Here is a 267,016-nt window from a genome sequence, read left to right on the forward strand (position 1 = left end):
TTGTGAAACAATATAATTGAAATCAAAAGTGTATTTCGTTTGAGGGGAGTGCCACAGAAGCCCTGACCCTTCCCAAAACAAATTTAAATCTACTCACTGTGAAAAAAGGTTTTAATATTTTCAAACTTAAACTTTTAAAGTTCTCATATTATTTGGCTTTGTTTCCTCTAGAAATAAATCCCTACCTGTACTCCTCTTTTTGGACACTAATAGTTCGACACTCGTAATAACCAGTCCTTATTTATGCTTTCCCCGGGAAAGAAGGTTTGTTTAGTTCTGGATGAGCTTTTTTTTTCTTTTTTGATCCTTCATCTATCTTATTTTGCTTATATAGCAGCGATGCCCCCCCCCCCTCAGATTAAGGGTGCACCCTCTCCTAAGTATTGCAAAGATCCCCCCAAGAGCAAGAGCCCCCCTCCCAAGCGAAAATACCCCTAAAATACCCCCGCTTCTCTTCTTCAATAAAATTCAATGTTGCAGTCTGCACCATGACCCCCCCCCCGTCCCCCGTCCTAGCTGGGCACCCCTGCATAAAGGCACATATTTTTTCCTCTTTAAATTCCTCTGATAAAGAATGAAAATAGTTGACATAGTAGTCATAAGTTAACAGCCCAAAAATAAGGAGTACCGTACAAGGAATGAATTTTAGTTGTTTTGTATTTGTTTCCTTTAAGTAGTTCTCCAATGATTTTGTTCTTTTCGATCCATTGCTTATGAATAAAAGATTATAGTTAGGTTGATTGTGTCATAGTTAGCTCTGAACTAAGAGCAATTTTGAAGTATGGTTTGTTTTTTCCCCCTCATAACCTTTCAAGAATCTTAGTGTTTCATTTAGACCGTGTATAGTTTGAGATGCACTACAGGTAGTAATCAAACTAAAATTTAAAATATGGGTTTTTTTCAAATAATAATTTTTATTTTATTTATTTATTTTTTGAAAAATGTCTTAAAGTTTAATCATATTCAAATTACCATTGTTAAACATTTAAATAGGCATTAATAAAAAGATTATTTGTCAAGGTTTGTGAACATCAAATTGAACTTTCATGGATTATCTCTATGTACTATTTCCAGAAGGAAATGTATTTTATGATGCTTAGTTTATTTTTGTAATTTTTAACAATCATAAATTTTACTTCGAATAACTAAATAACGATATTATTCCAATCTTCCTAGTATGCCCGAGAATTCAACTGTGTGTATATATAAATATATATATACTAAGTAATTGACTTCTTAGAAAAATGCAAATAAGACAAAAATATATTCTTTTTTTAAATTTAAAAAACATTACTTTAATTTTCATTTTGTGTGTATGGTTCAGTTTAAGAACAACCATGTCTTTCTGATCTTCATTTATAGTTGTGCTTTTCAATGTTTAATTTATTACCTTAAAGATCAAATTTTATCATTATAAACTTAATGCATATTGATTCTACTTAATGTTTCAACCCATTTTATGTAAAAGAATCTATAAATTGTTGACAGAAACTCTGTAAAACTGAACTTGTCTTTTGAAGCTTCTCCGTGACACAATTCGCTGATGGCATTCGTGCAAAGTTTCTCGCTGTGCGTTCATCTACGAGTGTAAATATTATGTATATTTTCAGTTTCACATCTGTGCATATCCTCTTCATCTTAAAAGATCCAATTATGTAGTGATATTTGATGCTTTTTTATTTACAATAAATTCATTTGTTATTACTTATGCTGTCTTACGTATTGTCTCTTGTATTTGTTTTTGCAAATTCGCTTCTTTGTGTAAGAAATAGGAATATACAGGTTGAGTTCGATCGAATCTGCCAAACGAAAGGGGGTGATAGAAGAGTCCAAGCGGAGTATGGAGCCACCCATTATTATGTCCAATCCTTAACCATAACCGAGTTATGGTAAATATAAAGAAAATGACTTTAAAAAAAACGAAATTCCGAGAAAACGACCGATTTCTGAGATTCCTGTACGACCTACAAGGAAAATAAATACATATTTGGAAAGAACAGATTAAATCCTACGAAATGACACCTTTCCCATCAAGATAGTAGCATTTTACAGCGAGCTACAAGCTTTGAAACGTTGGACACACTCAGAATTGAAATGGCGCCAAAGGTTTCAAGCGACATTTTCAAAAACAGCCGTATGAGCTACAAGCGGTCAAATCTACCAAAAAAACTGGCCCATTTTACTAACTTTCAGATGATACAACAACAAATCATTTGGGGCTTCAAGTTCAGCAGAAATTCAGGCTTTTGTTTGAAACTGAAAATCTGCATTCGTTGAAAAAGGAAAACCAGCAAAGAGTCGCACTTTTGTGTTATAAATTTTTTGTTTCACAAAAGCTTGCTGCTTTCTTTGTTTAACAAAATGATAGTTTTATATGAAAATAATAATTTTAGCATTTTATTAAGTGAAAAAAAAACACAAGAGACAACAATAAGTAGAAATTACTCTCCCGTGTTTTTCACAATGGAAAAAAAAATGTTAGAAAAGTTACCCTAACATCAATGAGCACATTTAATCAATCTTCAAAAGCTGCTAAAATCGGTCTCCCCCACACCTGATACACGCTCTTTGCGAATGGAAACAATCGTTGCTCTTAGAAAAATATCATTTCTTAGTTTCGCTACTGCTTCATCAAGCCGGTCGCTCAATTCCTGCAAACTGGCTACTTCTGTTTTGTAAATTTCTTGTTTTAAGAATCCCCAAACAAAGAAATCCACTGGCGTCAGGTCAGGGGAACTAGGTGGTCAAGAAATGGGGCCCGTACGACCAATCCATTGGGGATACTGTTCAGTTAGAAACTGCCGAACGGCATTTAAGGAATGTGCTCCATCGTTTTGAAAAGTGATTTCCTCTGTCTCTGGAACAGGAATAGTATCAAGTAAGTCAGGCAAATGATGTTCAATGAACTCTAAATATGTGTTTCCTGTTAGGTTACCTCGAAACACATAAGGACCAATCAAATGATCTATTACGCCAAGCCAAACATTTATGCTGAATCGAGTTTGGAACGATGAGTTTCGGGTTAAAAAAAGATTATGTTCAGCATATGGACGCCAGTTATTGAAATTTATGATGCCCCCTCTAGTGAACAACGACTCATCCGTCCACAACGTCTTACTTAGAGAATGGTGTTCTTCAGTGTCTCGGGCTAGTAGTCATCTGCAAAATCTTACCCGTGTTTTCAAAATGTGAGTTGCGCAATTGTTGTACTAGTGCAAAATGATAAGGGCGATATTGTATTGGTTCAATATTTTCATCACTTTAGGTTGTGAAAATCCACCTTCTCCAGCAATCGTGCGTAAACTCACACTTGGGTTTTCCACTACTCGGTCCAGTACATACTCTTCAACATCGGCAGAACGGTGATACTGCAAACACATGATTTATTAGTCACTCGAGGGGGCATAATAATTTTGCATAGCTGGCATCACTCTGCTGAACAAAATCCATTTTTAACCCCAAGTTCCAAACTCGATTTAGTTTAAATGTTTGGCTGGTCGTAATCAGCGATCATTTGATGGGTCTGCATATGTTTTAATGCAGGAAGCACATATTTAGAGTTCATGAAAATCATTTGCCTGGCTTACTGGATGTTATTCCTGATTCGGAAAGAGCGGAAATCATTTTTCAACACGGTGGTAACTATGCTCATTTTCAAATGCCGTTCGGAATTTTCTAACTGAATAGTCTCTCCAATGTATTGGTCTTACGGGTGCCATTCCTTAGCCACCATTATCGCCTGACCTGACACCAGTGGACTTCTTTTGGGGATTCTAATGAGAAGTATACAAAACAGAAGTACCCAGTTTGCAGGAATTGCGCAACCGGTTTGATAGAGCAATAGTAAAACTAAAAAATGAAATTTCACTAGGAGCAGCGGTTGTTTCAGTTCACAAAAAGGCGAAAGCATGCATCAGGTGTGGCGGCGACCAATTTCAGCATCTATTGTAAATTTTAAAGATTGATCAAACGTACTCATTGATGTTAGTAACTTTTTTATTAATGATTTGTCATTTGTTGAAAGCACGGGAAAAGTAAAGTAATGCTTTTTTATTTCTGCTTATTGTTATCTCTTATGTTTTTTCATTTAATAAAATGTAAAAATTATTATTTCGATACAAGAATATCATTTTCTTAAACAAGGAAATCAACATGCTTACGTGAAACTGAAAGGTTAAAACAGAAAAATGTGTGCGACTCTTCGCTGGTTTTCCTTTTTCAACGAATGCAGATTTTTACACTGTTTCAAACAAAAGCCTAAATTTCTTCTGAACTTAAAGCCCAATATGATTTATTGTTGTATCATCTGAAAGCTAGTAAAATGGGTCAGTTTTTGATAGATTTGACCGATTGTAGCTCAAACGGTTGTTTTTGAAAATGTCGATTGAAAACTTTGGCGCCATTTCAATTCTGAGTGTGTCCAACGTTTCATAGCTTGTAGCTCGCTGTAAAATGTGACTATTTTGATGGAAAAGGTGTTATTTGTAGGATTTAATCTGCTCGTTCCATATATGTACTTATTTTCCTTGTAGGTCCTACAGGAATCTCAGAAACCGGTCGTTTTCTCAGAATTTTTTTTAAACTCATTTTCCTTGTATCTACCATAACTCGGTTACGGTTAAGGATTGGACACGATAATGGGTGATTCTATATTCCGCTTGGGCTCTTCTATCACCCCCTTTCATATGGCAGATTCGATCGAACTCACCATGTATAGTTAAAAAATGGTTTCAAAAAGTTTTGAGAGGTGTTCGCAAATGCCTGAAATAATAAGATGTGTCTATAAACAGTTCGTTTTCATACCTTTTTTCACAATTCGAAATTTTGACTTTATATGCGAGAGGTCTTGGATCGCATCCCTCGCGGAAGTCATGACTCGACTGCATAATCCGAAATTTTGACTTTATATGCGAGAGGTCTTGGATCGCATCCCTCGCGGAAGTCATGACTCGACTGCATAATCCGAAATTTTGACTTTATACGCGAGAGGTCTTGGATCGCATCCCTCGCGGAAGTCATGACTCGACTGCATAATCCGAAATTTTGACTTTATACGCGAGAGGTCTTGGATCGCATCCCTCGCGGAAGTCATGACTCGACTGCATAATCCGAAATTTTGACTTTATACGCGAGAGGTCTTGGATCGCATCCCTCACGGAAGTCAAGACTCGACTGCATAATCCCAAAGACTGATGTAACGGGGGGTTGCTGTATTTACATATTTGACACTGACAAATGAAGAAAACAAAAATTGTTGAAGATATATTTTATTTTGCATAAAAGTACATAACACAAATGTAAAATCACCTTTAACAGTTTTCTTTTTCTTAAGAATTCAAGCAAGACAAAACAAAAAGTTGCTAGTTAGCGAAAACAATTGACAGAATTCGATTGATTTTAGTGAAAATAAAGGTCCCAGAGAAATGGCACGAAATTCCACCCGATATTATTTACATGATCCCGTCGCTGCCATTTCTTTTCAATTTCTGACTGGAGGTTTGGGTACAGAGTAATTCTATTACTTCGTGGCCCTATGGTCGTATTTCCATCACATACTTCAGAATTGCAATCTTCTTAGTTTGCAAGTTAGTGCTTGTTCTGAAGGTAAAGTTCTCACTGATTTTAATCTTTAACTCCATTCTTTAAAGTAAATTTTAATTAATTATATCAATACATATTTTGACAGCTTTCTCCATTTGATTTCATTTTTTTATTTATTTATCTCTTTTTTGCTTGATTTCTTCTGAATGTAATCTTCTTGTACCGAATTTTATGCCAATAGAAAACATAATCAGTTTTTCGAAATTAAATTTACACGAATGATAATCATATTTAGTGCTTCTATTAAGTTTGCATAAAACTGTTTTAAGAAACATTATATTTTCTGTAATATCTTTATATTTTATTTATATAATTCATTAGATATAACTAATAAAACAACACTGACCCTAGTTTTACCCTAGGAAGGTTCAAAGGTCACGGTAACCAAATTCGCATAATTGACTTTTTTTTTTTAAGATTTTGTTTTTAAACGAATCATGCTTTGTAGCTAATTTTTTAATTACATCAAATTATCAAGTTTCATGAACATTTGTGTTAAAAAAGACACTAGAAGCTCAAGTTTATAAAGGTCAAAAGTATGAAAATGGAGATACGACACATTAAAGTTTTGTCTAGAAGACAAAAAGTGTGGCGTCTTTTCTTATATTAGGACAATGGAAAAGGTTCTCTCTCCAATTTTTTTTGTGGGAATATTGTTTTTCAGATGATAGCACAAATTCCACCCGATATTATTTACATGATCCCGTCGCTGCCATTTCTTTTCAACTTCTGACTGAAGGTTTGGGTACAGAGTAATTCTATTACTTCGTGGCCCTGTGGTCGTATTTCCATCACATACTTCAGAATTGCAATCTTCTTCATTTGCAATGTTCTGAAGGTAAAGTTCTCGCTGATTTTAATGTTTAACTCCATTCTTTAAAGTAAATTTTAATTAATTATATCAATACATATTTTGACAGCTTTCTCCATTTGATTTCATTTCTTTATTTATTTATCTATTTTTTGCTTGATTTCTTCTGAATGTAATCTTCTTGTATCGACTTTTATGCCAATAGAAAACATAATCAGTTTTTCGAAATTAAATTTACACGAATTATAATCATATTCAGTGCTTCTATTAAGTTTGCATAAAACTGTTTTAAGAAACAGTATATTTTCTGTAATATCTTTATATTTTATTTATGTAATTTATTAGATATAACTAATAAAACAACACTGACCCTAGTTTTACCCTAGGAAGGTTCAAAGGTCACGGTAACCAAATTCGCATAATTGACTTTTTTTTTTTTTAAGATTTTGTTTTTAAACGAATCATGCTTTGTAGCTAATTTTTTAATTACATCAAATTATCAAGTTTCATGAACATTTGTGTTAAAAAAGACACTAGAAGCTCAAGTTTATAAAGGTCAAAAGTATGAAAATGGAGATACGACACATTAAAGTTTTGTCTAGAAGACAAAAAGTGTGGCGTTTTTTCTTATATTAGGACAAGGTTCGCTCTCCAATTTTTTGTGTTAATATTGTTTTTCAGATGATAGCTAATCATTTCCTGAAATCACTGCTTGCTATTTACATAAAAAAGGCAGTAAAATACACTTTTTACATCATATTCTATACATTATTTGCATCACATCATTGAAAAAAGAATTCTGCAATTCACACAAAAATAAATTATGGTTAATAAAGCATCAGAAATTACTATTCATGTTTTTTACTTTGTTCTTCTAGTTTAAAAAGCGGGGGGGGGGGATGCAGTAGCATAATCATCAGTCGCTCATTGATTTTATATACTTATGAATTATCAATGGAGTATATAAAAGAAAATATGTTCCTCAATCTAATATGTAAAAATGTGTCTGAAAGTTCTAGAAATTCTTACGGACACATATTTGATTCAACTTAGACCACGAATTCTTGAAAACCAAGTTATTTTTCTAGTTTTGCTCCTTTTCGAGTAATTTTTGAGTACAACCTATTGACCGATAAGAATGTGCATGAAAAATAGAGTAGAATATTATCTTTTTATCTATTTACATTTTTTTTATGCTACTGTGTTTCATTCGAATGGATATTTAGCACAAGCATATAGCCTACTTCCTCTTAATATTTCAGTAAAAAATTTCAAGTATCAAAAACATATTGCTTGGCTTCATAATTCGGACAGCCTAAATCGAACCAAGTTCTGTATAAAAATGAAAAAACAAGTAAGCTATCATGACATCACTTCGTAATAGTTTATTTCTAACGAATGGTACTGGAGTACAACCAACAACATTTGTTCAGAACTGACTTTTGATTTAAAAAGTGTAAATGGCAGTGAGGATAAAACGATAGCCTTCTTGCTTTTTCAGAACTTTTCGCACACATTTTGTAAACATAAATATAAAATATTTTACACTCACACATTCGTTCTCACCAATAACGAAAAAAAAAAAGAAGAAGATATCTATAAAAGTTAGTTTCATCCAACTTTTCACATGTTTAGAAGGTTTTATTTTTCTGAACATAAAGAGTTTGACAAGCAACATTGTTATTCTCCAAATACGCAATCAATTGCTCAAGTAATCTAGCTACTCAATAGATGGCGTCATATTTTGGCTATTGGATATTGTTAATTGACCCTCAAAACAAAAAAATTCACCATCGCCGAGTTTGAAAACACCGTGGTTGATTTTTAATGAATTTTTAAAAATCCACGCGCAAAAGTGCGAGCTTCTGAAACGTCACGAGCCTACGTCACAGGGCGCGAATGGGCAGCCTTCCGCCGAAGATCCCTTGTTTTCGCTAGGAACATTTTGAGCGCGCTGATATTTTTATTTTTTAGAAATTCAATAATCCTTTTGAAACACTATGGAGGTCGGATTCGTTAAAGCACAATCTAAATAATCTTCCTCAAGTAATATCAATGATGATATTGGAATATTTACGAGAGGATGAGAGGTTTAATGTTCCAGAAACGCGAGGAGTTAAATGCGAGGAGATAAGCCTTTTACGTTTCGTCTTCGAAGTCGAATGCACGTTCTTCGGTTTCTCTCATGACATGGGAACCGGTTCGCTAGCGTTTCTCTCCTATCGGAAGAGCGCATGACGTCACTTCCTATGCCATTTGACGTCACAAGGGCTTGAACTTTAAAAATTAATTTAAAAAAAACTACTTATCGTATCGCAAAAATTTTTTCACCTATGATGTTCATACATGTTACTCTATCATATAAAAATAGAATTGAAAAATCGAAAACTTCCCTATTGATTTCAGTGGCGCCAATAGTAACGCTGCCTTGAGTAACTAGATTAAATGAGCGGTAGATCACATATTGGGAGAATACCCAAGATTAAGTTTTCTTTCATCAAAGTGGCATAAACTCTTTCACCGCTCAAAAATGCTGCGCACTAGATTCGTAGATTCAGCTACCCAGCACTTTGTTTCATAGCACGAAGATATAAAAAATAAATCTGATTTTTTTTTCACAAGCTCAAAGTTCATTTTTTACAGGTCTCATATCTGGCATCCATTACTGCCATTTACTGGCGTAAAGTTCTTTGCGCTGGTAGTATCCATAGTGGGCAGGAGACGTCCGCAGGCGACCGTAGATTCGTGAATAATCATCTTCACTCGAACCTGTATGGCCATCAGATTCTGAAATGTAATAGATTGTAAAAATGATAACATGCTACTTGACGTTGACATATGAAAATATATGTGCCGTTTTAGTTTTCCGAAAAAATGCTCTGATAAAGTAATTAATAAAGATTTTCGTTGAAGAAACCGCGTTTATTACAAGATGACCACTACGTATGTGATGTACGATGTCTTTTCCCTGAATTTTCTCTGACTTTTACTTGAGTTTCCCGAACTAATCCACGTGGAGTATGGTGTAAAATAAGTAAATTATTAACATATATACTGTTTCAAATACTAAAAAACAATGTATTTTTGCAGGAATTAAAACCCTTTTTTTAAAAAAAATTTACCATGTTTCCCGGTGAGTATTGCATTTAAGCGAAGTTACGTAATATCTCAACAAAATAAATAAAAAAAAAAGCGCCACGATGTGAGGTCACTTTGACATCCCAGAAAGTTTCCTTTCTCGGCCCATTTTTACTTCCTTTTACAAAAAGGAAGTATTGTATTCGCGAAAAAAATTTCACCCAAAAATTGTCCTTAATTTCCATTTTGCTCACCCCCAAATGAATGTTGAGTTTTTTTTTTTTCAACCTGACCACACGTGGTAGTGCCTAGGAACGTACAGACACCCGAAATATCCATTTTGACGATCCCCGAGTTAATTACAACGAGTTTTCTCGTGACGTCTGTATGTACGTGCGTATGTGTGTATGTATGTCGCATAACTCAAGAACGGAATGTCCTAGAAAGTTGAAATTTGGTACATAGACTCCTAGTGGGGTCTAGTTGTGCACTTTCTTTTTTGGTTGCATTCGTATGCTTCCAAGGGGGTCTTTTGCCCCTTTTGGGAGGGAAATCATTGTTAATTTCGATGTAAACTCACGTGGTGTTATAATTTGGCTGACACTTGACGATATATCGTCAGCCTTTTGGTCACCAAGTTTTGTCGCCAACTTGGCTACAAATTTGACGATTTTTTAAATTTTTTTTTTAAAATCTGGTTTCAATTTGGCCACTGTTGGTGATATTTAGAGAGTAAACTATTGAATCATATTAAAACTTCCAATAATAAGAAAATGACATTCAATTGGAGCAAAAGGAAGTCATATGATGCACACATTAGCTCGTTTGTTAGCGATTCGGCAAATTTTGAGACAGCCTTGCTAAACTATTGGGTGAGTGCACAAGTTCGTGCGGAGGTGCAATAGACGGTGCTAGAAGCGGCGTGAAGTGTAATCATTAATACCAGCATCTATGTAAGACATTTCGTTGGAAAGGTGACATAGTGTGCAGCTTTCATTTCAAACAAAATAAGTTGTGTGGATACAAACTGCTTTGAGAAAGATGACTTTCAAAATGAGAGTCGATAAGATGCATTTACGGCATGTTATGCTTTTACGAGTTTCGGAAGGAAATAAACGTTGCAGAAGCCATAAAAAAACCTTCAAGAGGTTTATCAAGATCAAGCACCAGCTAAACGAACTGTGGAAAAATGGTTTGCGAAATTTCGCCGAGGAGAGTTTAACCTTGAAGACGAGCTTCGCTCAAGTCGATCTTCAGACAATGATGACGATGCTGTACATACTTTAGTTCAGAGTACTTCGCAAATTTCAACAGAGGAAATAGTTTTTATATCTTATTGAAACTGGAAAACCAGTATCTCATGCGGGCACTATACGGAGGAGATCGCTTTCCTACTTTTCTACTTGAATATCGCAAGGTTTTAATATTTAATTTGTCGCTATGGCTGAGTTTTTGTTCGATAAATTTATAATTTTTGAGCAATCACGATTGCTTATTGTTCTCATTTGACCGTTTTTGGTGTCCGTGCCTTTTTCAACTTGAAGCAGAAACCTCTGCAGCACTACCGCCCACCGTCCTCTGCTGGCGGCGCGGCTGCTCCGGTTTTGAGTTATCCGCTTCTCCTGGTCGGAGGCGTCCATGTCCTACACACACGCACGTTCACACACGTACACACACACGACTTCACACACATCCACTCACACACGCCTACGTGCATACACACAGGTCTACACACACACACAACTATGCACACGTAACCGCCAAGGAGGAGAGGCAGGCTTGGGGGGGACAGGAGCCGTTTCTAGAAACAATAACTCCAATGAGTAGGGTCCTGTCTCAGTTCGTGATTGCGAAAAACATAATTTGAATTCAAAATTTCAGAATTCAAATTAATTTTTTTTTCTTATACTATTTTCTTTCATACTAGTTTTGATAGAATTTTACATTCTTTGAGGAAAAGGGTGCCGGTGTCCCGGTGGGCCAGCACGGGCCTGAGGAAGTTGCTACAGAACTTAACATAGACCAATCAACCGCATTTCATTGTAAAAAAAAAAATGGGATTCGATTTGAAGCTCGATATATGGGTGCCTCATTTTCTAAACGAGATGAACAAAACCCAGCACATTTCTGCTGCCGTTTCCTAACTCGGGCACAGGCGACTCAAAAGCGAAACGTTTTTGCATCGATTATTGTATCGATTATTGTCAGGAGAAGGAGAATCGGGTCCTGTACAACAATGTTCAGATCAAATACACACGAAAACATACAGGTGACGCAATCGCTAAGGCCAGTTTGCACCCGATGAAAATGACGCTCTGTGTTTGGTGGGATTGCAAGGGCATAATTTATTTTGATCTTCTTCCCGCTGGCCAAACGATTGATTCGGACAAGTACTGTCAGCAATTAACGAATCATTACCGAAAACTCAAACATAAACGTCCGATTTTGTGAAATCGCAAGGACGTAGTCTTTCATCAGGAGAGCGCCAGACCACACGTTTCGAGACAGACGCTGCGCAAGCTGAACTGTCTGAAACGAAATGTTCTAACCATAGACTAATGATAAGAGTAGACCGAGCTTTCTCATTCTTGCTGATGAAGAAAATTGGTTCATAGATGTATCATGTGACTAGTGGAAGGGCTTGGCGAAGACTTTGGCAGCATGGTTGCTAGATGGCAGCATTATCTATAGTTTGGCACTCGACATGTATTTTAAGACAATGTGTTTTCATTAAAAAAACTTCCAGGTGCAGAGATTGAACTGTTTTTCTTTTAGTTATGCATTATTTTGACATTAGTAATAGTTTTTGATCAGTTTTCGGTAACTTTTATTTCATTTGGAGCTGTCAGCGTTGGCGTGAACGAAATGGCGTAAACGTTTTGCGTTAACGCAAAAATGTACTAATCGGTATCTTAAATTGAAACTGTAGGTAAAAATCTTACTGTTTGCTGATTCTTCTTGGTCGCTTGCATCTTTTATCGCTTAGAGAGTTATTGAAATTGACTAAAGAAAATGCACAATACTATCTAAACGAAAAACTCACTATATTAACAAAATATTTACAACTTAGAATAACAAATTTACAAATCGGACTCCATAAAAGATCATTCTTCCGTGTTCCATCAATTCTATTTATTTTATTTCCCGCTGGCGTTGATCGTCTGCTACGATTAACGCCCGCTGTTGCTAGGATATCCACCAGTCACATGGTTTGGTTTATGAGCAGCAAAAGGGTTGCCATAGCTCGGTCTACTCTTATTATTAGTCTATGGTTCTAACTCATCCACCGTATTCTTCTGATATCACACCATCTGATAATCACTTGTTCCGGTCATTAAAAAATAATTAAAATGTTAAAAAAAAACTACTCTTTGGATGCCTTACAAAACGTCGTGTCTTCGTTCTTCGAATCTAAAGAGCGCAAGTTTTACGATCGGAACGTCCATATCTGTTCCATATGCTGCCAGAACGTTGAAAACAGCTTATACACAACGTTGGAGATTATATCATTCAGTGAATAAAGAACTTAGTTTGCCTGATCACTGTGTGACTTTTACTCGCAAACTCCGCATGAACTTTTGCACTCACCCGATACAATTTCTAAAAAGAATTCTTTTTGTCTCATCTCATTAGATTTTGGTATGATTAGATTTATCTTTCGAAAAAATTGAGAATTTCATTCCGAAAATTGACAACTCCCGCCCTCCCAAAAATGTAAGTGAAGGGTGCCCCTGCTCAAGGACGGATATAAGGGAGGGACAATGGGGGCGATCGCCCCTCCCTTGAGGGACATTGAACCGGCAATTTTTCTAAATTGAAGTGCTGAAATGTAAGTGTAGGCCATCTTTGATGGCGGAAAGGAATGAGGTTCGAATCTACCTCCTAGAAACTTTTCGGAATCGAAATTTCGAAAAGACAATTTCAGACAAACTTTGGCATTGTTAGGAGGAAAAGTCTGAGAGGCCTACCCCCGGATAGTTTGAAAAATGTATGTTTTAAAGACGTGATTTTAGATAGATCAGGTAGTGTTTGGGCAAATAGTGACTTTCCTCTGAGGGGTTTAGTGACTTTCCTCTGGTAATTTTTAAAACTCAAATTCCGAAAAGCAGTTTTAGACAACTTCAGTTACATCAGGGGAAGGGATTTCGAAAAATTCCCCCGGAATTATTACGAAATTGAAGTTAAAAAATGATATTTTAGAATGCCGGTTTCAACGGAAAAGTTCGGGGACCGACTTGGCTAAATCTTAATATTTTAGCTGTTTTTGGTGAAATGCTATGGAATCCCCCCCCCCCCTCAAGCATGAAAAAAAGTCAGATACGTAGTAAGAGGTAAGTAAAAAAATTAATCTCCCCCTCATTGAAACACTTCTGGATCCGCCCTTGCTCCTGTTTGATGTTAAAATGTAATACGTTTGGCAGAAGTATTTTCATTTCTATGGAACTAATTTTAAATGCACAAAATAATCCAACCGTCGGGAAAGCAAAGAAAAACGAGCTGATGTGTGCATCACATGACTTCCTTTTACTCCAATTTTAATGTCATTTTCCCATTATTGGCAATTTTAATGTGATTCAATAGTTTACTCTCTAAATATCACCAACAGTGGCCAAATTGAAACCAAATTTTTAAAAAAAAATCGCCAAATTTGTCACCAAGTTGGCGACAACACTTGGCGAGCAAAAGACTTTCGATATATCGCCAAGTGTCCGCCAAATTATAACAACTTGAGTTTACATCGAAATTAACAATGACTCCCCCCCAAAAAAGGGGCAAAAGAACCCTTTAGGAACACCCGAATGCAACCAAAAGAGGAGGTGCACAACTAGACCCCCACTAGGAGTCTGCGTACCAAATTTCAACTTTCTAGGACATCCCGTTCTTGAGTTATGCGACATACATACGCACATACGCATATCTGAACATACACACATCCGCACATACGTACATACGGATGTCACGAGAAAAGTCGTTGTAATTCTTTTACTTGGCACCGCGGCTGTTTAATGAACTAACGGAAGATGTTAAGAATGAGAAGAACTTTAAAAAATATAAACAAGGGGTCAATGAATATATACAAAATAATGACATTCTATCAACAATTTACTTTTAGCTGATAAAATATACTGACTTGCCAACCGGGGGGGGATTTTGTATTGTAATTTTTATACCATTGAATGTTTCAATGCGAGTTATTGTGTTTTTTTTTTTTCTGGAGTCAAACAGTCCAATAATTGTTCTGTGTAAAATTTTTACTACTTGTGTAAAATTAATTTGTAAATATTTCTGTTAATACATATTTGTGTTTGTACTCCATACTAAACCAATTAAAAAACACTGCGGACAGTGCCTTTGGCGCTCTTTAGTGTTGAATTTACTACTAACTCGTGTTGAACTATAGTCAAGATTTTCTTAATGTTTTGTTATGAAGTTTGTAATTTATGTTTTATAATTTGTAAGTTTTTTAACTTTACTTTTTTAATTTTGCTTACTGTTATGTATGTGTATTTTGTTTGTTAATAAATTTTATCTTATCTTATAATTAACTCGGGGAATGTCAAAATGGATATTTCGAGTGTTTATACGTTCTTAGGCACTTATCCGCGTGTGGTCGGGTTGAAAAAAAAAACTCACCATTCATTCGGGGGTGAGCAAAAATGGAAATTAAGGCCGATTTTTGAGTGAAATTTTTTTCGCGAATACTATATACTTCCTTTTTTGTAAAAGGAAGTAAAACGAGCTGATGTGTGCATCACATGACTTCCTTTTACACCAATTTAATGCTATTTCCCTATTATTGCAATTTTAATGGGATTCTTTCTCTAACTCTTTAAATATCACTAGCAATGGCCACATTGAAAGCAGATTTAAAAAAAAAAAAAAATCGCCAAATTTTTCGCCAAGTTGGCGACAAAACTTGGCAACCAAAAGACTGGCGATATATCGCCAAGTGACCGCCAAATTATAACACCACTTGAGTTTGCATCAAAATTAACAATGATTTCCCCCCAAAAAGGTGCAAAATACCCCTTTAGAAACACCCGAATGCAACCAAAATAGGAGGTGCACAACTAGACCCCACTACGAGTCTATGTACCAAATTTCAACTTTCTAGGACATACCATTTTTGAGTTATGCGAGATACATACGCACATACGCACATACATACAGACGTCACGAGAAAAGTCGTTGTAATTACCTCGGTGATGGTCAAAATGGATATTTCGCGTGTCTATACATTCTTAGGCACTTTTCCGCATGTGGTCGAATCGAAAAAAAAAACTCAACATTCATTTGGGGGTGAGCAAAATGGAAATTAAGGGCGATTTTTGAGTGAAAATTTTTTCGCGAATACAATACTTCCTTTTTTGTAAAAGGAAGTAAAAAGTGCCTCCGAATCTACTTTCGTAACTTAGGTACACTGGATACTCACCGAGTCCAGAATCGTAGGAGGGGCGTATGAGGCTGAGGTAGCTTCCGCTGTGGGCCTTCCTGAGGGGCGCATGCAGCCCAGGCAACATTCCTTGGGGCGGTGGCTTGCGACCAAATTTAGGAACCCGGGCGCTCAGCCCGCAATAGTAAGGATCATCTGCAAAAGATGAATTTTTTTAAAATAGAAGTTAAAAGATTAGAAAACTACGAACAAGTATAGCATTTGCTTGATTGAACTGTTTATTTCAAAAAACAGTCTTTACGCCAAAGAAACACAAACAGGTTAGTATGATAATATGGCTTTTTTCCTAAAATTAGAAAACTTGACGTTTGACTTGTTTCTAAAATAAACGATTCAATTAATTTAACCTTTCTTTCTACAAAATTGAGAAATTTAACAATTTTAAGCAACTGAATGTGTGTTTAGAAACAGTAGCATGTTTTTTTTTACAGTTATTGCTTATTACGGAAAAAAGCACTTTAAAAAAATTGATGTAGCATAATATTTTTAACACCCACATTTTTAGTATATTTTGTGCTGATTTTAAATATGAATGAAATTTTCGGTAGCAGTTCATACAATTTATCTTAACAATCATTAGGGGAGAGGAGGGAGGAATGGGACAGTGGGAGGAGTAGGACAGCTAAAATTATGGCAAAATAAATCACTTTATTTTATTGTTAGTTTGACCACTAGAAGGCCTGTTTATAGCTTCTCTTTGTTTCATACTTGCATTTTATCCAGCAGGAAGTTTCAGTTAATAGTTGAAAAAAGTTAAATTTCTCACCTCCAAAGTAAGTTTCTAATCTATTTTTAGTTTTGTTTCTTTATTTATGTAATTTGTAAAACTAACGTAATATATTATCATTCTAATCTTAAGTATATATTGTATGCTTATCTGCAATTTAATTAAGCCTAAAACCAGCATGGTTTATGTGACAAGTTATTTTTTAGAAGCAACGTGTAGAGGGAGGAATGGGACATGCCCCATAAATATGCCCCTTCTGAAAAGGGGCTGTTCAAATATTACGTAAGAATGTTTTATCAATTTTTGACCTTTCCTCCCCCTTGTCAGCAGAAATATGCAAATCGCAACCCCCCCCCCCCCCACTTTTCTTAACAGTAAAAATTCAATTTAAAAAAATTGAGACTTAATTTAAAAAAAAAAATGCTTGTTTAATTTCCTTATTTAAGAAAAATTCTTAGATCACAATTTTAAAAGAACTTAGCCATTTGAAAAATTTTTCTAGTTTTTTTTTTTTTTTTACAATTTAAAATTTTTGAAACTGTCTTACGTAAGCATCACTCAAACATTCCCCCCTTCCGTTGTCAGCAAAAATAAACAAATTGCTACCCCCCCTAACTATGTTGTAAGGGTGGAGAGCATTTATGATACTGAAAGCTACAATGCAAAATTTATGAGAAAGGACATGCAATTTTAATTTTCCTCAACAGGATGACTGTAGCATTATAGATAAAACAGATATTATCATGAAATTACCGCCACCACAATTGGTTGGTGGGACCAGTAGAGCACAGTCTTGTTTTTCTTTTAATGTGGACCTTTCTAATTATGACATTCGCTAATTTTTCTGTAATTTTCAAATGTGTCCCACTCCTCCCATACTCATGTCCCACTCCTCCCACCCAGGAGGGAGGAATGCGACAAAATTCTTGAAATTTGTAATTAGTCAAGTTTGAAAATAATAAAATGTTTAAACATTGTGTATATTTTTAAAATGTAGTTATAATATGCAAGTTTATTGTGTGAACTTTTGCGTTAATGAATAAATAGAGGATTATGAATAAGAATCATTTATGTGAAAAGTGTCCAAATCCTCCCTCCTCTCCCCTACTGCTTTAAGAATTGGGATTTGCAGCTTTCACTAGTCGACAAATTATTCATTTGCAAAAATACCCTTTTTACCATACCATGGCAAATTCGGTTCTGGAACAATACCCTCTAACTTCACTTACAAACTTCGGGAAATTGAAGAGGCACTTATAAGCACCTTCTGATCAGGCAAAACGTCTCGTTATCTTCTGTGACTCGAACCTGCTCCAAGCAATATTAATCCGAGATTGCTCGCGCAGGGTATGACACACCCACCTCTTCGCTTTCAATCAAATTTCTCCTCACCTTTTTTTTGGAAGCCGACGATTCCTTGAAAGCTGACCCATAGGTCATAACCTTTAAGGGGTAGAAACGGTGGGGACATTCTAAAATTAGTTTCTTTGGGATTGACTTCTACGGGTGTATCATACCCTGCGCGAGTATTTCTGCTACAGTTCTGAACTAAAGTATATGCAATGCTTCCAAGAGACTTAAAATTAAAACTAGGATCTAGTGAAGACATTGCATCCCCTGCTAAAAAAGCAAAGTCAACGTACAAAAGTTGTACTGAAAACCCCAATATAAAAGACAAAAACCAAATTTGTGTGTGAAAAATGTAACAAAAACATTTGCATGGACCATATGGCATGCATTTGCAAAAAAATGTAGAAATTAAATGCAAGTCTTTTAAGAAAGTATTTTATAATTATACTCTTTTCTCTTATTTGCATTTTCAACTTTTTGAAAAAAAAAATTGAACTCGAAAATACTAAAAAAACTCCTCGGGTATGAGATACCCTGCGCGAGCACTCCCGTTCGTTTTGGTCGCGCGAGCAATCTCGGGTTAAATAGGGCCTCTTTAATCACCCAAGAAATTTACTCAAATCTTCATGATATTCAAGAATTAAACCAAACCTCTTCAATGGATACCTGCACATATTACTATTGCCGGCAATGAAAACGCCTATAAATTAGCCAACGAAGTCAGAAGTCTAAACTTTAACAATTATAGTTACTCTCGAAGATGTTAATGCAATATTCAAATCTAAATTAAGCGGAAAATTAATTCCATCGAAGCACCAGCTTCGTAATTTTAATGCAAATATAGAATCACCACAAAAAAACATTGTCAGGCTAAGAACCAAATTATTACAGAGGCATGCAGATCGACAGGGATGGCAGGAGAGTCTACAGAATCTGTGGTAACTGTCCAAATACGCAATGACACCAAACCACGTTTTTGATTACAAAGCCGACCCTTTACAGGTATGCTGTAATAAAATATTGATCTCTTACCGTATATGCTAGTGTTCCTGGAATGTCCATTACTTTGATTGTTTTTGTTATTTTTGGACTTGGGAAAGTCGAAACGTGAATCTTCTTTATCTTCATAATCAGGCTGAAAGTAAAGAAAGAGGTTTTATAACAAAACAAATTGTGAAGTAAAAATGAAGTTGCTAAATATGGAGAATTTAAGTTCAACCACTTGAATCCTTTCATGTAATTCGTTTCAGAAATTTCATAAATACAAATTTGAATATTTACATATAGCACCAAAGATTTATTTCGAAATATTTTTGATTTTGATATTCTCCGTACAAGTTCCTTTTAACAGAAGAAATATAAATTCAAATGCAGTAGCAAAATTTAAGTTAAAAATCTTATACAATTAAAAACTGAGCGTATGTATCTATGTATGTACCTATGTATCTATGTAGTTATCTCTGTATCTAATGTCTAAGTTTCTTCTCCCGAACGACAGTGAACTGATCATCGAACAGGTACCGATGGGTTTGTAATCTTCCCGACTTTATGTTTGGCTATTTAACATAATCCTCCGATAATAATTAGCGGAGATATCAATTAAAAACTACATTAATTATGACACTTAGATTTCGACATAAAAGCCCTATTTTTCGAAGGCTTTCCTCCATTCAAATTATTATTCAGTGCTTCATCTCAACTTTCCGCAAGAATGATTTTATTAAAATTTATAGCGTGAAGAAAATCATTGAGACGAGAGATCTGCTGCCATTTTTTTCTGATTTCAATATAAACAAGTAAAATTCTTGGTTTTGTTTTAAAGGCTTTTCCTGTAATCGGGGATTTAAAATGTTTACTTTTTGGTTATTTCTCCACAATCTGCCGCAAAATTTTAGTGATTTTCTTTCTTTTTTTTTTGGTTCAAGCCTAAGTGTTGAACTCGCGTCACTTGACATAACTTTTATTTTCGAGGTGGACCGTGCAAAGCCGGGCGACGCAGCTAGTTAATAATTAAACATGAATAGTTGATAAATCAAGTAAAACAAGGAAGATATAACGATTGTTGAATGGTTGTATGCATGCTTCATGGTTTTTCCTGCATCAACGTAGAATGCCTCTCAAATTTCTCATTGTAACTGATATATCCACACACTGAGAGTTACAATCGCTTTGTTAAACCATTTCCAAAGTATAAAAAGCTACATCTATATGGATCAATCAAAAGAAATTTTTGTCAACAAAATCATTCGCAATTTACATGGAATACTTTAGTATAATGTAATATCTGCTATTCTACTGCTTATTTGATGTTCTAACCTACTAGGTGTCTGAAGAACTTTGGAGAAGACTTGAAGACCATCAAATTCGTAGAATTGAAAGGGAAAATGCTGATATGACAACCTGCATATACTGAAAAAGTTTATTTGGAAGTTGTGAAACTAATGGCTCTCAAGTTTTTTATTTTATAATTTTTGAAGATATTGTATATTGCTATGTGGCAACACTTTTCGGTTTACAGGATGAGCTTTACTCGACGTTAAATCCCGGTTATCACAAATTTGCCATTTCAACTGCGCTTAAGCGCGGACTTAGCTGATTTCAAAAATCTTGTTAAAATTAATTACAAACATTTTAAATTTGGCAATAAATATAGATAGCAACAGATAAAAATTAGAAATCACAAAGTTTTCTCTGATTTAGTTTTTAGGCCTCGATAAAGAATGAATTTTGCGTCTTAATTATTAATGGATTCGGTGTCTGATTTGTCTGTCCTTTTTCAGGACCAAATTTTTAACCTCAGAAGAGCGTACTAGAGTTGCAGCACCACTTCTAATACAAAGCCGAACCCTCAACCTAAATAAAAATGTATAATACTAAGTTGTTTACGCCTAACGTAAAATATCCGCAAAAGACGGATTTCTGTGCTAATACTCCAATCATTTTTGAAGTACACAACGTGTTTTACATTTATGTTAAATAAATATTTCCAAACTAATAAATATTGAAGTGTCATTTTTCTCTTAAGATAATCAGTTATTCTCATATCCGTAGTTTCATATAATATATCACGAAATCGCTGTGAAAATATTCTAATCGCATTGGTGGGACTCTCGTTCAGCCTACATATAAACAAGCAACACGAAATCTTAAAACAGAAAGCTCAAAAAGCTAAGTCCGCGCGGAAGCGCAGTTGAAATGGCAAATTTGTGATAACCGGGATTTAACGTCTAGTATGAGCTTTTCGTAGTCCATTCCAACCAAAGAGTAAAGAAATATACATAGAGAGGCCCCGTCTATGGTAAAAAGGAGATGAAATTGAAGCCGGCCATTATGGTACACAGCGGTGCAATGATGAACGGAGTTATGATAATATGATCGCTTCGCGAGAATAGTTTTTACCAATCTCGCAAAGGGACCGTATAAAGTAGCTGGCGGATTGGTTTGCATTTTAATTCATGTTTTAATGCAATGTCGAAAACGTGCTTCATGAACTTGCAACGATATCTAAGTAAGATTAAATTATCAACTAATTGAGATTCAGTAATGGAGTGTTTTAAATCAAGATGTATCTCAAGAAGCTAAGGATCTTGGGATACAGCGGTACAACTTCCGGCTTCAATTTCTTAGTATTAGCGGGTCCTCTCTATGTAATTTCTTTACTTTATGATTCTAACGTCGCCGACAAAGAATATTTTCGATGCTGGAAAATAAGCAGTTTCTTACTGTAGGGACGGGTACTCTAGGAATGTCCCGGGGAGGCAATTTGGGCGGCTTGCTTGGGTCTCCGAGCATTCCATATATAGAAGACGAAGTTCTGTTGTTGGGGCCTCCTGGAAGGCTGTAGGGGTCCTCCTCGGCAATGGAGCGATCCTTTCGCATCGGCCCTCGTTCAAACAGACTTGCCAGATGGGGGGCACTGGTTCTTTTGGATAGTACCGCTGGAAAAGAAAATTTTGTTAGACGATTGCAGAACTGAGTTCCGAGGAATTGTCGGAAGAAATTCCAATTAGATATTGATGAAAAAGTCGATTAGCAGCTGTTCAACAGGAATAAGTTTTCAATAAGAGCTGAACATATAACCTACTAAGACCTGGAAATAGCTCTTCATCAAGAACGGAATTCGAAGACTGAAGAAAATTTCCGAATAGATATCGATGAAAAAGTTAATTCGCAGCTTTTCAATAAGAACAGAATTCAAAGAGTCTGAAGAAACTTTCTGATTAAACATTGATGAAAAAGTTGATTCGTAGTTCTTTAATAGGCGTGTTGATTCACAGCTCTTCAATGGGAATAACTCTTTAATAAGAACTAAGCATTCAAACTACTAAAAGTAAAAACTGATAATAGCTCTTAAATCAGAAGATTTTGATGAGTCTGAAAACTGTTTGGACTAGATAATATGAAAAACTTTAGTCGCAGCTGTTCAATAGGAATAGCTCTCCTACAAGAACTAAAAATAAATTACTAAGCAAATGAACTGATAATCGAGCTACAATATTAACTGAATTCGAAGTCTGAAGAAACTTTCCAAATAGGTATTGGAAGGAAAATTTTGTTCTTCTTCATTTTTGAGGTCGTAAAAAATAAATTTTAGGCATTTAATAAGAACAGAAATTCTGACCTTTTTCGTTGCACGTCACTTGGAACACTTTTAACCCAGTTTTTTTTTTTTTTTTTGTTTGTTTGTTTGTTTGTTTACTGTCACTATGCATGGTCAAAACTACATGAGACTACGTGTTTGTTTTACTTTTCACAGCAAATGTTTGTCGTTGAAATATAATATAGTAGGAAATCCTAATCCAGTATAAGATGAGACATAATCCTTATTGTCCTACTTATATGACACCAATAACAATTCATTGAACTCATACGTGCGAAAGGAACTACAGTCGAACCTCCATATATCGAACTTCCACATATCGAAATTTTCTATATATCGAAATCCCAGTAAATTTCTATGTCCATTACATAGAAAAATTGTTTCTATATCGAAAAACTCTCTATATATCGATTTTCTTTTTCGAGACACTAGTAGATTTTTTTTCCACTTTAGACTGTTTACCTCATGAAAAATAAAGGTTAGGGGAGAACATTATGTTCACTAAAGGTTGCTACGAAACTCATAAGGAATCTGGGGTTGAGGGGTGTATAGATAGGTCTTTGTTTCGTTCTGGAGTTCTTAAATTCCCTCAAGCTTATTTCAAATATCTTAGTTGCAAGCAGTAATACAGTAAAATCAGTTTCAAGTTATCCCTATTGCCTGTTGATCATCATTCCTAATAGTCTTTTTAGCTTCAGTGAAAATCATTCAAGTTAAGTAGATTGATTTTTTACTTTTCTCTCGATTACTTTCTCAAAACGAAAATCCCCTCATGTTACGAATCAAGTTGAATTGCCGAAGAATAAAGATGTATGAAGGCGCAAAAATGTAATTTCTGTTATTTTTTTTTTAATTAATAACTTTCATTTAATGCTCGTATAAATTAGAAATCGGTTTTCATACACTGAAATTAGCTTTAATTTTAATGTTTTAGGAGATTTTTAGGATAAAATAAGATCGTTTCTATATATCGAAATTTCTATATATCGAATTTTTTCCCGGCAATTTGCTACTTCAATGTATGGAGGTCCGACTGTACTTTAAAGTCCGAGTCCCATTTTACAGGAGCTGAACAATACGTTGTTTTTACGTCAGAAGAAGTTCAAAGCTTCAAAACATTTTTGGGATATAGGTCACAAATGTAAATTTTCCGAGGATAGAATAATTTACAGACCTTACACTGATGGAGAGCTGGATTTTTTGGAAGCTTTTTAGGTAAACAAAAATCTTAATAATATTTCAAACGAGTCCTTCACAGTTCCTCACATTATGTTCAATTCTACTAAATGAGTTTGAATTTGCATCTTTTAAATTCTTTACGGCCAATAGGTGCTCAGCAAATGCTGAAACCTGACTGGTTTCCTAGCCCTTTTTCAGTTTTTTTAAACCAGGAGAATGGATTTGAAGGGAAAAAGACCGACTCCGGGCCGACAACTTTATCCCAAAATCAGTCCCACTTTGACTCCGTAGCACCGGTAAAAGTACTAAGGGAAAATGAGAGACTCCGACTTTTTAAACCAAAAGTCAGTCGAACTCCACGAGTCCTACTCCAAAAGAAAACTCATAAGGTTTTTCATTCCTCCGCCAGGTACTGACGAAGAGGGGTGACAACCCTCGAAACTGGTTTGACTATTTTAACGCGTTTACATGCGCCTATTGATGTTTCATCAATTTCAGCAACAACTTCAAAACCTGGTTTTCGCGGAAGGTATGGATCACTTTATGATATAGGACAAGAATAACAATTCCTTGAACTCAGACAGAAGAAACGAACTATCTTAAAGTCAGATCTCCTCTTACCGTAGCCGAACCACTTACGCAGTATTTCACCGTTGGAGATATTCAGAGCTCCGAAAACAGGTATGAATAGATTTTCGAGATAGGACAAGAACAAATATTCATTGAACTCAGACAGAAGAAACGAACTATCTTAAAGTCAGGTCTCCTCTTACCGGAGCCGAACCATTTACGCAGTATTTCACCGTTGGAGATATTCAGAGCTCCGAAAACAGGTATGAATAGTTTTTCGAGATAGGACAAGAACAAATATTCATCGAACTCAGACAGAAGAAACGAACTATCTTAGAGTCAGGTCGCCTCTTACCGGAGCCGAACCATATAGTGTTTCACTGTTGAAAAGCTCCGAAAACAGGTATTGTCCGGTTTACACGAGAAGGCACTTGACTCCGCCTTCGTTACGTGGTATCCGATGATTCTATTTCGCTGTTTTCGGCAGAAGGCATATCGGATAATAGCATTTTGTCTTAAAAGCAGCAGTTTTTAAAGTGTAAGAATAACGATTATTAACGATAAATAGATTGAAATAAATTCCTTCTCCCCCCTGCAAGTTTTCGAAATTGAAGTTTCCAGGGGCTATTCCATTTAATTTTTTTGTAAGTGTCGTTTCAAAAACCCATTGCTTGTGATATAAAGAAAGGCGGTATGGGGACCCTCCCCCGAATATTTTCTGAAACTCAAGTCTTAACAGAAAAGTGCAGCAAGTGATGTAAAGGACACTAAGACTTGTTTTGCAGATTAAAATGCACGCCAAAGTTAAGTTGTCTCATTTGCAAGCACGGGGATTTGTTTACCGATCACCCCCGCATGAAATTGTACTCTGCGTTCGAGAAGGCGCACAGTGTGGCGAAAACGCCAAAAGGCGCTTATAAATGAGGTTTTTTCTTCCTATATTCAACCAATTGAGGATTAATAAATTTGCACAGGCCTACCTCTTAGGCAATCAGAACTGGAATTTTAGAGCCCTTCGTCCACTACAAAGCTGAAGGGAGCCTTAGAAAGTTGAAGAACCATGAGTGCGGGAATTTACAAAAATTGCTTTTAAGCAGTCTATATGTTTTTTTCTTATTAAAGGCGGGTATATTTAATTTCTCTCGTGTCCAACGATAGTAATAGGACAAAAAAAATGAGTAATCGAATTCTAAAACCGAAAATCGGTCTTGATCAGCACCGAAAACTTGGGAATTCAAAGTCATTTTTTTCTAAACACTCTACAAAAAAAATGTCCTCTTATGCCCTCTTAGAATTTAATATTAATTAGTCATAAATGGTCTGTAGAAAGACCCTGAAAAAGAATTAGCTGCGTAAACCTGAGAACTTTGGACCCTGACCCCAAATAAATAAAAAGAGCTCCATAATAACATACATGAAATACACCGCCAGCTCAGTCAATTCCAGCCGAGGACTGCAGTTTCGTGCTTATTAGCACTCATCAGCCCGGCATAGGAGTGACTGAGCTGGAGGTGGGAAACCTCTTAAGGAAGCCTACAGTGCCAAACAAACTGGTAGCTAATATAGAATTCACTGGTAGGTATTCTAGAATTAGCACTGACCAGACGAGATTAGCACTCGTCTGGTCAGTGCTAATTCTATGTTAGCTACCAGTTTGTTTGGCACTCTTGGCTTCCTTAAGAGGTTTCCCACCTCCAGCTCAGTCACTCCTATGCCGGGCTGATGAGTGCTAATAAGCACGAAACTGCAGTCCTCGGCTGGAATTGACTGAGCTGGCGGTGTATTTCATGTGTTTCTGCCTTAGCCCTGGCTATAGGGCGGTACCTTACTGAATATCCATAATAACATGCCTGTGTAAACAAACAAGCGAGAGAGGTTTAAAAACATTTTCATGCGCTTTTTGGCGTTTTCGCCCCACTGTGAGGCGGGGCGAAATGCCTTCTCGTGGACAACAGACAATATCATAGACTAATAATAAGAGTAGACCCAGCTTTCCCAGACTTGCTGATGAAAAAAATTGATTCATGGATACATCATGTGACTAGTGGAAGGCTTGGCGAAAACTTTGGCAGCATGGTTGCTAGATGGCATGATTATCTATAATTTGGCACTCGACATGTATTTTAAGACGTAATGTGTTTTAATTATTTTTTTTCCAGGTGCAGGGATTGAACTGTTTTTCTTTTAGTTTTGCATTATTTTGTCATTAGTAATTAGTTTTTGATCACAGTTTTCAGTAACTTTTATTTCATTCGGAACTGCTACGTCAGTGTTTGGGCGCTTGCGTCTTTAATTGCTTAGAGAGTTATTGAAATTGACTAAAGAAAATGCACAATACTATCTAAACGAAAAACTCACTATATTAACAAAATATTTACAACTTAGAATAACAAATTTACAAATCGGACACCATAAAAGATCATTCTTCCGTGTTCCATCAGTTCTATTTATTTTATTTCTCGCGTGCGTTGATCGTCTGCTACGATCAACGCCCGCTGTTGCTAGGATATCCACCAGTCACATGGTTTGGTTTATGAGCAGCAAAAGGGTTGCCATAGCTCGGTCTACTCTTATTATTAGTCTATGGACAATATGAATAGTTTTTCGAGAGAGAGAGAGACAGCAGAATACTCACCTGGCGGTAGCTTGGACTTGAGCATGTCGAGAGCGACGATGTTGATGACGATGAGCCAGCAGGGCAGGTCCAGGACCTCACGCGCGTCCCTGGCAAAGGCCACGGCGATCAGGCACCTGGTCTCCAGTTTCCGGCGGTCCGGATAGGCGCGGCGCAGCTCGCGCCCCACCTGCGCCTGGAAGCGCTTCATGTCGAACAACTGCGCACAAAACATTCCCATTAGTTAGAGAAGCGGAGAGAAAGCAGATATACAGTATAACCTCTCAATAAGAGACACTAAGGGGACCGCAAATTTTGTCCCTTAAGGGGAGTCAGTACCCCCTATACCGTCAATGTTAATTTGCACAGGTTCATGTACCTTTTTCTGAAAATCTATTAAAGATACAAGTATGAATTTTTTTCTGTACCTCAAGTAGACTCTGTTCTCTATACTGAAGTAAAATTTTACAGAAGGAAAGCTTAGTTTTATTGTAAAAAATTCTAATGCGTAAGTCACTGTATTTGTTTCAAAAAATACCATTTTGCCGCACAAAAGCAGCTCTGTGGCATTCCAAGGTATTTTTGACATTTATGTAGAGTCCGTAACGTGACGTTTTTTGCCGTAACTTTTTAATTTACTGTTTGATTAACATATTATTTTATTTTGATCTTTTCCTACCAACACAACAGCTCAAATTAAAATAATATGCAAATCAAACGGTAAATTAAAAAGTTATGGCAAAAAAGGTCACGTTACGGACTCTATATAAATGTCAAAAATACCTTGGAATGCCCCCTCTATGAAAATATAATTTTTGAATATGAGAAAAAGTTTACTTCAGTATATGCAGTTAGATGTATGGAATAGGTTGTAAAAATTGTTTCTGAGAAAAAGGAACATTTAGTTTAAAAAATACCATTTCGAGGTATTGCAATTTAAAGGGGAAAATCATACCTCATCAAAATAGGTTTTGCATTTTTTAAAGCTTATTTTAACTTACTTCTAATATGAGCGCGTTCAAGATGTTTGTATCATTAAAAAGGTATTGAAATGGAGTTTCAAAATATATAAAAATCAAAAAATCGAATTTTCGAAAGTATTTAGGGTACTGACTCCCCATAAAGGTGTCCCTTCTTCGGAGGTACATGAAATTATGCATGTAGTATATTGACTCTGTATAATTTCGTACTAAACATATACTATTAGCATTTAAGATAAAATGCTAAAAAAGATTTATACTAAATGGAATTCAAAATAAATGAAATTTCAAATGTTATTCTTTTGATAATTAAAATTTAATAAAAAATTTGGCAATGGTATAGTTTTGTAACATGCAATGAATTATTTTATTTCGAAGTAATTTCATGACCGAACATGAATGTGCATAAACTTGTTCCATTTCATGGAATTTAAAATTTAATATGATTTAAATTTCAATCAGTGTTCACATTTTAAGTTTTTCACACAAAGCTATGCATGGGTCGTTAATTATTCTTCGTCTGTGAGCCTACTTGAAAAAAATACTAAGAGGAGAAAACATGCCTGCAAATTTTAGCAAGAATTTCACAATACATCATATTTGTACACGTTAATGTCAAACTTTCATTAGTTGAATTTTAAATTCCTGAATTTTAGTAAAGTCAATACTTTATATAATGCATTTATACATTAATTGTTGTAATTTTTCTCTGTAACTGTCCCTTAAATAGAGTGTCCCTTATTCAGAGGCAAATACATGGAGGTCCCAATTTAAAGGGACTGGGACCAGAAAAAATGTCCCTTAAATAGAGGTGTCCCTTATTTGAAGGTGTCCCTTACATGAGGTATTACTGTATTTAACGATTAATAAGAAATCAAGACCGCATTGGGACTGACTGGATTGATAACGGTGTAAGTCAAACAATTTATAATATAGGGGAGAGTGTTGTAACTTGGGACACTTTTAAGATTTTAATTTTTAACGTCAATTATTTGAATCAAATTTTAAATTTAAAAAAAAAACATTAAAATACCCCAACATACTTCCATGCAATATATTTTTTTAAATTCCGACCGTTTGAAAATAAAATATTCAAAGTAAAAGTTCCTAGCTGTCCCATGGTACAACATCCTATTGTACCTTGGGACACATCCTGTTGTACTATGGGAAAGTCTTCATTAATCAGGAAACAGCCATATACTTGAACCAATTTTGCACCAGAAAAAAAAAAATAATAATTTGAATTTTGACATCTTGAATTCAAATTATGTTTTTCGCAATCACGAGCGCGTGTGTGTATGTAGGCGTGTGTGTTTATGTGTGTAGGGGGTATGTGTATGTGTGTAGGCATGTGTGTTTGTGTCTGCGTGCAGGTATGAGTGTGTGGGTAGTTGTGTGTATGAGTGTTTGCGTGTGGGGGGGGGGAATGTGTATGTGTGTTGGCGCAGTATAGCCCTCAAGGGCTCTTGCGCCATAAAATCTAAATCAATCAACCAACCAATCATTCGGTGGTGGAGGTTACAGAAACATGGCTGTTAAAAATAGTGTTAAAGGTTCCGGTGCAGCTTCAAACTTTCTTGAAAGGACGACACAGTTCTTGAGAAAAACACAGGAGCTTTATTTACACTATGTACAGGAAAGATCGTTAACAACTGCTAAATTAATCATCAGCAATTAAGCAAATATCAATCAACACCGTAAACTCAACGGTCACACACGTATTTACATCCAAATACGCAAAACAACACAGCGAAATGCCTCGCAATAAACAGAGCTAATACACTCTCAGTACAACTTCTCAATCGAGACTGACTTTTTATCATACGGCACGACTATTTATAGACATCGAAAAGAGCTCTCAAGTATTCAAGAAAATCGTACACGGTTCTACCTCTATCTCATTTCGTTCCATTCACAAATTTTATCATTCAAAAATGAGGGGACCGTATACTTCAGTCGAATGCACGGGGGCTGAATATTCATTACAAGAAACTATTTACAGGTTACGTTGCTACAATAATTTTAGATGAAAGATAATTTAATAAACGCCAAATTTATCTAGATTACGACAAATAAATCATAAAAATAATTACTATTTACAGAATTTGTAACAATAGGTTCTTAGAAATTAGCATTGTCGCAAGGTATAAACGTCTCAACGTACAACACTCTCCCCTATGTTGAGCACGGATTTGCAAAATAAGAAATAACAACGTCAAAAAGCACAAATTGCTTTGTTGGATGTCTTTTCATCCATAAGCTCATTTCTTTTTCGTTGAAAAAGGCGTTCCATGTAACGTCAAAACACGTGTCTACTTAAATCTACAATTTGTGCTTTTTGACGTTGATAGTTTTCATTTTACTTTTCAGCAGATAGATATTTACTTGAAACACACCGCCAGCTCAATTATTCCATCCAAGGACTGCAGTTTCGTGCTTTTTAGCACTCAACAGCCCGAAATAGGAATCACATCAGGATACGGATACGGATCGTGATTTTTCTTCGGTGGAGAGCGTGAGCTCTTTTGCCGGGTGTGAGGGTGTAGGGTCATTCATGGAACAGATCATTGATGGTATGAGGGGGGAGGAGGAAAATATATATAAAAAAAAGGAATTTTTTCAGGGCCACTTGAGTATATACAATATTTACAAGCACATGTGAAATAATTGACAAGTATGAAAAACGAAGGATAAATATGAGCGGATAAATAAGGACTATTTACAATATGTACAGCGAAACATCAGCTGGAGGCGAAAAACCTCTTAAGGGAGCGAAGAGAGCCAAACAAACTGGTAGCTAATGCAGAATTAGCAAACCAGATGAGCGACCGCAGCAATGGTGCGGTTTAACTCAAAGATTGATGGCAAAGCTAAGGTATTTAATTAGCAAACCAGATAAGCGACCGCAGCAATGGTGCGGTTCAACTCAAAGATTGATGGCAAAGCTAAGGTATTTAATTAGCAAACCAGATGAGCGACCGCAGCAATGGTGCGGTTCAACTCAAAGATTGATGGCAAAGCTAAGGTATTTAATTAGCAAACCAGATGAGCGACCGCAGCAATGGTGCGGTTCAACTCAAAGATTGATGGCAAAGCTAAGGTATTTAATTAGCAAACCAGATGAGCGACAGCAGCAATGGTGCGGTTCAACTCAAAGATTGATGGCAAAGCATGGTATTTTGTAGTAAGTTCTGCCTTAGCCCCTGGCTTTAGGGTTGTAACTTACTACAAAACATAGATATTTATCTAACTTATGGATTTGTGTTCTTCTTTAGCTCTAAATTTAAGTGTACCAGCAAGTAAAATATACACTAAATTATATTAGTCTGGTCTAGGAGAGCACAAAAATTGACCACTAAACTGCTGCTGACGTGAGAATAATAGTGGTGCAAATTAGTTTCCATGCCACAGATTAGACCACCAGCCTAATTTTTTTTGCCAGCTGAAAGTTCTTTTAATTCATGACTGTTCTACATGTATTCAGCTTTCAGTAAACTCATCGTAAATGTAGAATGACAGTGGCATAATTTATTTAAAATTATTTTAAATTTCATAAAATTTATGACTGTTCTACATGTATTCAGCTTTCAGTAAACTCATCGTAAATGTAGAATGACAGTGGCATGATTTATTTAAAATTATTTTAAATTTCATAAAATTCATGACTGTTCTACATGTATTCAGCTTTCAGTAAACTAACTCATCGTAAATGTGGAATGACAGTGGCATGATTTATTTAAAATTATTTTAAATTTCATAAAATTCATGACTGTTCTACATGTATTCAGCTTTCAGTAAACTAACTCATCGTAAATGTGGAATGACAGTGGCATGAGTTATTTAAAATTATTTTAAATTTCATAAAATTCATGATTGTTCTACATGTATTCAGCTTTAAGTAAACTCATCGTAAATGTAGAATGACAGTGGCATGATTTATTTAAAATTATTTTAAATTTAATAAAATTCATCACTGTTCTACGTGTATTCAGCTTTCAGTAAACTCATCGTAAATGTAGAATGACAGTGGCATGATTTATTTAAAATTATTTTAAATTTCATAAAATTCATGATTGTTCTACATGTATTCAGCTTTCAGTAAACTCATCGTAAATGTAGAATGACAGTGGCATGATTTATTTAAAATTATTTTAAATTTCATAAAATTCATGATTGTTCTACATGTATTCAGCTTTCAGTAAACTAACTCATCGTAAATGTGGAATGACAGTGGCATGATTTATTTAAAATTATTTTAAATTTCATAAAATTCATGACTGTTCTACATGTATTCAGCTTTCAGTAAACTAACTCATCGTAAATGTGGAATGACAGTGGCATGATTTATTTAAAATTATTTTAAATTTCATAAAATTCATCACTGTTCTACGTGTATTCAGCTTTCAGTAAACTAACTCATCGTAAATGTAGAATGACAGTGGCATGATTTATTTAAAATTATTTTAAATTTCATAAAATTCATGACTGTTCTACATGTATTCAGCTTTCAGTAAACTAACTCATCGTAAATGTGGAATGACAGTGGCATGATTTATTTAAAATTATTTTAAATTTCATAAAATTCATGACTGTTCTACATGTATTCAGCTTTCAGTAAACTAACTCATCGTAAATGTGGAATGACAGTGGCATGATTTATTTAAAATTATTTTAAATTTCATAAAATTTATGACTGTTCTACATGTATTCAGCTTTCAGTAAACTAACTCATCGTAAATGTGGAATGACAGTGGCATGATTTATTTAAAATTATTTTAAATTTCATAAAATTCATCACTGTTCTACGTGTATTCAGCTTTCAGTAAACTAACTCATCGTAAATGTAGAATGACAGTGGCATGATTTATTTAAAATTATTTTAAATTTCATAAAATTCATGACTGTTCTACATGTATTCAGCTTTCAGTAAACTAACTCATCGTAAATGTGGAATGACAGTGGCATGATTTATTTAAAATTATTTTAAATTTCATAAAATTCATGACTGTTCTACATGTATTCAGCTTTCAGTAAACTAACTCATCGTAAATGTGGAATGACAGTGGCATGATTTATTTAAAATTATTTTAAAATTTCATAAAATTCATGATTGTTCTACATGTATTCAGCTTTCAGTAAACTAACTCATCGTAAATGTGGAATGACAGTGGCATGATTTATTTAAAATTATTTTTAAATTTCATAAAATTCATCACTGTTCTACGGTGTATTCAGCTTTCAGTAAACTCATCGTAAATGTAGAATGACAGTGGCATGATTTATTTAAAATTATTTTAAATTTCATAAAATTCATGATTGTTCTACATGTATTCAGCTTTCAGTAAACTCATCGTAAATTGTAGAATGACAGTGGCATGATTTATTTTAAAATTATTTTAAATTTCATAAAATTCATGATTGTTCTACATGTATTCAGCTTTCAGTAAAACTAACTCATCGTAAATGTGGAATGACAGTGTGGCATGATTTATTTAAAATTATTTTAAATTTCATAAAATTCATGACTGTTCTACATGTATTCAGCTTTCGGTAAACTCATCGTAAATGTAGAATGACAGTGGCAATGATTGATTTAAAATGATTTTAAAAACTAGTTAGAGGTAACTTTTGATAAAAAGTTGATGCACAATAAAAATAGTACCAATGTTCAAAAACAAATCTTCTTTTAAAGTTAAAATTCACGCGATCTTGAATTTTTTTACTTTACCTCCAATGACTAAAAACTAAGTTAGGATGATTTACATTATTATTATTCTAAGCAAGCCGCATGATTTACAGTTCACTGCAGAGCGTGATTACTCAAAAGGCATACTTCCCCCCCCCTGCAAAAAATCTAGGGGCCCCGAGAGAGCCTCAAAATGTAAATATGTACTTAGTTTGTACAACTCAAAATAATATTATAAAGGGTGTCCCAAAATTAACGCAAGATTTGAATTTGCTGCCATTTTTGCAATAAATTGTGGGCAATCTTGAAAAAAAGAACAATTTGGCAGCTAAGGGTCTAGGGTTATTACAAATGGATTCGATTCTATAATTGCGTTTTCATTATCGAACAATTATTTGAAAAATAATGAAAGTTTGGGCGGGTCAAGCAGTTTTACTGTTATTGGCGTTCGATATCGCAATTAGGTAATGCGCGGGTGGTTGTGGGATTGTTGACATAGACGTTTGACTTCAAATAACCCCATAGGAAGAAGTCTAATGATGTAAAATCACACGATCTAGGGTACAATTCGTATCACCGAAACGAGAGAGTACACGAACAGGAAATTCCTTATGCAGTGATTGAATTGTTTCGTTGGCTGTATAATAGCATAACACTCCATTTTTACTAACCCTAAACTCCCAGCTGTCAAATTGTTCTTTTTCCGTGGCTGCCAATAATTTACAGCAAAAATTGTGGCAAATTCAAATCTTGCGTTAATTTTGGGACACCCTTTATTTCAGATTTTCGAAAAAAAAAAAAAAAAAAAAAGCACAAACGAAAAGTCGAAGCTACTGTGATATCAAAACGGGGGTACATAAATAAATAAATAAATAAATAAATATACAAATAATAAAAGAAAGATTGTCTTCTAAACGGAGACATGTGAGCGAGTTCTGTTCGAATTTCCAACTAACAGGCTTTAATCTAGCTTATTGCATTTCTTTTGTATGTTTTCTCCAAGGTGTCCACCGAGGGGGGGGGGGGGGAGGCTCACGACGCAGAATGCGCCATTGAAATTTTTAAGGGGGGTGTTTTTGGGGGTATTTTTTTTATTTTTAGGGGGTTCTTTACGATATTTAGGGGGGTCGTTCTTGCTGTTAGGATGTGGGTGGCCAACCCCCGGTTTTCTCTAAGAAGAGTATAACTCTTTAACTCTTTCCTAAATTAAACTTGAGATACACAGGGTGTCCTGAAAAAGACTGACTGTTTTTAAAAATTTATAACAGGAAAACGGTAAATGATAAAAAAAATAATTCTTGCAGAAAATTCATGTGGTGGGTCATAAATGTTTCCCCCCCCCCCCACCCTGTATTCCAAATTTTAGTTGAAAATTATACCATTAGATGGCGCTGCAGATAGTAAGCCCGTAATATATATATATATATATATATATATATATATATATATATATATTTATATATATAAAGAAAATTACATCATAATTTTTGAAAAATAATGAACAAAAAAACAAAACAATATTTTCAAACAATCGTCGGCTGTAATCCCATATCGCAATCGGAGGAAAAATAGGTGAATTTCAATTCTTTTTTGAGTTACCGGCTTACTATGCGCAGCGCCATCTATTGAAACATTTTTAAACTAAAATTTGGAATTCTGAGGGAAAAAATTTAGGGTCCACCACATGAATTTTTCCGCAAGATTTTTTTAATTTTTTTTTTATCATCAACCGTTCTCCTGTTACAAATTTTCGAAAACAGTCAGTCTTTTTCAGGACACCCTGTAGGTATAGGATTATCTTCATTCCACTGCGTGCAGGTATTTTGTCGTTTGTCATTTCCCCCCCCCCCCCCCCCAAATACAGCAAAAACCTCACATGAGGACGCTATTTTAAGGGCTTTGAGTTCAGCTCCAACCAGCAATCCGCGGTCGGATGTCTCACCTTGACTGGTTTCTCGAGCTCCAGCTGTCCGTGCTGCCTCTGTATGTCCGAGGAGAGGCAGCTCTCATCCGGGCCCCCCCTCGGCCACGTCCTTCACAAACACGGGACTCTTGCTGGCCCGCTTGATGATGATGTTTCCTGCGTCGTCCATCTTGATCTTCACGCCCTGCAGTGAAAAAAGTGAACAAGTCAACAAAAGAATAATAATAAAATAATTTGAACTTTGACATCTTGAATTCAAATTATGTTTCTCGCAATCACGAGTGTGTGTATGTAGGCGTGTGTGTTTGTGTGTGTGGGGGTATGTGTGTTGTGTGTATGTGTATGTGTGCAGGCATGTGTGTTTGTGTCTGTGTGCAGGCATACATGTGTGAGTAGTTGTGTGTACGAATGTGTGTGTATGTGGGGGGGGGGGGTATGTGTATGTGCATATGTGTTTGTGTCTGTGTGCAGGCATGAATGTGTGGGTAGTTGTTTGTATGTGTGTGTATGTGTTTGTGTGTGTGCATGTGTAGGTTTCTGTATGTAATTGTGTGTGTATGTGTTTGTGTATGTGTGTGTAGGTGTATGTGTGTGTATGTGCGTATATGTGTGTGCATGTGTAGGTTTCTGTACGTAATTGTGTGTGTATGTGTGTGTATGTGCGTATATGTGTGTGCATGTGTGCCTGTGTTTGTGTAGTTGTGTATGTGTGCATGTGTAGGTTTCTGTATGTAATTGTGTGTATGTGTTTTTGTGTGTAGGTGTATGTGTGTGTATGTGCGTATATGTGTGTGCATGTGTGTGTGTAGTTGTGTATGTATGCGCGTGTGTGTAAGACATGGATGCAACCTGGAGACGGCTTTCGCTATAGGAGCAGCATCGTGAGGAGCCTGTCGACGGTGATGGTGCGGAGGGTGGCGGTGGGAAAATAAAATGATAGCACGCCAAAAACAGTCAAGTGATAACAATAAGCAATCGTGATTGCTCAATAATTAAAAAAAAATTATGATCCGAAAATGCAAATTTACACAGACAAGCAGTATGGTCGTTATCAGCTATTATATTAATCCGATAGGCTATAAATCGTTTCACTATCGACCCCCCACTGCCATCTTGTTCTGAATGTCTACGCTCAATTTATATCATCGTAAAACTGACGCAATAATTGCACAAGTGAAAATTTCCTAAGAAAACAACAAACAACTATAGTATTCCAAATTATTTGAAAGTGCTCATCAGTAAAAAAAGGAGAACATTGAGGTTCATACCATAACCGTGTTATAAGTAGGGCCTGATTACTGAATAGGCCAACTAGGCCATGGCCTAGGGCCCACGATATTTATAGGAGCCCTCAAATGGCGGAAATTACTTTAGTCTATGGCTAAAATTGTTTCAGCCATAGACTAAAGTTCAGGGTAAAGTTATAAAGTTTGAATACAGGGGGCCCCAAAAAAGTATTTGGCCTAGGGCCCCTTGACATCTTAATCGGGCCCTGGTTATAAGTGTTAATAAGCAAGAAGTCATATGGTATTATTAAACCATAATATTCGTTGTAGAGGGCAGCACTACCCTAAGTTCTATAATGAACCGAAAGATGGCAGCACCAGATTAAAAATTTTGGAGGACACGAAGGAAAGGCAACACTTTTTTTACAATGTTTACACAGAGACGCTTGAAATAATGTCGCTTTACCCAGCAATATTGTATAAAAAAAAAACGACCAATTTTGTTTAGTGGAGTCGCATAAAATTCAATTTTTTTTACTAAAGCCGTTTATTTTATTTTATTTTTAGACAAACAAATCAATAAAAAAATTGAGTTGGAGTATGTCATTTTATCATGCTTTTAACAATTTTGAGCATGCTTAGTGCCATGTCTGTCCGCTCTTCGCTAATATTGCTTCTAATAAAAACAAATTTAGCAAAAGGGGAGAGGGTGGGGCATTAGGTTAAAATGTGGGAAACATGGGTAAAATGCGAAAGGATTGGCAGGTGTTCTGCTAATAAGTGTTTAAAATGTACGAAATCGGAATTTGTGAATAATATTATTTGTTCGTTTCAAATTTCATCTATGTTGATTGCAAGGCCGTAGTCAGGATATTTTTTCGGGGAGGGGACGTGTTCGAGGCAAAGGTGGTTCCAGGGCATGAAATCAAACGGGAGAATAGCATTTATAAAAATTAAGTTTATTATGTTGTTTGCAAAAATTAAACAACAATGTATTTAAAAAATTCGTATCAAATAATTATTTTAATTAATTACTTCAATTAATATATGATAACTAATTTATATTCCATCGGAATCATTTATTATTGAGTTCACAAAATAAGAGGACTGCGTACGCTTTTACGGTCTATAACACTTGATACAGTGTTTATTACATGTTTGCAATTACAAATGCATTCGTCGGGGGCTTTCAGAATAACTTTCAGGCAAATAAGTGAAAACAGTCACAGTTGAAAAGTAAATCTACACTCACCCACCCTCAAAAAAATAAATTAATGTTCTTAAAGGTTTACTTTATCAAAATCTACAAAATTAAGCATGTAATTAAAAGTATGATAGGATTAAAAATGATAGTTTTTGATCATGCAAAATCTGTTACGTCTTTTGTTGAAGTGTATAGCAAAGAATGTTTTTTAAAATGTTATCCGTTAACAAGAGTCTTTAGCAATCAGTAATGGATCAAGGTGTGAAAAAATGAAGGACTTTTTGAATTTTTTTAAAAAAAAAATTTGTATGGTGGTGTGGGGGGGGTGGGGGGCGAAAAGAAGAAGAGGGTCTGAATGAAAGAAGATTTGTGTAACAAGTCCAAGTGATAGTGAAGGAGGAATCGAAGGAAGAGTTTTGATTAGATTGTCTTCGTTTCTTTATTTTTTTTGGGTGAGAATTTAAAATTTCGGGGGAGGATTTTGTCCCGACGGTCCTCGCCCTGTCTACGCCACTGGTTGATTGTTTGCTTCGGTTCTTTCAGAGCATTTGCTTAACTTACATGTTCAATCTCAAATTCCAAAGTTCTGTGGAGTGTGGAGTCGGAGGGAAAATGACCGAATTTAACTCATGAAATGTTAGAGCTTTTAACTCCCGACTCCACAGCTCTGTTAAATTTTACTTTTTCTCAAAGTGACCTTGTTAGAGGATTGGAGACATCTGGAACATTCATGTAAGCGATCGATTCTCAACTAGTGGTCCGCGGAAATTTGCCCAGTCTTCAAAAATTTTTACTTACACAAGTTAAAAAAGTACGTACTGAATAATAATTAACAATAACAGTTTAGGCGTTAATATTTTTAATTACTTTGCAGACTTTTTAAGATTTTTCTGAAAAATGTATTAGCTCATGTAGAATTAACCCAAAAACTATTTATTTTTGTTTTTGCTTTTATTTATTGATTTTTTTTTTTGTAGTTAACTGATAATAAAAATCTTACAATCATTTTACGTTAGGGCTGTTTAACTATTCCATTTCTTTTTATTAAACACTAGTGGTACCCACACGGCTTTGCCCGTAGTAGAAAATTAAAAGGCCATTTGGTTCTCATGTTTATTTACAAATAATGGATGATGAATTTCTCTGCAATTGGCTATGTTCATTTGCTTGCCTATGTTACAATTCCACGTTATGATAATCCGGTAATTTACTTTTCCACTTTGTGATAATTTGCTAGGTAAAATGTTCTTAAAATTGGAATAGAAAAAGAACAAAATCGAATTTTCGAAAAATCTCTTCGAGGTGCACACCCCCATGCTACAAACTAACTTTGTGCCAAATTTCATGAAAATCGGCAGAACGGTCTAGGCGCTATGCGCGTCACAGAGATCCAGATATCCAGACTGACAGAGAGACTTTCAGCTTCATTATCAGTAAAGAAAAATAATAATTAAATAAACCTCACTGGTCCATGGATTTTTTTTTCAACACTTTTTGCTGGTCCGATGGTCGGAAAAGGTTGAGAAAAGTTGATGTAAGTTGTAACAAGATGTACAGAACTCTTTATCAACCCATTAACATCCCTTTAGTCTCATAAATGTGCTTATTTTTTTATTCAAGAAAATTACATAAGCTACATGTACAATATACGTATTTATTTTTGAATTTTGAAATTATTTTTAGCTTGAACTTTACACAATTTAGCCCGAAAATATCACGAGCACGAGAATAGGGGACGAAAGCACTGCCCGTGATTTTGACGGGAAGTAGCAGGAAGAGATTAAATCAACCGGAACTTTTCAGAATAATGACCATAAAAGCGGGATGACCATACGAGCGGGTAACTTCTGACACCGAGGTTTCACTCTAATTTAAATATTAATCAATACTTAAACTGCGGAGTCTGAGAGAAAAAGACTGACTTCGACTCCAACCTGTTTGCCCCAAAAATCTAACAGACTTCGATTGCACGACTCCGACTCTGGCTCTGCAGCCCTGGAAGAATTGCGGACGAGATGACCGATTCCGACACTTGGAATTTAAAGCCTTCGACTCCCCACTCCGATTTTTTTACCCCAAAATCGGTCCGCTATGAAAATGCGCTTGGAGAGCTATTAAAAGTAAATCGCTTTACGGTAATTATAGTTTTTTCGATTTAGGTCACTAACATCCTCATATATATATATATATATATATATATATATATATATATATATATATATATATATATATATATATATATATATATATATATATATATATATATATATATATATATATATATATATATTTGTATTTGATAGCAATATAAGGATTGAACAAGAAAGAAATTTTTTTTAAAAGAACGAAAAAATGAAAAAATCCCAAAATACCTTGGGGCCTCATCAGGGGGTACTCCCCAAGAGTAGGGAAAAACCATGAGATGTTTCGTGAGTGCTCTTTTTTTCATTTTTTTCGTTCTTTTAAAAATTTTTTCTTTCTTGTTCAATCCTTATATTGCTATCAAATTTGTTGTCTACCAGTATCATAGAGCCGCCTATGGCGCCTATTGAACTGAGTAGTGAAGTTCATTTTGGTTGACTTGTCCAGATTATAAATACAATATATGATAGTGTTTCTTTATATATATATATAGGTATGATAATTTAATAATATGTTTTCGAAATGTTTAACATGCAGGGAAAGGCTTTATTGGTATCCGATAACATAACTGTCTTACTGGTAAGACAGTTTCATTTTAGGGGGAATGAAGAAACAAAATAATGGTCAACAATGAAAGCTATCTACTGGAGTTTAGGGTTAATCCACTGGAGTTAGGGTTACAATTTCAACTCTCAAAATATCACCAAACAGGCAATGGCTTCGTTCAAATGTAGAAGCAATTTTACCCGTCATACCTTGACGGGCGGTTTTCTAGTTTAATATAAAACTTCCTAGAATGCATAATTTTTTGTATCCAAATCAGTGGAATTTCCGTAATAACTTTTAGAACAGTTTCATTTTCAAAGAACGCGGCCTCGACCTTAAAATAATGAAGTTCCGAATCAGAACACAGTATTCTAGGAATGCAATTTACGGCGTGGCAAAACGATCCTTTTTCTTAATATCATCCTTCGTCCATTTTTCAAATGCAAAGTCGGTGCCTCAATCCATCGTCTGTATCGGCAGCTCCATCTGGCAGGCAAATGAGAAGGCAGCTCCAGTTTCGCCTCGCTCTTTTTAATGACTTATGGCGTAGTTAGATTGAGGTTGGCAACCGTAACAACCCACGCAAGCCGATTAGCGAAAAGGAGAGAGGTGCGTTAACGCACTTTATTAGCATCCCCCTTGGTGAAGATTATCCCATTTTATTGTCATTCCTTACAAGATGAAAGCTTTCCCCCTTTTCTGTACTACACTGAAAAATAAAGTTCAATGTTTCAAAAAGTTCAATACAAAGTTCTACAAGGCTAATAAATGGACTTTCCCACTTAGACCATGATTCCAGGCTTAGAAGGCTAAAAATGTACAGTCTTGAGCAAAGAAGAGACCGAGGGGACATGATTCAGTTCTTTAAATTTATTAAAATGAAAGATGTTACGGGGCTGAAGTTTAGCACTGAAAACAGGACAAGGGGTCATTGTTTTAAGCTATTTAAATCTCAGGCTAACATGGATATTAGGAAAAATTATTATTATAGCAGGGTAGTGGAACCTTGGAACAGCTTACCGGAAGAGGTGGTAATGAGCAAGGGAGTAGATAGTTTTAAGAGGGCCATTGATCTTCACTGGGGATTGTAAATTGACTAGGACCAGTCTAGCTGGGCCCAGAGCCTGTTGCTGGTCGTCACTTTTGTATTTGTATTTTTATTTGTTTTACCAAGAAGTTGATTTAATCTAGCGAAATTTAGCTACAACCATCTTATTAGTAATAAGTTTCTTGAATAAGATGGTGCTTTTGATAACATCAATTTGTAAAAGTACTATTACTTAGACTTCACTTATTACCAATGCAGCAGCTAATTAGTTGCAGCAAAATGTGACTATATTTAACATATTTCGTGGTGAAACATTTAATTCGGTTTTTAAGAATTGAAGAAAAGTTGATTGTTGATCTGAAAGAAGGTGCCCGTTTGCTGGTTAAAGTCAGACGCTAAATTTTGTATTTGCTGCATCAAATAATAGTAAAAGTATGTACTATCCTATGTATTTTAATAAATAATAGTAAATAAATAAAAATGAACTCAAAATTAGTATTATGTTTTGGTGCAAATATCACAAATTTTAATGGTACAAAATACCACACAAAGAGAAGTGTATTCAAAGAATATATGTCCTTTTAATGAACGTAATGCTGTAAAGTTTGCTGAAGAAGTTCTTATCCCTTTGGAATTCTTATAATAGAATCCGTTTTATTTTCTTACATGAAATTGTTTCCAGAACTTATTGATTTTCTAGAAGGTTTATACCATCATGCATTTAGGCAATATCTAAGTTATGTCTACTCAGTAACTTTCCTCTTTTTTTTGGTCAATCAAGCATACGATTTCGCTATTTACAAGGGCACACAAAATAAGGGGGCAATAAATAAATGTTGTTCCTCTAAGTGCTCAGATCACCAAATAATTTTAAAAACATCGTCTCTGAGAATAAAGACGAAAGTTCTTAGAAATATTATTAGAATAAAGTCAACAACTGACAGCCTTTATTAGAAAAAGGACAACATACCCCAAAAATCCCTATTAAAATATAAGCAGCAGTTCCTAAACAAGCGCTGTTATGCTAGTGAATGGCTATTGGAATTCAGCAGAGATTTAGGAAGTCAGGACTTGGCGTCTTAGCTCTCGATAAATAGTATTACAGTCGACGCTCGATATAACGACCATCTCCGTCCTAGAGAAAAAGGTCTTTATAACGAGTGGTCGTTATAAGAGGTATAAATTTAAAAAATGTACACCGTCATCATGCACGCCCAAGTAAATGCCCAAATTTTTTTTGTCATAGGAATTTTTGGAAAAGTTGTGTGCAAAATATTATGACAGAATAGTAAACAAGTTTTAAAGTAGAAAATATAGGGAGGAAAATGTTACACACTTTCAAATCTGCTACTACTACTACTACCACAACAATTTCTGAAGATAAAACCCGAAACAGAGGTCTGCCTTTTTAGCAGACGTGATTTTTGAAAAACATTATTTTCTGTTTCAGATATAGGTGATAAATTGTGTTTCTCTTGCTTTCCAAAGAAACACTTAAAAGTCCCTCGAGAACCCCAAATCTTTAAGACCACTAGATTTAAACACCAAACTACCAATACATCTGTCAACTCCCTTTTCTTAGGAATCTGGAAATTTCTCGATTTTTCTTCCCATTATTTTTTCTGTGCTAGCTGTGGTGAACGGTAGTCACCCCCCCCCCCTTAAAGTTGGATTTGACATTGAAAACTTCAGGCAGATGTTCGTAAACAATAATCAATGTCATTTTATGCTACAAATTTGTTTTATTGGAAAGAACACAAGAAATAGCGTCCGCTGATTAGGTCGCTGTATTGGATTAGACAATACAGAACGGTCGTTATAACGAAAGCAAATTAACATAGAGTTTATAGGAACAAAGTTGGGACTTTTACCACTGGTCGTTATAATGGGACGGTCTTTATAATGTGTGGTCGTTATAATGAGCGTCGACTGTAGTATATTTCTCAGAATACCCAAAAAGAGTGGGAAGCAGTGGCCACCCTTGTGGATAGAAGAGTGGCGCCAAGATATTCACTCGTCGTTTCAGAGAAGGGCGTGGGCAGGAGAAAGGCAATGAGCTGCAGCATGGTCACTGATCCCTGTCAGTAAAAATGGACTTGGAAGGGAAATTTTATCGTTGTTGAATCTCAAATTACTTTGAACATGATAAAATCGCGAATGATATTTACATTTGTAAATATACAATAGGTAATGCGAAAACGACGAATTACATTGCCAATAAAATTCATCAGCTTGCCATTTGAAGTTCAATAAAAAAAAAAAAGAAAGAAAGAAATAGGAAGTTTCGTTAGGCTTTTTGCGCAAGCCAAACCAATTTAAAAGATATATCTTATAACATTTCGACTTAAATAACACATATACAGTCGGACCTCCGTATATCGAACTTCCACATATCGAAATTTTCTATATATCGAAATCCCAGCAAATTTCTATGTTCACTACATAGAAAAATTGTTTCTATATATCGAAAAAATCTCTATATATCGAAATTTTTTTCGAGACATTCGTAGGTTTTTTTCCACTTTAGACTGTTTGTCTTATGAAAAATGAAGGTTAGCGGAGAAAACTATAGTCACTAAAGGTTGTTACGAAACTCATAAGGAATATGGGGTTCAGGGGTGTGTAGATAGGGTCGTTGTTCCGTTCTGGAGTTTTTACATTCCCTCAAGTTTATTTCAAATCTTAGTTGCAACCAGTAACACTAAAATCAGTTTCAAGTTATCCCTTTTGTCTGTTGATTATCATTCCTAGTATTTTTAGCTTCAGTAAAAATCATTCAAGTTAAGTAGATTGATTTTTCACTTTTCTCTCGATTACATTGTTAAAACGAAAATCCCCTATTGTGGCGGTTCAAGTTGAATTTCCGAAGAATGAAGGTGTATGAAGGAGCAAAAATGTAATTTCTGTTAAATTTTTAATTATTAACTTTCATTTAATCCGATGCTCGTTTAAATTAGCAGTTGGGTTTCATGCACGAAAATTAGTTTTAATTTTAATGTTTTAGGATATTTTTATGATAAAATAAGATTGTTTCTATATATCGAAATTTCTATATATCGAATTTTTTTCCGGCAATTTGCTACTTCGATATATGGAGGTCCGACTGTACTTGCTTCTAGTATCTTCAAGCAGAAAATGTAGCGATTTTAGAGCCACATAGGATGTTTAAATACAGCAATTAATGATAATTGGTTAGATAATTTGGATTTAAATAGGAAGTAGGTGGTAGTGAATTTGGTGGATGGAGGAGTATTAGAAAATCTAGTGCTCTCTGTCATTAGCCATAAAAAGTTCCTCTTCTTTATACTAATCCTTCTGATTTAAATCAGATCCAGACCAATAAGTTCGTTCGATCCCTGTCCTCCAATATCAAAGTAGATATCTTCAGCAGACCCCCCCCCCCCCTCTCTCTAAGCCAACGCAACTAAGATGTTGCGCTGTGGCTTCGCCGTTATCACACGTTTTCGAAGCTTTAGTACCACATAAGACAACTTGTGTCTTCTGCACTCAAATGCTCAGAAGTTAACCAAACCAGATACGTCCGATATATGCTTTTACACTTGAAAACCAATCCAGTACCAGCAATGTCGGATTTACCCGCTTGGGACTCCTCGCAATGCGCTTTTTTTTTTAGCGCAAAAAACCTTCTTGTGCAACTTTAAATCTCTTTCAAGGACCTTATACCGAGGGGACCTCTCGAAATTGCAACATAGTTAATTCGCCACAGAGTACTAGGATGAAACTTTTGTTTGAAATTTTTTGTTTGATCAGAAACAAAGTACTATGGTACAATGCATGTCACATTTGTTGTCCCCAAGAAATGTTAATTACAGCTTTTCATTTTGAGTGAATCTCCAGCTTGGTCAAAGGCTTACGCCAACCTTAGGTGCGGAAACATTCTCTTCTGAACGATCGTCAACTATACCATAATTTTAAGATTTCCTTTAGCCCTTTTTACTTCCTTTTACAAAAAAGGAAGTATTGTATTCGCAAAAAAATTTTCACTCAAAAATCGGCCTAAAGTTCCATTTTTCTCACCCCCGAATGAATGTTGAGTTTATTTTTCAACCCGACTACACGTGGATATATGTCTAGGAACGTACAGACACCCGAAATATCCATTTTGACGACCCCCGAGTTAATTACAATGAATTTTCTCGTGACGTCCGTATGTACGTATGTATGTGCGTATGTGTGTATGTGTGTATGTATCTCGCATAAATCAAAAACGGTATGTCCTAGAAAGTTGAAATTTGATACGTTGACTCCTAGTGGGGCCTAGTTGTGCACCTTCCCTTTTGGTTGCATTCGGATGTTCCTAAGGCGGTCTTTTGCCCCTTTTTGGGGGGAAATCATTGTTAATTTCGATGTAAACTCAAGTGGTGTTATAATTTGCCGGGCACTTGGCGATATATCGCCAATCTTTTGGTCGCCAAGTTTTATCGCCAACTTCGCGGGTTTTTTTTTTAATTTTAAATTTGTTTTCAATTTGGCCACTGTTGGTAATATTTAGAGAGTAAACAATTGAATCACATTAAAATTGCCAATAATGGGGAAATGACATTAAATTGGAGTAAAAGGAAGTCATGTGATGCACACATCAGCTCGTTTAATTCAATTTGAGCCGGTGTATCGTCGATGGTAAATCTGTCATTGGGGGAAGGAGAACTCTACAAGAAAGTAGTTTTTGGAAACGGTCTTGATAGGTGGCACTATTTTGCGTGAGAGAATGAAAAGTTCACTTACGTGTCCTATGTGTCGTTTTGCTTCTTCTGTTTTGGGATCCCTCATTGGATTTTCGAAGCCATTCAAGCCGATCCTAAAGCAAAAGAAAATCAATTGAGCTTATAATACAAAAATGAAGTAAAAACTAAACATAAGTGCCTCATGGAAAACAGTTAAGACTACATGCGAAAAAAAAATATTTATTTTTAGTAGTGTAGTAAAAGATTGAAATTATTATTCAATCAAATGACAAAGAATGACCAATCTTTCTTATCTTATATCTTTAAACTAGCAATTCTTGTGGGTATATATATATTTCGTATTTCGAAAACGGCTCTAACGATTTGGATGAAATTTTGGATTTAATTGTAGTTTTGCATTCTAAGTTCATCTACATCAGTGTTTTTTCTGTAAAAACGCGATTTTTTTTTACAAAAAACAGTTTTTTAATATAAAGTCTAATTAAGTTAAGCCTTTAAGTAAACTGTGAATTGACGCATCAGGCAGACGATTTGCAACCATAACAATGAAAATTTGTCTCTTCTCGCTTTAAAAGTTTATACCTGCTTAGGGTTGCCAGGCTTGGCTGATATTGGCCACTTTGGCTAATTTCAAATACACTTGGCTGAAAACAAATTCAAAAGCATTACGTAAGTTGATGTAAGGCTTTTTTCTTTTTTAAGTGAAACTATTGATTAACCATCCTATTTTATTTTATTTATTTATTTTCTTTTTACACATCGAATAGTTTAACATGTTTTTTAAATCACGCATCTAAATTTTATTTCGAAGAAGCGTATGTCTTGAGATTGTTTATGTTTTGTTAAGTCAGTTGTTATCATTTGTTGGAATGCTTTGTGGATCATCTGTTTTGATGGATATCATGCTGTATGTAGCATTTTCTGGCGTAAAAACTAAAAGTACTTATTCAAAAAGAAAATCTCGATTGGGATAAAATCGTGAAACGCATCATAGTATGAAAGGTATTCGGTTAAAAATCGATTTCACCCAAGCAAAACTAAGGTCAAAATATTTCAATTACTGACAAGAAAATTGTATAGTGGAAACAAATGTAAAAGATAGTTTAAAGCAAAATGTTGATTTAATTGCATTCAGAATCTTCTTTGTTTGGTACGTTAGTGTTATAAGAAGGTCGAGTGCTTAATATTTCGTTAACGTGAAGCTTTTCAAGTATATTTGGAAAAGTATTGAACCTTAAAAAAACACGATTTGACAAAAAATAATTCTTTTAAAGCCGAGCGAGGCTCGGTCGTCCAGGTATTTTAGAGATAAAATAAGATAAAATTCTGTTTCCAGTTTTACTACTTCTACGTGGTTGGATCATCTTAAGTTTCCCTGACGTTCGTTTAATAACAGAGAATTTGTTGCTTATACGTGGGTCATTCAATAATTAGAGAGACAAATTGGTATGGGGGAAGACTGTTGATAGTACAAGTTTGATATATTTGGGATATTAAGTTGACATTACATGGAAAAGCCCTATTCATCTGGTTGATCAACATTGCTATGTTTATAATAATCTCAAAACTAAGTTAAACGATGCCGGTTCTTTTTGAAAATTCTACATTGAACAACGTTATGTGATTCGTTTTTTTATTATTGAAGGTGAAAAACCAGCTAACGCATACTCTAAAATGACCAAGTGTATGGTGAATGTTTTCTGAACCGTGTAAATTTTTGCAAGCGGGTAGAACAGTTCAAAAGTGGTCTAGTATCTGTCTGACGAACGTCGTTCCGGCCGATCTATTGAAGATTCAACTTCCTGACTTCCGATTCCGATTCACAACTGACTACAACTGTATTTATGTCGAGGACTGCATACTAAGTGCCTTGCCTCCATTATTTTATATACCGATAGAGGGCAGCACCATCACCGGATCGAACAGTTAATGAGAATTTAGAACTAGTCCAGGAGCTAATAGCTACCTGGTGCTAGCACCCCCAGAGGTATCGTTTCACTTGGAGGACATTGAGACCACGAGCATATTTAACGTCGCCCAGTCCCCTTTAATGATCTTCGACCATCGAGGTTCGAACTCAGGACCCTCCGGCCCCGAATCCGACACTCTACCGATCGGGCTACCACGGCTCCAACTTCCTGACTTCAAACTAAAATTGTAGCGTACGGTTAACAGCCAATAACTCAAATATGCTTTTGGAGAAGATGAAGCCATCCACGAGAGAGAAACGTCGTGGATCTCTGAGGAGAGTTCTGACAATCCAGCAAGACACCGCACGTCTTCACGTTGCTCAATTAACCTGTGAAATCATTGATAAAATTGGGCTAGTAGGTACTATCTCATCCTCCTTGTAGTTCCAATTTATCATCTTCTGATTTTCGTTTGTTCGTTCCTCTGAAGGAGGCCCTATGTAGGGAGAAGTTCCAGGACAACGAGGATGTCAAGAAACTTATGGGAAATAGACTCCGTCACTAAGACAAAGAGTTATTTGCCAACCGTATAAAAAAGAAAACAACCCGGAGGCACAGGTGCATATATGTTGATGGGGATTATATGGAAAAGTATTATTTAGTAGAAGGAGTGGCGGCTCCTGGGAGGGGTCAGAGGGGCCCCGGCCCCCTCACTATTTCCAGACAATAATTTATACAGTTAAAAAAATTTATTATCCTTTTTTTTGCGTACGTGCTTGATATTTAAAACAATGGATTGTACTGTATTTTTCTGCGTAGAATAATCCGCGGATTGTCTGTTAAAAAAGTAAAATTAATGAGGTGCGGTTTATGCGCTGCCGCGGATTATTTCTGTGTGTGTGTGTGTGTGTTTTTCCCTCAACACCAACGCATTGAACCTCAATATTTACAGCAGATTTCTCCGAGACCGAAGAATCCGTTACCCTGCCTGAATGTTGTTTATTTTACACAGCTTGAATGTTATTAATATCGTTCGTGATTTACTTATTAGATTAAGTATTTTGTAGCTTTTCCTGTGTTTAAAATGAATTTGATTTTATTTATTTAACACAAATAATTATCTTCAGAAAGTTTTTTTTTTCTTCAAAAACCCGGGGGGGGGGGGAAGGCTGCGAGTGCACCCATGATCTGGCCCCCTCACTTTTTTAAGGCACGAGCCGCCACTGGGTAAAAGTAAACGTTTTTTTCTCCAGTTCAGTTTGCTTCTTTAATTATTGAATAAACCTCGTAGCAACACTCAGTTCGAGGCAATAACCCTCTACGCCCTTCATATTTGTTCCATCACTTTGCAGATTTTCTCAGTGGCCCATAAAGAATCGGATAAACGCACCTAGAAATATGTAGTATGTGGACAGTCAAACAATATTGCAGCGCTGAATGATCAGCAGTTTGTCCATAAGGCCAATCATTTTTACCCACGTTATAACGCTCACGGCTCATGTCTCCACTCTGACCCTAGAAGTGCTTTCTCGGTGTTTTAATAGTATTTCTCCAATGTCCAATTAGTGTTCTTCTAATTATATTTATTTTTAATTCTTTGTTGAACAATTTGCATTTCTGTGATTTACTGTTGAGTGTAGATGCAGGGTTGAATACAAGGGGAGGCTCATGGGGGTCGTGATCCATCTTAAGCATTCGACAATAGTATGCGTCCACATTGTGTTCAACTACTGTATGAATAAAATGTAAACGATTTCGGTAGTCTTTTCAGTTCATTAATAATTTTTGTAAGTGAATATTTGAAATTACTGCTTTTTTCATTGTTTATGAAATTAATTTAATGTTCATATCCTATTATAGGGGTATTCATTATAAAGAGACTGGATAATGCTTGCATATGTATTGGACTACGTTCAGTACTTTGCCAATTAAGCTGTGCCTTAAGCTAAACCTTAAAGAGGTGCCGAATTTTGGATTGACGGCTAGCGCAATGTCTGATCGAACTCAGTAGGACCTAAATTCTTGCATTTCTTTCTTTTTTTCTTTTTTAGTTTAAAACGTTTAACGTTATAAACAACCATAAAATATTGCAATCAGTTATCGGTACAATTCTTATAAAAAAAGACTAATTTTAATATGTTGTGTATTCTTATGCAAACAGAGAAGTCAGAATGTGTTAAGCCTATGGAATTCCACCGGGAACATCAAAATGTGTCCAAAATATCGGGATGTTCACTTTAAGGAGTGTTCAGATAGAGAGAGTCCCCTGTATTCTGAGAAAAATTGGAGTCTGAGAATCACCGGCGGTGTAGGACTCTATATTGCTTAGTATTTTAAATTAAAAATTGAGTTCTGAGAAAAAGCATCGAGGATTAAAAAAAAAAAAAAAAATCCCAATTGGAAAAACTAAAAGCAAAATACCGTTGAAGGTATTTGATTTTTCTGTCAAAATTAGTCATAAATAAACCTTTTCGTTCAACAATGCTCCAACGACCTTTCACAACTCTCTAGGTTGATCAAAGAAAGAACTTAAGTGAAAGTAACTTCTATTAACACACCTATTATCAGGTCGCAACAAAAGACTCGCATTTTCTCCAAATAGGACTACAAAATTACATTCCCCTAATTTGGCAACAACCCTTTTCAGTCAGCTTCCGAGAACGAGAATGCCTCAAATGCTTCGCGTAGCTTTCCAAACAAAAGAGTGTCGTAATGCGATTAGACATTCCACCATTTATACCCATTTAGCGAAACACAAGACGGAAAAACTTGACCCGAATCGCTTTTTCCAGAGGAAGGTCCACCATTTTTGCGTAGATCGTTTTCCTTAGAACACAAAGGGTTGTGCCTCCTTAGCTCCCTTTCGAGAAAAGAAGCAGAAAAACGCCTAACGGTAAAAGTGGAACGCCGTCGTTATTGTCTGTCGCGTTGCCATTCGGCATTTCATAAAACCTGAGCTCGCATTAGTAACCTCATTCCACCTGGTGGCAGGCCTGCTAACGTCGTGTTTCTTTTCTGACCATTCGAGACAATTATGCAGATTGCATCAGCTTCGCCACAGAAGAATGATCCAGATTTGGTGCCGGTGTAGCCATTTGTAGATCATAAAAAAAGATTCTTATGAGAAAATGGCGGGAATACGAGATTCGCAATTAGGCAATTTTATACTTTGTTCTTTTTTTTTTTACCGCACGCTAATGCAAGCGACTTGTAAATGGAAGGGAAAATGAACGTGAGAGCTCGCGAGGGAATGACGTAAGTTTCTTTAATAGAATTAGAGCAGAGTCATGGAAGACAAAAAAGAAGCAAACTCCAACAAAACAAAAAACAACAACAAAAAACAAGTTATATACACACTGTGGCAATCAAACACAAAAAATTGTTTGGGTAATTAGTTTCAATAACTCTTCAAATCAGGTTCTCAACAAATGAGTTAGCGTATCGTACAGTTGATTTATAATTGTTCTTTTTCTTTATTAATTGTTCTTGTCAAACAATATATGCTATATTTCAACAACGCAACCAAACGATTCTTTGCTCATCGTGGCAAAAGTTCTACAGCTGAAGCATTTTGAAGCAAAGGCGCGTGAGTGAAAAAATTGAAGATTTGAAGAGGAGGTGCTGCTATACCATGCAGCATGATTTAGAAACGAATTTCAATGAAAACGTACCTAGTAGAGTTTGAACTTAATACTTTTTTCATTGAAAGATCAAGAAAATCCTCTTACCGCCTTTCACTTCTCATTTTCGCAATAACTTTCAATAACGCAACCGTCGCAAAGTTCATATTTTCCCCATTTTTATATTTTTTAAAATAACGATTCGTTGAAACGCCGCAGAGGGGCTGAAGGCTGAAGCACTCAGAATTTGATTTGTGATTTCCAGTACTGATATGGTAATTGGATTAAAAATACTTAGGGAAAAGTTACCCAATGTGTAAAACCCTTTAACTGGTATCTCAATCAAAGTTTCGGTTGAGTACGATCTTTTATGCTAGGAGAAGTGTTGAACAGTTCGTTCAAAATGAATTTGTAAATCTAGTATATGACCAGGGGCGCGCATAGAAATTTTGGATCCCGTCACTAATAAATTTTACGTGTCCCCTCTATATTATTTACCCCTACGTCCCTATATACATTGCATCCCTTATTTTAAAATCTCGGGCCAACTTCAAGCTTGGGCCCAGGCTAACAGGTGTCCCTTTTCCCTCCCCAGTGTACGCCCCTGTGTATGACCTCTGCAATTAAGGTGCGCAAATTTTCGTAAGAAAAATTTGAAAATTAAATTAATCTCTCTTTGTTTAACTCTGAAGTTAATTGGAGATTAAATAGTAAAAAGACAACAAAATTTCAAATCTTTCAATCGCTTTCCCCAAAGACATATGAGGCAGTGAGAAGCAAAGGGCTGTAAGGGCTGAAAAATTAAAATTTGGAGATAATTAGTACAAATACTAGGAGAACCTCTCCTCTGTTTTAGGGCAAGAGATGGTAATAGTAGCTCTGGTGAGTAGCTCCTATGCAGCATGGTTTAGAAAAAAGATTCAAGGAAAGCCTACCGAGGATTTGAGCTTTAAATGCGTTTTACTCGAAACTTTAAATCCACTTACATCCCGTTAGAGATCCTATGTACGGAGAGATTGGACAACGGCGCGCCGCTATCCGCCATGTTTAGTCCAAGTGTTGTCAGGTCGAAATGCTGCGCTGTGTGATTTTTTAGCTTTCCCACGGTATATAGGACATTAAATCTTTTAAGTAGAGACTTATTTTTTTTGTCTCCTTGTATTTTCATTTAACTAAGTGAGTTCAAAGTCTGGAAATCCGTCGCCAATCGTTTCGTATCGTCATAGCGCTTACAAAGAAAAAATTTTTTCTAAAAAATTTGTTTATAAAGATAGAAAACACAGATATATTTATGATCTGCACATTTCATTTCATTAATATCAAAACTAGCCTCTAATTTTTTCGATACAATGTACAGTGATATTTGAGACAGAAGTTGCATTACGGTCTACGGGCAGTGAGCATCTTTGGACATAAGATGGCCGCCGCTCTGTAGTTGTCCAATCTCTCCGTATTTAGGGTCTCTACATCCCTTTGCTTCTCACTGCCTCATATGTGTTTTTCTCCCTCTCTGAGAAACACAAGTATAGAAAATCAAAAACCTACTTTTGTAGCAGTAAAAATACCAGTTTTGCATCAGTTCGCTTTTGCAGTGGAGAAATTTTACTTTTGTATCAACCACGCGCTTTTTGTAGCAGAAGTTATATATTTGCATCAATTTTGGATTTTTTTGTAGCAACACAAAATGCATTTCGCGTCATTATTCAAAATGAAAAAAAAATTAATATTCTTTAAAGCCATAATATCTCTCCTAAAATAAGCACTGGCATTGTCGTTAAATGGCACGATTACGAGACTTGACGAGGAAATAAATGCTTTATAATGAAGTGAGAAGATAATTTGATTTATAATGCCTCAACTTAAAAACTAAAAAATATATCAGTACTAGCCGAACTATCGCAGGACATCTGCTCTCTAGTGTCTTCTCATCTAAGTTTTAAAAAATCTTGTAATATGGACAAATATTTTGCACAGAAGATTTTAATGAAATTTCTTGTTTGTCTAATGCTTTTTTTTTTGAGCAATCACGATTGCTTATTGCTTTCATTTGACTGTTTTGATGTCCTATGATTTTATTTTCCCACCAGCACCCTCTGCAGCATCACCGTCGACCGGCTCCTAACGATGCTGTTCCTCTAGCGAAAACCGTCTCCAGGTTGCGTCAATATCCTACACTTACACGCACGTACACACACACACAAACACATGCATGCACGTACACACATACACAAACACATACAGACACCTACACATACACACACACCTACACACAACTACCCACACACTCATGCCTGCACACAGACACAAACACATATGCCTACACACACATACACATTCCCCCCTAACACAAACACTCATACACACAACTACCCACACACTCATACCTGCACACAGACACCTACACATACACACACACCTACACACAACTACCCACACACTCATGCCTGCACACAGACACAAACACATATGCCTACACACACACACACATTCCCCCTTAACACAAACACTCATACACACAACTACCCACAGACTCATACCTGCACACAGACACAAACACACATGCCTACATACACATACACACACTCGTGATTGCGAAAAACATAATTTGAATTCCAGGTGACAAAATTCAAATTAATTTTTAATTTTTTTTTTATTTGGTTGATTTGCGTTATCCTTACTCTGCTCGAGTATGGCAGCAAAAAGAACAGCCTTTTAAAAAAGAATGATTTGCCTACTGCCATTTTATTAAATATAAACCCAAATAAAGTTCGAAAACTTCCCCATTTAAAGGAGGTTTACTCAACTTCAAGTCTTCATTTTCCGATGCCGTGTTACACGCTAGATGTAAATAAATCTATCTTGCTACGTTGAGACAATGTGTAGAAAAGAATGACAGATTACACGGAAAACTGAGATAGCGATCCCGCCAATGCGTGTGTGTGTTGTCTGTCACAGGCGAGTGTTTACAGTTCTCCGCTTCGTGAACAGCGACTCCTTGATGGAACAACTGATCTGCTGATGCTTAAAGAAAATGGCTACCGCACGAAATTTTCTTGCTTCCAAATTCATTTGTAAGGAGAGTATTTTTTGAGAAATAGGTTGTTTTCTGAAGGGTTGCAGAGTCGGAGTCGGACCAATTTTGAGGTAAAATGAGTCGGAGGCGGAAGTTTTAAAATTTCAGGAGTCGGAGTTGGAGTAGATCATTTCCCCTTCGAGTCTTAAGCTCCTACCATGACCGTGGAATCGGAGTCGGACCGATTTTTGCTTCAAGGCATCGGAGTCGGAATCTTTAAAGTTCCAGGAATCAGAGGCTCTAAAATTCTAAAAGTCGGAATCGGATCCGATCATTTTCCCTCCGAATCTTAATCTCCCGCCATGACCGCGGAATCGGAGTCGTGTAAAGGCATCGGAGTCGGAATCTTTAAAATCCCAGGAGTCAGAGTCAGAGGCTCTAAAATCCCAGGAGTCGGAGTGAGCTCTAAAATTCCAGGAGTCGGAGTCGGATCCGATCATTTTCCTTCCGAGTCTGGAACTCCTGCCATGGCTGCGGAGTCGGAGTTGGATCGATTTTGGGATAAAGGCATCGGAGTCAAAGACTTTAAAACACTAGGAATCGGGGTTGGTGTCGAACATTTTACATCCGCAGCTCTGGCATTCACAGCTTGTTTTGGCTATGAACATTTGAAAAAAATATTCTCCTAGGGCGTTTCATTCACACCTCGTTTAAAAATGTTTTAAAATTTTCACTAACATTGTATCAACTATTATGTTTAAACATTACGTGTGTTTCCTCGACAAACATGGGATCGGATTCGATAACATTCGACAAGCGTTATTAATGCTATGAGAAAGATTAATTTATCTTATGCGTTAACGAGTATTCAAAATTCTACTCATTTATTTATTTATTTATTTACTATAGATTTTTTTTATTTATATATCATTATTTTGCTTTGTACTCCTTGTTTATTCAGAGATTTATTTAGTGCTCCTTTGAAATTGGAGGAAACGCGTAGGTCTACTCATTTATAATCGTGAGGAATTTTTTTAACTGCTGCTTCGTAACACTGAAAAATGTTTGCAATGCGAAAGCAAAGTTAAACAGCTCTCTCTCTCTCTCATTCACAAAAAAAAAAAAAATAAATAAATAAATAAATAAATAAATAAATAAATAAAATAAAAAAAAATAAAAAGTAAAATTAAAAAAAATTAATTTGAATTCTTAAATTTTGAATTCAAATTATTTTTTTCGCAATCACGAGTTGCGACAGGACCCTACTCATTGGTTGCTACTCTACTCACTTGTTTCTAGACACGGCTCTTGTCCCTCCAAGTCTACCCTCCTGTTGAACGGAGACGTGTGTATTAGTTGTGTATGTGTAGACTTTTGTGTGTGTGTAGACCTGTGTGTATGCACGTTGGCGAGTGCGTATGTGTATGAGCGTGCGTGTGTCTAGGACATGGACGCCACCGACCAGGAGCGGCTACCGGAGGACGGAGCCGCGCCTGCGGGTGGCGGTGGTGGTTGAAAAAGGCACGGAACATCAAAGACGGTCAAATGAGAACAATAAGCAATCGTGATTGCTCAAAAAAAAATTAATTTGAATTTTGTCATCTTGAATTCAAATTATGTTTTTCGCAATCACGAGTGTGTGTGTATATGTAAGCGTGTGTGTTTGTGTGTGGAGGGTATGTGTGTGTGTGTGTAGGTATGTGTGTTTGTGTCTGTGTGCAGGCATGAGTGTGTGGGTAGTTGTGTGTATGTGTGTGTGGGGGTATGTGTATGTGTGTGTAGGCATATGTGTTTGTGTCTGTGTGCAGGCATGAGTGTGTGGGTAGTTGTGTGTATGTGAGTGTGTGTATGTGTTTGTGTGTGTATGTGTTTGTGTGTGTATGTGTTTCTGTATGTGTGTAGGTGTATATATGTATATGTGTGTAGGTGCGTGTATGTATGCGTGTAAGTGTAGGATATTGACGAAACCTGGAGACGGTTTTCGCTAGAGGTGCAGCATCGTGAGGACCGGGTCGACGGTGATGCTGTGGAGGGTGGCGGTGGGAAAAATGATGGGACATCAAAAACAGTCAAATGAAAGCAATAAGCAATCGTGATTGCTCAAAAAAAAAAAAAAAAACCCCTCATGGGTATGTAGGTGGTGCAGTGGTAGGATACTTGTCCTTGAGGTGAACGGAGCTGGTTAGATTTTTTTTTTTTAATGTGGCTATGGTTTTGAGCCGTAAAATGGATTGCATTTAATTTAGTTTTGCAAACAATAGAATTGCAGCCATTGGTAAAAAAAGCCAAGCGTCAATATTGAGAAAAAAGAATTTGTGAAAAATATTTAAAAAATGGTTCTAAGTTATTATGTTGTAAAGAAAATGATTTTAAGGGATTTTAAATAATTTTTTTTTTCTCAGGTCTTTCGCCTCACGAACTGCCTACAGCTCTCATAAAGAACTCTTTAAATAAAAACATATAAGAAATAAAATGCAGATGCCCTAGTAATTATTTTAACAAACGAACGAAAAAGTTTTGAACTACCGAAAAATAAATAAATAAATAAAAAGAAAAAAACTAAAAGAAAATTTGAATTTTTGGCATTTTAAATTCAAATTAAGTTTTTCGCAATCACGAGCGTGTGTGTGTATGAAGCGTGTGTGTCTTCGTGTAGGCTAGGCGTATGCGTGTGTGTGTGTGTATGAGCGGGCGCCTACACGAGCGTATGCGAGTGTGTAGGCATGCATGTGTGTGTATGTAAACGTGTGTGTGTGTAGGATATAGACGCAACTTGGAGACAGTTTTCGCTAGAGGAGCAGCATCGAGAGGGACCGATCGATGGTGGTGCTGCAGAGGAAGCGGGGGGGGGGGGGGGAATAAAATCATAGGAACGTCATTCAAAGGTCAAATGAGAACAATAAGCAATTCGTGTTTGCTCAAAAATGCGATATACGTTTACAATTTTTTATTATTTTTTAAATTCTATTTTTATATTTGAGGGCATTACATTTTTCTTTTGACGAAATTGAGACATATTTATTCTTTTACATTTACCACCACCTTTTTCATTTTAATCATTCCGTACTATTTTTGAACTTTTTATATATAAGTTTCCATTACGAGAAACTAGGCTAAAAATCGAGTTACTTCAGCCGTTTAAGCTCGAAGCAAGTAGTTTTAATCGGAATACAGCATTTGTCTAAAAAACATCACAGTTGAACATGGTTACAGTGACATTGTTTATTTAGACTCTGTTATGACGTCAAAAATAGATAAATAAATAAATGAATAAATAAATAAATAAATAAAAATAAATAAATATATAAATAAAAATTCCATCATTCTCATATAAAACAGAAATGACGATTATCTGTGATCCCATCACTTAACTATAGCGTCATAAATGTTCTGGGACCTTGATGACAACGTTACAACGGAGTTTCAATGAATAAACAAAATGTCATGGTAATTGTTGTCAATTTGCCTTTCATTTTGGTTTTGAAAGTATTACAGTAGATGCAAATGATTCAGGATATCAAGCCACTTTCACCAAAAATAGGGCGTGGATACGTGCATCACAAAGCAATTATCACGAAGAGATGATTCAATCTAAATAGGACCAATGAAGATGCTAATTTCCTTCGACAAGAATTAGGAGTGAAAGAAAAAAAGTCAAGGACTTGGGTGACAACGTTTCTGCGACAAACGTACAGTTAGACTGGTTCCATTTTTTTCTTCTTGAGGAATTTTATCTAGCAAGGCAAACTGGTGTTCAGTTTACGAAGCGCAACAACTTGCTGACATGAGTTTCGATAATTACGGTTATCCATCAGATTCATCCGCTACTTCATCGAATGGCGTAAGCAATATTTAGTGATCACGAACAAATGGCGATATTTATCTTTTGATTTGTGAGAGGCTGGAATAATTTGAAACATCTGGTAGACCTTCGTTACAATCTAATATGTTATTCAGACATAAATGTAGTTTTGCATTTCTTTCATCTGTTCCATTCCTCAAAAATATCCCCTCTACGTAGCATAACAAATACCAGGGTAAATCAAAAAAGCAACAAAGCAGACTAGAAGTCCAGTGCGAAGCATCAAAAAAGCAAAATGGTGCATCAATAGAGCCACATAAAAAGGGTAACAAGATGCATGGAAAAGCAGAAAGGGGCATCAAAAGAGTTAGGGTAACGGCACCAGTAACAGACATGCTCAAGACATTGCTCTCAGGATGATTCAATTTTCCGACCCTTTTAATGTATTCAGACTTTTAAAACTATTTTTCTCTCACACAACTACATCTCATCCAAAGTTTGGCTGCTTCTGGATCCTCTGAATTATTCAATTCTATTTTTATTTGCTCAATTTCGAAAAAAAGATTCGAACCTCAGTAACAGACACCGACAATTCTGATGGTACCCTGTAACAGATAGGATGAAGAAAGGCTGAGTAATGGACATAACTTCCCTTTTCTTTTCAAAAAAAGAGATTTCCCAAATAATTTAGTCAGGTTTGGTGGAGGTCGATGGCCAACGTAAAGTTATTTGAGGGGGCTGATCGGGGCGGATACGAAGGAAGGTTCGTAGGGTTCATGACCACTCAACCCTCTAAACAGTCGATAACATTATGCGTCTGTCCCACATTGATTTCAAACACTTAATGACTATTAAGTGTTTCACACTTAAACACTTAATATCTAAGACTCTAATAATTACAAATCTTATATATTAAACACTTAATATATAAGTATAAACACTAAAAATAAAGAACTTTTGAAAAAAAAATGTTCTTTATTTTTAGATCTAAAACCTTATTAAATTCAAATGAACATGAAACACCGGCAGACCACGTGGTATAACCTTCCACCACTGCCTTGTAAGTACTGACTGGCTCATGAAACTCACTCTAATAACACTAGATGGTTGCACCGCATTCATGGGTCGCAGCAACACCAGTTTTTCCCGCCTAAAATTCTTATTATTTAAATCCAAACTTACGACTGTCTGTTGCTGGACCCTTGTCTGTTACTACTGCCATTACCCTATAGTTCTTTTCTCATTGAAACACATTAACCCTTTAATGCACGATGACTTCTCTCTCTCTCTCGTTTGAGGTCTACAATTTCTTGTATTTTATTCAGTCAACTGTCACAGTGCAACAATTTGCTAGGAAAAAAAATAATAATGAAATGTTGGGCTCAAACGGAGCCACCGTACCGCAATGGGTTAATATTTGTTTTCGTTGCTTTTCGAATCTCCACCTGTAAACTAGCATGTCAAAAAATAATGGTAGTCCCTTTGTAAATATTTTCTGTTCAAATAGTCTGAAAGCAATTAAATGTGGTATTAAAGGCTGATTTGAGCAATCTGACTGAGCCCATTTTTGTTGCAAAAAATAGATTGTTTTAATCAGAACTTCGAAGTTAGCATTCATTTTAATATGAATATGGGTCATGCTGAAAAATGACCCTCCACCCTCCTATGAACGAACCTACGGTTTTGGGTACGAGAAATTTCTAAACTTGGGATAAAAGCACCAAATCGGCCAGGAATAAGGCACATAATAGGGGATAAATATTACTAATTAATTTCATGAGCAAAAAAATAATGTAGTGTTACAAGTATATATTTTTAAAAATGATTAATGAATTGAAAAGATAGATGAAAACGTTTAAACTTTAGTCATTAAGTGTTTGAAATCAATGTGGGACGGACGGATAATGTTATCGACTGTTTAGAGGGGGAGGAGTCATGAACCCCGGCAGACCTCGGGGTTCATGACTCCTTGGGGCGGATACGAACCTTCCTTCGTATCGGCCCCAATCAGCTCCCTGAAATAACTTTACGTTGGCCATCGACCTCCACCAAACTTGACTAAATTATTTAGGAAATCTCTTTTTTTTCCTTTCTAACGGAGACCTAACTAAAACTTTACGGCCAGCTTTAATTCAATTAAGCAAAGTGAAGTCCAACTTGAAAAATTGTAAGCTTTGTGGTCACCAGAAAGGTTTTAATCATCCGAAATTAATATAAGAAATAAGATTGATATAATAGAACAGTGATTCTCAACCCATGGTTTGCGGACCACTAGTCACAAATTGCCACAAGGCAATTTTCATATGGTCTGCCACCGCTCGTGAAATTTAATCATTTTCCTACAGTTGGAGAAGACCTAACCTGGCAGCGGTGTAATGCTATAATTTTGATCTGCGTAGCCTTCATAATGCTGCCAGGTTATGCTTGCCCCAACTATAGATGTAATTTAATTTATTAAAAAAACTTTTTAATTCATCTCATTTCACGTAATACAGGGTGTCCAACAAAGGACTCCCTGGTTTCAAAATTAAATATCTCGAAAACAAGGGACGATAGTGGGATAAAATAAACGGTATGTTTATTGTGAAACCCATAAAATCATATACAGGAACTTTTAAATTAGTTTTAAAAATTGCCAACAGGTGGCGCTTCACATTGTAATTGCAATAGAAGTCTCCATAAATAGTGCTGCGAAAAGGTTAGTTGTTTCAGCAGCAGTTTAGCCTCTCATATATGCTTACATATACTCAAGAAATTGTCGTCCACCTCTTCGCAGCACTATTTATGGAGACTTATATTGCAATAACAGCGTACAGCGCCACCTGTTGGCAATTTTTTAAACTAATTTCCAATTTCCTGTACATGATTTTCATGGGTTTCACAATAAACATACCGTTTATTTTATTCCAATATCGTCCTTTGTTTTCGAGATATTTAATTTTTAAACCAGGGAGTCCTTTGCTGGACACCCTGTATAATTGTTGCAAGAATTTATTTCTATCGTATTTGGTCCGATTAGGATTCAGAAGGGTACCAAGTGGTCCTCAGCAGTGAAAAGGTTGAGGACCACTATCACAGAAAACTCAAGGGACCAAGAGAAATCTTCAAACATGCGCGATATAGTATCAGAGACGTTTGAGTCATCCAAGTTGCAATGTGCAAGAAAGGAAATATTTTTAACAGGATTACAAAGATTGAATAGCTCTACAGTAGAAAATCGTCACCCAACTGTGTCATTCGTCAGGAGGCAGAGGTGCAGGAAAGAGGGTGGTCATCGGGTACGGCCATTACATCGATAAAAACATCGATGTTGTCGATATCAATCTCACATTTCCAGTTTAGAATGCTTTGCGAGAAAAAAACCATCCCCTTGAAGTTCAAAACTAAATTCCCATGAAAAAAATTTACGTAACTCTAAAAAATTTCTTGAGCAGTTCCAAGTCTTGAACCTTCTAGTAACATCCTACAATCAGAAATGCGTTTTTTGGATTCAAATTTCGAATATGTTCCGGCATTCCGAACGGCCATTCTTTCCTAAACATTGATACAAAAGAGAGTCCAAAATTGGGCCGTTAAGGTGAAAAAATTGCAATATTGAATAACTCTAGCTACTATTCTATACACTATTTAAAATATGGTTTCTGGTCATCTTAACTAATTTCATGTGTATGTCTGTGTGGAAAAAAAAAAACCGACTGTTTTTATTTTTATTTTCAAGTAGCAGAGTTGGCTTCTTTCATTTGGACTCTCATCCCCTCCCCCTTTGAGGGATTTTAGCTCTGGCGAGGGGCTGCAAAAGAAAGTGGTGCACTCACTTGTATCCGTCGAATCCATCCGCAGATCCGTTGACCGTGAGGACGGGTGTGCGGGCGTAGGCCTTGGCCACCCTCCTGTTCCGTTCCATGCAGATGATCTTGGCCCAGATCTCGTCGTCGATCTGATCCCACTTGTTTAGCACCTCGGCGATGTGGTCCTGTGGGAAGACGATCGAACGGGATGAGCACACAGCACAGATTTGTGAGCAGACAGAAACAGAGAAAAATATATTTTTTAAATGTTCAGAAGAGAGATGCGACGTCAATGGGTATGTTCGAACAGAGAAATCGATTAATCCTGGTTACTAGTCAGAAGCGTTCTATAATAGCTTTACCGCTCACAGTCGATTTTGTATAAATTAAGTCATCAACAAAAATGCAATACGAAAAAAGAAAAAATAATAATTTGAATGTTTGGCACGTTGAATTAAATTATGTTTTCCGCAACCACGAGCCTGTGTGTGTATGAATGCGCGTGTGTGTTTGTGTAGGCGCATGCGTGTGGGTGCATGTGTGTATGTATGCATGTGGGTGCGTGTGTGTGTGTATGTACGCATGTGGGTGCGTGTGTGTGTGTGTGTATGTATGCATGTGTGTGCGTGTTGTGTATGCAGTGCTGTGTGTGTACGCGCGCGTGTGTGTGTAGGCGTTCGTGTGTGTGTGTATGTAGGCATATGTGTTTGTGTGTGTGTGTAGGAGTGTGTTTGTGTCTGTGCACAGGCATGAGTGTGTGTATGTGTGTGTATGCGTGTGTGCGTAGGATATGGACGCAACCTGGAGACGGTTTTCGCAAGAAGAGCAGCATCGTGAGGTCGGTCGACGCGGCGGTGGTGCTGGCAGAGGGTGCTGGTGGGAAAATAAAATCATAGGAATTCAAAACAGTCAAGTGAGAACAATAATCAATCGTGATTGCTCAAAAAACCCATCGATGCTTTGAAAAGCAATGAATTTTCTAAAAATATTTTTCACACACGGCAATATCTGACAAAAGTTCACTCGAGGTCTTAACTGATTTTGTGCAGGCCGTAATATGAGATTTCTGAGCAGCTGTCTTTTTTTTTTTTTTTCAACTTTTAAAACACAGTTAAAAGATTAATCAACTTTTTTATTTACTAACCTATTATTTTCAAATTTAGCAATACATAAAATTTAAATCTGATGAAATAAATTACTACGTAGCATACACATATTTAAAACACGAAATAAATTAAGAATAACGAGAAAAAAATAATGATTTCCAATTCGCACCACTTACAGCGAGTTACATTAAGAACCTCAGTTCTATTCTATAGAACCAATGATTTAAATGTTGTGCTGCCATATGAAAAAAAAAAATAATAAATACAATAAAAATAAAATAAAATAAAATTAAATTAAATTAAGAAAATGGGGATTTTTAAAACGATTATAAATTTTATTTTTCTGATTCGAAGTTGTACTAAGCATCGCTCATATGGATGATTAAAGTCACAATACGAAGAAATAAAATTTTACAGGAAAAGCGTTTGAAGTTTAACTCTTCAGGAAATTTGCTGTAAGAAAGGTAAGTTTGCTGTGCTCTCCAGTGGTTAATATTCGAACAAAAAATCTGTCATTATTTTCCAAAGAAGATAACGTTATTTAAAGCCCTTTAAGCGAAAAAAAATATAATAATAATTTGAATTTTGACCTCTTGAATTCAAATTATGTTTTTTGCAATCACGAGTGTGTGTGTGTGTATGTAGGCGTGCGTGTTTATGTGTGTGGGGGTATGTGTGTTTGTGTGTAGGGGTATGTGTATTTGTGTGTAGGCATGTGTGTTTGTGTCTGTGTGCAGGTATGGGTGTGTGGGTAGTTGTGTGTAGGTGTGTGTATGTGTAGGTGTCTGCATGTATGCGTGTGTGTATGTGTTTGAGTGTGTGTATGTGTTTGTGTGTGTAGGTGTTTGTGTGTGTAGGTGTTTGTGTGTGTAGGTGTTTGTGTATGTAGGTGTTTGTGTGTGTAGGAGTATGTATGTGTTTGTGTGTGTACGTGCGTGTAAGTGTAGAATATTGACGAAACTTGGAGGCGGTTTTCGCTAGAGGAGCAGCATCGTGAGGAGCCGGTCGACGGTGATGCTGCAGAGGGTGCTGGCGGGGAAAATAAAATGATAGCACATCAAAGCAATCAAATGAAAGCAATAAGCAATCGTGATTGCTCAAAAAAAGAAGAAGAAAATTAAAATTTTCGTATTGTAGCACTTTTTTTTTAAAGCGAGCGATATATTAAAGTGATTTTTCTTTATAAATCTTGTGATGTCATGAAATAAAATTTTTAAACATTTCAGAACTTTGTTTTTCTGGTTAAAAGTTATTTTAATTTAATAATTTGTTTTACATCCCATATCTAACATGGCTCGAAGTTACTCTAAGAGCAGAATCACTTTGACTCATGCTAATAATTCATTTTAAATGTATCTTATAGCTATCATTTCTTAGTTTTGTATAACTATATAATACTCTTAAAATATGAGTGAGACAGTTAAAAATAGAGAAATTATGGATCAATGTCACCCTAAAAGAATCTCTCATTGCATTCATGTTTCTGTAGTTGTCATTGGAAATAGCAAAAACTGTAATATAATGTACATGAAAAGTAAAGCCAATCGCTATGGATCATCGACAAAATAAAAACATGCGGCAATCGATTTAACAAGCACGAACACGACGGCCGGCTTTTAATGAAGATGCTTCTCCAGTCGTCCGTCTCATCGAGGGTAAGTGCCGGACAATCGGGGTAAATCGAGGTTTCTAGAAAAAGAAGAGTTGACCGCTGATAGCGTGAGGAGCCTTCCGGCGCATCATTGCGTGATCGACACCTGTTGACCCACATTTGTGTCTCTTGACTCGCACTTATTCACGCGAAGGATACGTCAACAAGTGGTTCTTTGGGTCATAATTATAGCGACTGGAACTTTTCTTTTTTGAGAATGAAATTAAAAGCATGGTTGAACTTTACTACGGTTAATACGAAATCATAGATAAAACCAATAGTTAATTCGCTAGATAGGTTTGCTCTTTTATTACGTTAAAAATATTATCTTCTTTATTACTAACTAGTGGCACCCGCACGGCTTTGCCCGTAGTAGAAAAATTAAAAGGTCATTGGTTCGCCTGTATATTAACAAATAATAGAGGATGAATTTCTCGCCAATTGGTTATGCTAAATGGCTCGCCCATGGCTCATAACGGTTCCACGTTATGATGATTTCGTAATTTACTATTCCACGTTGTGATCATTTGCTCGGAAAAAGTTTCTTAAAATTAGAATATAAAAAGAACAAAATCGAATTTTCGAAAAATCGCTTCGAGGTGCACACCCCCATGCTACAAACTAACTTTGTGCCAAATTTCATGAAAATCAGCCGAACGGTTTAGGCGCTATGCGCGTCACAGACATCCTGCAGTCATCCTCCGGACAGAGAGACTTTCAGCTTTATTATTAGTAAAGATAATAAAGCTGAAAGTCTCTCTGTCCGGAGGATCTCTGAATGTCTATAGGATGTCTGGATGTCTGGATCTCTGTGACGTGCATAGCGCCTAGCCCGTTCGGCCGATTTTCATGAAATTTGGCACAAAGTTAGTTTAAAGCATGGGGGTGTGCACCTCGAAGCGATTTTTCGAAAATTCGATGTGGTTCCTTTTCTATTCCAATTTTAAGAACAAAACTATCATAAGATGGACGAGTAAATTACGAAATTATCATAACGTGGAACCGTAACATGGGCACAAGCCAATTGGCGAGATACGAAATTATCATAACGTGGAACCGTAACATGGGTACAAGCCAATTGGCGAGAAAATTCACCATACATTATTCGTAAATATACAGGTGAACCAAGAGACCTTTTAATTTTTCTTTTACGGGCAAAGCCGTGCGGGTACCACTAGTGCGTAATAAAGGGTTGAAAGTTAATGGTGGGATTTTATATAACTACCGATTTGGGAATATTGGACACACAGCTCTCTGGTGGAGCTTGAATGAAAAAGCGGGTTGTGAAGTTTCAATTGGCGACCGAAATGTCTCTGATTCCTTAACCAGGGTTGGTACGATCAGTGGCTTAGCCAAAAAAAAATTCTGGAAGGGGTTTTTAAAATCAAAAATTGTTGCTTTCTTTCTCATCCATTTGTTGGGGAAAAGCACAGTATATTCATCATTAGTTTTACTTTAATCTTATATGCATTTTCGTGCTTTTTTTTTTCGCGAGATCATTCAAAACCTCCTCATCAAATACATCAATGTCTTAATGAATGTCAAATGCTAGCTAATAACGCTTTTGATCTTTCGATGAGAATTTGGAAGTAGCTTCGGAAAATTTGGTGTGGTAGACTTCCAATCTAAGTTTCCCGAAAAAAAAAATGTGTGTGGTGTTGGAAGTGCTGAATGACCACGATACCTTGTTGCGCTTGTAGCGCCATTTTAGCTCTTTTATACTTGTAAGGGTGCTCATCCAGAAATAAAGAATTGGAAAGGAATTTGCGGCTGCTTCCCGATCATTATAAGCAGTAAGATGTTTTGTTGAAACTTATTCCACTCTTAAAAGTTTAAATGCTGTTTTCTTTTCTTGATTTGTACGACGGAATTGAATGTTTTGTCCCTCGGTTACCAGATCGAATGCCGTGTGAATTTCTTCTGTGAAGATATGTAAATGATACAGCGTTAGTCCCTTCTTTACCTGCTAATCTTGACGAACTGAAAAATTGAATCATTCCAGTAATTGATTCTGTGACAGCGGACAAGTTACAACGTGTATGGCAGGAGTTTTTGATACAGAGGTGATATCGTTCAGGCATCAGGTAGAAGGCACATCGAACATCTTTAGAATGTTTTAAGAATGCCAAAAAAAAATAAAAAAATCGTTTTTGTACTATTTTTAGTTTAGAAACATGCAAGTTTGGAACCCCACCATTCTCTTAGAATCAGCCCGTACGTGCGTTAAAATGGGAGTTTCGGTTCAAACTGAACTCTTCACATCATTTTGAGATCGTACAAGGCTCATTATATATCGAGAAGCAAATGTTGTGTCTTTTTTACAGATAACAAACAATTCCATACCCATACATGTGTTTACGCGTGGACATTCAATTGCTTAGAATTAAAACTGTCTATCTTCCTTTGTGGATTGCAATCTGTCTCTCAGTTCATGATTACAGTCTTTTTTTTGCTATTTTTTCCAAAATATTTAATTCTTAAGAAATGCGTCAAATTTTCCTAAATGTTAAATAATTAGATTACAATGTGTGAATAAGAAAGGATAAGTAGCACTAACAGTCATTATTTCTAAAATGTAGGTAAGCTTTTTCTTCGTTATTTCAAACTATCACTAATTCACAGTTATTACGAATAACGAATTCGATGACTGTGTATGTCCTCTGTTACGTCATTTGGGCATAATTTGTCCAGAAAAAGTTAGTTTTTATTCAATACTTCTGTTTTTTTAGACTTTATACCCCAGTCTTTACTATTACGGTTTAGGTTATGGGCACTTAGTGCTTCTGGTAAGATTTTTGTGACAATCTGTGTACATATTCAAATTAAGTGTACCATATATCTTCTGACTTACATTTAATTTTCATACAATAAATTTCCGAAAGGGTACACTACACATGCTCCAGATCCTATCCGATAGCCAAATTCAGTTCGAATTAGTGACATATCGCGAGCATCAATCAAGAAAGACATCAGTGCATAGAATCGAATGACAAGGAAGAGGACTTGGCGATCGCCTGCCGATACAGTTGCCAGATGAGCCGTTGAGATTATTGGACCGCAAATGGCGGCCCCTTTGGGAAGACTAAAAGAGCGTTGCAAATGATGTTTGGGTGCTATTTATTTCGGAAGTAGGAAACAGAAAATACTCTGCGAACACAAGAAGGGTCGAAAGGGTTACAGTTGCAGCTCCTCTTCGATATCTTCTTCAAATAAAGTCATCGCAGGTGATTACTCTACAGCTAGACTTTCCGTTCTTTTGTTCTTGGATATTCCCCATTTGAAAGATAATTCCAGAAAGTCACACTTAACTTCATGCCGTCCTCTTGGTATTGTTTTAAGCGGTATTTTTAAGTTAATTGGGGGTTCTCAACAGCTTTCTCCTGTTTCCATATTAGAATACAAGAATCATGAGAAGTTTCGTCATGGCGTTTTGATATTCTAAAACATCTCTTCTCGGAGAACGAAGCTTATCGGGAGCACCCATCACTTTTCGCCGATTACAGTGACAGTGTTGTCGAATTCGCTAGAAATCAACTCCAGAAAAGAAGTTTGAAATATGAAAAAAAAAAATATTTTGAATTTTGACATCTTGAATTCAAATTATGTTTTTCGCAATCACGAGTGTGTGTATGTAGGCGTGTGTGTGTGTGTGGGGGGTATGTGCGTTTGTGTGTAGGGGGCATGTGTATGTGTGTGTAGGCATGTGTGTTTGTGTCTGTGTGCTGGAATAAGTGTGTGGGTAGTTGTGTGTATGAATGTGTGTGTGGAGGTATGTGTATGTGTGTGAAGGCATATGTGTTTGTGTCTGTGTGCAGGCATGAATATGTGGGTAGTTGTGTGTATGTTGTGGTGTGTGTGTAGGTGTCTGTATGTATGCGTGTGTATGTGTGTGTGTGTGTGTGTAGGTGTGTGTGTGTGTGTGTATGTGTGCGCGTGTGTGTAGTTTTGTATGTATGCGCGTATGTGTAGGACATGGATGCAACCTGGAGACGGCTTTCGCTATAGGAGCAGCATCGTGAGGAGCCGGTCGACGGTGATGGTGCGGAGGGTGGCAGTGGGAAAATGAAATGATAGGACGCCAAAAACAGTCAAATGAAAGCAATAAACAATCGTGATTTCTCAAAAGAAAAGAAAAAGAAAAGGAAAAAATAAGAGCATGGCTGAATTATGAGCATTAATATTTTCCCGAGCAGCAAAGAATGGATGACAAACCGAAGTTAACTACATATCTCTCTAAAAAATATAACATCGTATGCTTCTACAAGGCATTTCAATATTCTGGAAGAACTATTTAATGAAAAATTGATTTGAATATCTCCCTCTCTTGGAAGTTAATTAATTAAAATAAAAACGATTTGGAAAAATAAAATAGACATAGGTTTCACAAAACACAAGTCTTCTTTTTTCTTTTTCATAGCTGTTAGAAAATTTTACGCATTATGAATAACGTATTTTGATGCAAACTTTTTTAATATGTCATATTTAAGTTGAAGTTAATATATCAAAATTAAATTAAGCTTCGAAATGAATTAATTTCCACATACAATCTTACGCAATAACAATTATGAAAGAAACATAAACAACTAAATGAATGAAATGGAAAAGAGTTATAAAGCATTAGTTAAAGAAACTGGCGTAAGAAAGGGCAAAAATGGATTTTTCCTCAGGCATAACATTTTTATTCTTCAACTGCTTAGCACTTCTAAAAAAAATTTTTTTTTTAACTTTATCACACCCTGTCTTCAAGCTGGACAAAAAGAACATTCAACAGTTCAAGTTTAGGTTCTTAAAATTTTAATTCAAAAGAAAAAAATATTTCAAGAAGAAAAAATGATAAAAGAAGAAGAAAAAAAAAAAACCCCCAGATATTTATATAAATTTCATTGGAACCAGACGTGTCATTTAAAGTTTTTCTGAGGCTGGGGGGGGGGGGGAGGGAGCGGATATATTCAATCCATATTATATCAAAAATCAGCAAAAACTACAACCATGCATGTGCAAATACTTTCATTTCTCAAAACCAGGGGTCGGGCAATGGTCCCCCTCCTGGTCCTCCTAAATGAGGAAACAGGAACGAATTTTTGTATTTGTATTGTATTTTTTGTACTATTGAATGTTTCAATGCGAGTTATTGTGTTTTTTTTTCTGGAGTCAAACAGTTCAATAATTGTTCTGTGTAAAATTTTTATTACTTGTGTAAAATTAATTTGTAAATATTACTGTTAATACATATTTGTGTTTGTACTCCATACTAAACCAATTAAAAAACACTGCGGACAGTGCCTTTGGCGCTCTTTAGTGTTGAATTTAATACTAACTCGTGTTGAACTATAGTCAAGATTTTCTTAATGTTTTGTTATGACGTTTGTAATTTATGTTTTATGATTTGTAAGTTTTTTTAACTTTACTTTATTTTATTTTGCTTACTGTTATGTATGTGTATTTTGTTTTGTTAATAAATCTTATCTTATCTTAATTACCACCCATATTGAAATGCGAAATATCTTCATGACGACGAATACAAGAAATGCTTGAATGAAGCTGGATATTCGTCGATAAGAGCATAAGGTCATGAAGGAGAATTTAAACCCTTCAAAATACTTAAAGAAAGTTAAGGAAAACAAAAACTAAAAAAACAATGCCTAGCAGGCAAAAACTATTTTGGAAATATACAAATAGAACATTAGACAAACGTCGCTGAAAATCTATTCTAAACGTCAATCTTGTCTGTAGAGCAACAAATACGAGTTCGTCACACGATTTATGTATTAAGAATGGAGTGGATTTGTTACACGATTTTAAACCTTACGATCTCCGGCACGACAACGGAGGACGACTTCTTTAATGACAGAACAAAAAGACGGACGTCTTGTGCTCGCAAATATCCCCAAAGCATGGACGATATAAATAATTCGAAGGAATCAATCAGGATGGAGCGACCCCTACCGAAACCAAAAGTGCAAAAACTCTCCGCTTCGCCAGGGATGCGACACCCATTGTTATCTGGGTGCTGTTGCGTCTACATCACGAAGCTTCAACGGGTTAATGGTGGCTTAAGTCATTACCGGGAGCGAAAATGGTTCATCGAACAATGATGCACGATGCAAAGTGGTTCAAAGTCCGCCCTTTCAAGCTCCCGATTCTCTAACAAGGGGCAATTATGCGGCTTCTGGGTCGGCTTCTGTCGGTGACCTTCATTAAAAATAGATTAAAAATGTTTGCATTGTCGGCAAATATTAACCTGGAAGACGGTGTCATAGCTCTTGGTGACATTTGGTTCGAATTCCACACATTCAGGAAGACTTCATCCCAAGCTATACCGTTAAAACCACCGTCATCTGTGTTGCTACAATGTCCCAACCGTTGTTTAACTTTCTGCACGAATAACTTGCCCTAACTTCTGTTTGTTCCAATCAACTCCAACATTGAAAAGGAGAACTTTCTGCTGGGAACTATTCTTTGACAGCTTTGAAGATACAGTTTGGCGCAGTATAGCCTGTTGTTTACTTATTTATTTTTTTAAACCCCACCCAATCACCATCTTTCTTATCCTGGTAAGGATCCAATAGAAAGTGGTGATTGGGGCGAAAAGAACATTTCACATTTCGACACAAAACAATGTAGGCTGATAGGCGTTTTGCGCCATTAAAACCAATATCGGCCACTGCAGCTTTTGCTTTCACATTCTTTCGGTATATACAACGCTGCTGTTTCAAGAACGTGATCTGATGTTCAACAAAAAACGAATGTTACAGCAAGATATTCAGTAAATTACTGCCAATTAGCCAGGGCTAAAGCAGAAATACATGAAATACACCACCAGCTCAGTCATTTCCAACCGAGGACTGCAATTTCGTGCTTATTAGCACTCATCAGCCCGGCATAGGAAAGTGACTGAGCTGGAGATGGGAAACCTCTTAAGGAAGCCAAGAGTGCCAAACAAACTGGTAGCCAATACAGAATTAGCAGACCAGACGAGTGACCGAAGCAATGGTTCGGTTCAACTCGAAGATTGAAGGCGGCATGGTATATTCAGTAAAATACTGCCAATTAGCCAGGGCTAAAGCAGAAATACACCACCAGCTCAGTCATTTCCAGTCGAGGACTGCAGTTTCGTGCTCATTAGCACTCATCAGTCCGGCATAGGAAAGTGACTGAGCTGGAGATGGAAAATCTCTTAAGGAAGCCAAGAGTGCCAAACAAACTGGTAGCCAATATAGAATTAGCAGACCAGACTTCAACATCCATTATTTGTAAATATGCATACGAATCAAATGACCTTTTAATTTTATACTACAGGCAAAGCCGTACGGGTACCGTTAGTATTAAATAAAACAGAAAATCAATTTTTGGCACTAAGCAATAAATAGATGAAACAAAATGGAATTCAGAACAATGTCAGATTTTCATACATAATACGATTGGAAAAACTACGAAAACATCACTATCGACTAGCTTACGATAGAATAATCTTGAATGTCATCGCTTCACTTCGCTTTGGGGGTTATGCTCAGCTTTCGATACGAAAAGAGGATTAGAACACCGAGATCAAGCTGCGGGAGGAAAAAAGAGAATTAAATTCTCCAAGCAGAGAAAGAGAGAGAGAGAACAATACCGAAACCCCCTTTGCCTTGAGAAACCGCTCAACGACCTCACAAGAAAAGATTTTGCTCTCCTTTCGCTCACTGTAACCGTGACCTCGTTTCGAGCGCAGTGACAATGGGGCGCACTGCTTCGGAGCCTTCCAAAAGATGCTTCTGTGCGTGGGTTAGTTCGCTTTTAATTTCTGGATAAATGAGACTTATCAGTTTCTAAGGAATCGAAGTGAAATGAATACGAAGCAGAAGGTTGCTGTAACCGTAACCATGAAAGATGAGCTCTCCATTGTTGTCAAAGAAATCATGGAAACCGAAAATAGAACCGATAAGAAATAGTTTTCACTTTTGAATTCAAAATGAACCAGTGCCTATATCGAGTGACGAGTGGAATAAATTAGTAATACAGTTGTTATTCTATTTTCGTATTCCAAGAAAGAGCCAATTATTGAAAGGTTACGCATTTATTTCACACACGACTTATTTTTGAGACTCAAAAAAAGTAATTATTAAGCAGATAATCAGAGAGAGACTTTCATTAATGCAATTTCAGTGAAATAATATTTGATAGGAATGTAAAATCTTGCACAATATTTAAATTTAGTAATCATTTTTTCCACTAATTGATCTCCCACCAAAAGTGTCTTTAAGAACTGGTCTCGATGAGAAATTAGGGATATTGAACCATTTTTCAGTTCGTTTTTGGGAAAAGAGAAAGTTGCTTTATCTTTGTTTTAAATTACGCTTTGCATTTGTTCATTTCAGTGTACTAAAACGAACATAACGCGTATAAAGAGAACAGATATTATTACACTTAACAGTAAACAGCTACGCATCTGTCATCCATGGATGTTCAAAAAATTGCTTCCGTAATTAAGCGCTTCTCGAGTTCTGGACATTGAAACTGAAACATTTCCCCCCTAAAGGAACGATGGGGAAGAGAAGAGGGGGAAACCTATAAAATAGGATTGATGCTCAAAAAAAAAAAAAAAAAAATATATTATATTAATTTGAATTTTTGCATCTTGAATTCAAATTATGTTTTTCGCAATCACGAGCGTGTGTATGCGCGTGTGTTTGTGTAGGCGCATGTGTGTGGGTGCGAGCGTGTGTGAGTGTATGTATGCATGTGTGTGAGTGAGTGTTGTGCACACGCGTGTGCGTGTAGGCGTTCGTGTGTGTGTGTATGTAGGCATGTGTGTTTGTGTATGTGTGCAGGCATGAGTGCGTGTATTTGTGTGTGTATGTGTAGGTGTGTGTGTGTGTGTAGGATATGGACGTAACCTGGACACTGTTTTCGCAAGAGGAGCAGCATCGTGAGGCGGCCGGTCGACGGTGATGCTGCAGAGGATGCTGGCAGGAAAATAAAATCAGCGTAACATCAAAAACAGTCAACTGAGAACAATAAGCAATCGTGATTGCTCAAAAAAAAAAAAAAAAAAAAAAAAAAAAAAACGCTCCTCCCTTCAAAGACACCTGTTGTCTATTGGTATTGATATTCATTCCCCCCATTAGCATACTTGGAGTTGATTCGGACTCAAATACATCGGAGACTTCTCATTGATGTTCGAAAGCGATAAAGTCAACTAAAAAAACAACTGTGGACAGTTCAAAAGAAACTGAAGCGATTATTTGGGGGCAAAGTTTAAATTGCGGATCATAAAATGTAGGACGAAACTTATTCTTAGCGATGATATTGAGTATTTCTCCATAGTTGCATTTCTAACAACGTCATCAGTGTGAACCATTAAGACCTCAACTTGACGTCAAAAACAAATAATTGGGGGTTCACTACAGATGATATTGAAAGTTGAGTTGTGGAGTTCTTATTATAATAGGATGATGAATTCAATGAAGTTTATTGAAATTTTGAAAAGCAGGATTGTTACTTAGAAATCTTTCTGGGGACTTTCCAACATGACTTAGAAATGTGCCACAGTGCGAATTCCCGTCAGTAGGTCCAAGGCGGAAAGTAAAATTGGCGTGCTAGAGGCCTGGGAATTCTCCAGAATTAAATTCGAAGTAAAACTTGTGACATATTCACGATGAACGTCTTAGCAAAATTTTGTAAACAAAACAGCGTATGATTAAGAGCCTTATAAAAGTGTGTTTCCATCGATAAATTCAAAGGCAAAAGATATATGCACAAGATTGGTTGAGTCAATGTCTATATGCAATCTAAAAGTCTAAATTCTAGAATTTGTGTGAAAGTTAGACATATTTCCTATTGATTTTATGATTATCAGTGAATATGAAGATCTGCACTGCAGCTGCACACAAGTAATCCGAAATAAATAAATAAATAAATAAATAACACAACCCCGGTTTCTCCCAATTAATTTCCACAGTAAAGTAGACTTACACAGTCATTAACTGTGTCTGCCGCTTTCATGTTATTTTTTACATCCATATGGGACATTGATGAGTTGTAACACAGCAGTGTATGTGTGTGCGTATTTCACACCATCCTATAGTGGAACATTAGTTTAGATCAGTGATACTCAACCTTTCTTAACCCGAAGGCCGTACCTCATATTTATTTAATTGTTCTCGCGGACCAGAACATGTAAAAAATTTTAAAATGGTAAAAAAAAAAAAAAATTCAGGTAACATGGAAAAGGCAAGGAAGTTACTGACGAAGAACTGATATTATCATTGCCTGATGCTTTTTTTTTATTAGTATATATGCGAAGTTTAAACCTGTTTTCAGAAACAAATTTCTTAATATTTCTTTTTTATTTCTAACGTTGAACAAGACAAGGGGGCCACACATATTAGCTTCGCGGACTGCATACAGGGCAGACGCTAAGGGGCGGGGGGGATACTACACCCAGTGACGTAGCTACAGTGTTTGCCGCCCGGGGCGGTTTCTCAATTTGCCGCCCTTTCGTTATAAAATAGCTAATACTATAAACTGTCAAGAGTGTTTAAATTAAAACTAGAAATTTAATTAAAGGAAAAAGAAACGTAATTATTTTCTACATACTTACAAAGGGAAAAAAAAGGGAGAGGGGGGGTACACTTGGAGAAAATTGCTAAATTTATGTAAAAAATCGCAAATTGAGGCAGTTTTGAGGAAAGTAAAGGGAAAGGGCGGGTTGGGTTTGCTTCCGATTTTTTTCAAAACTGAAATCTCTTTTAGTGCTTCTTTGTTGACGTTAGGGAATTGGTGGGCACCGCCAGAAAATGTTCCGCAATCAATGTTTTAAAATGCAGCTTTGGCTACTTTGTGGAGAGGATAAGAAAATCGGGAATAATCGGATACTCAATTCGAAAACTTTCAGCTCTGAAATGCGCAATTTTACTCTATCTTTGGCAACGCAATTGCATGTGTACTCTAAGACAGTTCTAAGCGTTAGGGCAGGGAGGGGCGCTGAGGTTCATCACTGAAATATTTTTTTTTAACTGAAATCAATTTTAACAGTATCTTTGGTGATTAACTGGATTAGGGAAGGTTCGGCTTCTTTCTTTGAAATTTGTTCAGCACCAAAGACTCAAAAACGAAATTCTAGGCTATCTTTTGTGACGTTAAAGAGTCTAATGGCATCAAAAATGTTGTGAAGCTAGGCAGCTCTCTAATGGAAACTTTCTGTAATTGACGCCCGACATTAGGCTTTGTTTGATATTGATAATGTTAGGCGCAAAAGGTGGCAGAGGGAGGCTTCCCTCCCAAAATCTTTCTTCGAGCTGAAGTTCATTTTAGGCTATTTTTGAGAAGGAAAAATTGGCGAGCTCTGCCACCCACGCACATTTCGATGAGCGAAATTTTGGGCTATCTTTGGGGACGTTAGGAAGAGTTCTGAGGAGTTCGGCTTTCCTTCCTCGGAAATTTTTCAAAATTGAAATTTCCAAAACGCAGTTTTAATCTTTGGAGACGTTAGATAAGGAGGGGATTAAGGTATTTTTCTTGGAAAAATTCCGAAACTGAAGTCTTAAAAATGTATTTTAAGCTATTTTTTATCACGTTAGGAGATAAAGCATAGTCAAGGTTCAAATGCTATTTCAAAAATTGATATTGAAGTATCAAAGTTTAAAAAACGTAATTTTAGGCTATACTATGTTGAGACCTTAGAAGAGAGGGAGGAGTTTTCTCCAGGAAAAGTTTCAGAATTAAAGTCCTAAATATGTACTTTTTGGCTGTGTTTGCTACGTTAAAAGGAAAAGACAGGGTTTGGCGTTCTACCCAGAAAATTTTAAACATTGAGATCCAAAACCGTATTTCTAAGCTGTCTTTGGTAATATCAGGAAAAGAGATGAAAGATTAGAGAGCTCTCCCTCCCAAAAACATTTTGAAGCTATCTTTTGAGCAGTTAGACTACAGAGTGGAAGCAAGAGAGGTTCCCAACCGGAATTATTTGAATCTGAATACGTTAAAAAACAATTTAAGACTATGCTTAGTCAAGTTGAGGGACCAAACCAAATGTTAGAAAATGAAATTCGCTCAATTTCCATAAGGAATAGACTAACATGTGATCCAAAGTTGTCAGATAAATTTTCTACTCTCAAAAGCGAGAAAACAGAAATCCTTCTTACTTCTTTTGAAATAGAGAACTCTTGTAATGAATAGAAATCTAAGTAAACCCTTCAACATATACAGGGTGTTCCGTTTTAACATGCAAGACCTTAGTCCTAGATGTATACTTCCAATTGCAAAAATGCTCAAAGTCGGATGCAGAGTTAAGATATTGAAAGTTTGAAGTTTAAAAAAAAAAAAAAAAAAAATAAGTCAAAAAATACAAAATTTAACTTTTTATACGAGCCGTTTGAGAATGAATTTTGGAAAATTATCGAGGGATGACCCCCGAGTCGCTTCCTCCCTTAACATCACCATAGATCGTCTAAAACTGCGTTTTTCAAATAACAATCTTGAAAAATTCCAGGGGGTGAACCCCTGGACACCCTCTCGCCTGAACATAATGAATTATAACTTACTATTCGGTTTTGGGAACTGAAATTTGGAAAAATTATCGGAAGAGTACTTTCTTGAACCTCCTTTCCCCTTCCTCCCTAACTTAAAATATTGTCTAAAACTGCGTTTTTATATCTTCAATTTTGAAAAAATTCCAGGAGGTCGCCCTCCGACACCCCCTATTTCTTATTGAATATTATCCTTTAATATGACTATCTCTGCTGAACCAGAAGCTGAATCTTTTGTCTCTCTCTCTCTCTGCATATTGGAACATGCGTTTGAAACGATTAAGGGGCCGCCAATTGCGTACATCCCCCCAGACTTTTGACCTAGCAACGGCCCTGGCTGCATAAGACCCACGGGCCGTAAGTTGGACACCACTGGTTTAGATGACAGTTTAATTTGGATATTGCATGGCAAATTTCATCACACTTTCATACTTTAACATGATTCGATCTGTTATTTGTTGAGCAAACAAGACAGCAGCTATTTATTGCTTAATCTGACGAATTATTTCTTAATTACAATGTTCCTATTCTTAAGCCAAAGGCCATTGTAATAGTTATTGTTTAGATCTGACGAAAATAAATCTTGCTTAAAGTTCATTTTAATGTCACTTATCCCGAAATCGATGAGAGGAGACATGCAACAGTTCATCACCACAAGAACAATGCCTTTGGTTGAACACAAGCACGCCACACTTCGGACAAATCCCCAACCACTGTCCACGATAATCGTTTGCAATTTATGGTATGTTCAGCAGACACAGTCACGCTCAAGAAAGAAGATCCTTTAGCAAATCGTCTGCTATTCGAAGCACCGATTCTACTGCCTTAAAAGACAATTCTATGTTCGACTCTATAGAGGTCAGATAGCGGTGGCGAAGATGGGTTTAAAGCGAACTAATTCGCTTTTAAAAGGAGGTGGACTGCGTCAAGCTGGGGGATGGGGGAATACAAATCGGCTTAAAATGGCTTCAGAGGAATAACTTAAAATTATTTTGAGTAGTGCGTGAAAGGAAAATATTTTCGGTATGTTATTATTTTAAGTGAAAGCAGGATTCAAGGAAGTAAGACCGCCAACTTTTCGGTTTAGCGAACACAATGAATAGCATTTTCGGAACGTTTTTTTTTTTTCTTTTCTTTTTTTTTAAGATTAAGTGAAATGATTTGTCATAATCAATCATATTTTTTTTTCTTTTCTGAAGAGGACATAAAAGAATTCGCTCAGCACGAAATTTCTATTGTAATATTTGAAGACAGTTTTAAAGCTGCTTTTGATTTTAAGGATCTATTGGCAAAGTTATCAAACGATTCGAGCAAAAAAAAAAAAAAAAAAACACTTCACAGCAAGAGTAGCTTTACTCCACAAAAACAGATTATGTATTCTAAGCATAAATTTTAATGTTTTGTTCTCTTAATTTTGCTGTAAGAATCGATTTGAAACTCCAAGTGTAAATCAGGTGTCAGGGGTGCCTATCAGGGGTATAGTGTGTACTGCAGCATTGAAAATTTTAGTAGTATTTTTTTCGTCTGGAGGGTTTGTTTTTGGGGGGATTTTCGTATCGCTTGGGGTGCGTTGCTCTTGGAGGATGGACTGACCTGATGCACACAAATCGCAGTGGAATCTTTGGAATCTTGTTGCAACTGTATCTTCTCATAATCACATGGAAAAAATTAAGCAAACATTTCCAATCTTGGGGGGATCTTTAAGTTGTTTCGGGGTGGGGTGGATTGCTCGTTGGAGTGCGTTATTCTAAAAAGGATGATGATTTATAGCTCGTTAAGTTGGTCATAGTTAAATTTAAAAAATATGAGAAACTCTTTAGCTTTTAACTTAAGAGAAAAATGCAATTAAACAAAAGTTTAATGTACCACGTGCAGAAGTAACTAAAGGAGAATACACGCCAATTTTTAATAAAATTTCAAAACAGGAAGGCGTTAGTATGCGTAAGATATCATGCAGCTCGCATGTATTCATCGTAATTTCTTGTAATTCATCTCAAGCATTCTGACCTAAACTCATTCCCATTAATTAAAATATGATAAAATAGAAATGTCTCCTAAAATTATCTTTTAAGTTTTGGCGTTAAGTACAATCTGATATAGCAGTGGTCCCAACGTTTTGTTCCCAGAGGGTTGCATCTTATATTAAGATGAATCATAAGTACCAATAACCACATAAAATCTTAAAATATCTTTTCATCTGTCCATATAGCATAGAAAAACACGGAAAAGGAAAAAAAAACGAATCAAGAACCGTTGTTATCATTACTAAATGTTAATTGTAATAATACGAAGTTTCTGTCTGTTTTTAGCCTACTTTCCCAGTAAAAGTCAGAAAAAGAAGAAAAAAGCATGAAAGAAGGCTTAATGCATCTTAAAAATATCGCGAAAAACAAAAAAAAGTCAAAAATAAATAAAATAATTAAATAAATATCGAAAAATTAAAAATTGGAAAGTAGGGTATTGAGATGGGGAAAAATGTCTGTCGGTCTGTCTGTCTGTCCCCCCCCCCCCCCCCCCCTAATACCTTTCGAATGAATAGTCCATTCAAAAAAACTTTTTTTTGTTCGAAAGATCTCGGCGAGGACACCTCATTCCCATATTTCACTTTTTGATTTGAACTATTTTTTGTTCCATTTTGAACAGTTCAACAAAACTTAACATTTGCGCCTACGGGGAAATTCAAGGCAATTCCGAACTGTGAGGCGAATTTGCTTCAAACATACTTTGTAGGAAAAAGCTTTTGATGAAAAACTTGTATATGAAATATCTTTTTGATTTGAACAATTTTCCGTTCAGTTTTGAACAGTTCAAACTCCTTAACATTAGTGCCTACGGGGAAACTGAAAGTCAATGTAGATTCCGTACTTGAAGGCGGATTTACTTCAAACAAATTTTGCTGGAAATAGCTCTTGACGAAAAACTCCAGACTTCGACTCCGAGAATTTAGGGGCACTTGACTCCGACTCCGACTCCTGTCGATGGCCAAGGGTTGGGTTCCACTGCGATATAACTTGTGACAACATTCTCTTCAAAAGCGTACGTACATGGAAATGATTATAAGGTTCCATTTCTTTAAAATGGCAAGCATTCCAACACGAAAATCATACATTTTTTCTCAGCATTAGATCCTAGAAACTACACTAGTACTCGCTTAAGTGCCCTGTGATGGCATCGTTATCGAATGACATTCTAAAACATTCCTTTTCTAATCTCTAGCATCACAACACCCATTAAAAGTGACCGACCCAGATAAACCACGGGATTCCAATTCATCAACACGTGTTATTTCACTGAATAAGGTCGTTAGAAATCACTTTCGTCCAATAAAAGGGGCATCGCTTGCTCCAGAAGCACTTCCGAATCAAGAACAATTGCACCAAACGACTGGGCAGTGGGCTATTCGAACTATGGAATAACAGGTTAAAGTTGTTACATTTCAATTTGATGGTCTTCACGTTCGGAGTGAACTCATCGAATGAGAGGAGGCTAAGAAATGCAGATACATTATGACGCAAAGATTCATTGAAGTTGGGTAAATGGCATGATTATGGCATGACTTCTTGGCATAGGTGTAACACTTTCCAGATGGTACACAGTTGCAGTTACGCGAGTTCCACCAACAAATTAAATGTTTGGTGACGTTTGTGGGAGTTTTAAAGAAACTCGTCGTTTGATTTATATGAAATGTAATTATCCATTTAATTTATGAAGCATTTTAACACAGAATCAAACCTGTTTGTAGTTCCACCAAAGAAAGAAATGTTTCATAATGATCACGGGAAGTTGCACAGAAACTCGGCGTTTGATTGCTACAACTTGCAACTATCAATTTAATTCATAAAGTACTTGAACTCCTTTGATTAGAAACGATTTTAAATAAGAACTATCTGATGGAAAAGGATTAAACCTATGGTAACCTATTAAAATTCAAAAATTAAAAATAACATCACAAATAATTTTACTGCTAAGAGCGATACAAAAAAAAAAAAAAACTTTTAGAATATTCCTAGTGTTTAGTTTCCAAAACTAACAAAACTAGTGATGCAATGATCTAATCACAGTACAACACCTTGTAGAAAGCTAAAAAATAGTCAGGCATTTTGCTAGCATTATCCAAAAATATACTGTCTGCTGCAGTGCTGTAGTTTGGTGAGGGGAGGGGGGTAAAAGCTGTATCCCGAAATATGTAATTGGTTTTTTATTGAAAAAATAAAGCAATGCAATGTAAATTGGTTTCAAACAAGCTTTTCTTTAAGTGAGTTCGTCAAACTATGTTTTTCCAACTACAGCACACATTTGCAGGATTATCAATTGCAGGATGGTCACTAACCGAATCAAATCGCCAACTTTTAAAGGCCTTGCCTATATTTTGCATTTTAAAGGTTCTTCCCTGCAGCATTTTTCCGCATGCTGCCACAACAGCTGCATATCGTCGCCTCAGAGCAACAGTAGGATATCTTAGTGTTGTTACTGGGATTACGGTTTGACCACGGATTGTATGAAATTTGGCAATCTGCCAAGTAAAGACGATTAAATCTGACTGAATCTAGCAGGGGAGAAGGGAAAATAAAGATGGGATTTTTATGCACGAGTTTTATAATGTCACTAGTGCCTTATTCATTTATTGCATTCTCAAAAATAAAATAAGGGGAAACAAAAATAGTTACCATGGAAACAACAAAAATAAAATATTTTCATTTCGTTCAGGAACGTAAAAAGGAAAATGGTAAGCTCAAAACTTTGCTGTGAATAAATAAATCAATTATTTTTTGCCGTGAGAATATGGATCGAATATACTTCAGATTTAAAAAAATGCTGCTGTGAGCAAATTTGAATTTTTACAAAACTAAGGCTAAATAATAGAGAGGCGAAAGTGCACATCTGAAACAAACCAACCAACACCCCTATAAACTAATAGATACGTCCATCTCCCCCTATAAAGCGGATATTAGCCTTTCTATGTAATCAACGGTCAGACAGTAGATGGCTTAGTGTAGCTCTGAGGCGACGACATATCATTCACATTGTGGTTGCATATGAATTATAATACTATTTGGTATAACTTTGATATACCCCCCCAAAAATTACGCGCCAAAACTGGCACTCCCTAAGAACTATTTAGGGTTGCTGTTTCTTATTTTGGTGTTGACAATTTAGGTTTTTTCAGCTTTTAGGTTTTTGCTGTTGCCAAATTTAGTATTTTCTTGTATTTTGTACCATTTTTTGTACAGGTATAATGCTTGGCGAGAAAAAAAAGTCGCCAAATTTACGATTTGGGGGGTATATCAAAGTAGTTCCTACTATTTTAATGATAGTTATAAGAGTTTTAATGTGAGGCGTTTGCAGATTGCAGAGGAAACCGGTTGTATATCGTATTTGACTCTGTTCCCGGAGCTCTGATGGAAGTTACACCAACCAAGGAACCGGCTAATAAAAGAAGCTCTGTAAAAAGTAAAAATAGACGCATGTCCATCCGCTAAACTTTCCCTCGGAATAATTCGCATTCTTCGAGGCAAGGAGTGAAAATTCGTTTTCCATTTCCACGTACGTAGTCCGGGGCTATCGACAGAGGAATCTTGTGTTCGTTCATGACCCACATAGGCGAGGCAAACAAACAAACGCGCATGAATATCATGAAGAAGAGGCGAAGCCCGACCACAAAAGAACAAAGGAATCAACACCCGCTGACTGCTAATGAGGAGGCACGCGGCATTGCGACACCTCAACTTCACTCTGGCCTCCTTAGCGGGAAGAAAGTGGTCCCCCGGATTCGGAACGTGTGAATGAAGCTGGTTAATTAATCATGCAAGGAGGAAGACAAATGAATTAAACCGATAATACCCGATCATTGTATCTCAGTTCGACAGATACAATTCATTATGCATGCCGATTAGCCTTTTGCATGCAGTGCGATTAGTCTAATCGGCAATGCTCTGATTGGTAGGGCTGGGCTGTAGACATATCTACGAGACGATGTATCACAAACATTCTTACATTGTGATACTTCGATACATCATTAGTCACAGACTGTTTCATATTAAACGGGACAAAATGAAAGCATTCCTTAGAACGTTGCAATTACTTTGCTTTGATAAATCTGATTTACGGCGAAACTGTAGCGTAGCTATCCAAGTTTCCGTAGATGTTCGATAGGACAATTATCTATGCGGTATTCTAGTTCCTGTCACACTCTTAATTGAGTATACTTTGTTAATGATTCCGAAGACTTTAGTTATCCGCTGCACCAGGGCGTTGTCTCCATTTTCCAAGGTCTTAACACTAGTAAGTCCTATGGAACTACTAACATCTTGACTTCTCATTGAGAAAAATCACAAGCGGTTGGAACTAAGAGTTCTGGGAGGCAAAGGTAGCAATGGCAAGTTGTTTGTCCCAGTACGAGCAATCTAGTGATGAGGGTGGATAATAGACCTGAAACTGTTTCAAACATCCTTCTGCGCTGTAGTTATGCGATGGTTCTTTATTAAATTTTATGTAAAAATATCTTTCAACGACGATTAGTTATGGCGTTTGAATGTATTCCAAAACAAAACACGGGAAGATTTCGATAATTGGGAATCTGGCGATCTTTCTTAATTGGCGTCAGTTTTGGGCTTCAGCGCCTGCGCGAGAGGTATTTTTCGTTGCAAATCTAAACAAAGAGAACGGAAACATCTATTCACATAGGGTTACTATAAATCAGCAGGGTTACCAAAATAAAATTATTTACGCCAAAAATATGACGACCGCGCCAGATACCCAATTATCGAAATATCCCCCAAAACACTACGCTTTATCTTCCGTAGACGATGCCATTTTGATTGGAAGATTTCTCGCTGTTGTCATATGACATTTATGTAAGATTGTAGCTTCAGAGTCAATTTGTTTCGGCTGAGTAAATCCAAATGCAGAATTTGTTCTAGATTATACTTTTTGTTAAATTCAATATGAAACACTCAATAAAATAATCCGACAAAAATAAAGGGTGCGTGTACCATGTAGTACTCGTGTCAGCACGTTAGAAATTATGCTTCTTGTATTACCAGAAAATCGCCCGTCAAGGTATGAAGGGTGGAAATTGCTTCTACATTTGAATGAAGCCATTGCCTGTTTGGTGATATTTCGATAGTTGAAATTTTAACCCTCATTCCAGGGAATTAACCTTAAACTCCAGTGGATGGCGTTTATTGTTGACCATTTTTACGTTTCTTCACTCCCCTAAAATGACAGTCTTACCATTAAAACATTTAAGTTGTCGGATCCAGTTCAGCCCTGTACATCTAAAACATTTACCTGCATGTCAAATATTGCCAAAAAAATTTATCAAATTATCATGCCGTGGCACGAGTTTCATTGTGAATGACTCGATCATTGGCTACTATATATATGAGGATTGATAATTTTTTCTACCTTTTCCTCTTAATTTTTGGACTGCTCCTACGCTTATACAATGAAAAAATGGTAGAATGGTAATAGAGAGAATGGCTTCGTAGCTAAACAAATTTAGCGTTTTCGTTTGCGTCTGAAATCCAGAAATTCAATAGCAGTAGCGGAACAGAACGTGCAAAAAGAACAAAAATCTCTACATAGTATAAAATGAAGTCTTCAAAAAGCGTCTGTGTGTTTGAACTCGCAAAACTCGAGAACTACCCGGCCGATTGCGCTGAAATTTTCACCGTTTGTTCTTTAAGTCCTGAAAAGGTTTGCAGACCAGTTCGAATAAAATTCAATGAATAGTTCTTTTTTTATTCCAATTTACGTCCAATTTTCACATAAATTCTGAAATATGGGGGTGAAAACTTACTTGCACATATTACATATCGTTAGAAAGGGTAGAATTTTCCGCGTTCTACGCCATTTGTTTCATTGCTCTACCTTTATTACGGCGGGAGTTATTTGCGTTTTTAGCTCAAATTTTTTTAGGCTTAGCTGAAATTTAGGCACTACTTTCTTCATTAAATAAATCAATAAAAAGTGAAGGAATTGTCCCACAGCTTTCTTTTTGACGCCATTTGAAAAAGTGACCTTTTTTACTCCAGATCTAACTCGACCTACGGTCGAAAAAATAAGCTTTTATCTCGAAAGGAAAAAAAGTTATAAGCTTTTTTAAATCAAGTTTAGGAAATCTCGGTTCCATTCAAATTGTGAACCATTTTCTTTTGCATTTTAATTTTTTAAACTTATTTTATTTTGTGTTTCCATGGTTACTTATTTTAAATTCATCTTTCTGAATTTAATTTCTTAAAAGCATTTTAATATCTGTCGTCATTGTTTGGAAGGGAAATCATTATGTTTTTTTCATTTGTTTTTTACGCCTGATTGTTGAATATATGTCACTTGACACAATTTTTATTTTCAAAATAGACCGGGCAAAGCCGGGCAACGCAGCTAGTACAATATAAAACTGACTTAGAGTGAGAAAAGGAACGTTTCAGCATCGCGTTACGCATCTTTACTGCTTGGTCTAATTTCAGTAAAGTTTCATCGTTAATAAAGCCCTTACCAGTGGGGTTGGGGCTTTTGTTGGTTATTTCTTCGAATGACATCAGCATTTTTAACAGTAACTTTGCATTTGTTATTCATCATTCCGTTAAAAATGTTCCATAAACCACTTGAAAGAATAGCAAATAGATTATGGTCTATGAAGAATTGCTTGTGGTGCTAACACAAGTTGATTGTAAGCATAATTGTTTTACCATTTTCTACCTATTCCCTCTTAAAAAACACTTCGCTTCAAAAACCTGATTAATATCATTTTTTTAGAGTGAAATTTACTTTTACTTGACACCCCCCCCCCCCCCCCCCCAAGATTTTTTTTTTAAATTTTGGAAATGTTTCATGATTTTTCAAGATGGAGGGGAAAAAAAAACACTTTTTCGCGGTAGCAAAGGTATATTTTTTTTATAATGATCACTTCACTTTAAATATCTCATACTATATTCCTTTTAAGCTTGAAAATTCCTTTCATTTGATACCACACAAGATTTTGTTTTACTTTTAAATTTTTTCATGACTTTTCAAGATGACGGCTAAAAATCCCCATTTTTTGCCATAGTACGAGTTAATTATTTTGGTATGTTCACTTCTCTTTTAAATTCTCATATTTTATTCCTTTTTAGCAGGAAATTTTCTATCACTTGATCCCACAAATGATTTTTTTTTAATTTTAAATTTCATTTATGATTTTTAAAAATGGCCGCCAAAAAACAAATTTGTCCCAACAGTGCTGATGTATATTTTTCATAGACTAATAATAAGAACAGACGGAGCTATGGCAACCCTTTTGCTGCTCATAAACCAAACCATGTGACTGCTGGATATCCTAGCAACAGCGTCTGCTACGATCGTCTGCTACGATCAACGCCCGCGAGAAATAAAATAAATAGAATTGATGGAACACGGAAGAATGATCTTTTATGGAGTCCGATTTGTAAATTTGTTATCCTAAGTTTTAAATATTTTGTTAATATAGTGAGTTTTTCGTTTAGATAGTATTGTGCATTTTCTTTAGTCAATTTCAATAACTCTCTAAGCAATTAAAGATGCAAGTGCCCAAAAAGAATCGACAAAAGGTAAGATTTTACATGTCGAGTGCCAAACTATAAATAATGTTGCCATCTAGCAACCATGCTGCCAAAGTTTTCGCCAAGCCTCCCACCAGTCACATGATGCATCCATGAACCAATTTTTTCATCAGCAAATCTGGGAAAGCTCGGTCTACTCTTATTATTAGTCTATGATATTTTTAGTATGTTCATTAGGAGCATGTTACCTACCATTTCCCACAAGAATAATTTCTGTTGCAATTTGTTTGCCCTCTAACGCTATTTCTACTCCACTAATACTAGCATTGATAAAAAAAAAGACATTCTCTTACTATAGCGCTGCTTCCTAGTCTGATACGTACCGATGCAGGGAAGAGAGTTTTACAGAGACAGTCGGAAATCACACCCAACGCTTTAATATGAGTTCAATGTCAAGCTCGCCAAATTTCGCCAATAATGATTTTTCGAAGAATATAATTATTTCTAAAATTAGAAATCAAAAGTGAAATTACTCGTATGGTTTAACAATGCGTTGGTTTGATCACTGCCTTCATACAAGGAGTAATTTTTGGTTATAAATAATAATAAAGCAGATTTACTGTCAATGAAATAAATGATGAAAAGGCAAGTCGAATAACAATGAGTTATGGATTAACAAGCTACAAAAAACAAAAAGTTCTTTTTTTATTGTTTCATGGAATTGGAAAATAATATGAGAAATACTGTTGAAAATATGTTTTTAAAGGCTAAAATTATTGAAAACGGGTAAATAAGGAAAAAAAATTAAATAAATAAACAAAATTAAAAACAAAAATTAAATTAAATTCAAAAAATGAAATCAATAAATATAAAAAAGATAAATTAATTTGAATTATGGCATTTTGAATTCAAATTATGTTTTTCGCAATCAGGAGTGTGTGTGTGTATGTAAGTGTGTGTATGTATGCGTGGGTGTTTGTGTCTGTGTGCAGGCATGAGTGAGTGTGTGTGTGTATTTGTGTCTGTGTGTAGGCATGAGTGTGTGTGTGTATTTGTTGTATTTGTGTTTGCGTGTAGGCATGAGTGTGTGTGTGTATAGGTGTGAGTGCAGGTGTGTATATGTATGCGTGTGTATGTTGGATATGGACGTAACCTGGAGACGGCTTTCGCTAGAAGAGCAGCATCGTGAGGCCGGTCGACGGTGGTGCTGCAGAGGGAGGCGGTGGGAAAATAAAATCATAGGAACATCAAAACAGTCAAATGAGAACAATAAGCAATCGTGATTGCTCAATAAACATAATACACTAGTAAGCCAAAAATAATCGTCGCGTACGGAATTATTTTTTATCAACAAGTATAACTATTCAGGCTAAAATGGAAAGAAAGACAAAAACGAAAACTGATAAACCATAAATAAGAGATACGAGGGAGAGAGCAAGTTTCTTTTTTTAAATACGTTCCATTTACGGATTTAAAAATCGCATTGACGCTGTTAAAGTTGTTGAAACTAGTTTCTAAAGTAAATAAATAGCCACGACGAATTTCTTTCCTTAAGCAGAAGTGATTATTCCTAACAAACGTCATAAATTAAGAGAACAATACATGGCAACACGAGAGAAGCAGACGATTTGGTTCCGCGTTGCAAGGAAGAAAAGAATTTTTTCAGCAAAACTTCGTTCTTCGCGCGTTACATTTGTATTTTCTTCTAAATTGTAGCTGCCCCACACTTCCTGTTTCCTCCTGATTTTCTGCACTTTTGTTCGCTTGAGGAAATGTCGCCCGGCAATTAAGCCGAACCCCAGAGAATTATCCAAAGTGGATCAAAACAACGGTGAAAATTGTGGCCACTTCGCTACCGAATCGCACGTTGGAAGGGGGCCATCCATAAAGTGCAGCGCGTGAATGATTTACAAAAAAAAAAACGACACATCTAAGGTCCGATTATTATTTTTTGTTAAAACTGTCTTTGAAAGGCAGCGCTCAGTTGTTTGAGAATTAATAAGGAATGTTCGCCATTAATGTACGTTTGAATTTTTTATTTGTTTGAGAATATATTTTTTCTTTAGTTTTTGTCGTTCCACACACACACATTTAAATGCTTCATTCCTTCCTCCCTTCATTACACTTCCTTTTCATTTTATCAACATATTATACGCATGTATTTTAACAGGGGTGCCTTACAGATTATTATATACATACATAAGTTTATTTTATCCATGAAAATGTTACTTTTTATTTCTTCTTTTTCTTCTTTGAAAATTGCAAAATTTTGCTAGTTACTGTTCAGTTCCTATTCTTAACGAGCTGATGTGTGCATCACATGACTTCCTTTTACTCCAGTTTAATGTCATTTTCTCATTATTGGCAGTTTTAATGGGATTCAATAGTTTACACTCTAAATATCACCAACAGTGGCCAAATTGAAACCAGATTAACATTTTTTTTTTAAATCGCCAAATTTGTCGTCAAGTTGGCGACAAAATTTGGCGACCAAAAGACTGGCGATATAGCGCCAAGTGTCCGCCAAATTATAACACTACTTGAGTTTACATCGAAATCAACAATGATTCCCCCCCCCCCCCCAAGAAAGAGGGGCAAAAGACCCCCTTTGGAGCATCTGAATGCAACCAAAAAGGGACGTGCACAACTAGACCCCACTAGGAGTCTAAGCACCAAATTTCAATTTTCTAGGATATTCCGTTCGAGTTATGCGACATACATACACACATACATACGTACATACAGACGTCACGAGAAAACTCGTTGTAATTAACTCGGGGATCGTCAAAATGGATATTTCGGGTGTAAGTACGTTCCTAGGCATACATCCACGTGTGGTCGGGTTGAAAAATAAACTCAACATTGATTCGGGGGTGAGCAAAATGGAAATTAAGGCCGATTTTTGAGTGAAATTTTTTTCGCGAATGCAATACTTCTTTTGTAAAAGGAAATAAAAAATTGATTAACTGTTCAGTTCCTCTTCATGAAGAATTATTTTAGTGTTCAATTTCTCTTCTTAAATAGTTAATTCATCTACCATTTCTGGGTCAACTATTGTTATGCTACTACTCAGTTCCCATTTGATTTGATGTGTGAAGAAATTTTTTACATTAGGCATTTATGATATCATTATACAACTGAAGATCACATTATAACATACAATGCTGAAAAATATTAAAAACTGCAATGAAAAGTTGTTTTCATCCGACTCAATACGAAAATACACAAGCGCAAGCCGGGGTACATTTCACAAATTTTACAATTCAGTGAAAATTGAAACTAAGTAGTTCGGAATTACTTTTCTTAAAGAGTCAGAAAATCACTTCATGCATTGCTTTAAAAAATCGTTTTCGTAAGAATTGTAATCATACTATTTTAAAGTTTTGGTCTTCACAGATTTATTTTTTTAATCAAGGTTTTTTTCAAATCATTTCTTGTATTTAATTAATTTTTTCCTTTCCTTCTTCCTTTTTTTTTGGTCGATATTTAATCTATCATCTCATAGTAAATGGATCCTATGGAAACTCTAAATTAAAAAGATTTGCAATTTTCAGTCTTTTATCAACAGAATAATAGGTCAATATTCCGTTTTATTTCAGCGAACTTCAATTAAGAGGAATTCCTATGCAACCTCAAAACTATGCCCGTTGATACACTCAATACACATGCTGTCATGAAAATCACAAATGTAAAATGTAGTTGAAAAATCAGATGCTACCATAATATAAACTGCGGGAACTATGTAAAGGGTGTCCCAAAATTAACGCAAGATTTGAATTTGCCGCCATTTTTGCAATAAATGGTTGGCAACCCTGAAAAAAGAACAATTTGACAGCTGAGAGTTTAGGGTAATCAAAAATGGAGCGTTATACGATACAATAACGCGCTTTCATTATTGAACAACTGTTTCAAAAATAATGAAAGTAGAGGCTGGTCAAGCAGTTACTGTTATTGGCGCTCGGTATCGCAACACGGTAATGCACGGGTGGTTGTGGGCTTGTCGACATAGACCTTTGAATTCAAATAACCCCATAAGAAGAAATTTAAAAATGTTAAATCACACGATCTAGGGTGCCAATTCTGATGACCGAAATGAGAGAGTACGCGACCAGGAAATGCCTTATGCAGTCATTGAAATGTTTCACTCTCTCTAGCTGTATGGTACAATAACACCCCATTTTTACTAACCCTAAACTCTCAGCTGTCAAATTGTTCTTTTTTCATGGCTGCCAACAATTTATGGAAAAAATGGTGGCAAATTCAAATCTTGCGTTAATTTTGGGACTTTCTTCTTCCAGTTACAGATAATCTTCATGATTAAAACTTGAAAACTTCAACAAGTTTATAGGCATTTTAAATGATTGCCACTGTTTCTTCTCTAGTACAGCCATAAATACCTGCTAGAGGACTTTTAAATCAAAAATATATACCTTCTGAAAGTTGTTTTTTTTTTTTTTTTTTGATCAAAACAGCCCTTTCATATGCATAAATGTATTAGAATTTGCATTTATGTTAAAACCAATGCCTCTGGGGGGGGGGTGTTTTCACCCCCCCCCCCTGATTTCTTCACATTTAAAATTTTATTGATGCTTTAAACAGTGGGGGGAAAAAAGAAAGGATAGAAGAAAACATAAAAGTCATCTTAATAAGACTGCAGGGTCGAAAGGAAACTGACCGAATCCGGCTCCAAACCCGACTCTAATTCCGCAGCCCTGACAAATTTGCGGACTCGGAGGAAAAAAAAGCGACTCTGACTCCGACGACTGTACTCCCAGATCCGTCCGGTTCTGACTCTAATTCCACAGCCCTGACAGAGTTGCGGACTTAGAAGAAAAAAACCCGACTCTGACTCGAACTCTTAAAACTTAAGAGCACTTGACTCCAGGCTCTGACGCACAAGTGTTTCGATTAGTATAAGCTATGTGGACAAAAGTCATGTCCAAAATTCTAAACTTTGGTATTGGAATAATGCAAACAATAAACCAAAACTTGATACTTAGTTATTTATTTATGTCTAACCGAGGCCTTCGAGATAAAAAGGCCATCCAACTAGCAAATGACGTCATCGTTTGTCGATCCACAATGATATTGGGAAGGGAGCACTTCGATTAATATTTTGGTTAAATAAAACTATTTGGTTTATTTATTATTGTCTTCTGTTATTCAAGTAGCATTACAAGTTCTACTTTTTCATTTGAAAACATAAAAAGGAACCGATAATCATACATTAAAAAATACACTGAGCTTAATTCATAGTCTTACAAAGTATTCAAATAACTAAACACGATTTTATTTTACAATCATGTTAAAACAAAGTGATAAATAAACAGTTTTATTTTTCATTAGAAATTGTTTTTTAACTAATCGCATTTTAAGTACTCGTATATTGTATTGAAACATTAAGTCTTAAGAAGTATTCAAATAAATAAATGAACTTTCATTTTACAATTACATCAAAACAAAAAATAATATTACTATTGTATTTGAATAAGAATTAAATGAAATTTTAAAAAATAAATAAACATTTTTACTTAAGTAAACGGGAAACAGGACTGCAATATGTTTCAAAGACATAACATCAAATTAAAGTACATAATACCAGATTATTAATGTTAACTTAGCTGAGCAAATTTATGCTTTTAAAAAGACGTGAATGCTTGGGTGCCATCCCCAAAGTAGACGGTGCCCTACCTCCTTCAATTATGAAACCTTCAAAAAAAAAAAAAACCAAAACATCTCCATCTCCCTTAAAATTTCAAGGGCACAGTTATTTATAACTATAGCCGTTGAAAAGCTATCATTACTATGAGACTATGATTCCGACCCCCCCCCCCCCCCCTTCGGTGGGCACTCTCGAAAAATTACACAGGAATTCAACTTGAAAAACGTTAATTAAAGAATGTGTAATACAACATCATGAATACTGTATGTTGTATATCAAAAAATGTATTCAATATCTAAACAGCCTTTTTTTTTTTTTTGGAATTCGGCTACTTTCCCATTTTTAGCTTTTTCTGCTGCTAATGATTCTTGTGTGTGTGGGGGGGGGGGCTTTAATTGTTCATCATTTTAGGCTTTTGAAAAATTATTTTAAAAAGCATTAATTGATGACAAAGTAATATTTTTCAAAAAACTTTTCATAGAATGACCATTTTAGCAACTTTCTTTAATACTTAAAACCTCATATATGTTAAATTTAGATCAACATTTTGCTAAGTATGCTCTTTTAGGAAATCAATGTGACAGTTTTGTGACAGGGGGAAGGGAGGGGATAACAAGAAGTGTGACATCACGCGTTGTTTATAACAATATGCTCATGTTGAACAGCGTTACATGTAACAAGGAGGAGGGGGGGGGGGATTTGTTCAAAAGTTTGTAACATACTTTATAGACAGCCCTTTAATTCAATTTATGTTACAGTTTCAGAGTTCCTGAAAGCTTATTAACAGAAAACCCAAGGAGTTCAAAAAATATGTAGTTCAAGACATTTTGCCCTTTTTAAGCATAAACAAACAAGCATAGAGCATTTGGCAAAAACACGTTGTGTATCCACTGCTCAAAATTAATCTTTCGCAAGCCCAGAAATTATGAATACCGTTAACTTAACCACAATGTGTGCATAAATATCATAAAACCTAAAGACAACAGTGAAAAAAAACCCATATATATATTTTTTAATTTACGCACAGAACCAGCTTGTTTGAATAACATTGCAGGGGCGTAGTTGGGGGGAAATGTTTAAGTATCGAACCCACGACCTCCGGCGTTCAAATCTAATCTTTTATCTCAGAACTACGGAAACCCATCAAGGAATGTTTTTTGATCAAAATAACACATGCTAGCGTATAAAACAATTTAATCGAAACCGAAAATATAAGATTAGTTCAGTTAAAAGCCTGTTTCAATAAACTTGTTTACATTTTTACTGAATATCAACACCAAGTTACGCTTCTGATAGCAACAAGTATATTCGCAGAAAATTTTGACATATGTATATTGTTAGTTTGGAAAATCCATTTCGAATAAATGCGTGTTCAAAGTTGAAAAAATAAAGAAATAAAAAGTTGCAAGTTAACCGTTTCAAATATTAAAGCAGTATGCTGAAATTACAAATTACAGACAAAGATATCGGAAAGGAAACTGACAATTGTTTGTGTAATGGAGGAAAACTTAAGAAATCTTAACTGCATGAAATGTAAATTTGTTTATCTGAGAAAAGAGTACTTACCTCCGAACTTTAAAATTAATTCCATGAGGCGTCCAGCTTTTTGCTTTACATGCAGGTTGTTCGGCAGCGGAACTCGCTGACTCACTTTTCACTCAGCAGATACTTAAGACTTATATTATACATATATTTTTTAATTGCCTCTACATTCCGGTACGTGGGAAGGAAGAGATAAATCCAACAGAATTGTATTCAAAAATGTGCATCCGAAGTTACATATTTCCTATTTCATCTATATCAACCAGAGCAAGCAACACTACTGGTAAACTGCACTGTTTTTAAGTTTCGCGCCAAGTTCAAAGATCGACTACTGGTGGCGTAACGAAGCGGGGGGGAGGGGAGTTGTCTGGCCTGATATCACGTGGGTCTCGGTCTAACTCCCTTCCGTCACGTGAGTAATAAGGTTCAAAGGTACGTATCCGTTTGTAATTGAATAAATCAGTTGAGTTACAGACATCATTTCATCACACAAATGAAAGTGTTCCTAACTTCTTATGATTTTATTGTTCAAGATATTGTCAAGATATTTTTTATACTATTAAGTGCTTTTTTTTCCTAATTTAATTAATCTATCTGATAGTTAAGCAATATTTAAATTTTTTTAAAGATGTACGACGGATTTTTTTTGCCTGTTTCAAAACTTTCAAGTGATGGCAATGACTTTTACCCATTTGTACCCGGGCTGAATTTTTTGTATGTAGTAGCTACAGCTTTCCCATTAATAATAAGACGTATTGTAGTCAGCACACTTGAGTACAACATATTTTTTTTTACCCAAAGCATTGGATGCTTCAATAATTCTTCAAAGAAATCCCTATTCGAAAGAAAGTATTCTAGAGAAAAAAAATGTAGTACTAGAGTGTGCTGACTATAATACGCCTTATTAATAACTAGTGATACCCGCTCGGCTTTGCCCGTAATAGAAAAATCAAAAAGGTCTTTTCGTTTGCCTGTATATTTACAAATAATGTATGGTGAATTTTCTCGCCAGTTGGCTTGTACCCATCTTACAGTTCCACGTTATGATAATTTCGTATCTCGCCAATTGGCTTGTGCCCATGTTACGGTTCCACGTTATGATAATTTCATAATTTACTCGTCCATCTTATGGTATTTTTTTTCTTAAAATTGGAATAGAAAAAGAACCACATCGAATTTTCGAAAAATCGCTTCGAGGTGCACACCCCCATGCTACATACTAACTTTGTGCCAAATTTCATGAAAATCGGCCGAACGGTTTAGGCGCTATGCATGTCACAGACATCCTCCGAACAGAGAGACTTTCAGCTTTATTATTAGTAAAGATGGGAAAAGTGCAGCTATTGTATACAGAAGAATTGGGCCGGGTACAAACGGGTAAAATTCTTACCATCAGTTGAAAGGTTTTAAACGAGCAAAAACTCAATTGTTTACCTTCAAAATATTTTTAATATTGTTTAATTATCAGATGGAGAAATTAAATTAGGGAAAAAAAGCACTTACCAGCATAAATAATATCCATCTTGAACAATTAAATCATGTGAATTTAGGAACACTTTAATTTTGTGTTATTAAATGATGAATTCTGAACTTGACATTTAGCCAGCTAGCTTGTATTAATCGAAACACTGTGTGACGTCCTGATCTTAATGACCTCTGCAACAAGTTTCGATACTTGGTAAACTTATGAATGGCCCCCTGATGTAATCGCGTTTACGAGCTGCTTTGTAATCTCTCAGATGCTTTTCCTGCAGAGCCAGTTTTGCCTTACTTTCACGCGATTTATCCTTTGGAAAAGAACGGGGTATTCAAGTTCTTTAGCGATTACGGGGTAATATCTCATTCAATAACATACGGAAGTACTCGTTAGCGGATCTTAATCAAGGTGCTGAGTGTTGTCATTATCGGAGATAGAGAAAAGAAATTTCAATCAGATTGCAGATATAGTTATTTTTATCTCTTAGATTGGATTTTTTCGTGTTTAATGTGCACAAATTCGTTGATTGTGCTTATGAGAACTATAAGCTTTAGCTGTGAAAATGGGGCGCCACAGACGATCGAAATACAAATGTTGAAAAGTGATTGGAAGAAATGAAAGAAGTTCAACAGCTGTACGCCCTCTTTTTGCACACATACACTCACAAAAAAAAAATAATAATAATAATAACAATAAATAAATAATAAAATAAAATAAAATAAATAAAAATGAATAATAAAAATAAAATTAAATAAAGTAAAAATAATAATAAGAAGAAGAATAAAAACAATAAATGAATAATAAAAATAAAATAAAATAAAGTAAAAAATAATAATAAGAAGAAGAATAAAAACAATAAATAAATAACAAAACATAAATAAAATTTTATAAAAATTAATACTAAAAAATTAATAAATTAAAATAAAATAAAGATACATAATAGTGAATAAATTTTAACAAATAAAATAAAAAACACAGATAATAAAACAATAAGCAAATCAAAAATGTTTGAAACAAGATATCTAATTTTATTAAAAAATAAACCTATTTGCTACAGAGTACAGGTTTTTCTAGAAACTTTCGCTTGTTGTCTTCTCCGTTACGTACGTTGCCAATCTCTATGAATTAAATTCTGGTTAAATATATGAAAAAATAATTTTCATCGCCAGTGTATTGTTCAAAATTTCTCCGAAATACTAACTACTTTTACTAAAATCTGACCAAGATTTTTTTGTAAACCAATCAAAAGGACCGCTGTGACGTCAGCAATTCTTCGAAATGTGAGAACTTGCTTCCGAACTCCACCAAAAACTGATGATGCAATATTTCTGTATTATTTTGATAAAATTAATATTCTTGGGTCTTGTTTGTGTTTTTAAATATCGTATCTAAGAACAGAGAGCGAGAAAAGCACTTAGGGAAAAAAATTTGGAGGATTTTCGTGTGATAAATTCCTTACGTTTTTCAGGATGACCGTCATACATCCCAAACTTTCGTATTCCATGTTGAAGATTTTTTTCCTGAGGAAAATACTTCTTTGCAACCTTGAAACAGCTGATTCATAAAGTCTTTAAAGATAATTTTGCTTTACTTGCGTCGATTATTCGATACATTGATCTTTTAGCAAAACTAATTTTCGATTTAATACTATACAATGCAGTTAGAGGAAAACTTGCCAAAGAAGCTTTTAATTCCGGAGTTTAAATCAAATTGAAATGTCTTATTTTACGCACTTCAGTTTAATTTTAACTCTTACGTAGGTAACATTAGGAAGATCAAAAAATAACTCAAGACAATCAAAACCAAGATTTAGCTAGGTTATTTTATCACATGAGAAAAATCATCTAATCCAAGATAAAAAATTTAATAGGACACAAATAAAAGGATTAGTAAATGAAGCATGAAGTTTTGAACATTAAAAAGAAGATGGTTTCTAAGTAAGGCAAAATTAAAATTTCACAGGACCGGAACTTGGATTATTTCTTAACTTCGCATGAGACGTAAAACGACGTTGTGCTTTTGTACTGTATACACTCAGCATCCCTTTCCTTTTCTTTCTTCAAATAAAATTTCTGTGTGGACGAAACAATACATTTCTCGTTTAAAAACAATGAAGAACCTTTACTACGAAACTGGTTGTGGCATAGGTGCAAACAATATTTCTGAATTTTGTAATGGAAGTTTAAGGTACAATATAGCGGAAATTTTAGAAAGATTAAATTCCACTAGATTAGGCAACGCGTCTTTTACTTTTTTTGTTTACTACTGCACTATTGGTATTGATTTTTCTTTTTACTACTGCACTGTTGCAGCTAATATTTTATTTACTTTTCGCTAACAGTTTTTATTTATTGATTCATTTATATTGTGGAACATTTCGTCGCGTGACTTCCCAGACTGCTGAGGGTAAACCCTGGAGAAAACTGTGCTAGACGTCCCACGGTATCCCAAATAGGGAAGTTGCAACCTATTAAATGTTCATATTTTGGCTATTGGATATTGTTAAATGACCCTCAAAACTAAAAAATTCACCATCGCCGAATTTTAAAACACCGTGGTTGATTTTTAATGAATTTTTAAAAATCCACGCGCAAAAGTGCGCGCTTCTGAAACGTCACGCGCCTACGTCACAGGGCGCGAATGGGCAGCCTTCCGCCGAAGATCCCTTGTTTTCGCTAGGAACATTTTGGGCGCGCTGATATTTTTATTTTTTAGAAATTCAATAATCCTTTTAAATACACTATGGAGGCCGGATTCGTTAAAGCACAATCTAAATAACCTTCCTGAAGTAACACCAATGAGATATTCGAATATTTTCGAGAGGATGAGAGGTTTAATGTTCCAGAAACGCGAGGAGTTAAATGCGAGGAGAAAGCCTTTTACGTTTCGTCTTCGAAGTCGAATGCGTGACCTTCGCTTCTCCCCCATCGGAAGAGGGGATGACGTCACTTCCTATGCCATTTGACGTCACAAGAGCTTGAACTTTAAAAATTAATTTAAAAAAAAACTACTTATCGTATCGCAAAAAGTTTTTCACCTATGATGTTCATACATGTTACTCTATCATATAAAAATAAAATTGAAAAATCGAAAACTTCCCTATTGCTCCGCACTAACTAATTTCAATTGTGTTGTCGAGGGATACTGGAGAGCCCGTGGTTTAATGACCTAATAATCAATTGACTCGGCATTTGAGAAATAAATATAAATTACCTTCTGGAATGAGTTGCAATTTTTTTGATCTTGGTGCACTGAGCATCCATCATTTTCCCATATCTCTTCATTAGCTATTTTGTTTTACCAACAATGAGTCATTTTCTCTCTATTAAGACCATGCAAAAACTTACATTTTTCCATGCACGAATTTCACTTAATAATAATTAATTCCATCGGATATTGCGTTTTGTGGCGATTTTACTCTTCGAGAACACCCTTTCCATCGATCGTTACAGAAACTAATTAACGAATAGAAACTTCCCAAAACCCTTCTTAGCTACTTGCCCATTTCATTTTTCATCAAATGCCATCAAATAAAAGTTCATTAGAATTCGGGGTCCTTATCCTCATTTGCATGACCCCGCCCACACGTCAGCTGTCCCCGCCCCCTCACTCACCCCTTCTGCAATTGGAGTGATGGGGTGCACCTGCACGTGGAGAAACAAGAGCAATCATCTCGCTCGGGATTTTTAATTGAATGTCTACAAGAGCGCCCAAAAGACGAATGATGTTGAAGATCCATGGTCAAGGGCGAACGTATTCAAATCTAGAGGTCAAAGTTTTTGTGGTTGCAATAGTTTGATATATATATCTGTCAAAATGTAGAGTATATGCTTTAAGAAAGCTGGGAATGTTCGGATGGTACTGGGCGGTCATTCCAAGCTCGTTAGCTTGCGAGATCGAGATTTTAACTCACGTGATCGGTTGTGATGTAGAGATGTCGCAAAGTAGTATTCTAGTCTACTAAAACTTAGCTTGTGGCTAGGTTCGAGTAGATTAGAATACTACTTCGCAACATTTCTACGTCCCAACCGATCACGTGAGCGAAAATCTCGATCTCGCAAGCTGACGAGCTTGGAATGACCACCCTGGTGGATAGAGGGGAGAGGAGAACGTGTTGGAAAGCAGGGCGTCGGAATCGGAGTCGGACTAATTTAGGGGGTGAAGGAGTAAAAGTCGGGAGTCGGCTATTTTCAAATTTCAAGCCTTGGAGTCGGTCGTCTTCCCCATGAGGAGTCTGCATTTGTCATGGCAGTGGAGTCAGAGTTGGAGTCGGACTAATTTAGGGGGTGAAGCAGTAAAAGTCGGGAGCCGGCGATTTTTAAATTTCAAGACTTGGAGACGGTCGTCTTCCCCATGAGGAGTCTGCATTTGTCATGGCAGTGGAGTCAAAGTCGGACTAATTTAGAGGGTGAAGGAGTAAAAGTCGGGAGTTGGCGATTTTTAAATTTCAAGCCTTGGAGTCGGTCGTCTTCCCCATGAGGAGTCTGCATTTTTCATGGCAGTGGAGTCAGAGTCGGAGTCGGACTAATTTAGGGGGTGAAGGAGTAAAAGTCGGGAGTCGGCGATTTTTAAATTTCAAGCCTTGGAGTCGGTCGTCTTCCCCATGAGGAGTCTGCATTTTTCATGGCAGTGGAGTCAAAGTCGGACTAATTTAGAGGGTGAAGGAGTAAAAGTCGGGAGTCGGCGATTTTTAAATTTGAAACCTTGGAGTCGGTCGTCTTCCCCATGAGGAGTCTGCATTTGTCATGGCAGTGGAGTCAGAGTAGGACTAATTTAGGGGGTGAAGGAGTAAAAGTCGGGAGTCGGCTATTTTCAAATTTTAAGCCTTGGAGTCTGTCGTCTTCCCCATGAAAAGTCTGCATTTGTCATGGTGTGGAGTCAGAGTTTGACTAATTTAGGGGTGAAGCAGTTAAAGTCGGGAGTCGGCGATTTTTAAATTTCAAGACTTGAAGTCGGTCGTCTTCCCCATGAGGAGTCTGCATTTGTCATGGCAGTGGAGTCAGAGTCGGACTAATTTTGGGAGTCAGAGTTGAAGTCTCCAAATTTAGGAGTCGGAGTCGACGGCCATAAAAATTCATGGAGTCGAAGTTGGAATCGACCATTTTCCTTTGAAGGCTTTCTTCATTGAAATAGTGCTTTACAGTTTTCAATAGTGATCAAAATGAAGAGAGAAATAGGGGGAGGGAAGTTAAGTTTGCATAAAAACATATAAATTACTCATCAAAGATTTTGTGATATTTGTGGCAAAAAGATGATGCAGCATTAGATGAAACAACAGCATAATACAAGAAATAAAATACCTCACCATTATTTAATGAAGTTCATCTAAGAAAGGAATCAAATTTCAATTCTTACCTGAAACAAAAAAGAAATATTTTAGCACAAAAGTACACAAAAGCTTAAGCCATTATTTTTTATAACTAAATTTAACACATTCGATAGTATAGGAGAACAGGGAGAAACGGGACAGCTGCATTTATGTATCGAAATAAATTATGAAGAATGATTTCTCGCTTATCCAGTGGACGTAATAGATTTGATTTTGACCACCTACATCTACTGGACAAGATGAATTTGAAACAGTCGAAAAAACGTTCTATGAGAGTGAAAGACTTAAAAAACAGCCTGTGTAATCGTTTATCGGTAGCAATATAGCAAACACATCTCACAAAAAAAAAAAAAAAAAAAATTGAATTTTGACATCTTGAATTCAAATTATGTTTTTCGCAATCACGAGTGTGTGTATGTAGGTGTGTGTGTTTGTGTGTGGGGGGTATGTGTGTTTGTGTGTAGGGGGTATGTGTATGTGTGTGTAGGCATGTGTGTTTGTGTCTGTCTGCTGGCATAAGTGTGTGGGTAGTTGTGTGTATGAATGTGTGTGTGGGGTGTGTGTATGTGTGTAGGCATATGTGTTTGTGTCTGTGTGCAGGCATGAATGTGTGGGTAGTTGTGTGTATGTTTGTGTGTGTGTGTGTATATGTGTAGGTGTCTGTATGTATACGTGTGTGTATGTGCGTGTAGGTGTATGCGTGTGTATGTGTGCGTGTAGTTGTGTATGTATGCGCGTGTGTGTATGTGTGCGTGTGTGTGTGTAGTTGTGTATGTATGCGCGTGTGTGTGTAGTTGTGTATGTATGCGCGTGTGTGTAGGACACGGATGCAACCTGGAGACGGCTTTCGCTATAGGAGCAGCATCGTGAGGAGCCGGTCGACGGTGATGGTGCAGAGGGTGGCGGTGGGAAAATAAAATGATAGCACGCCAAAAACAGTCAAATAAAAGCAATAAGCAATCGTGATTGCTCAAAAAAGGACGAAGAAGAAGGAAGAAAGAAGGATAAAAACAAAAAGATTTTGTTCAAACCCTAAAGTATCCTTCAGTCCTAAAAATCCTAGTCAAAATATTTATGATACGTTAATAGTGTATAAAAAAAAAGTTTGCAAATATTTCTCCTAAATTCTAAAACTTTAAAGGCTCACCAGTATTGCTGATATCGATTACTCACCACCATGCATCAATTATGCATACCCCCCTTTGTGCCCAATTTGTAGCAAGAAAGAGTATTAAACTCAGCGGTCCTGTAAATAACTAAGAAACCATAGGAGTATTCAGTAAGTTACCGCCCATTAGCCAGGGCTAATGCAGAAATACATGAAATACACCGCCAGCTCAGTCATTTCCAGCCGAGGACTGCAGTTTCGTGCTTATTAGCACTCATCAGCCCGGCATAGGAAAGTGACAGAGCTGGAGATGGAAAAACCTCTTAAGAAAGCCAAGAGTGCCAAACAAACTGGTAGCTAATATAGAATTATCTCAGACCAAACGAGTGACCGAAACAATGGTTCGGTTCGACTCGAACATTGAAGGCATGGCATGGTACATTCAGTAAGTTACCGGCCCATTAGCCAGGGCTAAGGCAGAAATACGTGAAATACACCGCCAGCTCAGTCATTTCCAGCCGAGGACTGCAGCTAATTCTATATTAGCTACCAGTTTGTTTGGCACTCTTGGCTTCCTTAAGAGATTTTCCATCTCCAGCTCAGTCACTTTCCTATGCCGGGCTGATGAGTGCTAATAAGCACGAAACTGCAGTCCTCGGCTGGAAATGACTGAGCTGGCGGTGTATTTCATGTAAACCATAGGAGTATTTTTTTTTTTTTTTGTAAAAACTGATATTTTTGACATGGATGCTGTTGTAGTTCTAAAGTACACATATCCTTCTGCTTCTTTCTTGTTTACACATTTATATTTACAATTTAAACCTGGATGTATTATTTGTATTTCTCTCTTCAATTCAATGATATATATTTGCTTAAATATCGTTTGTTTTAGTATGTTTTTCATTTTCAACGTATTTATTATTTTCTGTTAAAAATTTGAGAATCATCATTCTTTTAAATATTCTTAGTGTAAAATAAAAGCGAAAGATCTTGCGTGTCATCAGTTGCCACTACTCTTCCGTTTTTCTTTACAAATGATAAAGGAGATCTTTTATACATTTGTTTGCAATTTAACATGAGGTTGTATTTCCATCTACTTTTCGCTATAAATGTTCACTTTTCGTTAATCCAAATCTGACATATTTCTCCTTTTTTATTTAATTATCAATTAATCAATCAAAAAATCAAATTGATTACCACTAGAAATTGGAGTAATAGCATTCTTTTGAATATTTTTAGCTCCACGGAGGAATTCGCAACTCCAATAAACTATAGAGGGCGCTGCAGCCACTGTCTAATGGCGGATGAAAAAGGTAAAACAAACGCATGCCGTAACTTATAACTTGCTTTGACTCTTAGTGAATCACAGTAGCTTTTCATCGTATTTGTGGGAAGCTTTCTTTTCTATTCTTCTGAAATTACACTACACCACCAACTGTCTTAAGCCTGTAATTTACCCCAAAGAAAACACGTGGAATGGAATGTTTTACCTTTTTCTTTAGTATTATTAATCACCGCAAGGTAGCGTATTCGAGCTCTGGAGTTGCGAATATGAAAACAAAATATTTTGAGCGTCATCGGTAGCAGTGATACGTCCATTTTTTAAAATAGCTAAAAATGGAGCACTTTTATACATTTATTTGCAATTTTCCCTTTCTATATTTGTTTGTATTTCCTTCTACTGTTCCATATATATGTTTAGTTTTCGTTTATCCAAATATGTATTCACTTTCTGCATATTTATTCTTTTATTTTAAATTATTATCAATCAATCAATCCATTTGACTACCACTAAACATTTGAATAGCAGCGTCTTCTTTATCTTTACTAATAATAAAGCTGAAAGTCTGTCAGGATCTCTGTGACGCGCATAGCGCCTTGACCGTTCGGCCGATTTTCATGAAATTTGGCACAAAGTTAGTTTGTAGCATGGGGCTGTGCACCTCGAAGCGATTTTTCGGAAATTCGATGTGGTTCTTTTTCTATTTCAATTTTAAGAACAAAATTCTTATAAGACGGACGAGTAAATTACGAAATTATCATTACGTGAAACCGTAACCAAGCCAATTGGCGAGAAAATTCACCATACATTATATGTAAATGGGCGAACCAAAAGACCTTTTAATTTTCTTATTACGGGCAAAGCCGTGCGGGTACCACTAGTTTCAAATATTCTTGTAGCTTTATGGAAGAAAACGAAAACAAAATATCTTGCGTGTCATCGGTGCCCACTATTCTTCCGTTTTTCAAGACAGATAAAAAGGGAGGGCGGATGAATATTCATGAAACCGTCATTATTGACACGCATGTGAGCAAGAAAAACAGAAAAGAAAAAGTATTCTTCCGGGTGGACAGCTACAAAATTCGGTGTCGCGAGGAAAGAATCGGTGTCACTTTCGAACAAAGTGGCAATTGTTCCAACCACACTTTGCGGATAAAGGGCATCTCCTGTAGGTTTTGGCTGGCACGTGTAGGGTTTAACTAACACGAGACCGAGGAAGGTGTGGCAAGACATAAAATACAAATTCCAGAACATACGAAACTTTAAAGAAAAGAGAGAGAGAGATGGCGATTTTTCCCACAGATATGTTGTTATTTAAAATAATCGAGTTATTAAGCAGTAAGTTACCACCTTAAGCTAGGGCTGAGGAAGAAATACATGCAATACACCAACAGCTCGGTTATCACATCCAGAGACTGTAGTTTCGTCCTTGTTGAGAACTCGTCAGTCTGGAAGCTTCTTTACTAATAATAAAGCTGAAAGTCTCTCTGCCCGGAGGATGTCTGTAGGATGTCTGGATCTCTGTGACGCGCATAGCGCCTAGACCGTTCGGCCGATTTTCATGAAATTTGGCACAAAGTTAGTTTGTAGCATGGGGGTGTGCACCTCGAAGCGATTTTTCGAAAATTCCATTTTGTTCTTTTTCTATTCCAGTTTTTAGAACAAAATTATGATAAGGTGGACGAGTAAATTACGAAATTATCATAACGTAGAACCGTAACATGGGCACAAGCCAATTGGCGAGATACGAAATTATCATAACGTGGAACCGTAACATGGGTACAAGCCAATTGGCGAGAAAATTCACCACACATTATTTGTAAATATACAGGCGAACCAAAAGACCTTTTAATTTTTCTATTACGGGCAAAGCCGTGCGGGTACCACTAGTAACGAATAACCGAGTGCCAACGAACTGGTAGATAAAGTAAATTTATCTCAACAGCGAGAGTCCGCAGCATGATGCGGTTCAACTCGTAAATTGAAGGCAAAGCTTGGGTATTAAGCTGCAAGTTTAACTTAATTTTCTTTTCTTTTCACTCCAAGGTCTCCCGTAACAACCACCATTTGTGATTTAACCAGATGGATGGAACCCTGATGACAGTTCCGTTTTTTTTTTGAGCAATCACGATTGCTTATTGTTCTCATTTGACTGTTTTTGGCGTCCTTTGATTTTTCCCACCTCCACCCTCCGCACCATCACGGTCGACGGGTTCCTCATGATGCTTCTCCTATAGCGAAAGCCGTCTCCAGGTTGCATCCGTGTCCTACACACGCGCATACATACACAACTACACACAAACACATACACCTACACACACATACACACACGCATACATACAGACACCCACACATACACACACAAAAACATACACACAACTACCCACACATTCATGCCTGCACACAGACACAAACACATATGCCTACACACACATACACATACCCCCCCCCCCCCACACACATTCATACACACAACTACCCACATACTTATGCCAGCACACAGACACAAACACACATGCCTACACACACATACACATGCCCCTACACACAAACACACACTCGTGATTACGAAAAACATAATTTGAATTCAAGATGTCAAAATTCAAATTAATTTTTTTTTTCTTTATCCAGACCAGAAGCCAAGCAATCCCCATCCACCTCCCCAAGAGACTACGTTTCATTTGGAGGACTTTGTGACCATGAGCAAAATTTAACGTCCCCCAGTCGCCAATTATGAAGACAGTTGATCTCCGACCGGCTAGGATCGAACCCGGGAAATTCCGGTCACATGTCCAATGCCTTACCGATCAGGCAACAACAGCTTAAGCTCAACTTACTGCTGCTTACTGCATATGGCAATAACTTACTGCTTAAGACTATAGCCGGTCTTGCGGTAAATCTGTTACTATGATTATGATCAAATGGAAGAAATAAACAAAATCTGTAGACAACACAACTTTTGTATCATGGAAAAGTGATCAATACTGATGTTTTAGACATTCATCACAATGAGATTTCTAAGACTTGAAGATCAAAAGTGAAAAAGAAAAACTGCACTACTTAATTGAAAAAGAAATAAGAAGAGGAATGGGGTTGTTTCCTTCAGTCAAAAGTAGTACTTTTTGTCACTGAAATTGACAGAATAAGCAAAAAAAAAAAATAGCATGGACCCAGAAAATACTTTCATTTTTCCCAACAGTTATTTTTTAATCAATTTTTTAAAATGTCCGATTTTTGATCAAGGCGTGGTCTTGATGACGTCACAAATGATGCACTTTGCCGCATCTTTCTACCGCGATTCAACGTTATGATAATCAAAAAGCGAATTGAAATTGCGCTCTACGCTTGCTATCAACCCTATCGTTGCCAATACACGTGAGAAAAGATGCGAATTAAGTATTTTGCTTTGTGATTGGCAACACAGAATGGCATTTCATCTTTGTGATGTCATCGGACAGAAGCATTAACATTTAAAACGCGCCGATTTAAGTAATTTTTTAAAAATATTAAACTTAAACAAATTATTTAAAAAAATGGTCAGATCCTATGTTTTTAAGCATGCTCTTTCAGAAAAAATACTTTTAAAATTTTGGAAACGACCCCATTGTGAGGGAAAAAAAAACAACTTCTGATTCAAGAAAAAGTTTGCTATCCGTTCTTTGGAAAAAAGCTGCTGGGGCGTCAAACATGTAGACAGCCTGAATGAAATGTCGAACAGGTGGAAGGTGGACGTATGTTCTTTTTCTTCCAGGGATGGAACTCAACAAGGGACTTTTTATTTGCGAAACAAGCCGTTGCACAAATGTGACAACAGGCCGGGATTAATAAGAAAAAGCTGCTTTCTTTTTTAATTCTTTTGACGAGAAAGTCTCATTTCTCAGCAGTTCAACGACACTTTAAATCCATTCCCAGCCAGCGGGGTTCACAAGATTGGGAACACGGGCTCCGGGCTACGAGGGATCGAGGTTACAAAACACATATCTAGAGAGGAAGGAAGAGATAGGTTCGCACGTGTTAAATTTCGGATAAAAAATGAAATGCTCAAAGGAGCTGGAATGCTTAATTAAAATGAGTGAACGAGCTGGTGAATCGCAGGACAAAGGTTTGCCTAAATAAAGACACAAAGCAACCAGTTTTCAGTTCGAAAACAGGAACTACGTAGAACTGCATCGAAACTTGTAGTTTAAATTTTTCATGTAGAGATGTACTGAGTACAGCATTTAAGAAAGGTATACGTAAAAAAAAAATAATAATTTCAATTTTGACATCTTGAATTCAAATTATGTTTTTCGCAATCACGAGTGTGTGTAAGTAGGCGTGTGTGTTTTTGTGTGGGGGGTATGTGTGTTTGTGTGTAGGGGGTATGTGTATGTGTGTGTAGGCATGTGTGTTTGTGGCTGTGTGTTGGCATAAGTGTGTAGGTAGTTGTGTGTATGAATGTGTGTGTGGGGGGTATGTGTATGTGTGTGTAGACATATGTGTTTGTGTCTGTGTGCAGGCATGAATGTGTGAGTAGTTGTGTGTATGTGTGTGTATGTTTTTGTGTGTATGTGTAGGTGTCTGTATGTATGTGTGTGTATGTGTTTGTGTGTGTATGTGTTTGTGTAAGTGTGTGTGTAGTTGTGTATGTATGCGCGTGTGTAGGATATGGATGCAACCTGGAGACGGCTTTTGCTATAGGAGCAGCATCGTGAGGAGCCGGTCGACGGTGATGGTGCGGAGGGTGGCGGTAGGAAACTAAAATGATAGCACGCCAAAAAACAGTCAAGTGAGAACAATAAGCAATCGTGATTGCTCAAAAAATAAATAAATAAATAAAGAACATAGAGAGAGATAGAGAATGTAAAAACAAAAGAAAAAAGAGCTTGAAAGAAAAATTTTCAGCAAAACTGTAAAATAGGAGCACATTGGCGATATAATAGATTTATTGCTATTGGGAACTATTTCCTAGTGGACTCATTGAACAACTGTACGGCACCTCTAGTATTTCCTCTGTTTTTCCTCCCAAAGTTACATATAAAATACTTATTTGGCAATACCACACATATTGTTTTGTCATTTTGATGAAGTTATGAATAAATCAAGCCATTAAACAGAATTAAAACTTCAATTGAAATGCAAAATAATGGGCTCTATTGAAATGTAAAATAATCCGCCAAGTAAATAAAGCAGTTCATTAAGGGTTAAAAGTTCAATTAAAATATTAAAGAATCCTCCCAATAAATACATTATGTGATTAAAAAAGATTAAAAATTCCATTAAAATACAATAAAGCATGAGGAGCAAAGGCGCCGATGGAGTAAACGATAGTTTTCTGTTTCCGCCAAGTACAGTCAAACCAACTCATACCGAATGTACAAGGAAAAACACACTTACTTAAAGTTTTCGTAAAAATGAGCATCGGAAAAAATAGTTTAAAAAAATAACTTTTTAACCATATTTACAGTTATTTACAAAACTAAAAACTTAAGTTATTTTTTCTTTGTTATTTTAACTTTGTCTTGCTATTTTTAATTACTTTATAATGAGAATCATTTAATTAAAAATACCGCAATTTTCTCCCTTTGAATAAAAATATGTTCATGCTAATCAGGGCTTAACTTCTAGCAAAAGAAGTGCAAGAGCCCTACAGTCCCCAGGACATTTTTTAGTATGTAAATAGGCTGAATTTCGTCTAAATTGATGAAATTGAAAATTTCATTCTGATGAAATTGAAAAGAACGGGAGTTCAGCTCCCGTGAGCTTCCATACACCTTAAGCCTTGATGCCAATAAATTTATACGGTCAACGTTCTATAGAACGACCTCCTATTACTGCGACCATTTATCCTCAGAACTAACTATTCTAAAACTAATACTTAAACATTTTATGTTTCTAAAGGTAAAATATTTCCATTGAAAAGAATTATCTGTTGGTATAGGGTCAAAGAATTGATGAACACCGCACACAAATGGTAGACATCACAAATTATTATTATTATTTATTTATTTATTTATTTATTATTTTTTTTTGAAAAAGTCGAAGAAACTGAATGCTTCTACAATAATATTGCAGCATAAAATCTTTAAAAAGAGAAAGAAACTAACAAAAATTTTTACAAGTTATTTTGCTAGTTTTTTTTATTTTGCTTAAAAACAATGCATAATTATGAGAAATTATTCATGCATTTTAAAAAATGACGTATTGAATAATATGCAATACTTTATAATGACCTCTCGTTACAGCGACCTATTTGATTTGACGACAGGGGTTGTTATAACGAGCGTCGACTGTACGAATTAACAACTAATTTAATCTTAGAGAGCATGTACGAAGCTATACGAATATAATTTTTTTCTTCTTTAAAACAGATTTCTGCTCGTAACAAGAGAACTACATTCTATAAATTTTTCTAATTGAGTCAAATATTCGTTGTTAGATTCTTCTGTTAAAGCAGGGTTGGTTGTAGAATCTGGGCTCAGAATTGAATATATTCCACTGTTCAAATAGGAAGTTCCGAAGTGGCTAAGTTCAGTTCTTCTTAGATTTATTCATGAAGTGAAACAATGCTACCATAAAAAACATTTTATGAGTTTTAACTCAGTCTAGTGTTGGGGAAAGGAGTTAAATGCGTAATCCAACGTCAATGTCGTAGTTAATTGAAATTAGACAGCATAAAATCGAAAGCTTATTGTTTGAAATGTAATTGCTCATTCTTTTCAGTGGTAACGTTTTGTAAAATATTCCAAGTATGCCCAAGCATTGAGGGGCTCGGTTAAAGGGATAAAGTAATTTTTCTGCGCATAGTTTAGGGGAAAGAATAAGAATTCAGTTGTTGCCAGACATTTTTAACGCCTTTGCAAGTTAAGTTTACGCTCTGAAACTCGAAAGACAGCTTCAAACATCTAGCCGCCACGCTTATTGTCTTTGCATTGTATTTGTATTTTAAAGAAAAATTAAGCACCGGGGCAAATAAAAAACTATCTCAATTTTCAAAATACAAATTTGAATGTTTTGTTTTGTTGTTCTTTTAAACGCAAAATGTCGAACATTCGAAACGTTAAAAATTGAAATAGTGATCACACACACACACACACACCTGTTCTTTCTCTGACATCTTCCATTTCATCCTCAGAATGTTAATTGTCAAGGAGCCTTGAAAATAATCCCAGTTATAACTATGCTTGCTGTTGATTTGCAGTTAATGGTTGATGTCGGCCGATGTTTGCTGTGTTGCATGTTAGTTGCATTAGTTGCATGTGCTGCATGTAAACGTTGCATGTGCTGCATGTAAATGTTGCATGTTAGCATGATTAGCACTAGGGGCATTCCACGGTATTTTTGACATTTATGTAGAGTCCGTAACGTGACCTTTTTTGCCATAACTTTTTAATTTACCGTTTGATTTGCAAATTATTTTAATTTGAGCTGGTGTGTTGGTAGGAAAAGATCAAAATAAAATAATATGCTAATCAAACAGTAAATTAAAAAGTTATGGCGAAAAAGGTCACGTTACGGACTCTACATAAATGTCAAAAAATACCGTGGAATGCCCCACTAACATGCTGTGTTGCATGTTAGTGTTGTGAGATTTGCCCCCCCCCCTCAAAATACCTCTTGGAGAACTAAGTAGGAGGACTTGACGAATGTTTATAAAGAAAATTATCTATTAACATTTGTGCATTTATCCATGAAACAAGTGCACTTGCAGACGAAAGGAATGCCACAAGTCCATTAAAATATATTTATTTTCGAAATGACTAGCAATTGTTCTCCATTGACATCAATATCCAAGAAAAAGAAAGTTTGTTTATTTCTAAGGGCTCAGCTGAAATGCTCACTTTTGGGGGAGGAAGTGGACTTAGTTCATTTCCCAGAAGCCAGTCTCTTGAGAAATTTTGCGCCCAGATGGAGGCACCAGAGCTTTCACGATGTGAAATATTGCACTATGTTTGCAAAGTTTCTTAGCAATGACGTCCCGACGCGGGGAACAAATAAAACGTCACACCTACTAGCTACGTACTTGGCGAATAGGGAAGTTTTCGATTTTTCAATTTTATTTTTTTATGATAGAGTAACATGTATGAACATCATAGGTGAAAAAAATTTTGCGATACGATAAGTAGTTTTTTTTAAATTAATTTTTAAAGTTCAAGCGCTTGTGACGTCAAATGGCATAGGAAGTGACGTCATGCCCTCTTCCGATAGGGGAGAAGCCGAAGGTCACGCATTCGACTTCGAAGACGAAACGTAAAAGGCTTATCTCCTCGCATTTAACTCCTCGCGTTTCTGGAACATTAAACCTCTCATCCTCTCGGAAATATTCGAATAAAATCATTGATGTTACACGAGGAAGATTATTTAGATTGTGCTTTAACGAATCCGGTCTCCATTGTGTGTTCAAAAGGATTATTGAATTTCTAAAAAATAAAAATATCAGCGCGCTCAAAATGTCCCTACCGAAAACAAGGGATCTTCGGCGGAAGGGTGCCCATTAGTGCCCTGTGACGTCAGCTCGTGACGTTTCAGAAGAGCGCACTTTTGCGCGTGGATTTTGAAGAAGTCATTAAAAATGAATCACGGTGTTTTAAAATTCGGCGATGGTGAATTTTTTAGTTTTGAGGGTCAATTAACAATATCCAATAGCCAAAATATGAACATCTGTGAGCTGTTACTGGCTGGCGCGTTCGATTCAAATGGATGTAATACACCGCGCAGCACCGATCGTAAAAATGAAAATATTTAACAATTTACAGAAATTATGACAAAGAAAGGTTACATAAACGTGGGTTTAATAAAAATTAATTCGATTTCTAAAGCAAAGCGACGAATTTCACCCAAAGTTCGGACACCGCGCTAGGTACTACTACCTTCGCTTGGTCTGAGCTGATTTCTCCATTGTCAAGAAAGTCTGCAGCCGAGTATAGGAATTTAATTTAGTCAAGAATGTCCATGTCAATATACGCTCATGGGATCTGTAACACGTCTCACACTCATGTGGCATGGAAGCAGAGGATTTTCTGCATCTTAAAAATTCACCAACTGGAGTCGGGTTTGAACTTGAGATCCTTGGTCGTAAGAGGTCAATGACTAACCAACGCAACTCTGCAGAATATAGAAACGAAAGCAGCAGCAGCTCTTTTTGTAACATAATCACCGATATACAAGATACAACGTCAATTCCTCTTGAAATTAATTTCACTCTAAGTAAGATGGAAAAAGCGATGCGTCAAAAAGCTACAGTAACAACAATTCTTTGGATTGACACCAAGCTAAAATTAATTCCATTCCTGAGGGGCTTAAATACCTCTATACTCCTCAACCTCCCCGTCCCGAGGTGTCATCGGAGTTACGAATGACCCCTGCGAAGGCACCGCCCTGACGGTGTTCCATCAAGGTTAGTCCAAAGACTTTGCTGGGGTCCTTGGAACCCAGAACTTCCCCGTGTAGAAGCAAGGAGGGGGAGGGGCAGGTAATAGATTGGGTATGCGGTTGCAAAGTATTCGCTCGAGATTCAAATTAATGAATCGCCTGTTCTGCTGTTCAAGGTCATAAAGGAAGGGTGCGGGAGAGATTTTGCATTCTTACCAGCAAGAAATGTAACAGGGTTATTATTATTTACTTTTTGCCGATTTTCGATTATATTGGTTTTTTGAACGTGAGATCTCGTTCTACCATAGAAACAAAACCGAACATAAAAGTGTAATGTTTGTACAAAATTCAGAGCTACCAGGTAGTCTGATTTTTTTAGTGCAAACATGGAAAAACATATTCATAAGATGCAAAACAACCTAAAACTTGTATCATTAAGTGTAAAGGCTGGGATCATACATTTTGTTTCAAGATTTTGAAGGTTTTTGATTATTCAGGCAGCAATATTCAATTTTTACTACCTTTATGAATTTTCGGGGGCACGTCAATAGGCTGTATTATCCCTACACCCTACACAAAAAAAAAAAAAAAAAAAAAAAGCCCACAAAAGCATTCGCATAACGGACAACGCGACTAGACGAAATTGTCACAATGCATACATAATACAGCTATTGATGTTAGCGCAAAGTCATACACTGTAACAAATTTCGGAAACGTTTCTGGATATATCGGAAACGTTTCCGAAATAGTAGGAATCCTTCATCCAATAGCGAATTCCTCAATAATCAGAAAGCTTTTTGTTATTTCAAGATATCAAGAAGCGGAAGTGATGACGCAACGCTTCGAAACCTATTTCATCCCTCCAACACAGGCGCCAATGAGTCGGAAATAACGAGAACTTCCTTTTTTCTTATCTATGGTTGCTGCAGTCAGCAACTGTTTAGCATTGGATCGCTTGTTATTTCATGTCTAGAGAGTAGTAAAATGTGTCGAAACTAATTTTACGCCTTTGCATTTTGGACTGCCCTTGATTTTTTAGACGATGTACGCAGCTTTTAAGTTACTTAATAACCATTTGCTTCTTTACAATTTCCAATGCGACCATAATTAGATATATATTGTGTGTTCAAGCGTGAATAGTTTCAACACCCGTGTTTATACGTAATGAAACGAAACCCTTTGGATTACTTATTCAGTTGTAATGGAGGTACTTAGATTTTCTTCCGCTCATGTTCACTTGTAAGTATTAATGAATATTTTAAAACATGTTGTTATATACATTTATATTTTTGTTGATTTGCATTTGATGAGGCTCCAATTGTAACTGTTTTTGGGTTTAATTAATTAATTTAAAGTTATCCTACATACCTATGTGCGCGGTGTACTATTTGTTGTAACCAACTGAAACTGATTAATTACGCAAAAGAAGTAAGATTTATATTTGAGAAGCAATCACAGAAAAGTTATTTCGAAATACTTGGATGTACATACATTTTGGTTCAAAAAGAAAAAAAAAATCAATTGTTTAATTCATTAGAAATATGGTAATGCAAATATTTTCTAGTATTGTAATATGCTTCACAAAAAATGTGCCGGTATAATTTATCTTTTTTTATTATAATTTATTCATTCATTTAAAAATATTTATACCATTAGAAAATGACCATGTTATCTATTAGTAAGAACATAGTTATGAAATTAATTCATCTGCTTATTCATTTTGTTAAATGTGGTTAACAATAAAAAAATTCCTTGACATTAGTTCCGAAAATAACATTTCCTTCGTGGATATACTAGTTTAATGTAGGACAGTCAGGAGAAATGAGTCAGTGGCAAAAATGGAACAGCTGCATTTACATGCTGAAATAAAAAGTAATATTATTTCATGTCATCGTTTTAAAAGTGATCAGTTTTTAAATACTATGTTATTAATATGCAATGCACATATGGTGAGAAGACGAGGGGCGTTCACCACGCAGACTGTGCCATTGACATTTTCAAGGGGTTGCTTTTTTTAAGGTGGGGGGGGGGGCGCTTTATATCATTTTATGGGTGCACCATCACTCTTATGGTGTGGGGGGGGGGAGCTCTCGTATATATGAAATGGAATAATCATGTAATAGAGTTCAATGTTTTAATAAATAAAATATATAATGCATTTTGCGCACACTCTAAATCAGTAACCTATTTTGATTAAGTATCTATATTTGTGATAAACTGGAAAAGGGCAAGAACAGAGGAATAAACCCGAATGGTTCCAGCAGGGGGACTTTGGTGTCATATTTAAATTCATCAATTTCTCTGTTGGTACTTTTCGGTACACTTTGTTCGTCAAAGAAATTGACTTGACGTGAAAGAATTTCGGAACGAAAAGTGTAGGTAAGTTCTGTCAAATTTTATCCGAAAATAAAAGCTATCAAGTTTGATACAAGATATGTTTTTAAGTTTTGCATTAAAAATACAATATGTTGATAATTTTGTCTTGAAAATATTGAGAGAAAAACTGAAGTTTAATATTGTTTAACAAACAATCCCACTTTTGAGAAAGTACTCCCCTTCCCTCCCCCGACGATTTTGTGATTATGAATGAAACTACTATATTATTTCAGAAATTTTCAAACATTTATAACTGTGCATATGTTATGCTGTTAACCATGCTATTTGTCATTAGAAATTCAGAAAAAAAAATCCACGAATGATTCTAAAATTGCTTGTTTCATTGCTCTTAGATATGAAAGAATTGAAACTGATATGGCATGCAATACTATTAAAAAAGAATTATTTTTTAGAAAAAAATCACGGAAAAAGGATTCCGAAATTCTCAGAAACGTTTTTGAAAATTGTTTGGAGAATTCCGAAATACTCGGAAACGTTTTCGAAACTTTCATGAACCACAGCTGCACAGAATACTCAGAAACATTTCTGGAAATTACGGAAAGAGAATTCCGAAATACTCAGAAACATTTCTGGAAATTATAGAAAGAGGATTCCGAAATACTCAGACAAGTTTCTGGACATTACAGAAAGAGGATTCCGAAATACTCAGACACGTTTCCGGACATTACAGAAAGAGAATTCCGAAATACTCAGAAACGTTTTTGAAAATTTCATGAACCGCAGCTGCACGATATACTCAGAAACGTTTCCGAATTTTTTTTACAGTGTAGTCAATATCTAAAGATGCATTGATTAATGTTTCGTCAAATGCAACATTCGTTGTATGTTTCTCATTGGTGTAATTTTCATGTTTCAACACTATTATTACATTTTCGACTCAATCATGTGTTCCTATTCCAAAGCATGATACCTACACTGAACGAGGGAGGAAAATGGGAAAATATCAATTAATAGTGTTCCGAATAGAGCTAAAGGTATGTCGAATTTCTAAGACTTCCAAATTTGTTTTATCTATTAAAACATAATGATAGTAGTAAATGCGAAGTATTTAAGTATTTAGAATTGTGATTGGTAATTTCGGGCATTTCTAGATCTATAACAGTCATTTATTCGACCTTCGTTTAGAATGCGAAAGATATACAAATCTGTAAAAATGCTCGTGATTCTGCCTAAACTCAAGAGGTCGTTGACTACGGAAAGTCCGTGGGTCCGTAAGTCCTGTTTTGGTCGCTAGCAGCTACGTTAGTCGCAGGTACCAGAGAGTGGAGACTCTGCCTTCCGTTCAGTACCTTGACGAAACAGGGATGTTGCAACCTATCAAATGTTCATATTTTGACTATTGGATATTGTTAATTGACCCTCAAAACTAAAAAATTCACCATCGCCGAATTTTAAAACACCGTGATTGATTCTTAATGAATTTTTAAAAACCCACGCTCAAAAGTGCGCTCTTCTGAAACGTCACGAGCTTACGTCACAGGGCACTAATGGGCAGCCTTCCGCCGAAGATCCCTTGTTTTCGCTACGGACATTTTGAGCGTGCTGATATTTTTATTTTTTAGAAATTCAATAATCCTTTTGAACACACTATGGGGGCCGGATTCGTTAAAGCACAATTTAATAATCTTCCTTAAGTTACATCAATGATGGTATTCGAATATTTCCGAGAGGATGAGAGGTTTAATGTTCCCAGAAACGCGAAGAGTTAAATGCGAGGAGGTAATCCTTACGTTTCGTCTTCGAAGCCAACTGCACGTCTTTGGCTTCTCTCGCGGCGGAAGAGCACATCACGTCACTTCCTGTGCCATTTGACGTCACAAGAGCTTGAACTTTAAAAATTAATTAAAAAAAAAACTACTTATCGTATCGCAAATTTTTCTTCACCTATGATGTTCATACATGTTACTCTATCATATAAAAATAAAATTGAAAAATCGAAAACTTCCCTATTGAGGAGATCTCAGTGACTTGTCGTGGCTTGCCGTGATATAAAAACCCGATAAACTAATTAAATTGGAAAACGCGGAGTCGTTAGAGTGACAATACATTGTAGCAATTTGATTTGAATGTAGCGCTTTTTGCAATCGTTAGATAGCTTGGTAAAATAGCTGTGATTAGGTCTATTCAATCGGTCACAAGGCTTGAAAATATTTCTTTAAATTAAATACTTCTGCGTTCTTAATTACGTATTTATTTAAACAGTGTCTTGTCTTTTGCTCAAACCATTTTGATTCAGCTTTAGTTTATTATTTGCCTTTGAATGTGAGAGAAAGGACACATTCAGGGGCCCAAGATTTTCTTGAAGGAACAAACTTCACGTACCCCTGTCAATCACAAAGCAAAAAGGCGGCAGCTCAGTTCGAATAGTAGGTGAATTAGAAGCCCACTTTTGACGTTTGCAGAGGGACGGCGGTGACTTGGGGGGTTACATGGCCGGATATTAAAGACGACCTTCTTAATTTGGCCTCTTCGAAGAGAGTGTCTCTAACTTTCCCTTTTTTTAAAGTCAAAATGGAGCCCAATGGCATGAAGAAAGAAAAAGTATATACTAATAATAAAAGCTAACAACCTTCTTGAGTTGGGATAGGAGATTTTTTTTTTTTGTAAAGTAACGGCACTAGCTCTAAATTTGAAGACCACTAATTATGAGGCCCTGTACTACAGATTGTAATTGTAATTTTCATCTCACAGATGCACGACTGTATTCCTAAACGAATAATGAATTTTCAGGCGCGTAGAACAAATTGTATGGTACGTGAAATACACCGCCAAAAAAAAAAGCTCAGTCATTTCCAGCCAAGGACTGCAGTTTCGTGCTTATTAGCACTCATCAGCCCGGCATAGGAAAGTGACTGAGCTGGAGATGGAAAACCTCTTAAGGAAGCCAAGAGTTCCAAACAAACTGGTAGCTAAAATAAAATTAGCACATACCAGACGAGTGACCGAAGCAATGGTTCGGTTCAACACGAAGATTGATGGCAAGGCATGGTATATTCAGTAAATTACCGCCCATTAGCCAGGGCTAAAGCAGAAATACATGAAATACACCGCCAGCTCAGTCATTTCCAGCCAAGGACTGCAGTTTCGTGCTTTCCTATTCCGGGCTGTTGAGTGCTAATTAGCACGAAACTGCAGTCCTTGGCTGGAAATGACTGAGCTGGCATTTCATGTATTTCTGCTTTAGCCCTGGCTAATGGGCGGTAATTTACTGAATAAATTGTATGGTATTCATCACAAAGGGATTAGCCAACATAGCATGCTTGAACTGAATACATCGCAGTCAAAGTTTCTTGAATTTGGTAAAGAAATAACGTATATTTTATTTTGTGTAAGAAGATATCAGTATATAGTGTATAGAGTCAACATGCACTTCTTCATTAAGTAAACAGTAGGAGCATACATTTATTTTTAACACACGATTTGTAAAATGATGTATTGAGAAAACAAGGCACTTTAACGATCGTGCATCTTCCAATTTAATTACTTCATCGGATTTTTATACAAGTTAATAACTCGGACCCACGGATTTTACTATGGTCAGATACATCTTAAGTTCAGACCGAATCACAGATTGAAAAACATAGATTGAATTTTTAGGAAGAAAAAAAAAAGCGCGAGAAAGTAACACTGAAATCAGCATTTTGGTTTTTGAGAAAGCTGTTATAAAGTATTTTTGTTTAACATTTGAACAGTGAACCTGGTAAGTTTTAGGTTGTTGAAGCTGTAGCATTACATTTAGTTTTTCCAATGTGACAGAGCTGTTACTGTCTTAGTCAGTGATGCCCACCCCTCTCAAATTTTAGATCATAGATGGATATTTAAAAGGGGGGGGGGGGGGGGGGGGGAATGCAATACAGCAACACTGAAAGCTGCATTTTGGTTTTCGAGAAAGTTGTACAGTTATAAAAGTATTCTTATCCAACATCTGAACTGTGAACTTAGTAACTTTTAGTTTGTTGATGCTGTAGCGTTTTATTTATTTTTTCCAATGTGTGCGAGCTCTTACTCTGTTAGCAGTGTTATAAACAAGAATTTAAATCTTGGCGTCATGATGACGTCTAAATTTAAAATCAAGTTTAATTTTAAAGTCGAACCTCAATAACTTAATATCTAAAGTCAAAATGAACAATCTAGGTGACATTTTTAATGAATCAAATATATATGCATATCAGAATTTTAAAACTTTTTACTGAGTAGAAATGCTTTATACATCTATAGATGCGTATTTAAAAATTAAATTTGTAAAATTTATGTAGAACAAATTGATTTTGTACAAACACAAAATTGTTTGCTTTTAAAAATTATTTTTATTGCAGGTCTCAATAGAGTTGGTGGAGGAAAGCTTACATGCCGTCTAAAATTTCAGATGCCAAACTTGGCACAAAGAATTGCAAATCTAGGCACCAAATCAAAATGCGACTAACAATTGCTCAATGGGGTCGTTTCTAAAATTTCAAAAGTATTGTTTTCTGAAAGAGCATGCTTATAAAAACAACGGATCTGACCATTTTTTAAATAATTTGTTCAAGTTTAATATTTTTTAAAAATTACTTAAATCGGTGAGCTTTCATTGTTTACATTTCTTGGCGATGACATCACAAATGATGAAATGCAATTCTGTGTTGCCACTCACAGAGCTAAATATTTAATTCGCACTTTTACTCACGTGTATTGGCAACGATTTGGTTGCCATACTTGCGCAAGCGTAGAGCGAAATTTTAATTCGCTGCTTGATTATCATAACGTGGAAACGTAGTAGAAAGATGCGCCAAAAAGCATCATTTGTGATGTCATAAAGCCCACACCTTGTTTGAAAAATTGGACATTTAAAAAAATTAATTTAAAAAAAAAACTTCTGGGAAAGTAAAAGTATTTTCTGGGCCCATGTTATTATTATTATTATTATTATTATTTTTTTTTTTTTTTTTTGCTCATTCTATCCATTTCAATGACTAAAAGTAGAACTTTTGACTGAAGGAAACCACCCCATTCAAACACTGTCTCTTAATCGCAACAAACCGTTTGATTTTACAGTAGATAGGGATAGCAACCAGCTATAAGATTGAAACCGTACACATGCAGCCAAAAAACTATTTTTTCAAGCAGAAAAAAAAACGATCATTTATCCTTTATTCTGATTGGCTAGTTCAGTTAGAAAGTATCGGTAAGTATTAGTTTTCACTCCGCGCCTGGGACCATCACGATTGAAGGTAAAACGCCTGGGAAACAAATAGCGATATTAATAGCTCTCATATTTGAATCATTTAACTAGTTCAAGGACAGCAATTAAACATTCATCCCGAAGGTTGGAATTCTATCCGATGGAAACTGGAAGACGGTTCTGAGAACAAGGAAAAGAATACACTGCACACCATCTGCGGATAGAACGTCGAAGATGATCTTTTATCAGGGGCGTGTCCCGACGTTTTGTTTTCATACTTCGACAAATTAAGAAAGTGGTTAACAGAAATGGAGAAGAAATGGCTACTCAGAGGTGTCCACTTCTACACCACATCACTTGATAACAGTCCTCTCTGCTTTTTACTTTCCTTTTACAAACGAGCTGATGTGTGCATCACATGACTTCCTTTTACTCCAATTTAATGTCATTTCCCCATTATTCGCTATTTTAATGTGATTCAATATTTATTCTCTAAATATCACCAACAATGGCCAAATTGAAACCAAAAAAAAAAAAAAAACTCCGCCAAATTTGTCGCCAAGTTGGCGACAAAACGGCGACCAAAAGACTGGCGATATATCGCCAAGTGTCCGACAAATTATAACGCCACTTGAGTTTACATCGAAATTAACAATGATTTCCCCCCAAAAAGGTGCAAAAGACCCCCTTAGGAACATCCGAAAGCAACCAAAAGGGGAGGTGCACAACTAGACCCCACTACGAGTCTATGTACCAAATTTCAACTTTCTAGGACATACCATTTTTGAGTTATGCGAGATACATACGCACATACGCACATACGCACATACATACAGACGTCACGAGAAAAGTCGTTGTAATTACCTCGGTGATGGTCAAAATGGATATTTCGCGTGTCTATACATTCTTAGGCACTTTTCCGCATGTGGTCGAATCGAAAAAAAAACTCAACATTCATTTGGGGGTGAGCAAAATGGAAATTAAGGGCGATTTTTGAGTGAAAATTTTTTCGCGAATACAATACTTCCTTTTTTGTAAAAGGAAGTAAAAAGGAAGTATTGTATTCGCGAAAAAATTTTCACCCAAAAATCGGCCTTAATTTCCATTTTGCTCACCCCCAAATGAATGTTGATTATTTTTTCAACCCGGCCACACATGGATATGTGCCTAGGAACGTACAGACAGCCGAAATATCCATTTTGACGATCCCCGAGCTAATTAGAACGAGTTGTCTCGTGACGTCTGTAAGTACGTATGTATGTGCGTATGTATGTCACATAACTCAAGAACGGAATGTCCTAGAAAGTTGAAATTTGGTACGTAGACTCTTAGATGGGTCTAGTTGTGCACCTTCCTTTTTGGTTGCATTCATATGCTCCAAAGGGGGTCTTTTGCACCTTTTGGGGGGAAATCATTGTTAACTTCGATGTTAATAAGTGGTGATATAATTTGGCGGACACTTGGCGATATATCTCCAGTTTTTTGATCGCCAAGTTTTGTCGCCAACTTGGCGACAAATTTGGCGATTTTTTAAATTTTAATCTAGTTTTAATTTGACCACTGTTGGTGATATTTAGAGAGTAAACTATTGAATCACACTAAAATTGCCAATAATGTGGAAAATGACATTAAATTGGAGTAAAAGGAAGTCATGTGATGCACACATCAGCTCGTTCGCGAACAGAAAACTGATATAATAACCACTAGAACAGTCGCAGAAAATAAAATGCTCTTTCCCTTGGAGATCTTCATTTGTTATACCAAGAAAGATGCGTCTCGTCTTTTTGTTTTCATATTTCTACGGATTAAGGAGGTGGTTAACAGAACTGGAAAAGAAATGTCTGCCCAGAGGTGTCCACTTCTGCATCAAGAAACATTATCGGAGTTCCCTCTAATTTTTCTTATGTAAAACCGATAGTTACCACCACAACAGACTCGGGAGGGCAAAAATCTTCCCCTTTCCTTGGAAATGTTCATACCAAGAAAAATGTGTCGCGTGTTTTTGCTTTCATCTATACTAATAATAATCTTTACTATTAATAAAGCAGTAAGTCTCTCTGTCGGGATCTCTGTGACGCGCATAGCGCCTAGACCGTTCGGCCGATTTTCATGAAATTTGGCACAAAGTTAGTTTGTAGCATGGGGGTGTGCACCTCAAAGCGATTTTTCAAAAATTCGATGTGGTTCTTTTTCTATTCCAATTTTAAGAACAAAAATATCATAAGATGGACGAGTAAATTACGAAATCATCATAACGTTTAACCGTAACATGGGCACAAGCCAATTGGCGAGAAAATTCACCATACATTATTTGTAAATATACAGGCGAACCAAAAGACCTTTCAATTTTTCTATTACGGGCAAAGCCGTGCGGGTACCACTAGTTAATAATATAAATCTGAAGAGTTTGTTTGAACGCACTAATCTCAGGAACTACTGGTTCGAATTGACAAATTCTTTTTGTGTTGAATAATCCATTTATTGAGGAAGGATATGGGCTATATAACAGCACGCTACATGACGAATGGGAGTGGAACAGCATTAAACTGAAATTAAATCAATAATAACAATGATGCAATTTTGTTGCATCAATAGCTCGATCAGATAAGTCGGTAAGCGCTGGGCCAGCAACAATAGGGTCCCGGGTTCGAACCCGGCTTCGGGAGAAAAGATTTTCAGCATTAATTACCCCACTCATTTTATAATTAATTAATTTATAAATCAAGGGTTTTCAACTACTTTTTATTGATTTTTTTTTTTTTCGATTTTCTTATTTGACGGAAAACATCAATGTGGATAAGGGTGTGGAATTTGTAACTTTTTTAGATCATATATATATATATCATAGCGTGATGTACTTAAAATAGTTTTTTAATACATGGCTGTCTTATTAACGCGGGAGAAACCACGGGGCACAGCAAAAATTAATATAGGAAAGATATAAATTGACCAGGCAACGGTGGGTATGTTCGCTAGTATATCAAAAAATTAAGGAAGTGGTTAACAAAATTGGGAAAGAAATTTCTGCCCAGAAGTGTCCACTTCTGCATCAGAATACCTGATAGGAGTCCTCTCTGTGCTTCGTTAACGCAAGACGGGTTGAAATTTCTATAAGAGACTCAGAAAAAACGATCTCATGAGTGCATCAATGACTTCCTTTCACTACAATTTAATGTCATTTCCCCATTATTGGCAATTTTAATGTGATTCAATTGTTTGCTCTCTAAATATCACCAACAGAGGACAAATTGAAACCAAATTTAAAAAAAAAGAAAAAACTCGCCAAATTTGTCACTAAGTTGGCGACAAAACTTGGCGACCAAAAGACTGGCGATACATCGCCAAGTGTCCGACAAATTATAACACAACTTGAGTTTGCATCGAATTAACAATAATTTCCCTCCAAAAAGGGGCAAAAGACCTCTTTAGGAACATCCGAATGCAACCAAAAGGGAAGGTGCACAACTAGACCCCACTAGGAGTCTACGTACCAAATTTCAACTTTCTATTACATACCGTTTTTGAGTTATGCGAGATACATACACACATACGCACATACGTACGGACGTCACAAGAAAATTCGTTGTAATCAACTCGGGAGTCGTCAAAATGGATATTTCGGATGTCTGTACGTTCCTAGGCATATATCCAGGTGTGATCGAGTCGAAAAAAAACCTTTAACATTCATTCGGGGGTGAGCAAAATGGAAATTAAGGCCGATTTTTGAGTGAAACTTTTTTCGCGAATACAATACTTCCTTTTTTGTAAAAGGAAGTAAAACGGAAAAAAAAACATGTCCTTTTGTTTGTATAGCTTCGAGAAGTATGCCAAGAAAAAAATGTCCACATGAGGTTCTTTAACAGTAATTAGTAAATTATTTAGCGTTAAAAATTTCAAAGGAATAACATCTTTCCTTCACACTAAGTTAAAATTTTTTAATCATCCTTTTTAAAAGCCACAGTAAAGTTTCACCTCTCCTGACTAGCAGCACAATTTTAAGGCTCATCTCTAGTAAATGCCCTCACTCACCACTTTTATGAGTAGCGAGTCATTTATCTTTTAAATTGGATTTACAGGATCCTTGCAATTATTATTTATCTCAGAAACTGAATTACGCTTGTAGATGCGATATAAATAGCTCTCGATATAATAATCCAAAGAGTGAAACAGGGAGATCTGAAAAGGTTTATATGCGAAACAAATTAAAAACCTCTCTTTTTCTTCTTCTGGCAAGTCATGTCTCGTTCCTCCCTTTCTTGATACATCCTTTTATCCGTAGTATCCCTTTTCTTCACTTAATGTTACCCGCGAATGATAACCAAGGTTGCGGAGTCGAAAGGAAAATAATCGACTTTGACTCCTCGAATTTTAAGACCTCGACTTCGGCTCCAATGCCCTTCACCCCGAAACCAATTCGACTCCGATTCCACATCCCTGGCAGAGTTACAGACCCGGAGAGGAAATGACCAGCTTCAATTTCGGGAATTTTAAAGCCTCCAACTTCGACTCCAGCCTCTTTACCCCAAAACCATTCCAACTTCTACTCCACGACTTCGACTCTAACTCGCAGCCCTGGCAGAATTACAGGCCCAGGAGGTAGATGGCCGGCTCTAATTTCTGGAATTTTAAAGCCTCCAACTTCGACTCCAGCCTCTTTACCCCAAAACCATTCCAACTTCTATTCCACGACTTCGACTCTAACTCTGCAGCCCTGGCAAAGTTACAGGCCCAGGAGGTAGATGGCCGGCTCTAATTTCTGGAATTTTAAAGCCTCCAACTTCGACTCCAGCCTCTTTACCCCAAAACCATTCCAACTTCTACTCCACGACTTCGACTCTAACTCTGCAGCCCTGGCAGAGTTACAGGCCCAGAGGATAAATGGCGGGCTCCAATTTCTGGAATTTTAAAGCTTTCAACTTCGACTTCAGTCCCTTTACTCCAAAACAATTCCAACTTCTACTCCACGACTTCGACTCTAACTCTGCAGCCCTGGCAGAGCTACAGGTCTGGAGAGAAAAATAGCCGGCTCCTATTTCTAGAATTTTAAAGCCTCCATCTATAACTGAACCCCTTTACCCAAAAATCAATGCGACTCCTACTCCACGACTTCGACTCCAAGGATGCAAAATAGCCGACTCCAACTTCTTTGCCACAAAATCAGTCTGACTCCGACTCCACAGCCCTGGCGATAACTCCACTTTATTTATTCATTTCGCTTCAGACATCTTCATACGATAATTATTTTCTCATTCCCCAGTCGACGGCCGATACACTTCTTTGCCACAAATAACCAGACGCAGAGCATAACGGCTGAGGATTCTCTCTCGAAACATTACCAACAAAATGTTTATAAGGCATGAAATGACCCGAGACAATAGCTAACGGAACGAATCAAAAGATCCACGGCAAAGAAGAAAAAACTCGGTTCGGATACAATTCAATCTGTGAAGATAACAGACCTGCTAACCTTCGACCCAGCGTTTCGCCGAGGAGCAGAAGGTGAACAACTCCACACTTCTCTCTCTCTTCTATTTCTACTTCTCTTATTTATTTATTGTAGCTTTTTTTTTCTTTCCATCCGGAAACCGGGCGGCCTTCGCAGCAGCAAGGACGTTGTTCCCCGAAAAAACGCGCGCGGGAGTTTTACTAATTCATTTTTTCTTCTTCGATGAGCGACAGCAAAATTTATAGCGTGCGTAGACGAAAATCAAAAAGAGACAGGGAAGGGGGGAGGATTCATTAAAATGTACTGTTGGAGACTTTTTCTGGAAAACAACCCGAAAACGTTGCATATTCAAGAGCATGTTTGTTGGTCGCAAACAACTCCGCCAGAATTGCAGGTGGTCGTGTTATTTCGCTCTTGTCAGTTGAACCACCGAGTCAAAGAACTTGGAAGTATTTGTGGTTTGCAGAGAGCATTAGCCACTTATTATGTGTTCAGGAGTTTTGTAACTTCAAATGGGACTTTTTCTCACCATGGTTCCCAGCAATTCAGTAACCGAAGGATAACATTTGTGCTCACGTTACAAATCATGTGCATATTTTCTCATAATGAGGAATTTCCTTCCGCATTGGAACCTTCACCTCTTAGAATAGTTCCGTTTGCATACAATTTATTGAAATATTGTACTTGTTATTTTGGTATGCAACAGGTAAATGACAAGCAGTTTGTTTCTAAATTGCTTGTTGTAAACACAGTGAATCTTGGACACTTTCTCAAGTGTACAGCTACATGTAATCACTCTTTAGCCGGATATTACTCAGAATTACAAGCAAGTATAAAACAGCTGGTAAGCTAAATAATTTTAGCCAGCAATGTGAAAGTAATCTCAGCGCATATGAGATGCTATCCGCCTTCAGCTCCGTTATGGCCATTCTACACTGATGACCCTCAATGACAAACCCTCATAAGACCGATCATTTTATACGGTAGTGAGACATGGGCAATTAATAAAACAGAGGAAAACAGACTTCTCATTTTTGAAAGAAAGATCCTTCGGGCAATTTTTGGAGCAGTAAAAGAAAATGACACTTGGAGAAGTTTATATAACTTTGAAGTATACCGTAAATACCGACAACTCAACTTCTTAAGAGTAAATAAAGCCAATAGAATCAGATGGCTGGGGCACGTATCTAGGCGTGCAGATCTGGACCCGGTTAAAAAGCTAACTTTTTCAAGGATTGAGGGTACAAGGAGAAGGGAAAGACCAGCAACAAGGTGGCTGGATAGTGTTGAGAAGGACCTTAAAATTTTGGGAGTGAACAGGTGGAGAAACCTGGCAACGTGTCGTACCGCCTGGGGGAAGCAGACGGAGAAAGCCTTGGCCTGCACCAGGCTGTTGTGCTGATGAAGAAGAAGACTGATGACCCTCAATAAATGTGACACTGCTGTCTCTGGATGTGGTCAATCTCTATGGTACTTGCTTGTAGTTATTGGGTTGAAGATGAAGATGATTATTCCTTTCGGGAATTAATATTTATGAATGAAATGTATGAGAAAATAGGAATTATATATGAAGAATTCAAATGGCACTGAATATTGATTAAAACGCTCTATTGCATCCTATTTAGCAACAAGATTTTTTTTGAGCAATCACGATTGCTTATTGTTCTCACTTGACTGTTTTGAATTGCTATCATTTTATTTTCCCACCAGCACCACCGTCGCGTCGGCCGGCCTCACGATGCTGCTCCTCTTGCGAAAACCGTCTCCAGGTTGCGTCCATACCCTACGCACACACACACACGCATACACACACACGCCTACACAAACATACACACACTCATGCCTGCGCACAGACACACACTACTACACACACATACACACAATCATGCCTGCACACAGACACAAACACATATATACATATGCCTACATACACACACGCGCGTACACACACAGCACTGCATACACAACACACATACACATGCATGCACCCACACACATGTGCCTACACAAACACACACGCGCATTCATACACACACACGCTCGTGATTGCGAAAAACATAATTTGAATTCAAGATGCCAAAAATTCAAATTAATATAATTTTATTTTTTATTTTTTTACTATTTATTGCATTTGAAATATGGTGTTGGCAACAGCCAGCAAGAAAAAGAAAATCCCCATCCACCATTACCTTGATTTATGTAAATGTCAGGAAACTCCAAGTGTGCTCAAGTTTTGGCAGTGAAAGAGAAAATAAATTTCAATATGGTAAACGGATGGCAAAATTTGACACCTCTGAGAAGCAACTCACAACCGTTGTAGAAATATTGCCGAAAACAAGAAAGCTGCCAACTTTTTCCAACGACAAACGCGCACAAAAAACCAACAACAATTATCACTAAAATTCACGTGAATTTTGAAATTTCGAACGTTCTTAGAATACATCTGCATAGACCTCAAAAGGAAGTATGGAAATAGAAAATCTTATGCCATAGTTTATTCCAAGTTTTATCGTAAACATTTGACGCTTCGATTCGTCATTCTCATATTCGTTATTGTGAATGGCTCTTTTAATGGTGAGAATTGCCATAAACCTTGGTTACGTACCAGTGCCGATATAGTGCTTTCCCTACATAAATATTTGCCGCATTGCGACAATTTTATTCAAGAACAGCCGTTTTTGATTATTGAATTTTCTTCACACGTTTAGAATGGGATTTCCAAGAATGAAATGAATAAATTGAAATGGATAACGATTTGTTGCAGCAAATGAATCACTGAAAAACATCTTTATTATTATTACTAATAATAAAGATGAAAGTCTCTCTGTCTGGATGTCCGGAGAATGTCTGGGTGTTTGGATCTCTGTGACTCGCATAGCGCCTAGACCGTTCTGCCGATTTTCATGAAATTTGGCACAAAGCTAGTTTGTAGCATGGGGGTGTGCACCTCGAAGCGATTTTTCGAAAATTCGATGTGGTTCTTTTTCTATTCCACTTTTAAGAACAAAACTATCACAAGATGGACGAGTAAATTACGAAATTATCATAACGTGGAGCCGTAACATGGGCGAGATACGAAATTATCATAACGTGGAACCGTAACATGGGTACAAGCCAATTGGCGAGAAAATTCACCATACATTATTTGTAAATGTACAGGCGAACCAAAAGACCTTTTAATTTTTTCTACTACGGGCAAAGCCGTGCGGGTACCACTAGTAAAGAATAAAGAGATAGATTACTCTACATGACTTGCTCGTTTAAAAATTATCAAAAAGAGAATGAAAAAAAAAGACCACCTCTTACATTTGATTAAACACTAGAAACAAATATTTTCTGCATTAACTAGTCGGATATTTTGTCTTTTTAAATCTAACTTCAGCAAGAAGATGATCTAAAAGTTCAATAGGCAAACGGAGCACGGCAATTTTTCAATTAAGAATTTAAAATATTTTCAAAAAAGAAACGGCCTTTTTGAAAATATTTTTAATTTTTAAAAAATATTTTAGCTTTGTTTTTAAATTTTTGTTTGTTAGATATTGTTTTTTTTTTTAATTATTATTATTATTTTTTTTTTTTTTTTTGAAAAAAAAAAAGAGATAAGAAAGTCACACAGAGAGCCTAGTCAAGGGATTTTTACTGCTGGTCCAAAGAACAGGCAGTTTGACCAGTTCGTCGGTCAAATTGCGGAAAGAGATTTTTACGTCTAGAGTTAAACAATTTTCCTTATTCAAAAAATTGCAAAATACTATCACTTGAGAAGATTTTCTAACATTCATTCTGTAAAATACTTTATATTATTTTCTGCGTTTTTTCACAAAAGTTTATTTACTTTTGAATAATTATTAAAATGAATTTATCTTTATAATCTGATTGCTATTTCAAATATATTATCATTAAAAATCTTACAATCAATCAATTTATCCAACTGCTCTTGGATTATGTAAAAAAAATAATAACCGGTCGGAAAAATTTGTTCATGTCTGTTTTAAAATTCCGCGGGTCAAAAGATGTTGAGAAATATTGGCCTCTAATCTATGTTACTCACTGTATTTCACTGAATGTATTTATTTGTATTGGATACTCATGTTGACCAGTGGCGCACACAGGAATTTTGCAAGGGGAGGGTCCAAGATCGAAAGCCCCATTCTGATATCATAACCCCAATACGCCGTCAAACATATTGACTTGATTTTTTCGATTCTCGAGAACGAAAAACAGTAAAAAATAAACTATTGAATAAATAATTAGTGTTAATTAATAAAATATGCTTAAATACATTACCAGAAAGCAAAATAATATACGCATTAACTTTTCTCATATTTAAAAAATGGATTCAAGAAATCAAATTCATCGCAGCAGAAGCACCATATGATTATAGAAGTTCATGGAATCTCATTTGATGTAATCTGTAATTACAAAACTAAAACATGGTTTTTTAGTGTATTCATTTATAATCACCATTCTGCTTGTTATGGGCAATTCGTTATAGGAAAAGTGAACAATATTTAAAAAAAAAAAACTTTTATCATGAGGATTTTTTTTCACTTATTAGAACTGAAATTAATGTTACCTTTGTTTGAAATTAGTTTACGTACAAAATACATAGAATCGTAATCAATCGGGGGAAAAAAGCAAGACCTTTGGGAGGGGTCCGGACCCCCTGGACCCTAAGGCCCCTATAGTGGAGGAGCCGACGCATTCGCCATTTTGGAGCAAACTTGATCCAGTGCTTCGTAAAGATAGCATTGCTGCTGATGTTTACATTTCTTTAGCTTGTGTTAAATTGAGTCAAATGGGTGGTTGTTCGGCTGTTAATCGTGCAAACAGCTCTAAGAAAGGATTTCAGCCCTTCAGATTTCCAACAGATGCAGGAAGAAAAAAGAAATGGATAATTAATAGCCCGCAAAGTGACTGGTAGCCTGGAAACGACGCCAACGGTTTCCAAAATTTCGCCAATGTTCACCTTCGCTCTCTGACTCTCTCGTTCCCTGTTGGGCGAATGATTGCCAATAAAGGTAGCTTTCCCTGATGTACGCTTGCTCCAAAATGGCGGATGCGTCGGCCTCTCCAGTTATAGGGGTTCTACTGGACTCCTCCCTCGTGTGCGCCACTGATGTTGACCCTAAATGGATGACCTTTTTCATTCCTAAATTTAAAGTGCAATGACATAATATTCATCACTGATAAACAATCATAAGCGCAGTATGTGTCTCTCAACTAAACCAACTCTCCACTTCTAAAACTTTATTTACTCGGAGAATGCAAAACTTTCCCTCATTTCTTTATTTATTGCGGAAAGTGATGGATGATATTATGCAAAACTTCCCGCTTTTAACCCCATGTGGCGCCAACATCTGCAAAAAGTATCCACGTGATTTGCTTCCCCACCAGGATGGCTTCTCGTTAGTAGAGAAGGAATATCTTGAGAAATAACCGAAGTGGGAGATGTTTAGAAGAGCGAGTAGTGTGTTCTGCAATCACCATGTTGATGTAAGAGGTGATAGATAATCTTGAAACTTGTAAATATACGGAATCAGCATCATTTACATCCGACGGTGACAGTAACAAGATTTCTGTCGCAGATTTTCAGCTCACGCCATTGGCTCTAGCATACTCCACTGGTATTGCAAACTTGTGAGTTCTGAGTAGGGTAAGGTCTCCGTCCCAGTGCCCAATTTCGTCCCCTTAAGTTTCCCTGGTCCAACACTAGTTGTAACCATCGGTGATATTTTTACTTCCTTTGACAAAAAAGGAAGTATTGTATTCGCGAAAAAATTTTCACTTAAAAATTGGCCTTAATTTCCATTTAGCTCACCCCCGAATGAATGTTGAGATTTTTTTTCGACTCGACCACACGTGCCAAGGAACGTACAGACACCAGAAATATCCATTTTGACGTTCCCCGAGTTAATTACAACGAGTTTTCTCGTGACGTCCGTATGTATGTGCGTATGTGTGTATGTATCTTGCATAACTCAAAAACGGTTTGGTACGTAGACTCCTAGTGGGGTCTAGTTGTGCACCTTCTTTTTTGGTTGCATTCGGATGTTCCTAAGGGGTTTTTTTTACACCTTTTTTTGGGGAATCATTATTAATTTCGATGTAAACTCAAGTGGTTTTATAATTTGGCGGACATTTGGCGATATATCGCTAGTCTATTGGTCGTCAAGTTTTGTCGCCAACATGGTGACAAATTTGGCGACTTTTTTAAATTTTATTTTTTATTATTATTTTTTAAAATCTGGTTTCAATTTGGCCACTGTTGGTGATATTTAGAGAGTAAACTGTTGAATCATATTAAAACTGCCAATAACGAGGAAATGACATCAAATTGGAGTAAAAGGAAGTCATGTGATGCACACACCAGCTCGTTTATTTATTGGTTAGAATCAAGAATATTGTTTATTTGTGGTAAATTTATAAGTCTAGTTTTTTTTTTTTTTTTTTTTTTTTTTTTTTTGAGCACTTAACCAGCTATTTGAAAATGTGAATTATTGTAATATTGTTTGAAAATAGCAATTTTGACTTATTAGAATGTGTTTTTTTTTTTTTGTATTTGACGTATTTGTTTAGGGTAGGATATAAAATAAGTGATCTGAGCATTTTGTCATGTTTGGTTCACTTCACGTAGAGCAGGATGACGCTGCATTGGCAGATAGGAGGTTCCTATTTTCGTCCCCAACCAAGAGTCAAATAAAAGACGATGGTGCAGAGTACCCTGTGCGACAAAAACGTTTTATGGAGACAAACATGCAGAAGTATGGACACGTTGCCCTCAATGCCCCTCATGGAAACACATAACGTGCGCCGGGGCGAAGAGCAACAAAAAAATCATTTGCAATGCTTGTTTGGAGAGTTGAAAAATCAATCTTACAATATTGTTAATTTCATATTTATACTAAAAGTGCACAGTTTAAGATGTTTTTAAAATGAAATTCTTAATATGTATCTGTTATATTAACTGGTTTTTAGAACATTAACACCTCTTTTGCAAGGTGCATTGGATGGGGGACGAAAATATGACACTACTGTCTGACCACGGATTGTATGGAAAGACAAACATCCGTTTTACAACCGGAAATGGACGAATCGATTATTTTTTAGCGATGCCAGCTTTTGCAAAAGCAGAGTCACATCCAAATGAGCGGAGTACCGGCATCAAATTTTTACTTTTCCCCCTCATTCAGATAGATTCGTCTTATCTGGACGTTTGAAAATTCCATCCAATCCGTGGTTGGACAGTATATATATATATTTTCTATTCTGGTAAATGTACATTTTTTAAAAACCTTTTTATTTAACGGAAAACAAATTATGTTTCATGTATTTAAGCTTAAATTCCATGTGTAGGCTTAGTTCGTGGTGATATATCACATTTTTTTTTTCTTTTTTTGAATTAATTGATTGTAGCATATGGTACTCAGAACAAAAAAAAATCGGGAGAGGAAATACGGTGCCTTTATCCTAAGTCTAAAAAAGAAAAATATGTTAGAACAAAACGAGAGCTTCAGGAAACAATAGTTAGAATTTGACACCATAGAAGGGGTATCAACGGAAGGGGTACCACGGAAGGGGTACCAACGGAAGTTGTAAAGCCTTTTCTAACAAATTGATTGTAACACCTTTGTGACAAAGAAGTTAAACTATTTGCCAATTAGGGAAAATGCAATAATCCGTTCATTTATAACTTTGAATTATGAGGATATGGTGTCAGATGAAGTGTTTTAGCATATTAAGGGAGGAGAAGAGATTGGTGACATTGCGTGATTTAAAACAATAGTCGTATTTGACCAAATTAATGCATTATTAAAAATAAAGAAAGAAAAAGAAAAAACTCTGCATCAAGTTTTTTAGATTATTTCATAATTTTTCCAAAATTTATAACTGTGCATATGTTATGCTGTTAACCATGCTATTTGTCATTAGAAATTCAAAAAAAAAAAAAAAAAAAAATCCACGAATGATTCTAAAATTGCTTGTATTATTGCTCTTAGATATGAAATAATTGAAACTGATATGGTATGCAATACTATAATAAAAAATTATATTTTAGAAAAAAATCACGGAAAAAGGATTCCGAAATTCTCGGAAACGTTTTTGAAAATTGTTTGGAGAATTCCGAAACACTCGGAAACGTTTTCGAAACTTTCATGAACCACAGCTGCACAGAATACTCAGAAACATTTCTGGAAATTACGGAAAGAAAATTCCAAAATAATCAGAAACGTTTCTGAAAATTACAGAAAGAAGATTCCGAAATACTCAGAAACGTTTTTGAAACTTTCATGAACCACAGCTGCACGATATACTCAGAAACGTTTCCGGATTTTTTTTAGTGTACATCTGCGTGAGATTCGTTTCATTAGGGTACTTTTATCTTTCTTAGTGAAAGATGAAGTCTGGATTAGTAATGAGCATGATCGAGAGATGAGCCAGCATAATCGAGTAATCGGATATTCAGTGATTTATTAATCGAATCTTAACAACAAATGAATGTACTGTACATATCGAGTAACTTCAAAATGTGTATGAACCTCTAACATGATTTTATACAAATCTCTCGATTATATCCAACTCTAAAATGGATTTTGAAGTGATTACTAATTCTTTTTGAATTAACTTTGCTCACTTGAATATATTGAAGCAGTCTAATATGTTAACCAACGGCCCGCGGACCATATAGAGCCTACAAAGCTGATCCACGAGATCCGTTGTTATGTTCCATATTACGAGTCTAAAATTATGTTCTGGAAACTTCTAAAACAACAGATTATCTTCATTCGATATTAAGAATGATTGTTGTGAATTTGGAAACAAATGGTTAGGTATTGGTTTCTAAAACACAGACCGAAACTTCGTTATGATAAAATAAACATGCAATAATGATAACAGCAATTCTTGGTTTGAATCCTTGCTTTCCCATGTTACCCAGAAAAAAATAGTAAATAAATTTAAATTTTATGTGTTCTGACCCACGAGATTTATCTGAATAGTAGGTGCGGCCTTCGTGTATGAAAAGGTTTGGCACCACCACATTTAAAAGATGGTTGGTAGCATTCTAAGAAGAGAACATAAAAAAACAATTTAACTTCTATCATTCCAAGGCTGCTCTTTGGACTCCGTAGTTCTACGTAATCTACGATCTAAACATGAATACAGCCACTGCATGATATACAGTTGATATACCACATGAATACAGTTGTCCCTAAAAAACTTTCCAACATTATTCACTATGAGTGATGAGCTTTCATTAACAAGTGGCGAACCTAAGGCTTAAAAAAATACAAGTAACTAATAACCCAAACCGTAAAAGGATATATACCGTTAGTCAAGGGGGGAAGGGGAAGAGGAAAATCCCAGCCCACCGGCACCACCAAACCCGTTCTAGTCTGACATACGTTTCTGGACCACGTGTAGCCATCGCACGTGCGCTGAATCGATAACGATTCAACTTTTTTTTTTAATCCGTTCGTTAGTCTAAAATGCAAATCCTAATTGCGCATTCTAGTTACGGTTATTTAGAACGAAAGCTTACAAGAATGCTGAAAGTGTTTAGCCTTAGAAGAAAAATGGAAGAAGATAAGCGGGATGGCAACAGCTTTTTGCGTCCATGAGAAAAGGCAATTATACTGTAAGAAAGAACATTTATCATATATGCAATTATTAATCTGATGGATCACACTTTTGTCAGGATGATCAATACGGAACTGTTTCATTCCAATTTCAAAGACATTTGCTGTTCTTCCTCATTCTGAATGGCGCACAGAAGCAAACACCATGTCTTACAGAGCAGGCTACAAAACAGTCCAACTGTAGACCACTTTTGTTCAACTGCAATTGACTTAGTGTGGTACTAATGCAATGTACATGGAGTTCCCAAGTTACAGGAGGGGAACAAATACATGGAAGATGCCCCTTCTCAATAATTCCAACTTCAAAGACATTTGCTGTTGTTGCTGTTCCTCCTCATCCCGAATGGTGCACAAAAATCAACGTCAGGTCCTAGAGGGTAGGTTACAAAACAGTCCAACTGTAGCCCAGTTTTTTCCCCAACCAAAACTGACTTTGTGTGATACCAATGCAATGTAGATGGAGAGTCCAAGTAACAGGATGGGGACAAGTACGTGGAGGATGCCGCCCCCTCTCACCCACAAGAAATCACACTAACTCCTAAACACCTCCTAACTCCTAAACCTCACTAACTCCTCTTTGCCGTAGCAGTCTGGTTACGTCCGGTTTCTCTGACCCAAACACATAACGACAACCAAGGATGTTTAGAAAAATGCTGCAGAACTCGGACAGTAGCAGCATGCATATAAAGAAAGTTTCTATTTGCAAGTTGAACTGTCTATGCATCTCGCATTGCTGTTCCTCCTCATCCCGAATGGTGCACAAAAGTCATCGCCAGGTCCTAGAGGGTAGGTTACAAAACAGTCCAACTGTTGCCCAGTTTTTCCCCCAACCAAAACTGACTTTGTGTGGTACCAATGCAATGTAGATGGAGAGTCCAAGTAACAGGATGGGGACAAGTACGTGGAGGATGCCCCTAACTCCTAAACACCTCCTAACTCCTAAACCTCACTAACTCCTCTTTGCCGTAGCAGTCTGGTTACGTCCGGTTTCTCTGACCCAAACACATCAACGACAGCCAAGCCAAGGATGTTTAGAAAAATGCTACAGAACTCGGACAGTAGCAGCATGCATCTAAAGAAAGTTTCTATTTGCAAGTTGAACTGTCTATACATCTCGCATACACATGTGTGATTAATGCTTGAAAGGTCAGTTTCACTTTCAATCATTCATCGCACTAGTTCGAATAAGCACGATGTTCACTAGCTATAAGCACCTTATGTACTTTAAACAAGTAACGGCAGCTCGATTTCAGCATCTATGGACTTCTCTGCTCTCTGACTGGAGTTTAACAGCCTAGAACAGACATAACCAGGCTGGAAGTAGGCCTTTCATGCCTCCTGGTGATCCTCAATACGGGTGAAACTGCACTATCTGGATGTCGTTATCGGATTTTCAGTATTTGCGTGTAGTTCTGCATTAGTCACGGCTTGAGGCGGTGCGTTTCACATTTTTCATATTTCAGTAAAATAACTTTTAGCAGTATTTTCAATAACATAACATACGAAAAAAATGTTTTTAAAAACCATTTTTTTTTTTAAATTGGTGAAAAGATTATATGTTTTGCATACGTCAAATATATTTCGTAATGGACGTACATTAAATTCATTGCATCAAATAGGTAACATTCATTCTTCGGAAAAAGCGAAGTGGGAATAACAGTTTTCCATACTTTATAAAATAAAATGTTCCGCTTATTCTGTGCTCATTCTGCTTTCAGCGAATAATGAATTCTATGAATTCAGCTTCAATAACTAACGAAGACTTGAATTCCAAAATGGTTAATAACTATTCTTTTACTGTTCTCTATTCCACAGCTTCCCAAACTGGTCTGCGGACCCCTTGGGGATCCACCGACCCTTAGTAGGGTCTCCGCGGCAAACTTTGAAAAAAAAAAGAAACAAATGGAAAATGATATTGAAATATGCTTTTGCAATTGAAAAAAGGAAATATAAACAGTTCGTTAAAAAACCAAATCCTATTATTCTCCCATTTGCCAACTCATCTTTGTGAATACGTATTTTCTGTCTATGCAGTCGCCAAAATCGAATAACGAAGCGGTCTAGATGCTAAACTCGACATTCGACTCCAGATACCAAAAATTAAACCAATTACTTTAAAATTAGACCAGTTAAAACAACGTGTCACTCTTCCAATTAATTCGGTGCTCAATTTTGATTTTTAATGGTTTGTTACCTATCGATTTCTGTCTGTTCAATTTAAATTTTTATACTCCAGAAATTCAGCACTGTAAACTACCTACTCCAAATAGCAATGTTTCGCTCTAATTAGTAATGATTAATTTAATTAAGTTCAATTAACCACAAGTATCTATTTACTCGAATGACAGGGGTCCACACTGAATATTGGTCTATGAAAGGGTCTAATAGACAAAATAGGAAGCCTTGCTGTATTCTATACTAATTGATTGCCATTATACTGCCGTGTGCAGGTAAAGGGCAGTAACTGCAAATTTTTCCTTTTTTTTTTTTGAGTAATCATGATTACTTATTGTTTTCGTTTGACTGTCCTTGACGTTACGCTGATTTTATTTTCCTCCCGTCTCTCTCTGCAGTACCACCGTCGACCGGCCTCACGATGCTGCTCCTCTAGCGAAAAGTCTCCTGGTTGGGTCCATATCCTACACACAAGCATACATACACACACCTACATACATACACACCTATACAAACACACACTCCTACATACACCACACACACATACCACGCACACACACACATACACACACTCCTACATACACACACCACACACATACCACGCACACACATACACACACTCCTACATACACAACTACACACACAAATACACACATACACACACTCATGCCTGCACGCAAACACAAACACACACGCCTACATACACATACAGTCGTGATTGCGAAAAACGTAATTTGAATTCCAGATGTAAAAATTCAAATTAATTTATTATTATTATTTTTTTTTTTGCTTTTTGTCATCTATTGTACGTTATCTTCACTATACAAGCTCGCTTATTTGGCTTCTGCTGAAAAAAAGCGTTAAAAAAAGTCTAATTCCAACATTTCCCTATTGTTAGTACTGAATCCACCACAAATTTCTTCAAGTATCTCGAAAACTCATTTCTGCAGATACTGCCGTTTACCTGCACACGGCAGTATGGTGTATTTGTTTTTTGTTGTGATATTAGTCAATGTTGTCTTACTAGATAATTTTTTGGTGAGCGGGATTCCTGCCCTGATATCCATACAATAGTGATGCTCTGAACACCAGGTTATTAAGTTGCAAAATTTTAGTGAGCAATTGCTTCTATATTTTTCTCGACAAAGTTCTTATTTTTTCTTCCGTAAAACTAGCGACAACAGAAACTACGCAACCACCACGATGGCACAATCTTCAGGTGTTCGATTTCCTTCGATATCTTCTCGATCCCATCGATATCCGATTTCTCTTTGTTTTTCCTTTCACAACGCCGAGGAGGAGAAGGGGTTCTTCCGAACGGTAACTAGGTGACCCCCAGCCTAGGGGGAAACGCAGACGATGTGGAGATGTAGATCGCGAGAGAGGCTCTAGTTTTGAACGATCTGCTTCTCCGGATTTGTTATGTTAGTTTTTTATTATTAGTTTTTGGCAACAGCTCGGAGGATGAATGGATGAGCAAACAAAGGGAGATATTAAACTGCTTATAACCTTTAGTGTGACGTCACGAGAAGAGTAAAAGGAAGTTACGGTTATTCCTTTTCACGTGCTATGTGTTTGTGTGTGAGCTTCTTCTATTTATTTATTAACACACTTTTATTAGCTTCACTTGCAAGTTTGTGAATAACTCTCTCCTTTGGACTAAGAGAAAAATTTAAATTATTGATTAAACTAGTACGTTTCTAAGCCATGTAAAAAGCATAAAAAACAGTAAAACACCAAAAACTTGATTTTATTTTCAAATTTTAAAATTGTAAAAATGTTCTCCCATTCCTGCCTTATATGTAGTTGATGTGGAATGTAAGTGAGGAAAGACCGGGATAAGGTTGGAGAAAATTTTACTTCACGAACATTGTTTTTTGGTTAGTTAAAACAGAAAGAAAAAAAAAGAAAATTAATTTGAATTCTGAAATTTTGAATTCAAATTATGTTTTTCGCAATCACGAACTGAGACAGGACCCTACTCATTGGAGTTATTGTTTCTAGAAACGGCTCCTGTTCCCCCCCCCCCCCCCCGCAAGCCTGCCTCTCCTCCTGGGCGGTTACGTGTGCATAGTTGTGTGTGTGCGTAGACCTGTGTGTATGCACGTAGGCGTGTGTGAGTGTATGTGTGTGAAGTCGTGTGTGTGTATGTGTGTGAACGTGCGTGTGTGTAGGACATGGACGCCTCCGACCAGGAGAAGAGGATGGCTCAAAACCGGAGCAGCCTCGCCGCGCCGCCAGCAGAGGACGGTGGGCGGTGGTGCTGCAGAGGCATCTGATCCAAGTTGAAAAAGGCACGGACACCAAAAACGGTCAAATGAGAACAATAAGCAATCGTGATTGCTCAATAGAACTGGGTTCGTCCGGCATCACCAAATATTTTTGGTCGGGGATAGTTTCATAAGTCCATTTTCCTCTGCTGCATTAAAGTCATTATCCTGGGGAAAGCGATTTTTTTAACACGCGTTTATTAGCTTCACTTGTATGTTTGTGAGTAACTTGCCTTTGGACTAAGAGCTAGTGGCTTATTACTGTTAGTAAATTCCAACACTTTCTGAGCATTCGTAGCAGAGCGGTCTAAGGCGCGGGTCTTCGCTGACGTCCACTTCCGGGAATCATTGTGCGTGCGTTCTAATCCCGCCTACACCGAAATTAAACTAATAATCTTGCAACTCAATTTTCGCCGACTTTTTGTGATCGGATTCTTTTAAAATTTGGAATGCAACCTCAAACCCGATGACAATGCAATATTCTATAATCAAATTAATTTATTAACGATAAGTTACTAGTTTATTCTAATTAACACGCTTTTATTAGCTGAACTTGTATGTTTGTGGGTTCAACTTTCCTTTGGACAAATAGCCAGTGACTTATTAGAATTAGTTACAACGTACAAATCAGAGCTGCGAGGTGTAACAATGTTCGCACATGAATTTACCAGAAAGCATTCAAAATGTCTGATGCAAATAATGCAACAGAAATACTAAGATACATCCCATTATAAAAATCGAACACACGCACAAAGGTTTCATTTAAGAGTTACAAGTGTTAGCAATATTTAGCATCTAAATCTTTTTTGAAAAAAAAAAAAAAAAATTATTAATTTAAAAAACTAAAAAAACACGCTTTAGTAGCAAAATGAACTAAAAAGTTAAAAATAATCTTTGGATGACAAGTATATAAAGTAATAGACCAAACAGTTAATTTTAGTGTAGTAGAAAAAAAGCGTGGGGTGCTTCTTTATCAGTTGTCTTAAATTTCTTCCACTTGTTATCCATGCAAAAATGTAAATAGGCAGCCCCCCCCCCCCCTGCACGCTTTTTTTCTATTACAGAAAAAGTAGCTATCTCTGTAATACTTGGTCGCTTTCAGCTACGAATAAATGATAAATCGATAGCTAAATTAAAGTCGCCACAGCACTTTGTATAGTTCAGACTCTTTAACACTCCATGAAGTTCTCCTAAAACTAATTCTCATGACCTTGAAAGTGATATTGGGTTTGCAGCACGTTACCGTATGATTGAAAGGAAAAGAGCTTGATACTATGGTTGCAACCGTCAGTAGGTTAATAACATTCTCAAAAATGACACGAGCATAACTAGACTACAGCATTTCCCTAATGAATCAGTCTGGTTTTCCAGAGGCGCTTTACCTGTTAACAGCCCTAACAAAGGCCCGGCGAAGACGTCTCTTTCCCGCCATGATGGATCTCTTGCGGAAGTGTGCGGATGAACTAAAGATCACAGAAAGGTGCGGGAGACCTCCCAAGCACCCTACGCGCTGATGAGTCGGAAAATGGAACGGGCCATAATAAGAACGGATGGATTCACTGCCTTCAGCGAGAATGGAAAGAAATTAAAAAGCAAACGATGAACAGTAGAACACAAAATGAGGATGAAACGCTGTCGGGTGAATTATGAGAAATGGAAATAAATGATGCGTTTCTCTTTCTCCGAATGCGCCATTCTCCAGAGCCTTGTTGGTGACTAGAGCTGTCTGCTAAAACTTTGGCTCCAAGACGGAATTGACAGTCAAAATTGCAGTAGTTTATCCTGCCTTCTTTGATCCTAATTAAATTTTTAGACTTTTTAAAAATTTATATTCATCTAAATAGTAATTTGAAATTACGATAGAAAGAACGAAACACGAAGCATTCGCTTCTATAGGTTCTGCAATAAATTATGGTAGTCTAACCAGGCTCGTCATTTTAAACTTTTCCATGGGGGGGGGGGGGGAGCAAGCAATGCAAATTTTATCAGAAGACAACAAAAACCACGCCCACTTGTGTTTTAAAACATCAATTTTTCAAAGCCAAGAGTGAATCCCCTCCTCATCTGACCCCCAAATGACGAGCACGAGTTTGACAAACACTATGGCGTATTTTGAGCGTCAACGCAACGCAACACCACTGCAGCTCATCTGATAATGATAAGGCATTTGCCTGACTGTGCTTGATTCAAGCACCACATGTGTGTCAAACAGGTGACAGTGCATCAGTTTCAAAAATTATTTATATTTATATATATATATATATATATATATATATATATATATATATATATATATATAAATATATATATATATATATATATATATATATATATATATATATATATATATATAAATATATATATATATATATATATATATATATATATATATATATATATATATATATATATATATATATATATATATATATATATATATATATTAATTTTTTTTTTTCCTGTTGTAAACAGTTTTATGAAATTTTGTTACAAGACATTGTTTTTTATTGTTATAAATCGGAAGTTTTTATTTGAGGATTAGCTTCTTTTATTATCCATATTACCCGAATTATCCAGATTTTCGATTATCTGGATCGCCAAGGCTGTACCGTAGTTTTACTTTTTAACTAATCGCGTTTTTTTTTTTTTTTTTTTTTAAATTACTCAAAATCAAAAAAATGTTTGGTAAACACGGAATCAAGTGTGCGTCAGTAAAAATAAATTCGTACTTATCAAAAAAAAAAAAAAAAAAAAAAAACTTCAAAAGTAAAAGAAGATATATTGGCTGAAGTGAAACAGCAGTTTAGGAAAATTTGTGACCTGATGGATAAACTTTATTCTTTCAATTGTCATTTGCTGAACAGAGAGGGGAGGGGAAGGGAGGAGCATTTAAAGTCCGCACAAAAATGATAAGTTTTTCACGCAAAAGAAAAACCAAATGATAAAATTAAAAAAATATCAGAACAACTTGACAAAAGTAAACAATCTTAAGTCATGGATCACTAGAATGCTCTAACAGACGTTTATGACGTTTATATAAAAAACGATAGTGCCCACACAAACTAACAAAGCCCTCAAAAGCAAGTAATATCTGTAGTGTCGCGAGATGTTAAAATGTTGACCATTTCGTAACAAAACTTTTATTAGACTCACAATATTAGATAACACATTCTACACACTACACAAACATAAACATTTAGAAACAAAAGTCGAGCCGTGGACATTTTCTAGATCGCCAAACAAACAAAAAGTCTCAACAAGACCTTCTCGTGGATCATGGCGATCCTTCTCCCAACTCCGTTCTCTCATCTCTACTCTCAGAAAAGTTCTCCTCGCCAAGTTGGCGACAGTTCTTGGCGAAGATGCCAAACATCAAATAACATACCTATTCCTTTTCTTTTTTACATATCCAATGGGACTAAAGGTGATTTTGTGATAGACGAAAAAAAAAAAAAAAATCAATAATCAGCATGAAATATAAGAAATACGTGATGTTCAAATAAATAATCATGCTCGTGCGGCTCTAGGATTTAAAAAGTCTATAGGGAAAAAAAAACACAACGTGAAGAACAATTAAGATTACTTTCTCTTGATTGCATACAATATTGGACGCCCTTACAAGGCATTAACCCAAAAGAGGGCCCACGAGAGATATATCCCTCGAAGAATAATCGCTGATTTATCGCTGCAGCTCTTTTAGGAGTTAACACTGATTTCTTTAATATATATATATATATATAAAAACGAAGTTAATAATTTCTGGTTCTGCTTACGAATTATCTCCCATTGTTTTATCCATAGATAATCGAATTGATGTATTCAAACTGTGGCTGTTCCAGTAGACAATTCTATGGTATAAATTTTATTATTATAAAGAGATAAGAAATCATTTCCAAAGATCACAGTTTCTTTATTTTTTTCAGACCGAAAAACATTAAATAATCTATCCCACACTAAACTCCTCCAATGACCATCATCAGAATAGTCCCGCCCCACCGATTAAATGATCGAGAATCATCAAAAAGTCGTCTGCTGTCGACCCTTCAGTCACGACCGGCTGATAGGATAACAGATGGTTATGTTTATTGACATTCTGGCCATCGACATGTGAGGAGCTCTGTCGACAGGGGGGGGGGGGAGACTTAGCGGATCGTTCCGCTGGCGTCGACGCCCACTCAAGCAGGGGCGTTGGCATCACGGACCTCCACCCTTTGAGTTCCAACACCTACGGACTAATAAACGATGGGAAGGGTTGCCAGGTTTCGTCGAAGCAAGCGACCATAATTAACTTTTATTTGCAGTTAATGGCGACGGTAAATGCTAATTTACAGCCGCAACCTCTGCTATTAAGGTACGCAGGCGCATGGGGGAGAACCAAAGAAATGGAAACTTTCTAACAAGAAAAGAGTAGAGAAAAAAAGGGAAAGATCCGTGAACTTTTTTGGAGACCTATCGCCATGAATTTATTTGACCTTTCTGCAGTAAGTTATTGAAAGACTAAAAACGTTAATTCGGTTTTATACATACGTTTACAGTAATCGCAGTTTTTTTTATTACATCCTAGTACTTATTCTGCAGACATGTTAATTTTGCCACCAATTAAAAGAACGAAATTGAAATATCATTGGATTTTCAACTGAAGTTAAATGTTTTTTTTTTCTTTACTACTCATTTCTGTAACTTATGCTTGCTGTGCAGTTGTGTTCATGGCCGCAGAGAGCCAAGGCGGTTAGTTACACTGCTAGGCCTTTCCCGCTCCCCAAAAGAAAGAAAAGAAAAGTCGGGGGAAGAAAAAAAGAGGGGAGAAAAAGAAAAAATCAAAACTGCTAACTAGAAAGCAATTTACTCTATTTTAAGTCGTGCCACAACAGTAAATACCAAAAGAGTAAATTTTACTTAATCTTTACGTTTTCTCTTATTTGGAGTACCCCCGCCCTTTTTTTTTTCTATTTCTTCCCATCTTTCCCCTCCTTTTTTCTTTTTTTTTTTTTTTTCAATACCATCATGGGGGAGGGATGGGAATTGTCGAACTAATTACAGTGTGGGAACTTCCACTTTCAGTTATACTAAAGGGATAAGGTCCATTCACGAAAAATTTTTAGGATCCAGTAACAAAACTGATATTTACACACCAGAATTACCTTCCGGAAACTTTTCTTGTTGCGGATGAGCAATTCGCGTTATGCTAATTCTTCTCTGGTGAAAAAATCGCGTTATAGCATTTCGCGTAAGTCGGATCGCGTTGTAGCGGGGTCGACTGTATTACAGAAAATATTCGCATAGAAAATGGAATGCACATTTCTTACTATTTATTACAATAAGTCAAATTTCTTTTTTTTTTTTCTTAAATCAATTAATATCATTTCTGAAGACGAAATTATCCTTTCAACTTCTGCAGATGCTGTTGAGAAGTACTTGAAACATTTAACTTTGTATTGTTTACAGCTATAATGGGCGGTAATTTACTGAATATACCTTGCCTCGCGTTCAATCTTCGAGTTGAACCGAACCATTGCTTCGGTCACTCGTCTGGTCTGCTAATTCTATATTAGCTACCAGTTTGTTTCGCACTCTTGGCTTCCTTAAGAGGTTTTCCATCTCCAGCTCAGTCACTTTCCTATGCCGGGCTGATGAGTGCTAATAAGCACGAAACTGCAGTCCTCGGCTGGAAATGACTGAGCTGGCAATGTATTTCACAAAGGTATTTATTTAACTTTGTGTTTTCTTTTCTTTTTTTTTTTAATCAGCAAGTTTATTCACAAAAGTTCACGTTCCAGACCAATTACCAAACTAGCATTTACTACAAAAAGAAACAACAATTACAATACAGGAGCAACAATTACGTTTCTCGGTTTAATTCGGTAGGTGTTTTCAGAAAAACTCAAGTAATAGACCAATTTCCATACTTGCATTTACTACAAAAAGGGCGACAAAGGAACAACATCTCGGTTTAAAACTGTAGGTGTTTTCACAAAAGCTCAGGTAACTGAACAACTTCCAATTACATAAAAACGAAGTAGGAAATTTCCCGAATTTAATTAATTCACTGAATTTATTTGCAGAACCTTTTCATACGTATTAGACGGTATGTATTTTCTAGGTTAAAGATGAACCCTACATTAAAATCTCGATATGCAATAAAGCTTCCTGCATAATAATTAAGCGCACTGTTCCTGTTGGCTAAAGAGATCAATTTCTTTTTCCAATGCAATCCAAAGAACCATAAAAACTTCGAGAGCACTTTCCTGGTTCAAATTTTCTTCCTTTCTCTGTCCATCACACGCATTAATAAACGTAAACATATTAATTATCACAACTCGTTATGCAAGCAGATGCCCTTAAAAAAAACATCTTTTATCCATTGAACCGTGCCGATTTCGTTTTCCTCCTGTGAGGAGCTTGAAAGTCTTTCCGAAACTGGAGCATCTTCTTCTTCGGGGGAGGGGGGGAGCTCCATCTTTCACCCCCAGGTGATATTTGCGTCATTTGGAATGCGGTGATTTACGTTGTCAGAGCCCGTGTAATCTTCTTGCTTGCAGCGCATTATTGACACAGGATCAATAAAAAAAAAAAAAAAAAATCCAATATCTGGTAACATTTTGATTGAATATAGGTTATGGGGAAGAATTTAATTCAGAAAAAAGACAAGTTTGACAAATTGATGGAAAAAAATACGAAGCAAAATACCGGGTGATCCAAAAGTCAGGACCAAATTCAGAAAAGAATAATTCGAAAACGAATAAAGATAAAAGGATGAGGTTTGCACAAAACGGATGGAAAAGAAGCCGGGTTTTGCCTGGAAACAAACCAAAATTAGTTTTGTTGGCGACCAACAGATGGCGCTTTCGGATTTCTGACTTAGGATCATGCACAGCAACAAACGATATAAAAAGGAGCAACGGCAGCATTTTTTGCAGTCGGAGCTAATATGCATCGAAATGCTGTCAATAGTTGAGTAAAATCGTTTAGTTAATCTGTATTATAAGAATTATGGAGAAATCAAAAGCTTTAGTGCCATCTGTTGGCCTAAAACAGAACTATTTTTGTTTCGTTGCCACCCAAAACCCTACTTATTTTTTATTCGTTCGGTGCAAATTGAATCTTTTTATCTTCATTCGTTTTCGAATTATTCATTTTTAAAGTTGGTCCTGACTTTTGGATCACGCTGTATTAGGAATACAAAGAGAAAATTTAATTTCACTTAGTGGATTTCTTCTTTAGTAGCTTAAAATAATAATGTAAAGAAATTGCATACAACGACCATAGACGCCCTTGAAAAGGCCGCTTGATTCTCTTTGAAAGCTCTGCAACCAGTTTTCGTAAGATAAGAAATTATGAAAACTGTAAAAAATATCAAAAAGGGGGGGGGGGCAAAAGTTACTGAAATATTCTGCTTTGTAATCGTTTGTGAAGTCTGCGCTAGTCTATGCTTCGATCTAAATCTAGATCAAGCACTAATATCCTGTTGTATTAATTCGTCAAGTTTCAGGTATAAGGGGTTCTATTAAGGGGCTAGTCTTTCCCTTTTCTATTGTTTATTAACAAGGTGTTGTTTCATGATTGGAGAACTTGTAGTCAGAAAACACGCTCTGTGGCCAATTTCAGACTAAGAACTGGGTATAACTGTCTGGCCGAAAACTTTGCCAAATGGAGATTTTTATGCATTCTAAATGCTTGATTCGTAAGAATGAAAAAATGAAAAAATCCAACCCACTTGTCTGTTAAGGGCTATACCCCAAATTCAACAGAAAGGTGATTTTTGTACTTGATACGAGAGAGCTAGAGAGCTCAAGTGCTAATCGCATGGTGTTCTAACAATGTGCTCCCAGTTATTATTATTTTTTTAACCATTCAAGTTTTCAAATTCTTTAAACTTTTAGGTTTTCAAATTTTTTTTTTACTTTTAGGCTTTCAATTTTTTTAAAAACTGTTTATACCCCAATTTTAAACTTGGGTTTTAATAGCGTTTTTATGGTTTATGTTTTTACCTAAGTACTGTTAATCATGTTTGTCTTTGATATTTTAAAAAATCATCTTGCTTGGCATCCATACATCATCTTAAGATTTTCTCAAAATCTGTGCACGATTTACCATTCAAGAAATAAGAAAAGAATAAAATTATCTTTCTTTCACTAGCATTTCAAATATAACACCAGATGCGACCAGAAATGCCCAACTTACATAATAGTTGACGAACGTGTCCCTTTAACCGCATTTAAAGACAAGCTGGGCGGAAAAGCTGAGCAAGGGTCGCTTTGGGGTCCCCCAGGGTCGCCGAGGAAGTGTGAATGCGAAGCGGGACAATGTCCGATCATTCCTTTGACAGGTCTTTTTGTTTCTGCCTGATGGCAATGCATTTTGAGCAAGAGGAAGTAGAAGTACTTCTCGCGTTATCGCCTTCTTTTGTCTGTTGAATCTTTGATCGAAACGTTTTTAATGAAAATTTAACTTTCAACTGGGAAGTGATAATCGATCGTATTCAGACTATTTCGTAAACGGAAATAGAACGCAAATGGGAGCCTATTGTGATGTGAGACAATTCTAAGCGGGAAATGACAAGCTGATGTCAAAGCTGGAAAAAGAAGCAGTCTTGCTCACGGGAACCATTTTTCTGTGGAACGAAATTAGTCCGCGTATATAGAGTTATGCAAAACATTCACGTTCTTTCACAGGCAGGAAAAAGTATTTCATTTAGAGGAATTCCACTTTGGACGAAAGACAATGAGGTGTTTATATAGAGCACGCAAAGTAGGAATGCAACTTAAAGCAGCAGGTTCCCAAAGTGGGTGCTACGGCACCCTTGGTTAGAACCCCTATAACTGGAGAGGCCGACGCATCCGCCATTTTGGAGCAAGCGTACAACAGGGAAAGCTACCTTTATTGGCAATCCTTCGCCAAACAGGGAACGAGAGAGTCAGAAGCGTAGGTGAACATTAGCGAATTTTTGGAAATAGTTGGCGTCGTTTCCAGGCTACCAGTCACTTTGCGGGCTATTATTTATCCATTTCTTTTTTCTTTCTGCATCTGTTGGAAATCTGAAGGGCTGAAATCCTTTTTTGGAGCTGTTTGCACAATTAACAGCCGAACAACCACCCATTTGACTTAATTTAACACAAGCTAAAGAAATGTAAACATCAGCAGCAATGCTATCTTTACAAAGCACTGGATCAAGTTTGCTCCAAAATGGCGAATGCGTCGGCTCCTCCACTATAGGGGCCTTACCCTTGGTTACCGCTAGTAGAGGAAAGAGTTCCACGAATAGGGAAGTTTTCGATTTTTCAATTTTATTTGTATATGATAGAGTAACATGCATGAACATCACAGGTGAAAAAATTTTTGCGATACGATAAGTAGTTTTTTTTTTAATTAATTTTTAAAGTTCAAGCGCTTGTGACGTCAAATGGCACAGGACGTGACGTCATGCGCTTTTCCGCCGCGGGAGAAGCCGAAGGACGTGCAGTTGGCTTTCTCGCGTTTCTGGAATATTAAACCTCTCATCCTCTCGGAAATATTCGAATACCATCATTGAGGTTACTTGAGGAAGATTATTAGATTGTGCTTTAACGAATCCGGCACCCATAGTGTGTTCAAAATTATTATTGAATTTCTAAAAATTAAAAATATCAGCGCGTTCGAAATGTCCCTAGCGAAAACAAGGGATCTTCGGCGGAAGGCTGCCCATTAGTGCCCTGTGACGTAAGCTCGTGACGTTTCAGAAGAGTGCACTTCTTCGCATGGATTTTAAAATTTGGCGATGGTGAATTTTTTAGTTTTGAGGGTCAATTAACAATTATCCAATAGTCAAAATATGAACATTTAATAGGTTGCAACTTTCCTATTGCCTACATCAGTATCAAATCTTTGTTGTTGATGAAATAAAAAGATGGTAATAATTATTCATCCCAATCGGACCCAGTTTCAGATAATCTTTTCTCGGATGACTTTTCATCCAGAAGCTCACATCTCTTTGCATTGAAAAAGGTGTTTCTTGTAACACCGAAACACGTGTCTGCAGTAATTTACAATTTTTGTGCTTCAAAACGTTGGTTATATATATATTTTATTATTTCGAGTTTAAGATATTTTACTTCAATTAAGAAAAAAAAAAAAACAGCTGATGTGTACATCACATGACTTACTTTTACGCTAATTTAAAGATAATTGTGCCTTTGAATTGGAGAAATAATATTATATTTGGAAATGTTTTTTGTTGTTTTTCGATCTTTCGCACCCCCCCCCCCCCCAAGAATATATCGATACATCGAAAATATCGGTATTTGGAGAGCGATATATCGCGGTATTAAAATTCTGATATCGCCCAGTCCTAATTATGATAAAACATGAAGTATGAGGAATTGTACTTGAAAAGGCACTCTTTTAAGCCAATGTTCACGTTAAATTGCTCAGTGATATCCAAAACATGTTATAACTAAATGAAAATCTCAATAATTAGTAAGATAATGGTAAAAATCTTATCTGACCGATTAACAATATGATGAAGTAATTTTAGCCATATGACGACTCTGCAGTCGACTGTTTTCCGACAAAGGAAGGTATTAAAGCTGATTACGCGTCTGCAAAAACTCTGGTACGGGAAATATCTTCGCGGTCTAGTCATGGAACCGGTTCATTGACAGCAACCTTCCCCTACATACATACGTACATACAGACGCCACGAGAAAGTTCGTTGTAATTAACTCGGGAATAGTCAAAATGGATATTTCGCGTGTCTATACGTTCTTAGGCACTTATCCACGTGTGCTCACAAGTCGAAGAAAAAACTCAACATTAATTCGAGGGAGAGCAAAATGGAAATTAAGGCCGATTTTTGAGTGAAATTTTTTTCGCGAATACAATACTTCCTTTTTTGTAAAAGGAAGCAATAACAAAAGAGAGTGATGCCATTCCTCTTTATGGAAAGGGATAAAAATTACTTATTTCAGTAAGCAATAATGAGTGGAACTGTGTTACTACATAGTTTCCGATTTTCCTACAAAATTATACAATGTGCAAGCATGATGATTGTCTGCCTGTCTGTATGTTTATATGTATTAGAGTATATATTGATGATAAATGACTAGGGTGCGATGAGAAAACTCTAAGTATTCGAGAGATACCACTACTTGGAAAAATTTGGGCATCTCTGACATAAGGCTTTTTAAAGAATTCAATTTCGATTCCGAGTCACAACTGACTACAACTGTATTTATGTCGAGGACTGCATACTAAGTGCCTTGCCGTTATTATTTATATACAGATAGATGGCAGCACCATTACCGGATCGAACAGTTTATGAGAATTTAGAACTAGTTCAGGAGCTAATAGCTACCTGGTGCTAGCACCCCCAGAGGTATCGTTTCACTTGGAGGACATTGAGACCACGAGCATATTTAACGTCGCCCAGTCCCCTTGAACGACGACGGTGGGTCTTCGACCATCGAGGTTCGAACTCAGGACCCAACGGCCCCGAATCCGACACTCTACCGATCGGGCTACCACGGCCCTTAAAGAATTCACAAGAATGATAAATGGTGGAAAAGCGGGTTCGTGTAAACTATCAGGAAGCTGGTCTCATAACTACGCAAAAGAAATTTGTATTTTTGTTGTGCTTATTGGAATTGCATCCCTGCTTAAAGCTCTTACAAAAAGTTATCAAAGATTGATTACCAAAATAAACGAAACTTTTATTGCTGAAGTAAGTTTCACTACTTCAAGAATTAGAAAGTCGACCAAGAAATCTCACCAAGCATACAAATCGAGCTTAATTCTGAAAACTGAATGAGATACTTGAAAGTCTAGATTAGAGAGCATGGATATAGTATCTCAAGGGATCTATAACTGAAATATGCATACTATTTCCTCATCCTTGTCATAGAAACAAGAACTGGCCTTGAACAGAATAAAAGAATTTTCAACAACTGATTCAATTTTGATTAAATAATTTTTTTACGGATTAAAAGTTGGCGGTTAGTTTTATGCAGTTACTAGTGTTACCCGCACGGCTTTGCCCGTAATAGAAAAATTAAAAGATCTTTTGGTTCCCCCTGCATATTTACAAATAATGTATGGTGAATTTTCTCGCCAATTGGCTTGTACCCAAGTTACGGTTCCACGTTATGATAATTTTGTATCTCACCAATTGGCTTGTGCCCATGTTACGGTTCCACGTAATGATAATTTCGTAATTTACTCATCCATCTTATGATATTTTTGTTCTTAAAATTGGAATAGAAAAAGAACCACATCGAATTTTTGAAAAATCGCTTCGAGGTGCACACCCCCATGCTACAAACTAACTTTGTGCCAAATTTCATGAAAATCGGCCGAACGGTCTAGGCGCTATGCGCGTCACAGAGATCCTGACAGACAGACTTTCAGCTTTATTATTAGTAAAGAAAATCGTTTGATCATAAGTAAAAATGCAAATATCAAAACAAAGACTCTTGTGTGGTTATTTTAGTTATTACGAGACACTAATTCTACTTATTTTGTAGAAGACGATTTTTTTTTTTCTTTTTTGTGAGCAGCAAAGTGCTCATGGGCAAAATTCGAGTGAGAAAACAAGAAACAATCTCTCAGTAGGGAAGACCGGGTATAGTACATACTCTTTTTACATTTTGATTTTTCTAATTTTTGTTACTAATGTCTCCGCACCAAGATAAAATTCATGTAATTCTATTGATATTTTTCAATCAAATAATGGTTTCAAAACCTTTGTTGACGTAATTTTTTCATAGGGAAATAAATCTTAATAATTTTTTTCGCAACGTATTAAATTGATCCAAATGAACAAACTATTATGCTGATTTTGTTAAAAACGAAATGTTTTAACTCATATTATTTTTAAAGTCTCATAAAATATTTGAAATATTAATCCGTGTTCGATGATAAAACGTAAATCAGATTTATAGCCTAATGCAAGCATAAGTTCTCCGAAATACGCTCTTATAATTATTTTAAGAGGAGTTTCCTTCCTTTGAGTTCTTTAATCATTTCAAACATTTCTAGGAAGAGAAAAAAAAACTTTACATTTTGGTGTTAACTTATTGCACGTATAAACTTGAGCCAAAGAACACCAAAAACGAGGGGAGGGAACAACTGCGAACTAAAGCAACTTATCTTAGGTAAAATCATGCCTCTAATTCAAGAAACGAAACTCAGTAGTATCTTCTTTATCTTTACTAATAATAAAGCTGAAAGTCTCTCTGTCCGGAGGATGTCTGGATGTCTGTAGGATGTCTGTGACGCGCATAGCGCCTAGACCGTTCGGCCAATTTTCATGAAATTTGGCACTAAGTTAGTTTGTAGCATGGGGGTGTGCACCTCGATGCGATTTTTCGAAAATTCGATGTGGTTCTTTCTCTAGTCCAATTTTAAAAACAAAATTATCAGAAGATGGACGAGTAAATTACGAAATTATCATAACGTGGAACCGTAATATGGGCACAAGCCAATCGGCGAGATACGAAATTATCATAACGTGGAGCCGTAACATGGGTACAAACCAATTGGCGAGAAAATTCACCACACATTATTTGTAAATATACAGGCGAACCAAAAGACCTTTTGATTTTTCTATTACGGGCAAAGCCGTGCGGGTATCACTAGTGCATAATACAACTACTTTAACACCTTATACGACAGTTAAAATCAAACCGCAAAAATTTACTTTGGTGAGCAATAAAACGATATCTTTAGAAACAATTCAAAGCCAAAAAAAAAAAAAGTGAAAAAAAGAAGTTCTCCTACGTATGTACGTCAAATCAGCCTAAGTCTTGTTTTCTGCTCTAGGCACATACGCACTGGAAAATTACAGTCGTTGTATCAACTTAACCCACATTAACTGGATCCCGTCTTTCCTATCTTCCTGCCCCGTTGATCATGGACTATCTGTACCGGATCTTTCATGAAGTTCCGCATTTGCCATATTTCACCCTTTAACAGTACATGATTGCTTCAATGTCCACCTTTTAAAAATTGTACTCAAGTGTTGTCTCTGTGGCTCTGGACACATGAAATAAAATTGCCACATCGAAATGCCATTTGTACTTCCTTTTACAAAAAAGGAAGTATTGTATTCGCGAAAAAATTGTCACTCAAAAATCGGCCTTAATTTCCATTTTTCTCACCCCCGAATGAATGTTGTTTTTTTTTTTTTTTTTTGATCCGATCACACGTGGATATATGCCTAGGAACGTACAGACACCCGAAATATCCATTTTGACGAACCCCGAGTTAATTACAACGAATTTTCACGTGATGTCCGTATGTACGTATGTATGTGCGTATGTGTGTATGTATCTCGCATAACTCGAAAACGGTATGTCCTTGAAAGTTGAAATTTGGTACGTAGACTTCTAGTGGGGTTTAGTTGTGCACCTTCCTTTTGGTTGCATTCGGATGTTTCTAAGGGGGTCTTTTGCCCCTTTTTATGGGGAAATCATTGTTAATTTCGATGTAAACTCAAGTTGTGTTAAAATTTGTCGGACACTTGGCAATACATCGCCAGTCTTTTGGTCGCCAACTTGGCGACAAATTTGGCGATTTTTTTAAAATTTGATTTCAATTTGGCAACTGATATTTAGAGAGCATACAATTGAATCACATTGAAATTGAAATTAATGAGGAGATGACATTAAATTGGAGTAAAAGGAAGTCATGTGATGCACACATCAGCTCGTTTTTTTTTCTAGTTTTAAATATATCGATAACTAGTGGTACCCGCACGGCTTTGCCCGTAGTAGAAAATTAAAAGGTCATTTGGTTCGCCTGTATATTTACAAATAATGGATGATGAATTTCTCGCCAATTGGCTATGTTCATTCGCTCTCCCATTCCACGTCATGATCATTCCGTAATGTTCTTAAAATTGGAATAGAAAAAGAACCACATCGAATTTTCGAAAAATCGCTTCGAGGTGCACACCCCCATGCTACATACTAACTTCGTGCCAAATTTCATGAAAATCGGCCGAACGGTTTAGGCGCTATGCGCGTCACAGACATCCTACAGACATCCAGACATCCTCCGGACAGATAGACTTTCTGCTTTATTATTAGTAAAGAAGAAGAAAATTAGGAAGACAGAAGGCTAATGACTCAATTATGAAAGGCTGACATTGAAATATATATAAATATTGGCCAGAGTTTTTTTTATAAATAGAATACATTAGAGTCCTGTTAATCCAAACCCCACTAATCCGAAGTACCGACTAAGAATAGCCGAGATTCTTTATCATCGAAATTATTATTCAGAGAAAACTATCTTTTGTAAATAATACTGGAAAAGTTCATATTTCCTTTTAAAGAAACCTTTTCAGCAAAATAATTTTGCCCAAGTTGGAGAAATTAATGATATGATTCAAGTCAAGGATCACATTTACACATGCATTCATGGAATCGATCTCTTCCTGAGTTGGTCGTAATATTAGGTTAACTGCATACAGGACCACGTTAAATCCTAGTGAAAAGATTCACTCCGTTATTTTTGAATCAAAGAATTCAAGAGACAGTAATACTGAGCACTTGAACCCTAAACTTCTGCTCGGTTTGTATTTGAAGTTAAAGTAATCCGGTTTTTTACAGTTCGAACATGTAGCATATGCTTGTTACTTCCTCTTACAAAAAAGGTAGTATTGCATTCGCGAAAAAATTTTCACTCAAAAATCGGCCTTAATTTCCATTTTGCTCCCCCCAAATGAATGTTGAGTTTTTTTTTTCGACCCGACCACACGTACATATGTACCTAAGAACATATTGACGCCCGAAATATCCATTTTGACGTTTCCCGACAGTTAGAGTTACTAACAACGAGTTTTCTCCTGACGTCTGTATGTACGTATGTGTGTATGTATGTCGCATAACTCAAGAACGGTATCTCCTAGAAAGTTGAAATTTGGTACGTAGACTCCTAGTGGGGTTAAGTTATGCGCCTCTCTTTTCGGTTGCATTCGAGTGTTTTTAAAGGGGTTTTTTGCACCTTTTTAGGGGGAATTGATTGTTAATTTGGAGAACACTTGACGATTTATCGCCAGTCGTTTTGTCGCCAAGTTGGCGACAAAACTTGGCGACAAATTTGGCGGTTTTTTAAAAATCTGGTTTCAATGTGGCCATTGTTGGTGATATTTAGAGAATTAACTCTTGAATCACATTAAAATTGCAATAATGGAGAAATAACATTAAATTGGTGCAAAAAGAAGTCATGTGATCTCGTTTTTGCAATGCGGTCCAAATTAGCGGAGTTCAACTGTGTTTCAGAAGATTATGCAATGCAGTCTGAGGACATTTCATTTTTGATCACACGACTTATAACGTGCAGACTCTAATCGACCCACGGAAGAGCTGTCGTCGACCCCAGACTCACCGGGAAGGTGAAGGGATCCTGTGCCCACATGGATCCATCCTACGATTCGTCCCCACCGTAGGCGAATCGTAGAAAACGTGTATGATAAGCATTTATGACTCGATCCAAACAATAACTTTCGCTATTGGTGGGCTGTGGGAAAAAGTTCTGTCCACGATGGAGAGCATGGAAAAGCTCGTTTAATATAGGGTTTCGTCTCTTAGATGTTCCTGAATATCAATTTGGAGACATGCCCAAGATGCCAGGGATTTTTTGAGGACGCTTGAAAGTAGTTTCGAGGACATAAAAAATCAATACATGTACCACTCTTCTTCTTCTTCTTACTTACCTCTCTGTTCTGAATCAGATCAGATCCATGAGGTTGTTCGCCTTAATCAACTTCAAGACAGAAGCAGGTCTCTTCAGTAGATCCTCGCGTACCAAGCCAACACAAAAAATCAGATGTTGTGCAGTGGCCTCTTCAGTATGACATTTGGTGCAAACTGGGAAAGTCCTATTACCATGGGAAAATCTGAGAGTTTTTAGATGACCTGTTCTCAGGCGAGTCAAAGCAGTTTGATCCCTCCTGTCACCCTTAAATCCAAGGGAAAAGCACCAGGACCCTCGCAAAAATACCATGGATGCTCAGGAGGACATCTCCAAGAGCTGTTTATAGTAGCCTTACATCTGGAGTATACCAGTGTACATGTTACCGAAAAAGAACAAAATCTGGCAAATGTGGACATTCGCCGGTGAATGTCAACATACACACAGCAAAACATTGCGGAACGACCGAATGGTTGTGGTGAATCACGGATGAATGTTGACATTCACCAATTTCGATCTTTTACAGTAACATACCCATAATATGAAAAAAGTATTTTGACTTCTACACTAGATAATGTTCACTTATATTTTTCCTGTATAATAAATTGCTCAATACTTTTGCACAAAAGAGAAATTTTTGTTACGCATATATTTGCACTTCATTCCCGAAACTTCAAACTTTGGCATTTAACTGTGATATATTCGAGTATAAAGAGCTCTTGCGCACCATAATGTGAAGGATAAAATAATCTTGGATTAACAAAATAATGATTTGTGCGTGTTGCGGGTGTAATCGTCACGCCATTTACTAATTAGCACAGTACACAGGAAAAATATATATAAAAACCTAATACTTGGAGCTGACTGAAAGCGAAACAGCTAGAAACATTCCTTATATTAGGCAGCCAGATCGGAAGACAAATATTTTTGCTTTTCAACCTATTAACAATGGTACAATGCACACAATGTATACCATTAAGAGGATTCTCGTGATTCTCTCGTTTTCGCAAGCGACCGCTTGCGAGCATCACCAGGTATAACTGATGGAACAAGATTTCAAGAGTTTAGTTTTTAGATGTATCTCAGTGCTGGTAGTTGTCACCGTCAGGAGTAGTTTGTGTTAGTTTATTCAAGTGCATTATGTATTTCAATTTTTTTTCCGGTGTGAACTTTTTGTATAAAACTGCTGGAGTTGGTTAGCTTGGACGTGCGTGCAACTTCAGAAGTGTTTAGTATGTTTTAATAAATGTTGTTCATAGCTTTTCTTAGGTCTGTCGTCTGTATCTCGCCTTCGGCTCTAAAGTCCTGTTAAAATGAATGCAGAAGCAAAAGTCTAAGACATTGGGTAAATGTCTTGAATCTGCAACGTGGGGTGTTTAACAATTACTGTATTGTGCAATGTACATTGGCAACTCACAAAACCACCTCTTATATATATATATATATATATATATATATATATATATATATATATATATATATATATATATATATATATATATATATATATATATATATATATATATATATATATATATATATATATTTCTGAACTTCTTATCGATGCTAAAGGTTCATAGCCCCCCAGATTGAATAATATCTGAATATTCTCACTTTTCTCACTTACGTTTAATCCTGGAATGGCATTTGACATTTTTCCGGCTCATGAAATGTTAAAAAAACTACGCGTAAAACTCTGTAAAGCTGTAGACAAGAACCAATTACGGATTGCATATGCAGCAGCACATTTTCCAATTCGGAAGAGAACATTTCAAATGTTTAAATTTGGGGGCTTTTCCACTTCTAAGTAATAAAAAACATCCAAACTTGGAGCCACCTCTGACATTCGTGGACATGGTGGTGACCTAATGATAGGAAGATGATTATATATGTGTACCAATTAGTTGGGTACATTACAGTTGATTAAAAACCTACTAGAGCACAAGTAACTTGTTTGTTTTAGTTTGACTAAAATCATACTACATTTGTTTGTATGATTTTAGTCAAACAAACGTCGCTCAATTTTCAGTTTAAATCAGCTAACATTATAGCTGATTTAAACTGAAAATTGAGCGACATAATCATTACCTAAATTGTAAAAATCAAATTCATGAAAATGCTAGTGATACCCGCACGGCTTTGCCCGTAATAGAAAAATTAAAAGATCTTTTGGTTCGACTGTATATTTACAAATGATGTGTGGTGAATTTTCTCACCAATTGGCTTGTACCCATATTACGGTTCCACGTTATGATAATTTCGTATCTCGCCAATTAGCTTGCGCCCATGTTACGGTTACACGTTATGCTAATTTCGTAATTTTCCCGTCCATCTTATGATAGTTTTGTTCTTAAAATTGGAATAGAAAAAGAACGACATCGAATTTTCGAAAAATCGCTTCGAGGTGCAGACCCCCATGCTACAAACTAACTTTGTGCCAAATTTCATGAAAATCGGCCGAACGGTCTAGGCGCTACACAGAGATCGTTACAGACAGAGATCTTGACAGACAGAGAGACTTTCAGCTTTATTATCAGTAAAGATAAATAAACGCAAGATCAAAATGAGAATGATTGTGAAATAATGTAGATTTTGTTTTCTAAAAGAAGCAAAAGTATGATAAAATTCTTTTTGAAAGTGTTTTTCTCTTTTTTTTTATTGAATAAAAAAAGTATGCATGCTTTTTGGAGCACAAAATGAATTATAATATTACGATACTTACTCCGGCGTATGCACGAAAAAATAGATAAATAAAATAAATGAATAACTAATAATACTAATCGCTTTTTTCCAAATGCAAATTCACAATGTCACGGTTTTTCCACCCCTGAAGCAATTCAAATGTTTTATTAATGTTTAGAAAGTAGATTATGAAGAAAACGAGTTTTTTCTAAAAGTTTCTTCAACAGATCAAAAGGGGAAAAAATGTGACGAACGTAGGGAGAGGAACATTCGCAATAATATCATTTCGTTCAAAACGTTTGTATACAATAATTTTCAAGTTGAAACTCATGCTAGGGTTTTTCCAGAGGAAGTTTTTTCAAATTAGGATAGCCTGCTTGCAAATGTACACTTAAGAACTATTTCATATTCAACAGTTCCTAATATCGTCAAAAACTAGCATTTGGTACATGATTTACCATTTTTTATATTCATGAATGTGAAATTGTGAAGGAAAACTCTGGGAGACCTATTCAGGTCTGTTTCAATATTTTTCGAGATTTATATGAAAAGCATAAAAACAGCAACCTAATTAATTAAGCTGTCCAGCAAGTGGACAATTTCAAATTTCTCAAGTCGTTCACATTTTGGAAATGGTTAGAAAGAAGTTACTGTAGTTAATTCGTCTAAGAAAAAAACTTTTGAAACTTTATTTAAAAAAAAAAGATATGAAATGTTCATTCCCTGAGCCGTACTCATTCACTGGTGAGATTACACGAACCAGTTTTATTGAAATACTAGTGATACCCGCACGGCTTTGCCCGTAATAGAAAAATCAAAAGGTCTTTTGGTTCGCCTGTACATTTACAAATATATGGTGAATTTTCTCGCCAGTTGGCTTGTACCCATCTTACGGTTCCACGTTATGATAATTTCGTATCTCGCCAATTGGCTTGTGCCCATGTTATGGTTCCACGTTATGATAATTTCGTAATTTACTCTTCTATCTTATGATATTTTTTCTTAAAATTTGAATAGAAAAAGAACCACATCGAATTTTTGCAAAATCGCTTCGATGTGCACACCCCCATGCTACAAACTAACTTCGTGCCAAATTTCATGAAAATTGGCCGAACGGTTTAGGCGCTATGCGCGTCGCAGACATCCTACAGACATCCAGACATCCTCCGGACAGAGAGACTTTCAGCTTGATTATTAGTAAAGAAAAGTTGATCCGATGCAAAGAAAGAGCGATAAATTTTATGAAGATGCAATTATTTAAAACAGTTTAAAGGTTCTTTGCCGAAAAAGGAACTTTGTAGGTCATGCAATCAGTATCTTGAGACAAATTGTACTTTTCAATGAGCTAACACTATCTTGAATTAAAAAAAAAAACTGATATGGCATTTGGTGATGATGTTTCGACTAGACTATGACAATATCTAATGTCGAATAGATTGTCATCAAAGTAACACAATTTGCACGAGATATGCCACTCCGGACTATAAGAGACACCAAAGTCAATAAAACTTGTTGTTCCAAAAATTCAATCAACCCACATTCTAGACAAGATCATTACCCTGAAATCAATTTATCGTTCAAAACGTTACTACGCCATTACTCGCTTTAGACTAGAAACAGTGAGGTTCACATTCGACACAGCATTGAGATCCGTGGACCGCGAAATGGCGCAGCTTCTGTCCCCACGTCGAGTCATCTATGAAAGAATGCGACGCTTTTATAGCGAAGAAACTATAAAATTTTACACTCTCATTAATGAACCAACGTTTCGCATCATTTCCACCGTAAGCGATTCTAAATAACCGTTATAAAAGAAGCAAAAACAATCAGCCTTAAGAACCCCTTCTCGAATTGGAATACCGACTCGGGTTTAAATGATTCTAATATCATTTAGCCAGCTCGGTTGGCATCAATAAAATCTCTGTTCCTGGCTGCATCTATTCCGTATCCCACAGTTTTATTTTTAATATCCTTCTATTTTTTCAATGCCCAGAGGAATCACGATTTGCAGAGGGTCTAAGTTTAGCTGCTCAGTTAATTTCATTCACTTAAACTGATGTGCATTTGAAACTCTTTTATAAAAACAGTCACATAATAAAGAGGCTATATTTAACCTACCAGTGCTTAAGGGTTTTGATGTTAATAAAAATACTATTGTACTCATCAGTTATGAAGACAAAATCTTAATGTTAAAAATTTTGTTGAGCAATCACGATTGCTTATTGCTTTCCTTTTACTGTTTTTGGCGTCCTATCATTTTATTTTCCCACCGCCACCCTCCGCACCATCACCGTCGACCGGCTCCTCACGATGCTGCTCCTATAGCGAAAGCCGTCTTCAGGTTGCATCCATGTCCTACACACATACACACATACACAGACATACACCTACACACACATACACATACACACACACACAACTACCCACACATTCATACCTGCACATAGACACAAACACATATGCCTACACACACATACACATACCCCTACACACAAACACACATACCCCCACACTCAAACACACAGGCCTACATACACACACTCGTGATTGCGAAAAACATAATTTGAATTCAAGATGTCAAAATTCAAAAAAAATTTCTTTTTTTTTATTCTATTGCCTTAATTATCACCACAGTTTAGTACAAGAAAATGTGTTTGGTTTTGAACTTGAATCCCTAAAATGCTTTCTTTCTGGTGTTTTTTGAGAATTTTACTTGCTCCATACTATTGAACAGGGCATTTTTTTCTTGTCAAATAATGCAATTGCTACTGTTAACTTTCCATCAGACTACCTGAAATGTGAATGTCAGAATTTATAGTCCTATTAGTTCAGGGTTGGTATAAACATAATGGGTTTAAGTCAGTTTTAGTCCGTAGAAATGCAATTGAATTTACGTGTTCTGTATCTCCCATATATATACTGTTGCTGTATGGTAAATTGCTTACAGTTTTTCGGGGTCAATAATTTTTGGAATAGTGGCATAGCCTAAAATTCGACTCTGTTCACACACAGCTGGCAAAGCAATTTTCAATCAGTAAATAGGAATACGTTTTAGGGCTTGGTTATTGATAGAAAAAAAGTTATTAATTTGATATCGTCATATAAAAAGAATGAATGATAAAGGAAAACTACCACAAACAACATTTAATTGTGAAAAGAATCAAAAAGGTAAATGAGAAGGAACAGGAAAGAACTAGATGGATGATATAAAAAGGTAGACGTCTACAGGAGGAATAGACCCTTTTCAGAAGGAAGTGGAACAGACTCTTGAAGATTTGCCGGAGGACTACATAGACGACATGAATCGAGTTTATACATTTTTTGTTTTAATTTAATACAATTTTAAAACTCCTCGTGTACCACACAGTATGCCACGAGGCTTACAAGAGTAAGTATAAAAAACATAAAAAGTTGGAACCTTAAAAGTTTAGACTGTTAACAAAATCAGGCAAGATGACAAAAGTCTCGGATCTTTTAACAAGATCCGAGAAAACAGGCGGCCAGCATAAGGAAAAATTTGCCAAACGTTTTCTGAAGACAGTCCTAGGGCCATCTTGTAAACTGCAGTGCAGAAGAACATGTTCAGCGCTCTGCTCGCCAACTCCACAGTCACAAAGCAAATTTGGCGAAATGCCAAATCTAAACAAGTAACTTTTAAAATTTCCATGGCCAGTGAGAAATTGAGACAGTTTAAAATTTGTAGAAAAATATCTGCACTGCTGACGATAAGAAACAGTAGGGAAGAACCTCCTTGTCCACCGTGCATTTGAGGAGGCAAAATACTCAGTTTATACATTTGATACTCGATTTTACGAACCTCCAATTTACGAAAACTTGAAATTTACAAAGTTATCGCTAGTCCGGAAAATCTTCCATTGAAACAATGTAACTTTTCATTCCTTTTCAGAAACTAAAAAAAGTGCAAAAAACTTTTTTTTTACGAACTCGACATAAAGAAAGAATTAGCTCTTTATTAAGAATTCCAGGATTAACTAAAGAACATTTAAATTATAAAATTACTGAATTCTTTTAAAGAGTGTACATAGTGAAAAAGCAAAATCCTCCCATATTTAAACCTGGAGATTATGATCATTTTTTGAAGTGTGTCAAGGAATCTGTTTAAACTCCAATTTGAAAATTTGGATGCCATTGGACTGTTTCTAATGAACTTCTATAGGAAATACTCGATGCTTAAAGTTTGCAAAAGTTTTTTTTTTTTTTTTTTTTTTGTACTAGCCGGGGATATTTCCAACAAAAGGAAAAATAAACAGACCTAAGATATAGATAACTTAAGACTGTTTACTACATATTTACATACTTTCATAAAAAATACGCGTTACTGAAAGTTTGAAAAAATTAAACCATTTTTTTTTTCACTAGACACGGATAAAATATTCTATTTTAAGTTCCATGAAAGGGTAAGTGATTTATATTTTATTTTTTTATCATGCTCGTTGTATCTTTATATTACTTGCTCGCCTTAAATTATAAGATCAAAATCGTTATCCTAAAACTGATCAGCACCATTTCCAACTGGCTTCAAGATTTACACCTCTTAAAAAGGAACAAATCTCTGATTTTGTTGTAAACATACTATGTGTTCCAGATCTGTTTGTTTTATCAAACCCAACTGTAATAGCATTTGATAAATATCTCTTGCTTCCTCCAAACTTTTCCGTTGTGAAATCAAAGGATCTCGACACTTGCTGTTAATGCGATTATGCAGTGCCTATCGCACACGAGCCGTTTATTCTTCCACACAAGCTAACGATGGGTTTAGTCACGGTTACAGAGCGCAATCGCAGACATTTTCTTAGTGTCAGACGGCGTGTGCTTGTTTGACCTACAATTTGCAACGCTTTAGAGCTGAGGAAATGGCTCTTAAAAAATCCATATGATGAAAACTTAGAATACATTTTCGAGTCGCAGGCAGAAATTCATCGGAATTCGGTTTATCAAAGGTTGCTAAAGCCTGGGATTTCCCCCAATACCTTTGGTCTTTAAAAGAGATTTTAGGTTCTTGGGGATTTTTTTTTTAAAGTTCTTGAGTTTTGGGTTTTATTGCTGGAAAAGATATTCTTCAGCAGAACTTCTTTGAAATTCGTATATCCAGGATCCTAAAGCTTGGTTTTCCCTCAACATCTTTAGTCTTCAATAGAGATTTTAGGTTCTTGGGAATTTTTTTTTAAAGTTCTTGAGTTTTTGGTTTTATTGCCGAAGAAGATACATTCTTCAGCTTCTTCGGAATTCGTTTATCCAGGGTTGCTAATGCTTGATTCCCCCCCCCCCAAGATCTTTGGTTCTCAATAGATATTTGAGTTTTTTTGGGGGGGGGAGATTTTTTAAAAAAAAGTTCATAGATTTTGAGTTTTATTACTGAAAAAGATACATTCTTCAGCAGAACTTCTTTGAAATTGGGTAAGATATAAGGTTTCTAAAGCTTGGTTTTCCTCCTAACACCTCTGGTGTTCTACATAGATTTGAGGTTTATAGGGATTTTTAAAACGTTCATGGGTTTTGGGTTTTATTGATGAAAAATGTACATTTACTAAACATTTTGGCGGTTGAACACAATACTTCACTAAAATATAATTTTTTGACAAAGCAGTCTGGAATGGAGATTTGTTTCATGTATGCACGTTCTGTGACTATCTAGGGTGCGCATTAAAAAAAACCTCTAGGGTTCTGAAACAATTATATCTAGTTAGCGGTATGAGTTAGGTCAGGTCAATAAATTTTGAAGAAAGGAGCAGCTCAGTAAGTTTTATGCATAATATATTTTCTATTGAGAAGCGGTTAGCAAAAGAGAAAGATGTTTTTATAACAAATGTTTAAAACCTCCCTCACGAGCAGGGCCGATCCTAGGGTGTCGGCCGCCCGTGTGCAAAGACCTAATGTGCCGCCCCTCAAAAGTAATTTGCATATTTTGACTAATCTTTAACGTCTATATAAATCTTTCTTTAAATTTCTATGCCAAGTTCGAATTTTAAAAAAGGGGGAGGGGGTAACAGAAGAATGATTTTATAAAAAGGAAGAAATTTTTTATAGTAAGAAACTCCTTAGGTACAATTTATATCTTTGAAGAAAGTAATAAATACCAAAATTTACTAGTCGTAAAAACGCATTTTATAGTAAGATAAATAAATACCTTTGTGCTGCTGCTGTTGTAAAGAAACGAAAAGTAACAACATATAAAAAGCACAAATTCGGCAGAGTACGATCTGCGAATTTGTGCTTTTTTTACGTTGTTACTTTTCGTATTTTATACTTTTTCTTCGGTGACATCAGAGAAGGGACGGAGGAAGGGGAAGCGTGGAGGAGGTGTCAGGGGTTCAGGGGAGGAGGGTTGCTCCAAGAAAATTATCGAAATTGGCGTATGAAAAATATTTTTAGTTAATCTTTAGTTGTGTTTGGTTGCAAGGACAAAAGAATCAAGTATATTGAAGGTACCTGGGAGGGGACTGGGCGACGTTAAATATGCTCGTGGTCTCAATGTCCTCCAAGTGAAACGATACCTCTGGGGGTGCTAGTACCAGGTAGCTATTAGCTCTTGGACTAGTTCTAAATTCTCATTAACTGTTCGATCCGGTGATGGTGCTGCCATCTATCGGTATATAAAATAATGGAGGCAAGGCACTTTGTATGCAGTCCTCGACATAAATACAGTTGTAGTCAGTTGTGACTCTTGAATAGAAATAGAAAGTACCTGGAGAAATTTTCGAAACAAAATTTCGGAAAAATATCGCAATTTTAGGAACTTTTTAGAGATTTAAAGTGAAAGTAATGTTTCAGTTCTTTCCTAAAATTCTTTCAAAATTGAAATCGATTTGAAGCAGGGCCGTGGTAGCCCGATCGGTAGAGTGTCGGATTCGGGGCCGGTGGGTCCTGAGTTCGAACCTCGATGGTCGAAGACCCATCGTCGTCATTAAAGGGGACTGGGCGACGTTAAATATGCTCGTGGTCTCAATGTCCTCCAAGTGAAACGATACCTCTGGGGGTGCTAGCACCAGGTAGCTATTAGCTCCTGGACTAGTTCTAAATTCTCATTAACTGTTCGATCCGGTGATGGTGCTGCCATCTATCGGTATATAAAATAATGGAGGCAAGGCACTTAGTATGCAGTCCTCGACATAATTACAGTTGTAGTCAGTTGTGACTCTGAATAGGATTTGAAGCTATTTTTTAAGACCGTAGCTTAGGAAGGATCGGCGTTATCGTCTAACGCAATAAAATTTATCGTCTATTTTATTGCGTTATAATTCATTTTAGTTCATATTTCAGTAAATATTCTGAGAGTTAACTTCAAATTTTTAATTTATCGTTTGCTATTCAGATTCAGATAATGTTTATTATTCGGGGTAATTCAAATAAACCATAGGAGGCGCTGCAATCCGGCTAATGGCTGCTGAAAGAGGTAAAATAAACTTATCCAGTAACTTACAACCTGATGCAATAGGGTCTGGCGGGAGAAAATGGTCAATGGGGTAAAGTGATCATAAATCAAATAAAGATATATATTTTCGAAATAAATGAAAGAATGAGAGTAAATTTTTTAGTTTACACTTTAACAATTTAAAACTATATTCTGAACTCAAAATTTTAAAATCGGCAGTATTTTATTTCGTGAAAAAATACGTTTTCTCTGCACATGAAACATTTTAAAATATGAACACCTTTTAACTTCTTTGTAAAATTTGTTTATTAACACCCTTAGTAGATTGGTTGTGCAGGTACCTTCCCGGATGTCTAAGAAACGCATCTGCATAAACAGCTAAGCTGGATTCCTTTTCTGTAATATTTCAGAACAACTTAGTAAGATGGGGTACAGTGGTCATTTAAGATTAACATATATCCTTCGTTTAAAACCATTTAATCTTCACTTATTAGGCAGATAACAGTTAAATATCACGTTTACTAACCATTTACTGTTAACCATTACAGGTAAACTGAATTAAATACAACTGAGTTTCAATTTGATATAGAATATTGATTGAATTAAAGCAAGATGAAATCCTATAATATTTGAAAAATAAAAAAAAACATTGAATTTTTTTTGCAACCATAGTTTTTAATTTATTCTAGTTGATTAATTTATGCCATCCCCCATCCTACCTACAAAAAATCATCTGTTAAATATCAGTAGAAACTAGAAACTTAGAACTGGAAGCATTTCGCATACATTAAATAAATAGATAAAGCTTGATCATTTTTTCCCTTTTGTTTTTTAATTAAGTAATATTTTTTAGAACTCTATTTGAGTGTAATATTTTCTTGTTATGTCATTTAGGTAGTTTAGACATTATTCAGACGCTATCTATAATATGTTCCTTAAGAAATAAAAAATTGCAAATTATCATACCTTTCCTGATGATATTGATGAAATACAAGAGTGAAATATGATTAAAATTCTTAGTGAACCAACTTTTGACTATAGTTGACTACCAAAAATTTATTTAAATAAAGTTACTTTCCTTATAGGAGCTAGGTGTGTTGAGCGTTAAAAAAATTACGGTTACTTATGATGGTTTTAGATCAATTTTTTTTCAACTATGACCACTTTACCCCACCCCACATGAAAAAGTAAATGCCATTAAACTATTTAAATAACTTTTTTCTTACAAAAATTCAATGCAGCGTGTTCTTTATTAATGTAGTGTAAAATAACGACAGAAGAATTTGAAGTTTTAAAAGAAATGCCTGTATTTATTATTCACCTAAGTTGAAAAACCTGTATTTTATGACTAATTTCCCCCATCAGAACCAATAATACCAACAGCCCGGTTGTCGTACCCAGAGACGGCAGTTTCGTCCATGTTATGGACGCATCAGTCTGGAATAGTGAGTAGCCCAGCTGGAGACAGATGTCATCTCATTGAAGCTGAGAGCACCAACAAAATGCTAGCTGAAGTAAATTTAGCGCACCAACGAGAATCCATAGACATGATGTGGTTCCACCCGTAAATTGAAGACAAAGCTTGGGTATTAAGCAGTAAGTTTAAGTCCTTAGGCCAGAACTAAAGCAGAACTTCATGCAATAAACCGACAACAAGGTTATCACATCCAGAGACTGCAGTTTCGTCCAGCAGTCTCTGGATGTGATAACCGTACTGATGACGTTCTTCCTCAGCCCGGGTTTAAGGGCAGCAACTTACTGCTTAACTTGTAATCTGCTTTCAATCTTAGTGAAGGACATTAATTATACTACCCTCATTTATACAATAGCGAATTCACTGATCGAGTAATGCTCCTGACGTCACCAACAATAAAACTCACTGCATAGCATGAGAATTTGATAATATTTTTGATTAATTTTGACAAGGCTGAACTGGATCAGTTAACTTTACTGTTTCACTGAAAAAATTAATTTTAGGAGCGTGAAGAAACAAAAAAGTGGCCAGCAATGAACGCTATCTCCTGGAGTTTAGGGTTAATCCAAGGGAGTTAGGGTTAAAATTTCAACCACCAAAATGTCATCAAACAGGCAATGGCTTCGTCCAAATGTAGAAACTAATTTCAACCGTTACACCTAGATGGCGATTTTCCAGTTCTTGAATAATAAGCATTTGATTTCATTTCATATTTTCTCCTTGAAAATAATTACATTACTATCAGAAAATGTCTGAAGCACTTTAAGCAAAATATTTTAAGAATGACGTCCATAAATTTGAATATTGATAATTAAGATTCTCTGAATGAGTTGAATAAAAATGATTATTTCTTATAAATTTTTGATATGTGTTTGTTACTGCTCAACTTCAACGGGATAACTCTTCTGACAAAGACAATAAAGCAAGCACCAACCCGCCTTACTCACACTAATATCAGTGCCGAAAATAATGTCCCACGAAAGACAGCCAATTTGGCGAACAAATAATACCCTCGAATGCAGATTTCTCAGACGATTCATAAGCCGTGGGCGTTTTGAAAGCAGAGCGAAATGTCCTGTCATATGCTATTCCAATAATCCGGTCTGACACAATGTTTGACAACTAGAAAGTACTCGTAATAACCAATTTTGAGAAATGCGTGGAAGACTTGATTGATCATCTGATTGATTTATGCAGACTGATTATCCTTTCAAATAATATGCCCGCTTTGAGCAATTTATCTTCAGAATGGCACTTAAGCAATTTTAAATGGAGCACTCTTGAGAAGTATGTAAATAGAAGCAAAGGAATGCCATTTGAAAAGGGGAAGTGAAACTAAATTTAGGATTTGGAGAATAGAATTTAACTTTAGTATTTGGGAGAAAAAAATAAAACTTATTTTATTATTTACATTCTATTTTCGTCATTGTTTCGACGACCTGGAATTGATTTGTTGCATCATTTTGATGGATCGTAGAATATCGACATATTTTATATGCAAAATAATGGGGTCGTTTCCTTGAGTGAAAAGTACTACTTTTAGTCATTGAAATGGATAGAATAAGCAAAAAAAAAAATTACATGGACTCGGAAAATATTTTTATTTCCCCAACAGTTTTTTTTTAAAATTAATTTTTTAAAATGTCCGATTCTTCAAACAAGGCGTGGTCTTTATGACGTCAAAAATGACGCAATTTGGCGCATCTTTCTACTACGTTTCCACGTTATGATAATCAAGCAGCGAATTAAAATTGCGCTCTACGCTTACTGTCAACCATATCGTTGCCAATACACGTGAATAAAGATGCGAATTAAATATTTTGTTCTGTGAATGGCAACATTGAATGGCATTTCATCATTTGTGATGTCACACGACAGAAGTGTAAACAATAAAAGCGCACCGATTTAAGTAATTTTTTTAAACTATTAAACTTAAATAAATTATTTAAAAAATGGTCAGATCCTATGTTTTTAAGCATGCTCTTTCAGAAAAAAATACTTTTAAAATTTTGGAAACGACCCCATTGTAATTCGCTGCTTGATTATCATAACGTGGAAAGATGATTTGTGACGTCATAAAGACTACGCCTTGTTTAAAAAATCGGACATTTAAAAAAAAATTCAAAAAAAAAAAAAAAACTGTTGGGAAAATGAAAGTATTTTCTGGGTCTATGTTATGTTTTTTGCTCATTCCATCCATTTCAATGACTAAAAGTAGTACTTTTGACTGAAGGAAACCACCCCATTGTAAGAACTTAAGTCCTTACGGACATATTTAGGAATAAGGTTACTCGATAGAGGTACTTGAGAAAAATAGGACTGTTTAGTTTTCCTTGATAACGCACATTTCGAACACCCAAACTGACACTTCAACAGCTTGCATGCAAAAGTTCGAGCGCATCTTCGGGTGTGTTTCGAGGGTTAGAGCCCCCACTTTCGCAGGCATACACGGAATCAGGAGGCGTCCCAGGTAGGCGTCACGTGAATCATGCAATAAGGTCGACCGTGGGTAGCGGGACAAGGATGTTGCCATCTCTCGAGATGAAAAAAGCAAAGAAAAAAGTGTTTTCTCCAGCTTATTTTCACGACTACCGACACTTTCACGGAGGATGGGAAGGAAGTGAAATGAAAATGACGAGAGACGTGAGGTCGATCCCAGTCGATAGTCAGTGGGGTGAAGAAACAGTTGGCGGCACGTGACTCTCAAAGTGGACACATGATGGGGGCTTTATTTGGTGATCACGAGATGTCAGGAACAAGAAAGGTCTCTTAAAAATACGATGTTTTAATCAAAGGTCAAGTAGCGACCTGTGATTAAACTATATGTTTCTGCTATTTGTAAATTTATCGTCTGCGGTGCCTAATATTGATTTTCTATTAACTACTTATCGTCTTCAAAACTTTCTATTTCTTTGCCATTATCGAATTAACTTATTGTCTCCCTATTTTATTTATTTATTTATTATTTTTTTACGTATTTGTTTATTATTTATTTATTTATTATTTTTTATGTTTTCGTTTATTATTTACCTTTTTTTGGCTCAAAATGGACACATGATGAGGCTTATCGATTATAGAATGACTGGACTGGCCTTCAAAAAACATGATAGTTATTTAAACAGCGATCTGTGATTAAGCCGTATGATTACTGTTCCGAATAAACGAATCGTCTGATGTGCGTTACATTTATTTTCTATTAATTTATTATTTTCTGCAAAAAGTCATTTTTTTCATTACTTATTTTAATACCTGCACTATTAATTTGTTTCTGGGACGGCAATACTGTAGAATATTCTCATGAAATGCAGTCAATATTTATCGGCCATCGTTATCAGTATTCTGTATATGTTGTTAGATTTATTTGCCATAATTTAATTCAATTACATTAGGTGTTATTTGTTTGTGCTATGGAATGGCAAGACTAAAAAAAGTATATCGAGGGATTAGAATGCTCTTACCAAATATAGTAGTTACTTCTTGCGTATTGCAGCTGGTGAGTGCCTTTTTTTTTTAAATTAAACTACTTTTTTTATATAAAATTGGAAGAATTTGACTTTCTTCATCAAAGAAAAGAATTTTTTTATTTTTTCAAAATTCCAAAGAATTGTAATAGAAGAAACGCTGTATAAAAAAAAATCTTTGAGTATCTGTAGTCATCATGGAAACATCCATATAATAATTATTGAAGTCAATATTCCATTCTTTTATTACTCTCCATTTTCATGAAGCAACTAGCTGTACCCGACGCGCGTTGCTACGCCAACAAAAAAATACATCATTATACTGATTTTCATGACAATCGGTTGAACGGGACAGAAGTTGCTACTCTGCAGTGCCACCTGGTGGCGAGTGGCTTCAATGAGCATATTATGCACCTTCTCCGTGGAAAAATACATATATATAGCAATTTTCATAATAATCGGTCCAGGTAACAAGTGAAGCCGGGACTAGACTCAAATTTTGTACTCACGCAGTTTGCAAGATCAATCCATCGCTAAAAAGATCAAATAGAAAAAGTTTTAAATCCCCCCGTTGCATGAAAAGCCATAAAACAATAAAGAAAGAATTTATTTGTTCAAACTCAAGAAAAGTGGCAACAGCTAACTTCTTATCAATGAGATCTTTCACGCGAATTAATTTCTGCAGCCGATCATTTTGTTCGTATTTATCCAATGGATTGTGACTTAAATTGGAATAAAAAAGGAACTATCGATCGGATTTTTTTCGAACTGGTCTATAAACATTCCCAGTACCAAAAATAACAAACGGTGAAAGTTTCAGCCAAATCTGCCGGGTAGTTTTTGAGTTCATGGATGACATACAGACAAACATTCATTTTTATATATATAGATTTTACTTGTAACAGACATTCGTAGTACTTTATTCATCAGAAAGAGAGACCCGTGTATTTATTGCATTTTGACATTTATTGCCCCAGAGAGATATGTGCGCTTCACGATATTTTTTGGTACATGATATGAACATGATATGCATTCAGCCGTTAGTGCTTCTAGAGAAACTAAAACACTCACCCTATAAAGTCTCTCTTTTGTAAACCAAGCATCTTCGTCTTCTTCGAGGCCCAGATCCACATTTAATTCGTCCCTAGAACGGGACAGGATCTTTCGCCTGCTTATCATTCCACCCTGCAAATAATGACAAGTGACTCTTAGACAAAGTACAAAACTAGATGAATACAACAAGATTTAAAAAAAAAAAGCAAGCAAGCTATGTACTAAGTATAGAGAAAAGTATACTACTACTAAGCAACCTAAAATAAAAACTAGTTTGATTAAGATAACCATAAATAATATCTAATAACATTTGCGACTAGCCTATAAAACATAATGAAACACAAAAGAAAAAAATATTACTCTAATATTTTTTACACTTTTTATTTAAAAATTATTAAACTCGAGGATGTTCGCTAAATGAAACTATACAAGAGAAATCAATTCACATTTATAGCACTCCAGACAGACTTATGATTTGAAGATGTATACACTCAAATTACAGTCAAACTTCAATATCACGTCACCCTTTGGACTGTCGAGAAAATGTCTTCCTAAGCATAGTAATGTATAGTTAAATAATAGCTTATAATAAAATTACAATTGCCATCTTTAAGGGGTTACAATACCTCAAAAATGATGAAACGATCAAAAAATTTTTTATAGCTTATTACAAAACTAGAAACTATTCTGAACACAGAGGAAAAGTTTCATTGCTTTAGTTCAAATATTAAAAAAGTTATGAGTGGTTTTAGGCAGGGCTGTGGAGTCGGAGTCGGAGTCGAAGAGTCGGAGTCGGACTGATTTTGGCGTAAAGGAGTTGGAGTCGGAGTCGGTAGAAAATATGCCGACTCCGACTCCGACTCCGGTCTACTTTTTTTTCTTTAATTTTCGCTGACTCTCCTGGCATTTTTTGAAAAACTGACTACCAGTTGATTCGATTACATGTATAAAAGCCTACTAATAAGAAAACAACTGTCATTAATAACCAGCTGGCTTGATTGTTCATCGAATTTTCTGTAATAGCTACCTACGCTGTTCCCTAGTTTGCTTGTTTTTCAACATTCTTGAAATAATAGCAACTGTGAGCACGGTTTTCTTACCTAACATTTTATATTTTTTTAATCACTTTAAAACAACAATAATAATTTTTTTTAAATCACTTTAAAACAACAATAATAACATTTTTTTTACTTCGACCTCAGTTATAAAATTGTAAAAGGAATGTACCCCTTGAGCAAGTTGGAGCCCGTAGTTCGAGAGGTATCTTACGGTGTTCTGTAATTCAACTTAGTGTTGGCGTGCAAAGGCGCAAATCTAAAAGACATGATAAAATATATCTGTCTTTTCAATTTAAGGAACACATCTACAAGCTTGATTCTCAACAAAAGTATCAAATAGAACAAATATCTTGGTAACAACACTCAAATAATTGCAGTTAATCTTAAAATCTTCATTTCAAGATTAATTCTAAAGCAGTCAGTAAAATTAAAATTAAAAATTGAGGGAATAATTATAGGAAAAAGAAAAGCTATTTGTACAAAGCTGTATATTGCCGCATTTTCTGTAAAATTTTCTCCAAGCGTACATGTACCCCATATTTTCCCTCAATACAAGTATAGTGCCTTATTTTCGTTGAAATTTTATAGATGAAATATAATTTCAAATTTATTGGGGATTTTTTTTTTTCAGAATTAAAGTATGTGTATTGTTTTTATAAACTCTGAAATATACTTGAGGTGTCACCCACCAGATGGATCTCGGCCGGAGCGGACCGCCCTCGCTCTAGAAAGGTTTTTTGACTTAGCAAAAAAAGCGTTTTTGAAAATCACACGATTTGATCAACATCTATTCGTTAAACATTAATGGGGAGCAAGTTAAACCTTTTCAATTTTTTTTAACAATAGGATGATTATGTGATTTCAATTTTAAAATCGTAATTATTGGAACAATTTGATTTTCAAATTCAATTTCTGACGTTGTATACTTCTTAATTTTACAAAAAAAATACAGCGCTTAAATTTCATAAGAAACAAATTAATATTTCAATCTCTGTATAGAGGTTTTCCTCCCTTCTGATGAGGGGGATAGGGGTTGAATTGAAAAATAAATAAATAAAAAAGCCGGAGTCGGAGTTGGAGTCGGAGTCGGGTGTTTCGAAACCCCGGAGTCGGAGTCGGGGTCAGAGTCGGCTATTTTCCTTCCGACTCCGCAGCCCTGGTTTTAGGCCATGCTCGCTATGTGTTTTTGTGCAAAAGAAAAACTTTAAATTGCTTTTTCTCGATGATGGTTTTTTAGTGTTTTCATGTCATTAGAATACCTAAGGATTTTTTTTTTCTATTAAAGATACAGCTTTAAAGTAATACTTTTTGCAATTGGGATAACATATTTCACAAAACTGTGCATTGGATAAGCATTTTATAAATTACTCAAATGCTTAGAGCATGTTAAAACTTTAAAAAAACAATTGTTTTAAAAAAGATTAGATTTTTTACATAATTAATCACAGAAAATTTTCTAATAAACACATAAGCAAATGAATGCACAGATTTTTAGAGATGATTATAGTGATCGTTTAGCAAAAAACATTTTTTGAATTAGTGCAAAAATAAAAAAGCCTTAGGGATTTCTGAAAATTAAAATTTTCCTCAATTTTTTGAATTTAAAAAAAAAGCAATATTGTTAAATTTTGAAAATAAATTATTGATTACGAAATAAGTATGCATGTTATGGTTTCAAATAAATATAAAATTTTCTTAATTTAAAAAAAAATGTTTGAAAGGTACTGACCCCTTAAAAGGACATTCGAGACATAGTGACAACTTTGTGTTAAAAACAGTAAACTATTTTGGGACCGAAAGAAAACTTCGAGATAAAGGAATATTCAAGTTATAAGACTTCGAGTAATCGAGAGTCGACTGCATGTAGATTAGAGTGGTTCAAAAAAACTTTTTTTCAGCTAGAGTCCAGGACACCCCCTGTTTCTTTTAGACTTACTAATAGTATTCTGCTGTAAAAGTTTTTAGCTTCTTACTCAAATTTTAAGAGGGTGCTCAATGACCCCTTAATTTAACATTAGCTGTAGCATACAAAATGCCACAAATTTAGAAACATTTAATTTCCTCAGCTGTTTTTTTGTAAATAATTATTGTTACAAATTCTGTAAATAGTAATTATTGTAGTAACGTAACCTGTAAATAGTTTCCCGTAATGAATATACAACCCCTATACATTCGGCTAAAGTATACGAACCCCCTATTTCTTTTTTTTTTTTTTTTTTTTTGTTCATTGATAAAATTTGATAACGGTCTACGCATTTCGAGAAGCAGTAAGAATGTTGTGGAAACTTTTCGATGTTTATAAAAGCGTCCCGCGTGATAAAAAGTTCAGTTTCGATTGAGAATTCGAACTGAGAGTGTATTAGCTCTGTTTATTGCGATGCATTTCGCTGTGTTGTTTTCGTATTTGGAAGTAAATACGTGTGTAACCGTTGAGTTTACGGTGTTGAGTGATATTTGTTTAATTGCTGATGATTAATTTAGCAGTTGTTAACGATTTCTTCTGTACATAGTGTAAATAAAGCTCCTGTGTTTTTATCAAGAACTGTGTCGTCCTTTCAAGAAAGTTGGAAGTCGCAGCGGATCCGTTACATTATTTTATTGCAATGTATATGCATATTACTAGTGTACTATATTAAAATATGTAGCATTGTTTTTTCAGTTCAAGGTATTTTTTAACTCCCTTCCACAAACTTATGAGGTTTGGGGAAGAGGGTAGCACCCTCTTTCAGTTGAAATAGGAAGCTAAAATTCTTCCAGTATATTATATATATATATATATATTCCAGTCCATACTATTCACAAGTCTAAAAATATTGAGGAGGGCCTGTTATCTGGGAGAAACTTTTTTTTACAAGTATTTTTGAACCACCTTAATGTAGATGATGAACGCATGCGTGAAAAAACGTGGTTTTAACTAAAAGCGCGAGGAATCAGTGATTGCAGTCAAACTTATCTGCCGATTACTGGCACCAGACAGAAACTTTGTCAACGAAACAAGACCGATTTTTTTTTTTTTTTTTTGAGCAATCACGATTGCTTATTGCTTTCATTTGACTGTTTTTGGCGTGCTATGATTTTATTTTCCCATCGCAACCCTCCGCAGCATCACCGTCGACCGGCTCCTCACGATGCTGCTCCTATAGCGAAAGCCGTCTTCAGGTTGCATCCATGTCCTACACATACGCGCATACATACACAAGTACACACACACACACGCACACATACACATACACACACGCATACATACAGACACCTACACATACACACACAAAAAAACATACACACACACATAACTACCCACACACTCATGCCTGCACACAGACACAAACACATATGCCTACATACACAAACACACATACCCCCCTCCACACACACATTCATACACACAACCACACACACAAACACACATGCCTACACACATACACATACCCCCTACACATAAACACACATACCCCCCACACACAAACGCACACGCCTACGAAAAACAATTTGAATTCAAGATGTCAAAATTCAAATTATTTTTTTTCTTTCTGATTGGCCTCTGAAAATTATCAGGTAAGGTGTTCACCTTTTTGCAACATTATCAGAACCCCGCTATGTGAGAAATGTTGCCTCCATGATTTCACACTTATTCTGACAAAAGAATTACTCGTTGGAAAATTTTCACGAAAGTCGATCAAAGAGGGATCAAGACCCTCAAAACTGTAGCCCCAGAAGTTCTTCGATCTTAAAGATCGTGATCAGACGGCACTACCAGGAGGACAAAACACACCTGCTATATGACGGAAAACAATAGATGATGGAAATCGAGTTCCGATTATATATGCACGGCTCGAGATTAGCAGTAGCACGAAAATTTAAAGATGCAAATTATCTTAGAAGCTTCCAGGACGATTCACACTCGGCAGACGTTATTGAACACCATCTTTATGTGAGATCAGTAACAGTTGGTTAATTCGATCGTCTGTAGTGCCTTAAATATTCTTTCCGATGCACGGCAATTTTCTTTGTTTCTATTATCGTCATGAATAAGTTCTTTTGCCAATTTCAGTAACTCGATCTTGCTTCGTCGTGATGAAGTCAGTGGTGATGGGGGTAGGTGAAAGATCAGCAAGGATAAGTGAATGATAAGTGCTATTTAGAGTGGCATCGATTTCAATTACAGAAACGTGGTTAGGAAGTGCAACGCTACAAGGAAGAAACAACTTCAGCAGTCAATAGTACTAGGATAACAACTCGTAAATGCTGCGTTTTGTGAAATGCCGCAAGTGCAAACGAGATATGATGGTATATAATGATGCTGGCAATACATTTTCCCTAAAGTTGTAATAGCACCAACAAAGGATAACATACGATTGTTTTTTTTTTTTTCTTTGAGCAATCACATTGCTTATTGTTCTCATTTGACTGTTTTGAATTCCTATGATTTTATCCCCCCCCCCCGCCTCCCTCTGCAGCACCACCGTCGACCGGCCTCACGATGCTGCTCCTACAGCGAAAACAGTCTCCAGGTTGTGTCACTTACTTGCCTACATTTACACATACCTCCTACACACACAAACACATACACACACGCATACATACAGACACCTACACACACACTCGTGATTGCGAAAAACATAATTTGAATTCCCAGGTGTCAAAATTCAAATTAATTTTTATTTATTTATTTATTTATTTGTTTCTGTTTTCTTTTCTTTTTTTTTTTTAGTACACAATGATAGTACACTGAAAAAAATGGCGAAAAACGCAGTGAAGGTTTGCGTCGAAGATTTTACATGAAAACATCAAGATAAAATCATAACAATTTAATTATCAATTTTTTAAATATTTTGATTAAATATAGTCATTCTTGTTAGTAGCCGTTTTTCTTTTTTTCTTTTTAAACGTGAAATAATACTGTTTTTGTTTTGAATTCAGCAATTTACTTTGAAAAACTTACTTTTCAAGTTTGAAAAACTTTTTTTTCAAGTTTGAAAATCTTATTTATCAAGTTTGAAAAATTAACTTTTTATATCGAGATTTCTAGATGGTATTCTGAGACATTCCGCCGGGTTATTAAGGGTTAACCCATTAAGGACCATAGGTGATACGTATGTCTTCCTTAAAGAATAAATTTATTTTATAATATCGAATAAAAGTCAAAATAATAATAATAATAATAATAATAATAATAATAATAATAATAATAATAATAATCTGTAATTCCCTATGAATCAATTCGTAGGGAATTACAGATATTCAGTCTCAATGAAAAAATTGCGGAACATCGTAACGATTGAAAAAACCATGTTCGACGTATGGCACGAGGGAGATTTCCAAGAGCTGCCTTTTATTACAGACCAAGGGGCAAACGAGACCGTGGTAGGCCCAGGAAGCGGTGGGGCGACCAAGAAGCCGGAACAGGCTACATGCCTAATCCTTGAGGAAGAAGAAATAAAATTAAAAAAAAAAATACTGTAATTTCTTTTGAAAACATCGCAAATGAAATGCATCTGCATTCATATTGCCATGCTTCTACTTTTCTTCAAGATTGTATTTTAGTTGTTTTAGTTAAAGATCAAATATAAGAATGTCATTAATCATCTAAATATTTCTGACTTGAAAAGGACATACTATATGAATTTTTAAAAATAATTTCAGCTTTGCATCACTACTGAACCATACGACACAGACACCCCGTCCTATCCATTGACAAAACATCTACTGAACTTATTTTCACAAAATTTAACACATATGTTATTTTGTCAACATTTGATAGTTTTATACAAAATCTATGGACCATGTTTTCAAAGCATTCGACGTACACATGTTATTTATGCATTGCCCTTTAAAAGTTTTACACAAAACCTACGGAACCCATTTTCAAAAAAAAATGGCATACGTGTTATTTAGTCGCCATTCGATATTTTTATGTTTGAAAAAATTCCCCACTCTACCACAAAGTTAATAGTGCTTAAAGGATTAAGTAATGTTAAAATAAAAATTGAGGGAAATTTTAATTGAAACATAACTTATGCGAAAGGAAAAAATGGGGAGAGGTTTTCTTGGAACACCATTACCGGATCGGTGTTCCGGTAACCGATACGTTGCGAAATTGAACTGATGACATATATTATATACTAGCGGTACCCGCACGGCTTTGCCTGTAGTAGAAAATTAAAAGGTCATTTGGTTTGCCTAAAATAACGGAAGATGAATTTCTCGCCAATTTGCTATGTTAATTTGCTCGCCCATGGTCGCATATGGTAGTTTGTTAGTCCAAGTTATGGTAACTTGCTAGTCCACGTTATCCTAATTTGCTCGGTAAAATGTTCTTAAAATTGGAATAGAAAAAGAACAAAATCGAATTTTCAAAAAATCGAGTCTAAGGTGCTCACCCTCGTGCTACAAAGTAATTTTGTGCCAAATTTCATGAAAATCGGTCGAATGGTCTAGGCGCTATCCGCGTAACAGATATCCAGATACACAGACTTTCAGTTTTATTATTAGTAACTAGTGATACCCGCACGGTTTTGCCCGTAATAGAAAAATTGAAAGATATTTTGGTTCGCCTGTATTTACAAATAATGTATGGTTAATTTTCTCGCCCATTGGCTTGTGCCCATGTTACGGTTCCACGTTATGATAATTTCGTAATTTACTCGTCCATCTTATGATATTTTTGTTCTTAAAATTGGAATAGAAAAAAAAAACCACATCGAATTTTCGAAAAATCGCTTCGAGGTGCACACACTCACTCACACTACAAACTAACTCTGTGCCAAATTTCATGAAAATCGGCCGAACGGTCTAGGCGCTATGCGCGTCACAGACATCCAGACATCCTCCGGACAGACTTTCAGCTTTATTATTAGTAAAGATAAAGAAGATAGCATTAAAATATACTTTTTTGTTTTCTTTATGACTAAGATACTTCTTAAAACAGACACCAAGAATGATGCTGTCCGTTTTAGATGATCAGGAGAATTCGTGATTCTATTCCTAACGCAAATAAAACGAGTCGTTGTCCAATTGCTTGATGAAAAAAAAAATAACCCGTTGAATGTTTCAGAAGGCGTATGTGGGGAAATTCACCGAATGTAATCGTGTTTGGCAATTGATTCCATCAAAATTTATTTTTAACGTCCCATATCGTGATCGGAACTCGCCCTTATCCCCTCGGTTTTAGTCATGATCCAGATCTCCTCAGATCTCAGTTCTGTGCGATGCCCCAGTTACGCAGGACGCCGATCCACCCCTCTCACAGATTAGTTATTGTTGGGGGAAAGAGATAGTTTTCCGTTAATAACGTTCTCCGCGATATGGACCGGAAATACTATGTAATTGCTCGGATGAATGCTGAATATGTTTTGAAACGCTGCTCTTGACCGATGACCACGCCAAAAGTCGGTTATAAAGGGTGTCCCAAAATTAACGCAAGATTTGAATTTGCCGCCATTTTTGCAATAAATAGTTGGCAACCCTGAAAAAAGAACAATTTGATAGCTGAGAGTTTAGGGTAATCGAAAATGGAGCGTTATACGATACAATAACGCGCTTTCATTATTGAATAATTGTTTCAAAAATAATGAAAGTTGAGGCTGGTCAAGCAGTTACTGTTATTGGCGCTCGGTACCGCAACACGGTAATGAACGGGTGGTTGTGGGCTTGTTGACATAGACCTTTGAATTCAAATAACCCCATAAGAAGAAATTTAATAATGTTAAATCACACGATCTAGGGTGCCAATTCTGATGACCGAAATGAGAGTACGCGACCAGGAAATGCCTAATGCAGTCATTGAAATGTTTCACTCTCTCTAGCTGTATGGTACAATAACACCCCATTTTTACTAACCCTAAACTTTCAACTGTCAAATTGTTCTTTTTTCATGGCTGCCAACAATTTATGGAAAAAATGGTGACAAATTCAAATCTTGCGTTAATTTTGGGACACCCTTTACTAAGTTCGAACTATATCGTTTAATTGAAACGAATTAGGACAAAGTAATGTTTTTCTATTTACTGTAATCTAAAACAATACAATTTGTTCTCTTGCTTGTGGTGTAGCCAAGGAGGATGGTTCATGCTCCCCCCCTTCCCTTTCCTATGAAGCAACAAAATAATATGTATGAACACACATGCAAAGGCCTAATGTTGCGCTTTTTGGCCTTTGATTTCGAAAAACTACATATGACAGACCCCTCCCCCTCTCCAACAAAAATTTCTCTCTACGCCACTGATGAGGAGAGTCTATTCTATAAATAACTAAACGAACAAACTACACATACACACACAGTAATAAGATAAAAATACCTTTGTATTGAGCATAAATTAATAAATATTAACTTTAATGAAGCACAAAAATTGAAAATTATTATACTTTTATCCAAAAGCTCACTTTTTGTTTTGCATTGTTTAAAGTGCAAAAAAATAAATAAATAAGATAAAAATAAATAAATAAATAATAATTTGAAACTTTGTGGCTTTATTGACTGTATTGTTTCCATCAAAATACACCCACCCATACACACAAACGTGCAGCCAGAATTTTCCATGGCAGAGGGGGGGGGGGGAGAGGGAAGGGTTATTCATATCATAAGAAGTTCATTTGGGGGGGGGGGGGCAGAGGAAGAACAAGATGTTGCGGGGCTCTAGGCCGCGATCTAGTTTGCTGGCTAAGACATGGGCTTCCACATGTGTAGTTTGAGAGGGGAGGGGGGGGGGGGGGCTAAGAATTTGTTTAGGTTTAAGACTTTAATTGAAGGATTTTTTTTTTCTACCTACTAAATGGGGTTGTTTCCAAAATTTTAAAAGTATTTTTTTCTGAAAGATCATGCTTAAAAACATAGGATCTGACCATTTTTTAAATAATTTGTTTGAGTTTAATATTAAGAAAAAATTATTTGAATCGGCGCGCTTTCAATGTTTATGCTTCTGTCCGATGACATCACAAATGATGAAATGCCATTTTGTGTTGCCATTCACAGAGCAAAATATTTAATTCGCATCTTTACTCACGTGTATTGGCAACGATATGGTTGATAGCAAGCGTAGTGCGCAATTTTAATTCGCTTCTTGATCATCATAACGTGGAATCGCGGTAGAAAGATGCGGCAAAGTGCATCATTTGTGACGTCATCAAGACCACGCCTTGTTTCAAAAATCGGACATTTTAAAAACTAATTAGAAAATAACTGTTGGGAAAATTAAAGTATTTTCTGGGTCCATGTTATTTTTTTTTTTTTCTTTGCTTATTCTATCAATTTCAGTGACAAAAAGTACACTTTTGACTGAAGGAAACAACCCTATTCCTTCTTTCTTTTTACCTTATTTCAATGGGAATTTTCGGGACCTGTTGTCCTCATTGTAATGAATAATTTTAGGTATTATTGTCCATATTTTAATCGGCATTTCAAGTCACTGTTGTCGCTGTTATAATCTTGGACACGTTTTACAACAATTAGTGGCGTTAAGGAACATAATGCTTCCAATCCTAGTGTCAAAACGAATTTTCATTCTCCTTAGAAGGCAAATTTGTTAACTAAAACGCATTCTTACAAAATTAAATTTAGTGTAGAATAAAATAAAATTATATTAAAGTTTTTAATAACACTCGTTCATTAATGGTCGTTGTTGAAATGTTTTGATATTTATACACAAATTTTACCTTTAAAATTGGCCCTTCTATTGTTTAGAGGAAAAATCGAGCCCCCTATGCACCCCCCTCCTCTTATGGATGCCCATGAGTTATCAGGCCCTGCTTCTGGCAGGATAGTCTGTTGGTACAGACGTTAGAAATCGAAAAACTGAATCACTTGTTTCAGCAATTTTTTTTTTTTTAAATGTAAATAACAATCACAACATGGTGCCCGCTGAAGAAACAATGGACACGTCATTAGACAAGCATTCCAATGAAATGGAAGAAGAACGACCGTTTATCAATTCGAATGGGATTGACACTGGTGTCGACGTGCTTGCCAAATGGAACAACAAAACGGAACACGGGGTGATTGCTCACGAAATTAAAAAACGCTGGATGTCGCAAGTGGGCATCACCCACACAATCGTCTGAGGGGTTTGCGACATCGCCGGTCGAGGAGTCACGTTCGGCCGGAAACCCCGCCGGTGCGCGTGCGGACAATGGAACGCGCAAGTTGTTTCCCGTCGAGAGGGGAGGACGACCTCGCGTGCCGGAAGGTCGCGCAGACGATAATCCCCTCATCGTCTGTCGTCTGAAGGGAAAGTGGATTTATTGCTAAAATTATTAGGTGCAAAGTGAAACGGGTTACGTGCAGTTGGCAGACGGTTGGAGATACGGAGGTTTTGTGTGCAATTCAAATATGAAACGTCAAGCACAAATTGATGTGATTTTGAAAATTCCTCTTAAAAATTCGGGGGGGGGGGAGGGAAAAGCATTTATCGTCTGTAAAAATAAATACATGAACAAAAGAAAAAAAAAATCAACAAGAAGATGCGGGAAAATTCATCGCCTGCAAAAATGTAAAATCTTTACTAATAATAAAGCAGAAAGTCTCTCTGTCCGGAGGATGTCTGGATGTCTGTAGGATATCTGTAGGATGTCTGTGACGCGCATAGCGCCTAAACCGTTCGGCCGATTTTCATGAAATTTGGCACAAAGTTAGTATGTAGCATGGGGGTGTGCACCTCGGAGCGATTTTTCGAAAATTCGATGTGGTTCTTTTTTTATTCCAATTTTAAGAAAAAACTATCATAAATTACGAAATCATCATAACGTGGAACCGTAACATGGGCACAAGCCAATTGGCGAGATACGAAATTATCATAGCGTGGAACCGTAACGTCGGTACAAGCCAATTGGCGAGAAAATTCACCATACATTATTTGTAAATATACAAGCGAACCAAAAGACCTTTAATTTTTCTATTACGGGCGAAGCCGTGCGGGTGCCACTAGTAACAAATAAAATAAGTGGAAAAAAAAATTGCCTGCAGAAATATAAATCAAAAAGTTTGGAAAAAAAATTATAAAAGAAAAAAAAAGAAGAGAAAGAATCAACGAGATATTATAAACTTATTGACAAACAAAGAACCAATAATAAAATGAAAAATATGTATATGTACCGTCAGCAAAAATGAAAATTACTTAATTCGTTTTTCTTTTCACTTAAAAAATTAAAAATATATATATATAAAGTAAAAAGGAAATAGAATTAATAAGATGCAAAAAGATTTATCGTTTTCAAAACAAATAAAATAAATTTACTAATTTTAAAAACGCGATGAATAACGTTGGAATGAATGAATAACGTTGTTACCATCAACCCCTTTTTTTGTCCTTTATTTTTTTTTTAAATATATTTATTGAATCTGTCGTTTTCAGCCCTTTGTAACTTAAAAACCTGACATGGAAGTTTAATAAAACTGATATCTTTTTCTTTTTTCTTTGGACTCATATACTCTTTCATTTCACTCTCATTTGTTTTGCCAAAAACAAATCGGAGATCTAAGACAGTCAAACAATCGCTCCCCAGTGCAGTATTCGGCGTTGGCACTGAAGTATCTATGGATATTCTTCCTTCGCCTCAACAGCTGTAGAACGAATGGACTGTGCCAATTGTTTGGGTTAATAATCTGAATTTTCGCCATCTTAATAAACACAATCCACGCTTGATAGACATCAATGGACATCCTTAGATTCAGACCTCCCTCTTCACAGAAGAAACAAAATGTCACGGGAGAGAAAAAAAGAAACACTCGAACGCATATCAATTCGCACTTTACCCGATTAATAGAGTGGAAAAATGTCGTCCGCTTTCACGGAGCTGACGGATGCATTAAAAAAAAAATAGTTGACGAAAAAAAAATGCGCATCTTCGAAGTACTAAATCGAACGTGAAAATTGAACAAAACGTTTAGTTTTTTTTACGTAAGAAGCGGAACAGGCATTTTTTTTCTTTGGATGATATGACAATGAAGTCTGTTATTGAATTCATATGAAGGATAGTAGTACATAACGTAGAAAATATTTTATGGAAAAAAAACTGCTTCATTAAATAAAAGAGTACAAAAACTTTAAATGTTTTCAATTGTTATTTTTTGAACTGAAAACGTGTTCTGTCTGACCTGAATCCTATTTTGAAAAAACAGAAAAAAGTATATCTGCACTTATTTTGCCTCCTTTCGATATTTTGCATTGTCAAGGATATGCTACATACTAAGGTGTACCGGGAAATTTTTTTTAATTTTTCAAACTTTGAAGTAGGTAAAAAATATTGTTTCTATAGACCCACAGATACCCCACATACTAGTAGGGTAACATCTCCAGTAATTGGCACGGCACCAGTGATTGGCACTTCCAACAAAAATGTCCTAAAAAAAGACTCGTATCCGATTTTTTTAAAAATCGAAGGCTATATACCAACTGAATGTACATTAATTTTAAAGATTATAACTTCAATTCATATTACTAAATGGCAGCAGTACATAGGAAAGAGAAACAATTCTGGCTTGTGTCAAATCAGCCATTTTTGTTGCAAAAGCTTCTTCTCTGGCTTAAGGGAAGCATGCACATATTTAGATTCAGAAGGTCATTTTACATACGAACCAGCAGGAGTAGTGTCAGAAACATTTTTTATTCCTCTGAATGTGTTTAATTTGTTCATAATGAAAAATCCAACTTTTAACTTTAGAAAACCCGAATTTTGGAGTACTATGCGGGAGACCTAAATATTGCATAAGAGCAAAAGTTTTTTTTTTCAGACAAATGTTCAACTTTATTGTTTACATCAGTTAATTTAATTGTTGACTAAGGGGACTGAGCAGTGAACATTTTGTCTCTTTAAAAGAGATGTCCCTTTTTTGGAGGTATATGAGTTAATGCATGCAGCGTATTTACTCAGTATAATTTTATAACAAACGAAAACTGTTATATTTTAGAAGAAATACTGAAAATATTTCATGCGGAATTAAAAATTATTCAAATTAATAAATTTATTCTTTTAAAAACTAATTTGAAAAAAAAAATATTTGGTATTGGCAAAGTTTTGTAACTTACTACAGAAATTATTTTGAAGCAATTCGTTACATGGATTAGTTTGACTTCATAAAATTTACAAAGCAATACAATATAAATTAGTTTCCTATTTCAAGTTTTCTAAAGTAAGCTTGTCATTGGCCGGCGCTGAGCCTACACGAATCTTTACTAATAATAAAGCTGAAAGTCTCTCTGCCCGGAGGATGTCTGGATGTCTGTAGGATGTCTGTGACGCGCATAGCGCCTAAACCGTTCGGCCGATTTTCATGAAATTTGGCACAAAGTTAGTATGTACCATGGGGGTGTGCACCTCGAAGCGATTTTTTGAAAATTCGATGTGGTTCTTTTTCTGTTCAAATTTTAATTAAAAAAAAATATCATAAGATAGAAGAGTAAATTACAAAATTATCATAACGTGGAACCATAACATGGGCACAAGCCAATTGGCGAGACACGAAATTATCATAACGTGGAACCGTAAGATGGGCACAAGCCAACTGGCGAGAAAATTCACCATACATTATTTGTAAATATACAGGCGAACCAAAAGACCTTTTGATTTTTCTATTACGGGCAAAGCCGTGCGGGTATCACTAGTAAATTAATAAGAGCAAAAGCAAGCATGTTTTCAGCAAGAAGTTCAGAGCATTCACTTGCTCTGACATGGTAATGTCATATTCTCACCTGTCAATTTTTAGACAACAAATAACCTTAAGTTCCAGTTAATTCAATATTTCTTTGCATTAATTTCTGTATTTTTTTCTCAGTGACTGTCCCTTAAACAGAGTGTCCCTCATTTAGAGGCAAATACAGTGCAGTTCCAATTCAAAGGGACTGGGACCAAAGGAGTGTTATTAATTAATTAATAGTTACACAAAAATAACAACATTTCATTATAAATAATTAAGTTATCCACAAAGTTTAGACATAACTCCCCAAAACGTCCAATATGTAAGATTAGGCTTGCCAGATTTCTGAAATGTGCAACCGGGACATCGGAAGAGAACCCCCGCCCCCCTCCCTCTAGTATCGCGAGTATTCGAAAGGGTTCACACCTTTGGCTGGTTTTTAGAGTATTTTAGAGGGTAATTCATTCCCAATGCTATGAATAAATGGTTACTAAATTATGAACCAAAACGAAGAGTAATAATACTTGTCCCAATCAGATAAATTTGAACATTGTTTTCCTACATGTTAATATTTTCAAGTTACTTAAGAAAAGAGAAACACTTTGAATAAGGAAAAAAATTAACAATATTTACATGTACTTTTCATAACCTAGAACTCTTTTGGTTTTAAAATTGTTGTAAAAACCTTCAAAAGCTAATTCAGTATCAATTTTTCATATTAATGTTGCAAATGACAAAGTAATCATCCAAAATAATCCTTCACAGTTAATTATTTTTAAAAAATTTGGACACCTAAAGTCAAATTATCATTTTCCAGGACGTGAAGTAAACCGGCCGGGACAAAGGAATTTTGTCTGAAAACCAGGACTGTCCCGGTCAAACCGGGACGTCTGGCATGTAAAATCATCAAATACCAGTCAACTTGATTATGCAAAATACCCAATGACATTTTCCTTACAAAACCACTAACACACCAATATTCAAAAACGAAACTCAACGAAATGGAAGGCACGAGCCGCTCATTTCTTGCGTTGCCAAATCACGAAGACAAAAACTCATCTTCAATAAAGGAAGGAACAAAGGGTTGTAACCTCTCTTCGGCCAAACGATTATCTTTGCGTCTTTTAATTGTTAAGAAGACGACCTTTGAAGAAGAGACCAAGGTCTTCGGTTACTCTCGCTTCCTGACCATGCGATGACCCTATACACAAAAGACATTTTCCCGAATCCCTTGTGTCGTTTCTCGCAATCCAGCGTCCAGCTTCTGTTCTTAAAAAAGATCGGTCATTGTCATTCGATAATTAAAAGCAGTTTCATGTCGATGAATTTATGAATGAATTAGTGACGTTGTTTTATGGAAAGGCTTGGAAAGCTCTTGTCTAAGAAGATTTTTTACTTGGGGAAGTGCTTCAAAGGGACAGTTCGCTCTTAACCATTTTACTTTTGGTGTAATTGAAAAGAGCAGGGAAGAAAAATAATCCTTGGCAGCGACGTAGCGAGAAATTTTCAATGGATGGATAAAGACTATATATATATATATATATATATATATATATATATATATATATATATATATATATATATTAGAGAGAGAGAGAGAGAGAGAGATAAATATAGAGGCATATAGATATACAGATAGACGTAGGTAGAAATAGACAAATAGATGCAGAGGTACAGAGATTATACAGAGGTAGATAAATACATATAGATAAATATTGTTACATAGAAAGTTAGAAATAAAGATAAAAAGATAAAAATAGTTTTAGATTCATAGAAATAGATACGCAGATAGATAAAGATAGATATTATACATTAACATTAGCACAGCAGAGACCCCCGCATCTTCTAATTTTCTTGTATTTACCGATTTAAAATGAGTCTCTGATTATGATATATACACTGCCATATTTTGGTACAGATAGGTAGATATAGATAGAGATAGATACTATATAGGGGAAAAGATGTATAAATATACAGGTAGATAGCTATGTAGATAGCTATAGATAGCTATAGATAGAGTTAGATTGATCAATCCATAGGTAGAGCGATAGACACGGATGGAAATAGTACTTCTTCAAAAAGAAAGTTTTTGACCAGCGGTTAACTTTTATAAATTTTATTTCTTTGTAGGGGGCTTATGACCACAAGAATTCCCTATCATTGATCCTTGGAGTCGTCCACTCACGCATTGAGGGGGGATGAGGTTCATGAAATTGTGACAGGTTCTGAGGCTCTGACCAGGGGAGGGAGTAGGTAAATATCAGTTTGACATAACACATTTTGGCTAAAACAGTTAACAGTCGCAGATGAATCAGTTTTATATATTTTTTAACTGATACATTTTTTCATCTTACGCTTATTTTTCAAAGAAAAAAAATCGCTATTTTCTTCAGATGATTTTGGTTTGTAGTGTCGCTGGTTTTATTTCATAACGGAAAAACGAACAGGTTATTTTATCGTTAGCGGTCAAGCAATGTCTTACATACAAAAAAAAAAAAAACCTTTTTTCTCCAAATAGAAAACAAACAAGTTTTCACTGGCGATCTCCTACAGCAACTACTAAATCCATTGAGTGCCGCAGACAGAGAATTAAATCGAAAGCTGCAGGGAGTTAGATCGTTTGACCCAATGAACTCACTGCAAATGTGAACAGCACGCGGATGGCTAATAGTTCAATTTTTTCGACGATCTCAAGGTAAAAGAAGGAAAAAAGAAACAAGCGCCCTACATAATGCAAAGTGGGCTAAGGAACGTTATGTCTTTGGGGCTTAAACCGAAGTTTATATTAGAAAATGATTCTGAGTTATGAGGTCAATCTTGTGATTAATTTATATAATTCGTCAGATGTCTTACTATCTTTTGAGGGTGACCTATCATCAATATCTCAATCTATCTCTGTCAATTTTTAGTAGACGCACACACAAAAATTGCAAATTTGCCCAGTCTTGTTTGATTATCCATTGAAGTGAAGGAGTTCTCAACTCAATGTTCATTTTCCTTCCTGTACCCTAAATGCATATGTTTGCATACGTTATATAAGTCAAGAGAAGGAAGGGAAAATTTTAAAGAAAAATGCTCGTTGCTATTGTTTTTGTTTATCAAACTATGAAATATTTTGGTTGTTAACACAAACAAAAATTTTGTAATTGTAGGGGTTTTTTTTTTACGCTAACAATATTTAACTTTTTAAGGACCATAAGAATTCCGGGGTGGAATTCTTATGGTAAGAATGGTGAATTCCAGGAAAAAGGAGACATGACACTTGAATTTTTAAAACCAGTATTCTGTCACGCTCTACGCGCCATTCTCTTTAGAAATAAATGATTTACTTGAATCTTAACCTCCTTTTTCCATATAGTTTGACTTTCAGAAAATCAAGGGTAACATCAAGTTTTCTCTTTGTGTATTTACAGAACAAAAAATCTTTTTACTGTTACATGCTGTAATTTCAATAAACTTGTAATCAGAATATAGTATTTAGGTTAACCTTTATCTTTTGAATGTCTAGTTGAACTTTTTGCTAGTTAATTAAATTTTTTTTTCAACCATAAAATAGGCCCATTTCTAAGGTGACAGTCTGATGTCCTTCCGTTACCAAAATACTACATCTCAGTTAGTTCAACGAAAACCTATTGGGTATAGAAATGAATGTTTTTTTATGCAAAGCAGAATTATGTCCCTTGTCAACGAGGCATACTTATAATTTGAATGGATATTTAATTTATATGGTTTTTAATGGTAACGGAAGGACATTTATCTATAAGCTGATACAGGGTAAAATTTTAGAATGCTAGTGGAAAACAAACTATTGTTTAAAGTTAGTAGTCCCATTTAAAACATAAATAAGTAATATTTGTTCAAAGACTATATGTGCTTTCATTAAAAAAAAAAGAAAAACTTTTTTTTATTATTTTTTTAAAAAAAATTTTCTTGATTTTATGTCTTCTATTGTATGTGATAAAAATCATGAAAACTACACTTCAACATTCCTAAGCATGTGAAAATCATTTTGCTATGAAATATTTGTGACATGACAAGCCAATTTAAGCAGAAACAGTTGCTTACAAACTTGAAACTTGATATTTATATTGGAACAATACAATATTGAAACTGCTTTCTGATCTGTTGCCACAAGTCACAGGAAAGGATTGTTGAAAAAATTGATTTAACCATTAAACGTATTGCGATGAGATCAGTAAATTCAAACACGAACTTTTAAAAAGATAAAGTAATATCCATTCTCATCCTGGCACTCAAAATAAGCACTATCTGAACCCTGTAACAAGTTAGGTTATTGAATATAGTAAGTATTTCAACAAAGCAAAGGAGATTTCACTTCAAAGTAAACACTGATAGTTTTAAATAACGTTAAAAATGAAGATACCTCTGAATCAAAAACACCAAGTCACGAGAACATGCCAAAGGATTCATCAACGTTTGGACTAGTTTTAATAGTTGAATGGAAGGGAAAGAAATTAACAAAGAGCATTGTTGGACAAGTACTTCATACTGAAGATGAAAGCATAGAAATATCTTATTTGAGAATGCAAAATAGCGTCGGAATGATCTTTGTGCTCCCTGAGAAAGAAGATAAATGTTCTATAGATTTTGATAAAATTATTGAGTATTTTAAGAATTCAGAATTGTAACAGATGGCTCAGGCATTAGATATCATTATTTCAGACTGCTGTATTAGCTGAATAAATGTTTGTAAGTTGAAATTTACCAAGTTTAATTGTTTTGGATTTATTGTCCTTCCGTTACTATCCTTCCGTTACCCATAACAAATACATAATTTATATGTGCTTAAAATAACTTTTTTTTAAACAAGAGCTGAAATTGTAATGATTAAACACTCCTGTATGTGCCCTAATTTTTATAGAATTTTTCCTTTTATAGTTTGGCTGAACTTTTGGGCAGAACATTATAGCGTAAAAATCATGTCCCAAAAATTTCTTTCCGTTACGGTTTTTAAAATTTGATTTTTAAAAAAGGTTACTTACAAAAAAATCCTAGTTCTGGCTTTTTAGCAGCTTACTATGAGTGTATAAAAGTCTTGCATCAGTTTTTGAAAAAATAGGTTATTTTGATAGGCTCACAGACAAAAATACATAGTTTTTTTTCCCCTTTCTTTTCTTTTTTTGAGCAATCACGATTGCTTATTGTTCTCACTTGACTGTTTTTTGCGTTCCTTTGATTTTTCCCGCCGCCACCCTCCGCACCATCACGGTCGACGGGCTCCTCACTGCTCCGATGCTGCACCTCTAGCGAAAGCCGTCTTCAGGTTGCATCCACGTCCTACACACACGCGCATACATACACAGCTACACACACACACGCACACACACACAAACACATACACACACGCATACATACAGACACCCACACATACACACACAAAAACAAACACACATACACACAACTACCCACACATTCATGCCTGCACACAGACACAAACACATATGCCTACACACACATACCCCCCCCAGAGACACAAACACACATGCCTACACACACATAACCCGTACACACACACACATACCTCCCACACACAAACACACACGCCTACATACACACACTCGTGATTGTGAAAAACATAATTTAAATTTAAGATGTCAAAATTCAAATTTTTTTTTTTTTTTTTTTTGTACAAACTGTCTTTCCGTTACCTCTGAAATTCATCACTTGCAATATAATGGTGCAAATAGGTGCATAAACGTCTCACACCCGTGCAAATGGATTGAGAAAGCAATGTAATAATAGACATCAGCTTGAAACTAGGACACGTAATATTCTCCTTCTTGTGCCAAAGCAAAATATGTTTGAATCCTTTTTAAATTACTTGTATACAAACAATTGATACTTGATAACACTTAATTAAATAAATGATAGATTAAAAATATATAATTAATCGGTGGTAATTATTAAAATTGGAGAAAAATATTACAAAATCTCGGGCATGATTTGCACCATTTTCACGAGGCTGAAGAAAATCAAATTGTGCTTAACTTTTGATTCTTTGGTCAGACACTTACACTGAAATTCAACGTTACAGATTTAAAAGAGACATTTCTTAAGGGAAGAGTCACTTAAATATTGTTTGCTTAAAAGACAAGGAGAATTTCGAATGTTTTCCTGTTAGTTCATTGTACTCATGCATATTTTAGCATATTACAAATGGTATTGGAAAAAGTTAGTTTTTTACTTTAAAAAAAAGTTTTGGTTTCTACAAATTTTACACAAAAATATACAAAAGTGCACATTGAAGTTATTGCACGCATTGCACCGTGTACAGTACATATTCAAAAAAACTGAGTAGCCGTTGTTCCTTCCGGTTGATTGGACATTCGATTAATCGATATCCGGATTAGTCTCAGCTCTACTGCATCCGATTTTCAATGGACTGAAGCATCAAAAACTCATCAGAAACATCTGTGAAATCCGAAAATTCAAGGTAGGCTAATCTTGAAATAATCTTAAGATCAAATGAAAGAATGAGCATTCACACTTGATAGCTATTAAAAACGCGTTCACAGACAACTAACGAGGCCTTAAATATTCTCACTATATCGGTCACATTGAAAACGATTGGATAAACAAAGGTACATTGAACGCGGTGCCTTGTTCTCTCCTATTTAAAATGGGCGCTTCTAGGAGAGAGAAAATGTATCCGGTCAAACAAGTTGATCATAACCGTACCGAATTGCAATTAATGCCGTGGAATAAATCCTGGCCTAGAAAAGCGTGAAACGGGTATTTCGCTTCGAATGACCTAAATTCATTTCGCTTAAAAAAAACAAATAAATAAATAAAAGCAACTGGAGAAGCGGGATTTAAGAAGGCCGAATGGAAGAAAAGAAAAAGCCTCCGTTATTAACGGCAACCGCGAGCGAGAACAAAAACCAGTGCATGTTCCGTCCTCTAAAAAAGAATTCTGTTTCGAAATAGAATTTCTGTTTCGTTCGGCATGAAATGGAACTGTTCCTTTCTATTGAATGCTTATGTAAATACGGACATTCCTGCTCGAATTGGATGGTGGAGAAAATTTTTTTTTAAATTCTTGGGAACTTCCGATTGAAAGTGATCTTGGAGTTTTCACTCTTTTACTGATCAGAACATAATTTAACTGTTTTATACATTGCATCTTTGTTTCAAAATGTGCAAATTTTACTTCGTTGTTGTCATTATTTTTATACCACTTTTTACTATCAGTTTCGATCTAAATATCAACTTTTTTAAAAACTTAATTGGAGGAATGCTTTTATATGACGTTGCTTTCACATAACGTTAGTAGTCTCGGACCATCCACTTCAAATCAGTATTTGCCGAGTACTGCAACTTGGTAACTACAAATTTGGCAAAATGTGGGTAGTTGCAAAGAAAAGGTTCGACTAAATTTGGTTTACCACATACTACAACTAGGTAAGTATTGCATGCGGATCACAGGTGCTACTTAGAATCTTTAAAACTTGATAAGTTGATTGAAAAAGAAAAAAAAAATCCATTCTATAACTAAGAAAGCTCACTTAATCTACAGTAGGGGTAAACCTAAATTGGCAGCATTGTGAAGGCTACGCAGATCCTAACCACTGCATTACGACGCCGCCAGGATAGGATTGTCCAACATACACTAGTTGTTTCACATATCAGTATATTTCAATACTGGAGTAACAGCTAAGGAAGTCCCCATCCATGTCTTGTGTTCACCTTACAATATATCGCTCATTTGGAAGAAGAGTGCCACAATACGAAGAAATGAAATTTCTCAGGAGAAGAGTTTGAAGTAGAACTCTTCAGGCAATTTGCATTAACAAAAGTAAGTTTGCTGCGCTCTCCAGTGGTTAATATTAGAACAAACAAAATTTGTCATTATTTTCCAAAGAAGATAATGCCCTTTGAAGGTTTTTGAGCGAAATAAAAAAAAATTAAAATTTCATATTGTGGCACTCTTTTTCCAAACGAGCGATATACACATGCGAGGAAAAAAATGACTTCGAAACAGATCCTTAATATTCAGTACGTATCAGGTAGCAAACAGGGTGGGTCATCAGTCTGTGGGGTCATGCCCTTGCTCTTCATTTAAAGCGGTTAACGTTACCGCTATTTTCAGTTACTGTTATTTTCAGACTTCAATTTCGAGACCTACAGGGGGAGAGTCCCATACTTCCTACTTGGCCCGAATATTACATTTATGACTCTCCTTACCAATTTGTGCGGTCATATTTTAACAATGATTCCCTCCAAAACCAGAAGTTGGATCCGCCCTTGCAGGGTGCCCCCCCCCTCCCACCCAAGTTCAATATCGCAACCCCACCCCCCACCCAAAATAAAAAAAGAAAAATTCTCAACCCTCTTTCCTTTTTACTTCCTTTTACAAAAAAGGAAGTATTGTATTCGCGAAAAAATTTTCACTCAAAAATCGCCCTTAATTTCCATTTTGCTCACCCCCAAATGAATGTTGAGTTTTTTTTTCGATTCGACCACATGCGGAAAAGTGCCTAAGAATGTATAGACACGCGAAATATCCATTTTGACCATCACCGAGGTAATTACAACGACTTTTCTCGTGACGTCTGTATGTATGTGCGTATGTGCGTATGTATCTCGCATAACTCAAAAATGGTATGTCCTAGAAAGTTGAAATTTGGTACATAGACTCGTAGTGGGGTCTAGTTGTGCACCTCCTATTTTGGTTGCATTCGGGTGTTTCTAAAGGGGTCTTTTGCACCTTTTTGGGGGGAAATCATTGTTAATTTCGATGCAAACTCAAGTGGTGTTATAATTTGGCGGTCACTTGGCGATATATCGCCAGTCTTTTGGTTGCCAAGTTTTGTCGCCAACTTGGCGAAAAATTTGGCGATTTTTTTTTTTTTAAATCTGCTTTCAATGTGGCCATTGCTAGTGATATTTAAAGAGTTAGAGAGAGAATCCCATTAAAATTGCAATAATAGGGAAATAGCATTAAATTGGTGTAAAAGGAAGTCATGTGATGCACACATCAGCTCGTTTTATTTTAGTTCTCTTTTGCAACTTATTTATTTTTAAAAAAATATTTTTTTCTTTCTTAATTTATTTTTTATTATTATTTACTATTATTATTATTTCATTAGAAATGTTCTGACTTTTAATAGCATACATACACAAACTAAATAACTAAAATAAATAAAATATAAACAGAATAAAATAAAATAAAATAAATGATTTAAATTAAAATAAATCAATAAAGAAATTTAAATAAATAAATTTGAGAAAAAAAAAACCCCTTCCAAAATTTTGATGGCGCAACTTGCGCCATACCCCTCCCCCCCCCTGCGCCCTTGATCCTGGTGACGCCTATTATTACATACATCTCGCACATGGTGAAGGAGCGATGACAGACCTTCTTTAAAGTGCATAAGTATAGAGTAAAGGGGCAACAGCTAACAATTCTGTGAGATGGTTAATGAGTCTGTTGAATTATTGGCTGCCGAAGTAGCATTAATCGTTACTAGTTAAGGCTACGATCAGAGGGAATAAGGCGGAGGGTACTTAACATTCTAGAAAGCGTTCGCAATTAAGATAGTCTGACTAATTAAGGAGTTTCAGTGCAGTTAAACGGTAATAAATAATGCATTTAGGCAAAGCAAGTGAAGACATTTTGCAGTGGATTGATTGCAGATAATGTAGAGGTATCGCTAAAGTTCTTCCCCCCCCCCTCTCTTATTAAAGGCATGAAAACACTCATTGACATATTTTGAAGAAGTAAAATTCATTTTGGAGGAGTGAAATATACGAAGACTAAATATCATAATAGAAATCAGTTTTATGAAAAAACAAAACTGTTCTAAGGAAGAAATGTAAGATGGCAGAGAAAGAAATAGTAGTGTAGAATTTTGATTTTCAATATTTAAAATGTTCGAAAATTTATATTTAAACATGCAATTGCAATATTTAAAACTGCTCCTATCTCTCCCCCACCCCTTTCCACTTTGTATGATGCTAAACTTTTATTCAAATTGCAAAAATTGAAAATGCGCTTGACTGATTTTGCAGCGAATTATTTCCGGTTTCCAATGCGTGAAATATGCTTATCAAGGCGTTAAAAAATCTCTGTTTATACTAAAGAGATCATTAAAAATAAAGAATTGAAAAAAAACGAGGTTGGACTCATCTGCGTGGATAGCCTCAAGGAAAAGTGAGTTTAATTTTGTCATTATTAACTGTCACTTCTAAAATTTTCGAGTGGTTTTGTTAAAAGGCATTCTACTGTACTTCAAAATATAGCAAACATAGGCATAATTCTCAATCTTATAAGCTTTTATTACAGATGTAAAAAAAAAAAAATCTAGTTTCTTACTTGTACATTTATTTTATGAAATAAGTTCCATTATGAAAGAGCGATCAAATGCTGAAGTTGAAGTCATTGATGTGAGGAAAAAAGATTTGATGATATTTTAGAAATGTACATATTTTTTGTAGACATCGGAATGATGTATTTGATATGGGAAAAAAAAAGAGGACTTGATAATAATTTGGAAATTTACATAAGATAGATAATGGAATGTGAGCTTGATAATGCTTCGGAAATGTTTCTAATGTAGATCTAGAAGAGAAGTTTTATAATACTTCGAAAATATAATGCACACATCGGAACAAAAACAATGAAAGTAAGATGATTTTTTTTCTTTACGAACGTGCAGGCAATCAAAAGATAGCTGCAGACATAAGCTCTTTTTTAAACTATTAAATGAATATCAATTAAACTAACATAAAAAATCTATCAAAGTTTGATAATACTATTTTTGTCCCCATAAAATTTTTATTGCGTCATATAAACTAATCACGTTTTCAAAGGAAAGTAAAAATATTGCAGGTACTATTCATAGGGCCCGTTTCTCATTCTCAGAAAAGATTTAGCCTTTTTTCATCCCATTGCCTCTTGACCTTGAAAGGGCGCTGCAGCAATTAACCGTTTTTGTAAATGATAATGAATTCGACATTAAGTAATTGAGAACTGAGGAGAGTTCGCGTAAGGTGAACGGCATCATGGTAACTGAGCGGTGAAATAACGGACTCTCACTGAATACCTTCAGTAACGGCATCATTAAAACGATGACCTTGACCTTGAGACGACGAAGCCATTTTGCAGAACTTAGCTTCAGCTAACAACATTGGTATCTGGTGGAGAGATTTATGACTTGGTGATGATGGAAAAGTTTTTTCTTCCATTACTCTTTAATTTCTTTATATTCAGATATAGTCTTAGCAATATAAGTCGTGCCCTGCCACGCTTGATTAAGGTTCTAATAAAAGCGCAGGAAAAGATAACGCCCCAGCGGATCACGCAGAGTGGGAGGTGGATAATCTTTTGGCACTCGATGAGGGAAAAAAAATCTTCAATGATCCATGTGGGGAGAAACCTGGAATGCCGAGGTTTGCCCATTACTGCGGAGTCGGAGTCGAGAGCCGAAGGTTTAGAGTCAGAGTCGGTTAGGGGTGACCACGAGGGGGGGGGGGGGAGGATTATGGCACAAGTTACACCATCAAATGAGGGGGAGGGGTATTTATTTATTTGAATTTATTTATTGATTTATTTTTAATTTGAATTATTTATTTTATTTTATTTTACTTTATTCTGTTTACATTTTACTTCATTTATTTATTTAGTTTGTGTGTGTGTCTGTGTGTGTATGTCATTGACGTAGCACAGAACGTTTCTAATAAAATAATAATAATTAAAAACAAATAAATAAATGTAAAATATTGAAAATAAATAAATAAAATAAAAAAAGAGAGATAAAAAACATAAAAAAGGGAAAAAGGGTTGAGAAATTTTTTTTTTAGGGAGGTGGGGAATTTGCGCCATTGAATTTGCGGGAGGGGGGGGGGCATGGGCACCCCTGGGAGTCCGTCATTTTCCCTCAAAGTGCGCAACTCTACCAGTGCTTGCGGAGTCAAAGTCGTACTGATTTTGGAGTGAAGAGGCTCTAAAATTCCTAGAGCCGTAGTCGGAGCCGGAGTTGGTCATTTTCCCTCCGACTCCACAGCCGTAGTTTTGTCCAATTTTTTCTCTGTAACCCATTTTTAACCCCCGACACACAAAGGAAGGGGGTTATGACGTGTCTGTGTATCTGTGTGTCTGTCTGTGGCACTCTAGCGCATAAACGGATGGACCAATATTGAAAAAAAAAAAATTTTTTTCGAAAGGAGAGTTGATCGAGAGTGTTCTTAGCTAGGTTCCGTCTTCGGATGACATTAATAAACGAATATATTAATTACTAGTGGTACCCGCACAGCTTTGCCCGTAGTAGAAAATTAAAAGGTCATTTGGTTCGCCTGTATATTTACAAATAATGAATGATGAATTTCTCGCCAATTGGCTATGTTCATTCGCTCTTCCATTCCACGTCATGATAATTTCGTAATTTACTCGTCCATCTTATGATAATTTTGCTCCGGAAAATGTTCTTAAAATTGAAATAAAAAAAGAACAAAATCGAATTTTCCAAAAATCGCTTCGAGTTGCACATGCCCATGCTACAAACTAACTTTGTGCCAAATTTCATGAAAATCGGCCGAACGGTTTAGACGCTATGCGCGGCACAGAGATCCAGACATCTAGACATCCAGACATCCTGACGGAGAGACTTTGAGCTTTATTATTAGTAAAGATAAAGAAAAGACTCTAAAAAGGTTTTTCGCGATTTTTGCAGTGAAAATATATTTAAAAATTTAAAAATTTAGTACCAAAATAAAGAGTTTTTTTTCCTGCGTCTGATAGAATGTGTTTGGAACTTCCATGTTACATAGAATTCGAATTATAACGCATTTTTAAAGATGATTTTAAATACGGCTAAGCCTTTATTCAAGCGATTAGTAACCGAATTCATTGTTGGCCGACAATGAAATTAAAAGCAATGATTTAACATTTTTATCTGTTGCCAGTTTCTATTTATCTTTACTAATAATAAAGCAGAAAGTCTCTGTCCGGAGGATGTCTGGATGTCTGTAGGATGTTTGTAGGATGTCCGTAGGATGTCTGTGACGCGCATAGCGCTTAAACCGTTCGGCCGATTTTCATGAAATTTGGCACAAAGTTAGTATGTAGCATGGGGTGTGCACCTCGAAGCGATTTTTCGAAAATTCGATGTGGTTCTTTTTTTATTCCAATTTTAAGAAAAAAACTATCATAAATTACGAAATTATCATAACGTGGAACCGTAACATGGGCACAAGCCAGTTGGCGAGATACGAAATTATCATAACGTGGAATCGTAACATGGGTACAAGCCAACTGGCGAGAAAATTCACTATACATTATTTGTAAATATACAGGCGAACCAAAAGACCTTTTGATTTTTCTATTGCGGGCGAAGCCGTGCGGGTATCACTAGTTAACAAATAAAATACTTATAATTGATTTTTAATAGTACAAGGCCATAGGTAGATTTTTAATAGTACAACTAAAAAGGATTTTCAAATTTTCCCTCTTGATTCTACAATTGCGACTCAATCGGTTTTTTTTTAGTTTTTAATTTTAGTTACTTGTTATAATGATGTACTTAAGGTATGAAAATTAACATGAAATAATGTTTGACGCACAAACATGCCGATTGCATTGTATACACGTGTTTCGGGTCTTCAAAAAACCTTTTTCTTTGCGAAAGCTGCTTATCGCTAAAATCTATTACTTATTAAAATATTTGATTTAGAACTATAGTAAGCATTTCACTTATTCATTACTTTTCATTTAGTCTATTTGATTCTCTCTTACTGCACTGTCATTTTTAACTTTTTTATTTTTTTGTCTTTAGCAGTTAGAATTTTCACATCCGGCTTAAATTTCTTTCCAGCGGTCAGAATTTCCTCTTTATTTCATTTTTTTAGGTTATTATTTTGCTTTTATTTTCAGAAGTAAGGATTTTTCTCTTCAATTTTAGACTTCTCTTTTTAGGTATTATGATTCTTTTCTTCATTTTCAGGATTATTATTTTAGCCAATAAGATTTTCTCTTCTTATGTAGACTTTTTTTTTCTAGTCAGTATTGTACTTTTATCAAAATTAATTTCAGAACGAATCCAGAAATTTATGATAGCTTATTCAGACCTGCGCCCTGTACCAATTTCCTTCGATATATTTTATGTGTGGAACAAAATGATAATAGAAAAAAAAAAAACCTGGCAAAATTTTTGAATTAATAGAAAGCCATTTATTTATTGTGTATGTTTTTTTGCAGTTCGAATCTTTTACAAATACAAAAGAACAACATATATAGGTTAAATACATTTTATTGTTGATTGAGCATGTTGTGAAATACATGTTTTAAACTTCAACGTGGCTAAGTTCAAAAAATCAGTAAATGTCAAGGATGAACAAAATGTATATATTCAAATTTCTGAATGCGTGTTTAAAATTATTATAATAATTTATTGCGCAAGGAAAAATAACAAAGGTAGTTTAACATGATGTCTTGAAAACTGCTTGTTGAATTTCAGTTCTAATCAAGCATTATTCTTGACTACATTGTTTAAACCGAAGTTAGTGTCATAAACAAGAAAATTACTCCAAAAATTTGAGGATTGTCAGATTGAAGAAAATAGTATTTGTTTGGTTCTATTTTTATTTTTAATTACTTCTACTTTAATTCATAACTTCTACTTTAATTTATAGTGGGCGCAGTTTTTGTCTTGTTGGATGGAACGATAATAATAAAAATGGCAGTTCTGGCTGGAAAACTCAATGATGTTGTGTGGCTTGATTTTACACATATAAATTACGGTTTTTTTGTGTACGTGGAAATTTTTCCTCTGGCGCAACGTACAGTTTTTTTCCCCCATCAAAACATTTTTTAGAAGCTATTTAAATTATCAAAGAAGCAAGCGATCATTTGTTTTAGAATTACTTTAGGAAATTATAGAAGAAATTGAATTTGATGGCAGAACATTACAACAAACGCATTGCGAAATGAAATTACGAGAAAATGGAAAAACGACGAATCAACGTTTAATCCTATGATGAAATTTGAACATTACTCCCGTGCAATTAACCTAAGTCAAACATTGTTTTATAGTTGAGTACATAATGAAAATAATTACAAGAGCTTCGTTTTTGTTCTTTCAAGTTAACCGACTGGTTAAATTGTAGCATAAATATTATGATGGAAACCATTTGAGGTATTCAGAAGTTGTTTTGCAATGGATTGTAGGTCAGCGGAAATTTTTCGGAAGTAAATACGTAAAACACAACAATAACCTTATTTTCGGAAAAAAGAAACGATGTCACATTTGTATATGCATGAGAAAAAGCATTGCATTGGTTGATGAAGCCACACTAATTTCGAATGTTATAAAAATTCTGTAGTAAAAAATCCTCATATAAATAATAGTCGATGTTAAAGTAATCCGCGTGTTTCAAAAATAAAACTCGCGCCACGGCACGATAATTTGATGATATGATTTGGCAGAGTTTAACATTCAGGGAAAGGCTTTATTGTGACAAGGCTGAACTCGATTCGGTAACTTATCTGTTTTACTGGTAAGACTCATTTTAGGAGAATGAAAAAACGTAAAAATGGTTAGCAATGACCGCTATCTACTGGAGTTAAGGGTTAATCCACTGGAGTTAAAGTTAAAACTTAAACCACCAAAATATCACCAAACAGGCAGTTTGCTGCGTTCAAATGTAGAAGCAAATTTTCACCCGTCATACCATGACGGGTCAAACCATGATGCTTGAATATTTTTTAAAAATTTCGTTGGAAAACAAAATGGGCTCACACACAATTTAATAAATCTTATTCTTTAAAAGTTTTCAAGATTTAATAAAATTATTGCCAGACGTATTCATCAATCAATATTGCTCAAAACTTCGTAGAGTGATTTTAACAATAAACCCTCAACTGAATATCAGAAGAAAAAAAATTATTTTGAACGAATAGCACACCAAAAAACTCGACATAATATTTAAATATATTATTTCAAAAAGAACAAAAACCATCATTGCACTCAATTTCCGATTTTAATTGTTTTTATATTTTTTGAAAATATAACCTAAATTCGTTTCCAAAAAAAGAAGAAAAAAAAAAATCGCGATCAAAGAATGCAGCTACGCAATTATTCCGTTTATTCCGTGCTTCTAAAGTTTTAATTTTGCATACATTGTGTATCTAATCATATCTTTTATTCATCTTCTTTACTAATAATAAAGCTGAAAGTCTCTCTGTCTGGAGGATGTCTGGATGTCTGTAGGATGTTGAAGGATGTCTGTAGGATGTCTGTGACGCGCATAGCGTCTAAACCGTTCGGCCGATTTTCATGAAATTTGGTACAAAGTTAGTATGTAGCATGGGGGTGTGCACCTCGAAGCGATTTTTCGAAAATTCGATGTGGTTCTTTTTTTATTCCAATTTTAAGAAAAAAACTATCATAAATTACGAAATTATCCTAAAGTGGAACCGTAACATGGGCACAAGCCAATTGGCGAGATGCGAAATTATCATAACGTGGAACTGTAACGTCGGTACAAGCCAATTGGCGAGAAAATTCACCATACATTATTTGTAAATATACAAGCGAACCAAAAGACCTTTAATTTTTCTATTACGGGCGAAGCCGTGCGGGTATCACTAGTACTAAATATCGTACAAAATGAACACTCAAGAATGTCACGACTATAAAAGTTAAAAGTTTAAAACAAAAAGCAAACATCATAGAAAAACAGTGCATACAGTGAGAAATGTTCGCAATTTAATATTAAATTTGAAAACAGTTAAAAATGCACTTTTTTTTTAATTTTTTGATTAATTTGAAAGGGGACCAAATGAAAATGAAAATATTTTTTTTTTGTAAATTAATTAAAATATCTTTGGTGTAGGAAATTCCTAAGTTAGATGTGATTTATAAAATAAAAATTCATAATTATAATTGTATAGCGTCATTCATAATCATTATAATCAGTTTATAATTAAATAAAGTTAAATACATAACAAAATAATAACGTGCAAAGAACACTCAGTACGGAAGAAATTACCAAACAGATAAATAAACATGATTTAAAGAATAATTAGTCATAATTACCGATCAAATCATTTAGAGTTGATAAATAATGAAACAATAACGTGCAAATATCCAATTCGAAAGAAATTACGAAATAATTAATAATCTGCAAGATGAGATTGATCATTTAGAAATGAATAAATTATCAATAAGATGAGATTTATCGTTTGGAAATGAATAAGTAGAAGAAAAACGAATGAATGAAATTAAATACCATTCATGCAGGCGAAAAAAGCATACTTATATTTTTTTTCCAGAGTTTTCACGGATTTCACAGGAAACGCATGCCAAAGTGAGAGCAATAAGAATCTTAATTACTTAAAATTCTAACCGTTGCCAAAATAATTACAGTGGAACCTCTCAATAAGGGATACTAAGGGGACCAGACATTTTGTCCTTTAACTAGAGGTGTCCCTTATTCGGAGGGGGATAAATTGACGCAACTGTGTACTAAGTAGTATAATATCACAATAAACGTTGACTATTAACACTTAAGATTAAATGCTGAAAATGTCTAATTATGTCATATAAAATTCATAATTATTCAAATTTCTAAGTTTATATTATTTTATTAATTGAAATTTAATCAAAACTTTTGTAATGGCAAAGTTTTGTAGCAGACAGAAATAATTTTGAAGTAGTTCATTTCATATATTTGCTTTATGTTATGTAATTTACAATGTAACACTATGTGAACTACAATTAATGTTTAATTTTTTAAAGTTTTATATACAGAGTTAATTAGTTGCTGTGCACTGTTCGTCGGCCTTGAACCTACTTGAATAAATTGTTGACAGGGCAAATTATGCATGTATAAATTTCAGCAATTTTTTTTTACAATACATATTGCTTGTTTCTTTCACATATGTTTATGTCAAACTTAACTCAATTAATTTTTAGAGGAAAAGTGAAACTTGAATTCCAGTAAATTCGCTATTTCTTATATGCTTATGCATTATTTTTTGCATTTTTATTATAATCTTTTTGTTTTGTGACTGTCCCTTAAACAGAGTATCCCCTAATTAGAGGCAAATACGAGGAAGTTCCCATTCAAAGGGACTGGGACCAGAAAATATGTCCCTTAAATAGAGGTGTCCCTTATTCGGAGGTGTCAGTTAATGGAGGTTCTACTGTAAAAATAATCTAACACTAAACGCAAGAAAAATTTGGCAAACGATACAGTAAAAAATAAAAACAAAATATTCAAAAATATATCCAATTTGTTTTTTTGAATAAAATTATTTTCTTTTACAATCAGACGATATTTTTCCCTCAATTGTTTCAAGGGATAAAGCTAAAAAGTAAAAAAGAAAAAAAACTTTCTACTTGTACGAAAGAACCGTAAACTAAAGGGAGAAAAAAAGAGCGGGGAATTTACTGCTTGATTATACCTTCCAGACAGTTAGAGAGCGAATCTTGTGAAAGAGGTGCAGCGTTAAAAACTATAATTAGAGTGAGCAGTAGCGTTAAATCGACGTCGTACGGCCGTTTTAACCATTTTACAGTGAACTTGACTGTCCTGCAACATGAGACAAAAACAGTTATTATCCCCGCCATTCTTTTTTTGTACATTTTAGTTTCCTTTCTTTATTTATTTTAGAGAAAGGACATTGGATTTCTCTCGCGTTTATGCGAATACGGATGAATAAATACAAAAACGATAGGAGTTATTACCTTCTGTTGAGGAACTAACTTTATTCATGCTCTTTAAAATAAAGTTCAATGTTTCACCGAGAAATTCGTCTGGCAAAAGACTTTGCTGCAACCATCTTGCTGGCGATAAGTTTCACCTATGCAATTGTACTTTTACAAAATGGTGTTAAACAAGAGCACCATTTTGTAACATAGGTGAAACTTATGGTGCAACCACCTCATTGGTAAAGTTTATCACCGATAAGATGCAGCCAAATTGATTAAATCCAGAAAATTTAGCCTCAACCATCTTGTTGGTGATTAATTTCACTAATGTAATGGTGCGTTTATAAACTGTTGTTTCTCAAAAGCACCATTACATTGGTGAAACTTTTCACCAATAAGATGGTGGCAGCTAAATTGATTAAATCCAGCAAAATTTAACCGAAACCATCTTGTTGGTGATAAGTTTCATCAATGTAATGGTGCTTTTACAAAGTGGTGCTAATCAAAAAAAAAAAAAAAACAGAAACACCACAATATTCGTAAAACTTATTACCAATAAGATGTTTGCAGCTAAATTCGTTAAATCAAGCAAAATTTAGTTGCAACCATCTTGTTTTAGTGATTAGTTTCACCAAGAATATGATTGTAACTAAATTCTGCAAGATTTAACCAATGTTTTGGTGAAACATTGAACTTTATTTTTAACAAGGAGTGACCCTTTGGAGTGACCACTTAAGCTCAGTACAAACATCATATCGAGAAAACGAGCAAAACTAACTTGACTGTTTTGCACCTTTAATTTCATTTCTTTACTTATTTCCGGAAAAAAAAGGACTAGGTTTTCCTAGGCATATGTTGAATACAGACGAATAAATGCAAAACTGGTATGAGTTCTTCATTAACTTTCGGTGTGGATTAAATCTCTTTACTGCATCTCTTTACAGTTAACGCTTTTATGCCGCCTCTTGGCCTCTCTTGAAATTTCATTTTCAGGAAACCAGAAAACACTAACTTGACTGTTTTACAACATCAACATGAGACAGCAACAGTTATCATCCCGCCATTCTTGTTTTATGTATTTTAGTTTTATTTCTTTTTTTATTTTCGAGGAAAAAAACAATGGGTTTTTACACGTTTATTTCAAATATGGACGAATAAGAAAAAAGTTAATGCTATTTCTTGGCTATCTTCAGGCCTAGACAAAATTTCTTCAGTTCATCTCTTCGGAGTTCACGCTTTCATACCGTTTCTTAGCCGATAATTGCCTTTTGATGTACCTCAATCGCGTAATCCGTGAAAGCAAAGCTTTACTTGATAAGCGTCTTCTCTATAGAAGCTGTTGTCGAGTTCAGCCTTTTTGAAAGTTACCTTCAACCTTGAAAAGTATGTGGTGAAAAAATCTTTTAAATTTATGACTTGAACTGAGGAAAGCCTCGAAAGCCGACCATATTTGAAAAATTTCAAAACCTCGAAAACCATATTTCTATGTATGCTTAAGTGCAGCTTTGAAAAGGGAACCTACCGAAACTGCCAGCACATAGCAAACATAGTAAAAGCTTTTAACAAGTATACGATGAAAAAAAAAAGTTTTCAAAAATGTTGTACTCATTTCCTAACTTTATTTTCCTATTATTTATTTTCGTTTTTTGGCAACGATTAAAAGCTTATTGTATTTCAAAAGTTCATCATTGACAGTTTTATGCCTGCTTAAGTTCAGCCTTGAAATTAATTAGTTAACTTTATTAACAAAATTAACTTTATAACTATTCGCAACTCCAATAAACTATAGGGGGCGCTGTGCCCACTGTCTAATGGCGGATGAAAAAGGTAAAACCAACAAATGCCGCAACTTATAGCTTGCTTTGACGCTTAGTGAATGACAGTAATTTTTCATCGTGTTTGTGGCAAGCTTTCTTTTCTATTCTGCTGAAATTACATTACACCATAATCTGTCTGAAGCCTAATTTACCCCAAAGAAAACACATAGAATGGAATGTTTTATTTTTTTCTTTAGTATTGTTAATCACCGCAAGATAGCGTATTCGAGTTCTGGAGCTGCGAATTGTTAATCTCTTTGTTTTCAGCAAAAAAAAAAAAGAAAGAAAACTTTGCCCACCTGCCAGTGACAGAGTAAGCATAAAAAAAGCACTTTAATAAAACACATTCAAACTTTGTATAGTTTTCGAATTGTCTTTTCGCACCTAAATAATGTCTTAGGAAAAAAATTACCCCCTCCTCCACCCCCATCAGGAAAAACAAGAAGTAGGAGAAAAAAAAAGTGCGTCAACTAGCATTTTTTGAGAGAGCTAATGTTTAAGTTACAATGTTTGAAACGACATCTTTCAGCATTTGGGATAAATAGCAAACGGCACCACACCAAACTAATTGAATCATTTCACGCTCGACGAACAACCATTAAAAAGAAGAAAGAAGCTCAAAGCAGGAGGCAGTACAAACGCCTGGAGTGAGCGTTCGTTTCGTTTTAAAAATCTAAATGTGTTCTACTCTACAAAGCAAGAGAATCACGTACGAGATAGCTGCCATCATTCCTTTCCGCAAAAGGATGCTAATCCGTTGCCACCGCCTCTTTTAGAAATGTTGAAGAAAATGAAAAAATTGTTCTGAAAAGAGGAAAAAATGGCGTCGGCGTTCGCGCGTGTCGCTGTATGTGACATCACATTCTGTGCTCATCTTTTAGCAATGAGAGCAGAGTTCCAGAACACTGATTTAGAAATTATTTATTTCAAGGAAAAACTACTTTTATTTTTTAATTAAGAACCATTTATAAATTAATAAACCGATAAGGAAAGCTATATGGTTTTGCTTTCGTTTGCGGGATGGAAATTCATTGAACTCGCAACGGGATGACATTTCATTAAAGATCCTTTTTCACTCATCTAGGAGTGCGTTGCTTTTTAGAACAGTGATTAGACTCGGTTTTTGTAGCAACAAAATCATTGCAAGAGGAAAATGACGAAAAACTCTCGAGGAACTTTTAATTGAAATTTTACAAAGCTTCGTTTTTTAAACTTATGTTTATTGTGCCATAAAATATACATTAATAACAGCTATAATATACAGTTAAAATAAACATTAAATTTTTAAAAAAGAGCAAGATGAAGTATTCATCGTTAAACATGTGTTTTGATTAAATGAGAGAACAGTGCTTTCTGTAATGAAATGCGAAATAAACTAAATTAAAGTATGACTTTGAACGAAATTGCTTTTTTTTAACCTCCAAAAAACAGTTGACCTTGTAAAGTAAATTTAAAAAAAAACCAAGTAGGTGAATAAGATATACCGAAGTATTCACCGATAAATATGAGTTTTGATTAATAAAGAGAACCGTGTTTTACTGCTATGAAAAGCAGAATAAAGGAGTTCAAGGTATAATATCGAACATAAGTTCTTTATCAGCCTTGAATAAAATACGAACAATATCACTGTGCAATAAAATTAAAACAATTAAGAAAAATTGCAAAGGTGTGCCCAAAATCAAATATTTATCATTAAACCTATATTCTGGTTTTTGAGAGGAAAAAAAGAGGAGTTCTTCGATGAAATTCAGAAAAAGGTAATCAAAGTATGATATTGATCAAAGGTTCTTTTTTCCCTACAAAAGACTCAGATTGAACACAGGGGCCCCCTGAGTGTAAATTTTTGGGAGGGCGAAAATACTCAACTTGCTTAATAGAACTCCAAGTTTTTCCGAATGATAAAATAAGCACACATAAGTACAGTTGAACTTGGTTTATACAAACTGCCAAAAATCCACAAATTTGTTCGTATTTTCCGTAACAACCGTGAGTGAATGACATTGTGAAAAAGCGAAGAAATGCATGCTTATCCACATTTAAAAAATATTACTACTAAAACATATTGTATTCTAACTATTAGAACATTCAGAAAAAACCACTTGTTTCTTATAAAGAAAATGTTTTTGAAGAATATTGAAAAAGGAAGATGACAATCGATAGTTGCGGAATAGGTTGTAACCCACAATCGAAGATGAACAGTTTTATCTTCAGGTAAATTGAAACGTCCACAGGTAAGTAAATGTACAGGATTTATTTTCTATGCGAAATTCTTATTTTCTTATCAATGCACAGTGGGACTCTACTACCTAACAAAATTATGAACAATTTCTACAAAAGAAAACTATAGTATCCAATCACGAATATTTTAAGTAAAGAGGTTACACATTTTTGTTCGTCTTAGCCGAGACTTTCAATTTAATGTTCGTATTATACGTGAAATTTTCAATGCAATTAAATAGCAAATCAAACTTAACGAACAAAATGTTCGTTTTAGCCGTGATTTCGTATTAAACGTGATCGTACTAAGAGAGTTCAACTCTATCTCCAATGAAAAAGGACATGCGGGCATTTAAAAAGTTCCAATATCGCTATAATGTCTCCAAATTTGCCTAACCGTCAGACTAAATTTGCCGAATACGGAACATTTAGGGAGGTCACAGCGACCTCCTATTGGGGTGCCCCTGGTTGCACACTGACATTTAAACGTTTCATAAACTTTTTGCAATGGTTGTCACAACGTTAACAACAATTTTACAAAGTTTATAAAACTAACCTGGGAATTAATTGACGGGGCGCTCTTATTAGACGGGCATGAAACATGAAAATATCAATCTGTAATCAATAATAATCATTAAAGGAAAAAAAGTAAATAAGTGAGCAAGATGAAATATTCATTGCTTGACATGTTTTGATCAATAAAGATAGCAGAGTTTTTTTTTTTGAGATGAAACACGGAATGAAGGAAATCAAAAGTACGATATCGATCAGAAGTTTTTTTTTTTTCCTTAAAAAGTCGACTGTCTTCTTGTTAGTCACGAACAAAGAAATCAACTGTTGAAGGGCAAGCAATTCAGGTGTTTTGGTTACAGATGTACAGTGATTCGGAACAAAAGAGGCAACCTAATTCTTCGATTCTATCGCCGCAAGAAATTCGGACAATCCCCACGCAATTGACCGCAAATGGAACATCAATCTGTAATTGAACTCGAATTTGCGAGATTCGATGAAATTTCTTTGCTTCATTCACAAAGTCTACATACAAAGGTTTAGATTATTTATACTTTGGTCTGTTTGAGAATTTGATTCATCTGAATGGAGATGATTCTGAGCTTTTATTCGGTGATAGGAGAATGAATTTGGGGGATCAAAAGGTAGGAGAGAGTTGGAGAGTTATAAAGATGGAGTGACTGTAGGTAACTATGTATTGAAAAATGAAATGTTATTGTTTGCAACAGAAGATGGAAAATACCTTATTTCCCCATTTAGATTCTAAAAAAAGTAATATATTTTTTTTTTGTGGTGTGGTATTCTTCTTTAGTCATAAAGTCTAACAATGCATAGATGTTGAAATTCAGATTTTAATTCCGCTTTCTAGTTTATGAGTTTAAAACTTTCTTTAGAAATACTGATCAAAAAATAAAGATAGACATGTCTAAGCTGCTGGCTGAATTTATGTACGAACTATTGATGAACATAGAAACAGTCAAATCAATGGAATTTAACAACAATGAAGTTTTATGAGATAGTTAAAAAATAATTTAATTAACAAATAAAAAAACTGACTGTTTGGAAACTTTGTTAACATTTCACTTTTATAACTTGTTGACAAAGACAATTAATTTAGCATAATAGAATCAATATTACAGTTTTTTATGAGATACTTTCTTACCCCCAGGAATTGTTAATAACTTTGGGAATGATCAGCAAACAAACATTTTGTTTGGTATTATATTTTTATTAGATATTAAGCTTTTTTTTTTTTTTTTGAGATATTGACAAGGGAAAAAAAGTCAAATTGAGAAACATTCGTAAGTGGCGCACTTTTATGAGATATCAATAATACAATTATCTCCCAAAAAATTTTGTAACTTCCCAGCTTTATGAAACCCTGAACATGGTTTTATGGTTTTCTTTGGTTTATGACGCTATTTTTTTAATTAAAAATAAATAAATATTTTCAATGCTTAATCTAAAAACTATCTAGGATCTTCTTTTCTTCTTTCTAGTTTTAAAGAAATTAGACGGAAAAATGACCAACAAATAAAATTTTTATTAACAGTGCGGTTTTAAGATATATTTCCACAGAAGAGTTAAGTTAGTAAATAGATCTTGTCTACGTTACTGCGCTTGAAATTTCTGTTTCATTTCCTCTCATAGCATTATTTAAATTTATATGCATAAGGAATTAAAAAAAAAAAGACCATTCACATGCATTACATCATTGACCGCCATTTTAGCAATTAAACTTGAAGAGATGAGATCATTCAGTGATAAAAGTAACACCAAACTGTTTCTTTCGTTTATTCCGGGAAAAGTTTTCATTGCTTATTTGTTTTGCTCACCGAGCTTTAAAAGAAAGTCTTTTATAAAATAATCCGCCATGAATAATTAATTAGCATATTTTCTTTCTTTACTAATAATAAAGCTGAAAGACTGTCTCTGGATGTCTGGATGTCTATTACGCACATAGCGCCTAGACCTTTCGGCTGATTTTCATGAAAATTGGCACAAAATTATTTCGTAGCATAGGGGTCAGCACCTCGAAGCTATTTTCGAAAATTCGATTTTGTTCTTTTTCCATTCCAATTTTAAGAACATTTTTCCGAGCAAATTACCATAACGTGGACGAGCAAACTACCGTAACATGGGCGAGCAAATGAACATAGGAAATTGGAGAGAAATTCCTCATCCATTATTTGTAAATATACAGGCGAACCAAACGACCTTTTAATTTTCTACAACGGGCAAAGCCGTGCGGGTACCGCTAGTTATGAATAAATTGGAAAAACAACGGAAATATGGTTATAATGGTCAATGTGTGCCATATTTACATTGTTTTTACAATTTACTCACATGTTAGCACAAAGCATTTTCGATCACTTTACGTTTAACGTCTCTGTATGGAGCCCAACGTCAGCAAAATGGTTTTAATACATTTTTATCAAAAGTATCAGGGATATTCTTATATACTTTTTCGATATTCGTCAAAGTCATAACACAAGTGCAGTTTTCAAAAATTATCATTTGCTTTTAAAAGTAATAAGTTAACCATTAAAAGAATAAAATTCATAAAAAATGCGAGAGAAGTAAGATTTTAAAAACTATATATTAATTACTAGCAAACAGGCAAAACTAATACGAACTGATAGTTTTTTAATATAAAAATATAAGATATATTTCTGGTTTGGAGCCAATACGTTTAGTTTTTAATAATAACTTATACACATAATAATGCGAACTCATATAGTTTATGATGTTTCATACTGAACGAGAATAGGTTGTTTTCCATTTTTAAACACTAGTTGCACCTGCACGGCTTTGCTCGTAGTAGAAAATTAAAAGGTCATTTGACCTGTATATTAACAAATAATGGAGGATGAATTTCTCGCCAATTGGCTATATTAAATGTCTCGCCCATGTTACGGTTCCACGTTATGATGATTTCGTAATTTAGTATTCCATGTTGTGATCATTTGCTCGGAAAAAGTTTCTTAAAATTAGAATATAAAAAGAACAAAATCGAATTTTCGAAAAATCGCGTAGAGGTGCACACCCCTATGCTACAAACTAACTTTGTGCCAAATTTCATGAAAATCGGCCGAACGGTCTAGGCGCTATGCACGTCACAGACATCCTACAGACAGACTTTGAGCTTTATTATTAGTAAAGATTTATTAAGTACTAGTGATACCCGTAAGGCTTTGCCCGTAATAAAAAAATCAAAAGGTCTTTTGGTTCGCCTGTATATTTACAAATAATGTATGGTGAATTTTCTCGCCAATTAGCTTGTACCCATCTTACGGTTCCACGTTATGACAATTTCGTATCTCGCCAATTGGCTTGTGCCCATGTTATGGTTCCACGTTATGATAATTTCGTAATTTACTCGTCCACCTTATGATATTTTTTTTCTTAAAATTGGAATAGAAAGAGAACAAAATCGATTTTTTGAAAAATCGCTTCGAGGTGCACACCCCCATGCTACAAACTAACTTTGTGCCAAATTTCATGAAAATCGGCCGAATGGTTTAGGCGCTATGAGCGTCACAGACATCCTACAGACATCCAGACATCCTCCGGACAGAGAGACTTTCAGCTTTATTATTAGTAAAGAAGATTTGTTTCTTTTACCCACAGTAAAATCCGGCATGTACCTCATTTTGGCACGTTAATCTTTTTCATCTCAAAAAAAAAAAAGGAATTAATTTCATTTTTAAACTGCTAGTGATGAGGAAACTTGATTTCGAAAGGTTTTTACAAGGAATAAATGAAAATTATAAGAGCAACTCTAAAACATTAATCGCCCAGTAGCTCACCACTGAACTTAAACCTTTTTCTCCGTTATACAACCTGTTTCGAAAGCTCAATCAAAACTTAAAACTAGAATCAAAAGAAGAAAAAAAGTGATCTTAATGTTAATAATTCGGATTTTAATATCAAGAGCATGTTTTTTTTTTTTTTTTTTTTTTTTTTTTTTTTTTTTTTTTTACGGTCGTGATATCGAAATGAAAATAATATTATATCCTACGGAAGTTAATCGGCTCATTTCGAAAAGTCGTTATAATGCGAGTCGACTGATTAGTAAGACGCTTCATTCCAATATTTAAGGATAACAATTCCTAAATAGCGTCAACAGTTCCATTAAAAATACCTAGCATATTAAAAGCAACATGCCAAAAATTTCCCATTAGAATGAGGGAAATAGTCTTCAAAACTCTTCATTAGAAAAAGTAAAACATCCCCATTAGAATAAAGAGACCAGTTTCTAAAAAATCTCCAATACAATAATAGTAACATATTCACTATGCGTTCAAAATGGCACTAATCTCGAAGGGGTTAAGATTTGTAATGCGTTCTATTACGCCATTTATTTATGTACCTCCTAAGGCTATAAATTAGAATGGTTGAAAAGTAATACTTTCTACAAGCATTTAAATACATCCTTTGATCTTTCGTTGAACGTTCTAGTTTAATCAATACATAAAAAAATCGCCACCTGTTTTACGTGAGAGCAAAACATGCAGCAGAACAAAATGACTTCCGGTTTTTGTGAGATGAATTTATTTTGTTCATAATTATGTAATGAAAAATGGATGCCAGCCCGCTGAAAAGTGAAAACCCATTTTCCGGCTATCTGGACTGCTCAATTCGAAAGGACTTTGGAGCCCACTCGGTCACTGTGACTGTAGCCTGCGAACAATAAACAATGACACATTCGGAAAGCTTTGTGTTGACCACAGGGCCGGGTCTTATGAGCGCAAGAGGGGAGAAAAAAAAATGAATTGCCTTTTTGTGTCTGGGGCAGTGGCAACAATTAAGAATTTCTGCTACACGCAACAATGATCGCGGAGGTAGATACTTGGAAGTTGGTCAAATTCCATGCCTCGTTCGATTACAGTTACAGTTAATTGGGTGAAATGAAAAGCAGCTCAACCAAATGGCGCTCTCCTTTCATATTTTATAACAATAAGGGAAGAGGAGCGAAAGTGAAACTTAATTTTCACTTCACTTACATTCTCTTGTGCAGTTTTCTACATCAAGATCATAACCAAATACGTTATACACCGACACCCACACATACATTCATACATAACGTAAATATAAACTAGGAAGACTATAAATTGAAGAATCTTTATCTTTACTAATAAAGCTGAAAGTCTCTGTCTGTCGGGATCTCTGTCCGGATCTCTGTCTGTCTGGATCTCTGTGACGCGCATAGCGTCACAGAGCCTAAACCGTTCGGCCGATTTTCATGAAATTTGGCACAAAGTTAGTTTGTAGCATGGGGGTGTGCACCTTGAAGCGATTTTTCGAAAATTCGATTGTGTTCTTTTTCTATTCCAATTTTAGGAACAATTCTCATAAGATGGACGAGAAAAAAAACGAAATTATCATTACGTGAAACCGTAACTAAGCCAATTGGCGAGAAAATTCACCATACATTATATGTAAATATACAGGCGAACCAAAAACCTTTTAATTTTTCAATTACGGTCAAAGCCGTGCTGGTACCACTAGTAAAAAATAAAAAATATAAAAATAATCGGCGGGAAAATAAGAACTAGGGACGTCGTTCATCTACTACTAATTGAAAGCAGTTGAAAATAATATCTATGGGGCTGCCCACAAATGAAGTCCCGTTTTGAGGCAGGGGGGGGAGGAATATAAATTGTGAGTTTATACAAGGCAACAATCTGTGTGGAGACAAATACTGAAACACACATTTTGATTAAAATAAATAAATAAATTTATCAGATTAAATATTTTTATACTTTTTTCTTGCGTTTATTCGAAAAAATAAAATGCTTTTTTCCCCCTGTGTCTTTATTGATTTTATTTTGTATCGAAAAACATTCACGTTGGTTAAAGTAAAAATTAAGTCACAGTTGAAAGTTTAGAATTAAAAGAAAATCATATTCGCATATACACTTTTAAGAAAAATAACGCAGGTCATTTTCGCAAAATTTGAACAAACTTTAAAGAGAAAATATTTTTAGTATCACAAATAACAAAATAACTGAAATGCAACAAAAGGAAATTTCAGCTAATCTTTAATTTTCTCTCATCCTTATTTTTATAAATTCAACACGGACGGACGAATGCGCAAAAGTGCAAAGACAGTAATTCTTCGCATTTTGAAAGTAAACAATACTCCTACCTCAACCCCAGTATTTCAGTACGACAATTTTCTAAAATTTTATAAATTCTCTGAAATATTTTCTGAAGAAAAAAAAAATATTGATTCACTAAATCTGTATCACGGAGCCAGAACAACGTAACTCACGTGATTGCGACTTTGCAGGAGAGAGGGAAAACGTTTGTCTGGAGCATGCAAATGATTGGACGCGCGCTCTTTTATCACTGGTAAAAATTATGAAGGATTTTTATTTTTAATTACGTTCACATGGCTCGATGCAGAATAGGATTCTACATACAATCTTTACTAATAATAAAGCTGAAAGTCTCTCTGTCCGGAGGATGTCTGGATGTCTGTAGGATGTTTGGATCTCTATGACGCGCATAGCGCCTAGACCGTTCGGCCGATTTTCATGAAATTTGGCACAAAATTAGTTTGTAGCATGGGGGTGTGCACCTCGAAGAGATTTTTTGAAAATTCGATGTGGTTCTTTTTCTATTCCAATTTTTAGAACAAAAATATCATAAGACGGACGAGAAAATTTTGAAATTATCATAACGTGGAACCGTAACATGGGCACAAGCCAATTGGAGTGATACGAAATTATCATGACGTGGAATCGTAACATGGGTACAAGCCAATTGGCGAGAAAATTCACCATACATTATTTGTAAATATACAGGCGAACCAAATGATCTTTTAATTTTTCTATTACGGGCAAAGCCGTGTGGGTACCACTAGTAAAAAATAAATAACATTTTTCTAAGCATGAAATGCAAAATCTGAAGGAGTCTAAGAGCTATTTTGAATTAGGCTGCTTGATATTTTGAATTTAAAAAGGAAAATCATTCAAATGTAAATATTTAAAGAATTCTAGTTGCTCTCCCCCCTCCCCCGCAGCTTTCTTTTTCATAAATAGTATAAAGCGTAAAAATGTATGCTTGATTAAATGTTTCGGGCTTATTTCCTGTTTTCAATGCGTTAAATATGCCTATACAGGCATTAAAAATATTTCTGTTAGTACTATGAAAAAATTGTACAAGGAGAACTATTGTTTCCCACATCCGGATTAGTTATTTTTAAATTAGTGATCATGCATGATAAAAAAGTTTCTGTTAGTACTATGAAATAACTGCACAAGCAGAGCAGTTTTTTTCCATATCCGGATTAGTTATTTTGAAATTAGTGATCCTGCATGATAAAAAAATTTCTGTTAGTACTATGAAATAACTGCACAAGCAGAACAATTGTTTCCCACATTCGGATTAGTTATTTTGAAATTAGTGATCATGCATGATAAAAAAAAATTCTGTTAGTACTATGAAATAATTGCACAAGCAGAACATTTGTTTCTCACATCCGTATTAGTTATTTTGAAATTAGTGATCCTGCAAGATAAAAAAATTTCTTTAGTACTATGAAATAACTGCACAAGCAGAACAATTGTTTACCACATCCGGATTAGTTATTTTGAAATTAGTGATCATGCATGATAAAATATTTCTGTTAGTACTATGAAATAACTGCACAAGCAGAACATTTGTTTCCCACATCCGGATTAGTTATTTTGAAATTAGTGATCATGCATGATAAAAATATTTCTGTTAGTACTATGAAATAACTGCACAAGCAGAACAATTTTTTTCCACATCCGGATTAGTTATTTTGAAATTAGTGATCATGCATGATAAAAATATTTCTGTTAGTACTATGAAATAACTGCACAAGCAGAACAATTTTTTTCCACATCCGGATTAGTTATTTTGAAATTAGTGATCGTGCATGATAAAAAATTTGGAAATAAAGATAAAACACGAAATGAAACATGAAAACTACAACAATACATAATTTATAGAAATTATTCAAGCTTTAAAATTAATCATGCAAAATATTGAGCATGAACGGTTGCAGTGAAACGATAAGTACCTGTTTGTTCTTTGCAAAATCAATGTTGATTAAAAGAAGAAAAAGGGAAGTTTATTCTTGCGTTTATTTTTGAGCTCAAAATGTTTCTGAAGCGTTTTCAAGATCCCGTTGTGTCATATTTTTGCACGAATTGTAAGAATTGAGTTAGCGTTTCAGTTTTATTTTTATTTATTTTTTTATTTTTTTTTTAGACAAGAATGATGTATTTGGTAAACAGGTGAATTAATCATGAGATGGTAGGGCGTATTTCTCTTACTAATAAAAGACGTTTACGAATTAATCAACAAAAACGTTCCAGACCTTGGCTGTTTGATATTTCTTATATTAATCAGTTATCAATAAGTTAGCCTCTAAACTCGTATCATGCAGTGACGTATGGTTGTGACGCTAAGACTATAGCTAAACGATAGAGTTAAGGGGAGAAAAGCAAAAAATATATTTTGTTTATTAAAAACTAACATTCTTTTAATATGTTAAAATATTCTAGGCTGTTAAAGTATCTATCTGAACAGTAATAATATGTGATTAATATACATTTTTGGATGTTACAAATGTACGAAATTCATGTACGAAAATTCAATTTTGTTCTTTTTCTATTACAATTTTAAGAACATTTTACCGAGCAAATTATCATAACGAGGACGTGTAAGTTACCAAATTATCATAACGTGGAACCGTAACATGAGCATGCAAATGAACATTGCAAGTTGGCGAGAAATTCATCATCCATCATTTGTAAATATACAGGCGAACCAAATGACCTATTATTTTTTTTATTTCGGGCAAAGCCGTGCGGGTACCACTAGTTGACTAAGAAAATAATACTTTACTCCCAGTTTCAGTAGTTTTCAACTTGAATAGCGTTTTGAAAACTAATATTATTTCAGAAATTTATTTTACACGAACATATTTCGGTGGTTTCAGGAAGAACGATTCTTCTCTAGTGGGTGTAAAGTGATATTGTTTGCCTACCAAAATAATTGGAATAACAATATTCAAGGAACCCTATTTCGGTTAAAAGAAGTTCCGGTTCAAAGAGTTTCGGATAATCGAGGTCTTACTGTACTATTCATCTCTAAAGGCTACAATCTCAGCTTTTAATTAACGTACAGGTAAAACAATTGACTAGCTTGTAAAACTAAAGCAATGATTAATCGAATAAATTCATTAAAAATATCGATAAATTTCATGGCAAATGGGCATTTTATTCGGAATTTGAAAAAGTTGAAACAAATAAGTAAATAAAATTTAAAATCTTACAATAATATTTAAAAAAAATAAATAAATAAAAAATCAGGTCACTTGGGACAACCGTACTGAAATTTTAACTGGAAGGTTTTTCCATCGCAAGACCCCGCGCTAAGCGAATGAGAAAACTGTTCTACAGGGACCTACCATTGCTTCCAAGATTAGCCGTGAAGCAAACGACATGCCGATTGAGCTGTATGCTAACTACCATTCTGAAGCCCGACAAATGTTAAATTATTTTCCCCTTCGGTAATTTACAATACGCTTTTTACATGATTTTTTTTAACACAAAAGGGGGAAAAAGCTGGAATCGGCAATTATTAAGCTAAAAAACAGAATGTTTAGATTTCTTAAAAATACTCTTTGTCCGCTCGAATTTTCGATAAATTTCGATGCACCTGATGGCAGTAATGATTGGATTCATCATTTTTTAATGACACGTGTCAGTACACGTTTTAAATTAAGGTTAATCGGGTTTATATCCGTATAAAATGTATGTGTGTGTTCCTCATAATTACTCATAATAATAAATGAATTTTTGGAATTCTGAGTCATAAATATGCTCTTTTTTACACGTTTCCGGGAAATTTTACACCATTTTTTCTTTTATTTAAGCCTGATTGTTGAGCATACGTCACTTCACACAACTTTTATTTTCGAGACAGACAGTGTAACACCGCTAGTGTTCAATAAATAATATGTTAACTACCAACTACTAAATTCAACTAATTTTAATACTTGCGTTTTCATTATTTTACTTCTCTTACGCTTATGACATAATAACTCTATTAAGTGTACAACTATATCACATTATAGCTTTATATTATACTAGCTGCGTTGCCCGGCTTTGAAACGCAGCTAGCCGTCTATTTTGAAAACAAAAATTGTGTCAAGTGACGTATATTCAACAATCAGGCATAAATAGAAGAAAAAAAAAATCATCATGCAAAATTTCTCCTCCAAGCAATGACGACAGGTATTAAAATACTTTTAAGAAATTAAAATGAAATCAGAAAGATGGATTTAAAAAGCGTAACCATGGCAACACAAAATAAAATAAGCTTCAGAATTGAAAATGAGAAAGATGGAAATAATGGATTCAAAAAGCGTTACCGTGGAAACGCAAAATAAAATGGTTGAAAACTTGAATAGAGAACAGATTTTTGAACTTCATTTAATTCGCTTGTAACTTTTTTTCTAATGGAGATAGTGGGTTAAACTTCCGACCGTAGGTCGAGTTAGATCTGGAGTAAAAAAGGTAGCTCTTTTCAATGGTGTCAAAAAGAAAACTGTAGGACAATTCCTTCACTTTTTACTGATAAATTTAATGAAGAATGTAGTGCCTAAATTTAAGCTAAGCCTAAACAAATTCGAGCTAAAAACGTAAATAACTCCCGCCGCAATTAAGTTAGAGCGTTGGGACAGATTGCGTAGAACGCGGAAAATTCTTCCCTTTCCAACGATATATAACATTACTAATTGCGAGTAATTTTTCACCCCCATATTCGGGAATTTATGTGAAAATTGGGCCTAAATTGGAATAAAAAAAGAACTATTCATCGAATTGTTTTCGAACTGGTCTGCAAACCTTCTCAGGACTTAAAGGAACAAATTGTGAAAATTTCAGCGAAATCGGCCGGGTAGTTCTCGAGTTTTGCGAGTTCAAACAAACAGACGCTTTTTGGGCACTTCATTTTATACTATGTAGAGATATTAGTGTCACATGTAACTATGTTCCATACATAATTTGTTTTGGATGCTTGATGATGTTTCTCGAGTTAAGCTATTTTGTGTCATGTTCAATTTTTATGGCTTTGCTGTTATTGTACAAAATAATCGTAAGTTTCTCTCAGCCTATGTTAGCGGGCATTGCTGTATTACAGAATCAAACTTTTATGGCGTTTGAAAGAGATCTCGGTTTCCATTTAAATGCGGGAAGAAGCGGTAACTAATTATAAAACAGAATGAGTCTACACTAAAATAATTCACTTTATGTACATCCTTACTAATATTATAAATGCGAAAGTGACTTTGTTTATTTGTAATTTTTTCACGCATTAACTACTCAACCGATCATTTTGAAATTTTTATAGACATTGTCAGGGGTGCAGAATGGAACATAGGGTTTTTTTTTATGCAGAAAAAAAGTATTTTTTAAAACGAGGCTTGTTAAGATATACAGCTAGGGGTTTTTTTTCTTCAAGGAGTAAAACTTCACCTTAAAAATTTTTAGCGGGGTGAAATCCATTTTGGAGGAGTGAAATAACAAAACAGGTAATAAATACCTTTAAGAAACTGACATCCTAAGGATAAAAAAAAGGCAGGAAAAGAAGAAATGCATATTTTTTCTTTTTTCAACATTTAGAATGTTTGACATTTTGTATTTAAAAAAAAAAAAAAGATATTGAAATTTTATATCTTAAAAAATCTTATCACCCCTCCCCGCTTTTTTTTCACGAAGATATAAATATTTTTTAAAACACAAACTAAAAGCGTGAAAATGCTCTTGACAAATTTTTGAGACGTGTTCGATTTTTAATGCGTGAAATACGTTTGTGGAGACATCAAAAATATCTTTGTACATTTATTGTCCAATTTTTAACAAAATATAGTTTAGCTTTTTCACACTTTTTAAAAACATATTTATGGATAGCTATCAGCTAGTTGGGGTGTAATGCTTTCTGTGTAAAGTAACAGTAATTTAGAGTACAGCATTTTATCTAAAACGTTATAAACTGGGACTTAAATTAATTGAGCTAAAAATTAGTAAATCTTAATGGGAGGGGAGTTGGGAGTTAATATTTGTTTCTTATTTATTTATTTATTCATATTTATTCATTCATTTATTTTTTGAAAATCTGTATGTTGAGTATTACACGCTAGTAGGACAACTAGTTTTTTTTCCCCCTTTGAAATCAAGTTAGCTTCAAACACTAAGTTATTTAAACTGTAAATAATTTCCTTCAAACACTGATTGTACACGAAAAACTAACAAACGGAGGACCAAGTTTAGTGTGAAATATACGCATATGTGTTTTGGCGGAATCAGGGAATGAAGGCAAATAGCGTTTTATGGGAGAGAAAAAGCAAGTCGGGTGCTTAAAATTTATTTTAATTATTTGTGAAAATCGAGACAAAAACTGGCAGATAAAAATTTGAGCATAGAAAAAAAATTATGAAACATGTTTTGACTTTTAGCGTTTATAACGTTTGACACTATTCAGTAAAAAAAAATTGAAATGTAACATTTTGAAAATGTAAAAGCGTAATAAATAAAAATGTAATATTTAAAAATTCCTGTTGCTTTCTTCCCCACTTTTCCTACAAGTGGAACGACATCCCCTGAAATATATGGTTTGTTTTGGTAAAAATAACGCAATTTAATGTAAATTGATTTTAAAGTCACTTTTTTGAAAATGTGTATATATTGTGAATATGTCTGCTTTTGATTTAAATTTCGCATAAGCAATCGAAACTGACCATATATGTCAGACAAATATTCGCCAAACATGACATCAACCCTGTAAAAAGGTTGATAATTAATTAAGGGTGATAAGGTTGATAAAAGGAAAATATTTTTTTTTCTCAACTGCTTGTAGAATGTAGAATTAATAAAAATCTCTCTAAACAAGTACACTTATAAATTTCAGTACTCACCACGATTAAAGGTATTCCAGTCACAACACACGCACTTTGAAGTAAAAAAATTTCCAAATCGGAAAAGTCTTGATTAATCCACGATGGAGAGCTGGAGCGCCCTCCGGGTTTCAACCGAAACGGGTCAGCAGACGACTCAGAGATGACATAGCCCCGAAAAACGTTCGAAAGTTCCGCGCAAACACGTCCGCTGTCAGAAGTGCCTCTTTTGGCACTGAAAAGGGGGAAAGAGCAGCCCACTTTCTGAGGAACTTGTCTTGCTTTCGATTTGGATTCGGGGTTGCACGGCCGAGGAGTTCGCCAAGACGAGGCGAGATTTTCTTCGCCAACAGAAGCGAAACCGAAACTCAAAGAGAGCGTGTTTAGCTGTTTTGTCTATAAGAACTGTTTTTTAGCAGGACTGCTGAGTCGGGGAGTCGGACTGGTTTGCGGTAAAAGTTGGAGTCTTTGAAATTTCAGGAGTTGGAGTCGGCCAATTTCACCTTTCGAGTTTGCAACTCTACCAGGGTTGTGGAGTCAGAGTAGGAGGCGAATTGATTTTGGGGTAAATGAATCGAAGTTGGAGTCTTTGAAATTTCAGGAGTCAGAGTCGGCAAATTTCACTTTTCGAGTTTGCAACTCTACCAGGGTTGTGGAGTCAAAGTCGGAGGCGAATTGATTTTGGGGTAAATGAATCGAAGTTGGAGTCTTTAAAATTTCAGGAGTCAGAGTCGGCCAATTTCACCTTTCGAGTTTGACTCCACAACCCTGGTAGAGTTGCAAAGTCGGAGGCAAATTGATTTTGGGGTAAATGAATCGAAGTTGGAGTCTTTGAAATTTCAGGAGTCGGAGTCGGTGAATTTCACCTTTCGAGTTTGCAACTCTACCAGGGTTGTGGAGTCAGAGTCGGAGGCGAATTGATTTTGGGGTAAATTAATCGAATTCAAAGACTAAAAAACCAGAAATCGGGGTCAGTCATTTTCCCTCCGACACCGCAGCCCTGGTTTCTAGAATAAGCCACATGAAGAAATGTATGTCCGAAATTTTTGAGTTCTTGTTGCTGTTGTCTTGTCTATGAAAGTGCAATTAGGTCTAAATATTTCCAAAAGTATTTCCGAGTAGTACACGTTTAAAAAAACACCTACCTTTTTTTTTTTTGAAAATCTCTGGGAAACAGGGCTACCATAAAGGTTTCTAGTAACGATACAGCTCCTTCTTAAGTAGCGTTGCTTAACCCTTTCAGGGGCACGTCATTATTTTTTTAGAAATCTAATGAAAAAACACGATAAGTAGGTTTATTTGATTATCTATACATAGATTTTTCAGTAAAAACTTTTTTTAGGAATTTTTTTTGCAAGGGGTGGTGTCCCCATTTGTTCAAATCCCCCACCTAGAGAAAAGAAAAAACATGTTCATGAAATGTAAAAATGACTTTGAATATTTTAGAACAATATGATTGAGTTCCTCGGGTAAAAATGAAGAAAAATGATTCACTCTTTCAGCGTTACTTAAAAATTTGAAAAAAAAAAAGAAAAAAAAATCCTATTTTTAAGTTCAACAAGAAATTGAGAATTTGATGATTTGAACGAGAAATTGAGCCAATAGTATTGTTTATTGAACTTAAAAGAAAAGGTCTCAAGCGATTTTGATACCAAAAAAAAAAAAAAAAAATTGGAAAAAAGAGACAAAAAATTTATAAATTTGTGATTTCACAGCGCGCCTACCGCCCCTGAAAGTGTTAACAAGCTGTATCGTTCCTAGAAACCTTTATAGAAGTCACGTTTTCTAGAGATTTTCTAGAAAAACAGGCAAGCTTTTATTTATTTACTAGTGGCACCCGCACGGCTTCGCCCGTAATAGAAAAATTAAAGGTCTTTTGATTCGCTTGTATATTTACAAATAATGTATGGTGAATTTTCTCGCCAATTGGCTTGTACCGACGTTACAGTTCCACGTTATGATAATTTCGTATCTCGCCAATTGGCTTGTGCCCATGTTACGGTTCCACGTTATGATAATTTCGTAATTTATGATAGTTTTTTTTTCTTAAAATTGGAATAGAAAAAGAACCACATCGAATTTTCGAAAAATCGCTTCGAGGTGCACACCCCCATGCTACATACTAACTGTGTGCCAAATTTCATGAAAATCGGACGAACGGTTTCGGCGCTATGTGCGTCACAGACATCCTACAGACATCCAGACATCCTCCGGACAGAGAGACTTTCTGCTTTATTATTAGTAAAGATTTTATTTATTTAGTTATTTATTTATTCACTTTTAAAATAACTAATTAGTTTATTTATTTATTTTGACAGTGTGAGAGTACAGTCATTCAGGGTAAATTTGATTCACCGTTTCTTTATATTAACTGCTGCACCGATATTTTAACAGTGTTACCGCATCTATCGACACAAAACTGAAGACATACTCATTAAGTGTCGCGCAGTTATCCAGAATTAATAAAACAAAAAAGAGAAAAAAAATGTTCCTGACAAATTAAAAGTTTTTACAACTGAAGATTGTAGCCTGGTTTTGAACCGCTCTTTTCGTTTTTTAATGTTCTTTTTTTTCGAATGTTTATGCTCTATAACTGATTACTCCGTTTTTCTAAAAACTATAATTTTGCACATATTTTAAGCAATCTTTTCTTGTTTTTTATTATTAGTAAATATCATACATGAACTCTAATGAACTGAGACACTCTAAAAGTTATAATAATGCATGAAGCAATCATAAAAAATAAATAATCAATGCACCAAGAGCTGTGCACACTTACAGTATTCAAAAAAGAAAAAAAAAGAAGATAATGATAATAAAATTACAAAAAAAAAGAAAGAAAGAAAGGAAGAAAAAGAATCAGGGTTTTTTTTTCGATTCTTGCTATTAGTTCTCTCTCTCTCTCTTATATATGTATATGTATATCTTGTTCAAGTTTTCAATCCTATAAAATACTTTTTATTCATCACCTCAAGTTCAAGTACAATTTTTTAAACTTGTAGTGAATGTTTTTCCAAACATAAATTCATTAATTAAATTTAATTATTTAATTTTAGTTTTATATGGGAGAAAAAATTTCTCTGATATAAGATATTTAGCAGGGTATAAATTTAGAAATAAATACCATCAGTGGCGAAGTGTGTAGATCGTTGGAAAAAATTTTCTTTTGTATATAGATATTAATATTAATTGTAATTATTTTCAAAAAAAGTAACTAAAATAAATTTTTCTTAGTTGACCTTAGTAGGAATTGACTTTATTTTTTTCTTTTACATGTATATGCACATTAATATTCATTGTAATTATTTAATAGAAAGTAACTAAAATAAATTTTTCTTATTTGACTCTAGTAGGAATTGATTTCATTTTCTAAACACTGTTAAGACAGACAAAATGAAAATGGGAAAACCCATTCTGAATGAATTTATTCAAATGTACTATTTGGTATAAGACATTCTCCAGTCAGATATTATAAAGAACAATCATTCGTAAATACTAGTACATCTATCTTATAAAGGAGACATCGCATCAGAAATAGTCTCCTAAAGCAATGGAACATGCGATTCCCTATCTACCAATCACAAAGCGTAAGAAACAACACTAAGCTGCGATTACGTGAAATCTATAAGCAATCGTGATATCTCAATAGTTATAAAAATAAGCTAAATTATGAATTATTAACATGGTTCAGTTATTCCGTCAATTATTAGGATAACTTTAAACCTCACGAAAAGTCAATTTCAATCATCAAGTTAAAATTGCAAACAAACAGTTTTTAAAAGTTTTTGGGCACTAATTAAATTTAATCATTTGCATTTGAATCGACAGCAATTTCAGTATGAGAGCAGCGAAACACAAACATTGAGACTGCGAACTATACATAGAATCTACACATCAAACGCACACACACCAAGACTGAACGTTTTCATTACTATTCCTTTGTATCTTTAAAAGAAAATTAAGAAGTTCATCCTGTGCGAGAGATAAAGATTTCAATCTAGCAACCCATTCATCTGGAAAATGACGTAACGTAACGTCACACAGAGCGCCTTATTTGGAATAAGTCCATGTTTGATGTTTTTAACACCGTCCGAAGAGTTGAAGTTGAAGTGCTAAGTTTTGGTGTATCTTCTGGATTGTCTTCTTTCCAACATACTGAATTCCAGCCATGAGTCAGAAAAGTTTAACAGGAGGAATTACGGGAATATTTATTTTAAAATGCAACTTAAAAAAATCACTAGGGACATTTTTTGGGTTTGCTTTTTCTTTTTCCGAGTTGAAGAGTTTGTAGAAGTGTCTTTCGTTATTGTTTGAGTAAAGAGTGAATTCAATAAAAAAAAGTAATATTCGTTAGGGGGTCACGCTCTACAAATGATGTTACGCTTTTAGATGGAGGGGGTGGAATTCCTGAAATTGCGACAGCTTGTGACAATGGGGAGGGAGTGGTACATCAAGTGAGGCATTCCTTTTTTGGAAAATATTTTTACATCTTTTGTACAACAATACGCTTATGTTAAATAGTGTTTTTTTTTCTTCAACGGTTATGACTTATGATTATGTTATTGTTTGTTTTTAGCTAGTTCATATATTTTTTACAATCAATGCTATTGTTTTTAGATATAACTTTTCTGTATGTGTGAGTTTTATGTCTATTTTTTAGCTATTGTATGCACCAGCATTGTTTTTACCTATAATTTGGATTACCCGTTGAATATATTCAACACTTTTCCTTTGAAACTGATATCTTCAGCTGCTATGTATAATCGATTGATAATATTACACTATTTTAATCGGTTTTGCACTTGGGGATAATGTATAACTATGTTGTATGAGAGACTTTACACAGAAAAATGTACTAGTGCAAAATAATTCACTAGATTTCTGTTGTTCATTCAAGTACTTTTAATGATGCGGGTTCTCATTTAGAGGTAAAGTTGACATAAGCAAGGGAGAGTCGGTAGGAATGGGATATCTACATTTAAGACTAAATATAACATTAGATTTTATTTTTAGTTTTTCTAGCAGATAGAGAAGCCAAAAACCTTTGCTTGATTCTAAATGATACGCCAGGTGCAGTATATTTAGCGTTAAAAGCAAAAAAAAAAAAACTTATTTTTATCCCTCAGAAGTAAGTAAACTTTTTTCAGACAAAAATAAAATATTATAAAATAAATAATGTGTAATTAACTCAAAGATGTAATGTGCGTAACTAACAGTCAAAGGAAGCCTTAATTTAGAATGCTTTATGAGATATAGGTATTTTAAAAAACATATTCGGCAGCGAGGGGAAAGGAAAAACACCGAATAGGGAGAAGTGGGGTACGTTCCACTCCTAACTGAAGTTGTTCCCTTTTATTCTCTTATTTTAGACTTTAGAGTTTATATATAAGTCGCAAATATGTTAAAGATTCCAGTGTTCTTACTCGCTCTTAAAATTTTCTACTAATATTAATCGTTGGGTGTTCCAACCAATCAACAGATAGACGGTCTAAAATTTATGCGAAATGCATAAGCTATTTATATTATTCTAATACCTAAATTGTATGCTGCAACAAAAATAGGATTTCTATAGCGAGAAAAGAGATTTTAAATCGAAATTCCGAGTTTTTTTTACAAAATCTTACTTAAGTACACTAGGGTCGTGAAACATTCAGTATCATTTCACGTTTAAAAATATTTTCGAGCTAAAATCATGCTCACAATTTAATCTTATATAATTAAAAACTGAGCGTATGTACCTATGTATGTCCGAGTTACTTTTCCTTAACGACAGTAAACTGACCATCGAACCAGGTATCGATGGATTTGTAATCTTCCCATCTTTATGTTTGGCTATTTAACATAATCCTCCGATAATAATTAACGGAGATATCAATTAAAAACCATTAATTATTGACACATAGATTTCGACATAAAATCCCTATTTTTCGAAGGCTTTCCTCCATTCAAACTTTTATTCAGTGCTTCACCTCAACTTTCAGCAACAATGTTTTTATTAAAATTTATAGCATGAAGAAAATCATTGAGATAAAAGATCTGTTGCAATTTTTTTTTCTCGAATATGATTAAGTAAAATTCTTGCTTTTGTTTCAGAGGCTTTTCCTGTAATCGGGGAATTTAAGATGTTTACTTTTTGGTTATTTTTACGCAATCTGCAGTAAAATATTACTGTTTTTTTTTTTGGTTCAAACCTGAGTGTTGAACTCACGTCACTTGACATAACTTTTATTTTCGAGGTGGACCGTGCAAAGCCAGGTGAAGCAGCTAGTTTAAATGAATAAATACTGGACTGCTTAAAAAAGTAAATTCCTAAATGATGCAATAAATATAATATTAAAAAAAAACAATACTCATTAACTTTTATAGCTCTGAATTCAAAAGGAAAACTACCAGCAATTTTCATTCTTTTATGTTTTTAGAAAATGCAACGAATATGAAAAAAAAAATGTTCCCAGAACGAGGATATACAATAGGATTCCAATTATCCTAATCAACTGAGACCGCACCCCTAAAAAAAAAGGAATATTCGATAGGGGGTCACGCTCTACAAATGATGTCACGCTTTTAGATGGAGGGGGTGGAATTCCTGAAATTGCGACAGCTTGTGACACAATGGGGAGGGAGTGGTACATCAAGTGAGGCATTCCTTTTTTGGAAAATATTTTTACGTCTTTTGTACAACAATACGCTTATGTTAAATAGTGTGACATGTGACAGGTGGTAAGAGGGGTGAGGTGAAGTCTGATACTTTGTAAGAGGGAGAAGAGGTCAAACATGTTGAAAAAGCGTAACATCATAATTGGACAGGCATTAAACGGCATACAGGAATGATTGCACAGCACGGTATAAATTTCTAATGAAACTTTGAATGCCATTTGTTTCGTTTCAATTTTCTTACAAATTTGTATGACGGGGAGAAGTTAAAGGACATTTCTTTCAAACTAATAAAGTAAACGTTTTTTTTTTTTTTGGAATAATTGACATATGGTATGGAATAGTTGACATTGGGTAAGCATAATCAAAAATTTGGACAGCTGGACTTTTTCTCAAAAAGGGTCTACCTGAATTAACTGTTGTATGTATGTTGAAATTGTGAAAAAAAAAACTTTTGAAAGAAAAATAGCTTTTAATTAATTAAATGAAAAGCAATATAGTTTTTCTTGTTAAGCATACTTACAACTGCTGCGCATCAGATGCCGATATAAAACTGCCCTCTGAGACTATGTTCAATATTTTCGCGCTGCGACTACACTAGCTTCGAGGAGGAAAGGAAAATAATGCGCCAACACAGATTCATTATTTCGTGAACGGCTGAAAGATAGCGTCTTTATTTTTTTGTCTCCTGAAAGACTGAAAGTGATTCGGATAATCAGCGATTCGGATGGTCAGAGCACGGATGACTGGAGTTGTACTGCAGATCAGATATCAAGCAGTAGAAATGGTTTTAAAAGAAAATTGAAGTAGACAACATGTGGCACTACCCCCCCCCCCCCCCCGGATGAGGATTTCAAACTCAACTCGCATGAGGGTCATTTTCCCTAAACGGCGCAATTTGGACAGGGCAAGGAATGGCATTCGCTGTGCCAGGGGAATGACACTTAGAGGAAATAATGCGTTTTACTGACGGTATTATAATTTACGTGGGAAAAGGAAACACTTCTTTTATGAAATTGAAAAAGATCCAATGTCGTGGTGTCCAAAAAGTAGTTATTGTGGTTATTTGTTTCCTTTACATTTTACAGGGGAAGGACGACAGGGGAATGACAAAATTTAAAGTTAACTTATATATTGTCATAACTGCAAACAACAAATATCAATGTCACTAAAAGTAAGGGGGGAAACTCTATACAAACAAGAGTCAATCATTCATTGAGCGATTATTACAAAATTAAATGAATTATCAGAGACAGGGTAATGACAGTCATTAAAAATACTTATCAAGATTTAACTTGAGATCACCCGAATATACTCGACACCGTGTATTTATTCAAAAAGAACTAATTAAGATTATTTCTATGATGAGACCAGAATTCAAAGATTAAATTATGAGTTAATACAACTATTACCAGGTGTGAGAAACATTCATTCCATTCCTCGACAGGGGAATGACAAAAAATCAAAGGACATTTTTTACTATTTTTTTTTTAAATAGTGCAAACCTTGAAAAGTTTTTATTTTTCTATTTTACAACATTGCATGACACTTGTTAAGAGGTTAAACAACAATTTCTGTACAAATATGCATGGCTTCCTGAATCTTTAGAGCTGATTTTGCTTTACGGTGGAGGTAGGGACACACATTTATCATGTCAAAAAAATATTTAAATGTATAATAATAATAGAGTGTTTGTTTTAACTTATTTTACAAACATAAAAACATGTTGTTAAAGCATTCTAGCGTCAGTTTTATTTCTATACAAGTTAGTTTGTTATTTTTGGAGCAAGGACAAGAATTTAGTAGTTTAGAGAAAATGACCCATGAATGTTTATCATACTGGCAGAGTTACAGTGACATATACGGCATATACAGTGATAATGTATGGAGTATTCAGTATGTGAGAAAGAATGAGAAAGAAAAAAAATCGCTTTCCCCAGGAAAATTACTTTAGTGTAGCAGCGGGGAAAATGGACTTATGAAACTCTCCCCGACTAGAAATATTTGGTGATACTGGACGAATCCAGTTCTATTTTTCTTTCTGTTTTGACTAACCAAAAAACAATGTTCGTGAAGTAAAAATTTTCTTCAATCTTATACCAGTCTTTCGTCACGTGCATTCCACATCAACTACATGTGAGGCAGGAATGGGAGAAAAATTTTACAATTTTAAAATATGAAAATAAATCAAGTTTTTGGTGTTTTACTGTTTTTTATGCTTTATACATAGCTTAGAAGACGTACTAGTTTAATCAATAACTCATATTTTTTTAGGATGCACTCTTAGTTAGTCTAAACTAGTGGAGTGAAACAGAAATTGTGAAAAATCGTCCCACCCCACCCGACTTTCTTCCTAAACACGAGACTGACGTTTCTATTCCAGTTTGAAAAATTGAAGTTTTGATATTTGCTGATTTTGCACAAGTTTGGAATTTTTTATTGTTGTTTAAACTGAAGCTTAGGAAGTTTGCAGTTTTTAGCCTACTTTCCCATAAAAGTACACAAAAAAGAAAAAAGCATAAGATAATGATAAGGCATCTTTGAAATATTGCTTTAAAAAATAATAATAAATAAATAAATGAATAAATAAATAAATTTAGCTTCTATTAGTCAACTATCAAAGGGACTGCGTGCCAGGCACTTTGCCTTTCTATTAGACTGCAATTTATATTTTAGTGTCAATTAAAATTTAGAGATTTTGCAAAGTTTCTACAAGAGTGCACTAATTTCTAATGCAGTTTGATAAACTGAAACTTCGAGCCCTTTCAGAGTTTTTACAATGTTACAATTTATATTATGGTTCGACAAGCTTAACTTCTGAGCTTTCGCAGTTTTTCCGAAATTGCAATATATAATAGCCTTAATTGTAATTTTGAATTTTTGCAGAATTTTTAAAAAAGCGCAATCGTTATTGCAGGTCATCAAAGTATTGGCTTTTGCTGAGTTTTCACAAGATTGCAACTTTTATTGTAGTTTAAATTGAAATTTTGAGCTTTTGTGGAGTTTTTACATGGTTACAGTTTTTGCTACAGTTTAAAACGACATTTTGAGCTTTCGTAGAGTTCTCACAAAATTAATTTCTATTACGGTTTGATAAATTCGAGCTTTTGCAGGTATTACAAGATTGCAACACCTATTAGTTTAAATCCGCGGTTCCAACCTGGGAGCGGATACCCACAAAGGACCAATTTGGCTCATCAAGGGGGTGATAAATTATGGAAGGGCAATAGGGGGCGATGAGCATTTGTTGTTGTTTTTGTCGTGTGCCTGCTAGGTTGGCAATTTGGGGTGCGCTGCTTAACTTTTCCAACAGTACCGTCATTTGGTGTGAAGTCCGACTTCCACAGTACACACATGCCATAAGGACCCGTTTATAGTGTAGGCAACCATTCACAGCAGAACAACACATTCACACAAACAAAGGACAAGGGCAGGAGAGAAAGTACGTCCATGCCCGAGCCGGGATTCGAACTCGGACCTTCTTGTCGCAGTCAGACTTCTCTGACCCCTAGACAAGGCAGGCGGTCGATGAGTATTTAAAAGACAAAATAAAAATATTTTTAAAAAAAGTCAGAGAATATCGATATTGCAAACGTATACGAAATTGATTACCAAGAGTTTAGACAAGGAATCACAAGTTGAAAAAGAAATAAATTAATGTTTTGGAGCTTCCTCCTCACACCTCGGTTGAACCTTTAAGTACAGTAGAACCTCTCAATAAAGGACACTAAGGGACACCACCTTTAAATAGAGGTGTCCCTTATTCGGAGGTGGATGAATTGATGCACAGTATAATATCACAATAAGCATTAACTATTAACACCTAAGATTAAATACTGAAAATGTCTCATTATGTCAAATAAAATTCATAATTATTCAAATTTCTAAGTTTATATTATATTATTTATTAAAATTTAATAAAAAATTTTGTAATGGCAAAGTTTTGTAGCATACAGAAATAATTTTGAAGTAATTCATTACATGTTTTTCCTTTATGTTATGTAATTTACAATGTAATACCTGAATTACAATTAATGTTCAAATTTATTAAGTTTTATATAAAAATCTAATTAGTTGCTGTGCACTCTTCGTCCACCTAGAACCTATTTGAATAAATTGTTGAAAGGGCAAATTATGCATGTTAATTTCAGCAGGTTTTTGTTTTATAATACATTGTTTACATAAAAAGTAGTCGAAAACTTTGTACTGCATAGTGAATAAAATATGACAACGTATATAAAGTACAAATTGAGAATGAAAAAAGGTTAAAAAACCAGCAAACAGCTGTTTCGGCTAGGTTCGCCTCGACTGTGTTTTAGTCGGTTGAACCTGTCTTCGTTTTTAATGCACTGAAGAGTGCCGAAACAGCTGTTTGCTGGTTTTTTAACCTTTTTCCATTCTCAATTTGTACTTTATATACGTTGTCATATTTTATTCAATACATTGCTTGTTTCCTTCACATATTTTTATGTCAAACTTACCTCAATTTTTAGAGGAAAAGTGAAACTTGAATTCCAGTAAATTCACTCTTTCTTATGCACTTGTACATAATTTTTTGTATTTTTTTCCCTGTGACTGTCCATTAAACAGAGTGTCCCTTAATTAGAGGTAAATACATGGAAGTCCCTATTCAAAGGGACTGGGACCAGAAAACATGTCCCTTAAATAGAGGTGTCCCTTATTCGGAGGTGTCCCTTAATGGAGGTTCCACTGTATTTCTCTTCAGGTGCCTATCAGTTTATTTGAGAAAAGGAAGGAAAAAAAAGCGTTAATATGTATACTTTTAATTATTTATTTATTTTTTATGAGTAATTGAGTGAAATTGTTTTATCATATATATATTTTACTTCAAATATTAATTACGAAATGTTATCTTTTTAGGCAACGTTATCTTTTCTATAACGTCGATGTTCACTTGCACAAAGTTATAGGTTTTTCAAAGAAAAGGGGGGGGGGGGACAGTCGTCAGTCAATAGTCAATACCTAGTGGGGGCGGTGAACTCAAAACGTTTGGGAATCACTGGTTTAAATTCAAAGTTAGGGTTTTTTTAAATTTTTGCAAGATTCATATGAGTAGGATAAATGGAAGTATTGAGCTTTTCCCGATTTATTACATAGCGTAGCCAACATTTTTACTTTCTTTATCTTTATAACTAAAAGCATAGGGTGTGGTAAATAAGAGCTTAAACGTTAAATTTGTTTTCTCATGCTTCTAGAGGCGTGTGGACAAACAAGGAATTGCCAACACTCACAGAAACATTTAAGGAAAAATGATCAAACAAAATCAGCAAAAGTTCCTTTGTTATGCGATTTCATTAATTCATTTGCAATTAGGAAAAGAATTTCACCTTCGATTGGAACAATAGCTTTTTTATTTTTCTTCCTATTTCGCACCCTTCGACAAATACGATCAGAAACGCTTTTTCCTCTGCTCCACCCGAGCTCAAACATTTAGGTCGCTCTCGAGCAGAAAGCGTAACACTCAACTCACCTCGAAATCAAAATAATTCCGCGAGAGACGAGCCGATCAAACTCGAGAAAGTGTATAACAATGAACTCCTTCTGAGGCAGGGTGTGGCTGGGAGAATTAACGCCGCAGAACAAAAATGCTGTCACAGCAGATTTCCATTTGCAAACAGTTCAACACATTTTATGATGGATGCTTAATCGCCTTGTGACTTCGCTTTTTTCTCCAAGAAACACGTATCTTGGTCATAAGGTATGTGGACTGGAAATGTATGGCAACGGATACACACCAGAGCAACAGGATATGGGAAATTTGAATTTTGTGAATGGCAGCATGACCCGAGCAGACCTTGCAGACAAAAGAAAGGGGAAGACCACGTGTGAGTGGTTGGCGTTATTAGTCAACAAAATGCAATCAATACCTCTCGCACCGAAAGGAGGCCAATGCCATTATGTCATAATTTGAAGAAATAGTTCGTCCAGAGAGTTCAAGTTTCTGATTCAAACTTTTATTTTCATAGCGATTGCAAATAACTTTGAATTAGAAACAGTACAATATGTATTGTACATCGATATATTTTAACGCCCCTGCAACGTGTTTCACACATTGAAAATCGAAAATAAACCTGAAAAATTCAGTCACACGTTGTGTTTTCCATGTATATAAAAAATAGCGTCCTGGAGTAGGGGAGCAAGAGTGCAATTGGAGTTTTAAAATGTTACATTTGAATGATTTTATTTTTTAAATTTAAAATATGAAACATTCTAAAGGTTAAAAATCAATGTAGTAGGGGAAAGGGGTGCACATTTGAACAATTGCTTTCATTTCTTGATTTTTTCCAACAATTATTTTCAATTTTTCAGCATAAAAATGTTTCCACCAGAGAATAGTATTTCCTTTGTGTCATGGAATTTTTTAGCTTTTTATAAAAAATTATTTCTTTACTTTATGGAATTTAAAAGAAAGTGTCTTCAGTTGTTCACTTGTGCAGGGGGGTAGGGGTGATCAGGCCTGAGGCACATAATAAACATGATTAGAAATGCTGGACAAGCATCATATTTCAACGAAAAACTCTTTATATGAAACGTATACGAATAGACCAATTACATTGAAGGGTTTATAACGTACACTGAGTCAGTTTAAATTGCGCAGTAATTGAGGCATTAAGAAAATATTTCCCCAAAGATATATAAAAATATAGGGCCATTCCATAGAAATGTCAACCTCAGAAATTTTTTCCACAAAGCCTTAATTGTGACCTATCATTTCATTCAGCATACTTTCTAGTACATAAATCCAATAACAGTTTGCAAAAATTTCATTCGGTGTTTTTCTTCTGGCTCAAAACGTGCGAGGTTGTAGAAAAGGCTTAGGATGTGCAAAAAACATGCGTCTACGTTTTCTTGGGTAATGTAAAAATTTTTGCAAATTTTTAAAAGAACTATGTTTATTCTAAATGAATAGATGTTGGCCCAATAAAATTGACTGTTCTTTTTGCATGCATTATAAGATAAGTCTTTTAATTAGTTTGATTATTTCACTGAAAATATTTACGTTACGTTAGTCACGAAAATGTACTATTTTCTGCTTAAAAACTAAACCAGATGATTGAACCAAACAGCACTTTTTATTTTCTTACATCTGTGTCATATCTACTTAAAAAGTGCAAAATATTCATTTTAGTATCAGTAGATGTAAAATAATTAGTGTGACTAACGTAACATTTGAGCTGTGACTAACGTAACGGTTTGCATGTGACTAACGTAACATTTTAAAAATGACTGCTAATATTTAAAATTTATTTAATTTAATGTAAATTTTCATGAACAATTTTGAATATGTAGGCATTCTATATTGATTAAAAAAATAAAGGGTGAAAAATACCAGTACATCGTAGACCTTCTGTTTACTTAGAAAAATACTTTTTTAAAGGTCTTTATGAAGATACTTCCAATTTAAAGAATTATTAAAAAAGAAAAAAAGTGAGTAAAGCAAAATGAGTACACTGCTGAATGTGCATTCAACACAAGAATTCAAGCTTAGGAATTAAGATAATAGAAATACAGTCTTAACAAAGAAGAACGTCTCTATTTTTTAGAAAATACATCTCCACCTATTATTAAAATGAAGTAACGGCTGCTCGTTGGAAAACATTTGAAGATGTTACATGAGACAGTGACAATAAGCGCTGCTGTCATATATTTCAGAAAATGCAAGAATGATCATTTAGAAATTCAAACATTTGCTGTGATATCTGGAATTAAAACACATTCTGATAAAACGTTCGAATATTTTTTTTCAATATTATATTTTAATTCAAAAGGATGCACAGCACTATTCGTTCGATGAATCAGTACCTTAAAAAACAATATGCCATTGAAAAGTACTACGGAGTTTCTTATAACGATAACTAGTATATCAGCAGAATACTAGATTTTGGTCAGTGAAACTACCAACTTGCAAAAAGTTAATTTTTTAAAAGAGAGATATTTAGGATTTAATTAGACCAAGAATGATGTTATTCAGTTTGTAAAAGCAGTTTTTTTTATTTTATTTTTCGCACATTCAAATTGAGTTAATTGAACTGAATCCTTCCATTCAATTTCTTACACTAATATGGAAAAAAAGTAAAGAAAAAACCATAACACAACACAAAGAAGGTTCCTAAAAAGTGTAAAAGTAATATAAGAGCAAGAAATTAATTATAAAAAGTTTTTTATATGCATTAATTGCTTGTTATTCGATGGTTACGTTAGTCACGTTACGTTAGTCACACAGTTTTTCGGAAAAGTACTATTTAGGGCCAAAAAAGATTCGTCTGTAACAAATCTGTAGTACGATTTAAAAATAGATTGTTTACCTCTTACAAATATATCGGCCAACTTTAAATGTCTGCGTAAGTTTCAGAAAAAATTAGCTCGTAACATAAGCATTGTTTCTCAGGGTTGCAAAAATGTTACGTTAGTCACGATGCCTTTTTTGGTGAAAAAACACCTGCTAGCGTTTATTTTGCTTCAAATTCTTGGTAGAAATAAAAAATACTCACCTTGTAAATTTTAGATCTGCATATTAAACCAAAACACATTTATTTTTACTCCCGGTGTAAGTAAAAAGAGTTTGAAAATCAGCTGCGAATGTTACGTTAGTCACTATGGAATGACCCTATATAACTCTGCTTACTGTCAAATTCTAAAGTTTCGTTTCCACTGTTCTGTAGGCACTGGATAGACACGAAATAGAAAAAAATGATAAGATTCATAATACAAAGAATATTTTATATGCCCCTAGATGTTGTGTTCACAAGTACCCCATCATCTATTTTATAGAAATAACTTGCATAAAAGAAGAATACTTAATTTACTAAAAAAAATGTTAGCTTTGTCCTAAATTTACCTGAATGTTCATATAATAGTTTGCAAAAATTAAGTTTGGCTAGTTAGTTTAAAATATGTTAAACACCTGCTAAAGCAAAGAAGTTGTAACCACAGAAACATAAAATGGCCCAATGCTTTAAAAGTTTGGACAAGACGTAGGACTGGTACTGCCATTTCTTCAGATTTTTTCAAGATTTTTTGCTTGAAATCATCTTAGCAAAACATACCATGTTCACATGTGCCACCCTTTCCCCTACATATCTTTTCTTTCCTTTTCATCTTCCACTTCAACCTTAGAAAACTACAAGAAAAAAAATTAAAAATTAATTTGAATTTTGACATCTGGAATTCAAATTATGTTTTTCGCAATCACGACTGTGTGTGTGTAGGCGTGTGTGTTTGTGTCTGTGTGCAGGTATGAGTGTGTGGGTAGTTGTGCGTAGTTGTGTGTAGGCATGAGTGTGATGAGTGTGTGGGTAGTTGTGTGTAGGTGTGTGTGTATGTGTGCGTAGCATATGGATGCAACCTGTAGAAGGTTTTCGCTATAGGAGCAGCATCGTGAGGAGCCGGTCGATAGTGATGCTGCAGAGGGTGCTGGCGGGAAAATAAAATGATAGCACATCAAAACAGTCAAATAAAAGCAATAAGCAATCGTGATTGCTCAAAAAAAAAAAAAAAAAGATCACTATTATGGTCTTCACTGTGCTTGTACATTTCACTCCTTTAAAAAATGTCAAGGCATATAGACATATCTTTGTAGTGTATATTATTTGCAATTGAAAGAGTGCGTGTTTACAGTCGCCGTATTTTTAATCAGTTTAAAAAAGGTGCTTAGTGTTATAGGAAAATCACATAATAAGGAATCTATTTAGGCACTTTGTAGTTCATTTTCTCAGAAATAAACAAAAAAAAATAAAATAATAATAATAATTAAACAAAAAAGTAAAGAAATAAAAAATATACATTAAAAAAAAATTAGTTTAATTTCCTGTAAAATTTCATTATAAAATAAATCGATATTTAAAAATACTAATCAATAATAATGGGCGAAGCCTTTTTACTTCTTGGAAAGAGAGTTCGTTAGTCAGTCTGTCTCTGTGCCTCCAAATAAGTACGTTGCGGAATACTACAGTCGGACTTGCTTATAACGAGCGCAAAGGGACCGCGATACTTGCTCGTCATAACCGTGTACTCGTAAAAAGCGAGTTCGTGAAAAGAAAGCATAAAAAATCATTATAGTTGCTTTTTTTCTTCTTATTTTAAATCACTGCACAGTACCAAATAAGTGGGTTACTTTGCTTATTTTAATGTCTCTTTTTTGAGGAATTCAAATATATACACATAAATAATTTTTATATGTTTCTTTACTCCACAAATTAAAAAAAGTGCTGTCATCGCTTGTTCTCAGGATTTATGATTTACTAGTGGTACCCGCACGGCTTTGCCCGTAATAGAAATATTAAAAGGTCTTTTGGTTCGCCTGTATATTTACAAATAATGTATGGTGAATTTTCTCGCCAATTGGCTTGTACCTATGTTACGGTTCCACGTTATGATAATTTCGTATCTCGCCAATTGGCTTGTGCCCATGTTACGGTTCCACGTTATGATAATTCCGTATCTCGGCAATTGGCTTGTGCCCATGTTACGGTCCCACGTTATGATAATTTCGTAATTTACTCATTCATCTTATGATAGTTTTGTTCTTAAAATTGGAATAGAAAAAGAACCACAGCGAATTTTTGAAAAATCGCTAAGCGCGTCTTTTCCTATGGGGTCGAGCCGGGGTTGAACTGTCCCTGCGGCCCCATTTGTCCGAGTCATTTTGGGCATCTAAAACTGGTAAACTGCAAACGCGGTAGGCACGGGGGGCTTCGGGGTGCAATGCAATGCAATGCTACAAACTAACTTTGTGCCAAATTTCATGAAAATCGGCCGAACGGTTTAAGCGCTATGCGCGTCACAGAGATCCAGACATCCTACAGACATCCTCCGGGGTCGACTTTGGAATGTTAAAGAAAAACAAAAAAAAAGGATAAGTTGAGCTGTAAATCAAAAGAAATTTTTCAAATCACGAGAATATTGCTCGCTTTAAGAAGGGTTTGCACATTAAAAGCGAGTTATGCTCCCATAGACTTAACATTGCACCATCAAGCATTTCTGATTTCCTCGCTAAATCCGGGTTCTCGTTAAATCAGGGCTCTTTATAAGCGACTTGAACCGTATTAATACAATATCTACATTTTTTAAGTTTACATAGATAGCAAGAGGGTTATTCCAATTGTTTTGAGTCAGATTATTCTTAGATATATTGTCTTTCTTTTTAGGAATACAATTGTATGCTAGAGAAAGTGCATAAATACTTCGATGTTGAATAGTAATAGTTCTTCAAATTTAAATAGTAAAAAAAAAAGGGATACAACAATACAGCATTTTATGGGCACCAAATTGTGAAAATAACTGCGTAATAAAAATTTGGTGAATGCTCGATCAATTGTGTTTTTATTTAATGCAATGATCATTGCATTAAAAGAACCACAGTGCCCCCCCGCTTCATTACCTTTAGAACAATTCAATAACCTTATTCAGCTTTTCATTGCCCAAATGATCATCGAATAATAGAATAACATAAAAAGTGGCATCAAATATTACAAATCGGGGTCATTTTGTATCAATAAATAACAAATCTTTCAATGCACAAAATGTCATCATAGTTGTAATTGTTGACTGTTTGAATGTATATTTTTCATCATATTTCATCTGTACAGATCTGTAAAATTGTTTCCTGAAGAAAATACAATACACTTCTTTATGACAATGGCATTCAAACTTGGATTGAATTTTTACATTTAAATGAAGGACACTCATTGTTAAACAATCGATAAACAACACATAAATGTTGACTTTGGAATCAATGAAAAAGCGATTTGAGAAATTACGTTTCCAAAGAACTAAATGCTTTGCATTTAAAACAGTGGCATAGGAAAAGGGGTAGCGGGTAGGGATTATAGCCCCTTCCATTATAAACTAGTATGTTGTGGCCATCACGAAACTTTCTTCTATATTTTTCCTTTTTCTGATCCCTCCCCATGCTTGACGAGGAAGCAATATTCCTAACAAAAACAAAATGACACATGCAAAAACTTGACGACCATCCCAATGTCTGAATTATTGTAAAAGCAAAGCAAAGAGCGAAAATTGAAAGTTACTTTAAAAGCCTTACTTGAATTAATTACAAATATTTTATTTATTAAAAAACATAAGATGGCAACAGTTAAAAATTTTAATTCATTGAGATAATATTTCCGATCATTTCCATACAATTAAAATCACGAGAAATACGCAGACGACAATCTATTACGATTTATCTTTCTTATTGTTGCATTAATAAAACTATTTTTATTCGCAAAAAAAAAAAAAAAAAAAAAAAATCAACACCTCTTGGAGCGATTGGAGTCAAAATTGAACCAAAGCCTGTTTACGTATGGATTCACATGTATTCCAAATTTCAAACAGAACGTAACATTACTTCTTGAGATAGGGCACTCACAATGGAAAAAAAGAACGGGCGATTGCGCTACCCCCCTTTTTAGCTGTTGACACCAAAATAAAATCAGCTCTTATACCCACTAAGGGCTACTTGTCAAAAAAAATTTTGTTTGATTCCGTTCGTTATTTCTTGAGATACAGCAGTCACAATTCACGACAAAAAACGTTCTATAACTCAACCCCCGTTTGAGCTATTGACACCAAAATTGAATCAACACCTGCTCCTCTTAGGGGCAACATATGGACCAAATTTTGTTTGATTCCGCCAGTTACTTCCTGAGGAATAGCAATCACGCATAACTCAAAAAACGTCCCATTGCTCCACCCCCCTTGGAGGAATTCGCGCCAAAAACCAATGGGCACAAGTTCACATAGGGTCACATATGTGTACCAAATTTCGTTCAATTTCATGCGATAGTTTTTGCTGTAGAGCGGCCGCAAAAAACTGGTCACACACAGACGTGACACACACATACACACACACATACACACACACAGACAGACAGACATTTTCCAAAAATAGTCGAAATGGACTCAGCACACCTCAAAACGTTCGAATCCTTCGAAATTCGAAAATTTGCACGAATCCAATACTTTCTTCTATATATTAGATATAGAAGAAAGTAAAAATTTATAACACTATATAAACAACTAGTGGTACCCGCACGGCTTTGACCGTAATAGAAAAATTAAAAGGTCTTTTGGTTCGCCTGTATATTTACAAATAATGTATGGTGAATTTTTTCGCCAATTGGCTTGTGCCCATGTTACGGTTCCACGTTATGAGAATTTCGTAATTTACTCGTCCATCTTATGATAGTTTTGTTCCGAAAATTTGAATAGAAAAAGAACCACATCGAATTTTCAAAAAAATCGCTTCAAGGTGCACACTCTCATGCTACTAACTTTGTGCCAAATTTCATGAAAATCGGCCGAACGGTCTAGGCGCTATGCGCGTCACAGAGATCCAGACATCCTCCGGATATCCAGACATCCAGACACAGACTTTCAGCTTTATTATTAGTAAAGATTAAAAAATAACTTTTCAAAAAAATATACAATTTTTACACGTATAACCGCTGTTCTATCTATATAAGTATCTATTTATTTGTACTTATTTACCTATTCGTCTCAATTCAACTAAGAAGAGTGTTTATTTTTATTTCGTTCTTTATTATATTTTTTCTACGCATATTTTCGAAATTTTCTCCTCGTTGAAGTATGTTTTATGTTTCTAATATTTTACAGTATAAAAATTCTTGCAATACTGTTTCCTCCGGCGCAATAGGTAAAGAAGGAAGGTCGCGGGTTCGATTACCGTCTTTGAAGTGGGTCCCTAACTTCTAAAAAAAATTCATGATTCGTTCCTTAAAAAATGAAAATGGCTTGAAAAAACTAATTTCATATTTAAGTGCTTTAAAACTTTGAATATTTGGAAACGTGTGGCTACAAACCTTAAATTTTAAAATTTCTGACAAATGGTAGAGGGGGAGGAATGCCAAAATATGTCTAATTCAGCTCCTTGTCACATCCTGTATTAAAAATGTAAAAATCATGGTTCTCACGTTGGTAACGTATCATTTGAAATAAATTTTTGTGACTCACATGTTTCATATCTTGCTATTTATTCAATCCCGAATGCAGTATTTTGGAAATTCTTTTGTATTGATTGCTTTTATCTTACTTCTTCTGCATATTTTGTCTATTTGTTTAGCACGGAAAAAAAATCTTCGAGTTGAACCGAACCATTGCTTCGGTCACTCGTCTGGTCTGCTAATTCTATATTAGCTACCAGTTTGTTTCGCCATCTTGGCTTCCTTAAGAGGTTTTCCATCTCCAGCTCAGTCACTTTCCTATGCCGGGCTGATGAGTGCTAATTAGCACGAAACTGCAGTCCTCGGCTGGAATTGACTGAGCTGGCGGTGTATTTCACGTATTTCTGCTTTAGCCCTGGCTAATGGGCGGTAATTTACTGAATACACACTACTTCTATTTCTTTTCGTTTTCTGTCCCACTTGCAACTGAAGAAAAGTTGTTGTCATGAGAAATCTATGGTTTCCTTTTTCTTTTAAATTTAAAATAGCTATTTCTCGCGAAGTTAGAACAGGACTGTAAAAATTTACAATCAAGTACTAAAATATCAGAGACTGGAAAGTACAAATGAAGTGCGTTAAATAATTTTAATTGTTCTAGAGTCCTTGAAAATAATTAGATAAGTCTTTGAAAATCTTAAGCAAAGTGGGCTCCAATTACTTCTACTGCATATTGTTAATCTGTTTAGCCAGGAAAAAAAAACACTATTTTTATTCCTTTTCGTTTTCTGCACTGCTTATAATTAAAAAAAGGTTGTTGTAATGAGAAATCTATAGTTTTTTTTTCTTTCAAACTTAAAATTTCTGTTTCTTATAAAGTTTGAACAATACTGTACAACTGTATAATCTAGTTATCAATTTCTATGTCTATCCAATTAACCTTTATAAGGCTTCAAAATGCAGAATTTTATATCCATTTTACAAAATTTCCTCTGAGGGAGAAACCCCCGGCCCCCTAAAATTGGAGATATTCTATTTCCCACTTAAAACACTTAAAAGGGAGCTATGCGTCACTCTCTTGATACCAGCTCCCTCTCTTAAGGTCAATTCAAAAAGGACAGCATGAAAACACACATTAATGAAAAGGACACATAAAATGTAAAGCATGGATTTATGCATCACAGGAAACAGACAAAAACATAGGAGTGCGGGGGGGGGGGCAATAAAAATGTTGCTAAAAAATCCTGCCCCCCCCCCCCCCAGAAACTCAGTCCTAAATCCGCCTATGCTAAGGAGGGAATCTTATCCCCCAATAGGGTTCTCTCAAACCAAGTCCTGGTGTTCGGATCAAGTTTAAGCATAACTAAGAACACTAAAATTGTATCCGCCATTTTATCAAACTTAAACTCTAACGATTCTAAGGTCCGCACAAATTCTTTAGTAGAATCTATCAAATTCAACATTTGATTGTGTGACTCACCATTTAATTGTGTAACGTTCATAAATTTCATGACATTATTTCCCGCTTGTTAAAATATCTTTCAACTGAAAGGTCCCACGCAATTTTAAAATTACTATCAGTAATTGGTAATGAATGAACAATTTTTAAAGCATCTGCTCTTAAAACACCTTTTAAATATTGTAATTTCTGAGCTTCAGTTAAATTTGGATTATCTGATACCGCAGCACGAAACAAATCCGAAAATGTTAACCATTCTTCTGTTTCCCCCGAAAAGTTTGGAAGAGATAACGTAGGTAATTTAACCTCTGCCGATTCGGTAGGTTTTGAATCAAGACTTTTCTCCTGCTTAAATTCAGAACGCTTAGCAATGTTCCTACCAATTAGAACCACAGCATTTGTTCAAACCCGTCAAGTAAATCCTCTTTTTCAATACAATAAGCATCAGTTTCTTTATCTTCGCATACATTCATTATTGAATTTAAAATCCCTTCAACTTCATCCCTCAATCGAATAAATCGATTTCGCCTAACTTCCAATTCAGTAAGATCTAAATTTTCAATATCCCTTTCAGTTTTTGTTTTAAGACGAGTAATAGCTGCCTTTGCAATCTTCTTTTGATTAAGTAATGCTTTTAGGTCCATTTTGAAAGAAAAATAATGCACTCAATCACACACGCGAAAAAAAATTTGACTATAACACTTAGAAACTTAGAAAAAAACCCTAACGTATTTGCGAAACAAACTCAACACAATAGTAAGTTGACATTAGAATGGAAGATACACAGAAAGGAAATATTTCAATACGCAAAAGTTCAAATTTCAGCATTTGCACAAGTAAATTGAAACTTAACACTTCATAAACTTTCACTAATTTCAATTGCAATTTGAATTATAACTGAACTTAACGAAAATGCCTTTCGTAACTGGAGTTAATAGTTCTGAATGAAGCACTTTGAATTCATTTGCAACAAGGAAGTCTATATGCGAACTTTATTATGGATGGAACAGAATGGGCACTAAGAAAGTATCAAGGTTTAAGAAGTCAGGGTCGACAGGACCAAAAAAAGGTTCGATAAATTGCATTTGTATTTCTGTTCCATGTCAATGAAAAGTTACAGAATATCACTTACTTCTTGTTTATAGTAAGTTTCACACGAATAATACACGAGTTCAGTTCACACAGGGACCTCTGATCAAAACGAAGCATCTCGTACGCGCACACAATTCAACTGAGAGAAAATAATGATTCGATTCCGAGTCACAACTGACTACAACTGTATTTATGTCGAGGACTGCATACTAAGTGCCCTGCCTCCATTATTTTTTATACCGATTGATGGCAGCACCATCACCGGATCGAACAGTTAGTGAGAATTTAGAACTAGACCAGGAGCTAATAGCTACCTGGTGCTAGCACCCCCAGAGGTATCGTTTCACTTGGAGGACATTGAGACCACGAGCATATTTAACGTCGCCCAGTCCCCTTTAATGACGACGGTGGATCTTCGACCATCGAGGTTCGAACTCAGAACCCTCCGGTCCCGAATTCGACACTTTACCGATCGGGCTACCACGGCCCCAAAAAATAATGAAAAAACTCAACGTCCCTGCATGAACTGAAGCGCCCTCTAGAGCAGTGGACTGTATTGGAAAATAATTCTAAACAATATCTTTCAAAAATTCTAAATCGACTGTGGGGTCCCCCATAGTAATGCTGCTGCATAATAGCTGTAAGAAAAATTATATATTGGCTTATTCTATCAAATTTTGTAAATCTGCATACGGATTAACTAAATATTGGACCAAAAAAATGCGCTATAACATAGTTAACGCGCTTATTAACGTAATAACCATTCGAAAAATGCAATTGATTTCTAGATTAGACGCTCTCGTCAAGCAAAGGAACTGCATCTCCATTTTCTACTACCCCGTTTAGAAAGTCATTCTCCAGAACTGAGGGATGGGGGGGAGGGGGGGGTAATTCCGCTACATCTCACAGCCGCAAATGGAGCATCTTAACTGAAACTGCAATCATCATTTTCTTCGTATGTGTGTCTTATCTTTCTAAGGCCATTCATACTTCAGAACTACTTTGGAACAGCACGATGTAGTGTTGCCATCTGTCTCGGCAAAAAGCCCCCGATTAAGAACAAATAAATACAACGCGTCCAACTCTTCTTGCACTCGAATCTCCACCCCGTCAATCACATCACCAGGTAAACATGCAATTTGCGAAATGGCGCGTTATTATTGTCTTAATAAGCGGACTGGCTCGCCTTCATCCGCTACCGCGATGACGATTAAAATGAATCTATCGTGTTGGGGTTCGTTGCCTAACGATCAGATAACGTTAGATGGAGTGAGCTTTTGGCAACAGTAAATGACAGCCGACTACCTTCCCTCCCCTCCATTTTGAAAGCGGAGACGAGTGATGTTGATCTCGAACATAAATTATAAACTTACTTTAATGTTAAAGAACGGGAAAGGGTCGATAACAGGCACTGTTTTGCAATGTATAATTTTAAATAATTATGTCTTGAGTTATTAATCAGCAGCATGAAGTCATTTCTTGCAAGGAAAACATAATCAGTTGATCCAGTAACACGGATCTACTTTTTAAAAAATCGTGGAAATAGCTTGATCCAAAACAGAGAAAGTTCTTAGAATAATTGTAGGAACGTGACCAAAGTGCGTAGATCGAAACAATTCATCCCAATCTTTCTCTAATCAAGAAATTTAAAATATGGGCTTTATAAGTTTCTGAAGCATAAATAAATTTACCGATTATAAAAATAATACGAGATTTGTAACACTATATTACAGTGGTGCCAACCTTTTTCTACGTGAGGGCTGCGCCTCATATCAAAATGATTCTCTCGGGTCAAGACACACATAAAATTTCAAAATGTTTAACATTTTTCTAATTTATATGGGAATATATGGAAAAGAAAAAAAAAATTAAAAACCAATAAATGTGGTTATCATTACTATGCGTCTGTTAATTTCTGAATATTTGGCTCCAAATTTGTAGCATTATCATTAATCGTATTTTAACATTGTCGTGTGGTTAAACAAAACAACTCGCCACATAAATTTTCTTTGCGGGCCGGATGTGACCCGTGGGCCGTAGGCTGTGCACCGTTAGAACGCTCCTGGGTAGTGATAGGTAAACCCGGATAAACCGGTATGCCTTTTCCTAAATGACCATTATGTGATGAAGTTTTTTGTCATTTGCCCTCGACTCCCCGTTATCTGAATTTTAAGTGTTACAGTCGGGCTACGTTTTTAGAAAAATCACCCAACTTTGCACGAAATGATAAGTTCTGGAAATTGTGATGAAAAAGTCAATATCTTTGAAAGATTAATGAAACTATAGCTACTATTTTAAGTGTCCATTTGTAGCTATATTTGGCGACTTTTTTTTTTTTAAAGTAGTCAAAATTTAAGACGTTGTATTTCGATAACGGGGGGATAAGGGCAAATTATTATTGCGTCAAAAAAATATTTTACTATGCGCTTTTAATCGCTACTTAATTATGCTTTTTCACTTTTTTCACTAACGTATGGTTTTCCGGATAGAATGTTTTTTTTTATAGGAAGATACCAATTATGGTCTTCACTGTTTTCGCATATTTCACTCCTCCAAAATCAATTTCATTCCTCTAAAATACGTCAAGGAGTACTTTCACGTCTTGAAAAAACCCCTAGCAACATCTCTGGTTCCACCCAAAATCCCATGACTACAACAAGCGTCCCAACTGGTCACCAGGAATGTGACCCGGAATTTTACAGACGAAACCACAAAACTACCGGCGTCAGCGCAGAACAGATCAAGGGTGCTGTCGTAACCCCTCTAAATCGTCTGCTGTTTCCCAATCCCCTTGCATCAGCCTCCGATTAAAAGTGATCTGGGCCAAACTCCGAAAATCCGGTGTCGAAATGGCAAATCTTCTTTTCCCTCGCCCCGAGGGAAGAGACCTCATTTTTTTCATAAGGATATCCCACAACCAAAATATATCGTGCCCCTCACGTGAGCGCGGCGAAGGGGGTGGGGATAATACTCTCACTTTCGTTTCGTCATTTGAGGCTCGTTAAAATGGGGTGGAGGCCCGACAGGTAGCCTCACGTAAAACGAGTGGAATGTGAAGAAACACTTTCGATGAATCTTTCCCTTCGGATGGATTCCGTACCGCAAATTGCTCTCTATTCCATGGGAAAATTCCACTTGCCGAATAGTTTTCACGTGATTCATAAATATCACTCAACAAGTGGATGATTTTCCAAAATCCTAACAATACCAGGGGTAGAAGTGACCGACTTGTCACATATAGCACATTTTCCGCAAAAAATATAGGACAAATATAGGACACATTATATGAATAATTTTGCTACGAAAAAAGAAATAATACATATCATATATTATTTAGTTATTCTTATCAATGATTTTGTTTTAAGAAAAACCTCAAATAAAATTATTCCTTACATCTGAAATGACTTTCCTGTAGTTGAAAGAATAATTTTTGAAAAAAACAGTGTACTTTATAGACGAAATAATTAAACAAAATTTGAACAAAGAAAATTTTTATTTTTTCTCCCTCACTCATGATCCAAGAACTAATTCCACTGTTATTTGATTTTATATCTAAACTGAACCCTTTAACACTTGTGTTAAGAACAATCAGAGCTTGAGAAGGATCCTCTTGACGTTTTTCAGAGTCTTCTTTATGCTTGAATGTTTTAGCATGCTGCCTCAATTGCGAAAATCCACTATTGCTTATGGGCACTGAACAGTTGCAAAAATGGCAAAAAGCGGTAAAATCATCTTTTCCTTTAGTGTACCATGCACCAAAATTTGCAGAACTAATGTCCTCCTGGTTCAGCATCAACAAAAAAAAACGGAAATATAAGACATTTTTCAAAAATATAGGAAATATAGGACGATTTTGATGCTTTCCTTGAAAATATAGGATATATAGGACTACTTCGACCCCTGCAATACAGTAAAACCTCGTTAAGTCGTCACTCAAGGGACCAAAAACTTTTGACCACTTAAGCGGAGTGACTACTTATGTGGAGTGGGAAATTAAGGAAGAAAAAAAAAAAGCCTTACAAATATTCATAAATAGCAGTAGAATTCTGTGAGAAAAACAATAGCTTATGTAATCAATGTCTATAAATTAGCGGAAATATTAAAAAGGGGGAAAAATACTAATGTGACAGTTACTTTGTTTTATTTTCTCTTACTTATACAATACTAAATAACAACAACTTATTTTAATGTAGTTACGGTACATTAATAGAACCCTTCAATGTTGACTCATGCAGTTATTGCTTACGGAAAAGAATGATCTCTTCTAACATACATCAAGCTGTAAATTCTGTGTTTGTAGTTCCTTGAACGGATGTTAAATACTGACTAACTTTCTCCAGGTATTAGATTTTGTATGTGTTGCTGAAAGGAGTATGATTCATACTCTTGGCACTCGGCAGAGTCGCAGCGAGAAGTATGCTTTGAACGACCAGAACGGAGAATCGAGATTTCAAGGAAAAATGACTATCAAACAGCCTTTCAACTAAGTCCGACACTATTTTCTAAGATCCGATAAGGAAAAGGAATTTTAGAAACAATTTTTGAGTGACTAGTTAACCGGGTAAAATTAAATTTGGTGACCAGTAAAGGAGCATCATTGTACATTTCTGTGAATGAGACCTTTTCGGGACCAAAGAAAAACGACCACTTAAACGGAGTGACCACTTAACCGGTCAACTACTTATCACTGTATTATGTCCCAGTAGCCTAACACAAAAATTGTTTAACTCAGAAAGTGTTTTCATTTTTTTTAATAGTTAGAAATAACTTATCTGATGATATTCTACTCCTATTAGAACAATAACTAATTTCGTTTTTTCTACAAAAAAATTTAAATAACCAGAAAGTTACACTTTTGGCGTGTCCCTATCCGTTTTTCAAATGGACTTAAATTATTTAAAAATCTTACATCAACATTCCACAAATTCAATTTGTAGAACAAAATTAAGCATACTTAAAGATGTAAAATAGAATTCTTTAAATAAATTAAATTATTTAAACCATCAAGGTACATCGGGGCTAATTCTACATTAGCTATCAGTTTGTTTGGCTCTCTTGGATCCCTTAAGAAGATTTGCACCACCAGCTTATGTGGATCCTATTCCGGGCTGATGAGTGCTAAAAAGTACGAAACTGCAGTCCTCGGATGGAATAACTGAGCTGGTGGTGTATTTTAAGTATTTCTGCCTTAGCCTTGGCTTAGGGCGGTAACTTACTACAAAATACATAAAGGAAGGTTTAATAAGAAAAAAAACTTTCTGTTTTATAACTGAGAGCTTACTTGGTGGTAAAACACCAGAAATAAGTCAAGTCATCGTTCGACCAATAATATTGGGTAAGGTGCATCTAATCATAACAATGAAATTTTCAATTTTATAGATTGCCTTTGAAACTTGAAATAACAATTGTAGTTTTTGACTTTCAAACATGATTACTGTCTGAAAATGAAAGCTATTGAGTTTTGATTTTTTCCAATCCAGTTGTTTTCGTGTGCCAGCTAGGCTGGCAATTTGTGGTGCGCTGCTTCACTTTCCCATTTGTACCGTAATTTGGTGTGAAGTCCGACTGCTACAGAACACACATGCCATAAGGACCCGTTTATAGGGTAGGCAACCATTCACAGCATAACAACACATTCACACAAAGGAACACTCAAAACTACGGGTGCCTTTGACTAACTATTTGGCTCCCTGGGGTGAAAACACCGGGCCTCAGGGTGCAGTAGAGGCTAGGAAGTGTGATCAAGGTGAATGACGCTAATAAATGTGAAAACGGACCTCCTAAATGCATGGGTGAAACGCTGGCGCATGCGCTCTCCGTTCTGACATCATTCAACCACAATCAATGGCGGACGCTAGAATAACTACGCACATGCACTTTCCCATTGAATGAAGTACGAAATTGGATTAAAACTTATAAGTTTCTGCGATTTACTCTTCAAAGTTTCGCGTAAGTACATGCATTTGATCATAGTGTAGCTTTTAAGGCTTTCGAACATGTTTAAAATTGTTTCAAAGGTACATTGATTCTTCAGTTAGCCGTTATATACATTTGCTATTCCTATCATGCATAAATTTTACCTAAAAACAGCTATCAGCACCGGATAAGTAACATTTAATAATCAAAACGCTTAAATTAGATGATATTTGAAAAGTTATTTCAACTATTAATTTTGACTATGTGGTTTTACTTGCTTGTATTATCAACAATCTTGTGGATTTTTAACTAAGAGATTCATTGTTAGCAATGTGATGCACTCAGCAAGTGAACGGAAACTCTAATTACGATGATGCAAATAGCAAAAACATAAAAGCACGAAAAAAAAAAGGAAAGCGGATTGAGAAAAAGAAATTTCTTCTCCGTCTCGATTTTTTTTTTTTTTATTATTATCTCGTGTCTAAGTTAACTAGCTTTCCTCGGCGTTATTGCTTAAAGCGAATGACTGAACTTTTTTCGTCACTCTAGTAATAGTAAGAATGAATAACTCGTTAGAATTTGTTTTGGCTTTTAATTTATCGAAAGACTTTTGTTCTTTTATATTCTTTACGGATATTCAAATGTCGAATCATATATACGTACGTACTAATATGGTGCTCTTTGATTAAAATTTCGAACGTGATGAAAGGTTTTATTTTTCCATGATTGCAACATAATTGAATATTTATTGTTCGTGTAAATGATTTACAAATAGTACCTACGTTCTTCATTTTCGGTACGATCGTGCTGCAATAAATGTCAATAACATATTAAAATTACTGAGCAATCCAAGTGGATGTACGAAAATTAGTGCACGGCAGACAAATTTAAGTCATGAACACTTCTAAACTATGTTCGAAAGTTGAAATGTGATCAAATGCCTTAAAGTACAAGTTTTAATCATTTTCAGAACTATTCAATGTGGAAAATGTACCAAGACTTAGCTTTTTATAACTCAAAACAATAAACAATAATGTATACAATTGTTTACGGAAATGCACACAAAACCGAGGGGGGGGGGTGCTCAGCAACAGAAAACAGAGGGTGCCAATGTTCTGCCATAGGGTTCCGTTTTTCACCGCGGTGCACGCTGGGTGAAGGGTGCCGGTTTTTCGCCCGTGTTAAGGGTGCAATTTCGGCACCGTAAAGAGTGCCGCTGGTGAACAAGCTTTTCACCCTCGAAAAGTGCCAAATGCAACCTGTAGTTTTAACAGTGAAGGACAAGGACGGGAGAGAGAAAGTACGTCCATGGCCGAGCCAGGATTCGAACCCGGACCTTCCTGTCACAGTCAGACATCTCTGACCACTAGACAAGGCTGGCGGCTCCAATCCAGTATAAGTCCAAATAAAAACTAAATGGGTTTTCTTTTTCTTTCCAACAGAAACCCCAAACCAAAACGCGTAATGGTTTCTAAAGCTGAATACGTATCAAAATGTCCTCGCAAGCCATCTTTTACCAAATGCTGAATTTATTGCTGGAGAAAATTGGAAATATCAGCCAGACAATGCACCTATCCATTCGAGTAACTGTGCAAAAAATTGGTTCCAAGTCAACAATATTAAAACTTTGAAATTACCAACTAAGTTTCCAAATCTTAGCACAGTATAGAACTTATAGGGTGACTTAGCAAGACGAGTTTATGCAAATGAGAGACATTTTCTTTACTAATAATAAAGCTGAAAGTCTCTCTGTCGGGAGGATGTCTGTATGATGTCTGGATCTCTATGACGCGCATAGCGCCTAGACCGTTCGGCCGATTTTCATGAAATTTGGCACAAAGTTAGTTTGTAGCATGGGGGTGTGCACCTCGAAGCGATTTTTCGAAAATTCGATGTGGTTCTTTTTCTATTCTAATTTTAAAAACAAAAATATCATAAGATGGACGAGTAAATTTCGAAATTATCATAACGTGGAACCGTAACATGGGCACAAGCCAATTCGCGAGATACGAAATTATCATAGCGTGGAACCGTAACATGGGTACAAGCCAATTGGCGAGAAAAATTCACCATACATTCTTTGTAAATATACAGGCGAACCAAAAGACCTTTTAATTTTTTCTATTACGGGCAAAGCCGTGCGGGTACTACTAGTACTTCATAAAACAGAGCTGAAATTTATTATCGAAGATGAATGGCATTAAATAGATCATGAACGTTGTCAAAAACTAGTTTTATCCATGAATCCAAGATTATTTAAAGCAATTTGAAGAAATGGGCCTTACACAAGCTCATAAATGTTTCTATTTTTGTCTTCATGTGCTTTTTTCTATGTTGACCTTAAGGATTTTACTCAGGTTCAAATATTGATATGTAATATTTTCTAATAAAGAAATACTTACAAACGAAATTTTTTTTTTTTTGCTTTTTTACTTGTATTTAAGGTTAACAATTATCACTCAAATGATTTTTGATCCTAAGTTTAAGATGTGTCCAATTGCTCAAAAAAATTTACTGCCTTAAGGTTTTCACTCAGACAGTAAATGTGCGATTTACTTGATTAACAATTCGGGAAAAGGCATCAAAATTCGGGAGACATTTACTTGATTAGGGAGTTCGAAACTAAGCATCAAAATTATCGAGTTTCCCAAACGAATCGGGAAGGCTGGCAGCTAAGTAATATTAACAAAAATTTCCTTTACTAATTATCAAGCTGAAAATCTCTCTGTCTGGGTATCAGGATCTCTCTCTGTCTGGATGTCCGGATCTCTGTCTGTCTGGATCTCTGTGACGCGCGTAGCGCCAAGACCGTTCGGTCGATTTTCATGAAATTTGGCACTAAATTAATTTATAGCATAGGGGTGTGTGCATCTCCATGCGATTTTTCGAAAAATCGATTTTGTTCTTTTTCTATTCCAATTTTAAGAACATTTTACGGAGCAAATTACCATAACGTGGACGAGTAAATTACCAAGTTATCATAACGTGGAACCGTAACGTAGGCAAGCAAATTAATATAGCAAATTGGTGAGAAATTCACCATCCATTATTTGTAAATATGCAGGCGAACCAAATGACCATTTAATTTTTCTACTACGGGCAAAGCCGTGCAGATACCACTAGTAATTAAATAAAAGAAACAAGAGAAAATGTTATAACGGCAACATATGAAATTGTACATATATGCGTTTTTTGTTTACAAGGAATTCTTTTCTCAAAGTAAAATGTTTTGATCTCATGGATGAAGTGCCATCCAACAAAAACAAAGTAATCGAGTGTTTACCGTTTGATAAGAACAGATTTTACTGAAAAAACTACAACAGTTATAGCTTCGAACTTTTCATCTTTAAGATTTATAGAAGAAAACAAATCCTCAGTTTTATCGACAAAAGATTTACCTAACTAGGTCACTATTAGTCATTTAATTTTTGAAATAACGGCTGAATGGATTAACAAAAACAGGTTGAAACTTTCGAATCAACGTTTGAATAAATAAAATGCTGAACAGACCTTAATATATAAAGGGTGTCCGAAAATTAACGCAAGATTTGAATTTGCCGCCATTTTTGCAATAAATGGTTGGCAACCCTGAAAAAAGAACAATTTGACAGCTGAGAGTTTAGGGTAATCAAAAATGGAGCCTTATACGATACAATAACGCGCTTTCATTATTGAACAATTGTTTCAAAAATAATGAAAGTTGAGGCCGGTCTAGCAGTTACGGTTATTGGCGCTCGGTATCGCAACACGGTAATGCACGGGTGGTTGTGGGCTTGTTGACATAGACCTTTGAATTCAAATAACCCCATAAGAAGAAATTTTAAAATGTTAAATCACACGATCTAGGGTGACAATTCTGATCACCGAAATGAGAGAGTACGCGACCAGGAAATGCCTTATGCAGTAATTGAAATGTTTCACTCTCTCTAGCTGTATGGTACAATAACACCCCATTTTTACTAACCCTAAACTCTCAACTGTCAAATTGTTCTTTTTTCATGGCTGCCAACAATTTATGGAAAAAATGGTGGCAAATTCAAATCTTGCGTTAATTTTGGGACACCCTTTAGGTTTCTTAGTTGGGATAATACGTTTTTAAAAGGTGTTAACTTTTAAAGAGCAAGTTGAAATTTAATTTTAATGCGTTAATTTCATCAAGCCCGTGTTTAGATTTGCATAAAGGGAGGGGTTTTAACCTTACCTATGTGTGTGTGGGGGGGGAGGGTCAACCCCTCACAAACATTAGTTTTACGACAAATTGCCGATCCCAGTATGGCGTTCAAGCTCCTAAAAGGACTGCCTCTTCCCCTCCCCGCCTAGAAGGATATTTCTTGTTAGATGTAACTGTGAACCGCACGCAATAGTAATGCACGTACGGTCGCTTTCCAAATGTTTAAATTATTAGTTGGTTTTAAATAAATGTATTGTGTTGTTTTGTACATGTTTGGCTCCTACTTTTAATATCGCTCTCTAAATAAATAAACCAACTGACATGGTGTCAGGAGTTAAAACCAATATAGTAAGTGGATTGCAAAACCATTAGAGACGTTTTGGTTTTCTTTAAATGAGCGTTTAATTTTCACGAAGGAAATTATTAAACGTTGAAGATCCTACAGTGGATAAATTTTGTTAAGAAGTAATCAACCACAATTAAAAATGGATTCGTTCCGTGCTCCTGGAGAACTTAATTTCTCATCAGGAAATTTAAAAGAATCATGGAAAAAGTGGAAACAACAGTTAGAAAATTACTTGGTAGCGACAGAAAAAGACGCCAAATCCGACAAAACGAAAATCGCCATTTTGTTGAATTTATTGGGAAATCAAGGCTTAGAAATATTTAACACGTTCAATTTTGACGGCGATTCTTCCAAAAGTGATAATTTTGAAGATGTTATTGCAAAATTTGAGGACTATTGCTCGCCAAAGCAGAACGTAGTTTTTGAACGCTACAAGTTTTTTTTCATGCAGCCAAAAAGGGGGACAGTTATTCGATGACTATTTAATTCAGTTGAAAACCTTAGCGTCGACTTGTGAATTTGAAGAACAAACAGATGGACTAATCCGTGACAGGATTGTACTTGGGATACGTGACCAAGGACTTAAAGAAAGATTGTTAAGGGAGCCAAGCCTAACTCTAATTAAAGCAGCTAAATTTGTCCGCGCAGCAGAAACGAGCCAAGAGCATTTAAGGTTGATGAAAGGCGCTGAAGCACCGATATTTAATGAAACTAGCGTGGATGTCGTCCAGCGGAAAAAGTTTACTAAGAAAAATATGCCTGTTAAATCGTCACAAAATGCTGAGTTTGATTGCAAGAAATGCGGAAGACGTCATAAAGCGAGACAGTGTCCGGCATATGGAAAGAAATGCGCCAAATGTAAAAAGGAAAATCATTTTGCTATTGGTTGCCAATCACATGGAAGAAAAGTTCACGAAGTTAAAGAACAAAGCGAACTTTGTGTTTTTATTGATTCAGTACACTCCGCAAAGGTAAAAGAGACAAATTCATGGAATAAGAATGTAATCTTGTCAAATGATAAGCGAAGTTTAAGTATGAATTTTAAGCTTGATACTGGATCTGAAGCCAATATAATTTCTTATAGGGAAATTAAAAGCCTAGTAAGGAAACAAGATCTTAAGCCAACGGGCGTTACTCTACTGTCATATGGGAATCATAAAATTATTCCAGAAGGAATTGCTTTATTTAAATGCTCTACAGATAAGCTTAGAGACATTGAACTAGAATTTTACATTGTGAATTTTGAGTCAAAACCTATTTTGGGATTAGATGCATGTAGAAAGTTAATGCTAATTGAAAGAGTTGACGTAATGAAAATTGAAAGTAAACAACAGGTTATTAACCAATTTAAGAGTGTATTCAGTGGAAATGGTAAATTCCCTGATGAACCATACAAGATTGTTTTAAAAGATGATGCTGTTCCAGTTGTACATCCTCCTAGACGGGTACCACAAGCGCTACAGGGTAGACTAAAAGAGCCACTTCATCCTCACGATATTCCTTACAGACCATTTGAAAAGGTTGGTGCTGATTTGATGAGTTTTGGAAACAAGTCTTTCTTAGTTTTGATTGACTATTATTCAAAGTGGTTGGAAGTTTGTGAACTTAATGATAAGTCTGCAAATGAAGTTATTGACAAGCTGAAGTCTATTTTCGCAAAATTCGGTGTTCCAGATAAAGTAGTCTCAGATAACATTCCATTTAATAGCTACTTATACAAGCAATTTGCCAAAGAATGGGATTTTGAATACATTTTCATAAGTCCACACTATTCACCTAGTAATGGTATGGTGGAAAGAGGAGTAGGAATAGTCAAATCTTTATTCAGAAAAGCAAAGGAGGATAACAAAGATTATCATGTAGGTTTAATGGAGTACCGAAATACCCCCATTGCAGGTATAGATCTCTCTCCTGCTCAAATGATGTTCAACCGAAGGCTCAAAACTAAGTTACCCATAACCAGTAAATTATTAAACGCAGAGCTTTTCAGTAATATAAGAGAAAAATTAGTTCACAGACAGAATAAGCAGAAGTTTTATTACGACAAAAATGCTCATTCGCTACAAGATCTCAAAGCAGGAGATAATGTGACAATAAGAAATTACGCAAATAAGACTTGGGAACCAGCTCAAATAGTACATAAGTTAAAATCTGTTCCAAGATCCTATATAGTTAAAAATAGTTATGGTAAAACGTTAAGAAGAAACCGTAGAGACATCAGGAAAGTAAATTTGCAGCTTAAAGAACAAACATATAAAAATATTTCCGCATCAAATGATAATATCAATGAAATTCCTGATAATAACAGCAGCCTTAATGATGATGGAGATACTCACACTGATGTCAGCAATAGAACAACTGTGAACAATGATAACTGTATTCGAACCAGAAGTGGACGAATATCAAGGCCTCCTGCTTATTTAAAAGATTACGTAACTTAATCTTATTTTGCTTTTGTACTTAAAATTTCAAATAACTTATTATCTTAAAAGGGGGGATGTTAGATGTAACTGTGAACCGCACGCAATAGTAATGCACGTACGGTCGCTTTCCAAATGTTTAAATTATTAGTTGGTTTTAAATAAATGTATTGTGTTGTTTTGTACATGTTTGGCTCCTACTTTTAATATCGCTCTCTAAATAAATAAACCAACTGACATTTCTAGCTGCAGCACAAGTGACCAAAAAATTCTTTCACTTGACAGGTTCACTTTAATCAAACCTTGTTTGTTTCTTTTTAATCAAATCTTTTTACTATGCGGTACATTGCAATGAGTATTAAAAACTCTCCACAAAGTATTCTATAATGTAGAATGTGCATCTGGTTTTATGTTCTGAAATAATGCTTAATAAAGTAAACAAGAAAGAGCTCATTGCATATGCAAATTGCATTACCAAACACAATCATTAATGTATCTTCATAGCTGCAACATATGCCAAATTCATTATAACTTCCTTATAATTAGCAGTATTAATACATTCCCTTGGTAGATCATCCAGCGGTTCTTCACCGCTGGATGATATTTCGTTGTATTGGCACTTTACTGGGAATTTTACTCTACATATTTTTATTTTCAAACACTTTTTATGAATTTCATGCTTCGCTATTCGATAATGTACTTCAGAGTCAGACAACGAATCCAAAAATGGTGATTTTCAGGTTACCACTGCATCATATGTAAAATTTTATTTCGCACTGAGTCATACCAAGTCTGTGTGTAAAAAAAAAATTGCTTACAACTATTTACTAGTGTTATACGAGCGCGAGTCCCAACCTTTGTGTGCAATAGACAAACGCTTGTACGCTATCCTACAAAGTAGTGATAATGTAATTCTGGATTTGAGGTACGGAATTTATGACACGCAGGTTATTAACAGTACAAAAAATAGATCTTTAGAAGATTCTCCTCTTGCCTAATTGCACTGATTTTCGACTTCTCGTCGCACTCGGAAAAGATCGAAGCAGAGGTCCTGGTCAATTATTAGCTAGCGAGAGTTGCGCAAAAGAAAAAGTGAAAGGGTGACCATCACACACAACAGAGGAATGCCGCTGAAAAATGAAAGGAATGCCGACCCGAAAGGGCGGGGAATGACCCAGATCGGGAGATCCTTCCGCCTCGGTGGCCTTGACTCCGTTAGGTGGTTTTTGCATTTACGTAAAATCCGCAAAAAGGGGCTTCCATGCGCATTGGCAACGATTTCGGATACGTTGTGACGTGAGGCAGTTTCCATTGCAGGTGAGAAACCCATTTGAGTCCTGCAACCAAAGGCGGATCCCAGCAACGGCCGATAGGTCCATGAGGCCCGGTTTAAGGGCCCCAAAATCATCGAGTCAATAAACATAGACTATACAGAAAATCATAACAATTTGATTTTACTTCTTTACGCAGTTGTTTAATGACAACTGTTTTTAATGTTTATTTACAATGATCCATTATAGTGATGAGGCCTTTAACATGATAGCAGTGAATTTTTGCTCTCTAGTACAGTGAAACCCTTTTACAACGAACTTCAAGGGACCGCAAATTCTGTTCTCTATAATAAAAATCAATCGGGATTGAAAATTTATTCCGTTTCAACGGAGTTTCCCGTATTTCGCTTTGGTAGTTAACACCGTCAGTTAACCCAGCTTTTCTCAACCGTTATTGACCCACAAAATGGCAAGAGCTTTTTAAAATCTCGTGGGTCAGCGGGTTTTTTTTTTCCTTTCCCCTTTTTTTTCTGCAAAATAAAAATTCTTTAATTTGGGGACTGTTAAAAACATGATTTTTTTACGAACCGGTAAGGTTCTCCGCCTGCTCCCATTTTTACTTTCTTCTATATCTAATATATAGAAGAAAGTATTGGATTCGTGCAAATTTTCGAATTTCGAAGGATTCGAACGTTTTGAGGTGTGCTGAGTTCATTTCGACTATTTTTGGAAAATGTCTGTCTGTCTGTGTGTGGGTGTGTATGTATGTATGTGTGTGTGTATGTATGTGTGTCACGTCTGTGTGTGACCAGTTTTTTGTGGCCGCTCTACAGCAAAAACTACCGCATGAAATCGAACGAAATTTGGTACACATATGTGCCCGTATGTGAACTTGTGCCCATTAGTTTTTGGCGCGAATTCCTCCAAGGGGGGTGGAGCAATGGGACGTTTTTGGAGTTACGCGTGCTTGCTATTCCTCAGGAAGTAACTGGCGGAATCAAACAAAATTTGGTCCATATGTTGCCATTAACAGGAGCAGGTGCTGATTCAATTTTGGTGTCTATAACTCAAAGGGGGGTTGAGCTATAGAACATTTTTGGCGTCAATTGTGACTGCTGTATCTCAAGAAATAACGAACGGAATCAAACAAAAATTTTTTGACAAGTAGCCCTTAGTGGGTATAAGAGCTGATTTTATTTTGGTGTCAACAGCTAAAAAGGGGGTAGCGCAATCGCCCGTTCTTTTTTTCCATTGTGAGTGCCCTATCTCAAGAAGTAATGCTACGTTCTGGTTGAAATTTGGAATATATGTGAATCCATACGTAAACAGGCTTTGGTTCAATTTTGACTCCAATCGCTCCAAGAGGTGTTGATTTTTTTTTTTTTTTTGCGAATAAAAATATTTTTATTAATGCAACAATAAGAAAGATAAATCGTAATAGATTGTCGTCTGCGTATTTCTCGTGATTTTAATTGTATGGAAATGATCGGAAATATTATCTCAATGATTTAAAATTTTTAACTGTTGCCACTAATGTTTGTTAATAAATAAAATATTTGTAATTAATTCAAGTAAGGCTTTTAAAGTAACTTTCAATTTTCGCTCTTTGTTTTGTTTTTACAATAATTCAGACATTCGCAACTCCAACGAACTATAGGGGGCACTGCAGTCACTGTCTAATGGCGGAATTGAAAACTAAAACAAACGCATGTGGTAACGAAGAAAATGCTAAAAGTGTTGTGATTTTTGTTCGTATGCATGATTTTTTCGCTTTATTCATTTGAAAAGATTTTTCAAAGTCTTTTGGTTATTCTGACCCATATAGAAAGAGATTAGAAACCAAAAAGTATTACGAAAGTAAACAATTAATGCAGAACACACAGTAAGTTGTTCTGAAGCAGCCATTTTCACGATGTTGAATTCGGAATTCATAAATTTTTGGTTCGCTTCGAACGGCATTTTCATTTTGTACCGTTTTTTCTATACATTAGTACATATTAAGTTCAGTTTCGTGACATTTCCAGCATTTGTTGACATTTTTGTCACATAGTGCATATACGTGGCAGACTGTCAAGAGTAACGTTTAACACTAGATAATTTATTTCTATGACTATATGATTGGATATCCAAAGAAATCATGCATTTAATTCATTCGTCATGGAAATGATTTACCTGATATGCGAAATCTTGTCAAGATACATTATTCTTTCACATAATTTTAAAACCATAAGCCTATAAACAGATTTTTGGCGAACTTTTATTTTTTATTGTTCAAATTCTTAACGTTCTTTCTGGATTTTTCAATCTGTTCTGCGATAAATATTTTCAAGAAAATTTATTTGCATACTGTCTATTTCAGTAGGATACTGTAGTAACAAAGGTTATTTAAATCATTTATGTGGAATTAGGTTAAGGAAAAGTGTCCAGTCAATGTTGTTAAGTTCGTTTTTTTTTCCATCGAATTGAAAAACTGATTCAAATTCACTCAGAACAAAATAAATAAAATGTGTACTCACAGTTTATATATGGTGGTAGTTTTCTTTTCAGTTGATTGACCATTATTTCTTTTTGCTTATCGAATTCTGTAATCTTACTATCATTTTATTCCACTCATGATAAAAATTAAAAATGGTTTAACTAAAAATGCGAAAACTCGCCAAGGCTACTTTGCTTGCACAATACTAAAACTACTATAACCCTAAACAAATTTGGCGAAACCTTTCAGCTGAGAATAAAAGGAATAAAGTAAATTCTTTCTCGGTTAAACATTTTTCATTTTGTTCTACGATAATAAATTCAAGAAAATATTTTGCATACTGTCCATTCCAACTAAATGCTGCTGTAAAATATGATTAGTTAAATTAATTTAAGATTAAAAAAAACTCATATTCTTACAAATTCATACAAAACAATAAAAAATTTTACCGGGTATTACGTTATCCAATTTTGTTAATCCAGACTTTTCTTGTTTACGCTTCCACCATTTAATACTTTTTTGAAAGAAATAAGAAAAACTAACATTATTTTGAGAAGCTCGAGAATACTACTAAGGGACGAATTAATTTCTGTAGCTGAAAGCAAACTAAGACACATCGATTGCGTTAATAAATACTCAGAACAAACTGCCTGTGTTCACGTCAACAGACACACGTGATGCGCAACGTGGCAATGTTTTAGGTGCAGACGCAGTTTTATAAATCACCGCAAGGTAGCGTATTCGAGCGCTGGAGTTCCGAATTGGGATGGTCGTCAAGTTTTTGCATGTGTAATTTTGTTTATGTTAGGAATATTGCTTCCTCGTCAAGCATGGGGAGGGATCAGAAAAAGGAAAAATATAGAAGAAAGTTTCGTAATGGCCACAACATACTAGTTTTTTTTTTGCAGGGGAAAAAAAAAAAAATTGGTCTCGGGTGCCATTAAACACTTGAGAAAAAAATTTGGCGAACGGATGAGGGGTTTTTCCTTTTTTTTACAGAATAATAATAAATTAAGCAACAAATAGGGTAAGTGCTCCAGTAGTCGGCTACAAAACTGCTTATTAATAGAATATGTGTAGCTCAAAATCGGATATGATGCATTCCCACATTCCTTTACCTGTCCCCAAGGGCGCCCATATAGGGGGGCTCAAGCCCCCCCCCCCTTAGAAAGGAGAACTTCCTTGCTTTTAATGCATTTTTCTTTGCAAAAATGTATAAAAATTTCTTTTCCAGCCGTTAATGAATAAGTTATTAAAAATGTCAAATTTTAATATCGCTGATCTTTACTGAAATCTGTTTTCCTGAGGAAAATATTCTGCTAAACCATGGGGAAATTTTTTGGCCCCCCCCCCTTAAAATTTTGCACATGGGCGCCCTTGCCTGTCCCCAATTATCATCCAATAACAATAAAGTTGTAAATACTTTTATAGGGGAATCAGAGGAAAGTCATCCGCAATATTGTTAAATTTCTTCAGTGTTATTTCTAAAAAAGTCTCCAGCAGTGTTCTTATTTTGACCAGTTCCTAGAGTGATGTTAATAAAACCCCTGAGAAATTAGCGAACTTCATTCCGATTTCGTGATTTCAAATCCCACTCTAACCCCCCGAACTGACGAACCTACCATTACCGAAATTATCCTAGACCAAAGGAGTTATTTGTTTTTTCTTCATTACGCCAAAAAATCTAGTTCTTCCATAATCTTGCCATCGCGTCTTACTATTTTTTTCATTGCGATTAGTGCAGAAAGGGCTCCGGGACTTATGCCCTTTCTGCACTAAACGAAAAATGGACCCCTAAATAAAGTTCTTTGCAGAGGCGTAGCTAGACCCGACTTTCGGGGGGGGGGGGTTTCGTCTTTTATATATATATATATATATGTGTGTGTGTGTGTGTGTGTGTGTGTACGTAAATTTTTTTAGTATCAAAAAAAAATAAGAGGGAGGTGAATCTTACATACTCTGGAATGGGGTGCCCCAATTCTGATACTTGTGTCAAACAAAACAAAAGCAAAGAATTTTTTATTTTTTTAATGTTGTGGAAAATTCAACTATTTTTTCTTTTTCCTCCATTCAATTTAAAGTGAAATTTTCTAGCAACGTCTTGTCAAGACAAGTCTATCCAAATCAGGGGGAAATTAAATATCTGATGAGCGTGTTCCGTTCATTTTAGTGTGACTGCTTAATATAGAGGCTAACACACATCTACAAAAGCTGGCATCCCTGAAAGCTAATAGATACTTCCATTTCCGCCTGTAAACTGGATGTTTGACTTTCAATCTCATTGGTGGTCAGACTATAAAGACTATTTTTACTAACTTGGTTTGCACTAAAAGTTTGAAATAAAGTAAAAAAAGACTTCTTGAATTATAACCCACAAAAAATGAAATTGCTTTTCATATCGTTATATTTATATGTTGCTTTTTATGTATTTACATTTATGCTAATTCTAAAGCAGTTAATAAAATTTGAATAAAAAAAGTTAGGGAGGAAATATAGGCGGTAAAAAGTTATTCGCTCAAATGCATATCATCTGTTCTCCTCTCAAGTCTTTAATTTTATTAGCTGGTTTAGAATTTACATAAATATGTATTTGAGAGAGCAACAGCAATTTTCGGGTATTATAAACAGAAGTCTTTCTTATTTTCTACTTTTTAATCCGAACCAAGCTAATAGAAATAATCAAAATTCATCTCATTTTTAAATATTTTATTCATGTAATGCTATGCAGTTTTTGTTTTGAATTGAAATAAAATTACCTTCAGAAGGGTCCGATGGGACTAATACTGCTTTTTGCAGACTGTACTTCATTTTCTTCAGACGACGAGGTTAACTTTCTCTTTTTAGAGCAATCCTTTTCGTCATTTTAATTTTTTTTCTTTGGGTTGAAAAAAGCTTGTTATCGGTCTTGCTCGCATCATTATGCAACAACTTTCACTTAGAATGTACTATTTTAAATAGACTGTACGTTTTCCAAAAGAATACGCAGTAAATACTGGCTGAAAAATCAATGCGATTGCAATGGATACTCGGGTTAGCAAAGGTCGTTTTGACTATGACCTATGACACGCACGAGACCAGACCAACAAAAACCTCTATCGTCTCGAATTACGGTTATGCTATCATTTTCGAATTCGAAGGCCAATGATCTTTAAAGCAGCAAACAAAAACATTTTCTTCAACTCAGAAACAGAGGAATTGTCTTCAAGAGCTGAGGAGACAGTGGAAAAAAGGGAGAAATGTGTTCCACGAATAGGCTTTCCAGGAAGATTAACCAAAGGACAGTCGTTTCGCGCACTTTCTTGGGTACTAAGAGTAAAGGGGTGAAATTCACAAGTTTGACATGCTAAGATGAACATTTCAAGTTCATAGTTAAGTCATTCAAGTTAAAAGCCATTTCGCTCTGTTATCTGGATTAGTACAGTTCTTTGGTTGCTCTCTTTCTTAAAATTGTGATTCCTTAGAAAACCGAAATGATAGGAGTGAAAAGAAAGTATAAGTTTTTTTTCAAGTGTTG

At 35.4% G+C, this 267,016-nt stretch overlaps 1 protein-coding gene across 1 annotated transcript; it reads right to left on the minus strand.

Moving 5' to 3' along the window:
• Window positions 1-9,074: 9,074 nt before the first annotated feature.
• On the minus strand, window positions 9,075-223,884 carry LOC129216889 (uncharacterized). Its single transcript, XM_054851106.1, is given in 11 exon segments — window positions 9,075-9,199; window positions 15,924-16,079; window positions 19,054-19,156; window positions 21,745-21,959; window positions 27,006-27,204; window positions 35,593-35,670; window positions 35,672-35,758; window positions 46,487-46,559; window positions 62,607-62,764; window positions 172,954-173,067; window positions 223,797-223,884. Coding segments are annotated over 10 exon segments (1,302 nt in total). The 5' UTR covers window positions 173,062-173,067; window positions 223,797-223,884.
• Window positions 223,885-267,016: the final 43,132 nt, after the last annotated feature.

Source organism: Uloborus diversus, chromosome 2 (assembly GCF_026930045.1).
Source record: "Uloborus diversus isolate 005 chromosome 2, Udiv.v.3.1, whole genome shotgun sequence".
NCBI lineage: Eukaryota > Metazoa > Arthropoda > Arachnida > Araneae > Uloboridae > Uloborus > Uloborus diversus.